Genomic DNA, 275,123 nt, shown 5'->3' on the forward strand with positions numbered 1-275,123 from the left:
CCTATAGCAGGCTCTGTAACCATCTGACTAAAGGCCAGGGTATTATTAAAGGCTGGCCATGAACAAACTTTCCCGATTGATGAGAGTTTCAAATTTTGAAATATGAACAGCACATGTACATACATAGCTGAGAAGCGTCTGATTTGTCAGTGTTCAGAATGAGACGTTGATATGCGGTCTCAGTGTCGGTATATATCAAATGCACTTCTTCTAATTTAAAGAATATAAAAACCAAACTGACCGACCCCCCTCTCTCTCTCTCTCTCTCTCTCTCTCTCTCTCTCTCTCTCTCTCTCTCTCTGTGTGCTACGTGACAAGAAAGATAACTCTAAGTAACAAGCTGAATTTGATACCTGTGGACCGATAATTTTAAAAATCAAAGTTGATTTTTAAAGTATTTTTTAAATATAGGATCTCCTGAGGTTTGTGTTACATTTTTTTTTTACCTAACCCACAGCATATTTATGATCTATTTCTAATCCGTTCTTTTTTTTAAGGCTTTGGTCTCTATGTATTAATAAATTTTGCACCCACTTTCTTGCTTTGAAAGAAAGATATTTTTAATTGAGTGACCCCTTTTCTGGAATCACGATTTTAGTTGTTGTTGTTGACATTTTCAATTTTCTGATATGATTTAATTAATGGAATTTATTCAATAGTTTTAAAAACAGAAATATTTGAACCAGAGTTTGTGTGCAGTTACACAGAGGACTATGGGTAGTTTGATAATAAGCACAACGTAACGATTGGATGACGCCACAAAAGATTTCATGACGTGCAAAACACTATGACGTCATAATCATTATTTTTGTCTTTATCTAATGCATAGCAAACAAGACAGCAGCAACCATGCATGATTCGCTACGTGAAAATTGTGGGTCTAACTTAAGCCGGGCTAGCAATGAAGCTGCCATCATGCATAGGCGCACCCTTCCGGCGTCTGTCAATGACCGATTCCGAGGAGTGGCGCACAGAGACTGACACATTTCAAAACCTCGAAACTGCACGAGAGATGGATGGTCACACCACTGTCATAAATATCCTGCTCCTGTGTGCTGCAGTCGTAGTTGTTATCATCCTAATGGGATATCTGGGGAAAAAGATGGCAGATTTCTTTCTGGAATCAAGAAAACCTGACGAAACAGCTACCCAAAAGCCAAGTTACTGGAAACTTCCGACCAGCGCAGAGCGGTATCATTTTCAACATTGCGCATTGAAAATTATCGAGGAAGAAAAAGCGACCACTCAGACCACTGATCCAACATCTGTTGTTTCTAAAACGTCTTCCATTTTTGAAAACCCTAACGTGACCACAGTTCTGGAGTGTCCTGGTCTATACGGAACTCTTGGAATGAATTTAAGGAGTCCGACGAGCTAGTCATGTTTGAGACAGGTTGAATAGTTCGATCTGCACCGAAACTTGACTCAGCCAAAGACAGTTCTCTTCCTTATGAATGCAATTCAAAAAGAAATTGAAATTGCTAAAACTATGATTTATATTATTTATTGCACTTGTTATCGTCTCTTTTTTTCAAGCATATACCCTGTTTAAAGTCAGATTATGTTTCACTGAATAAAAGTCAAAGTACAACACCCCATGCAATCTCTGTTATTTCATTCTACGCTATACAAGTGACATCTTCATGTGAAATTAAATTTAAAGATACTGCAAGAATTCAACGAAAATCAGCTGAGCAACAAGGTTTTTTATATGCAAATCATTGCATATGAACACGATTACATGTATCACAGTATTTTTTAGGAATAGAACGGTATTTTGTTGACAGAATCAATGTTTTCTCCATTGAGCTACATTTCTGCAACTGTAGATTTTAGTCTTACGTCAGGGCCAATGATATACGGAATCATTCTTTGAGTATTATTGTGATAGTGTTGAATTTCGTAAATATTATTTTATGCATTTTTTTATTCCAGCTTTACAAATTAACGTTTATCATTACAATAATAAAATCATTCATATTAAAAAGTTGTGTTATACGTGTTATCCCTTAAAGTTAAAAATAGCAAATGGTCACTTCTATATTTAATTCTGGTTGTTGATTGGCTAAGAGAATTTTTTTCGCGCGCTGCGCGGCAGGTAGTTTTCGAGTGAGGGCTAGTTTTGGTCGAGCTCAGGAGAGGTGGACATTATATGTCTGAGATTATACGTCAAATAAATACGACTTCTGACATGACCTCATACTGTAAGTTCTTTTACTTTTTAATTCACAGTTAAACTCTAATTAATAGCGTAATATTTTTGATTGTCTATAGTTTTTACATAAAGACTATTCAGTGAGAATGCTAAGTGTGAAAGCAGATAATGAAATTATTATTTGTTGGTATTTATCAAAAAAAGTGTTCTATACGCACACATTATTGTTTAACAGGATCCTGACTTGATTAACAGCATTTGTCATAATTATTTGAAGTGGACCCTGATCCACAATCAGGTATTACAATATTTTGTTACCTAAATAAATCTATTAATTATTGTTATTATAGAGATGCATATATATGATATATCTCTAAATGTATAAATATATGATTTAGTAATGTTGCATATGTACGTGTAGAAATTACATGGATGAAGTAATTGTTTATGTAAGAGCGATAACTCATATGATTATGTACATCGTATAAATTGTTTATATCATTATCATGTTGTGCATATTATAAGGCATACTCTCATTGTATATTTCAGGGTTGTTCATTTTAATACAGAATATATATATATGAAAATCCGAACCATCAGTATTGTTATTCTTGGTACAACGCCCAATAGTAACGCTACTTCATTATGAAGTGATAATTTTGGTCTGGGCGTGATCAAAACCAATAGAAGATATGATAGATTTGATCACGCCCCGACCGAAATTATTCCCTCAAAATTTTCAAAGAATGAATCCTTGTTACTTATATGAATATAACTTTAAAGCATCGTACGATTAAATATTGAAGGAGGCCGAATTTAGTTTGCATTGCGCATGTTTTTGTGCACTCTAAAATAATACAGTTGATTTTTACTTCTTAAGAATTTTTTCGATATCATTTATAAAATTGAACACAATAAACAAAATACAGATAAAAATATTTAGATTTTTAAAGGAAATTTTTATTTTTATCACGATTTTTACGTTGTGCGGTAGGGGAGCATTGCCATTGCGCTTTTATGACGTTATGATAAAATGAAGCTTTGTAGGAGTACGTTATAAGAAATAACATAAAAGAAAAAGTAAAAATTGTACGCGGTTGAAATTTTATATACAGAATGATGCTATCCTCGAGGACATTTTCCTCGTTTTCGGAATGAATCCATTATACCAATCATCATTCGTGATGATCCAAATATATAGCAAAATTTGGTGCATTTTAATATTTTGAGATGGCCCCCACTAAAAACAAAACGGTAGAATTTTGTGGTTTTTACATATAAGGTAGGAAATGATATTACTAATCATATATAACAATTTGAGAAAAAAAGCTATTGTAGTATTTTTTTAAAACTGCTTTGATGTGCGGAAAATGACAGTTTCCTATATATTCCTATAGTAAATGTACCTCTATTTTGAGATGATCCCTATAAAGAACCAGACGGTCGATTTTTATGAACCTTCGCAAATAAACTAGAGTTGGTTTAAATTACATATGGTTAAAAACTTTCCGCAAAAAAACCCAAATCGGCCTCCTTAAATTTAAGTAAGCAAACCCCGCTGGCTCCTCACTTTGGTGTCATTTGCAGTTATGGGTTATACAGTACAAAATCGATTCGTAGTGTTATCACAGGCAAAGATGGAAGAGAAAGTATCACTGTACGTTCGTGTCTCTCTCTCTCTCTCTCTCTCTCTCTCTCTCTCTGGCGCTTTCATAGCCGACTTTGATTGGTTGTCTTTCCATGAACAGACGGACAAACGGAAAGACAGTCAATCATATGACATCAGGACTTCACAACACTTCGCGCACCTGAACGGTCACTTACTGACTGTAGAAGCCTCGTCTTATCCGTTGTCCACTTTTCACATTTAACAAAGATTCTACGTTTAAAAGCTGAACTATTTTCTACAGTATTGTCCTTTCCAAATATTTAGATTATTGATAATCAAAATTTGTCATGTACAAATTTTGATTATCAATAATCTAAATTTTTGTTAAAGACAGTATTTTTCAATTTTAGATTAGGTGGAGTACATTGTTACATATATTTTTGTACAGCAATACAAACGTAAAATCAAAGGGGGAGGGGGGAATCTCCAAACCCTTTACTTGTACGGAAATACAATGAAAAAAGGAAGGAAAAAAGACTTCAAACTTTTTGAATGTTGTGTAAACAAAGTATCAAATGCGAGTGTGTTCCAGCGTGGTCCTTATTTGTACCAACACAATCGTGTTCGCGATAATCTGAAGGAGCACCCAGCTAACTCGGATTGCAATACATGATTTGCCATTTGTTCATCAGCCCTCTAGTCAGCGGACCAAAAGTAACATGGATTTACCGATGTGCGATCGGATGCTTCCCTTATTACCCTATAGCAGGCTCTGTAACCATCTGACTAAAAGCCTGATATTTGTTTTATAGGGTAGGCTTAAAGGCTGACCATGAACAAACCTTCCCGATTGATGAGAGTTTCAAATTTTGAATTATGAACAGCACTTGTTCATACATAGTTGAGAAGCGTCTGATTTGTCAGTGTTCGTAATGAGAGGTTGATATGCAGTCTCAGTGTCGGTATATATCCAGTGCACTTCTTCTAATTTAAAGAATATAAATCCAAACTGCTCTCTCTCTCTCTCTCTCTCTCTCTCTCTCTCTCTCTCTCTCTCTCTCTCTCTCTCTCTGTGTGTGCTACGTGACAAGAAAGATAACTCTAAATAATAAGCTTAAGATAAGCTTTAATCAAAGTACTGAAGTACTGACGGGAGTTGATTTTATCGATTATCATTTAATTTAAAATCAACTTATCTTGCATGGCAATTAGTTTCTAGTCGGTATTTAAATTACGCATTTTTTATAATAAGAATTTTTATTAGACTTTTCAGACAAAAATTTAGAGAAACCCCATATGAATCATGTTGTGTAATATTTAAAGATAGATTTTAAACTATGTTTTAGTAATCGAAACAATTCTAAAAATTGTATGGATCCAAGCACTATTGATATTGAACTCCAGTCTCTTTCAACCATACGCTCAGCTGTCTCCGTTAATCTCCGACAAGCAAGAGAGCCTCTCTGTTTGTCGGAGATTTACGGAGAGGGCAAAGCGTTTGGTTGAACGAGACTATATTAAACTCTGGCGTCGGAATACATGAGACTACAAAAATATCTAAATTGTAAATGTTCGTATTATATAAAATCTGACTATTTTCAAAGTATTTATATTAGATAAGTTTCCTTTAAATAATGCTTCAGCATACATTACATCGAATTTTTCTATTATATTCAAGAACTAAGTAAAGACTTGTCAGCGGTGATGATTTGTGCTTAGGTCCAAACACTGTTTCACTTTCGGTTTGCCAGAGTAACTGCATAGGAGAGTTGATTAAAATCAACTCCCAAAAAATCGAAGTTGATTTTTAAATTATTTTTTAAATATAGGATCTCCTGAGGATTGTGTTAAGGTTTTTTTTTTTACCTAACCCACAGCATGTTTATGATCTATTTCTAATCCGTTCTTTTTTTAAGGCTTTATTCTCTACAACATGTATTAATTAATTTTGCGACCACTTTCTTGCTTTGAAAGAAAGATATTTTTAATTGAATGATCCCTTTTCTGGCATTATGATTTTTGTTGTTGTTGACATTTTCAATTTTCTGATATAATTGAATTGATGGAATTTATTCAATGATTTTAAAAACAGAAATATTTGCACCAGAGATTGTGTGCAGTTACACAGAGGACTATGGGTAGTTGGATAATAAGCGCAACGTCACGATTGGATGACGCCACAAAAGTTTCATGACGTGCAAAACATTATGATGTCATAATCATTATCTTTGTTAATGCATAGCAAACAAGACAGCAGCAACCATGATTCGCTACGTAAAATTTGTGGGTCTAACTTTAGCTGGGCTAGCAATGAAGCTGCCATCATGCATAGGCGCACCCTTCCGGCGTCTGTCAATGACCGATTTCGAGGAGTGAGTGTTGTACTTGGACTTTTATTAAAATCTGGCTTTAAACAGGGTATAAACTTGAAATAAAAAGAGACTATAACAAGTGCAATAAAGAATACAAATCAAAGTCTATCAGCTTCCATTCTTTTTTGAATTTGCATTTATAAGAAAGAGAACTGTCTTTGGCAGAATCAAGTCTCAAAACCATATAAATGGTTCAAGAGGTACAAGACACATACATATATACAAACAGTCTGGATGAACAGAGCTGAATCATTTTGCTTGTGGAGAACAGGCTCCACCGTCACCAAAATTTTCAAATTCCTCAACTCATTCCTCAACTCAAATCCTTAAAGAAAAGTGCATAAATTTGAGGTCAAACCTCAGATTTGAGGCTGAGTATTGACTTGAGGAAAGTTGGTGACGGCGGGGCCAGATCTCATAAATTTTAATTATGAAAAAACAAAGGTTTTTTTAAATACACAATTGTTATTCGACAAAAGATTACATAACTTTATAGAAATTGGTTTAGCCTAGTATTTTCTTACTACAAAATCTTTTCTTATTGAAAATAATACAATGTATGTTACATTCTAACATGTAATGAAATTCGTCCCCAATTTGATTATTATTACACAAATTGCAAACTCTTTCGTGAATTATTCCATCGACCAACCTCTATATAAGAAGATATTGATAACTTGTTGTAAATTTCAGAAGAATATTTCTTAACTTACTAGGTAATGCGCTTAAGTATTTTTGACAAAAAAACTTGTGTTTAAAAAACTTTTAAGTGTTTTAAAGATTATGTTTCTGATTCCTTTACTGGAGTTTTTGATATCACTTTTCCATTTTTGTAAGAACTGATCTGTAAGCGTTTGATTAATTGAAGCACTTATCCACATGCATCTTCCCAAGTCAAGGGTTTCTGATCCGCTCTGCATTACATAAAGAGTATGTAGAGCAGAGCGGATCAAAAACCCTTGACTTGGGAAGATGATCCACATGGCACTGTAACAAATTTGAACCATTCAAATATTACTCATTTCTGTTGTGTTAAAAATATTATGTATATATTATATTTTATGGATTGGTGGATAGATTTTTGATATATCTATTATACAAATGTTTATAAACAATTCTACATAATTAGTTATCATTTCCTTATATCAATCTTCCCCAAAACAGTATCATATTTGTAAAAATACGTACATATATATATATATATATATATATATATATATATATATATATATATATATATATATATATATATATATATATATATATATATTTATAGGGGATAACGCCCAGTTTCTCCAAATACCATAAAATAAAGTGTACAAGATTTAAGGTCAAAAATATTTTTTCAGAGATATTTTTTCCCCCAAACAGCTCTCCATGATTCGTCAAAAATTCATGAACAAGTATTTATTAGCAAGAATGTGATTACATGTAATATGTAACAGAGGCCACATTTCATCAATATAGATATTAGCAATAACTGTGGTTTCATCAATATTCGTTGAATACCAATTTTCGTTAATTTCGATGTTAAGTTTATCCTTGAAATTAAATATTCATTGAACTGCAATTTTTACTGATATTTTGTATTGATAGGGTCATTGGCAACGAATTTACGTATCCTTGGAACTTTGTTTTTTACTTTAACCACAAAAATTGATGCCCTTGAATATTAATGAAACCACAGTAAATGTAATCACTATAGACCAAATTTGCGAATACATGTACAGATTGTATATAAACTTCCCGGTATCCCTTCATAGAGTTCTAGTTTTTCTTTTTAAGAATGGATAGTACATGTCAAATTTCTACGAATGGGGATAGGAGAAGAGGTGACAGTACAGCATTTTGACTTTAAATCTGTTAAAAAAGTTATTGAAATTTTTCTAGAAAATGGAAATCCGTTGGTTTCTTCGTCAACCAAGATACCGGTTCTTAATTTAATAGGATTAAAAAATCAGGAAAAAACTTTTTATTTTCATTATTAAAAAGATGTAAATCAGTTTCTAGAACTTAGACTCAAATAATGATGAAACTATATATTACACAGTCTCTCACCATACGAATAATTATCGCTATTTGCAATAAATTTTCTGACCCCCCCCCCAAAAAAAAAGAAAAAAATTAAAATTTAAAAATCTGCTATATGTATAAATCAAAGACGAAACTTATGAAAAGAAAATTAATCGTGCATTATGGATGACTCAAATCATTTTAATGATGTAGAATGTTTTTGAAAAGCTAAATGTAGTTCATTTCAGTTATTAAATAACAATAATGGATTGATTATTATAGCAATGCAGTGTCTATATATTATGGCAGAATTTTGCTTTACTTTTACTTGAATATTAAATAGTTTGTCCTACATTAATCTATCGACTAGTTTTGACTGACAGACTCTCTCATATCTGTTGTTGGGTTTCCTTGAATAATTTTATAGATATAAAAAATACCAAAATACAGAAACCCCCCCCCCCCAAAAAAAAACAAACCATAAAACATTATGCAATACTGCTCGTGTTATCCATAACCCAGTTTGATCACGGATTTTGATCACAATTATAGACAATATATTACACTGCAAAGACGGCGATATTTTTGGCACACCATTGCTCTATTTAACCATTGTCTTTCGTAATGCCCAAACTAAAATTTATTGTTCATTTTCTACACCTTTGCACATGCTGCAATTTCTTAAAAATAAGTTTATTCCAAATGTTTGTTATCGACTGGAAAGTAGAACAATGGAATTTTCCTGTCAATTATTTTTATAGCATTAACGTGTTACGAGTTTTGCTGACTAGGTACATGCATGTACTCCGCCTGCACCGGCATTCCAATAGATACGGATAACGAATTTAACCATTTCTAGAAAAATATGAATTTTGATTTTAATATATATAGAGACCATCATATGATAATTGTGTACAAATTATGCATATGTAAGTTATCATATGATGATTGGTCATTCAAACATGCTTACAGCTTTCATTAAACCAAGAGATGATTATTTAGGTTCCGTTCAAACTTATTTCACTTTCACGTACACTGAAATACCAATATTGTCAGTACATTTCCTCACCAGAACCTCAATAGAGGAACGAAATTTTGAAATTTTTTTCAATAGACTAATGCTTTTACGCTCTGAATTTATGTAGAGTTGCAACCTGTTTTATGCGATTTAAAAAAAATCAGTCACGAATACGGCATTGTAATGGTCAGATTGAGAAATATATACAAGAAGGTTTCAACATTTCACATGGCGATTGTTATGAACTTTTTAAATCCCAAAATCAATAAACAGCTATTCGAACATTGTTGGCACCACCTGAACCTATTGGGTAGGACATTGCAACCACTGTATTAGAGGAAGGCGCCATCCAGACGGTTTTTGAAGTGCCGCCATTTTGTGATGTCGACATCATGGCCATTTGATTAATCGTGCTTGTTTGTGGCATTCTGTTTACCATCCCTGTCACTATGTTATTAGCAGGCATATTTGTCATGGTGTTCATCATGTTTGGTTCAGGCGTTGGTGCCATATTATTCATCATGTTTGGAACAGTCATTGGTGCCCTATTTTTCATCATGTTTGAAAAACAGTCATTGGTACCATATTATTCATCATGTTTGGAACAGTCATTGGTGCCATATTATTCATCATGTTTGGTTCAGGCGTTGGTGCCATATTATTCATCATGTTTGGAACAGTCACTGGTACCATATTATTCATCATGTTTGGAACAGTCATTAGTGCCCTATTTTTCATCATGTTTGGAACAGTCATTGGTGCCATATTATTCATCATGTTTGGAACAGTCATTGGTGCCATATTATTCATCATGTTTGGTGCAGACATTGGTGCCATATTATTCATCATGTTTGGAACAGTCATTGGTGGCATATTATTCATCATGTTTGGAACAGTCATTGGTACCAAATTATTCATCATGTTTGGAACAGTCATTGGTGCCATATTATTCATCATGTTTGAAAAACAGTCATTGGTACCATATTATTCATCATGTTTGGAACAGTCATTGGTGCCATATTATTCATCATGTTTGGAACAGTCATTGGTGCCATATTATTCATCATGTTTGGTTCAGGCGCTGGTACCATATTATTCATCATGTTTGGAACAGTCATTGGTACCCTAATATTCATCATGTTTGGAACAGTCATTGGTTCCTTATTATTCATCATGTTTTGAACAGTCATTGGTGCCATATTATTCATCATGTTTGGTGCAGACATTGGTGCCATATTATTCATCATGTTTGGTTCAGGCATTCGAGTCATATTATTCATCATTTTTGGTGCAGACATTGGTGGCATATTATTCATCATGTTTGGTTCAGGCGCTGGTGCCATATTATTCATCATGTTTGGTTCTGGTACCGGGGACATGTTGTTCACCATATTCAACCCTGCGTTCATTCTATTTTGTCCCGACATCGATACCATTCATCATGTTAGGAGTTGATCTCATCATATTGTTAGATCTATCCATGTTATTCATCGTCTGCGCTGCCATAGGGCCTGACTCATGCATAGCCATAGACATCATTTGGTTTCTCGTCTTCATCATCATTATTTGTTCCATTGTGAAAGGTATCATCTTTCTGCCCTGCTGTGTGACGACTCCTCGCATCAGCGGAAGGGTCCCCACGGCAGTCTTCATTCGGGACATTGGCATCGGCAGAACAACCATTGAATCAGTGCTCCAGGATGCCGTCTGGCAGAGGTGAGGCATTCTGACCACCATGGGAGGCTGAGGGGGTTTCCTTCTCATGTTGATGAGATTGTTGGGATTGGGATTCCCTGTATTCATTAGCCTAGAAAAATCTGTTTCTGGTCTACCCTGCTCGCCAAGAAAGGGGGCCATAGCCAACCGGTTTGGGTTCTGGACCGCTTCCAGTGCATGATTGTTCGGAGCCCCTCCGGCGCCATTAGGACGAGCATTAGGATTTGGGTTCGAATTGGTTTCACTGTGGATCCCATTACCACTTCCGGAAGGACTAATGATAGGTTCCATGCCCATAAAGCCCTAAAGCGAAACAGCTGTGATCAACAGCAAAAATGATAGTATTCCAACTTGGAACTCCATGGGCGCGAAACCTACGAAATAATGTCATTTGTATCAAACTGAGATACCGGTTCTTAATTTAATAGGATTAAAATATAAGGAAAAAACTTTTTATTTTCATTAGTAAACAGATGTGAATCAGTTTCTAGAACTTAGATTCAAATAATGATGAAACTATAGATTACACAGCCTCTCACCATACGAATAATTATCGCTAATTGCAATAAATTTTCTGAACCACCCCCCCCCCCCCAAAAAAAAATAAATTAAAATTTAAAAAACTGCTCTATGTATAAATCAAAAACGAAACTTAGGAAGAGAAAATTAATCGTACATTATGGATTGCTCAAATCATTTTAATGATGTAGAATGTTTTTGAAAAGCAAAATGTAGTTCATTTCAGTTATTAAATAACAATAATGGATTAATTATTATAGCAATGCAGTGTCTATATATTATGGCAGAATTTCGTTTACTTTTACTTGAATATCAAATAGTTTGTCCTACATTAATCTTCTTTGTTTTCTGTCTATCGACTAGTTCTGACTGACAGACTCTCTCATATATGTTGTTGGGTTTTCCTTGAATAATGAACCGATCATTTTTTATTTTATAATTACGACAGAAATACCAAAAAAACATTATGAAATACTGCTTGTGTTCTCCATAACCCAGTTTGATCACGGATTTGGATCACAATTATTTAGAGTACAAGATTTAAGGTCAAAAATATTTTTCAAAAGAAATTTTTTCCCCAAACAGTTCTCCATGATTCGCCAAAAATTCATGTACAAGTATTGATTAGCAAAAATGTGATTACATGTAATATGTAACAGAGGCCACATTTCATCAATATAGATATTAGCAATTACATGTAATCAATATAGACCAAATTTGCGAATACATGTACAGATTGTATATAAACTTCCCGGTATCCCTTCATAGAGTTCTAGCTTTTCTTTTTAAGAATGGATAGTACATGTCAAATTTCTACGAATGGGGATAGGAGAAGAGGTGACAGTATAGCATTTTGACTTTAAATCTGTTAAAAAAGTTATTGAAATTTTTCTAGAAAATGGAAATCCGTTGGTTTCTTCGTCAACAAAGATACCGGTTCTTAATTTAATAGGATTAAAAAATCAGGAAAAATCTTTTTATTTTCATTATTAAAAAGATGTTAATCAGTTTCTAGAACTTAGATTCAAATAATGATGAAACTATAGATTACACAGTCTCTCACCATACGAATAATTATCGCTATTTGCAATAAGTTTTCTGACCCCCCCCCCCCCCCCCAAAAAAAGAAAAAAATTTAAATTTAAAAATCTGCTCTATGTATAAATCAAAAACGAAACTTATGAAAAGAAAATTAATCGTGCATTATGGATGACTCAAATCATTTTAATGAATTTAAATGTTTTCGAAAAGCTTAATGTAGTTCATTTCAGTTATTAAATAACAATAATGGATTGATTATTATAGCAATGCAGTGTCTATATATTAGGGCAGAATTTTGCTTTACTTTTACTTGAATATTAAATAGTTTGTCCTACATTAATCTATCGACTAGTTTTGACTGACAGACTCTCTCATATCTGTTGTTGGGTTTCCTTGAATAATTTTATAGAAATAAAAAATACCAAAATACAGAAAAACCAAAAAAAACAAAACAAACAAACCATAAAACATTACGAATACTGCTCGTGTTATCCATAACCCAGTTTGATCACGGATTTTGATCACAATTATAGACAATATATTACACTGCAAAGACGGCGATATTTTTGGCACACCATTGCTCTATTTAACCATTGTCTTTCGTAATGCCCAAACTAAAATTTATTGTTCATTTTCTACACCTTTGCACATGCTGCAATTTCTTAAAAATAAGTTTATTCCAAATGTTTGTTATCGACTAGAAAGTAGAACAATGGAATTTTCCTGTCAATTATTTTTATAGCATTAACGTGTTACGAGTTTTGCTGACTAGGTACATTCATGTACTCCGCCTGCACCGGCATTCCAATAGATACGAATAACGAATTTAACCATTTCTAGAAAAATATGAATTTTGATTTCAATATACATATAGAGACCATCATATGTTAATTTTGTACAAATTATGCATATGTAAGTTGTCATATGATAAATGGTCATTCATACATGCTTACAGCTTTCATAAAACCAAGAGATGATTATTTAAGTTCCGTTCAAACATATTTCACTTTCACGTACACTGAAATGCCAATATTGTCAGTACCTTTCCTTACCAGTACCTCAATAGAGGAACGACATTTTGAAAATTTTCTTCAATAGACCAAATGCTTTTACGCTCTAAATTTATGATGATTTGCAACCTGTTGTATTCGATTTGAGAAAAAAAATCAGTCACGAATGCGGCATTCTAGTGGTCATTTTTTTTTTTTACAAACCTTTATACAAGAAAATCTTGATACAGCAACTCTGTTTTATTACAATGGTCAGACTGAGAAATATACACAAGAAGTTTTCAACATTTCACATGGCGATTGTTATGAACATGTTTAATTCCAAAATCAATAAACAGCTATTCGAACATTGTTGGCACCACCTGAACCTGTTGGGTAGGACATTGCAACCACTGTATTAGAGGAAGGTTCCATCCAGACGGTTTTTGTAGTGCCACCATTTTGTGATGTAGACATCATGGCCATTTGATTAATCATGTTTGTTTGTGGCATTCTGTTTACCATCCCTGTCACTATGTTATTAGCAGGCACATTTGTCATAGTGTTCATCATGTTTGGTTCAGGCCCTGGTGCCATATTATTCATCATGTTTGGCTCAGGCGCTGGTGCCATATTATTCATCATGTTTGGAACAGTCATTGGAGCCATATTATTCATCATGTTTGGAACAGACATCGGTGCCATATTATTCATCATGGTTGGTACAGACATTGGTGCCATATTATTCATTATGTTTGGTTCAGAGATTGGCGCCATATTATTCATCATGTTAGGCTCAGACACTTGTGCCATATTATTCATTATGTTTAGTACAGACATAGGTGCCATATTATTCATCATCTTAGGTTCAGGCATTGGAGCCATATTATTCATCATGTTTGGTATGGAAATTGGTGCCATATTATTTATCATGTTCGAAACAGACATCGGTGCTATATTATTCATCATGTTTGGTTCAGGCGCTGGTACCATATTATTCATCATGATTGGTTCTGGTACCGGGGACATGTTGTTCACCATATTCAACCCTGCGTTCATTGGATTCATTCTATTTTGTCCCGACATCATACCATTCATCATGTTAGGCGTTGATCCCATCATATTGTTAGATCTACCCATGTTATTCATCGTCTGCGCTGTCATAGGGCCTGACTCATGCATAACCATAGACATCATTTGGTTTCTCATCTTCATCATCATTATTTGTTCCATTGTGAAAGGTATCATCTTTCTACCCTGCTGTGTGACGACTCCTCGCATCAGCGGAAGGGTCCCAACGGCAGTCTTCATCCGGGACATTGGCATCGGCAGAACAACCATTGAATCAGTGCTCCAGGATGCCGTCTGGCAGAGGTGGGGCATTCTGACCACCATGGGAGGCTGAGGGGGTTTCCTTCTCATGTTGATGAGATTGTTGGGATTGGGATTCCCAGCATTCGTTGGCCGAGAAAAATCTGTTCCTGGTCTACCCTGCTCGCCAAGAAAGGGGGCCATAGCCAACCGGTTTGGGTTCTGGACCGCTTCCATTGCAGGATTGTTCGGAGCCCCTCCGGCGCCATTAGGACGAGCATTAGGATTTGGGTTCGAATTGGTTACACTGTGGATCCCATTACCACTTCCGGAAGGACTAATGATAGGTTCCATGCCCATAAAGCCCTGAGGCGAAACGGCTGTGATCAACAGCAAAAATGACAGTATTCCAACTTGGAACTCCATGGTGGAAAGACTGTGGGCGCGAGACCTACGAAATAATGTCATTTGTATCAAACCGTGTGAATGTATAGATATTCAACGATAAATGATTTTCAAATCAATAATAAACATAATTTAAAAACAAAAGTCAAAAGGGTAAGACACTAGTTCTATGTACACGTGTACATGTATATTATATCTAAAAGGATCAAGAGCAAACGGTTGAACGTCGGCAACTCCAATTCCCATTGTATGTACATTTCACCTCTTTGTTTATGAGAAAACTTTGCAATCTTTGCTAGCTATGGGTTTTCGGTACACTTCGCTCGCCATAAATGGGGAGCGAAGTAGACCGAAAACCCTTGGCTAGCGAAGATGCAAAATACAAAATGCATCTCTATTACCTTTTTTCAAATTTAAAAAAAGTAAATTTGTTAGAATTTCCAAACTGACCAATGTAATCTCAACACGTGTCTTGTAGGTCAGATGTTTTATGCCTATATTGTATTATATCAATTATTTATAAAAGATCAGATATCTTCTCTCTTGCAAGATGTTTCACACCCAAGACTTTATTAACATTAAATTTTACAGGAGTGGAATACCAGAGTTTGACAGGTCAGCGACACCTGAACTACTAAGAAAATAATTAATTTGAAATATGTTGTCTGCTTCTCATCCTGTTTTGTTACAGAAATTTCATGCGATTTAAATTCCAAACAAAAGAAGTACATTTTGACTAAAATGATTAAAAAGATATTCATTAAAACATCGGAGAAGAATTGACAAATGACTAAACTGAATAATTTCAAAGTCTTTTTATTTGGCATTTACCCGTAGCATTTGATGTTTTATAGAAGATAATATCAAAGCAATTGTATATTCAATATCTTTTCTAAAATTATGGAAAAATAATTAAAAAAACAACTTACCAGTAAAAGAACTGCCACAGACGATGACTTTACTGCAACTAGAAAAGGTCTAAGCAATTAATTTATAATTGCACTTTTTCATTTGCGAAACAAAGGGGTACCATTAAGGTAATTCGAATACTTAATATAACAAAAGTCATATGTAGACAGGTACGTCTATGCGCCAAGTATACTTGATTTCATGATTCATAATTTCAAACTCCAACGATTTTTACCCTTAAAATTAATTCTTAACTACATTCAAGTATATGGTTTTTTTATGAATGATTAAAAACTTAATATTAAAAGATGAAGTCTGATCCTTTAGATAACCCTAAAGAAACTGATGAGTGAAAGGAAATGAAGTCTTGTTATGTACGTGTTAATTGCTAGTCTGACATCCTTTCGATGTCGGCTGCGTTCAAAAACACATGTTTCATGATAAAAATATTCACGGGTTCTCTATGTGTTTCGGCTAATTTCTTGTCACTTCGAGGTCTTTTTGATCGCTATTTTAGAAATGACCGAGCACACACACCTTACTCCGAAATGTCTTTTTCATGACATGGTACATTTTCAAACGGTGTCGAAATCCATCGTATGGGGGATGATTCCAACTAGAAATAGAATTGCTGGATGACTTGGCGAGATTTTGCGCACCTTTTAAAAAGTACTTAATACCACTTAATCAAGAACAGTCCAAGTAAACTCGATAAGTCTGAATTGTTGTCTTTGGTGATGATGAAATTAACACGACAATCTATTACTTTATATATTCAAGAATTATTGTGATTATTTAACGAATCAATAAGTATAAGAAATATTCGCTCTCATTTTATTTTCGCCCTCCTCATTCTTTAAGTATTACATGTACTATATACAGAGAAATATTGTAACCAAATAAAATAAGACTCTCTGTTAAACAGAAAAAAGGTTTACCTCTTGTCATCAATAAAATATAGCTGTAACCATTGTAACCAAATAAAATAAGAACCTCAGTTAAACATAAAAAAGGCTCGTCATCTCTGTTACCTTTTTTCACCAATAGAATATAGTTGTAACCATTGTTACTGGATGAAATTAAACCATCCAGCGGAAAGAAAATAATCAGTTTTGTTGTAGGTTACATGTATGTTACTTTTGTCACCAGAAAACAGTGCTTTGTTACTGGTTACAAATGATATGGGGTAAAAGTCAAGACTAATTTCTGGCCATATCTAGGTCTGAGCGCCATATAATGGTAATCAGACTGATTTCAATCAACAAAAAGCGAGGATAGATGACGCACTATACTTTTTAAAAAAATGTCATTTTGTATCCCAACAATTGAACGTTTTAGAAAAATAAATCAAGTCCGAGGCCATAGTCTCATATAGCATTTAAACAACGGACGTTGTTGCGACTGAAATGGCGCAGTGGTTAGAGCACCAGACATTAGGTAACTTTATAGAACTAGGGTTTTTAGGTTATGGATTCGACACCACCATTTTTCCTTTCGTAAACTTGTTTTATAACACATCAAATAAGCTTAATTGAAATTATTTTTTAATAATTGTATTTTACAAATAAACCAAATGGGCATTTGCGCCATCTTGTTCCCCCATATTCAAATTTTCCACAGTTATTTCCCAAAGTTTTGAGCAAGGAACATGGAATAATATATGGACTAAAAAGTTTAACAATTGATCCTCAAGCCATTTCATGACAGAACACCCCAAAATAATTAAAGTGCAGCACGTCATTGATTTATTGAATTGATGGAAAAATTAAACAAATCTTTCTAATAACACTTATCGTAATTTATTGTAAAATCTTGTTCATGTCATACAAGTCACAGAACATAACATACGATGAAACACAATCAAAACACCTGCCATTTCACCTTATTCTTGATTAAGCCAATAAGGATTGTGTATGTCTATGTATGAAAGACACCCATATTCATCAGGCATCAATATCCATCACTACATGTCTTTTTACACCATGTGTAATATACACTTGTACACGTTAATGGTTAATTGATCACAATCAAACAACTGATGCTAGTGTCCACCCCTCCCCCTCCTTTCAATTAATCTCTCTCTACTGCGGTAGAGCCAGTAGAGTCTGTTGCTTTGATGGTAAATATGTCACATTTCGTGCTTTAGCTAGATCTGTGGCGATTTCTTCCGCGGCCTCCATCTTTCTAAGTTCTACGATACCGTCACCATAGTTCTTGAAGGCCTCGGCTATAAGTCTGGCACCCTCCGCATCACCTTCTGCTGAAATGACAGCTGCTCTCTTTACCATCTCGGCCTGTGTTGAAGAGGAGGAAAAACATTCTCTTATTTGAGACGATCAAAAGACAATTACAATCCAACTAAAAACTAAAATAAATTAATGAATAACTAACTACCTAAATAACTTAATGAACTTAAATAAATTATGAAAATTGCTTCCCCTAAAAAGGTAGAAAATTCTTACTAATATACACAATGCAAGCTTGATTCTATCTGTGGATTCCCTTCATGTTTGCTTCCGAACCTTAAAACTTTTTTCTTTTACTAAAATTAGCTAATACTTCATATTCAAATTTAACAATCTTAGCCATCTAATTGCTTCATAATCAATACTACTATATTAAAATAATAGACTCGATTTTTTAGCTTTAATACCGAGAAATCGGAAAACAACTGTCTTTTGTTTTATATATTCAAACATCATTGGTACATGTACTTGGAGATTACCAATATGTTTTTATTTTTTCTCAATCAGGCTTTGCTAATTAATAATCAAAGAGAATTCCTTTAAAAAATCTGGAAATCGTCTGAATTTGTTCGGATTTTACAATCTTGCGCATGCGCATTACATTCAAGCTAAATCACGGGATGCTCTTTAGTTTATGTTTCCACAATATCACATTTGCATGGATAAACTAAAAAACGATACATGTAATACAAATACGTGTAAATTTTCATTCAAAATTTGCTATATATATTTTCTGTTCAAAAAAGAAATTACAGGAGATAACTCTAACTCAGTGCGTTTAATATGAAAAATTCCAAGATTTCTGAATGTCAATATGGTGTGCAAATTTGATGTATCTATTTCGTAAATGCCCGATATAATATGCAATGCCAACCCATGCATGCACGGGTCTAAGTCTAGTATTTTATATATTTCTATGTAAAATTAGACACCCCAAAATTGATGTGCTGGTAGTCCCTCTATGACCTCCAGAATTTGCAGTATTCATGCAGTTTTAAAAAAATTAACATTTTTCCAACTTGTAATTTCTACCAGTGTATCAATTTTAAATAACTATCACCATTTCTCTTTAGATTTTTTTTCAACAATATTGTGTATATTCTTTCTACACTTGGATTCCCTCCTCTAAAATGACTTCTCTCTTGGATTAAAGAAAAACTAGCTTCAGTATATTCTTGATATTAATTTCACATAGTATAGCTTCGACCTTTGACACTCAAAATATTTTTTTTAATCAAACATCTCTTATTTAAATGTGACCTCTTATTTAAATGTGACCATCCCCCCAACACCCCTTTCTGATCCCAGTGGTTACTATATGACAACTTTGATATTCTGTATACTTGCTTGCTTTTATATCAATATATTTACATTTTCCAGTGTCTTTACCTGTGAAAACACTACGTATTGATTTTGTACTATATAACCCATAAAGCCAAATTGAGGCGCCAATGGGGTTTGCTGATTTATATTTAAATATTTAATTGTACGCTGTTTTAAAATATAAGTAATAAGGAAACATTCATTGAATATTATGAGGTGATAATTTTGGGCTTCATGATAGAGTTGATCACGCCGCGACCAAAATTATCACCTCATAATACTCAAAGAATGATTCCTTTTTCCTTGTATAAAATCTCATGACCTCAATTTTCTGCAGAATTTGTTTTTCTTAGAAAAACTGCCCCTTCCCTCACCAGCACATTGTTCCATTCCTTTATCTTTTTTGGAACAAAGATGGTACATGGATGTGAAACATCCTCAAATGAGCTTCTTTTTACATTAATTTTACAAACACTTCTATTTGCTTTAAAATTGATTTTCTTTCCTTCTATGTAAAGTTGAAATTTCACCCTTTTAGATCTGGAGTGGTAAAAATTCATTGTTGTGAGAAAATTAAGATATAAGTTTTTTAAATTTTTTATCTGATAGGGGAAATATAAATGCACCTACTTAAAGTATGCTCACATATAAAGTCTACAATATTCTGGAATGGTGTTTTGGGGAGAATGATAAAAACCAATTGTTTTTTTTTTAATTTATAGTTTGAATTAGTTTGGCCCATCTAACCCAAGGGAAAAAAAATCTTGGATGCATGCACCTCTGCATGTATGTACTCTAAGCTCCTTTTAAAAATCTTTGGGCATAAACACTGGAACATGTATTTTATTTTGCCTATTTCTTACAACTAAGCTTGCTTGGACTATGTGTATGTTATGCGTATACATCTAGCTTGAATAGAAACATTAATTAATTCGTCAGGAGAAATGCCGAATTATCTTACCTTTTCTACATTATATCTGGCCCGCTCTGCATCTTGCTGTGATACTTGTTTCATCTCAACAGCTAGTGTGAATTCTCTTCCAAATGTTAAATGTGTCTAAAAGTCAATAAAATATTTTCAAAGATATATAGAAACTGCAAAATATTTTAAAGTATTAACAGTCAAGAAATTGATGAAGACAAAGCCAAAACATGAATCATTTTCTTTAAAATACAGGTATGGCCCGGGTGTTGGATTAGTTGGAAACAGTTGAACATTTGATTATATACTATGTATTTAAAAAGGTACTTGATAGCTTTCAGAAACCCTTCATCTTGTTACATCTATTTTATTTAAATACATGTATTGACTTCTGTATTTATTGTCATCATACCAAAGAAATATCATCTAAGATTATTCCAAACTGTGAGGCTCTAGTGATGAGTTCTTCACTGACTTTTTGGGACACAATTTCTCTCTGTGTGATCATTTCACTGGCATCAAACTGTGCCTGTATTAAAGAAAAATATTGTTAGAAGACAGAAAATGCAAATCAATGATCAGTTTATTAATGTAAGTTTCTGTTTTGAAAAAAAAAATTGAAATCTGTACATAAAACAGACCTAATATTAAGCTCTATGACAAAATACGAGTTGGCAAGCCACAGTTGAGTTCCACATATATACCAAAAAAAAATTTGCTATTTACAACGCACTAAAAAATTAAAAATTCTCAGATAAATAATGTACTGTTGCTTTACTCTATAACTTTTTAAAATCTCTGTATATTGAAGAAGTGGCATTTCTTTACATATTAGAATTCACAATGACATTCTGCATGTACATTAACAATTTCACTTTCTGAGGTCAATGAGGATGTTTAAAAGAAAGTCTGAGGCTAATAGATTGAAGACATCCGTGGTAAATTTTCCTTCAAAAATTTTGGGATTGCATCCACAGAATGAATAAAGCTACAGATCTGCAATACCTAAAATTGAAATCTGACAATCAAAAAATTCAAAATGTATTCTCTGCTTACCACAACTGCTTTAAGGACTTCATTTGTGATAGAGGGTAGAACTCTGTCATCATAATCTAAACCAAGGTTTGTGTAAATTTTGGGTAGCTCATTCACAACAGGTCGGAACAGAATACGTAATGTGATGTTGACATTCTGTAAATCTGTAAAACAAGACAATTATTCCTGATAGATAGTTGAAGTAACATTCATTAATGTAATTATGTTACAAATAAGCATTTTTCTTTTTCTTTTTCTCTGATCTTTTTATCTCACGCTATTTCTGAATATATACCTAGAAAAAGACTTTCTACTTGCCTTTACTTCCAGTGATTACGGAGACATTTCTTGGCCGAGACCTGCAGTCAAATATGATTGGTCTCTGTACCCAGGGGACAAGAAAATGAGTTCCCTCTCCCGAAACTTTCTCTTGAACTCCTCTAAATCTGTCAAAAAGCACAGCTCTATGCCCTCCCTCAACTGTAATAATAAACCAAAGAAATGTTACTCCTACAATATAATGCAGTCATGATTTGGTGTTTCTAAGCAGTCATGTCTTTTGTGTTTCATAACAATTATAAATATATAAAGGTCTAAACAAAGGTAGTAGTAAATCATGACAGACAAACTTAAACTTAATCTAAATCTTTGAACACCAAAACTTCAAAAAGATAGTTTGCAAATTAAATTTATACCTAAAATTTCTGATGAAACTATCTGTTAAAGTTGGTTTTGTAAGCATACTCCACTATCACCTAATTTATGCACTTACCATTATAAAGTGCGAGGTTTACAACGCTGCCAAGGCCTGCGACAGCAACACCAAGTGTTCCTAATTTGGTGAAAAAGCTAGACATTTTGTGCCAGCTCTGTTAGATACCTAATAAATGATAACGCAATAATATTTCTCCAAGGTCGCTACCACATGGAGTCGGTATTGACTGTAAACCGGAACCGGAAATAAATAAAATGGGTTTGAATGAAATAAAATTCTTATAAGCAACAAAAAAATTAAATCCAAAGCAATCAATAATAAAAGGTTAAAACGTGTAAAAATGCCTGTAAAAATTTAACATGCAATAATTTTTAATTGTATGTATATGAAATTTTTTTTCTACGTGATAATACATGTCCTCAGATAGCCGTGATCGTATAGTGGTTAGTACTTCGCGTTGTGGCCGCGACAACCCAGGTTCGAATCCTGGTCACGGCAGTGGCTGTGCAGTCGCTGTTACGGCAGAGGATGACATTTTTATTTTATGCTGGAACAATTTTTAAGGATGCCAATATTGATTAGGCCTAGCAGATAAGAAACAACAAATTGATAAACCATTCATGGTTTAAAAAAAGGCAACCCAACTGACAAGTATGCATTCTTAGAAATGGAAATTATCCATTCATGTGGACATTTATTCATGTAGTTCAGTCTATAATTTTCCTTAAGTATGTGGTGATGAATTAAATAAATCAAGTTATTTTATGTAATACTGAGGTAAATGACAAAAAACTTATTGTAATTTTTAGCTAAAAATTACAATAAGTTTTTTGTCATTTACCTCAGTATTACTTAAAATAACTTGATTTATTTATAGTATGGCATTATATGTTTTGAAAAAAAACCCCCAAAACATAAGGGTACAAGGAACGACAAAAAATGAATTTTTCACGAAGATTTGGGTGTACATGTATATATTCAGCAAACCCGATCGCTTTGGTTTATTTACAGAACACTCACATTACTCCAACTTTTCGACTGAATTGTATAATTTTGAAAACACTGTATAAGACGTACATCGCAGATAAAATTCCATGTATCAAATACCAAGTTTTTATCAAATTTAATCCTCTACCTGTTTAATGTGATCTCTCCAACTGTTGCAAAGAACGAGATTAAATTTTGTTTTAAAATTGTAAAATCTGCATGACAGTTTTTCCAATAAGCACACATTTTTCTTCAAACTGTCAGGAACGCTTGTTAATCCTTAGGGGGGCTCTTTAAATTCATTGATTATTAAAATTAAACAATTTAACAACGGCTATCGCCTCAGTGTTGATTAGGGTGTATTGTACACCTCACCCGGCTCGAGCTCATTCAAGCAGGCAGCTTTGGTAGGCTTGACGTTTCACAAGGGCCCATACGTGGTTGGCATTGTAGGGTAATTGCCCAAATAATGGCATTAAGCGGATTCCAAATTACTACGATTTACCAGTGACTCAAAAAAAACCTTTGAATAGCTGCATTTGTTTATACAACTGTTGTTCAGATGGAATGAAATTTGAAACCATAGCGAAGAAATCGTGTCCATTTTCTGGATAAAGTTCTGCCGGCCATCTGACCGTGTATATTTCATTTTTTGAGGGAATACATTTTCATTCTTTTCTGGTGTTGGATTGTGAAATTTCATTTTGTCTTTGGACACATATTGGAGAAACCTTAAATTACTCAAGCTATTTAAATTTCCAGCTGGAATGTTTAAATAATTATTTTTCTGCGGGAATATATTGTGTCTTTGGAGAAAAAGAGTGCAATTAGTTTTTTTTTCTTCTGCCGGTAATGGGTTTCTAACTGCCGTTACGGACACTAAAATCTGGGTAATACTACCGCAGTAAAGGCCTATTCCCCAACCTGATTGCGAATTGATTTTTTGACAACAGCAGGAATTCCAAACATATTTTGGGATCGATTTTGCTTTCCCGTTGGAAATACAGGTAGGAAAATATTAATCTTATGTATTCAATACCTCTTAGAGGAACGTTCATTTTTTAAGTTTTGGGGAGATGCATGTGTGTGTGGTGGGGTAGGGGGGTGAGGATGATGGCAGTCCCTGAAAATCACTATTTGCGAATAATGGTCTGCAATGGTAATCTTGGATTTTCCATTACTTCCTCTGTTAATATTGCATGTATAAATGAAAAACAGTATTTTATACTACCAAAATGGGTAAGAGACCATATAGCAAAATTGTTATTGTGTTTGCACACGAAATGTGCATGTTGCATAAGACAAATCCTGTTCAAGCCCCTTTTTTCCTGACCAACAATCAAGAATCCAATAATAAAAGAATCGAGCTTGTCGATGGCCTCGAACATGCAAATCTGACACTCCATTATATAGTCCTTTTTCATTTACTTTCTACCTATAGCCTCTTCAGTTCTGTGTATGTAAGGATTTAATGTGCATTTATATTGAGCATTGAGAGCGCATTATGTTGCCTTCAAAAAGACGTCCATTTAACTCAGTACATGTCAAGTGCAGTGAAGAGACTTGTATTATATATATAAAAGCTTAATACCCATTCTAAGATGATAAATGATATAAAAGGAAAAAAAATACAGATATAAAAGATTTCATTGGTAATCCGAAGATATGAACTCCGGTAAACTTGAGACGAAGATTTATAGACATGATGTGCTCTTTAAGACACGTACACAACCCACCCCTTTGCTCATGGTTCGCGGAATTGTAAGCTGAGAAACAAGGAATGTCAAAATGCGTTCTGGAAGAGTGAAAGTTGTGCATTGATTAGAATCATGACTATAATTAAGTCTAAGCATAAATGTACATGTGCTCGTTAAATAGCCCCCAAAGTGAATTAAAAACAATTTACTTTAATTTACTTTTTGAAAAATGTTTTTAATATATATAAAAATCGTCCATATATGTCATTGTGGTTTTAAACAAGCAAAAGGTACACAATACTTTGAACAACATCCATCAAAACCTGCTATGCTCTATCGAGTGCTTTATATCTGGGGCAATTATGCGGAGTCTGATATTACAAATCAATTTTCATAAATTTCACCCCCTAACACCTAATTGTGGCCCGTGGCACTCGTTCCTTTGTTGAATTCGGGTTAGTAATGCAAAGGCTCTCAAGCAAGAGTGATAAGGCAAGGCATTTGGTAAATGAGGGACCCCATTAAAGATCTTATAAGAGAACCTTGAAAAAAAAAGTACTTATTAATTTTCGTTCTAATGCTAATGGACAAGGAGTTGTAGCCAAGATCAGAAGTTGGGAAGGGGGATTGTCCCATTAGCGTTACAATAGATTCTGTAAAAATACCAACGTTTCTGCTTGAGTAGCTAAGCGGTTTTGTTTAACCATTATTTAACCTTTTGGCTGACGTGTATAGATAAACTGACCGATTGTTATCAGCTGTTAAGATTTAATTCTTGCTTTGCGATTGTTATCTGCCATAAGATATGATCCTACCCGCCACAGAAATCTTATGTCAATGAAGTTTGCACGCAGTTAATGATTCCAAATGAAGAAAAAAGAGGTAGGCACATGCATGTACTCTTAGTGGGTCGATGGAAATCTCGTATTGCTCCTCTTTGATCTCAATCAAAACACAAACCCACGCATCTTCAAAGACATGCAGGGATTACTTCAATGCCAGTAACAAAAATTCAAGCATGATTTTAAGAGAAAATCAAAACGTGTGTTATATCAGTTTAAACTAGGCTTGGTTTTTTTTTTACGGTGCAACCATCTTCATGGCATGCATTGAAATAATTGACAAATTTTCAAATCTTGGCGTCCCGTTATTTATCGAAACTATTTAAATAGATACATGTACCATTTTTATGAAAATGTGAACTGACGTGTAAATATTCTATGCATGGGTTTTTACATTTTATTCGTTTGGCGACGATTATGCTGAAATTATAGAAATTTGATGGGGTTTCGTTTCAAGCCTATGTAATTTTTGTAACAAAAAATAAAAGGAAGAAAGAAAAAGCTAATGGAAATTCCTAGAGCATTTCCCATGTGTTATTTGAAAGATAAACTTAGAATTATGGAATTGATGGAATATTTGGCAAGAACGTTTTAATATTTGTATGGACAATTATTTGCCAGGTGTTGATGTACGATCTAGGTATATGCGTACTCTTCAAGATCATTTTGCAATTTTAATGATTCTGCTACATACACCAAGTTGAAGTAAATTTTGAATCGAATCGTTTCGTTAGAAAGCCGGCATAGTTGATGAAGAGTCATTCTTTAGGAACAATGCCAATATCGAATTTTTCAAGGACTTCGTCCATAATTCATACAAGAGTTGTTGGAAAGGGAAGGGGTAATTGTTTGAACACGTGTGCGACAAATTAGGTAGATCAGGTGTGATACGGGTATGTCAATTTTTGTAAAAGTTAACGTAAACCTGTTCAATCCATAATCCATGCATGTTCTCGATATTTCGGAGAAACGATTTGCACTCGCGGCGTAATTGCAATATCAAAATAGCAGGTCAGGAACTTCATGATCAATTGATTTCGATTTCATTTTCAGAGTTCTTTGTCATTCCGTATGTACAGAGTTTGGATTTCGCACTTTTGATTAAGCAGAAAATTAGCTGCTTTTGGCAGTTTTCACCGAGGGAAGCATTGTCCGCTCCGACATACAAAAATCCAAGTGAGCGAGCAATTTCGGTTAATCTTTTCCAGAACCTTTCAAATACATAAGTAAAATTTTTCCAGAGAGCCTTTGTCACCGACAGCAAGTTTAATCTACCGCTGTTTGCTCTATTTCTATAATCTAAATTACACGTCTTGAAAGAAAATTATTATCTGCAGCGCACAACGTTGGTCGCGGTTGGAATATTGATTTTTGTTTTGTTTAAAATACTTCTACAAAGAAAAAATAATTAATGGTCTTTGCGATAAATGTCAACATTGCCTGAACACATGGCTGATATAAAAAAAATCTTTTGTTCTACGGCGCTAAAAATTTTTATCTCTGTTGGATGGTAGTTTATTTTTACAATTGAAAATTGGACAAAGCAAGTCCTTTGAAAAAGCTTCCCAATCTTAAAAAAATGTGGGGGTCTTTAGAAACACCAAAGAAATACTATAGTATATAAACAATGTTCGCTTAATGCTGCACAGTTTAAGTTGGCACTCCAAATATATCAAACTTGTGATATCATTTTATCGGTAAATTATATGTCGTCACGAATAAAATAAATTAAAAAAAATAAATAAATAAATCTTTATAATGGGCGCTGAAGGTGTTAGAAACTGATAGGATATTTTGTTACAAAAATATAGGTAAATGCAATTGAAACTTTTTTTTTTTTTTTTTTTTTTTACACTTAATAGCTAAATCAACCCTGTTCCAAGTTTGGCTCGACTCCCCCGTTACTTCGTCACTGTCACCTCTGTTCATTTTTTTCATTACTATGTTACATCCTTAATAGAATTTTAAACAATCTATTAAAAAAATTTGTTATTGATATGTTTCAAATTTGCTGAATTTCAAACTATCTATTGCAACCAAATCAAGGTTAACCACTCAACTGTTAAATAAAATGCATCGTTCTTTACTCTAGCAGTATTTAACTTAACGCGTCACTGCAAACGTAAGAAACACATATAAAAAGAGAGTCCATTAGTTTAAGGGACGTCATAAAATGGGCAGATGGGGCAATTTAATACTTATCGTTTTCCATTGTTTTCAAGTTTTGTAAGAAAATTGATGACAACCTTTTCAAAATAAAAATTGCACAGTATAATTAATTTTTGACTGTCGATGTGTGAACACCCCACTGCGGATCAGGATCACGCCATACGCCTCAAACATGAAATGTTGCACGAAACCTCAAGGGATTCTCGTTTTCAACACTTACAAACATTTTACTTATGCATTATATATCATAATTCAAAGAAAGTTTACCCCTAAAAATTACCGATCGCGTTTCATAGGACGGTACTCAATCTCGTGATCGCGTGATCGCTTTTGATTAATTTTTTGTCGCATGTTTTGTTTTTACTACAACTTGTTAAATTTGCAATATGACAGTTTATATATGATTTAAAAAAAATAACATAATACTATAACAAAATGGCCACATAATTATGTAAGTACTAGTAAGCCAATGTATGGTATATAATTTCTTGCCTCATTTATCATAGTGTTTTTTACAAAAAAATAGATTATCGAGAATCAAAATTGGTACATGACAATTTGAAATTTTGATTTTTAATAAGCTAAACTTATATAAAGGACAGTGACTACATGTACTTTCATTATGCCGTAGAGGCAAATAGTACTTTATGAATCTTTATTTTGGAGTTAAGAGTGAGAGTAAAGTCACTCTGTTGATTGAAAGCATTGTCATTGATTATAATTGACCAAACAAGTTATTTAATGAATGAAGTTCTCGTTGCTTGGTCCGTGCCCAAGCGTGCATATATTTAACCAAATCTCACGACACGATTAACCCATTTACAGAAGAAATCACACGGATTAAAGTTGTAGTACAAACGCCTGTTTGGCAAACAAAAGAACCTTCACACTGACTTGTTTTAAATGCCCCCTATGTTTTTTAATTTGACTTTCTCATTACCTTTGTAATGGAATTAGCTAAATCGAATCCAGGATCTGGGCAGCTAGGTACCAGGCGAAGAGGTTCCCTGGAATCGGTCGAAAACAAAGCTAAGTATAAAAACACCGAACCGGGTAATGGGAAAGAACGTAAATAAATATATTTACTACAAATAAATCTCTAAAACACCCTGCAGGCACAAGTTGTCATATTTTATCAGAAAACATCTGAAAGAAAAACAAGAAAAGTGGTTGGAGAACATCACCCCTATATGTACATGTAACAAATTTGACACACTTCGTTTACTGTTGAAAAATTAACCTGGAGCAATCTACCCTCCTATAATTTTCAGTATTCAAAAAATAGGGGCAATGTACCTATTGGGGAGGCAATAACACTGAGGTAATTTGGCTATATTTGAAAGTATTTAGGGGAAATGATTGCACTTTACGATATATTAAAATGCACCTTAATTGGTTAATAAAATATTACGACTCGATGCTCTTCGCTGCAGATCAAACGTGTCATGATTTTCCAACCTTGTAGGTATATTAATTTGTTTTTTTTTTAAATGACGAGTATCTTTCAAATCTAGTTTGTAGGCTCAAAACTATACACTATCTCAGAATGACTGTGTAAAATCAGCAAAGTTTAATTAGTCCTGTAAATGACGTGGAATTCATTATAAAGAGACACCCGATTGACAGGTCGAATTCTTGGCATCGGTAAACACCTTATAAAAGACCTCCTAATAGGTCATTTTGTCTGCCTCGTGAATAAAATACAAAATGCGTTGTCAGTGCTTATTTGTTATGATCATTCGTGATGCATACAGTACCTGGTAATTCTCCCCCTTCATTTATTTTAAGAGAGGTATTTTTACACTAAACTACAAAAAAGAACAACAAATTAATAGCTTAAATTCAGACGGTTTTCCTAAAATTTTGCGTATGCTATCAAGTTAGGCATAGCGGAAAAGCAGGGACGTTATTAGCTGCAGGACTGTAGCTCCCGGTCAGAAAAAATTCGGATGGACGACCGGGAACTACAGTCCTGCAGCTAGGACGTTATATATATACATGTACTTCCCGGTAGTATATTACGTACCTGAAGGGAGCTTGTAAATTTCTATTTATTAAACGAAACTGACGCTATAGAACCATTTTTTCATTCAAGATCGATTTTAGTTCAAATCTTGTTTTGTATAAAAAATATCACAACACGATTAAGTATGACGAAGAATGGCGACCGTGTCTGAGGGAATACTACACCGTGTCTGCTCCATTCCAAACTAAATGAAAGCTAATAGAGATTAATCATTAAAATGCTTCAGTTCTTTTAAGAAACTAAATGTCAATGTCAACAGAAGACAGCCTCCCCTAAAAATATAAAAAACAGAGCAAAAACAACAATCATGCGTGCAAAACAATTATAAATAAACACAATCTAACCCCCCTCCCCCCCCCCCCCCCCAAATCATTTCAGCTTTATAAAGGTCATTATGCATTGTTTTATAAGTTATCTCTCGTGGTTTATTTACACACACTACTTTAAACTTCCGGCCTCTTATCAGCTTTGCTTTCTTTCGGTCACTTAAACATAAGTTGTTGCGAGTTTAATATACTAGGATGGAGATCACAAAACTGCCAGGTCAACACATGTAAAGGGAGTCACGCGTATTCATTCTGAACTTCATCGGAAGAGTAAAATCCTCGTGTCAAAAAAATTTTAGAACTTCACTGGGGAAATTGTCAAGGGAAATCGGCTTTAGAATGGAAAAGGGTGGCGCCCAAGCACCAGTAAATTGTGATCTGTGCGAATCGGATTCAGTTGCTAACTGGAAATGCACGGACTGCCAACAGAAATTATGTGATCCGTGTCACAATTACCACCTAAAGCTCGCCGGGACCAAGCACCATAACATCGTCTCTCTGGCGGCGTCCTATTCTCAAGGTGAAGGTCAAAACATCGCCCTCGATGAGAAGGCGGGAAATACAACTGCGATCGCAGGCGGGACGAAACATCCTAAAATTAAGGAAATTATGGAACAGGTAGATAAAAAGGAGAACGAATTGTCTTCGTTCGATCTCGTTGTTCAGGAGTGTCAAGATTTTCATAATAGATACGACAAAGCAATAATCGAAAACAAAGCTGAAATTTCGGAGATAAGTAAGAAACTGAAGGAAGACATCGACCGTATGGAAAAAGAAATGCTACAGACTGTTGACGACAAATCGAAACCCGACAAAACTGCCATTGAACAAATGATTAAGAATAATCAAGAGACCAAAGAGAAGCATATAAAACAGTTAAGATATATCAAGCGACTGTTAACTACTCTAGAGGATGCTGATGATGATTCGACCGTCGAACAATTTGCCAAAGACACCCTTCCAAAACTTGCTGCAATGAACATACCTAGCTTTTCAGTCGACGGTCTCCCGAAGCCGTTGAAGCTGAGAGCTGGAAAAGAAAGTCTGCAGTCCGTGTTTGGAACGCTGGTCGAAGACAGTAGATTTGGTTCTGGTCAGATGAAAACGTACAGAAATGAGCTGAAGTTTGAGCTAAAATTTAAGCCGGAGAAAGGCAAATCCAGTATCTACAGCATACAGATCCGACCGGACGGCAAAGCTTGGGTCACAACCTATAACTACCGGGTCTATTTAGTTCTGAGGTCTGGACATATTCACGATGAATTCGTTGTAAAATTTTTGCCCACTTACACCACTGTAAATCGCTATGGCACTCTGTACTGTTCCAGTGCCAGGCCTGAACTGCACATCATCAAGCCGGACCATACTATAACCGAATTTGAGAATTTGGCCCCCTATAGCACCTATGGTCTACATACGAACGCTGAAGACCAGCTTTTTGTTTGCTTGCAGAAGAGCGACTCTCCCGGAAAAATTGCGGTTTTTGCCGACAACGGGATGCTTTTGAAGGAGATCTGCTTTGATTTTGCTGGGCAGCCGATGTTTTCGGTCCCGAGGTATGTCACGGTGACGTCCAAAGGTCACATCTGCGTGGTGGATGACAAACAGTTGGTAGTGGTCGACCCGTCCGGAAAATCGAGTTCACGTACTAAACCAGAAGAGGACTGGGAAGGGAAGTCTATCATTACAGATATGAACGACAATCTCTTGACCGCTGTTTGTCCGCTAGAGTTTGGTCCTCTCCCTATACACGTAACAAGCGTGGACGGAAGAGTCGTCAAGCGTTTCACCGTTGAAGGCCCCGGGATATCCGGCATTAATGCATTAGCTATTGACCAGCAGTACGAGGAACCAGTTCTTTGGATTGGTACCCCAAATGGTCACGTAATAATAGCAAAGTTTCTTGATATGTAGTTTTTGTCTTAAACTAAGATTTATTAACAATAATTAAAAAACTAGTCCAATGCATGATGTTGCGATTTTTGAAGAATCTTAAGATCATCACATCTTACTAATGTTTATTGTATAAACATAAATATAATTGAATAAAAGATATTCTTTTAAAAGTCGATGTTACATTGATATGATTATACATTGTTGTATATAGTAATAGATCTCGGCATTTCTTTCCGTTACATGCATTGAACAATTACTAGAACCTACTAAAAAGAGTTAATGGAAATGAAGTAACAATCATTTGCATATGCGACTCTAGCATTTTGAGCTAACGCGTATTATCCCATTTTTAGGATACCTCTGTATTTCAATCGATGATTAATGATACTTCATATCTAAACTTCGATAAAAATAGTTACATGTTACGAGGTAAATTAATTTTAAGTCTCAGAAAATATTCGTCGCGTAATGAACGAAATTTCAGCTGGAACGCCCAATTATCGACCACAATTAATATACAGGGAAAATTTCTTCTTCTTTGAGATTATGAAAAAAAATTCACAGATAGCGAAAAATGCTTCCGAACACTAGTACCCCCTAAAGTCCTATATAGTAATGATTACCGGATATAATGAAATATTCAGTTAACCCAAATTTATCTAATAAATCGTGCCTGTTGGAAAAACGTTGTGCCATTGCCAAGAACAATTTTGCACCTGCATACCATTTACTTAAATTATGTTTTACATTTAAAGTCAGTAACCTTTTATGTAGGTCAATAGTGAATAGTTCAAACGTCCGCGATTTTGTTAACACAGTTACTGTTGATGGTACATGTAGCGACCACTGTTGGCGACAACCAAGTGACAGTTTAGAAAATAGGTCGCTAATCAAAGACAGACCTAATCTAATGCCGACTTGGAGAAAATGTCGATATTGAACAACATTAGATTCCTGGAAAAAAAACCCAGCGCCCTTCGCTTCTAAATACTAGACGCGGCCAAGAGTTGCCGGAATCAATGACATAATTGGAATTAGTTTCGACACGAAAACATTCCTTGCAATTTGATTGTTTCCTAAAGGTTGAAGCAGCTTTTGCATCAGTCTCAATGCTGAAGGACCATTCCTTTCTAAAGAAGCAAAAATTACGTAACATTTGAACTAAAAACCATTGCTAAAACATTTGATGGCAGTAGTGATGATATAATAATTTTGACCCAGTTTTTTTTTTAATTAAAAACGATGCCAGCTTTTAAAATACAATTACGCGTATAATAAGGATCATATATCACGTCATTGAAATGACATTGAAGATGTTCTCGCGAAAATTGACGGCATAATTTGGTCTTTTGAAAAATATGAATATCAAATTAATCCCAGTAGCATAAACCATTGACCTACATTTCATTGTAAGTAGGTCAAGTGGTATAATAGTAAAGATATGTATTTTGGGTTTGGGAACTGATTTTTGAGTTAGAATCCTTGACCCTCACCCTTCTCGAAAAAGCAAAGGGATAATCCTTGCATGGATATTCGAACTATGTCGAGCAATTATAACTATAGTAAACAACTAATATTTACCTCTTTGGTTACCGTTATATTCTATATTAGAATATAAAAAATGTTTGAATTGTGCAATCCTAAGTTTTATCGATGGTTGGTAACAGGTCGCCCGATCGAATAAAAGTAGCCACAAATTTTATTACATGTATTACACTGTAAAGTGGAGGGTTATAAAAAAAACCCATTGTTCATGTTTTTCACGGAGTTTAACAACTTCCTTACCAAGCACACTCAGATCACTTGCAATGAAATATTTTGGTTCTAACGAAAAAAAAAAATACATCCTCAAAAGACATTATTAAAAAAATAAACTTTAAAAAGTAGCTAAACATTGTTTGTTTAAATAACATGCAGTGAATTTATTACATATTCTGTAATTTAAATTTGAAATAAAAATTACGACACTAAGCAAAGCAAACACATCATTCCGACTGTAACATGCATAAATGCTATTAATGAGGTTTTCGTTGAACTACAAACCCCTAATGGTTTATTGATAAAGAGCTGAGAAGCGTAGTTATACAGCGGTAAAAGTGATTTCCTCACATTGTATCGCACGGAACTCTTTATCTATTTGTCATCAAGGGCAACACGGTAATCTATTGACCAATCTGCGTTTAAAAAAATGGTTCCCGGAAGATTATTTAATAAAGTAATTGTGGTTAAGTTCCGTGTATGCTTGCTGTATCGTCCATCTGTCTTCCCCGTCAATTTTCATGCATCCTTTCAAGTTTAAGGCTACTCACTTCTGCCTATCGACATGAGTTATCTCTCTTGTTTGTCACATACTTCCGCTCGTGAATTGCGGACCTAATGGACAGCCGTGAAATCCACGTGCACGGCAATCCCATCCATCTTACTATTTATTGCGATTCATTCAAATAAATGAATTGAAGCCAAAAACACACTGGCGAAAACGTCGAAAGAAAGATTTCTTCTCTATAAATTTCTTTGCGATTATTCCTGTTACACTGCTTTTTAAGATATTTTTCGTAATGCATTGACAAATTTAAAAAAAAATTGTAGAAATGCATTTGGTGAAAGGATATTTCTTCAATGAAATGCAAATTTGTATTTCAATGCCTGATATGAATTAACAAATATATCTAAAATTAACAATAATGTCAGTCCTGTGTATTGTGTATATAATATTTGATCACTAACACTCTTTTTTGTTGAAAACTCTTACTAAACCCCAACATTAAAAACTCAACAAGGAAGTTCTAAGGACAGTTCTATGGGTACTGAAGAATAAAAAAAAAATGGGGAGGGGATTACTCTTTTGAAACTAATACATAAAACTGCAGTCTCTGCGCATCAATTGAAAAAAATCTGGGATTGTATCTGAAATCTGAAGTGTTTTCGTCCTCAGTATTGGAAAATGCATCGATTTGAATGGGTGAAACAGTGCTCGACTTATCGGAATTCGTAGACTCACGATGGAGAAAAATGAATGTCCCATGCATTAATATCGCATCTGTAATTCAGTGGTTTTGTATATATGGGATTGTTCAAAGGTCTTTTTTTTTTATCTCTCTAAATCTCTTGCTTCCCTTGTTTATTTTCTTGCCAATCAAAACATTCTTTAAAAAATCGGACTTCTCAATTTTTTCCAAGACATAATTGTTCGAGAAACTCTTTTGAAAATAAAGCATCCTTGATTACGCCAAAACTGACAGTTTTTTTCCTTCTATTTTGTAAACAATTCGAAAGATATTAATTTCTTGACTGAAATCTTGTTTATGGTTATGAAAGCTTTTGCAGTGATTCACATTGTAAATAATAAGCAAAGACTACATTCGGCGTAGAAAAATCTAGATTAGTTATATCACACTCGAACGGTCGAACTTTTTTATTTCATGTGTAATTGCCTAAAGTCATTGCAATTAATTACATGGAGAGTCGTGGAATTAGAGAATTCCAGGTGACGAAATTGCAATTTAACGATACAGAAAATATCGTCATCGCAAGCATTTTGTGTCTTTATATTTCGGCGTGTGAAAGATTTGCCACCGATAAAGCTTTCCGGGTTTTATTTTGCTTTGATAACCTTTTATTTCAATTGCACTGAACAATCCTAATGCACCCTTTGTCGGAAAGTTCATCTTCTCCCTTTGTAGAGTATTACTCTACCCTGAATAGATAACCAAATTTTCTTAAAATAGAAACATGTCGACATTCATTTTCGGAATGGAATGTTGACATGTGAAATTATTGACGAATAAACCTTCTTCTCAATATTTACTCAAAGAAATATACATAGTGAAAAGACCGAAGAATTAATCCGACATTTAAGTACGTTATCATATTACATATTAACCACTAAGAGAGTTAATCCCCTCATAGCTTCTGTGTAATCCCCTATACTTGCAAGACTAACATTTTTATATTTGTCTACTTAATGTCTCTCTTATTCCTGAAAATTTCTTAGGAAAAAGTAATTGGTGAAGCTTTGAAGATATTTTTAATTTCACGTACCCCTGTTTTCGAGTGTTTAACATGGAATTGACTTTTATATTTTGTCACTCTCACGTCCGTTGGTTTGAAAATGTACTATATATTATATAAGTAAAAAAAAAATAGGGGCAGGATCACCAATTGGACTTTTGCCAGGTTAAAGAAAAACAGGAATTTCATCTTAGGATTGTGTCTGGAAAATATTTGAATTCTTTAAAGTTTTTTCTCTAACGAAATTTAAAACACGTTGTGGTATTTGTTTAGTTAATTTCTTGGATTTCAAGTCAATGAAAATATCTAAAATATTTGTTCCTGTTTACAGAATTGACAATAAAACAAAATAATCTTCTCCCGTCAACTATGAATAGGGTTTGCTTGATATAGCTTCAATTCCTTTATCAGTTGTTGGGTAGCATTCTTTTGCAAGATGTTTTTCTCCTTAATCTTTGATTACGTGGAAATCGTCGGCAAAGGTACCTTTTTTGATTCCTAGACTTAAAACATTACTGGATATTGACCACTGAGTGTGCGAGACAAATAGCGTGTTATTATTGTGTATTCCATAACAGTGGTAAGCAATTTTACGTCACTATTACCGAAATTATAGGGCAAGTAGTTCCACCCATTAAATCCCTTAAAATCGTCTTGTACATGTACCTCCCTTTATGAGGTTTTGAAATTGTTTTACATTCAAGTTACATGTAATTTTCAATATCAGTATTTGTTAACCAAGAAGGAATGTCAAAGTATTTTGGATTATTGTGTGGATCTTAAAGCATTTGTTAAAGAGAAATCCTCTTCAAATTCATTTCAAACTCTACGTTTAAATGAAGTGTCTGGAATTTTATATACTGTGTGGGGTGCTGTTGGGTTTTTGTTACTCTACATTGAATAATTTCGGAGATACTACGACTCTTGCTCGGAATTCCACTCTAAATGCTATGTTTTAGCTCATATTGCCAAATGTGCGAAATATTTAAAGATCAATTGTGGAATGTGATAACAATTTGAATGTGTGAAAGGGAATTTCTGTTTTCATAGCGGTAACCATTATTTATTCAAAGGCTCGTTAAATTACACCTATAACAAAGATTTTAAATTGATGATGTATTGGGTTTAAATCTAATTGTTTGATGAAACAACACGACCGCTGCCTTATAGCAAATAGACATGTGTGTACGTATGCAGTCTTCACCTGCAAACAGAGTGCTGCTTAAATATCTAAAACATGCACTTAAAGATAGTGCCTCTAGTATTCCCATCTTTCCGTAAATTAAACAAACCACTAACCAGCGATATGTTGTCTTTTTTTTAGGAGATGGCTTTTGGAGATTGGGAAGAAGGACTACCTTTGCTCAGGTCGGGATGAAACCTTCGTTGCTCCGTAATGGTTAGTTCACAAACATCTCAGAGCCATCTTGAGCTTAATTCGCAGACGATGACGGAAGTAAGTAACACAAATAATGATATCCGGGATTCCTCCAGACCTCTTGGCAAGCCGCCAGTTGGAAAGCATCGTCCTGTTCAAGAAAACGAAAATGATCCGATGACCACCCTTGTTAAGGGCGACTTAAAGAAAGTGTCTGTTTCCCCCCGTGTTGAGTTGATGTTAAACAATGAGCTCTTCAAGAAGTATCTCAATAAGCACGGTAATTTACTGGAGAAAATTGCTCAAAGGCAAGGGCGAAGCAGGGGAACATTGAAAAAGGCTTTCTCCAACCTTGACCTTTCCAAAATTGATCTCGAGGAAGAACTCCAGTCAACAAATAACTTGACTAGTCCTTCTAAACCAGTGAAGGAGGATAATAAAGAAAACGAGATTAGCGGAAATGACTCTGAATGTTCAGTATCTATGCAGTCTCAAAACCCAGCAGCAATAAGGGCAAGAAGGTCATTGTCTCTGACGGGTACCAGTGATCCCAATTTCAATGATATACAAGTAGCTTTGAAATTAAATGACGAAAAGACATATGGTCGGACAAAAACTAGGCGTTCAAAGTTTGTTATTCCAAGTTTTGAAGACTTTAAACGATCTCGTAAAGAAAAATTGAAAAAAGGACAAGAATATGTAAAAGATGTGCTCCGAAACAAAGAAAAAATACCACAGTCTTTCATGAAGAATTTGGACAAGTGTGCATCGACGGTGACGTCATCTAGACGATTACCCAAGGAACCTAGCTCCTGTGTAAGCCCTACGCAAAAACAAAGGGTCTCAACTAATGACATCTCGAATGAAAGTGTTGAAGTTTTTACAACAAGCAGTAATGTTGAAAATTCATTTGAATCAAAACACGAGAAAATAGTACATGAAGCTATAAACCAGGGGTCAAGATCGCAAGAAAGAGTTCACAGAAAATTACCAAGTATAGAAAAATTGACATTAAATGATGATAACAAATCTAGTCAGCAGGACTTTCATCCTGGCGGAGAAACTCAGAAAGAAGATAACGAAGAAGTTGATAATACTCAAGTATCAAAGCTTGTGACAAGGAAAGAAAGGTTAAAGTCGAGTGAATCATTTTGCACAAGAACACCAGAAGTTTCCATCCAATCACCAAGGCGTTCTAAAAGTTTACGAACACCGGGAAGAGATGATAAATTAACACCATCCAAGTCATTCTCGGAGGATGTTGATCCACTGGAACTTTCCACGGATGGAAATACTGTGTATGCTACACTAAACATATTTTCCACAGACATCGAATTGGCAGCTCATGCTACAGATACAGAGGAGGAGGAAGAACAAGGGATCCGCTCAAAAAGTAAAGATAAACTCGAAAATCATTGTAATTGTTGCATCCAGAAAACAAGTGATATTTGTGATGAGGATCCATCTCCGAAACCTGCTAGTGCAATAAACCCCCAAACAGTTTCTAGTCCAAAAGAAACCAATCCTTCTAACAAAGCACTTGTCCTTGGCAACAAGAACGGCTCCAATAGTCGAATCATTCTTCGAGCGGCACGTAAACGTAAACTGCCAACCAAACAAAGAAAGTCCAGATCAGATGTAATGAACCAAGGAGCAAACAAAGGGCTTCCGACTGTGAGGTCACATCCAAAACTCACGTCTTCACTGTCCGTTGACACAGTGACCCACTCTCGTGAACAGAAACTTGATGCAAAGAAACCGGAACCAATCCATCTCCCATTAAACAGGTCTCACAGCTGTGAAATGTTTAACTTTAACAACTTTAGTCCATTCTCTCCAGGAGCGTTTTCTTTTCCTAACAGTCCTAGCGATCTTGCTTCTTTCAGCTTTCCCTCGACGGATAGCTCGAACCATGGGTCGGAGATTGATATATGTACCACTGAGCCAGGGTGTAACTGTGAATCTGTCGACATGTTCCAATCGGACTCCAAGGTAAGACTCTCTCATTTTCGATTATAAATAATAGTTGGAAACCAGTGATCTGTCTAGTTTCTCATCCGCATACGTATTGAATAAACGATACAGCTTGTAATTTATTTTCTGATGATAAACACATATTTTAGAAAGCTACTTTGTTAAGTTTTTTGATATTACTAAGATAAAAATCTCTTATGACTTATCTAATATTTTAGCATTATTTTGTCTAATACCATAGACATTAGACTAAAGACAAATTAGACAAATTATAGTGGACTTTGGCTATTATCTTCTGTACATGATGACAATACTTCTTTGGGGCATATCTTTATTTTGACCAATCAGAGATGCTACAGTTCTTTAACCGACAATTCAAAATAGTTAGTTTAACCACTTTAGGAAGGCGCTCTTGATCACATCCGGGTTCCTGACCCACTGTTTGTGAACGATACCCTTAATGGTGTACATAAATAGCCTGTTCTGTTCGTACATATATGTAGTACGAAGTCCGAAGGATTCCTTTATAAAGTACTGAAATAAGGAGAAAATCGGTGTCTTTGACTTGAATTTGTTGATGAATACGAAGTTCGAAAGAATATTTTTCCTCCCGATCATAAATGAAAATATTTCAAAAAAATGATAGCTTAAGGTATCTGATCCATAATAGCCTCAGATTCAATGAATCTAGGTGCATAACAGATATGTATGGGCCAAATACTCAGTATACTTGGACATAATTTTCCTATTTAAATATCATTATGTAAAAGTGGAATGTGTCCTAATTAATGACCTTTTCCTTCTTTTAAAGAGATGTCCCCTTTTACTTTTATTCTATAAAAATTAATTCTAAAAAAATCTACATGGTATAAAATTTATTTTCAATAGTTTTTTTATTGTCATATTCTGCGAATCCATCTCGTCATCATATAGTTTCCTTACGGACAAAAATGGTGTCTTGTAAATTTCATTTGCAAATTCTATGATGAAGACAAAAACATGAGTTACAACTGATGCAGTATTTTAAACTTAACTTTACATTCAAACTTTAGCCCAATGAGCTTAGAAAGCTTTATCTCTGTTACTACTTTGTGACATAATGGAACAAATTGAAGTTTGATATTCCGTTTGTCTTAATGTAACAATTTTATTGATTAAGTTGTATCCAACATATAGGAAAGTTCATTTAGTGTAACATGCTAAGTATCGGCTATGTCTTCTTTATCAATGGTGACTACCCAATCCTAATGAGGTGTTTTGTATTTCATGCAGCTGGTCGTGTCCCGCTCTACTTCTGACGTCACGACAGATTCTCAGAGAAAACGGCGGGAAAGGAAACAGCGACCTTACAAAAGTGATCCCTTCAATGGCTCATCGAGACGAATTGACAATAAGCTTCACCAAAACTTAAGTAAGCTAATCGGTGGTCGTTGGTATTTCTGCATATTAGACAATTCATGTTTTAACAATCAACTCAAATGATGTCGATTCATTGGAGAATCCTACTATACATGTATGTCAAAAGACCTCCTCCCCTCCTCACCAACTAAAAATAAAAACAAACCAAAAACAAACAAAAATCCCAACAACTATTTAAAAACACATTAAAAACAGGGTATAACAAAGGGGTAATAAGGATCTAATACGAGTAAAATCATAAAAAGTTAATTTCACAAGCGGTAAATTTAAAAAAAAGTTAAATCCATTATCATAGATGTACATTCATATAGCCATGTTGTGATTTTTTACGTCCGAAAACGACAACTCTCTGATCTTTATGCTTAATCGCTTCTGGTTGGATAACCCATGATGAGTGGCGAAACGACTGCTCAATGTACCCCGAGACACGTGGTAGAGCTATCTGCGTAGGACGTGTCGGTCCAAACAGCCTGCAAATTATTATATTATTATTTTCATAAGCCCATTGACTTCTTCCAATAGGGTAGTCATTCTATAAGGTTATTGTACGTGTCAAATCTCAAATTGTTTTTCCGTAGAAAACGTTGCAATGGAATACACATGCATATTGGTGGAGTCATCTAGTTCAATTGGTTTATCTTTGGGTAGCAGATGTGCGTGCTTTTGCGAACGCTAATCATAAAGATACGCGTACAGATTGTCTTATGATGAACTAATCATTATTGTAGACACACAAAGTTAAATGTCCGATGCTTTTTGTTTAAATTAGACAATGTTGATATGTTGTACTTTTGTACATGAAACAAAAAAGACAAAAATTTATCAATTAAAAACAATGTTATACAATTTATTGTAGCTGTTTTTGAGCGATGATTAATAAGCTACCCGAGCAGTGCTGTAGTAGCGAGCCGAAGGCAAGGTGAATATGGTATTTCGAGGATAGCTAAATCACCGTATTAATCGAACCCCCACCAAACCCCCAGCAATAATTGTTTTAAAATACGATTCAGCGACGAATTGATACAGATATATCAAATTGAGTGTTACCAAGCGAAGATTTCAGTTTGAAGGCATAACCGAACATACGAGAAACGCAATATTTCATTGGACAATTTAGTTTTAGACCAATGAATGTAAAGAAAATTATGGCCATTAAGCCCTCTTAAAACCAAGTAAATTGTAGAAGTGAAAGTGAATATAATAGCATATAATATTGCAATAACGGTATCCATGAAATGACAGTTACTGTAATTCGCGCGATCGTTTTTCTCCCCTTTTAATCAAACAATTAAAAAAATAGTAAGTTCCATGGTAACCTTGACCTTGTTTATGTTTTGTAAAAATCTACGGCAAATATTTCTTGGAGAAAATTGGCCAAATCAAAAAGCTGACGAGTAATTACACTATATAAAAACGACACTGACGTTCAAAACAACCGTCGGGTTGCGCCGTTTCCAGTGTTAAATGCTCTTGGCACGCAAACAAACGACCATTTTTGGCAACAAACAAACGTCTTGAAGACCTAGTCAGGTCGTGGGACGCATGAAAAGTCTTCAAATCTCGGATGTACTGGTTGTCAAGGAAATCAAACAATGCTAGCTGAAATTAAAATGGAGTAGATAATCCGATGCACAAATAGAGCAGACCACTTATCTATATCGTGTCAGCGAGTCGTCAGATTTGACAAAAACGCCTTGTATGGGGTGTCAGTGTTATTGTATCAAAAAATCAATAGTATATGCATGGACATAGGAGTCTTGGTGCAGAAATGCATGAACATGCACAATTACTGTTCATCATGTTTTCAATATCTTTTTTATAACCTTTGAAAAAAAAATATTCATTGCAACAGCATACTACATATACATGTAAATGAAAGCACAATATACCTTAGAGGTGGTTATTTACGCTGATGTTTTCAGAAAAAACGCATGGGTATTAGATATGAGTTCGCGGAATGTTCCACTCTGAAATTTGATTCGCGAGTGTATTTTGCGCAGTTTTACGCTTACAGCCCACGCGAAAAAATAACCTTTTTAGTTTACAGTGCATTTAGAATAAGCTTAGTTTTTCATATAAGTCAGTTTTACACCTGTATCTTTACTGTGGAATCATTTAAATTCGTGGGGGCCAATTTTCGTGGAGTGTGACTTTTTTTGCTCATTCGTTGGGATGTAATTTCGTGGATGCGTCGGTTACTGTTTCAGTAACAAAGATAACTCTATCTAAAATTGTTTTCGTTGAGGATTTAAATTCGTGGGGGGATACCCACGAATACCACGAAAATTGAGCCACAACGAATTCTAATGATTCTAAAGTACCCAATTTGTAAGTCGCCTCTGGAAAATTTTGGGTTCGGCCATTTAGTAAGATTAACTTTCATCTTTTTACGTTCCCGATTTTCAGTGCTGAACTCAATTAAATTCGAACTCGTACGTGCCATTTCTATGTAGATATACTGGGAAATTTTGTTCGGTCAATTTTCTTACGTCTGTGCGTTTATGTCCTCCTTACTTCTGTAATTATTTCCCGTAATTATTGAATTATAATTGTTTAAAAATTTGCACCAGTAAAAACTGGTTAATCTGATTCCAATCTTGTGATATTTATGGAATTAGATGTCTTTTTAATTTAAACAATCATAAGGGTGTGCATGCTTACTTAATGAAATTAGATTTTGTTCTTTTATCTTAATATCATAGATAAAACATCCCTTTTCTAAATGCAAAAAGAAATTATGAAAAATTCTGCACCGTCATCATTAAAATTCTAGCATGCGCGGATCCAGAATATGTTGGAGGGGGGAGGGTGGGGGTTGTTCTAAGGGATATTTAAGTTTGCCAGGCGGTCCGAGGCATATTTTCGGTAGTTTCACTGTGTAAATTTAAGAAATTTTCAAGACCCCCCCCTCCTCCTCTAGATCCGCGCATGCTTAGTGAAAATGGTGTGATTATATAGTCTGAACAATCAAAATATCTACCAGACTGTCATGTATTTGATGAGACTCTTGAACTTCAATTCCGTTTTTTTTTTCTTCAGTGAAGAATAATTTTCTAATTCCTAAAGAAGAAGACTGTACGAACAGTAGGAGTGAGTTTTGCATAGAAGATACAGAAGAACGGGTACGTGTGAAAACTAATTTAACTATACATGTAAAGTTACTCCCTATTAACTTAATATGGAATTCAAAAATATACAAAGTACATGTACTTAAAGCTTGAACGTGAAAAGTATATAAAGAATGCAGATAAAGAATTTTTAATTGAGAAAGACAAAATCAATATGATTCCAAGTGTTAATGACAAAATACGTATACCTGATTTTAAAAATATGTTTGGTACTGTCTACTCTATTTGAAATATACTGTGGAATATTTAGATTTCGTGGTGGCTCAATTTTCGTGGAATTCGTGGGTACCTCTCATCCACGATTTCACATCCTCCACGAATTAATAAATTAGGGTAATAAAATCATATTTCCTTTGAAGGTTTTATAGAATACACGAAATTACGTCCCCTCGAACCTGTAAAATTTAAGCAATCCACGAAAATTGGCCCCAACGAAATTTAATGATTCCACAGTAAATCTTGCCTACTTATTAAAGAAATAGAAAGGTGATGGGAAAAAAATCCATTTTCATGTTTCTGAAGTAAAAGAAAACGTTAAAAAAATTTGTTATAAAATCATAATTCAATTTTTTTTAGAACTTTTTTGGAAAGGACCCTTACCGAAAGATAAACCATCGTCTGAGTAACATCAGTGACGTCAGCACAGATAGTGGCGTCATTGGTCCGGATAGTATCCCGGATGCTCCACCCAGTCCTTCTAGTAGTATCTTCAGTCAAACTAGTCTGTTTGAAACATCAGAGGTAAACAGAAGGTTGCTTTTATCATCACTCTAATCATAATCATCATCATGATGATGATGATCATCATTCTTATCATCATCAGGCATTGTCATCAAAAAGAGAAAATTGTGTAAATTTATCCTTAAAATTTGGTTGTTTTTCTTTTTTCATTTACCTTTCAGTTCGATTTAAAATTAGAAACAGGACTGATATAGCAAATCAATCGTAAAACAAGTCGTTACATGCAGTTACATACATGTAATATTTAAGCAACTAGAATCTCAAATATTTTGAAGCAGGTCCTATTTTAATTACAAGATCTAAAGATGATCTTTTAGATACCACAATGTTCATACAGGGGAAAAATACAATGTATGCTCCACCGGATACATACAATGTTGTTCCCAAGAATGGAAACAAATATAATTTATTAAAAGTTTACAAAGATTTTCTCTATACACAAACCCCGATGAAAGATTGACTTCTGCTCACAGTAATGTGTCACTAGATTGGACAAGTAGCGACCAATCAGAGGGCTAGAAGCATCATATTGATTACAATCTGTCGCTGTAATATAAAAACAAGTCTACGATGATGTTGTGTATAGAATTTTGTCAAACGCTCTCTAGGAGGGATGCGATATACCGTTTTTGATTCTTTATCAGTGCATTGTTTGGATTTTTTACATATAAACATGGTGCTTAGTTTCTACGATGTGGTATGTTAAAACGCTAAATTACATTTCATTTTGTTTAAATGGATTAACGCTTGTTACGTTCTCTTTCTGGGTGTGAATTCATTGTGCATATCAATGTACAACACTTATAATTATATTTTTTTCAATAAGAAAACCATTGAATTTTTTTTTCTTTTCAAAGCTATTAGTCTGCAATACTAAATATGCACATCATGCAATCGTTTATTTTCAATTGCATTGTTGTTTTTTTTTAAAGATTGATTTTACATGGAACTTTAAGTTGAATTCCTTTACAAAGATACATGTAAAGCAAATTGAGTAAAATTATATTATTATAGAAATAAGTGGTTGTTTTCTCCATAGGGTCAGACATGTACTGATGCAGACGAGAAGAGCTTTGGAGACCCCGAATACAATCAAGAGAAACATGAAAAAGAGCGCAGAGAAACCATACTGGAAATCAGGGACACAGAAATCAATTACGGAAGGGATCTTAAAATCTTAAAAGAGGTACGCACTATTTAGATTTTGTACTTATTATATATATATTTTTTTGGGGGGGGGGGGAGGGGGAAATTTTTTACCACAAAACTGAAAAAAACCCTCGATGAATGATATAATTAAAACAGTTGAATGAGAAATCTTGAATGCAATAAAAAATGATAAAAACTTCTAAATATACCCTCTGAGAATATTGACTTAAAATCGTGCAGAACTTTCTATAATATAGCTTCAACAACTGCGACATTTCAATAAATTGATATGCGTGTTTCAGGAATTTTACAAACCCATGAAAAATAATGGTCTATTGACGTGTGAACAGCTTGATGTTATATTTCAAAACCTGGAGGAGCTAATTGAGGTCAACAAGCAATTCACAGATCGTCTTCAGCAGACTGTAGAAGCCGCCATTGTTGCAGGGGATGAGGTAAAACATGCTTTTGTTTGGTTGACAATGGAAAAAAAGAAGATGAATAACCATTGCACAAAAGAAGTTTAAGTTTCTATGAATTTAAAGAAGAATTCGTGGAGTTTATGATTGTGAACAAATAGCTTTACTACCGATACGACTTAAAATAAAGCGTTACACTGTCATATTACTGAAAACTCATTAACAAGATTGGTTTGACAATAATGCTACACATGCATCATTCTCAATAATCTCTTTCTCACTTTTCAGCTTCTTTCAACGGTTGTCATTGGCGACTTGTTCTTGAAGTCAACCAACTTGATCTACACATTCGAACACTACTGCATAAATCAGGTAATACCATTTTTTTTTTTTTTTTTTGCCTTTTTGTGTCTTCTATCTAAAACATTAGTACAATTTATAGAGTTTTTCACATTATTGCACTGAACATCAGATTCTCTCATTACTATTGTTTTAATGAAAAATTCGATCAATAGTTCTCGGCTTTCTTCACGATTTGAGCGCTTAAGCTTAATATGTCGTCATTTTACCGCTCAAAGTCGTGTACAACCTAATCCCAGACAAGGCAGAAAGTCAATAGTCCATGGTCAGCGTTTAATTACATTAAAAAGGGGTAACGTGTAAGAGCGTGAGATATTCATCAATTCCGCTCCTCTACAGATAGTCTCTGCTGACGTCATCGCTTTTTGCTGATACGAGACTCGCAGTGCAATATTGAGCTTTTTTTTTAACCGAGTCAAATTTCATTAAGTTATTGTTACACTTAGAGATTGATTTCAGAATAAAGAGAGATTACAGAACATATGTGGAGATATTTCATTTTTATCAACCTTATGCCAAAGGGTGATGCAAATGTACGTCATTGTCACCGGAGGATGTTCTAATATGCAATGCAAGGTTAAAGATTATATAACACGCGATTGGATTAATAAAAAAAGGAAACCAGTTCATTATATAAGGTTACTATTTGGTTAACCAAGGCATATACAGGACACTGTATTCATGTCACGAGTAATAACACTCAAATTTTATTAGGAAACTGTAAAAAAAAAGTTGAGATCGGTTCAGATCGCTTTATTAAAAAAATATCTGTCTACCAGGAAGGGATTTTTAAATTGGGTACAGAGGAAAACAATACTTTAACAATTAAGTTTGTCAATCCTAAGTGATTAATCGATGTCCATTCAACGATTAATTGAATTTGTTTTTTGTTTGGTTTCCCAGAGCCTGGCGATGATCTTACTTGAGCAACTTGAGAGAGAAAAGGACATTTTGCGAATCTTTTTAAAAGTGTGCCAAGACGAACATCCCATTTTGAGGAGAATGCATCTGAAGTCATTTTTGATGGTTCCCGTACAAAGAATTATGAAGTAAGTATTACATGTTGTACATATGAAATACGTGTACAATCGTACAACATTAGAACAATACAGACTGTGCAAATGGGCTTATTTTATTAAAAAAGGTAACTGTATATTTTAAAATTGATTTAAACAAAAATAAACAATTTCTACAGGTATCCTTTGTTGCTTGAACGCTTGCACCGAGCGACCTCCCCCAACCACCACGACAGAGAGGCCATAATGAACGCAAAAACGAAAATTGAGAAAATTCTGGAACAGATTAACTCGGTAAGTGAACTTATCACCATCGGAGTTTTTTAGTTTCTAAAACGAAAAAATTAAAATATATACATAAGATTTGATTTTAGAATATTTTATTTTTATATTTTTGGGGGATTTTTTTATTACAGAAAACACGAACAGTTAGCCAGATTCGATCAATAAAAAGAAAGTCAACCGAAAAGAAATACACAGTGACTGAGAAAATCGAAGTAACAAGGGTAAGTCGAAACGTCCATAACTCGCGTACTGTAAACCAAATCTTTATTTGTGACGACATTATTTCGCGATTCATCGGAAATAATCTGGTTTGTAGCGACACATTTTTACAATCAAAATTTAGTTTAATTCGAAAATAGAATAGATAGGGTTACTATAGTACCCCATATCAAAGATATTCGACTTTTAAATAACTTGGATTTTCGTTGTGCTCAGTCGATCTTTAAATTAACATCACTGAAGTTGTTAAGGAACTCGTGTATATTGTTTTTCGTGTCCGTTGCAAAAATAACCGCTAGTCTTGGGTCACCAGAAAAATGATGTTACACACACCTGTGCTTAAACAGTGTACATGAGTGGTATCAAAAATATTGTGCATGTGCTGCATAATTATTTTGTCATTTAAAAGAAAAGAATAAAAAAAACCACTCCTACACAATAAGTAATTAAAAGAGACTTGTGATAACTAACGAACGATTATCATGAAAGTATGAAATTATTATTATGATGTAAGCAGTATTCATTAGTGAAAAAATGTCAATCGAAGAATGACCTATACTTTCTCGAAAAAGACTGAGGAGGCAGCTAGCGTAGGCATATGACTACTTTCAATGTAGATTTTTTGTAGGAAAATAATTTTTAAAACATAATCCTATATCAACTTTGTTTCCGTCCACGTATTATATATGCATCGATCTTCTAAGCATTTGATGTAATAGTGTATATGCTGACCATGAATGAAACTATTTTAACTATATTTTTTCAGCGCAACAGTGTAAAAAATACTTGACTGTAGGAATTATATCTTGAATAGATTGCAAACACTGATCGAATTTATTAAAAAAGAGAAAGAATTGACGACTACTTCGCAACAAATTATATTCGCGAACATCGGGGAAATGTCATGCACGCAAATTAAATTTGGTTTACAGTTAACAGTAGGTTCTCTGTCATATTTCAACTCATGGCAAAGACATTTATTTAAAAGATAATAATTTAACACATTTTTTTTTTGTTTCAGGTCGCTATGGAAGTTTTGGGGTGGCATAAACAAGATGTCTGTGACATTCTTACGAGCCAGATGCAGGTAGCTCCATTGCTCAGCGATCAGAACTGGGCAACAAAGCGTCTACGCAACATCAAGTTCACTTCCGTTCATGCAGTCCTCTTGACGCTTGGACAGGTAAGAGCTTAATGGGATTAAATTTCCAAAATAAGGTATCATTTAAGAGTAGAACTTTAGAAGATAAGTATTAAAGATAAACAGTTTATATTGATTGTCCAATGTATTTTAAACCTCATCTGTTATATGATAGGAAATTGAAGAAGATATGGTAAAATGGTCCTTTTCTTAAAAACTTTCTTTATTTCTAGCCATTATATAATATTTTCGTAGATACAAATAACATAAACAAACATTCTGTTCATTAACAAAATATTTTTTAATTTTTTTTCTTTTTATGGAAATAACAATGAACATTACAGATTTTCTTAATAGAATAAACTAAAATTGATGCAAATTTAACCATCTGGCTTACTTTTTTTATCTTGAATTCTTATTCTCACAAGTTATCCGCTCACATTTCTCATTGTACATCAGAAAAAAAATTTAAACTCATAAAAATGTCTACATTTGTAAGTTGCAATAAAGTTTCCTTACCGTAATCGGTTTTAAAACAAAATTGTATTCTAAATGATTTTCGATAGCAAAAATACATCATCTTTCTTTTTTTCTACAGGGAGAACTTCTTCATGCCGAAGAAGAATGTTTGCTGTTTCCAAAAAGAAGTCAAGTTATACAGGCTGCTATAGTATTAATTAAAGAGAAAAACGGAAAATTTCAAACTTTTCGAGTAAGTGCAACTAATATACTCCAAATGTTTTTAAAACATAACGCAGAAACTTGAAAATGTTAATGCTGATGAAATTAATCTTTTATGCTTATTGGAATGGTGTGCATATTATCCAATTTAATTTTCTTTTGTTGTTAATTAGGAACCTTTTCTGCTTAACCGTTGCATTATCAACGTTGACAGAGAGATGGACGACATTTTTGAGGTCATGGAACTGAATAAAGAATCTTGCTTATTCAAGGTAAAAATAAACGCACTGCTAGTATTCCAAGCGACGCAATAGCTAAAAATTAAACACATTTGAGGAAAAAAAATATTAAATACCATTTTGATGAATTACTGAATGATTTTTTTATTAATCATTACAGAGCGAGGACTCCAATCTTTTCAAACTTTGGCTTCAAAACGTGAAGCAACAGACTTTGGATTTGGGGGCGTGGAGAAAACGCCGAAATGCATTGCCCAATATTATGATCAAGCATTTGGTGTGATCAACGGTAAACAAAAAAATAAATTGTTGATTTACCATTCCTCAAAGGTGATCTCAGGCTTCGTGCAAAATTTTTTCGCACATGCTTAAGCCTCTTCATATCCAGCTACACACTTGTCACGTTTTTTGTAATGTGACACCGCCACATTGTAGCGAAAGATGCTAACTGCAATACGTTGCGTAGATGTCATCTGCAGAAAATTGCGCCGTTTTGGAATCAGAGTCACGTGTTTTGGAGGACGAAAGCAGACGACACACGTTATCATAATCATGTGTATTCCAAGGTTAACTACGACACTTAGAACTTCGTTGACAGGCGATAATAAGCCACCTGTCCATACTCAAGATTGTTTGATTGTGAATACCTTTTTTTTCTCTCGCCCGAAAGTGCCATTGAAACTGTGATATTGATGTTTCGTTATTTGATGACAATCAGTTTTGTTAACAATGTGCTAAATTCTTTAACTTGAGATTCTATGGCGTGGATCTAGTTTATTCATGTACATATTACCCTGTTGTTTCACTGTTTCTTGTGTAGAAAAAAATGTTCACTGTTGCAAAGGGTGAAATTACATGGTTGTTAATGCATTAACAGATTGCGCTCTTTAATGTCTGTTAATAAATGTCTGTGATAAATTGTAATAATAACTGGTGCTTATATGGTTACTTGTAAGATAAGGTAGTGGTTTTTTCCAGTTGTGATATTTCCTCTATCGGAATAAAATACTAATATCTAGGTATTTTTCTTTAAAAAAAATTAACGTTATTTTCTATATGCCTTTCAATATTCATTTTGATTGCAAAAAAAAAAATGATTTTGCTCATCATCGTTATTCATATTGCTTGTTTAATTTAATTTTCTTACATTTAAAACCATTTTGGTAATAATCCTCTTATTGAAAAGATCATTCTATTTCTTACATAAAGAGTTTACTGTTCGCAGCATCTGTTCGCACAAGTAAGTATATATGTATTATTGAATTGTTTGCTCAGTTATTGAGAATAAAATGAAATTGAAAATCAATCCATGTTCTTTTTATTTATGTTAAGAAATAAAATCATTCGTCATAGTCCGATGAATTTAGTTTCGATACGAAAGTTATGAGCAACTATTAATTAATTTTAAAACATATTTCACATCAGATAGGTTCGGATCGCTGGTCCACAATAAATGACTTTTATTTCGCTTAGGATTAGACCTGTTGTAAAATAATGTAAAAATCGGACATTTTTGGACTGGTGGTCTCGTTCAGCATCAGTATATATGGTGGATCTATGCAAGTCTGGACAGCTACCTACAATAATCAAATGTAGCATTTTAAAATTTGTACCACAGCACTCTAATACACGCAAAGATGTTCAGTGTATGTAACAGTTATATTTACTTATTAAAACGATGTGCGTTATGGGTTTTCATACGTACTCGAATAGGTGTTTTTGGATCACGTGATCAGGTTGTATAAATAGTAGGACCATGCAGTGGCATGGCACTCTAAGCTTGTTTGCTAGTTGTACGGTTTTTAAATATTGCGTGAAAGTTAAACTGGCAGATAAAATGGAATGAGGTGATAGTGTAAAATTATTTTAAAAAACCGCTAGCGAGCAGCATTCTTATATAATACTTGTTGTTTTTATGCATGTAGCACTTTATCGTTTATATTCAGACGAACGTAGTGAAGGAAAATAAAAAAAATATAGGTTTCTTTTCTGACAATTAATAAACACACATGTGCTGTTTCGCCATTACAAAATTTGAAAGTATGGTACAACATTTCAACACAAAATAAGTTCATTAGGTTTTCAAGTTTCAGTTTTACCTAAATATTACATTTATCTATTACAAAGTAAATGGAACTAAAAAAATATTTACAAATGTAAATGATTTAAATGCTCTCTTTGGTCTTTGGTGATTCATGCATGTTTGAAGACAGTCACTGCACCCCCTTCCCACCCCACCCTCTCCCAAAGAAAAAATATATACAAATTTTAAAACAAAATAAAACCAGCAACTATAAACCCACATTCTTCAAACGGGTACTTGAGCGGTTGAATATTGAAGTGTGTCTTTCTTTTTTTCTTCACAATGATAGCTACCTTCACAGCCCTTATAAATCATTAAAGAAAGCAGTTTGGTGTTTATAAATACTGTACCTCTCTCTAAATCTTATTCAATTATCCATGTTCAGTGATTAAAAGCAAGTAAATAAAGCCACTGTATAGAGAAAACTTAAAGCCAAATTAATGTCATGGTTATGTATAAGATGAACTGTTTGGAAGTCTGACGTCAGTCCAAGCATTTGTGGAATTCCTGATCTCAAGGTATAGCTAACCAGATAATCAACGCATTGTCAAAGATAAGACAATGTGTACAATAAATCAATTAGAGGTCTCTGAATAATCGTTATCCCTTCATGAAGTGCGAATTGCTATATCAATGGGGGACGGGGGAAGGGGGGATGTACATATATCATTTTATTATAAAGTTAGAGAGAGAGAGAGAGAGAGAGAGAGAGAGAGAGAGAGAGAGCGGAAAAAATAATTTGGAACCAGTTAGATCATGATTCGCTGTATAAATACAATCGGATTTCTTAGGAAATAGGAGAGTAAATACTCAGCAGATGTAAATATTTATTAATGAATTTCTTAGAGTATCCTTACATTTGACGTCAATGAGAAACAGACCAGGATTAAGACTGAAGTGTTCAGATATATTAAAATCGGGCCTGGTCTCTGCTTCCATGGCAACTATAGTGTTTTTTGTTCCAATAAGCATATTAAGTTTTTTTTGTTTTTTTTTTTTAACATTGGACGTTTCATACTGGGTGTGGAGCTTGACTGCTTCTTAAGAATATTACCTTTAGTTCATGGTTGGATGCTGAGCAATCAATAAAAAAAGCTGCCATATTTTCATTTTGATGGAATGTTGAAATTGGCGTGTATTGTGTAATAGATCCGCTAGAACACAGAGACTTGACCTGCAAGATACATAAGCAATCCGAAAAAAATGTTTCTACAAAGAATTGCAAAACTAATTGCGATGTTATGCATTTGTAAATTGCATTTAATTTTTTAGTACAGTAAGACAGAGAACCAAAATTTACACCCCCCCCCTAAAAAAAAAAAACCCGCAAAAAACTAAAAAAAAAAAATTCATGCATATTTGTAGAAAGTGGTTCTTACCGATTCACCCTTTAACCAAGAACTTCTTGCCGTCGAGTTACACTTGTTGATGACGAAGGCGTCGGAGGTCTGGTGTTTGGTTGTACCAGGACACAGCGCCGCCCTGCTGTCCTCCACGTGTAGATTCTCTGCGATGGACTCGATGACGCTGATCTTCCGGTGGCTGCATTCTAGTTTAAGGGGCGATTTTACTGTGGTCGTCAGTGCATTGCCTTGAACAATGAAAATAATTTGGATTCCCACTTCTGTTTTTATATTAAAAAACTAAGATATCCGTACAGAATCAATTCAATAAGTATGTGTTTGAAACGAACAGTATTGAATTTTTCCAAAATATTTTGTCCTTTAAAACCCAATGTATTGTACATTTTGTGAAGATAATTAAAAATAAGAAGAAATGACTACGACCCGTAGTTAGTTAATTGCAGAGATGATTACGTCTGTTGCTAAAACAAAGCAGGAGACGCTCCTTCTAGAGAGATACAGTACGGATCAGACCCAACCTAACATCAGAGTAAACCCCAACTAAACCCCGGGTTTACTCACTGGGTTTACTTTTTGAAAATTTGGGTCCACTCGGGGTTTACTTTGGGTTTAAATAAGAATTGCTTTTGGAGTCAACTATACGCACTGAACTGTGAAGCAGACCTGTATTTTATCTTATCATCCTTCTGCCTGTGATTCCTGTCCCTTGTATAATCCGAATACACATGTAGAGTCTGCTTTCGGGGTATACTTCGGGGTTTTCTATCGGTGTCCACTCTGGGTTTACTTGTTTTCTAGTAAACCCAGAGTAAACCCAGAAAAAAACCCAGGGTTTAGTTGGGTTTACCCTCTGTTAGGTTGGGTCTGATCGGCACTGTACGCAGTCTTATTGACTCTCTCGAATTGTTATTTCTTAAAAAATCTCTTTCCGTTTCTCCACTTTTGATGTTTGAGTAAAGGTTTTCATAGAAGCATGAACGCGCTGCTTAGTAATGTTGAAAGACTTAAACAGACAGAAAAAGAATGAGGACCTACGAACAGGTAAGACATTTGACGTAGTACGTATACATTATAATATTTTCACTCCTTCAAAACAATCGAACATTTTGCTTTACTAAATATGGATAAAAACGAAAATATATAAAGGTGTTCTATAGTCTGTCCCAAATTATTGCTTCCGTCACTTTTTGGAAATTTTATGTAAAAAGGGAAAAAAATAAGATTTCTTCATCGATACATCATCTAGATTGTCACATGAACAAAAAGAACATCTAACGGAGATTCAAAATGGGAAGTTATTACATCTTTTCTCCTCTCGGAACTACATGTACTCGAGGCACCTTGAACGGTTGTTAACGTTATCATCCGGCCGGACACTCAATGTTGTATGCAATTCAAAATCATAGTAAACTTTCCATTTTTTGGTTGTGTATTGAAACCTGAAGCGGTAAAGTGTGGGGAGAAGGGGGTTCAGAACAGATAATCTGGACTTTTTTCATTCTAAGTAAGTGGATGTACTTTGGGCACAAAGGATATACATGTATGATTATCGAGATATTGCGCTAAAAGTAATGGAAGCAGAAACTTGGGGCAGAGAATAACAACCAATGCAATCATTTTTTTAAAATGCTTTATAAATCAGGGAGAGAACTTTAAACGGTTAGTATAAGTTTGAGAAGCAGATACTATACATGTAGATTCCAAATTAAACGTGAGGAATTCATTATAATATTAATATCCGCGTAAAATCGCGCGAGGGGCACATCTCGTGAAATTTAAAACCTCGCTTTCATATACGTTTTTCACATATATAAACAACATGAAAAACTGAAACAAAAATTGCCTATTCGCGAAGTCTTTCGCGTCAAATAAGGAATCTACCACAGGTGCTTGAGGACAGGATCGAACCCCCCCCCCCCCCCCCCCCACACCCAAATATATAGACCCCGGGACTTTATTTTCCTTTTTTTAATAAATCATTCTTTAATGACATATTTCTAATCTAATTTATTCACCCATTGCCCAAAATTACATAAAACAAACATTTTTGAAAACCCTCTGTACATATAATACAAGAAGGTTGCTAACTTCGTACATCTAGAACCAACGGAAGTAAAGGTTTATCGCAAGGAAGATAACTCGTAACATAATTTTTTTATTTTCTCTTTTATGTCTTCCACTGTAATACACTCAGTATGAATGCCTTCTTTTAGATTTTCCAGTTCCCAAGACGATAAGAAAGTTTTTGCGGCTTGATTTGAATTAATACTTCTGATGAATTGTACTTTTTTCGAGTTTGCCATGCAATTTCATTAATCTCTCGGAGTTGTCTTCCTTGCGATAAAACCTCACTTTCGTTGGTTCTAGATGGATCGGTTCACAACTTGCAACTTGTCAGTGAAAATTGTCCTATATACCTAATAAATGTATTTACACGGGCATGGCATGCAGATATTCAGTGAAGGGAATTATCGGGCTACGACATGAGGTCACCGTTTTTACTGGTAGATGCAGTTTGATAGTAAATTTCAACAAATATTCATCGGCAGTGCCTCTCGGCTGGCAGACGAAGTTAGCAACCTTCTTGTATCATATATGTAGAGGGTCTGATTTTTTAAAAATATTTGTTTTAGGTAATTTGGGGCAATGAATATATAATTTAGATTAGAAATATGTCATAAAAGGATAATTTAAGGAAAAAATGATAATAAAGTCCCGGGTGTCTATAATCTGGGGGGGGGGGGGGGCGTCGATCCTGTCCTCAAGCACCTGTGGAATCTACAGTTTTGTGTGGTACAGTAATTAGCACATGCCAGGCTATTATTTGTCCACATATTGATGTCAAGATTCGCTGAGCAAGACCATGTACCTACCTTCACACTGACAGAACTTTCTCTCGGTGTCGTGGTGACGGTGGCATTTACCCGTCTGACCAACTGCACAATCTGTACAGTGACTATCGTGGGTACATTCTAAAAAACAGATCAAACCCAGTCTGTAATTAATACGCTTCAATATTACTGTGATGTAAATATCTTTTGAAGAAGTGTCTTGGAGAAAATGGTTGGACCAGAAGTTGTTACCGTACAGATGGAAAAAAGAGAATAATTCAAGGAAGCTAATTCCTTATAATCGGATCACACCAATTATTTTATCTAGATAATGATGTGAAGCATAGCACGTTTCATTTGACCCGTCGGCACTTAAAATGAACCTATTTGTAATTAATGTGCATTTGAGCACGCATATCTACGCACTAGTCTACGTTTATTTAAGATCATATAGCTGCGAAATTACATGTAGAACTTGTTTTGAATAAATGAAATGAAAACAAGGATTGGGTCTGATAAGACTCCAAGAGATCGATAAATTCGTGCTCAATAAGTTCGAGCACAATCGTTAACATTTAACGTGAATTTTAGAGAATTCATCACAGAAGATAAATACACAAAAATTCAATCATGATTAGGCCTGTTGTAAATACAAATAACTGTAACAAGAAAAAATATGAGGAAATATCAAAGGAAAATGCATAACGCGTCGAACACGTTTACTGCCCGGAATGTATACCACGTGACAAACACAAACACCATCACCAAATCCGTAAAGGAAAGTGGTGTAGTTTGATAACTGTGCAAGGCGACTTTTCGACCTGCACATAAATTAAAAAATAATACTTCTTTTTCCGAGATCAGTTCTAATGTGAGGGATAATAACCGAGAATTTAATGGTAATAATTTTTTCCGTAGAATTTGTGTAAAATCAAATCAATTCGTCAAAAAAAAAAAAAAAGCCGCAATGTTTTGTGCACCGTAAGTTGCAACATTTTAACACGTACTGAACTGTAAATCCCAGATCGTCCAACCGAATTTGTTCAGACCGGGGGCTACAGACCTTCAGCTAAGCGAGGCACATGTTACCCTTTCAGAAGTAAGTAATAACATGTTGAATAAGAACATTGTACGATAATGCGCTCGTGTATTTTAAGGCAAAACAAGCAAATGAAAAATTAGATAAAAAAAACCCCACCATCTCCAGTTTCCAAAGAACTGCTTACTGATCAGAAGATTAAACTAACTGCATGAACGTCAAATGGACTCCCCTTCCGAAAAAATGATAAAAACCCTTAAACAAAGTAAAAAAAAATTGGAAAATAAAAACTGTAGTGTATTGGTCAATCTTTTTGAATAATTTATTGCATTATTCGATAGAAACGACGAAAGAATTTTTATTAACATCTCTTTGCACTTATATACTGTAACAGTAAAATTTCTAAAATTAAAAGTGTATTCAAAATAAAATAAATTGTAAAAACGCTTGGGTATTGTTCAATTTCATGTATTTTTTTAATGATTGAAAATAACTCGTAGACTACTCTCTTTGTAGCACATATTTTTTTATACTTCTAGGGTTGGTGATACAAGCAAGCCAAAAATGTTAAAATTTAAGCTTACTTTCTCAATATTTCTTTTTACAAATTAACGACTTCATATTCCGTTTCAAAGAGGTGTTTCGAATTTTTTATATTTGATCTTTGTTTGATTTTGAACCCAAATGGAGCATCCCTTGCGATACAGGATGCTGTGAATGTCATGGTTAGTATAAAACAATTGTACCACATATTAAAGAAAGTGAAAAGGACCACAACTATGCTGACAATCAAACTCGGATAAAAGAAACTAAAATCTGGCAAGTTAGACGAGATCACTTTTGGTCTTTGTCTCACTTTAACAATATTCCTTTTGTAAAAGTGAGACTGAAACCAAACGTGAGCTTGTAAAAGTGAGACTGAGACCAAAAGTGAGCTTGTAAAAGTGAGACTGAGACCATGAGTGATCTTGTCAAAATGAGTCTGAGACCAAAAGTGAGCTCGTCTAACTTTTATGACCCCGTGGCCCGGGTTGCTGTTTTGATGTACCAGTGTAGCAAAGACAAAATAGCACGTCATTGACAGAATGTTGAGCTTGGGCCATAGCAAGAAAGCAGTGTACTTTCAGGCAATTCCAAAAACGATCATCATCTTTTGTAATTATATTACCTTCACATCCACAGGTGTAATAACGCCCAGAACAGTATTGAAATTGATGATCGTGACAGTGGGGACAGTCATGGTTAGTAAGACACTCTGGAATATATAAGAAGTCCCAATCATGAAACAAAAATCATATGAGTGTGGTTTTAAAATAACAACTGCCATTCTGCATGACGCTGCGGGAGAGAGTTAAGCGAGATATACAGCAGTATTTTATAGGTTAACAAAAGAAAGTGCTAGACAAGTGCCAGACAATTATCAAAGAAAAAACAAGATATCAGTGAGCCAATGCTCACTAGTGATACCCCCGCTCTGATGTGAATGTGTAAAATAAGCAAAGTCGACATTTAACATAAAGCTGGCATCCGATTGGTACAGAAATATATCCCACGATATGGCATGCCTTAACAAACACTGTGTAAAAATTTCAAGCATCTGCGATAAATAGCTGCTGAGAAATCTTTGACGAAAATTTGTTTGAAAATTTTGGCTAAAAATAAACAAAGTCATTATTTAACAGGAAGTTGACGTCCGATTGATACAAAAATATATTCCAAAATATGGCATGTCAAAACAAATAGTGTGTTAAAATTTCAAGCATCTGTGATAAATAGTTGCTGAGAAATATTTGACGGATATTTGTTTAAAAATTTTGGCTAAAAATAAAAAAAAGTACTTATTAAACAGGAAGTTGACGTCCGATTGGTACAAAAATACATCCCACGATATAGCATGCCTATACAAATTATGTGTAAAAATTTCAAGCATCTGCGATAAACTGTTGCTGAGAATTCTTTGACAAAAATTTGTTTGAAAAATTTTGCTAAAAATAAGCAAAGTCGTCATTTAACAGGAAGTTGACGTCCGATTGGTACAAAAATATATCCCACGATCTGGCATGCCTTACCAAATACTGTGTAAAATTTCAATCACCTGCGATAAATAGTTGCTGAGATAAATGCGACAGAATGTTTTGTTACGGATGGACAGACAGACAGACAGACGGACAGACAGACAGACACACAAGGGTAAAACAGTATCCCCCATCTTCTTCGGAGCGGGGGTATAATTACGTATTACATATTCTATATAATACAAAAACATGTACGTGTAATTGTAAATCACATGCAAATGTTTTGAACGTTTTTTAAATTTCCCCAGATAGGATACATGTATACATGTATGCTAAATGTGAAAAGGTTATCAAAGTAAATGCATTCATTCAGACCCATGTGTATTTTTTCACAATACAAAGTATATCATAGTTAGTTTTTTTTAAAAGCAAACATAAACTGATGAGTTTACGTATTTAAAAATTGGCAAATTGTAATTTAACTCTGTGTGTGTGTGTGTGTGTGTGTGTGTGTGTGTGTGTGTGTGTGTGTGTGTGTGTTACCTAAACACTGACACTGGCCAGATGAATCGTGGTTTGTTTTTAAACATCGGTACACCAGATTGTGACCGTCACAATTTCCGTGCCTGCAATCGTGGTCATTATGGCAAGACTGATCTCCACCACTCACTATCACTGGAAAGAGTTATTTTAATCTTTTTTTCCATTCTTCTGTTAGAACTATGCCGGAAATAAGCAATGGTTACCATTTAATTCAGCATAATTAAAATGTTTTACCTAAGAAAGACAACCTTGAAAACAGTGTCATGTTGTAGATTTTATTTTAAGTCTACTGGGTTGATGTATGATAATAACAAATAAAATGAAATTTTTCAAAAAAATATTTTTTTCAAGTTTTCTTTAAAATCTAGAATTTTCAACATGGATATGTTTGCTCTGTCAATATTTGAAAGTGAAATATAAAGTTACAAGTGAGATATATATGTTAATATTGTTTGTTTTGTAAACAAAGCGCGAGTTCTATTATTGCCCACAAGTGTGCTGTAGTAATAATAAGTATCAATTATTCGTAGCATTTTGTTGTTGATAAAAGTATTTATGAACACATTGAATCACTTAATCCTGTTTGCCACAAGTTATTTTGTAAAAAATTGTAAATTCTTGATTTGAAATTATTTGTAAACATATATAAGAATCGAGCATTGTTTACATTGTAACGATTTGTTATTTACCTTTGAAGTTTGCTTGTAACTTAACTTTAAACATTCATATTTTGGTGAATCTTTCAAAATACTAGTACACAAGTAGACTGTCATGTTGTAAATTTTGAATTTACTGGTTGGGTGTAAATACAAAATTTACAACATAACAGCAGTCGTCATGTTGTAAATTTTGTATTTACATCCAACAAGTAAGTTCTAAATTTATAACATGACAAAACCATTATATACATTAAAATTAAAAATAAAATTTTCATCTCAGATAGTGTCCTGATCCTTTTATACAGTTTTCACAACAAAATTTAATTACAGAAATATACAAGATATAACACCTTTTAAAGACTTTGCTAATCCCGAGTTTCATTTTTAAATCAATTGGTCATTTTTGAAAATAGTTTAACAAGATTCTCTAACATATGGTGGCATATTTGCCCCCCCCTCCCCCCCCTTAAATTCAAGATACATTATGTCTACATGCAAGATAATTAACTCTACATGCAAGATAATTATGATGACCTGCAAGTATCAACATATTTCAAGATAATCTGATTTTAATATCGGCAAAATCTATAACTAACACCTTTATCTGATGTTATCTTAAAGATGCAAGATACAACATAACACGCAATTAATTTATGTCACATGGAAATAAATTATGAAGACATGCGACTTTTTTTATGTCAAAATGCGACTCATTTTTTTTTTACATGCGAGACAAGTACATGTTTGTTGACATGAGACTTACGTGTATTTGTGTCAACATGCTAGTTAATTATACTAAAGTTCAAGGTATTCATGTCAACATGCGACCATGTTATGTTTACATTTATTAATTTCAACATGCGAGATTATTATATTAACATGCATGCTTTTTACACGAACATGCAAATTAATGATGGGACAGGCGATATAATTATTTTAACAAGCGAATTATTTATGTCAACTTTCAATATTAAAAATATGAAAATCGGTATATATTATAATTTCTTTCAAAAACTGTTTTCATTTTTTTTTTTTACATGTACCCTAAAAGATTTTTAATATCTGGTTATGGAATAACAGAGGTTTATCAAACATTCAAGATCTAAGACGTATATAGTGTACATATTAATTTTTAAATTACCTATATACAACAAAAGAACATACGCCAGTTTCATGTTGATTCCGTTTCAAATACGAATGTTGCCCTTAGAAAAAAAGAAAATCCTATCTTCTCACAAATACAAGTACACAACACACAGCAACTATTTAATATATTGGCCTTCTATTTGTTGTTATCGTGGCATGCCGAAACACACGAATGTTAACGAGAAATTAGTTCAAATTATCCTATCAGCGTTGTGAGACCTTCAAAGACCGAAGAAACCTCTACAGGACAGTGTAACGTGGGAGACTATATATATATATATATATATATATATATATATATATATATATATATATATATATATATATATATATATATATATATATATATATATATATATATATATATATATATATATAGTGCATTTGAATAAATGATCACTAAAACAAGATGAAAAGGAAATTAAAAGAATTTATTGCATTTTGGTATTTTTCCAAAACATATGATTGGTCGATTGCTGTCACGTGATCGTGTTGTAGATTCTCTTCTTCATTTTTCTATATTGAAAATAGAAAGCTTACTACCAGAATCCAAAAAAGCGCACGCAAAAATAAGGAAATCACCCCAATACATTATAAACCAAATAACTTGCTGTTATTTTTTTTAAGAAAGATATTTTTGGCTCACCTTAGTCGAAAACTCAGGTGAACCTTTCTGATCAAAATTTGTCGCTGTCGGTCGCCGTCGGTGTTGGCGTTATTTTTGGCGTCGTAAACTTTTCACATTTTTATCTTCTCCAGAACCACTGAGACAATTTTAACCAAACTTGGCCCAAAGCATCCTTTATGATGGGCTTACCCCTTTTAAATGAAGGCCACGTCCCATTTTGAGGTCTATTGAAAATTTGTTGATATTTTCGAGCAAATTTCTTCTCAAAATCAAATTAGCCAGATAAGTTGTAACTTATTTGGAAACATCCTTAGGCGGGGTTAATTCAAAATTGTTTAAATCATGATCCACGGGGATAGGGCGGGGTCAGATATGAATCAGATTTTTACATATGAATACAGTGAGAAATCTTTGAAAATCTTCTTCTAAAAACATTGGGCCAGCAAAGCTCACTTATGGTAAATTCATATTTGTTCTTATCGTGATTCTTAGAGGTAAATTAATAAAAAATGGGGTTGGGGTCTAGATTTTACATACGGAAATACGGAGAAGAATCTCTAGCAATCTTTTTTCTCAAAAACCAATTGGCTAGACAAGCTTGCGTGGTAGTGTCAGTTCCAGTTATGATCCTCAGGGATAGGTGGGTCAGCAATGAAGGTCTATTTTTGCATAGGAATATACAAAGGAAAAATATTTAGAAATCCTCTCAAAAACCAATTTGCAAGACGAGCTTAGCTTGTGTGGAAGCATCCTCAGGTAATGTAAATAGTTTGTTCTAATCATGATGTATAGATGTAATTTTGTTCTGCTCATGATCCCTGGGGTAGAATAAGGCCATAATTGCACGGGAGGAGGTTGGTTGGTTGCTCAAGCTCAAATGTTATAGTATATCGTTGTACTAAATGTAAGCATTTGTTGATTTTCAATTGTTAGACTGCGGCCCCTAAGCAATTCTGGAGGCAGACAATAGATTCAAATTTTAATGTAGGTTTATTCCATATAAATAGTTGATTTTCTTGATTTTGATTTGTGGAGAAGTACAATGCTAAATGTGTGAAATATCTATAAAATCATCCAGGCATAAAATTGGCTCAATGTTTTGCATAAGAATATATTATAATACTGTGCCGGATAATTATGCCTGTGCTAAGGTCACATTTTTGCACCCGCTTAAGATGCAGTTTCGGAAAACTCCATAAATACAAATTGATAGACCATTGTCTAGAGATTATCATAATATAACCACTTTTGTTTGTAGTTTGTTTCACCTGACAGGTAAGCTATTTACCTTCAAAATTAATATCCCATAGGAAAATGAAGATTCGCAGAATGATTTTCCTATAATAAATATTGATAATTCTATGGATATTCTAAAAATCCTATAGGAATTATATATCCTGTAGGAGAATGGTATTTCCTGTAGGAATTTGTTTCACACAGTTAGGAGATTAAGTTTACTAATCGGATTTTATCAAATCCTATCGGAATTGAAATTACTATAGGAAATTTTTTTGTATTACGATAGAAATTTATTTTAATTTCCTATAGGAATATTGTTTTTCTGTGGGAAAAAACTATTTTCCTGTAGGATTTTTTAAACAGGTAAATATCTCACCTAACAGGTGAAATACAATAATAACAAAGGTGGTTGTAAACACTTTAAGCAATGGTCTATCATATGACACATTTAAATTTTTCGAAATGTGCAGCTTAGACGGGTGCAAAATGCCACCTTTGCACTAGCATTATTTTCCGGCATCGTGTTACATGTATACTTGGAAAGTTTTTTTTAAAAAGGATGTATTCTATTACATTGTTAAGATATTTTGTATATGACTTATCATGGGTTTCATTTCTCAGCTGAGCAATGTGGCCCATGGGCCTCTTGTTGGTTAATTCATTATGATGATGATTTACAATTAATGCCTTTTGATATAGGTCAATACATGGATTCATCGACCTGGTAAGAGTAAATTGACTTCGGACTTCGTCCTTAGTAATATACTCTCTTTATATCTATAAAATCATGAATTGACTGCATTAAAAGGCCAGAATTGTGTAACATGATCATCCATTTTTTTTTACAATTCTGCAATTTAGCATAGAAGTAGTAATCAAAGTTAAGAGAATAACATAGACTAAATTTTGGTGGAACATTTGGCAGAAAAATTTCAAAACTTATTGTTTTTCGTTATTCAGAATAATTGTAGATTAATGTTTTGTATTCCCATTTGAAAACAATTAAGTTAGTGCTGGATTTTTCTATAAATATGAACTACAATGAAAGATATTCGGGTTGCAGACTGTGTTTTTAAAACATAGGCTTACAAACAAATTACTACTTCATGACTGTTTGTTCGTTGTTTTAAATTTGTTTCTTGAATAATTATCATGAGATTTAATTTTCATATTACTATCTTTTAATTTACATATACATTGCAATAAATTATTCCTATCGTTTTTTCTGTGTTTTTTTTTCATTATAGCAATTCTAACAAATAATAAAAAATATCAAAAATCTTCGAATTTTAATACGAGTAACTGGTTAAATTGCGAATCGAATTGCGATAAACCGATTATCAATTCGGCAATCGATTGCCATTCCAAGAAAAAAAGAAAAAATATTTTAATATTGGAAGCGTAAAAAAAAATAAATTCAAAAATTTTGGAATACTACAGGATATATAGGCTACGTAATATACATATCAATTGAAATAGTAATTTCAATTTAGCTGTGTAAATTAATGGGCACTGTGATAGATCATGAGCCTATAAGTTGAGGAGAAATAAAATATGACCTTGATCTGACTTTGCTGCGAAATTAAAACAAGATGCTTGATGATTGATTTATTTGATTACACTGATAACATCATTTGGTACATGTAATATGGTCTGTTAGACTGTGTGAAAATTTCATGACTTTCTTAATATAAGGAATATGTCTGATAACAAGAAGACCCCTTCATTAATAGTTGATTAAAATGCAATAATTGCGGAAAACCAGGAATTTTAGATAGTACAATTATGATTGTTTTCCGTATGGTATACATTTATATGTATCTGCGTGTACAGTGCCAATACAGCAAAGCTCGAAAATAGCGAATACAAATAAAATGAATTCGCGATGTTAAAGAAATTCAACTTCATTGATTTCCCGGTGGAACCTACTTAAACAAATGGAAAACTACTGTACATATTATTGAACGAAGGACGATGCGAATATATGAGGAATTTTATTCTATCTACGTGTACGGTTTTGTAATAAATAAGCTGAACACACAAGGTAAACCTTAAAAACTCTTGGAGCGAGTTAAGGTGGCTCTATACACCCACAGTTTATTCCAATTTTCAATAGAAGACCACAAAACATATACTTATCAAATATGAAAATGACGATAGGGATACAATAGGTATTTTAAAAGAATTTTTTAATGTTTTGTCGTGTTTTTGTAAAATATTTTTTTAAAAGACAGCTATCAACAAATTGAGAGAAATTATTTTGTCATATGATGGATATTTCCGTCGGACACATAAAAAAAAATATAACACTTCTTAACATTCAAAAATGTTATTATTGCAATTTTTTTTAGTATTTCCCCAAAACATATTTTTTCATATTTTCTTACTCTGTTGACAAATCATCTGAAAAAGTTGCTTGATATTATAAGAAAATGTATTTTAATAAATGTGAAATAAAAAATTGAATGAAAACAATTGCAAATAAACACAAAAAATATTTTAAATTTAATTTGGTATGAAAGTTCCTCATGTAAGGGTTATCGTTCCTAAGTCCCAAGGCCCAAACACCTTGGGGACTTTTCATTTCTGAGTTGAAGAAAATTTCCTAAATATAATGTTGGAATGATAAATACATGCATATTTCATTATAGACTTTGCCCTGTATAAGTGAATATATTCGCTTTAGTGCAAAACTAAGTCAAATAAATAAAGGGGAACATTGTCTAGGCTAATAGGATTTATGTATCCCAACCTGAGAGAAATGCAAAGCAACCCTCTCATCCCCGTTAGGTGTCGATATTTATGTGCATTAAAGTATATTATAATTGAAATATTTTCACCTGTTTAGAATTTTCTTTCACGGTATTCAACCAAAAAATACGTTTTAGAAATTTTTGGAAAGTTAAAAAATTTACTGTCCTCAACGGGAATCGAACTCATGACCTAATGGTTTGTAGTGAACCCACTAACCCACTGCGCTACGGTGTAATATATCGATGATGCTAAAGAAACTCTTAAAAAAATTATACTTGATTTTATTGTTTATTTCGATAAATAATACCACACAACGTGAAGGTGTCACATACCACATTACTTGTAAGTAATGAATTTTCCAATTATCAAATTAAAATCTATCCATTTAACAAATTTTTCAAAATAGCGGTTCCCATACAATTCACCTCAGTTTAAATCAGCCAGTACCGGAAATGCATGTTTCCAGATTTACTTTTTTGCGTACTGCGTCATCAAAAAGTGGTGTATAGAGCCACCTTAAGGCTTGAATGAAACTATACAAAGAAGCCATTTAATGTCATTGTAGCTGACTTGGCATTAATATTACAGTAGTATAGTATAAAAATCTGACATCTTTGGAGTAGTTGTTTCATTCAATTGCATGACCATTGGAGCATAAAGGCAAGTTTGTACCGCTATCTGTAATAAAAAAATAATTATAAAGGCATAAATTATATGAAAACACAATGTTATGCAATAATTTGGTTTTTATGTAAATGTACAAAAAATTAAGACAATTATATATCAATTTTTAATGAAGCTTGAGTGAAGATCTTTTTGACAGAAACATAAATACATTGTTTTTTTTTAAATAACTTGCAATAACTTGCATTAACACTATATTAATAAACTGAAATGGTTGTTAACATTGTGTCCCACATTCATATACACATTACACAAATATTTTAATGGGTATTCGAAATTTTTTAATATGTTTGTGGTAAAAAACCATGTCACAGTCGTCCTCAAAATACCCGATTCTTATTCTTTCTTCAATAGAAGCAAGATGAATTGCGATTTTCATAATTAAATGAACAGTCAATATTGATACTTTCAAAAGGCTAATATGTTATGAAATATAGACATAGGTTTTGCACTTATTCCGTACTATTTGCACTTTTTTTTCAAGTAAAATTAAAGTTTTATTAGTTGAACGTACTGTAAGACCAGTGTTTTCGCCATCAGCAGTTGCCGTGCAACCAATGAAGAAAGCCGCCATGTTGTCACCATTAACGAAGAAGGTAGAAATGGGTGTGTATGGCGAAATTGTATTTTTTGAGCACTCCATCTTGACCTGCAACAACATCTAGAATCTTTAGGAAGATCAACACAATATACGATAAACAATGATCAAATCAAGTCATCAGTAAATATATCGCAATTTTAAATTACATGTACCTAGTGTATACTGTTTTATATGTTTAATTCAAATTGTGGCGGGGGAAATGTTGCCCTTCAGAAAAATCATTTTTCATGGTATAAAGAAATTTCTTTAATGAACGTTATAGTATATGCTCCCCATTTTTAATGAAAATTGGAGCATAATTCTTTTAAAGTTTCGCTTGAACAAACGCTGAAAATTGCCTTTTAGGTCACCTGAGTAAACTCAGCTGACCTATTGCTATCTGTTTTCGTCCATCGTCGTGCGTCATCCGTAGTGCGTTAACAATTTTACATTTTTAACTTCTTCTTAAAAACTGCGAGGCCAATTGTTACCATTTTTGGTGTGAGGCATATCTATGGTACGGGGAATCTAAGTTGGGGAATTCATAGCTCTACCACCCCCAGGGCACCACAGGTGGGGCCAAATATGGAAGAAAAAAACACATTTTTAAAGCTTTTCTTTTCTACTCCCACACATGTGAGGGAAAAACTAGTTGCATGGTTATAATGTTCATGAAGCCCTCAAGCAAAATTGTGAATTTCATGGCCCCTGGGTCAGGGGTTCAGGCTCTCGGGTGGGGCGAATATGGCCATATAGTAAAATGTATTAAATCTTAGAAAATCTTCTTCTCTACTCCCATATGTATTTGTTAAAAACTAAATGCATGATTATAATGACCATGAATTTAAGCCCTCTACCAAATATGAATACGAATATGGCCATATAGTAAAATGTATTAAATCTTAAAAAATCCCACACATGTGGACCAAAAACTGAATACATGGTTAAAATGTCCACTAACTTCTCTACCAAAACTGTGAAATTCATGGCCCCTGGGTCAGGGGTTCAGGAGGGGGGGGGCAATGTGGCAATATGGTATTAATGCATATTATGTTTAAAAATCTGCTTCTCTATTCTCACACATTTGTATGAAAAACTGACTTCATAATTATGTTTGCCAGGAAGTTCTCTACTAAAATTTTTAATTTCATATCCCCTGGAGTATAGGTTTTATTTTAGTATTGGTGTTAATGCATGAAATGTTTAAAAATTATCTTCTTTACACCTACACACCTGAAAGGAAAACTGAATTCATGATTTTGTAGACCAGATCTTTAAGTTTTTCGCTAGAATTATAAGTTTCATAGTTCTTTTTTAAAGATTTCAGGCAGGGAGGTGGTCGTCATTACAAATTCATTATTTATGATTTTTTCTACTCCAGAATGAAACCTTATCAAATGCATATGTGATATTCCTCTACAAGTTTGTGTATGGGGTATATGTTACTCATGTGACTATTGGCTTCTTGTTTATATTACAGTCACGTGATGGAAAAACAAACCTACTCAATACCAACCATTTATTAATCGACATATACCGACATTATTGTTTAATATTCAATATTAAATTTTTAAAATAAATAATTTATAACATTAAAGGTACTAACCTGTTCGCCTTTTGACCAAGAACTTCTTGCCGTCGAGTTACACTTGTTGATGACGAAGGCCTCGGACGTCTGGTGTTTGGTTGTACCGGGACACAGCTCCGCCCTGCTGTCCTCTACGTGAAGATTCTCTGCGATGGACTCGATGACGCTGATCTTCTGGTGGCTGCATTCTAGTTTTACCAGTGGCTGTTGGGTAGTTGTAGTAGTAGTGGTAGTAGTAGTAGTAGTAGTAGAAGTAGTAGTTGTTGTTGTTGGAGAGGCTTAAAAGAATATAAAAAATTTCAAAATCAGACTGATGGTCCATTGTTATTTTATATTTTCATTCACAAATTTACTTGACTTGTTAACACACTTTATTTACATATTAAATAAAATCTTTATTTTGTTGAATTCTGAAATAACATTGACAACACAATATAGTTATTTAGAAATACCAAGAACATCGTCAATACTTTATTATTATTATGCCCTCCTTCGAAGAAGGGAGGGCATATTGCTTTGCTGCTGTCTGTCGGTCTGTTGGTCGGTCGGTCGGTCCACCAACAGTTTCCATTCATTTTCTTAGCAGAGGATGAACATGTTGAAATTTGGTATACAGGTTTATTATGATAATATCTAGGTCAAGTTCGATATTGGGTATGATCGAGCCATTTTCGACAGAGTTATGGCCCTTGGACGTAGAAAAATTCCAGTTATTTGCAGTTTCCGTTCATTTTAGCAAGAGCAAGAACATATTGAAATGAAATTTAGTATAAAGGTTTATCATGCTAATATCTAGGTCAAGTTTGATATTGGGTACAATCGAGCCATTTTCAACAGAGTTACGGCCCTTGGACTTAAAAAATTCCAGATATTTGCAGTTTCCGCTCATTTTCTTCGCAGAGCATGAACATATTGAAATGAAATTTGGTATACAGGTTTATCATGATAATATCTAGGTCAAGTTCGATATTGGGTACGATCGAGCCATTTTCGACAGAGTTATGGCGCTTGGACTTAAAAAAATTCCAAATATTTGCAGTTTACGTTCATTTTCTTTGTGGATGTTTCCCAGGGAGGGGGCATAAGTGTTTCACAAACATCTCTTGTTCATTGAAAAAAGCTATTTACATGTCATTCATATAATTGTAACAAACATTGTAAAGAAAATATACATAAGATGAGATTTATTTCAAATGGCATGTAATCAATTTAAAAATGAATAGTCCAGGTTATTTTCACGTACACGTCTATGTATTGCGCATCATATTATTGTAAGTTTGTTAAAATTAACAGACCCCCTACCTTCACAATGGCAGTGCAATCTGTGGTCGTAGTGATTTCGATGGCATTTACCCGTCTGCCCTTCAGGACAGCTCTGACAGTGACTGTCACGGGTACATTCTGAAACAGATATTACTCTTCATATATATATATATATATATATATATATATATATATATATATATATATATATATATATATATATATATATATGTACTATCCTTAAAAAGGGCTCGATGGTCGTGGTGATTTTTACACCATTTTAATCTCATTAAAAAAAAGAGCTCTGAATAAAGAAATAGAAAAATGATCAATTTTAAAAGTAAGGTTATTTGATTTTTTTTCTGTACTAAATGTTATTGATTGACCAAAGTACCATATGGCAAAGTTTAAGGCAAATTGGATGGGTAATTTGTTCATTAAACTTTTCTTTGTTTTTTTTTCTTTATTCAGTTTTATTGTATGACCAAAAATACCAACATTACTATTAAAAGATATTGTTTTCCCTTGGACTGAAATGTCAAACTTTCATTGGTTTTAACAAGGAACGTGACTGTCGGATATATCTCTATGTCCGCCTGTAGAAAAATAATATTCGGCAATAGGGCCAACGCTTCGCCTATTCTTCTCTATATTTTTTAATATTTAAGGAAGGAGTCTTCTCGTTATCAAACATACTTCTTATAAAAAGAAATTAATGAAATTTTGACACAGTCAAACGGATCATATTACCAAATGAGTCTATCAGTTTAATCAAATTTGACCTTTTTGTTTTCGCATAAAGGTCAGGTCAAGGTCACTACCTTTTTCCTCAACATAAAGGATCATAAAAATAAGTGTAGCTCTTTGTAATTCTGTAGACATTTGTTTAAGATTTGAAGATTCTTTAAAGAAATGATAGAATATCAGAATTTCTGTCAGCTTATACTTTTAAATTGGAATAAACATTGAAACCAAAATTGATATTACTTTGCTCGCATTTCCTCTAATTTTCTTAAATTTTGAAGAAAATTTTGATAATTGTTTATGCCTCCAATAATAAAAAATTTCTGATTTTTATGTATTATGAAGACTTTATATAAAGATATAAATTGACCGAAAAGCTTATATATTGACCATTTAATAAGAGAGGAAAACTGATAATAGTGATTTTTTCCATAAAAATTAATTTATAGAATGGGCGCTTTTAAAAGCTTATAAAAAGTAATTTGATAGGCGAATCAAATTTTAAAACATCTTCTGAAACAAACAAAGTATCATTATATTAGTTGACATTAGTAAAAAAAATCGAACATTAATGTTATTGTTTTTAAAATACTAAAAAAGACTCATTAATCTGCAGCAATTCTAAATTGCGAAACATGTGATTTTTTCCTATGCCAATATTACGCAAAAAATATAGTCCTTGTTAAATTCTAAGCATTGATTACTTTTTCTATGCCAAGTTGTATGATAGTATAAAAGAAGGAAAAATATACTATTTTAATTTTCTTTCATCTTGATTTAATGAACAATTAATCAAATTTACGTTTGACAATTCGAAAACCAGAAAAGAATTCATCCTTAATACAAAAACCGCGTTCTGTAAGTTCTTGAAATATTTGGAGTAATTGCCCTTTGAAGTTACTTTTGAATTAGAGTTATCTGCACTATAAATTGATGTCACATTGTTTGTCTGGAGCAGAATAAAATGGCAGCGTCGAGACTTGATCATACCTCTGAGTTGAATATATTCTTTTGACTTATGCCAAAAGGATTGAACACAAGTTCCAAAAACTTAAAGAGTCCTCTCCATGTACATACAATATTACAATTTCAATGCCATACTATGCCTTTAACATTTAGAACATTTATAGTGCACTTACTGAAATACAAATAAATCATTAGTTATAAAAGCTGTAATACTGTGCAAATCTAGAATTAGAATTTGGGTGGATAAGAAAGTTATGCAAATAATTTAAAAACATAGATAAATTTTCCATACTTTTGTATAAATGTATGGACTTCTTTAAATAGTTTTATATAATTTTCTTCATGATATAAAGTTTTGTCGCCCCAAAGTATAAAATGTACATTAATTTTATTCAAAAAGTTAAAAATGATAACATATTATACATAATGATTGTCTTTATAATATTTTTTTTACAACCGAAGAACAAGTAATGTGCAGCTTCCAAACTTCCACATTAACACATTGCATTGGGTTGGCTATTATGTTACATCGATAAAGATCATATTTGAAAACACAATTATCAATTTATGCCTTAGTTTCATATGAATGATATTTTAAAATCTTTAACCAAAAGAGAAATACTTAGGAGGCTTTGTATAATCGTTCTTTAGTGTTAACGTTTTCTTTAAAATACTTAACGAAGTAGCTTCCCTGGTAATATTACTCAGACTATTTCACTAACGAATAGTGTCAGGAAAAAATAACTTGTTAAAAAACTTCTTATCTACATCTAGGCAAAGAATAGTTTGAGGGGTTTTTAGTATTATAGTTGGAAGTGCATTTCTTCTTACAGGGGTTATATCTTTTAGACAAGAGGGAACAAGATTATTATGAATTTTGAACATAGTAGATAATTTGAAGCGGTTTCGCCTCATTATTAATGGTTCCCATCCTGTTTCCAAATATATAGAGAATTTCTTGAAGCTATGACTCAAATACCTGAAACTATTCTTGCTGCATATAATTGAACATTTTCAAGCTTATTAATATCAAATTGGGTACATCCAGACCAAACTTCAACAACATAGTTGTGGTCTTATAAATGATACATACATTTGTGCTAAAATATCTCTAGATTCAGTAAATTTAAGTTTTTTAAGTAGACAAAATATGTTGTAAGTCTTTTTACAATAATGTCTATGTGATTAGACCAAATTATATTTGAAGATAACAATGCTCCTAGATGTTTGTGTTGTGAACAATTCAAAGCACATTATAAAACAACAAATTAGGAAAATTTTCAACATTTTTAAAACTAAAGAATACAACTTTTGTTTTTGTTTTTGTAGATTAAATTCTAGAGGCCATTGTTTTGATCATTCTTTAAGTAGAAAAAGATCATACTTGATATTATTTTCTATGAAAGAAATATTGTTTGAACACTGTTGTAATGTACTACCATCAGCATAAAGTCTACAAATTGATCTCATACCTCTTTGGAGGAGAGGGAGAAAACGTTTGAAACAGCAATACAATATTGTATATGAACTATGGGACAGCGAAGATTTTCAAAACTATTTGAAATTTTGAGGAGACCAACTATTTTAAATTTGACGATATGTTAGCTACATGTACTTTTTAATTTTTGAAGATCATCGCTTTAAAAAAAAATGTCTTAATTGATAGTCTTCGGGAAAAAAAATACTTATTAGGTTTGCTGACTGACTGCAGATTTACATCGGTAATAAGTAACAATGTATAGTATACGTAATCTCATATTCTTTTAAAGCAAGAACTACAAAAGTGACGTAACCCAAAAACAATTATTATTTCTTTTCTACAATGCAGTTTATTAACATGCATCCGTCCGATTATTCCTGTAACTAAACTTTCAGAACTAAATCTAGTTAAATAATATAAATAAAATAATTATCATACGAAATATTATACAACTTTTGTTGGGTTTTTTTTAAAAATCAATAACAATGATTTAGCTACCTGATAAGTAAAATATTTATCGAACTGGAGGCGAGGTGAATATTGTACTTCGAGGGTAGCTAAATCATCGTATTGATAATTAAAAACAGCAATAATGATTTTATTATAATGATTAAGCGACAAAATGATACAGACATATCAAATTGATTATTCTCAAGCGAAGATTTTAGTTTGAAGCCAAAACCGAACAAACTGAGAAACGCGATACTTCATTGGACGATCTATTTTTAGTCCAATGTAGAGAAAATCAAATGTTATATTGACCTCTGAGGTCACTTGCACTTGAATATAACGTTCTGTTTTTACTAGTTAGATATGAGCCAATCAAAGAGCTTTGAGTTAATCAAACATATAATGAAATACATATACGATATTGTTGAGAGGTGTAAATAAACTTTTAAAAACCATGACAAAGGGAGGGAATGAGGGACACTCGCAATATACAACACTAGGTATTTTTCATCAACGATCATCAACGATCATTCAGGATATAACATATAAAACTAGTCTTATTACCGTAACAGTGACAGGTGTGTTGATGTCCAGAACAATATTCATGAAGGTGGTGATGGCAAGAGGAACAGTCACTGTTAACAAAACACTCTGAAACAATTCAATTTACATACACTATACTTGTCAATTGCATTAATTTAAAAGAAATTCAAGCATGATGAAATAAAAGTTTCTGCATTACAAGAGCAAACGAGTTGGTTAAATATTTACGATATTGTAATACGTAGTGTGTGTGTGTGTGTGCATTTGTGTGTGTGTGTGTGTTTGTTTACCTACGCACTGACATGTGCCGAGCGACCTGTGATTATTAAAAACACATCGATAGGTCAACCCATCTTCACAATCTGAGTCGCTACAATTATTGTCACTGTGGCAATAGGTCGTCTCTCCATTCACCATCACGGCACCTGTGGGTAATTTTTAGATATCAAGATATAAATTTATCTCATACTTTCTTACAATTGGCACAGTGTCTCTCGTAAAACAATCATTATCATAAAAATAAATAAAAAAATGATAAATGAAAGAATAAAAAAAAATGGAATGGATTTACATATACTGTTGATACGAAAAATTACATTATTTCGGTTTGTCGATCAAACTTTCGTTAAAATCCAAATTGAAAAAAAAACACACTCTGCACAGAATATGACATAATATATTATATCACTGGGATATTGTTAATTGAAATTTTTTATCTTTTCATTTTACATCGCTTGAGCTTATAAGGTAGTAATTTTATTTTTTTGATCATTTCGATTGAATTTATTTTTTGTTTTTCTTTCTAGGTAACATAAGAGGACAAAATAATTGCCACTCCCATATAAAACTTTAGACAAAATATACTATAAACGACTAGAATGTGTATATGTAATTGTAACTTACAGCAAGTAATAGGTGTAACTTTTAAAATTTGATTTTCTCCATTTGTACCGAATAAACTTTCATTATTTTTTAATTTTATCATTATCTCTTATTAATGTGTGCAATTTTATTTTTTCATATATATATTCTAAAGCTATCTTATGAAATTATATCGATTTCATCTGAAGTTTTTTTTTTTGTATAATAAAGTTTCCAGTTTTGTTGTATGTACTTTTATACTGTTAATTCTTTAAATTTTACATTGCTTGAGCTTAAAAGGTAGACGGACCAAACAATGGGTTTCTTTAAAGAAGTTGGACCAATTGAATAACAAAAATACAAAATTTATTTTTCAATCATTTTGATTGATTTTTTTTTGGCTCTCTAGATAAAATTATAAGACAAAAATATAAAGCTATCCATCGAATTATATCGAATTTGTTTGAATTGAGTGCACATTTATCTTATATGTGATAAATACATATTTAATTCTGTTGTATATATGTTCATATTGTTCAACTTTTTATTACTTTTTAAAGTATTTTTTATGTATTAGCATTGAGTGTTCATTATGAAATTTTCATTTGAAATTTGCATCGTAAATATATTTATATTGTTCAACTCTTCATATGTATTGATTTCTATACCATATTTTTTTTCGTGTTTACTATTAATATTAAATCTCAATTTTACACTATGAGAATGCTTCCCTTTGTACAGTAATGTTGAGTATTGCATTGTTTTATAAGCATTATTTATTTCTGTTAATGTGAATTGTGTCTAATGAGTTTTCATCAATAAATTCAAGTACACTCGGTTATGTGTAAGTATCATTGCGTCAAAAAATATTCAATTGCTGAGAATACCGAATCAGGATCCGGAATAGGCTGTCCAGTTACATCTACCATGTATTATTCTTTCTAATTCTTACGAAAATTTATAGTTAATTCATAGCTCTATAGAAACAGCCTGACTGAAATCTACACGCCCTGTTTGTCAACTGATCGAAATCTACAGCGGCTGAAACTGACAAGAAACTGAAAGGACTAAAAATGGACACGCCCCTTTTATCGATTGGTTGAAACTTAGAAAAACGTATTAAAAATCACGGACTGCACGATACAATCATGAAGATGTCAGACTTAAAGTCTCGCAGGAGATGATTTGGCTGTTTCTTTAAGCTAACCTACATATGTAACTTAGTGAACTTACTTACTTTTCATAATCAATTTATTGATTAACTAACAGAAAGATATTAATATAAACAATGAAATGCTTTCTTTGATAATTCATGCGGGTTATGATGGTAGCGATCTTTGCAGAAAAATTACATAACCCGCGTAAGCGGGTTATGTATTTTTCTGCAATGCCGCTAGCTTGCATATCCCGAATAAATCACCAAAGAAAGCTTTATATTGTTTACATGAATCTACAAACATTTGATCCAATTAAGATTTAGATAAACATTCACGTCAGTCCTTTTTATTTTGCGGAAACTCGTAGCCACAGTGCGGGTATATGTATTAATTCAATTCCATTCAAAGTTTATTGTAAACAGCTAATTCACATGAAACATCCGACGAATGAAATGGCATAATTATAAACATTTATAGAGTTATTGTTTATTGATAAATAATAAAATGACTATTAATAGACTTTTGCTATTAAATGTAGCACAACGAATGCTCACAAGTTCACGTTGATCAGGATTCCAATTTATGAGTATATAGGAACACATTCTTATGAATGTAAGAAAACGTAATTCAAACGCAAAAAGAAAAAAAAGAAAAAAATTATATGACCGTATTTTGATTCATCAATTTGAAAACAAAACTTTTTTTCTCTAAAAACGATAGGTCATTGAGAACATGGAGAATTGGCGCAACAAAACAGAAAGCAGAGTGTCATTTCTGACATAAATTATTTTTTAATTAATATCTGCAATATGATTATCATATTGCAAATATTATTTGAAAAAAAATATATGTCAGAAATATCATATTGCAGTTATTATTTAAAAAATAATATGTGAGAAAGGACAAGAGGGTCCCGTCCGTCTAACATTGTTCACCGATGTAAATAAACGTCTTAATACTGCTTTTTTAATAAACGACCCCCAAATCCTCCTTAACACACTGAAAAAATTGCCACGTTTCGTCTGATAAATAAAAATCAAATGTTTTACCTGAAACGACACACAAAAGAATAAGATAATTAAAAAAAATGTTTTACCTGAAACCACACACAAAAGAATAATGCACACCAAGTTCATGTTTGCTCCGTGTATGTGCAAGTAACCCAGAAAGCTAATGATCTTTATACAAAAACAAATCACGTTTTTCAGAAGAGCGGCATTTTATAATATTGGCCTTATCTCTCGAAGCAAGATCGTGACAGGCCACAGTCGGTTAATAAAGAATGTTATCATAGCCAACATAAGTGTATAATTGAAATGCAGTCATACCTAACATAAGTGTATAATTGAAATGCAGTCACAGAAATGACAGAAAGATCATTGTTCCTCTCTCTTCATTCACAATTCAAGCAATGATCCTTTCTTGTTGGACTATTGCATTCTATCAAAATAACAGAATCCACACATAATCCATTTGAGCAATGAATACATATATCTGTGAGTTTTTACGCGTTTTCTATTTAAGTGTGGGAATTTTCATTTAGTGCCGAGCTTCGATCACTCAATATATTTGGATATCATTATACCGTAAATCCGGCAATTTTTGTGATGACCTAGTTTTTGCGGTCACTTTTACATTGCAAAATATTCAATATTCTGTGGATATTCTGGCAGCTTTTTTCTGCCACCTCTTTTTGACATTATTATCATTTTGATACTGGGTTTTGTAATTTGGATAAATATGAGGTATATTTGTTCATAAAAAAGATCAATGTTTGGTATTACGTATATAAGTAATGTATTGAGTAAGAGACCCCTCCATTACTGATTTGTTTATCTATTATAATTCTGAGTAGAGTTGAACTTATTTTATTTACAAATGATGCAAAAAGAATTGGACACAAGTTCCAAAAACTTAGAGAGTCCTCTCCTTGTACATAATATATTACAATTCCAATGCCATACAATGCCTTTTAACATTTAGAACATTTATAGTGCACTGAATGAAATACAAATAAATCATAATAAAAGCTGTAATACTGTGTAAATTTAGAATTAGGATGGATAAGAAAGTTATGCAAAACTACATTTAAAAACTTGGACAAATCTTCCACACTTTTGTATAAATGTATAAACTTCTTTAAATATTTTTACATTTCCATTATAAGATAAAGTTTTGTTACCCCAAAGTATCAAATGTACATCAATTATATTAAAAAACTTCAACGATAAAAGATTATACATAAACGCTTGTCTTAATAATGAATATTTTTTTTTTACAAACGAAGAACAAGTGATTATCTTTCGTCATTTATGATAAGTGACAATGTTAATCAACGTGGTGTTCTTGAGATTTACTGTAAAAAGAAAATCAGGTAAGAATATAAAAAAGTACTCAGTTTCTGAAAAAACTAACATCAAAGTAAAAGAATTTGTTAACCACACTGAAGAAGGAATGTTTTAACTCTTAGCGATGAATAGATATGAAATGCAGAATATTGATATTTAAATAATTAACTGTTAAAATGGCACCTACCATTGTCTTAAGAAATGTACGTTTAGATGGATACATCTTTTTGAAGTCAATGTATTTTAAAAGACCTGCAGAATTCTAAACTAAACTATAACATTCATAATTAGTTGTATTACTTATAAGTGTGAAAACCCAATAATGTTCGTACAATAAAATCATTTTCTGGCCTATAACAATTACACGGCAGCATTTTTTTTGTTTGTTTTACTGTAACATTTTAAAATGTTTTATTACATTTTGATATGATTTAAGGTGTTCAATCAAATTTGAACTTCAGCTATGAAGTTTTAATTCTATGTAAAATATCCGTGATATGTTCGTTAGCCATATGCATTGATTTATTTCCAATCATTTCCCTCATTTCATACAAATCTCAATAGTTAGTAAATTTATAAGCAGTTAGTATAAGTATGGAATAGTTTCTCTTGTGATTTATTCGGAAAGAGGACATGCATGTAAGCCTTGTTTATGCAAACTTGTAGGCTGAGTGATGATGTACATTGTAGCAAACTTAAAGTATCTCGTTTATTTATTGACAAGTGACATCCAAAAGAAATAACCTTCTAGTGTTATTTCAAAATTGAAAGAAGATGGGTGGATAAGGCGTGTAAAATGCCTATGCATGGAAGGATAGTCTACTAAAAAAATCAAAATATCAACAAATCTGATATTTTTTTTTTATAATAAACCATTGAAAATAAAGTATACTTTAATATCATTGACTTGTAACTTTTAAAAATGTTCAATGCTGGAAATGTGTTGATTCAAACTGGCGTATACGTATTAAAACCTCCATATAGTGTCAATTTTTAGAACTCCAATGTCTTTCCTTTTATAAAGTGGGTCTGTGCTCCATATTTTTCTTATAGTCTTAATAAGGTCTAATGAAAAACAAACGGATTTCAATCAACAAAAACGTGGAGATATGACCCACCATACATGTATCCCCAAATTTGAACGTTTTGGAAAAAACAATACGCCCGTACATTCGTCGCTAGAGCACCAGACATAACCAGATATACATTTAAACTAACCTTTTAATATCTATTAAAAAGGGTTTTGTGTTGTGGTTTCGATTCCACCAAAATATAAGGCGATTTTTTTCTTATCTTTATTAAGTATATAAAAGACTGAATAAAGTTAGAAACTGTGCTATTGCAAACTTGTATAATAATAAATAATAACAATATTTATATAATATTAATAATAATATATAATTAAATTTAATAATATTATTAAAATAGATGTAATTGTAAAAGATAAATTCAAAATTGTATTAAACAGATTGTGCATTTGCGCCATCTTATTCACCAATCTTATATTTTTCCTCCGTGTACAAAGAGGTGTTTTGTAGCAGAAAAGTGTTTGAAAAAATATGCTGATAATTATGGGCAACCTATTTATTTCTAATTACTTAAACATTTCTAAGAAAACTTTTTGGTTTTTATTCAAAATAAACTTTGCTTGTACACACTAAACTGTAATTTAATTGACAAAAGTACCAACATATTTTTCTGTGCCTCGTCTGACCGCTTAAGAGGTTAGAAATAAATTCTACCCAAACTCAAAATATGGAAACGAAAATGAAGAATATCAAGAGAAACTCTTGTAAGAGTTATAAAAGTTTAGTAGAAGAGCTGTACACAACTGGATGTAAGCAAAGGTGAAGCTTTCATGACGTTACTTTCGCTGTAAAATTGTGTAAAAATCCGACATCCTTGGAGTCGTAGTATCGTTCAATTTCATGACCATAGGGGCATCATGGCAGGTCTGTACTGCTATCTGTAAGAAATGATTATGAAAATAGTGTACTGGCTTTACTGATCGATGTTTCTTTGGGCATTTCTAAGAAAATTTTAATATCTCAATTTCAGTATGCGTAAAAAAATAACTTCTTATTCTTTCAACTGACGGGATATATACAATGAAACAAATACCTTGCGTTTGTTTTTCAAAGCACAGCATAGATTTTCTTTCAAATTTTACTTCCCCTGTTTTACACGCACAAGTGTTTTTTTTACAGAATGTCCAGGTAAAAAGCTTTGAATATACACTACATATGTTAGTATCACTTCATGTTTTAAAGTATAAATATAATAAATTGAGGTTTTGTCTTATGATTTATTTTCGAAGGGTTTTGTCATTGAAGTTATAACTTTGATTTGAAATTCAAACAGATTAAAAGCTAGATCTCATGGAAACGAGTTTGATATAATTTCGTCTCCTAAATACGTGCATGCTGTTTTCCAATTTATGAACTGCAATTTATTGCATTTCAAAGGCAATGATTTGTTGCCTGAACACTGCAATACTGTATACAGGGTTGTTTTCACCCCATATTATCTTCGCCCTTCTTGACTTGCGAACAGTTTCGCCCCGTCTTGAAATCGCCCAGACAAGGTTGTTATTAAAGAAAAATAAGTCAAGACATTGGAATTTGATTTGTCATAAATTCGCCCGTTTACAATGAGTACAAAATGGGTGAAAATAAAACGGGGCGAATATTTCCCTGTATATATAGTATTTCTTAGATAATTGTAATTATGCAGTGCGTTTAATGACATATGATTGTATATTAAGGCACATTATCCTTAATGTCAGACGAGTGCTTTGTCTTGAGTATTCACTAAATATCAAATTAGACGTACTGTTAGACCAGATATTACATTATCATCAGTTTTCGTGCAATCAATTAAAAAAGCCGCCATGTCGTTTCCTTGATCAGAAAATGTCGAGATGGGTGTGTATTGAGATACATTGTCCAAACATTCCGTCCTGACCTACAACAAACATTCAAAAAATGTCAGAAATCAGAAATGAAGTGTATAAACATATTATTTTCCCCCAAAACGAGATGTACCAACCTGTTCGCCTTTTGACCAAGAACTTCTTGCCGTCGAGTTACACTTGTTGATGACGAAGGCCTCGGACGTCTGGTGTTTGGTTGTACCGGGACACAGCTCCGCCCTGCTGTCCTCTACGTGTAGATTCTCTGCGATGGATTCGATGACGCTGATCTTCCGGTGGTGGCATTCTAGTTTTACCAGGTATTGTTGGGTAGTTGTAGTAGTAGTAGGAGTAGTAGTAGGAGCAGTAGTAGTCGTGGTAGTAGGAGTAGTGGTAGTAGTAGTAGTAGTAGTAGTAGTAGTGGTGGCTGTAGTGGCTGTAGAGTGAAAAAGATAGAAAAGACAATGAATGAGCAAGGTCAAAGAAACTTTTCGATTATATATCTAAGTTTTAAATTATTGTTTCTTTGTTATGGAATTTTGGTAATTGATTTCCGAAGTTTATATCCAAATCCACATTTGATGTTAGTAAAGTATGTCATATTTGATTTACTAAATGTGTACATGTGCCAAATTAAATACTATTATATTAGAGTTAATCATACTAAGAGTTTGTCACGAAGGGGTAATTCTTTGCTTTAAAGGTTCTATGTGTCGGTATGAGTGAATTATATTATATCCTTTCACATCACGAAGAAGAAGAGATGTTAAGAAAAATACCTGTAAAGTTATCTCTATTGTTTATCGGATTGACTGAAGAAGCCCAATTTTACGTTTCACACGCATCCTACACATTTGTTTCTTGAAGGAACCAAGAAAGATTTTGATATATATATATAAGTACTTTCGATGACTGAGTATCCATTACTTCGAAAGCTACTAATTTTAAGTCTAGAATTTAGTGACTATGTATTGTATAGTTGTTACCAATTATTGTGAGTCAAAAATGCAATTACGTATAATGCAACTTTGTGAGCTAGATTACCCTGACGTATTTCAATTTTTTAAGTGTCATTTTCGGGTATTTTCATATTTCCGAACTTACTTCATATTTGTTAGTAATCATTTATTATTGGTATAGTGGCAGCGACAGGAAAATAACATCCATAGTAACGATAACGCACAACAAACGATGCAATCGTGCTGGTTCGACATCAACTTCTTTTTAGTGAATTCACGTAGATCATTTAAAACATGCACAGAAACAAAATTTGCTGTTCACCCTTTTTTAGAACCAAATTTTGTTTCTTCCTAGGTGACAGATAACAATGTTTAAGAAGAATCCCTATAAATCATAGATATGATCTTATGAATCCTATTGAAAACTACTTTGCATCTCACCAAAAGTCTTACCGATTTAGCATGCTATCTGAGAGCATAGTTGCTAAAACTCCTATACAAGAATTTGCCAAATCTAGTAAATAAACGGTACACTTAAGAAAGAAAAAACCCTCTAGATCTTGGACGCCAAAGAAGAGTCAACAATAATAAAAAGCCTACTACAAAAACATAGCCTTCACGTAACACTTGACAAGGCGCGGACAATCCAACAAACAAAGCCTAAAATATTCAGTTAGCTTAGACTCCAATTAGATTTATCTTTCAAGAAGATGTGGCCATTTATAAATTATCACTGATGGTTAGTGTAGAAAAGGGGCACAACCTTACTTTGTGTGTGACGATAGCTTACGTCAAGTTAGAAAATTTTGGCGACCTTGCTCCCATGTGAGTTTGAAGATAATTATATGCATAACTGCAGTCACGAATCATTTAGCAAATCATACGTACAGGTAAAACAGAAAACTAGATCGAAATGCATATTCCTCGAGTCAAAGAACCAGTCTGGTATCCTTCCAATCTTAAGCAAGCCGTTTTATACTTAACCTCGAACATCTAGTTGGTTCTCCAAATATTTCATTAGACTTCACCAGCAGAAATACTCCTTAGTCAGATGTACAAATAGAAGAATCATTTAAACCATTATTTAGTCGTTAATATCTCGAATCAAACTCGAACAAAGTTAAAGGGGATGTGCGGCCATCTTGTACATTTGAGAATAAGAATGTAAACATTTATTGAACTGGCTTGTTTCTGTCCGAAACTGGCCTGAAATGTTGTAAACATTTATTGAACTGGTTTGTTTCTGTGCGAAACTGGCCTAAAATGTTGCCAAAAGATATAAAAGCAATAAATATGAAGTCCTACATGTCATTTTGTTTGAAAAGTATGCATACAAAATCAGGACAATGCCTTTTTAATCACTCAGAACAGATGTCGAACTGCGCAGCTACAGACTTATTTCGAATTTTTAAAAATCCGAAAAAATATGAAGGTGGTTCATTGGTGTCCTCTCTACAACCATTTGTTGAGAAAGAGTTTAACACTGTTTAAAGAACTGCGAACACTAATGACCATTTCCCGCCTACATTTAACATTCAAATATTTCGGAATATTGCTGTCAGATATTCAAAAACTAAGTTTTCAACTAAAAAGTATAATCAAATCCTAATCAATTTATATCAAAATAAAATTTGTATTCAAATTATTTATTTTTAAACAAAAGTTTTGCTAACACGGGGTCTTAAAATTTTTTCAATGAAATCGGTCTCTGTGAGCGAGGGAAATATTAATTAGCGGCCAATATGTGCATAAAAACTTAATAATAACATATTTACGATATATTTTAAAGTAAAATTTCATTTAATTCATATCTGTTAATTATTTTTCGAAAATTTACAAAGCAAAATTCTTTTTTTGAAATGTATTTTGGTCTGTAGACATATGTCCCCCCCCCCCCCGGGAAACACCCTTTGGTAAAAATATGCTTACTAACAATAATTAAAACCCCTCAAAAGGAATTTTTGTTTCAAGGGGGGGGGGGGGGTGTTTTAAAAAACATTTCTGTTTTCCTTCTTTTTTTTTTTTTATCATGAAATGAGCTATTTTAACCCAAAATAAAAATTAAAGTTATCTCTCTTTGTTTGACCAAATCATTTATATTTAATGAAAATATACATAAATGTTTACATTATACTTTAATTTGACAACTTTCAAAAAATTACTTTTAGTTATGCGGCTAAACAATGCTATCGTTCGCAGTCCTTTTGCTCATTTAAGTTGTAACTTTGCCTCAAAGTAAGGTACCATATTCTTAAAATGGGCCTCCCAAACCACAAGATATATATGTCTTCATGTGTCTATGAAGGTACATTGCAGATATATTTTCACTGAAATATAATGTATCTATACTTATATATTAAGGCATTTTGCAAATAAACATAAACTACAAAATGCCTGCACCAGAGTACTTGCTTACACCTTTCGTATTTCAATACATGTGAGATGATGTACGTAAGGTATAAGTTATTATTGTGATATTAATAAAAACCTACTTTCATTTTGTTCACTTTGTATTTGTTATTAAATCGTCTGCTCAGTGTTTATTTGCGAGATGGAAGTTATTTTATTGGACATAAAAAGAACGTTTGGTGCTGATACTTCTAAGTCTCGCATGCGTCGTATAAAACAAGCAAGAAGAATTATGGGGGAAATACAATGTCGTCCAAAATATCACACAAAAGGTAACATATTCCCCGCCCTACTTAAACTACTGCATTATATCTACTTCTGTCCATCCTTAAATAAACAAATTGTACTTCTGTTTGGTTAGAAGCCAAACTTTATTTCATTTTTGTGTAAAAAATTACTTTAATTGATGTTCATACATTCAAGAAGTAGTGCAGAGTTTTGCCGGTAATGCTCGAAAAAATATCCGTATAATTTGTGAGCGATACCATTAAAGAATTCAATTTGTTTGGGGTAATCCTTTATAAATTGTAAGGCAAATGAATTCACAGAAATCATTTTGTAATTTCGTATCCAAAGAAAATTGTTGTGAGAAAAAATTGATAAAAAGTGGTGGTAATACCTTGACATATGCAATCGTGTCTGTTCTGATTGTCTTTAATGCATTTACCAATTTGGCCGGCATGACAATGGCAATGATTGTCTACGACACACTCTGAAAAATAAACAACACACCAGTCACTTCTAGTAACAGAGACGCTGCAACATTCCATTATATCCTCGAACTATATCTTGATAATACAAATTAAGGAATAAGGAATCATTCTTTGAGTATTATGAGGTGATAATTTTGGTCGGGGCGTGATCAAATGATAGATTTCATCACACCCCGGCCGAAATTACCACCTCATAATATTCAAAGAATGATTCCTTATTACTTATATTTATATAATTTTAAGCCATCATACAATTAAATATTTAAATATAAACAAGCATTATGAGAGTATTGCATAAGCAATACACGTCCCCTACCGGTTTGTAGAAATTTGTGAAAACAATGCACTGTTATGCAGAATATTTCTTACCGTCTTAACAGACCGACCCGTAACGAACCCGAGTGTAATAATACAAAAAACCCTGTCGATTTAATTTACAACACAATGCTTGACACTATTTTACAGAACTTTTTTGTTTGTCAGAAACAAAAAAGGAATGGTCCAAGTAATGCACGATATTATTCCTGACAACATATTACTTTCCTCTATTATTCAATACACACCGAACCCGATAACGAACCCGAACATTAAAAAATTGGAATATTTAAAATTAGTTTTCTCAAAAATATGTCAACTAGATGCTACAAAAGTGTAAACTTTATCTGTAGTTTGACATTTTGAAGCTGTTCAGCAAATTTCATATTATTCCTCAAACGCATAAAGAAAAAAAGTCTGGAAAACTGAAGTTGGACAGACAGACAGACGGACGGACTGACGGACGCAGAGGAAAGCTATAGTCCCCTCCGGTGAAAACCGGTCGGGGACTAGTAAGTAAAAACTTTTAAATAACAAGATGTCCATTTTATTTATCTATCCAGAACACATTGTATCTGATTACAATAAATACTACATGTATAATATAGAAAAGAGGGTACATTTGTCAAAACGTTTTTATTTTCTATTGTGTAGTTAAACAAAAGACACAGCATATGATTTCCGGGCTTTTAAACACTATTGCAAGTAGAATGTCAAACTCTAAATATCGTTTAATTGGTTAATCGTAAATGAAAATATGTACATGTATGAATAAAAAATTCATTCAATTTCATTCACTTCAGATGATTAAAAAACCCACCTCATAATCTTTTATTTGGCGATCATGTACAATATTTGGATAGCATAATGAGTCCATATAAAGGAGATACATGTACACTGTATCTAGAGATATATTCGCCCCCTTTTTTATTCGCCCTTCTAGCCCTCGTTGTCAACGACCGAAATTAAGACCGGGCGATTTCCTTTGCCTCAAAGTATCTTTTTTTTTATTCACAACGTTGTATGGGCGAATGCAAGACGGGGCGAAACCTTTTGCAAATGAAAAGGGCGAAAATAACCCTGTATACAGTTGTGAAATTTAACCATACCTACACAGTGACAATGCCTGTCATGTTCGCTACAATAACGATGAGGACCCTGTACATGATGATGGCCACACAATGGACAGTCACCAGCTTGTTTACATGCTGTAATAGAGAACAATATATAAATAGACGTGCCTGTTACTATTTATTTAGTGTCGGTTGGCAATGGTTTTTCGGGGTGTCAATTTCAACAGTAATCCTCCCAAACAGGCACTATTTATTTTATTATACTGAATGTCTTATTTTTTAAAGAAAATTTTACTGCTTTTATATAGAAATGAAGTGAATTCTACGGCGAACCGTACGCGAATAATTTACGCGCATGGCACCTAATCCTACCTCTACCTTGTGTACAGGTTCGAGTTTGCTCTGCTCCAGTTTTGTATTTTTTCCTTCTGACTCTTGATTTTGGAACACTGCTCGTTATCAACAGATTTCATGTATGTCAAGAATACTCAACTAAGCTATTTATAACGGTAAGCCAAAATTTTATCGCTAATTGTAAAGTTGATTTCAAATCTTTTATGTTAAGAAGCTCTTGTAATGTGTTTTTTCATTGGGTTTATATACCAATAAAGGATTTTTTACGTATAATTTTCTATCTGCATGTTTTTTTTAGACACATGATTTAACAGTTTCATGTGTTATAATATGTTTTATTTTGTATTAATATATATCATTCAGCAAACTGGGTGGTAACAACCCCCCCCCCCCCAATAAAAAAACCCCAAAAAATCCCGAGCTCTGGGTTATCGCTAATAACCTGAGTAAGGACGTAAAAAAGACAAACTGACCGTTTAAAATGTCTATATCAATAGAAAGCATTGTTAATTATTTAGTCAGGTCTTATTTTCTAATTTAACTAATAGTCGTGTGTGGAGAGAGAGAGAGAGAGAGAGAGAGAGAGAGAGAGAGAGAGAGAGAGAGAGAGTTACCTGCGCAATAACATTGACCTTTGTAGTAGTGGTGTGTGTTGGGAGGATAGAGTACACAGTAGCCGCCAAATTGGCACTGCATATAGTTACAGTCCCTGTCTAGCACACAACTTTGTGAACAGTTTACTACAACAAAACAAATAAAATAAATACATATGTCGCTTAATTTAATTTACTTATAAAATTCCATGGATTTATTGACCAGTTCATTTTTCAACTTGTAGATGACAGAAAACGTGAATATATTTTTTTTTCAGGGAAAATGTTATAAATTAAACTTAAAATCAAACTCCGATAGTAGAATACCTGAGAGAGCACAAAACAGCAAAATACGTAGAATCATTCTATTTATTTTGTCCCTCCTTTAAGAAAAAAATATATGATTTCGTTATAAAGGAAAGAAAGAGGCAAAGAAGCATTGACTCTCGTTAAAGATAAATCATGACTGACCTCTATGTCTAAGCCAGAAGTACTGATAACAAAAGTGACTGATTATCCATGTCAGGTAAAATAAAATCAAAGTACCGTTAGTACTAAGAGAAAGAAACATTGAATTTGTAAGGCTCGGTCACATTCTCTTTGTTACGAATGTAAGGGGATGACAAACCTTTCAGCAAAACCTAAAATGCACACGATTAGTGTAAGGTGTCCGCAAACGTATGTGGATAAGAGTGGTTAAGAGTTGGCACAACTCTCCTACGCAGTTACTCTGGCAAAACGGAAGTAATAAATGTTTGGAACTAATCACAGATCATGGTAATATATCAACGCTGGCAAAATAAAGTACTTGATTCGATGCATTGTATTTTTCAACGAAATTCCTTAAAAAAATATTCCAATTTCTTTCGTACGAACAATTTAGAGTTTTGTAGTTGTTTACATTCCTACGACACTGCTTACAAAGGAAAAAATAGTAGGTTGCTGTCATTGACTTCATGGAACTAAATGAATATTATCCAATTTAAATTCAAATCGGTTCTGACGTAGACTCTATAATTAAATCCTTTTTAAACAAAACCACTGTTGTTTCTTTGTGAAAAAAAATTCTTGGATATAAAAGAAATTAGGCCTAATCTTTAAACGTGCAAATGATTAACTATCCATCATAGGGAAATATTTAAAAAATCTTGTCGGAAGAGTCCGAAAAGAAAAGGAATGTTTTTCATAATATGCGAAAGAAAAACTAAACTACGTAATTACTGGTATTCATATCGTCATACAAACAAAAAACGCATATGATTATCTTTGGTTTTAGAGAACAATAATTTTTAGAAATGGCTTCCTAATATTAATACATGTATGTTTCATGTTACATTTGTTTGTGTATCGAAAAAAGTATGCAATGTTCTAAACCCTTATTTGGTAAATGTCAGAATATGTCATGAAATTAAATAGATGTACATTTCTGGGATTATATTTTTTTTCCGTATGCACTTTATGTGTATATTTATATATGTAGGACTTTTGTATTGTTCAGTTTTCATTTCTTACACTATTTTGTATGCACCGTTCTCTTTTTTTCACATCACATCAAATACAGTGTATATTAAACATCCTGGCAGAAATTTTATATCCGTATGTCAAGTGATATATCTATTTTTTGTTGATTTGCACGTTTGTGTACATTTGTTGGTGCATTTTACGTCTTTGATGTTTGAAAGCCGTGATATCTGTCAAACCGGTGTCATATAATTATAATATTTTGATATTATGAAGTACTGAACCTGGGACCAATGCACAATATTCTCAATCCGAGTTCAATATTGCAAAATATTAAATCCCCGGTGAACTATTAAACTCGCAGTTTAAACTTTTATGACACCCCTAATATAATTTTCTCTTTTTATTACAGGTGCAGAGAGGAGTTTAATATATATTTCTGTGTCGGTGAAATATTGATAATCACTTGCATTTTTATTCCAATGGGATAAGGCTGTTTTTAAATATTAATTCTTAACTCACATTAAAAAATCGTTAAAAGAGAGAATAATGCATTGTTAACTTTATGTCTTTGCTGTATATTTAAAAAATAATCCAGACATAAAATTTAATATCTATAAAAAATCATAAACTTCATTTGTTTAGTTTGTAGAGTAACCTGAATTGGAAGTTGTTCCATATTACTTTGCGTTTAATCTTAAGCCATAAGTCACATTATCTGTACAGTTTTGAATAATCATTGCTTGAACCAGAATTACATATGCGTTTACTTACAGTAACTACTGTATTGATGCGCTCAATAATATTCTTTGCGGTCATTCTGCCATTGAAATTACCGCTTACAAAAGCCAAACGTTTTAGTTTTTGCCCATGGAGGTGCGAAAGTCAAAAGCATGTAGGGATGGCTACTTTCGTTGGATCGCATTCGAAGATTACTATTTATATGTTTTGTGCTGCTTGAAATACCACTGAACATAAACAAATTTGCCTTTGGGGTTTACTGCTTGTGAAACAGAAGCGAGTGAGGTAGACGACATGAACATTCCTGATGAAAAAAGACATTTATTTAGTAAACTTCCCTGTGCATCATATATTTCAACCATCAACAGCTTTCAGAGTCTACAGAAGATCTTCACTATCTACATTATACACATCTTATTCAGGTGTATCGTGTATTTAACTCAAGCTATAGAACAATATCCAAAACATCTTTAACAACTATTGTGGACCATGGCGAATCAATATCAACACGATTTCGGCGATATCGTCTGATATTGACACAAAGTACTGTTATGAAAAGTACAAATTTGCAATGTCTTAATAGCTTCAAACATATTGGTAAATCAATAAAGATACAATTTCGTCGCAAAGTACGTCAGATTTACTTTATCGATGATTCCATTGTATATCTATATCAATACGATAATACTAGATGTTGACCTTAATCGTGATTCCAGAAGCAGTTTCATGTCACTCAAGGTGTGTTTTTATTCGTTTACGTACAATTTATATAGTGTTCTAAAAGAGTTTTTATTATTTTTTTGCAGGAAAAGTAAGAAAATATTTTTTAAATATTATTTCGGTATTTAATTTCAATTATCTAAAACGTTTCTTGGAAACCTTATTTGTTATTGTTTGGAATATATTTGGCTTGTTTTTATAATCACTATTTAAAAATAATTAATATAATCATAAAATAACCATTTGGATATTATTTGGCTTGCTTTTACAGAGAAAACTAATCAATCTAATGTATGAATAGACAAAAGCACCCTATATTTTTAAGGGCCTCGTCTGACAGCGGAAAAAATCTCTTCAAATTCACATTTATCCAGATACCAAATATTATTAAAAAAATAAAGAGTAAAACCAAAAAAAAAAATTGTTTCAGAGTAATTATATCTTTTTAAAATATTTGAACAAAACTGCATATAAACATCAGTGAAACTTCCATGACGTTATATTCGCTGTAAAATAGTGTAAAAATCCGACATCCTTGGAGTCGAAGTCTCGTTCAAGTTCATGACCATTGGGGCATCATTGCAGGTCTGTACTGCTATCTGTAACACGATCAATTTATCAAATTATTACGACTTGATTTGTCAGTGGTCGTTTCTCATTGAATTGTTTTTTAAAAACTTCAATATGCGTAAAATATAACTTTAAAATATGAATACACTATTGACTGGGTACATTAAAACAAGTGAAAAGCTGTCAATGTGACAGCAAACCGGGTTTTCTTTTATGTAAACTGTATCCATAATCCATGTCAACCTTTATCCAGTGAAATGGAGTACCCTACATGTATATGCAACATTTTGCCAAAAAATGACGAAGTTCAAAAGCTGGTATTTTTTTCATAAATTATCGGAAATCAAAATCCTAGCAATATGCACAACTCTGATATATGTACAATTGATCTGCAAAAGAACAACTTCCTATCTTGAGAACTGTAGGAGGAGTTATCCGTACAATGAGGGTACCCTATATGCAACATTTTGCCAAAAAATGACGAAGTTCAAAAGCTGGTATTTTTACGATAAATTATCAGAAATCAAAATCCTAGCAATATGCACACCTCTGATATATGTACAATTGATTTGCAAAAGAACAACTTCCTATCTTGAGAACTGTAGGAGGAGTTATCCGTACTATGAGGGTACCCTATATGCAACATTTTGCCAAAAAATGATTAAGTTCAAAAGCTGGTATTTTTTCGATAAATTATTGGAAATCAAAATCCTAGCAATATGCACACCTCTGATATATGTACAATTGATCTGCAAAAGAACAACTTCCTATCTTGAGAACTGTAGGAGGAGTTATCCGTACAATGAGGGTTCCCTATATGCAATATTTTGCCAAAAAATGACTAAGTTCAAAAGCTGGTATTTTTTCGATAAATTATCGGAAATCAAAATCCTAGCAATATGCACACCTCTGATATATGTACAATTGATCTGCAAAAGAACAACTTCCTATCTTGAGAACTGTAGGAGAAGTTATCCCTACAATGAGGGTACCCTTTTGGCAGCCGCCCGCCCGCCCGCCCGCCATTTTCACCATTTTAATAACCGGATTTTTCCGTTGGAAAACCCGGTTAAAAAACCAATTATATGAACTTTCAAATCATACGTAAAGTCTTTTTCTCAAAATTTTACTAGACCTGAGTTACATGCACACTTTAAAGAATACTATAAAAAAATGTCAATACAATATAACTAGTTTCAAATCTTTCAAAATACCTTTCATATATCAACCAAATGTTCAACAAAAGATTGAGATTTTAAAAATTGCGTCTTCTACAATATGAACAGATCATTAAGAATGGAAAGGAGGAGGGATCATTTTTACGCCTCCTAAAACATTTGCTCTGTTAAATTCTTTGAATTACAGAGGCAAAACATTGTTCCTTGATCATCGCATAGATTCGTAGATGAGATAAATGTTTTCAGTACAAGAGGCCAATAGGCCTTAACGGTCACCTGAGTACCATGATAGCCCATACACAAACTTGTCGAGGAGTCTCATAATTGCATTTAGTTAAGTTTTATTCCGGAGTAAAAAATATAAGACCATAATAGAGTGCATGACCTGATATTGAAAAGGTACAAGAAAATAGTCGAAAATAATTTCCCCATATTTGTTAACTTTCAAGACAGTTTTAAGTGTTTTTATGTTTTTATAGATACACAAAAACAAAGTGGCTAGTAGACATGTTTTATTAAAACAACCTTCCATCCCCCATCCCCAGGGGCAAACAGAAACTCTCCCTGTGAGCATTTAAACCAAAAATATAAAAGAGAACAAATTAATAACATTAATGCTTAAAAATGCATATCTACTTCTGCTCCAACTTCTGAATTTTCCCCCCTACATAAACTTTGAAACACCATCTGGTATGTATACCAAAATCATTTTACATGTGCTGATTATCAGTGATTTGGTTAGCAAATTAATACTTTACTATCTATGAGTCTATTTATTTATTTAAAGACTTCAAAAACTGGTTTGTTTTCAATAAATAAAATACTAGCAAATTTTTGTTTTGATAATACAACTTCTTAATTACATTATATTTAATGATTATTAACTCCATTGTGAAGAAGCAAAGGAAGATAACTCCATTATGAAGAAGCAAGGGAAGATGACTCCATTATGAAAAAGCAAGGGAAGATAACATCATTAACTTTCACAATATCTTAACTTTGATACATAGCTGCATTCTTTCTCTTTTCTAAATACACATGTATGTTAATTATCTCATTTCTTTCATTGAAATTCCTGACAGGAATAAAATAACAAGACAAATATACCCCCACTCTCTCCCAGCCACAATACTTGCCTTACATGTAGGTGGCATGAAATATTACAAAAGATGACAGCTTCATGTTTTTGATTCCTCTAAATATGCTGTCAGTTTTTATTCTGTGCCCGTAGACTTTTATAAACATTCTCTATACATTAACACTAAATGACAATGCTTTTGGCCACACCCTGCATTAAGAATCCCAACCCTATATGGGTGTTTTGGACCCGCCGTAGATTCCTAACCCCTACCTTGGGGGACATGAAATTGATAATTTTGGTAGATCAGAGGGCTTCCTAGTATGCAAAATTAATTATTATAATTCAGTTTTCAGGTGTTTGGGAGTTGTGAAGATAATTTTTGAACATTATATGCATTAACACTATACATCCGTTTTGGCCCCACCCTACAGTCAACAACCATTGTCTAGGGGCATAAAATTTACAATTTTAATAGAGGACTTCCTGGTAAACATAATTATGGTCAGTTTTTCTTACAGATGTGTGAGGGTAGAGAAGAAGATTTTTAAACATTATATGCATTAACACTATATGGTCATATTGCCCCCAACAGCCTGAACCCCTGACCTAGGGGCCATGAATTTCACAATTTTGGTAGAGGGCTTCATGGACATCATAACCATGCATTAAGTTTTTTCCATAAATTTGTGAGAATGAAGAAGACTTTTGAAAAGTTGGCTTTTCTTGCATATTTGGCCCCGCCCGTGGCACCCTGGGGGTGGTAGAGCAATAAAATTTCACAATTTAGATTTTTCTTACAATAGTGAAAATTCACACCAAAAATGGTAACAATTGGCCTTGTAGTAAAATTGTTAACGCACGACGCACAATAACAGACGAAGACCAATTGCATTAGGTGACTCAGGTGACATAAAAATACAGATGTTTATGAAATACGGATATATTCTTTGAGCATGTTATCTGTAATGTCATTGTTTTGCCTTGGTTGAGTCTTCAAGGTGGGTTTAATTAAAATTGACGTACGGTTAGACCAATGACTACACCATCAGTGGTTTTCGTGCAATCAATTAAGAAGCCGCAATGTTCCCTTGATCATAGAAAGTAGAGATAGGAGTGTATGGAGAAAATGCATCATTTGAACACTCCGTCTTGACCTACAGCCAACATTAAAAATTTTTGAAAACAGGTGCAGATACATGCAATTTTTCTTACAATTTGCAACAAGATTTATATATTTAAAGTAATGCATTAAAATGTAAATGATTTACAAAAAACACACAATCTTGATGACGTCTATATCAAATTTTAATAAATATATTTATATAGGTATTTACTAATCAAAGGTATATGTGGCGTATTTTACGTGAATAATAAGATCTGATTATTTGAGTCATTACTTTTATCTTTCTTTTCACATTGCACTACTCATAAGTTCCTATCTAAGCACCTGGGGATACCAAGGCGTTTAGAATTCTTGGAAATAAATTAGAAAATAATTTTTTTTGGAACATTTAATTAAAAAGGGATAATGGGGCTGTCGAAAAGCCCTTACTTTTTGTTGAAGATAAAAAAAAAGTCTAGTTATTATTATTCTTCTCGACAAAGTTTCGTCAGCGATTTTTTGAAAACGGAACCGAAAAATAAAAATTTAATGTTAGATTCGTTTAGCAATTGTTTAGTTCTCCCGTATGTCCCTTTTTGAACTTCCGGTCTATATATTTCCGGTTTACACATACAAAAACAAAATATTTAAAGGACCTTTGTATCTATTTCATTTTTTGATTATAAACTATGAAATTTTGGATTTAGATACTTCATAGTTTGATATACAAAATTGTAAGCGACAACTTTTTTCTATCTCTTGCCGTTTTCGAGTTATTAGACTTCAAACTTTGAAAAAAGGGGGATGAAAAAAGTAAAGATTTAAATAACCACCAAATTTGTAAATTGAGGAATGGGAAATGTTAAAACTGTCATAATTATCATATATTTAAAGTTTCGTTTGAAACCATTAAGAACTTCCGGTTTTATAAATTCATTAAAAATCGTCTATGGGTGTTTCAATGTTAAACCGAATTCACGCGTGCCACGTTTTCTCAATCAGTTTTCAAGTAAATATGTTCATATTTAATTTTTAAAATGAAGGACCAAATACGCAGACCGGAAAAGGTTTTGGGATTAAATTTTTGAAAATAAGGGATCTAGAGGGGTCAAACTTTTTTATTTTTCATTCGATTTTTAAAATCTTTTCGGCCACTTTTTGACTCCTTAAAGGGTTTTTAAGGCCTAAAGATCATATCTTGTTTAAATTTCAAAATTATTTTTTGGAAGAGTTATCTCGCTTTTCTCCAAAAATGTAGAGCATAAATACTCTTGGCATAAGATATTTTACGTCCAAGGAATGAATACTTACTTCGAAATGATTTTTTGAAAATATTTTTCTGAAAATTAGAAGTGTAGCTACTTGTTAAATTCTTGAGTTATCTTTCTTTTCACACTGCATTACTCATAAATTCCTATTTAAGCAACTGGTTAAACCGAGGCGTTTAGAAAATTTGGAAATAGATTAGAGATATTTTTTTTGACACTTCAAATAAAAAAGGGAAACTGGGGCTGTCGAAAAGCCCTTACTTTTTGTTGAAGACAAAAAAAGTTCTAGTTTACAATTTATATCATTCTACATTAATGAATATTGGAAATAATAATGCTTCGAGTGTCATCTGATATAAGAATTTTCTAATTTAAGACACGCAAAACGTGATTCTAATTTGTAAACAAACTGTTCTTCCATCGTGCCATCGTGTTTTCAATGCTGGGTTTTCCCGCACTCATGCGCAGCATCTTCGCTAGCCAAGGGTTTCTGATCCGCACCGCTTCTCACGAACAGCGGTGCGGATCAGAAACCCTTGGCTAGCGAAGAAGATGCGCAGTGGCGTAATAAATGGCGGATTACATTAATATTCATCAGACGTGTAGCAAAGATTAGAGAGATATAACTAAAGACTAAACAGAGTTTGTGAAACGTCTAATCATTAGAAGCATGATGTACATTTTTAATTAAACTCATGTCAAAATTTTACTCCAAATACGCAACAGATACCTTTAATATTTTCCGTGATTTTTCATTAGACAAGAACATACCAACCTGTTCGCATTTGGACCAAGAACTTCTTGCCGTCGAGTTACACTTCTTGATAACTAAGGCCTTGGACGTCTGGTGTTTGGTTGTACCGGGGCACAGTGCCGCCCTGTTGTCCTCTACGTGGAGATTCTCTGCGATGGACTCGATGACGCTGATCTTCCGGTGGCTGCATTCTAGTTTTACCAGTGATTGTTGGGTAGTTGTGATATCTATGGAGTGTTAAAGGTAGAAAATATAATGAATATATATGGCCAAGTCTGAAGCCCTGGTGTAATGTAAGGTCAAGTTTGTAAAATCTAAAAAAATTACCGATTTTACATTTAATTTATTGTTTTGAGGTAATATCTAAATATTTATCTATAGAGTAATCATGCACTCTAAATTTTTAAAGGGGCATGGTCACTATTTTGGTTAAAAATTTTCCGATTTGAATAATTACAATGCTTCAGTGAGGCATTCTTAATAGGCAAACAAAATTTGAGTGCCATTTGTTAAGTTTTAAGCGAGTTACAGAGCTTACAAATTCTTTGACATGTAAACAAAGCTTTTGTTTACATTTTGAATGTTGAAGTGAAAATTTCAAATTAAGACCTAAAACGAATGTGTTAAACGTTAGGAATTGTTTATCTATGCTTAAAATGAATAAGAAGATAGAAAAATCAGCTTGAAAAAGGTTTTTAATTGGTATATTGAACCTATGTAAACAAAAAACAGGGCACGAGCCTTGTTTACATGACACAGATTTGTGAGTTCCGTATCTTGCTTAAATCTTAAAGACTGACTCTCAAATTTCATTTGATGATCAGAAACGCATTTCTTGAGCATCGTAAATAATAAAAATAGAAAAATAGAATTTGACGAAAATCGTGACCACGCCCCTTTAAAAAATCGAGTTTACTCAGAATGTTTTGTGTTAAGGTTGTATCGCGCATTTGTTGATATTGCTATGGATTAAAGAATATTATAATCAAAATACCTTCATCGGTTTAGAGTTTTCAAATTTTTGTTTTGAATGTTTGGAAAGAAATAATTTGTGTAAAATTATGCTTGATTTTCTTGTTTATTTCGATAAATAATACGTCACAACATCTAGGTGTCCTATACCACCTTAAGCCCCTTTCAGAATTGGCGCACGAGCACTTTACAACACTTTGCGATCGTAATTTTTCAGATTCGCACGCGAGCTCTCATACGTTGCACGAGCTCTCGCATACGTTGCAGGAACTCCCGCATACGTTGCACGAGCTCTCATATTTGTTGCATGTGTTTTAGTGCTCGTATCAAGTCTCCTCAAAATAGTGGACATGCACACTATTCAGACGCAACCGAATGCGATCCAAATCATCGCAGTGCGACGCACGAACATTAGTACGAACGTTTTACGACGTTTTGTGTACTTGCAAGAGTGATGCACGATTTTTGCCACTAGTATATTTACCCTGTATTAGAACCTGTTTCAGACCACAATTGACAATACATGTATACATTTATTGCATGATGGTGAGGAAAATATGAAGATTTATTTCTCCAAGAAAAATCATATTTCTCGAGGGCTTTTAATGAGAGAAATTTATCTTTCTGGTTGAATAAATCTTAAAATCAATATGAAATTTGATATTAAGAATGAATTTTAGAGAAACGACGCACTAATTACTAACTAACTGTTCTGAATTTAAATAAAAATGTTATTCATTCCAGTCTGTTGCAACAAAGAGAATTATGGCCACGTGCATGTATAAATCACCCATTTCAATTTAGTGCGCTCCCCTAAATATCCAGCCAAGCAGCTGGTTTTTTTTTTCATTTTAAAGCAATCAAGAAAAAAATCGGACACAGTTTTTACAGAAATGACTAAAAAAAGTCCAACTGTATTACATTAATTAATAAAGTGTTATTTTCGCTCTTGCGCTGGAAATCATCTAGCACATTATATAAGTAATTTACCGTTTGATTAGATAAGAGCAATGCCCAACTACAACTACACCTCGTAATAATATAACGTTAGAATCGATTTTTGAGTTTCTGGAAAAATCCCTCAAGATACAAACAAGACTTTTGCAATTGAAAGATTCAACCTGTTCTGGAGTTATCAAATAAACATTGCGATGCAAAGAAATTAACCGAGTAAACTTTGTTATATTGTATTCCATAATAATTGTGAAAGATGGTGACAAGTTTTGTTACCTTGGCACATGCAATTGCGATGATCATGATAGTTGCATTTGGCTATTTGGGTGGTGTTGCAGTGACAATGACCGTCTGAAAGACACTCTGAAAAAAGAAGAACTAGTACTATAGCCATAGAGCCATTTTGACATCCGTCTTTATAATACTAACTAATATAAAAGTATGGCAAAAAGGTATTTCAAACAAACTAGTTATATCAGGGTTTTTAAAAAAAAATTCTTCGATCTTGCCTTAACTTCTGAGACCAACCCTGTGGTATCTTACACTATGTAAACTCATATTGGGCAAGCAATCCCTCTTCAGTTTTGTTCGGGCATTTTTGAAGAGTAGCCGTTCGTCTTCTACCAATAAATTTTTAGCATGCAATTTTACAATGTCCGACTTTTGTAAAACCTGACAGAAATGTAAATAATGATGTACGATTTCCGTGAATAAGTGAGATAAAAGGGCGGGAGAAGAAATGAGAGCGACAGCTTGAGTCAAGCCCCGCCATGTATCTTCCAGATTTCGCGATCTCGAGGTCGGACTCGTACACTGACGCTTACTTTTATCCTCAGATTATCAGGGGACATGTCAAAACACGGATATTAATAAAAGATATAGCAACAATAATACAGAATATTAAGCTATGGAAATGTTTTCATTGATTAAAATTCTTCTGGGTATTTTTGAGCATGCGCTGATCTAGAAAAGGCCTCCTAACCCTGAAAATTCAAAACTTAAGAATTACATAGTTAAACAAGATGTAATTATAATCGGGGCGATTATAAAGTCTCCCAAACGAACGAGGCCATCGTTCGGAGTAGGGATGACCCATATGGGTCAAACTTTACTGACAAAAAGATGTTGAACTTGATTATCTTTATTTCTGAAGTTTCATGATGTTCCCCTGGGGTCCTTTACTATACATCAGGTGAACCAACATGACCCAAGGAACAAGAGTAATATGGTATAGGGTTGGGTTCTTGACCGTTTTAAAGATATTCAGGCATTTCTGTTTGAAGGGGGTCAGGACCACCCCCGGGGCCAATGACCTACATACCATGTGATTCCCCTTAACCCAACGAACAAGAATATATGTGGTTTAGGGGTGGGGATCTCGACCGTTTTCAAAAATATCCAGGCACTTCCTGTTTGAGGGGAGCCAGGACCAACCCAGGGCCCATGACGTACATACCATTTGATGCCCATTAACACATGTAACAAGAATATATATATATATAGTTTAGGGGTGGGGTTCTTAACCGTTTTCAAGATATTCGGGCACTTCCTGTTTGACGGGGGTCAGGACCACCCACAGGGCCCATGACCTTCATACATGTACCATTTGATGCCCCTTGATGTCACAAGGAACAAGACTATATATGGTTTAGGGGTGGGGCTCTTAACCATTTTCAAGTTTTTTGTGCACTTCCTGTTTGATGGGGGTCTGGACCACCCTCGGGACCCATGTACTACATACCATTTGATGCCCATTAACACAAGGAACAAGAATATATACGGTTTAGGGGTCAGAATCTGGACTGTTTTCAAGATATGTGGGCACTTCCTGTTTTAGGGGGGTCAGGACCACCCCCATGACCTACATAATATTTGATGCCTCTTAACACATAGAACAAGAATATATATGGTTTAGGGGTCAGGATTCTAACAGTTTCCGATATATATGGTCATTTCCAATTTCTGGGGGTGGGGATGGTACAAGTGATCAGATCTAATAAACCCTATATATTGCCTGTAACAGTCAGTATAATTCTAAAAACCCTGTATTATTATCTCTGTCCGTTTTTAAGTTATAACCATTTACAATAGAGTCTACGACTTTTAGGTTCAATGTTAGATCCCACTACCTTTTGACCCCCCAGCAAAGTGCTTGGCCAACCCCAAATGAGAAAAATTACACCAGCGTGCACATCTAGACACAGGATGAATGACCATCTTTAAGTCCTCCTTAAAGATAGCTTAAAGGTGTTTAAAGGTAGCTTAAAGACGATCTTTAAGCCACCTTTAAGCTACCTTTAAGCTATTAGTATTGCTTAAAGGTGGCTTAAAGAAAGCGTAAAGATGGCTTAAAGGCAGCTTAAAGACTATCTTTAAGGACAACTTATAGGTCCTTAATGTCCAAACTTCTTTAAGCCACCTTTAAGCCACCTTTAAGCCACCTTTAAGCTACCTTTAAGCCACCTTTAAGCCATTAAAAAAAATTAATTCAATATTGTGCTTAATTTCCAACAAAATGTATTAACTTTATGAAAGAAAAGGTATTAAAACGGTTTTTGTTCTAGAAAGAAAAATGGAAAAAAAAACACCCAAAAAACCCGGCCACGGCAAGAATTGAACCCGGGACCCTTAGTTTACTAGCATCACCACACTTCCTCTGCGCCACGGCAACTTACATATATACGAGCGTTTTTATATCCTATATACAAGTGGATATTGATTCACTGTATTCAATGTGTTTACTTGAAAAGATTTTGACAAACCATTCAGTTTGTAACAATCAATTATATCTAATTTATAAATTACATGCATGCATGTATTTAGAATGAAATACGGAACTTGGTCTTCAGTGAACACAAATATATTATACCTAAATGGAAACCGTTAGGTTCACTATAGTAGGCTTTCTTAGTTAATAAATTTAAACCGAGTAGATATACGTTCATCTAATTTATAGCTATAAAAATGTAAGAAAGAAAATGAATTCATTTCTTTTATTAAATGCATTGAAACTATTAGGGTATTTGTTCAATTTCCCGCAATTTCCCGGTTTTCATGATCGCGGCGCCGTTCCAATATGTTTAAATATTTACATGTAATTGTATGTACATGTACATGATTTTTGAACTATCAATTCTATAACAAACAAAATTACCAATTACCGGTGATGTATTTACTGCATGTGGCAATTGCAAATGACTTGTACATACAATTGTATGATGTGCCAGGCCGGGCCGGGTATATTTGACATATTTACCCTTATACATATATTTAAATAATCAACCCCTATTTATGATCACCGGTACATTAATTAATTAGCCTCAAGATTTTACTCTTACATACATGTATCGTTAATTTGTAGACGTAACATCTTTGAAACCCAGAGCTAGGAAATAATACTTTGAAAATGAATTACAAATGTAAATTAACTTTTATTCACTAGACTTATCGTATACTCGTACATACTAAGATTCAACGCCTTTAGAAACCCTGACGTGCACCTGGGCACACGACACACCTGTTGTGTATATCTTGTATATTCTGTGTTAGTTCCAGGGGTTTTCTTAAGTTGGACAAACAATAGACTTTAATTAGATATACACAAACATGCACCTGGGCACACGACACAACTGCTGTGTATATCTTGTATATTCTGTGTTAGTTCCAGGGGTTTTCTTAAGTTGGACAAACAATAGACTCTAATTAGATATACACAAACGAACAAAACTATGTCTAGACAAACAAAGCAGTAATATCCTGCCCGATATAACAAAGGCAGTTGAGAGTCTTTTCATCTTTAACATGTATCTAGCAGATCTAGAGTTAGAAATAATGAAAATTGAGAAAAAAAAATACAAACCTTAAACCGATTAACAAATTAAATCATGCATTTTTGGTTCATTATCTTTATTTTGTTTAATAACCGGATGAACTGAGAGAGAGAGAGAGAGAGAGAGAGAGAGAGAGAGAGAGAGAGAGAGAGAGAGAGAGAGAGAGAGAGAGATTTTTCACCGATTAATTTATAATAGGAAACAAACATACTTTAATTAGTTTTATGCACATATTAAGATACAGAGACTGCGCTCATACCTACAATAAATTTGAAACCCCCAAAAAATTATAAAGAATTTTATAACGGCAATCTGTGTCCATCAGAGCGGTGCTGATGATAGCGATCTGTGTTTAATGGAGCGACGATTAAAACCGCCTGGAACACCCCCCCCCCTTCCTTGGAAATTATATTATCACTTGGATGACCCCCTCCCATCTCTATAAAAGAGCTTTTGCATTTAATATATGTTTTTATTGTTCAGCTTGATCAATATTGACTTAAAGGCCACTTAAAGACAGTGTAAAGGCAGTGTAAAGAGAGCGTAAATGCCACTTAAAGATGCTTAAAGGTGGCTTAAAGGTGGCTTAAAGGTAGCTTAAAGAAGTTTGGACATTAAGGACCTATAAGCACTTGCTTAAAGGTGACTTAAAGGCGGCTTAAAGGTTGTATAGCCTTTAAGCTCCTTTAAGTCACCTTTAAGGACTTGCTTAAAGATGGTTTTTCGCCCTGTGAGATATGCAGGCCTATTGCATCCTAGATTTTTGTACAATTCTGTTCAACCATCTCTCAGAAACGCGACAGACAATTTCAGAGCGGGAATGTGAATCCCCTTCACCTAAGGATTCTTTGTGTCAACTTTCGTTGAATCGGCCCAGTGGTTCTGGAGAAGAAGTCGAAAATGTTTAAAGTTTACGGACAGACACACTGACGGACGCCGGACAAAAAGTGATCAGAAAAAGCTATCTTGAGCTTTCAGGTCAGGTGAGCTAAACACGTTACATCTCTCTTCATTTAAGCAAAAAAATATTTATATCTGACTTTATATATTCAATGTATAGACTTTAAGGTAAATTGACATTATAACTAAACTGTCTGTTAACACTTATTGTGTCTCTAAACTTAATAAACACGAAGTTATTAGTAGTATGCATTAAAGTTCATATGTACACATAAAATCATGGCATTGTTAAGTCGCTAGAAAGTCATTGTGTTTTGATGGCACTTTCATAACTCCTCCCGATCTGCTTAGTTGCGAAATATGCGATTTACTCTAAATTTTTTGATGGTCGCGAACGTCATCAGATATTCCAAATTGAGGCACTTGACTTGATGACTCTTCGGTTATGCTGGAGTATGTATTTCCATTATAGGTGTCTCCTTAAGTCGGTTAGGTTCAAGTCTACAGGTTGTTAAGGCTGTTTATTGGTTCCTCTGTTGATATGGATATTTTTCCTGTTATGACGAAAGGCTTGTTCATCATATGTGTTTACGTAGTACAAACGAACGTTTACTTTACTTGTGTCAGTCCCTTTTGTCCAAGCATTCATTGGATTTTCCATTTGTGGATATCCAAATGCGCTGTCCTTGCTCCAGCTCAGACAGGTTCTTGGCGGTTCTATTAAGTACTCACATAGCCGATTTATGTTGTGTTTCTTTTCCGCATGTGCAGATATTACGACTTTTGGTTCAAGAAGAGCTTGAGTTATTGGAGGTCGCCACTTTCTTGGACCGCACATTGATCGTTGTGCAGAACTACTCAGCATTCCTTCAGTCGGTGTTTCTGATCAAGTAGGCTAAAATACACATCCTGTTTAGAGCTGTGAGCTCTTTCAATTATTCACTTTGCAGATTTAACAACCTAACCTTCCATTATTTGACGAAAAATTTGGTGATGACGTGATATGTTGAAATTTATATTAGATAGCAAACTTTCAAGTGAGATAATTGCCTGACATGACAATGTCTGGGATCCCATAGCGAGCAAACTGAATCCTCAGTTTTCTTATCACAGATTAGGTTTTCCAAGAAATATATTTCCCAAAATTTGAGAAAAAAACCAACAGTCACTAAATGGTCATCTTCATCAAACAAGCGCAGATCAGGTTTCTTCATATGGTTTGGTTTCAAACATCTGGCAAGTTTTGCATCTTGATATGCATTGAGTAATTTCAGAGTTGCATTCCAGGACAGAAAACGTACTTCTTTGCTTGGTGAAGACATCTTCCAATTCCAAGATTTTAAGAGCGTATTGGCTGTATTATGTCTAAGCTAATCGCTTTCGAGATTGGTACCATCTTGAACACTCAGCTCATCCCGGAAGTCGAAATATAACTTTGCCAGAAGGAAATCGTCACGCTTAGCCGGCCATTCATGAAGTATGACGTCCATGAGTACCTGTTATATCTCACCATCATAGCTGTGCTTGCGAATCTCGGACAATCTAACATCTGTCATGGGTAAGTACTGAACAATATTGACCATTTCTAGGTCTTTTCTTGTGGTGTCCGTTTTATTCAGGTAAGCCTGGCTTAGCGTGTGGGGTAGATGCATAGTTTTCCTGGTTTGAAGCAGATCTTATAGTCGTACTGCTGTAGCCAGAGCACCATTCGTTAAAGTCGCCTGGGTGCCGCTAGTTTTTTTTTACGATAGATTGTAGAGGTTTCCGATCACTTTCCACATTTATTGAACGTCGATATGTGTACCGGTGAACAGACTTGCTTCTAGTCCCGGCCCGTTAGTGCGGCATTACTTAGAAGTGTCAACACCTCCTTTGGGTCATAGTACTTCAATACTGGACCTTAATTACAAACAAGTGTTTTGATCTCTTGTACGACTTTCTCATCTTCTTCTTCCTATAATGTGCTGGCCTCGGTTTCCGAGTGTTATAGCACGCATCGAACACAGCTAAAAGCCTCCTACTTACAGTTAAAATCGGGTAAAAACAATGGTCTGCATGTCACTTAAGGGTCATAGGACACAGCTAAGGTGTTGTTTAGCTGCTTCTTGAAGCCATCGATGGTACTGGCTTCTTTAACGTCATCTGACAGGCTGTTCCAGTCCCTGATGGTCCTTGGGAAGAAGGAGAACTTATACACGTCTTTGTATGTTGGTGGCTGACGGTATTTGCTGCCCCTTGTGCGAGTATCCCCTGGTGTTAGATATGATGTTGCTGGGATGTCGATGAGGTCGTTCCTGATCTTATACATCATGATGAGCCGTGATCTTAGTCGGCGTGTTTCGAGGGGCTCCCATTGTAGGTCCTCCATCATAGATGTTACACAGCCTGGTGTTCTTACATAATAGTTGCCCTTGACAAACCTTGCAGCTCTCCTCTGGACACCCTCCAACAGTTGTATTTGGGCTTGCTGATATGGGTCCCAGACAGTCGCTGCATACTCCAGGGTGGGCCTGACGATTGTACTGTAAGCAGCTGATTTAATGTCGGCTCTACATCCCTGTATGTTGCGACGGAGAAAACCTAGGGTCTTGCTTGATTTGGCTCGGACATTGTTGATGTGTTCCGTCCAGTTCAGCCTGTTGTTTATGGTTACACCTAGGTACTTTCCACTGCTGACTGATTCGAGGGTGTGGCCATGGAGGAGGTAGTTGTTGGTTATGGGACGTTGTTTCTTGGATACATGGATGACTGTGCATTTCTGGGGGTGGAATTCCATTTGCCATTCTCGTTCCCATTTCTCTAGTGACTTCAGATCTTTTTGGAGCTGCTCAGCATCGGCTCTGGAGTTTATTTTCCGATAAAGCAGACAATCGTCAGCAAATAATCTTGCGTCTGATGATGTATGCTCCGGCAAGTCATTGATATAGGTGAGAAATAGTAATGGTCCCATCACAGTACCCTGGGGAACCCCTGAGATGACATCAGCTCTGGTAGAGGATTGACCCTCTAAGTTGACTTGCTGTGTCCGTTTCGCAAGGAAATCCTTGATCCAGTTCCATGTGTTACCTCTGATACCATAGAAGTGCAATTTGTGTAGGAGGCGCTGGTGTGGCACTTTGTCAAAGGCCTTGGAGAAGTCCAACAACACTATGTCTACTTGCTCTCCATGGGCCAGTGACTTGGCCACCTCGTCCACTGTAATCAACAACTGCGACTCGCATGATCGTCTTGCTCTAAAACCGTGTTGCTGGTCTGCCAGAATATGGTTAATGTCGTAGTGATCCATGATTTGGCTATGTACGATATGTTCCAACAACTTACATGATATGGAAGTTAAGGAGACTGGGCGGTAGTTTGAGGCTAAGTGTCTCTCTCCTTTCTTAAATATGGGGACAATAGTTGCTTCCCTCCAGTCATCTGGCACTTTTCCGGTATCAAGTGAGAGTTGGAACAGTTTTGTCATGATTGGGGTTAGTTCTGGTGCAAAGTCATGGAGGAATCTCGCTGGAATTGTGTCTGGTCCGGTTGCTTTGTGTACATTTAGGCCCTTCAGGAGCTTGCATACACCACTTCTTCCTATGCGGATGTTGTTCATAGAAGGATGTGGGCTATCTCCTTTTGATGGAATGTCTGTTAGGTCTTCCTTTGTGTAAACCGAATGAAATTGGTTGTTTAGGATTTCTGCCTTGGACACTGTGTCACTATGGAGCAGGCCATCTGGACCCTTAAGTGGAGACACGCCGCAGGAGTCCTGTTTTTGATGTTTAATGTAGGACCAGAATCTCTTTGAATCCTCACTTATCACTTCCTGTAGGTAATTTTCCCTTGCCAGTCGTATCTCTCGCTGGCATGATGTTTTCAGTTTGTTGTATCGATTTCTGTCCCAGTTGTTTTTGGTTCTTCTTGCTTTTTGATGTGCTCTATTTTTTCTTCTTGTGAGCCTGTTTAGGTGGGTATCAATCCATGGATGTGATGGCCTTGATCTAGTAAACTAAGTTGGTATATGTTTCCTCATCAAGTCATTGATCATACCCTTGAACTTGGCCCATATTAGATTGATGTCCCTGATGTTGTCACATTCCTTATAGTTGCTCTTTATTTCTTCTCTGATGGCATCCATATTGGCCCTTTTCCACAGAAAGATCTCTCTTCGTTGGTGTTTCGATCTTACTGGTTCCACTGCTGCATACTTAAGATAACATCGTGATCAGCTTTGCCAATGGGAGGTAAACTCCTAATCTTTTCTATCAGGGTTGGGTGGGAAGTAAATAGTAGATCTAGGATATTATCCCCTCTTGTCTTGCAGGTTATTACTTGTTCTAAGCCTAGTTCTTCGCTGGTATTCACTATGGACTCACTGATATACTTTGGGTAGATGTTGTTCCCACTGAGTACATTATGTGATTTCCAATATATGTCGGGTGCATTAAAGTCCCCACCAATGTGGAAGATTGCCTTCTTGTGCTGCTGTTTGAGTGATGTAATGTCAAGGTAACTTTCACCAGAGCCTGGTGGTCGATAGAAAGATGATACTATCAGTTGTTTCCCATTAGGTAGGTCAATCTTTACAGCAATCAGTTCAACTGCTTTGCTGGAGAATATCTCTGATGATGTGAGTGAGGTGTGGACTGCTATAAGTACTCCCCCATAGTTGTCTGTACCTCGATCCCTCCTGTACACTGTGTAGGTATCAGGGAAAAGTTCTGATGACAGTATGTCTTTGTTTGTCCACGTTTCGGTGCCGATTATGACATCGGGTGCTGTGGTTTCTATCGGCCGCTTTATTTTTGATTGACTGGAAGTTGGTGATGATAGTGCGGAGTCCTTTACGCTGATGGTTAGGTATAACTCTTGAATTACTAGTTTTCGGTGAAGATGTTAGAAGTGGACTCCAGATTGACGATGATGTGGTATTGTCCAATGAATGGCTACTACAGCCTGATAACAAAGAAAACGAGTTGTTACTTAATGGCACATCATATAAGGTTGTTGAGTGGTTACAACTATTGCAGTTAGTACAGAACCAGGAGGTTGAACTGTTTCCTAATTGGTGGTATGATTCATCTGATATCCCCATGCACTTTGCATGGAACCATTGGTTGCATTCATCACAAGCCCCAGCTTTCTGGTTTGACTTACATGGTTTCTCACAAAAACCACATGGATACTTAACTGGTCCTGGGTTTGTTTCAATACCCCCTATCATTAGCAAGATGAGTAGAAGGCGATAGGACATCACTGTTGATGACTGTTTCCTAACCCTTACATGAGTCAGCCAGTTGTAGATAATTGTAGGGTGTTGGATTGATATATTCTCTATGAAAGTTAGGGGGTGGTATTTAAGTAGAGTAGGTGATAATTTAAGGTTGTACTCAAGTTCATTGCTGGTCTTCTTGGTGATCGTTGAGCTAAGTATGAGCAAATACAAAGTAATCAGAGTAAATTCGAAATGCATCGGAGAAAACCGGAAGTTGAATGTTTTCAATTCAAATATGTTGTTTTTGATGGAGGAAGGTGAAATATGCCATGAGTCGAGAGCCAGTACCAATCGGTATTTTGAACGATATGTTTTCTAAGAGGTTTGCACAAATCCTTACTGTCCTGATCAGGCATCATCCACTCGATGTCCGAGACTTCCATGTAGGATTGATCAGAGGAATCTGTGCCTAAAGCATGATAGTTTAGCATTCCTGTAAAAAAAAAAAATAGTTAGAAAGAATTAAAGTATACATGTATTTAAAGCGAGCTCTAAGAACCAGTGTGCGCGGGAAAAAGAACGAGCTAAACCTACAGTTCATCAATCAAAATTTTTTGTCTACGTCCCATAATGCTCTCTAATGTTTTCACTCGTGGTGCTATGCCAAAAATGGACTTTTAACTCGTAATTTACGGTGTCTTAAAGTTTGAAGACACGTTTTGAGTACCGCATATACTTTGGCGAGACTCAAAAGATTTGTTACAGTCATGCTTCCATACCTTCGTATTGAGTAAACAAACGTAAACAAAGATGAACAGTCATGGATGACGTCACAGTGCTCTCGCGCTATATTTACCGCGATAAATTTAGAGGTGGATCAAACATCTGTAATGAATGTACTTGAGTTAGCTATTTCAGTATAGACTGCGATACCTGCCTCATTGACGTATGATTTGCTTTTTAATTTTTTGAATACATGTACAGAGATTATATAAATATAAACTAGCAAGAGCCATACTTTACTGTCATATCGATCCATTTTTAAGCTAATTGTGCATGCATGTACAGTAAGTTTACATTTTGAACTAAATAAAAAGGAATAAAATAAAAAAATAAACAGTTAAAAATTTTATGTAGATATTGCATATAGTCAGACCATTTAATTTGAAACTAAGTGGGAAATTACACACCTCTAAACATGGACCGGGCTCTTTCTCTCTCAGGGTAGGGGGTTGCGCTGTATGTATCATAACCATTAAAATAAGTACTTTTGGCATACTTATTGTAGAACAATACTCTCTCAAAAATTCACACTAGGTTGATAATGATGCAAGGTATGTGTAATTCTTGCTGCGCTCGCCAGAACGGTAGCACCGTAAAACATATTATGTACCCAGGCATGTAATTTGAAAATATTCAATGACTTGCACATTGATTGACTTGAAGAAGTCTTAGTAAAGGCGTCAACGTTGTTGCTTCAGAAAACTGCAAGAAAATAAATTATTAAAAATACTATTTTTTAAACTTACTTTTTTTCAATGTTTTTTTCTCAAATTAAGAAAGAATCAAATCATGAATGGGCACATGGAAACACCATCATTTTAATTTTAAATGTAATAAATTTACAAACTATAGGTACTTTGATAAAGGTCTTGCATAATCAGTGGAGGACTCTTAGTTGCACGTAAATGCATGGGCTTCACCGCAATGCCATAAGAAACATTCAATGTGTCTGACACATAATCACTTCTTTCTAAAGCTTATAAGTTTGAAATAGATTCTATAACTGATAGTAAAATATTGAAGTATAACAAATTCCTGCGTTTTTCATTTCTTATAAGAAGTTTAATTAATTTTATTTTCCCGGTATAATGACAATTTGTACCTAAAACTGTAAAAGTTAAAAATTCATTCAAAATATAACCAATTGCACACTGGACATTATTTTTTTATGATTATTTTATTTTTATAGCCCAGATAGTGACAAAGTTTCGGAAATAGTTTAATAATAAAACGTGCGTAGAGTATGATATGCATTTAACAGTGGGAAGGGGGTGTTGTATTATTCCTACCAGCATTTTTTTCTTGTTAAGGCATATAATTTGTTTTCAATAAAGTTTACTCTTAAACAAATATTTGATTTCGGCAATGATTTAAGATTGAATATAGTGGGCGGACATTTAATGTATGCATCAAGAACTTGCAATATGCATATACTATAATTACCTCGATCGTCCTTCGCTTGAAGTAGGCTGTAGACGTCCTCGGTTTTTTAGTCAATTTTCTCGACAGGGAGGCCGAACAGAGTCAGTATCGTATCTGGTTGAAGATCCAGCTTCTTATCTGCACTCCTTTTCGCTGAAGCAGGATGTATTTTAAATTGGCCAGACGTAAAGTTATGTTTGACACAGTACTTTGGTGTCTTTGAATCCGTCTCGGCGTTAATTTCGTATCCAAGTTCTCCTGACCTTCTTTTGGGAAGAGTTACATGAATACATCCTTCTGATTCCGAATATTGCAGTTTAAAACTATGTACTGGACCGTTTTACTAAATAACTTAGCATGTAATATGTGTAAGTTTCAAAATTAGTTACCATAAAATATTTATCATAAAAGGGAGAAACGAAGTAAGTCATCATACTTGCATGATACTTTTACAGAATGTGATTTTGTGATATTTTGACGGGTATAGTGTCAGTTAGCGTTCGAATATGTGTAAAATAATTGGTGTTAAATTTATTTTTGGGAATAGCAAAATTTCCACATATATTGTCTCCAACGTCCTTTAATTTGTTAATTAGTGTAAATTTCCGCGGGATATCATCGTTGTGTTGATCCTCTCTTCACAAAACTGAAGTGGAATGCTTTTGCATTATGGGCATACGCACAGTGTATGATACCACAGAGGCAGTCTCAAAAGTTCAGGCAAGATTGTAGGAGCCCGGGGAAAATGCAAAATGTTAATACAGATACATGTAAGAAAAAGATAAATCGTAAACAGAGGTTTAACGTTTAAAAACCTTCATACTGGGAATATTTGCATGAAAAAAACATGATATATTCATGATATTCTGAAAAACATATTTAAACAATATTTTGATATTTCTATCGGTATATTTTGACATATTCAGCTTACATTTCATAGAAGTTAAGAAAAAATTAACTCAAATGTTAGCCTTAAACTCGCTTATTGCATGCTATATCTCAAATTTTTGAGATGTGACCCCTACTTGTTAACTTTTAAACGAGACATTAAATGCATATGTATTTGTATGCGAAGTTTTGGAAAGATGACACTTCTATAACTTCTTTTATTTGCGTTTAGTTTGATCATTACAAAATTTTGTAACATTTGTTGTTGTGTTCATTTAGTACTGGCCTTTGAATCCACAAGCAAGAATTTTAAAACTTTGACTTAGATTTCATTTTAATAGTCACTACATGTGTTCAACTTCATACTGTATTAAAATCATCACTAAATAATTGTTCAAACTATAGATATTTGTTTGATTTCTTTAAATTATCAATTTTTATGTAAAAATTTAGCCAAAATTTCAGGAAAATTATAGTTTCTGTTTGAGGCCCTATCTTTTCTAAAATTGGCATGCAACATGGTTCACAAATAAAATAAATGAACATTTTAGGTCCCCATCTTTATATCTAAGTGGTTTTCGGATGATTGACATAACTATTATTTCAGGACCCAACCTTTTTAAGGGGAATTTCGTGAAACATTGATCAAACGAAACCTTACTTAAAGCTGACATGAATTCATAAATACGCATTATTTCTCTTATATTTCCGACTACCGCCATATTAGTTGTCGATTCCCATTGTTCTGCTCATCGCTACACACCCCCTATATAAGGCCGACAGCAGTATTCATTTTTCACCGCATTCAGGTATTTCATACACCCGAACACGTTACCTTGGACGAAAAGACGTGTAAAAACGCGTTTTGAACAAAATTATATGGCAACCACTGCACACGCAAGGAATATCCAATGAACGACGAAACAAGACAGACTGAAATCCAGACACAGATACTTCAAAAATCCTCGATAATTGTAGACCGCTTTCGTGTGTATGTTATACCATCGCACATGCGCCAACCACACATTGTGGCTGATCGAGTAATGTCAATATTCGCATTGCTTTTAGAAACGCAGCATTATTTGTGGAAACGATGTTATTTCCTGGATTTACTATCGTTTAGCTACTGTGTTGGATGTAGTGCCGCCGGGGTTTTCAAAAAAGATGCAGACGTTATGCACTCTGTATGAACGACACACGTGTTCGATGTGCATGCAAAGAAAAGCAGCACTATCTGTGCAAAATAATTCGGATACCTCGGAAATACTTTAAAAGAATAAATAGATTTTGTATTTTTTTTTTATAGTTGTTTCCTTTATTCTTTATTACGAACATTTTACTACAATGTGTACTTCATGCATTTAGAAGTCCGTGCAACCTGAATGCCTCGATCGGAAAGCAACCGACCGTAACTTTCCCAACCGGTATATAAACCCCAGTGGCAATAGAGGAGCGATCGAAACTAATATGGCGATCAAATGCTTTTAAGAATTCATGTCAGCTTTAACAAGTACATGTACGACCATAACAATATCATAACAGGTATTATAAAGTTTAATCTTATGTCATGTTGTAATTTTTGAATTTACTGGATGGGTGTAAATACAAAATTTACCACATGACAATAAATTCAAAATTTACTACATGAAACTTACCTACACAGTGGCAATACCCATGTCCACTACAGTATTGATGAGTACGGTGCGTATGTACATGTACATGAGTACAAGATGGACAATCACCAGCATGTCTACATTCTAAAACAGATGAAAGCATATTTTGTATTTTATATATTACATGTATGTAAACAAAAATTTAAACCATTAGAAAATATTTTCTAGAATGATATAACTTTATACATTCTAAAACTTGCTTTATCTAATATCTCTTTGTACGATCATGGAAGGCATCTTGTCATAACTTGAAGGCAAACTTGTCGTATTTTGATTATGAAGATTTTTTAAACAAAAAGTTTAAATTCTGACGAATTTCGGATAACACAAATAACAATTGAAATTACATGACACCGTTATTTACTATATATATAATACACATTTTAAGTTTTAGACGTTTAAAATTCAAAATTGTTTCTTTAAATTACAATCAATTTGATTTCTAATAAGTGTTTACTTATTTTACACTCAAATAGTAGTGTTACACCAATTTGATTTCTCGGTCGCCGGATCCGCGCACACGTGCATTATGGCTTTTTAAACAAGAGGCCCATGGGCCACATTGCTCACCTGAGCAACAATGGCGAACTACATTGACTTAACACACTTTACGGTCAGACGGGACCTATCTTCCATTATTTTCTATTTTTTCCTATCTCCACAATGTGAAGATTTCCACCAAGTAATTCCATAATTATATTTTCCTGTTATATGATACTTTTTTAATTTAGATATAAAGTGTTCAATTGAAAATATATACTATGACTATAAGCATTCAAATGCATTTTGCATGCTATTTTAAGGAAAATTCTAAATATTATAGCTCTAAAAATAGCCTGGTAATAAACCTTGAATTTTTGGGAATTAACAGGTTTAAATGTTAATAAATAAGGAATAATTTATCAAGGAAAATTATATAAAATTGAGGAAAGTCTCGTGTGTCCTTAAATAATTAAGAACAGGAAAATTTAATATTTAGCAAAGTTAAGTACCATGATAATTTTCTGACCTAAAACTCAATTTTTTATAAAGGGGTAGGGGTGAAAATATATTGTGATATATTAATTATATATAACACCGGTATATTATTTCCTACAGTTTTTGCACATATGTGAATAGTATTAGCTCATTTAAGATAAAAAAAAAATCATACATTTCCTAAGACGTATATCAGTTAAAAAATCAGCACCCATTGTGGGCCTACCTTATTGTGTGTAATCATAATTTGAACATTTTGAATCTACACAATTAAAGGATGCCAACATTTTATTTCATTAATATGTTGTCTTAGAGGCCATGCAATGCATATTTATTTTATATGATGAAAATACTGGAAAAGGTAGTTACCATTTACCTGCAATATTTCTTGTTTGGTATATTGGTACTTAAGAAAAAAAATATCGAACTTAAATTAGTGTAATTTTCATTTTCCACATCTAAGTGAATATTTTGAGTGTGTTTATTTAAGATGCCAAGCTCTATGAATATACCATGCAGATGAGATACATTTCATTTTCACAGCTGATATCTCATATGTGAAAGTTAACAAAGATTGACGACAGAGAATCGCCAGCTAGTCTGGAAGGCAGTACGCAGTGTTAGAACTCTGTGGCAAAAGTTGCTAAGGCTACAGTAAAAACTTAATTGGTCTTCCCTTAAAGAATTGTTTACCTGATGTAAACTTGTGTAACGTTTTATATCCTTACTAACTTGATCGATGAAAACATTTGACTGGAAAATGTTGTCACATGATGTGTTAAAAAGCTATATAATTTAATGTATTGTCAGGCATACAGGTATCAGTTCTGTACTAAGGCCCATTACTTATTTCATATTCCCTCAAAAACAACAAACGGCTAGAAGATTTTCTGCTGCAATATTTTCTTTAAAATAATGATAATGCACAGATATCCTCATAATTATAATGTGTCAGAACTGTTTAAAAGAAGTTTTTATTTACTCGTTTGAAAAATACCAAAATTGTTGCAGATTTCAAATACTTTATCAAATGTGAAAGGACCCCAGAAAGTAGTTATAGCACATCATCCTTTTGATTTTTCTGTACACAAGTATATAATGTTTAGCAAGACAATTCCCATGATCAAAAAACATTTCAGCGTCAGTCGTAGAATGATAGGCAACTTTTAAAAACTTATCCAATTTGTTTAATTTCATTTTTTTTAATGCATTCATTCATTATATAGATAAAATGTTTTGTAATTGAGTTAGCCAGGGACACAAAATCAGTTTATGCACTGTGTATTTTGGAGAAATTAGTCCTACCCTATGACCCAATTACAACAGTTTTTAGTTTTGAAGATAACTGTAAACAAACGGTTTTGCATTAATTTGGCAGAGTTATTAAATAATTACAAGTTACCATCTAATTGTAGTATCAACAAGAAGTGTAATGATTATCGATTGTAATTTTCAATGCACGGTATATGTGTTTGCATCACCCGTATTTATAACCTCTAAAGATAAGACAGTCGCGGGTGATTAATCACAACAGGGTTTAACTGAGACTGTGAAAACGTCTTTTCAAATTCATAAACATTTTTTTATTGTCTTTGGATTTAATTTACACGATTATGAACTCGGAATACATGGCTACTTTAAATTCTCTTTCGGAAGAAATTCCGGCGAAGTTACCGATCAAAAATCGATTATTTCAACCAAAGTCGCTCCCTTGTTTGATCCCTGTTGACACAATTAGAAATTAATAAACAATAAAAACAGAGGGAAATGCACTTTAGTACAATGTTAATGCATCAGATTTTATCATTTTCGCAGGCAAACAATCAACTGCCTATTTACCGAAGTCTATGTTCCAAATACAAGGCGATTGTTTCCAAAGTTAAAAAGCAAAATGAAACGAAAAAATAAAAACAAGCTAAAACCACCCTCACAAGTGAAAATGACAACGCGTTGAAATATTTAACCTCAATTTACTTCACAATAATCGGCACCAGTGTTATTTCCATGTTTCATAGATTATATTCGCACGTGGACTGTTGCACTACAAACTGCCAGCTTCAAACAAAGAACCTCGTTTTCGAGAAGCGGTAGACTGGCGATGCCTGTCATAAGACCTGTCTATCGCAATGAATTGCCAGTCTACGATATATGGAATAACGAGCCATTCTTTATTTAAGGTCTTCCGTTGAAAACGGAAGGCCTTAAAAATAAGACGTGATCTCGTTGCGAGCAACGGTATCTTCCGTTCGAATGCACCTTAAAATAGACTATCGGGATAATTATTCGTTTTTTTTTTTCATTTATTAACACTTCTTCAAATTCCATTTGATCTTCATTAAGAATTCAAGAGATAAACATTTGATTGGAAAAAATCGCTATTACTTAGTATTGTGATTTATAATTCAACTAAAGCGGAAGTTTTTTTACTTTGATCATTTCAAAGATAAAATCGTATACCGAAACAAGAAAGAAAAAAACTTTCGGCACTTGGGGATGGAACATGGATCACAAGACTTTTAGTACACCCAATATATAACTCTTACGAATACGCCTTGGGACATTGTTTTTTTGTTTTGTTTCTTTCCAGTGACGACAGGAGGTGACGGCGGACACTCGATTACTAACTATTTTTGATACGTTTTGAGAAAAATCGTGAACAAGCAAAAATATTAAATATTTATCTCGGTACTAGAAGTGATGACAAAAATTGCTGAGTTATTTCTTAATTTGTAATGAGTATGATCTTAAAGTTTTATTTAAATCATCTGCATGAAGCGTTTCTGAGAAAACGGTACACACAAAAAATAAAAAGGGGGCGCAAAAAGAAACAAAGCAGTAACAATAAGGAGGACATTTAAAATACCGTAGAATAACAAAAGGGTGTTCCGTTGAAAACGTTAGACCCTATTAAATTTAACATTTTCTGAGAACCTTTATATGCCTCATTCACGCTTTTAATCCCCTTAGTTCTTTCCATATCATCTCTCATTAAAGACAAGAGCGGACAGCATTCCAGAATAAAGACAGTACGGTCCATCTCCTTCTGAATAAACGGTAGAAGTTGAAATGGCAACGATTTGCCATTACTTTTTAGTAATACTGACATACAGTCCTTCTTTTCTATAAGGCTTTGCAATATTTTTAATTGTTCGCTCTCTATATAATTTCAAAGTCTTTCTTATCCTAATGCATGGACGCAGACATTTTACTTGTGCAAGCTGTGGAAAAAACGCATTCTGATTGGTGGTATGATGACGTCACATTAATTTTCATTGGCTATTATCATTATTTTATCAAGAGCGCACCGCTTTTTCTAGATGTTTTAGGGTGGTTGAAGAGTACACTACACGCGGGTGTGTAGAAATAGAAAATGTGGAGCTGTCATTAACGAGGTGTCTTTAACCCGCACTAGTGGAACACAAACAGGACAAATCGAGAAAAGAAAATAAGACAGAAAACGAGACAGAGATAGAAATCGTATCAAAACGTTTAACGAAGATAGAAAACAAAAAGAAACTTAACGTCAGAGGTGACATTAAAATTTTAGACAATACGATCGTGAAGCAAAGTGATGAAATCCGTGCCAAATTAGACAATCTTGCGAAAGTGAGGATATTACACAAGCGGAACTTGAAGTCGCGATGCAGGAATTGCAAGAAAAATTTGAATGAATTTACTAAGAAGAAGAAAAAATCCACAAATCGTTAAACCAAGAGCTGTAAGCAGCGGTCCTACCAGACCAGGACGTTATGATTCTGGACAAAACACAGCGCAGTAATTCAAGGAACAACCGAAAACAGGTGTTTTAGATTGCTATATATACACATATTCATGACTAACATGATTTTCACCCATTCGAGGACTTTTCTTTGCCGCATTTATATCATTCCCGCCTACCCAACCCACCGATCGTTAATTAAAATCTTTAACGGAAAGTAAAAAAAACATCACAAAAGAATTATAGTTACACACTTAATTTGTATTTTTTTTTCGTCAAAACAGTTGCTATTATTGTAAATAATTCATGTTCGTTTGAAAGCAATATATATTAACATGAGAGTTACCTGCGCAATCGCAATAACCATGGTGTTGCTCAGATTGGGAGACACAATGGCTGCCAAAATGACAGTTCTTATCGTCACAGTCATGGTCGTGCCAACAACTGTGCATTGAACATGGAACTGCGATAAGACAAACAAAAACCAACAAGTTGTTAAAAAAATATATTGCATATCGAAAAGAAAAATACATAGAACACGACTCGTTTACAAAACAAATATCTTTGAATATGATTTTGTACATTTGCTTAGACTCATAATAATCAAAATTACCACAGTATAATACCTGCTAGAGCACAAATAAGGAAAATCTGTAGAAGCATGCGATTCATTCTGTTCCTTATTGGAGAAAAATGAAATGGTTTCGAATTCGTTATAATCGATCTTATATGCACATAAAAGAAGCCTCATATTACCAATATGCATGTAGTTTCTTATCTTGTGTAAAGAAATATTGACCTTTTTTTTTATAGACGTCGTGACTCACCTCTATGTATGGTGACGTAAGTGACTGTGTTTATCTTAGCCAGTCATATAAAGTCAAAGTACTGGAAGAACAAAAAATAATAATAAAAACCACACACACACACATTTAAATTGTAAGGGTCAGGTCAAGAGATGGCAAAGCTTTCGATATGGGCAGATTCTTCATTTACGCCAACAAAGACCGCTCTATTTTGTGTCATGCGTTGGATGGGCGTAATCAGGCGATTTGAGAAAATAACCTTTAAATATGTATAGTCCTCCTGGTAAAACTTGTGTAAGTGTCAATCAAATTTGGCTTTTTTGTTGGTTAAACTACATGTATATATGAACAGTATGAACATTATTTCGTTTAAGGTGGCTCTACACACCACTTTTTGATGACGCAGTACGCGAAAAAGTAAATCTGGAAGAATGTAATCCCGGTACTGGATGATTTAAACTGAGGCGAATTGTATGGGGACCGCTCTTTTGAAATTTTTTTAAATGAATAGATATAATTTAATTTGAAAATTCATTAATTAACAAGTAATGTGGTATGTGACACCTTCACGTTGTGTCGTATTATTTATCGAAATAAACGATAGAATCAAGTAAAGTTTATAAAATAGTTTTTAAATTAGTAGTTTCTTTCACGTCACCGACATCTTACAGCGTAGCGCAGTGGGGTAGTGGGTTCACTACAAATCTGGAGGTCATGAGTTCGAATCCCGTTGAAGTATTTCAATCATAATATACTTTAATCCACATTAATATCGACAGATGTTCCTCACCACCTTAAGGGGATGGAAGGGTGGCTTTGAATTTCTCTCAGGTTGGGATACATAAATCCTATTAGTTAATTTTCCCCTTTATTTCTTTGACTTAGTTTTGCATTAAAGCAAATATATATTCACTTATTTAGGCCTATAATGAAATATGTATGTATTTATTATTTCAACATGCTATTAAGGAAATTTTCTTCAACTCAGAAATGAAAAGTCCCCAAGGTGTTTGGGCCTTGGGACTTAGGAAGGATAACTCTTACCTGCGGAACTTTCACACCAAATAAAGTTTGAAATATTTTTTGTGTTTATTTTCAATTATTTCCATTCAATTTTTTTTGTCACATTAATTAAAAAAAACATTTTCTTATAACATCAAGCAGCTTTTTCAGATGATTCGTCAACAGAGTAAGAAAGTATGAAAAATTATGTTTTGAGGAAATACTAAAAAAAATTGCAATAACAACATTTTTGAATGTTAAAAAGTGTTAATATGTTTTTTTTAAGGTGTTCGAAGGAAATATCCATCATCTGATCTGACAAAAAATTTCTCTCAATTTGTTAATAGTTAAGTTTTTAAAAATTATTTTACAAAAACATGAAAAAAAATCTTTAAAAATATCTATAGCATCCTTATCATCATTTTAATACTTGATAAGTATATGTTTTGTGGTCTTGAATTTAAAATGGAATAAACTGTGGGTGTATAGAGCCACCTAACAAGGGCCGCTCTGTAAAATATTTGGTAATTTTTTGTCCTTACCTCTAATCAATTAACACACGCAACGAAGTTGCGAGGGCTATACTTCAGTTTTCTGGTCCTTTAGTCAGTCAGCCGGTCCTGTTTTTTAAAGCGCAACTCCTTTTCAATCGCTGCACGGAATTTAATGAAATATTAATCAGGCTTTTAGGACCCAATTTGAAAATGTGTGTATTACCAGGAAATTCAGATTCCATTCTTTTACTAGAAATTTCAGCCTTTTTGAACTTAGATTTGTTTTAGTTGTTAAAGACAAAGGATTAAATGTGCATATCAACAGGAAGTGTTTTGCGAGTTATGCCCTTTCTCAAATCATTTTATGTTTTCAATGCACAACTTGCCATTTGTCAAAAACATGAAATAGGGGAGTGTGGGTTGTGTCATTTTCACAACGTCAAGGTTTTGTGATTACGGAACTCCACACAAGGCATTGAATTAATTTAATGTGTGGAGTTCCGTAATCACAAAACCTTGACGTTGTGAAGATGGGGTTGTGTTAACTTCCTCCCTCTTTTTTTTATTTTGAAAGATAAACAAAGACCAAATCTTTACTTAACAAAGAATTCTGATCTCTGTACCTCGCTTATAACTTAATTTAACATTCCAATTTTCGCCAATTACTCAAAATGCCCATGTCACCATCCTATCTATAAAGAATGGAAAATAAAAAAACTGATCTTAAATTGTGTCCATATCTCCTTTAAACAATTAAATTCCTGCCCCTTGTGTATTCCGAATTCACAGTTAGCGTCTGTTTTCAGGGATGTACTTCTTATCGGGGTTTACTCTGTGTCCACTCTAGGTTTACTCTGTGTCCACTTTAATAAACCCGAAGTAAACCTAGAAAGTAAACCCAGGCTTTAGTTGGTGTTTACTTTCTGTTAGGTTGGGTATGATCGACATTGTATATAATAACAGGTGTATTTTTTTTCTAGAAAAATCACTCAACCACTAACCATCCGTTGGCTCTGAATAAAGAAAAGGAGGAATTGTCCAAAATGTTAGAATCAAATGCCTTTCATTCGCCTTGTTAACCGTTTGATGAACAAAATATATAACAGTATAATAATACGTTAACTAATTGTAATCAATGCATTCTTTGAATTGTGATTATGATATGCTGACTGATTTTTTTTCAAAATTTTTGGATAACTTTGATGTTTTCGGAATGGTTATTTAAATGTTGTTGTTGTAGTTGTATTTGAAAACCCCCGCATTGATTAGTGATCCTTTATTATCCGGAAGGGATAGATACCTCCTACAAGGGGAAGATACCTTTTTCAATAACAATAACTCGTGTTTATGGCAAGACTGAATATATATATTTTTTTCTTTTGCAGTCTTAAATTAAAGTTTACATTTATATTATAATGTTTTCATTGATATTGATAGTTAAACTTTACATTAACTTTGATTTGTATATACGATAATTTTTAAAAAATACAAAGTTTAAGTGCAATCAATAAATGACAAAAGCTATATACAATGTATATACATGTATATATAGAGAGAGAGAGAGGAGAGAGAGTTGAACACTTCTATATAAAAGAAAAGAAAAAAAAGAGAAAGCAATGCTGTTATTAGTGTACAATCGCTATCCAAGCAAAAATCATTTCTGATTACACAATTGCGATACACAATTAATTCCGGTACACTTAAAGTTTTGGGATATCACATATTTCGATATTTTTTCTTAGCTATTAATTATATCATTAAGCAATGTTGTTATTCTTATGCTTTACCGTTTAAATGTTACCAAATATGTTTCCCTTTGTTAAAATATTAATGTAGTGTTTTTTTATTTACCATTTAAGATAAAAGACCAGTTTTGTAACGTTCAAATTTTTCAAGTCTTAATGAATATATCAGGCCCGTGTTATGTTTGAAAAAAAAAACATTAAGAATAAAAAAACTGTTTAATAGTCATGGAATTTTTGTGCGATGGTTTTACAAAACAAGCATCAGAGAAGCTTCCATGACGTTACTTCTGCTGTAAAATAGTGTAAAATTCCGACATCCTTGGAGTCGTAGTCTCGTTCAAGTTCATGACCATTGGGGCATCATGGCAAGTCTGTACTGCGATCTGTAACACGATCAATGTATAAAGTTAATACGACTTGATTTGTCAGTGGTCGTTTCCAATAGAAATGTTTTAAACTTCAATATGCGTAAAATATAACTATAAACTATGAATATATTATTGACTGGATACATAAAAGAAAATAATTGTAAGTCCTTTCAAATCATAACGTAGAGTTTTTTCTCAAATATTTTTTGACCTGATTCACACGCACATGTAATAAAACATTCTACAAATTTGTCAAGACTATATAGTGAAACCTTTCATACATCAAATGTTTAAACAAGAGGCCCATGGGCCAAATCGCTCACCAGAGCAACAATAGGCATGATAAAATCAGCTTAATGGATTCATAATAAAATAAATGTGGACAATGTGGTATATTACATGTAGATCCTGTTAAATAAAAATCCATTCCTCAACCTTAGATATTTTTGTGTTTATGATCCAGTCCCTTTTCAAACTGGATAATTTTATAGTCATATCACAGGTTGAACATTGCAGGTTTCAAAAAGATCCTTAATAATTGTTTATAAACGGGATATAAACCTACTTCACACTCTGAAACCCTTGTGAGGCCCAAGAATCGTCCAAGAGCCAAAGTCTCAACAATTTCAAAGAATTCCTCAAGTTTTTGATTTTAACGAATTTGAATCTATACTATTTGAATTGTTTTCACTTAAGTTTCATCTTTTCAATGCATTTTTTTGCAATTTTAAGATTTTTTAAAGATTTTGAGGATGTTTCGACATAAGTTTCAGCTTTCCTGGCTGACTGGTTTCTGAAAAAAAGATTTTTTGAAAAAGATTTAGTCTATATAATCCTATGTAAAAATTCGACCCCTCATTATGGCCCCGTCCTACCCACGGGAGTCATGATTTTTTTACAACATTGAATTTACACTAACTGAGGATGCTTCCACATAAGTTTCAGATTTCCTGGCCAAATGGTTCATCAGAAGAAGTTTTTTAAAGATTTACTCAAAATATAATCCTTTGTAAAATTTGCCCCCAAATTGTGGCCCCATCCTTCCCCTGGGGGTCATGATTTTCACAACTTTGAATTAACACTGCCTGAGGACCTTCCACATAGGTTTCAGCTTTTTTAGCTAATTAGTTTCTGAGAAGAAGATTTTTAAAGATTTACTCTATAGAGTTTCACAAATTTGAATCTTCACTATTTGAGGATGCTTCGACATAAGTGTCCGCTTTCCTGGCTGATTGGTTTCTGAGAAGATTTTTATGAATTTACTCTATATATTCCTATGTTAAAATTCCACCCCCTCCCCATCCTAGATCCGGGGTCTATGATTTTTTCACAACTTTAAATTTACACTACCTGAGGATGTGTCCACAAAAGCTTTAGCTTTCTTGGCCAAATAGTTCTAGAGAAAAAGATTTTTTAAGGTTTCTCCTAATTTTCTCTCCTTGTAAAAGGGCGTGGTCCTTAATTTTCACAACTTCGAATTCTCTTTGCCTAAGGGTGCTTTGTGCTAAGTTTGGTTAGAATTGGCCCAATGGTTCTGGACAGGATGTTGAAAATGTGAAAAGTTTACGGACATACAGACGGACGACATACAAAATGTGATCAGAATAACTCGCCTGAGCAAAAAAGTGATAGCTAAATACCAATAAGAATGAAAAGATTATTATTTTTGCGTCTCCCAAAATACATTGATTTCGTGCTGTTGAATTCATTGAATTACAGAGGGAATGAATTTCTCCCTGATCATTGCAATAATTCGTAGATGAGATAAATTTACATAAATTAATTAAATATGGATGTATTCTTTGAGCACGTTATCTTTAATCTCAGTGTTTTGCGTTGGTTTAGCTTTCAATGTGAGTTTAATTAAAATGGACGTACTGTTAGACCAATGACTACACCATCAGTGGTTTTCGTGCAATCAATTAAGAAAGCCGCCATGTTTCCTTGATCAGAGAAAGTAGAGATTGGAGTGTATGGAGAAAATTCATCATTTGAACACTCCGTCTTGACCTGCAGCAAACATTGTTGAAAACTAGTGCAGAAACATGCAAATATTCCTTAAAACGAGATTTATATTAACGTAATGCATTAAAATCTATATGCTTTCCTGAAACCACAAAACTTTATTGACGTCTATATTAACAGAGCGGCTATGCTCTGAATTTAGGCAAATTAGTAAACCCTTTAATAGACAACGACAACTGCTCATTGTGCCATGAAATATAAATATATAGACATGCACTTGTTATCCTAGAGTTTTGTTTCAAAACAAGATATCTGAGCCAAATATAATTTATTTCGATTGAACTCTGGGAATTAGAATGAAATTATTTTCTTTTGTGGAAACGTCAATAACAGTAAGGGGTGGGGCTTATGGTTTTGTCGGTAAGTCCTGTTCGATATGTATACATTCTGGCGTTCAAACTTTAAAGTGTATGATTGTGGTAATCAGTACTTGATAAGTTTCTTATTGAGTATACCGGTATAGGGGTAATGTGCTCTTAAGCATATATATGACATGCTGCTTCTCTAATGAAAACAGAAGTTTTTAGATATGGTTGGTGTTGAATATTGCAGAAAATTGATGTTAAATATTACAAATTCTGTGTGAGTGACTTTCTGAAATGCAAGAACGCAAATGCAAAAAATACATATTGTTTCTGTTTCCGGTGTTTATTGTTCTTGTTAGGTGCAAGTACAAAAAAAAATGCTCACTAGTAAAATTCCCGCTCTGATGTGAATATGCTAAATAAGCAAATTCAACATTTAAGAGGAAGTTGACGTCCGATTGGTACAAAAATAGATCCCAAGATATGGCATAGCTATATGAATAGTGTTAAAATATTAAGCATCTGGGTTTAATTGTTGCTGCAAAATCCTTGACGAAAGTTTGTTAGAAAATTTTGGCTGAAAATAAACAAAATCGTCATTTAATAGGAAGTTGACGTCCGAATGGTACAAAAATATATCCCACAATTTGGCATCCCTAAACACAAAGTATGTTTAAATTTTAAGCATCTGCGATAAATAGTTGCTGGGAATTCTTTGACGAAATTTTGTTTGAAAATTTAGGCTAATAATAAACAAAGTCCTCATTTAACAGGAAGTTTACGTCCAATTGGTACAGCAATACATCGCATGCTTGAAGTAGATCCAGTGCTCTGTGATGTCAAACTTTATTGTAAAACTTTGAATTCTTTAAAAATTGTGCAAGATAGTTTTATATATTTTATGTGAATAGAATCACATGGAAGTAACTAGAATTACTGTTAATTCAAGATATTTTCGCAGCTTGATTTTATCCTAAATTTCCAAATTTATATACACCTATTTATGTTAAGGGGAAATAATTTTTTTCTGACCTTTCTCTCAATTGTATGTCTAAATGCTATATTTTCTTATCCCAATAATTCATTTTAAATATGTTTGTGGTTTTACTTTTCTGACACAGTTAACAATAAAATGAAACAAGATAAACAAGTTTCTGCCTACAAATATTTTACTTTTAACAAAAAAAAGTACGGTTTTCTGAGGCTAAATTATGCTTTAGTTCATGTTTGTCTGACATCTCAAAAAGTGTGATGCCATGTATATTTTTTCTTATAATTAATGAAATTGAAGTCTATTAAATTGAAATCAGTTCTGTTTTTCAACTTTCATCAGAGAGTTTTACGCGTATGGAGTTACCTTGAACAAATATTGTGTAAAATTTTAAGCATCTGCGCAATTTACAGTTGCTTAGAAAAACGTGACAGAAATTGTTGTTAAGGACAGACAGACACAAGGGAAAAACAGTATACTCCCTTCTTCTTCAGAGTGGAGGTAAAGTAACACTGGATATATATTGTATTTACAAGTATACTAGAAACTAGTGGGTATTGTTTTTTTATACAAAAAAACACATGTCTCCCCTTCTCCCAAAGGATTGTAATATGGGGCAAATTTAATAAGTGAAAAAGAATGAAGTCAGCTATATGTTAGATATCATCCATATATGATGCAGTTTAGAAAATGAATTAACTTGAGACACAAGATTGGTCAAGGTCAAAAATTATGGAGGCGTGCACTCCTTCTCAATACCATCTACCTATGTTCCAAGTTTGAAGCCTTAATGTCAAAAGCTATCCAAGTTACCACCCAGACAAAATTTAATTTTTTTTAATTTGACCTTGAGTAAAACAAGGTCAAGGTCAAATATTAATCAATAGTACACCTCAGTGTATTATAATTAATCTTTGTGTAAAGTTTGAAGTCCTTCTGTCAAAGAATATTTAGGAGGTGAACAATGAAGTTTTTTCTAATTTGACCTTGAAATATAATTTTTAGGTCAAGGTCAAAAATTTTGGTAAGGTTGAACTGGACTATATACCATCTATGTATGATACAAGTTAAAAGATTGTATGATTAAGGAGTCTTGTGTTATGGTCCGGACTATATATTTTATAAAACGCTTGACCTTGAAGAAGATAATAAATCAAGGTCAAAAATTTTGATGGCGTGCACTTCTTCTTAATACCATCTACCTATGTTCCAAGTTTGAAGTCTTAATGTCAAAAGGTATCTAAGTTATCACCCAGACAAAATTTAATTATTTTTTCTCAAGTTGACCTTGAGTAAAACAAGGTCAAGGTCAAATATTTATCAATAGTACACCTCAGTGTATTATAATTGTTCTTTGTGTAAAGTTTGAAGTCCTTCTGTCAAAGAATATTTAGGAGGTGAACAATGAATTTTTTTCTAATTTGACCTTGAAATATAATTTTTAGGTCAAGGTCAAAAATTTTGGTAAGGTTGAACTGGACTATATACCATCTATGTATGATACAAGTTAAAAGATTGTATGATTAAGGAGTCTTGTGTTATGGTCCGGACTATATTTTTTATAAAACGCTTGACCTTGAAGAAGATAATAGGTCAAGGTAAAAAATTTTGATAGCCTGCACTTTTTCTTAATACCATCTACCTATGTTCCAAGTTTGAAGTCTTAATGTCAAAAGGTATCTAAGGTACCACCCAGACACAATTTAATTATTTTTTCTCAAGTTGACCTTGAGTAAAACAAGGTCAAGGTCAAATATTTATCAATAGTACACCTCAGTGTATTATAATTGTTTTTTGTGTAAAGTTTGAAGTCCTTCTGTCAAAGAATATTTAGGAAGTGAACAATTCAGTTTTTTCTGATTTGACCTTGAAATAAAATTTTAAGGTCAAGGTCAAAAATGTTGGTAAGGTTCAACTGGACTATATACCATCTATCTATGATACAAGTTAAAAGTTTGTATGTTTAAGGAATCTTGTGTTATAGTCCAAACTCTATTTTTTATAAAACGCTTGACCTTGAAAAAGAAAATAGGTCAAGGTCAAAAATTTTGGTGGCGTGCACTCCTTCTCAATACCATCTACCTATGTTCTAAGTTTGAAGTCTTAATGTCAAAGGGTATTTAAGTTACAGCTTGAACAAATTTGGATGAAGAAGAATAAGAAGAATAAGAAGAATAAGAAGAATAAGAAAGTCGACAAAAACAATATGTCTCCCCTTTGAAAGGGGAGACATAAATCAACCTATCACAATTAACACCTGGCTGTTTTCTGACACACTCCAATATATATATATATATATATATATATATATATATATATATATATATATATATATATATATATATATATATATATATTTAAAAAAACACATTTGTTTATAATTACGGCGGGTCCCTTCTCAGCAATGTTTTGGTTAAAGTGATGTGATGTTTTTCTCTCTTGAAATCATTAGTGTGACATTAGCTATACAGTGTGTCTGGATAATAAGCGTGACATAAATCCAGTAAAGGCATGTCTGTCTTAAAGTTCTACGTATTTACGGTTAAACCAAAATCTAAAAAAAAAAATACGTATGTCATTTTCCGACAAATTTTTAGACATTTTCTATTTTTTAACGTTTTGAACACAATTCTCATACAGGTAAAAGAAGTTATGAATAATTATATATTCTTAAATCAAGCATTATACGAGAAACACATCAAAATAAATTTTGTTTATTGATAAACGGATAAAAATACTTTTTTTTTTATAGGGAAAATACAATGAAAAAGAAAATTATTACATTTTTTGAAAATATCTGAACATATTTTTGTGAATTTATGAATATAAACTTGCTTATTTCTTCTTTAAAATTTTATATTTGTTGCACTCGTTAGGCAAAAATACTCAGGGTTAATACTCTATTTCCTCTCTACAACTTTAAAAACATGTCCAATCCCATTTTAATCAATTTAACCTTGGGGAAAATGTCATTAATTAATCTTTCCTCCACATTTTATCAGTAAATTATTTTTGATTACAATGGCGTCTTTATTTTTTTAGAGAAAGACATGTGATGACTTTAAAATGTAATTACAATATTTTTTATGATTTTAAAGCCAATAATAACATGCAAACCTGTTCGCCCTTTGACCAAGAACTTCTTGCCTTCGAGTTACACTTGTTGATGACGAAGGCCTCGGACGTCTGGTGTTTGGTTGTACCGGGGCACGGCTCCGCCCTGCTGTCCTCTACGTGTAGATTCTCTGCGATGGACTCGATGACGCTGATCTTCTGGTGGTTGCATTCTAGTTTTACAAATGGTTGTTGGGTGGTAGCAGAATCTTGAAAATACAGATACAATTCATTTCATTTACAATTCAGGCAAAATATATACATTCATACACCAATCAAATTGCAAAGTTTTGAGTTATGCACTTTTGGGAAAGCTTAATGTTTGTGATCTCTAGGTATTTATCTACCTCCATATAGACGTTTGGGAAGACTGAGAGAAAGTACCAACAGGATAGTATAGTGTATGGATTGTTATGTGTATTTTTGTTTTGAAAATAATATGATATGGTTATATGAAGAAAGAAAAACCCCTTAACAACTGAGGTAAAACTGGATCTCTGAGTGGTATCAACAAATTGCAACCACAAGATAACAATAAAATCGAGGAAATTTTGATTGTATTTTAACCAAGGACACCGCAAAGCGTAGCACATGTAATTGAAGAGACATTTTTAAAAACCACTTTGAATTAAGATATTTCGTTTATTCCTATCCCCATGCACGCTCTGGGTGTATCCATGGGGATGGGTGCATTTACATGGTTTACAATCCTCCTATTACAAGTGAAAACACACCACAAACGTGTTAAACTTTAATTTAAAATATAATTTTAAAAATTGTCTTTATCCAGTGTCATACATTATGCATTTAAGCAATTAGTGTTCATATAGAAAATAAAACGTAGCTAAGATCTGGTGATTTAGTCTTCTGTATAGGAAATTCGAGTTAACATGTTGTCATTTAAACCCCAATATTTTAAAAAGAGTAATGTATCTACAGCGATTTACATGAAATGAATTACCGGTTTATCATGTTGCAATATTCGTCAAAGTCTCTTTCGAATTTTAAACCTGTTTTTCTTTAAGTAATTCGGCTCAGACCGCTGCTTGCTTTGATTAAATTAGGATGAACTCCCCTGCTTACTTCAGTTTTTTCACATTAGACATCCTTCCAACTTCCCGTTTCTTAAAAAAACCTTTTGCTTCTTACCTTTACAGGGCCTACATCCAACAAAATATCAAGTTGTTGATTTGAAATGTTTACTTTAACAAACCGAATGTCGTACATATAAAATTTCAAAGTGTTGTAATTTTAAGAATATTTTAAAAAATATATACAATGTAACAGAATTCCTTGAAAATGAATAGGATTTGTCCTTTAACCATGCTTATGAAGTGTAGGAAGTTTGATTATCATGCATACCAGGGTGTCTTTGAATCTTGCTGAAATGGTACACACATACATACTGGATATTAATTATCATGGATTTAATGAAAATCAGTTTCAAGTGAAAAGTTTCAACACACGGTCGTTCTTCTCTTGCCAAACTAACAGAACAGAAAAATTGTAACTAGTGGTTATTCAAGTGTGTTGAAATCATGATCACATGTGGCTACAAATAGGGGTCGATTTTTTTTCAAAGGATTAAAAGAGAACAAGCATTCTGAGAGTATTGCATAAGCAATACACGTCCCCTAACGGTTTGTATTATTCTATGAAAACTATGAATACATATATTTCAAAACTATTATAAACAAGATGTTATGCTTTAATCAGAGATAAAAGAACAGAGGAAATTCAAACTACATAGTTGATTTAGAAATTAAATAAAAATGGGTAAAAAATTATTCTAGTATAATTTTGCCAAGTCCATAAGTTATTTGCTGGTAGAAATTTGTAAAAAGAATGCACTGTTATGCATAATATCAATTCTTACCGTCTTCTGTACCCCGAATCAACCAACCCGATAAAGAACAAGATTGTAATAATACAAAAAACCCCGTCGATTAAATACACAACACAATGCTTGACACTATTTTACAGAACTTATTTGTTTGTTAGAAACAATAAAAGGAATGGTAATACACAATATTATTACTGACTACATACTTTCTTCGTTTATTCAATACACATCAAACCTGATAACAAACCCGAACATTAAAACATTGGAATATAAAAAATTAACTTTCTCGAAAATATGTCAACCAGGGGCTACAAAAACGAAACTTGATCTGTAGTTTGTCAATTTGAAGCTGTTCAGCAAATTTCATATTATTCCTCAAACGCATAAAGAAAAAAAGTGTGGAAAACTGAAGTGGGACACAGACGGACAGACAGACGGACGCAGAGGAAAGCTATAGTCCCCTCCGGTGAAAACCGGTAGGGGACTCATAATTGTAAATTGCTTAGATACAACTCAAAACTCTGGAATCCTGAATCAGAGGTTGTAGACTGTTTAACACAAAAATTTGGTGGGGAGAATAATTGGCTAGTTCCTCCCATTAATTTATTAGTCTCTTCCATAAAACATTTACTCTTTTGTAAGGCCTACGGTGTTCTTGTAGTACCAAACTGGCCGTCTGCTGTTTTTGTCCGTGTTATTTGATGAAAATTTATATTATAAGACTAATGTGAAAGGCGTGTTATTGTTTAAAAATACAAAGGAAATAATCATTCGAGGTCAGAACAGAAACTGGTTCTTTGGTTCTTAATTTTTTGGTTCTGGAATACTTGTGGTAAGATTGAATGCTACTCGTTTGTAATGAATGAAGATGTATTGCAGATGACATGGCTCCTAGTGCTTCTTATTAAATATAATTGTACTTGCTTATATGTGGCGAATACAAACAGTTGATTTATTGCAGTTGAATAATGGTCCTGATACATCAGAGGGTGTATTGCAGATTAGGAAGGTCTTAATACACCACATCTATTGTAATTTGAAATGAAGAAGATATTGATGTTTTATTAAACAAACATATTTTTCACATATATTTAAAGTGGGCAGATGGATGGGCATCAACAACGAAAGTAAAGATCACCGTCTTGAGAAACTCGAATCAGAACTACCTCGACATTGCATAACATCCAAGGCCGACAACACAGCAAAACAATAAAGGTACGCTTTTAACACCTTTTACAAATGGTGTAACAGCTTTAGCCCTGTGATTACTCCTTTTCCTGCTTCGGAAACCAATGTTGCATTGTATGTCATTCACTTGGCACAATACAAATCATCGGGAAAAATTCATTCAGCTGCGCATGCTATTAGCTGGGTACATAGCCTAACAGGCTAAAGACAGATGTGTATAAGACTGGTCAAAAAGTTTGTATAGCTAGAACATTCTGAGACACTGCCCTATAAATATCTTACAAAAGTTATTAGGATTGTCAAATGCTGACATGCATTCTTCTCAATACTTGTTTAGTTCGGTGTCTTTTTGTAAAAAATCTAATTCTTATAGACTTAAAACGGATAATCGTCCGATTTCGAATACAAGAACAGGGGAGATAGTATTTAACGCCCTTGATAAGATTAGTTTGAAAAAGTCAAAATTTGGTGTACATAGTTTAAGATCGGGCGCTGCTACTTCTGCAGCAACCGCAGGGGTTTGTGATAGACTGTTTCAAAAACATGGCCGGTGACGGTCGGATAGGGCAAAAGATGGCTATGTCAAAGAAAATTTATCTGAAAAATTTTCAGTCGCAAAAAAATCTTGGCATTTAGCGAGTTTTCTTATCTTCTTTATCTTCCAATTAATTAAACCAGCATTTTCAGAGCGCTTTACATCCTACTCACGAGTTTGTGTGTATTATGCCCTCCCTTCTTCACCCCTGCGAATGTTATTGTCATTTAAATTTTAGACCACGTGGTTTTATTTGACCCTTTCAGTTTCGCAGTAAAAATCCTGCCTCGTGTTTATAGTCTATTTTATAGAATCTAGGTACTTGTTGTCAAATATGAATTCTAGACGTATATTGATTTTAAACTTTATTTTCATTAATTGGTGGATAAAAAGTGTTCTAGAAATAAATGTGACAATAAAAAAATAGTTTTTTATCTGCTGTTGCAACAATTAACATGCGTAGTAGAGATCCCCCATAGGAATTAATTTTCGATCCGCGCCTGACCTAGTAATAACATCAATAGTGAAAGAGACTACACTATTTTATGCAGAATGTTCCTTGAAAATGGCTCGATATACTGAATTTTTATGCAAAACATTCACCCATTATTTTTTTTAAAAACATAGTATTGCACACCACAAGCTTCAAACATGGCTATGATTTTATTTAGCAACCCAATGATTATATTTTCAACCACTCTACACGTGGTTGAACACGAACGATAACTCTGTTCTGAATATCATCGTTAAATTTAAATAACCGCTAGATTGTGAAATAAGACATACATCTTAAAAGATTTTGATGTTTTAACATAAATCAAAGTAGGATATGATATGAAAATTGACCAGTTCTTACGTATTTTGAGAATATTATCCGAACACTTATACCTCCGCTCGAAATTTCACAGGAACTGAACAAATCTCGGTGATGTCTCGTGAACTTTCATTCGAGCACCTCTGGATTTATTACATACTTAGCAACGATAAAGAAAACATTCCGAACACATTCGCAGGGGTGTTCTTGGAAGGGAGGGCATATTGCTTTGCTGCTAACGGTCGGGCAACCAACAGTTTCCGTTCATTTTCTTCGCAAAGGATGCACATATTGAAATTAAATTTAGTATACAGGTCTATCAAAATAATATCTAAGTCAAGTTCGATTTTGGGTACGATCAAACAATTTTCGACAGAGTTGTGCGCCTTGGACGTAGAAAAATTTCAATTATCTGCAGTTTCAGTTCATTTTCTTCAAAGATGATGCACATATTGAAATGAAATTTAGTATACAGGTTTATCAATATAATATCGAGGTCAAATTCGATTTTAGGTACGATCAAGCAATTTTCGACAGATTTATGCCCCTTTGACGTAGAAAAATTCCAATTATTTGCAGTTTTACATCATTTTCTTCGAAGAGGATGCACATTTGAAATGAAATTTGGTATACAGGTCTATCATAATTATATCAAGGTCAAGTTCGATTTCGGTAAAGATCAAGCAATTTTCGACTGAGTTATGCCCGTTAGATGTAGAAAAATTCCAATTATTTGCAGTTTCCCTTCATTTTCTTCAAAGAAGATGCACATATTGAAATGAAATTTAGTATACAGGTTTATCAAAATAATATCTAGGTCAAATTTGATTTTGGGTTCGATTAAGCAATTTTCGACAGAGCTATTTTAAGTTTAACTTTTGGTACGATCAAGTATTTTTGACAGAGATATGTACCTTCAATTATTTGTAGTTTCCGTTCATTTTCTTCGCAGATGTTTCCAAAGGAGGTTGCATAGGTCTTTTACAAACATCTCTTGTTTTATAAATATTTTATGTTCGTTGGAGTAAAACGAATAAGAACATAAATGTATTTATTAATATAACTTCAACACGTGGTCGTGTTTGTTTATTCTTTACATCTATTGGTTGTTATTATTGTCACCTTGTCAGGTGACATTGATATTCATAGCACGGGCTATGAATGACCATGAAAGTTATTGTGTACTAGTAAAACCATTCGAAGGCTCTTTTTCGTGCAGTCATACAAGTCCTGCCCACCCTCCCAATGCTTCGTATTGTATAATATATAAATACTCACGATTTTGTGTTTATTTTATAAATATTTTATGTTTGTTTGAGTGAAACGAATAAGAACATAAACGCTGTTATTTGCGAGAAAGCATCCCCAGCTAGTGATTCAAGTTTATTGAATTCATGATCCAGGGCCACAATAGAGGGTCAAATTTATAATTGGGAATATATAGAGAAAAGTTTTCAATTTGTTTTAATAAAACCAATGTGGTATGACTATAAAATCATCTTGTTACCAAGGGGCTAATGTTTAATATAAGAATATCTTTAAAAACATTAAAAACAATTTCATAAGTGTCTTTCTACTAAAGTCTGTCCAAAGTTAATGTTTTCATCATTTTTGATGACTTTTTATTAAAATGAACACTTCAAATCGATAAAAGGGGATTAATTTAAGATGTTTTAATTGATACATCTGTTTTTACCCGCAGAATTTCACATGAATGATAGACACATCAAGCGAAGATTCAAAATGGGAAATGTTAACATGTGTTAACAATATTTAATAAAGAGGTACTCGGGACATTTTGCATAATCTTTTAAAGTTTTCATCCGACATCCGACCGCTAAAATCCCAGTAGTTTCATTTTTTAGTTGTGTATTGAAAATTGAACCAGTAGAGGGGGTGTTTCAAAACAACTACTCTGGACTTTTTCATTCTTGTTAATGGATATACATGTCGCTATGTTACATTTTCTTCAATCCAAAAAAACCTTGCAATTTGCTGGGAGCAACCTGAGTTTTTTCTCGGCTATTAAAAGGTATGTGAAATTCAGAAAACACAACTTTTTTACGATTACCATGACAGTGGCAGTGGTGAGACGTGTGCCCGAGAAAATGATAACTCCTACATTCACTTATCTGACCGGCACTGCACTGACAATGGCCGTCTTCGAGACACTCTGAAAAAAAAATAATGACGAATATAATCTCTCCATTATCCCCTCAATCTGACATATACTACATAGATAAAAGATAAAAAATTTCTTTATTCTAAATATTAATACATTTTAACAATGTGACCTGTTGGCCAAGCCTAAGGGCCTGATTCATTGATTTGACCAAGGGGTCATAAGTTTCACAAATTTGGAAGAGTGCATCATGGACATCATAACTATACATTCAAAGGCTTTGTATTGTCCCCCAAGAGCAAATTTTCTAAGATCAAATACATTTTATGTTATGCAAACTTTGGCTTATCCCAAGGGCCTGAACCCTTAACCCAGGCGCTAGGAATTTCACAATTTAAGCGAAGCGCTTCCCGAACATCATAACCACAAATTCAGATTTATCATATTTTCTCCCCTATTGTGTAAGGTGATAAACACATTACTCTTATATGGCTTTATTTGCTCCACCCTAAGGTCTTAACGCCCTAATCAAGGGTCCAAGAATTTCCCAATTTAGTGAGAGGCTTTAATAACTATCATAACTATGCATTTAGATTTTCGATTTATAAGGGAGTAGAGGAGCGAGCCTCGCATTTGGGTCTAACCCTCTGGTATAAGGCCATGAATGCCATACATTTAGTTTTATCCACATACGTACGAGAGAGTAACTTTTATCCATATACGTAGGAGAGAGAAACTTTTTGATTCATGCCTTTTTTAAGTATTTGGCCTCGCGAAATAAGCCCCTGGGTGGGAAGGTCATATATTTTAACAACAGTGTTCGTATTTTTATAGAAGCTTAGATAAAAATATAAATTATTATAAGGCGACGCTAGACGACGGACGAATCCAATGGCAATAAGTCACCCGAAAGACTCGGGTTACCTCAAAATGATACCTATGCATCTGCAAGAGTGATGGCGACAGCTACTCCCATATTGACAAGAGTGATGGTGACATTCGTCATCCCTCCAACAGCACTGTGAAATGTTCACTACAATAAAGTTAATAACATATGAAATTAAAAACAAACACACAAAAAATAAACTGTTTAGCGTTTTATAAGTTTGAGCTTTTGATCCGAGAGAAAATATAAAAATCGGATTCTATATAATAAAGAATGAAATTTAAAGATTGTCAGTAGTCAAATACCGGTACAAAGCAACAGGAGGCTGAGAAGAATTCCGTTCATTCTGTCTCTTTTCTGTGAAAAAAAAACCCGAAAGTGGTTTAGCAGTCACTGGAAGGGATCTTTTTACTATCAGAAGTTTATTATCGTGTAGTTTGGAATATTGACCTTCTCCTGTTTAGAATAAGGTCGTGACTGACATATAAATGTAAATGATTTAACGTTTTCCACTGTCTTGGTGATAACACTACGAATGAATTTTGTGAGGAATAGTCCAATATATTTCATCAATGACTATTTTAGTATTTAATCGTACAATTTCTGAATAATAAGTATTATATATAATTTAATAAAAAAATCAAACTTTGAATATTATGAGGTGATCAAGTACGGTCAGGCGTAATCAATTCTATCGTAATTGATCACCTTATAGTACCCAAAGAATGAACCCTTTTTTTTATTAAAGGGACATGGTCACCATTTTAGTAAATATTTATTTTTCGGTTCTTTGAAGTTAATTATGCTTCAATTAAGCATTTCTAATAGTCAACCGAAATTGAAGTGTCAGTCGTTGAGTCATAAGCCAGATACAGAGCTCACACTTCTTTGTTATGTAAACAAAGTTCAAGTCTTGTTTTTGTTTTTATTTTGAAAGTTGGAAAGAAATTCCAGCTTTTGACCTAAATTGATCGTGACAAGCTCTCGGAACTGTTTATTCATGTTCGAAACGAATTGACCGACCGAACAATCAGCTTGAACAAAAAGTTCTTACCGTTATAAAACTATGCAAATTGTGGATTCGCCATTTGCGTAATAAAAAGTTGAGATTTGAAACATTTGTGTGGAATAAAAAAAGTTTGTCTGCGAAGATCACTTTGAAGACGCATTCGAGAAAAAATTAATGGCAGAGTCGTTAGGATTTAAGTGCTCAAAAAGTCCCTCATAATTTGAGCTTTGCCAACGATTGTTAAAGTGGGACAAGGAGGCATGTTCATGAGACTATCTTAAGACTAAGATATGTCTCAGATTTATCTTATGACACATCTTAGGCATAAGAGAGTTTCTCAAAGCCGTTCAAACTTACGACACCTCTTAAAATTCATCCTCACTTTAAGACATCCCAATAGTTGTCTTATCCTCAATTAACTAAACAATAAACATGTAGATTGTGAACCATCACTTCTTAAAATAAGAGGAACTTGATAAATACACGATGTCGTAGTATTTTGGGATATAAATAGGTAAATAATAGATCTGGATGTACACGTATTTGAAATTATTGGAAGATTTGGCAATGAAGGATTCACTGAATATATCCAGCTATAATTTTTTTTCTTTAGTTTTATCTAAGTTAGAATTTAAAACAATCAATATATGAATAAATTATTTGCGGAAATGCTTACGTGGGGTGTGTTGGGGTGGTAACGAAGGATACTGTCTGATATTTAAATTTGCTTGTTGGGAAGGGGGGATCCGATGCCTGTTTTCAGAAACTTTACTATCTGATTTTATTATATTTGAATTTAACCATCCCCTTATCCATCCATGCATGACTTATGTTACATATATTGAGTACACAATCTGTTTTCAGAATTTTTTCCGTCAAATATTAACATGAAGATCTAAGTGAGATTTTTGTAATATGCAATTTATTAAGAAAATAATATGCTGCGAATTATATAATAATTTATCTGATCGAAAATATCATTGATAAATAAATGTAATCGTATGTAAATATAGTTCCGTTAGGCTGTAAGACAGCTTTTCCACAGGGGTCAACCCCGTTTTAACATTGATTTCAATGTAACCATAAATAAAGAAAGGGGTCGAACTCCGACCCAGATAAAAAACTACCAGCTCGCTTCAAAAGCCTAATAAATCAAGTAATATTTAAAACAATCGCAATATGCATGTATTTTTCAGAAAAGTAATGTCTGAGATACACTCCTGCCGAATTTCAAGTTGATGGATCTTAAAATAGCGGAGATATGCGTCATTATTCTCTCGAAGTCGCCAGTTTATTTTTACTCGGACATTTACCTGTCCAGGGCTCATAATGGGGTTGGTATGACAGCAGCAGTATTGCAACAAGTCGAGAAACATTCGCACTAATCTTCAAACGCACGCTACTTACATACAAAAACTCCGATAAAATTCCTTAAATACTCTCCATACTGAACTTCTATTCTGCAACCACATTGACTTCTGACAGGGCCAGCCATTTTCACGTCTTCGAGAAAGACTGATTCTGATTGGACCATCAGGAATATTAACCAATGAAACTGAGTTTAACATTAGCGATCACAATGGCCGGTCTGGTCAGAAGTTGATATGACTGCAGAATAAAAGTTCAGTTTGGAGAGTATTTCAGGAATTTTATCGGAATTTAAGGATGTAAGTAGCGTGCGTTTGATTTGAGATTAATATAAAAGAGGGTATTCAAGTCGAGTAAGTCAACATAAATGAAGACAGATGAAAATATTGAGGAATCGCTATGCTCACCTGTTTAAAGATTTGTAGATAATACCTTATTGAATCCCTAGCTAGAGGAGTCATTTGAAACCTTAACCTTTAAGAATGACTCCAACTAGGATCGTACTTTTCTGTGGAATCTTTACTTGCAGATGAAAGTGGTGAGGAAGAGGAAACATCTGTTTCTCACGAACAAAATTTTATTTACAAAAAAAAGTATATAAATATTGTTTTTTTTAAGTTGATGTTATCTTGAACATCGTGCATGCATATTTATTTGTATATTTTAAACATAAATTGTCTTATCCAAGTTATCTACCCGATGCATGCTACTTTCTGCCATGATTTAATTAATCAGTCTTCGTTCCTGGTTATCTTGATGTGAAAATCGTCTGGAAAGATCTTTCCATCAAATTAAAATCGCGCATTCAGGAAACTAATATTTAATAATATGTATAATATACAATTTATTTATTACTCCGACGTAACTCGATATGAGTTAAGTAATGTTATGGAAATAGATTAACCATTTCTCTAATAAATACATCGAAAGAAAGATAACTCCTCAATATGATGTTCTCGTAACATCGCCTTTTGGGGTCCTTACATGTATTTTACGCGTCGCCCTTTCTCAGATTCAACCTGGAAAAAATTCAATCCCTACCGATCCCACCCTATTCTGAAATGTTATATATTCCATATTTTTGTACGTGTTTCTGTCTTTTTTCTGTATTTCAGATTCGTAATTCCTAGAAGTATCACAGGGTGGTCCAAAATATCTGATACTGGTTTGAATGCCCATTACAGTTTCAAGGAACAAATTTAAAGTTAGTGATACATACCGTATGAATATACAAGGAGTACAGTTTTATATAATATAAGTAAAGTGCAGTTTGCATGCTTTATTTAGCAGAGCTGGGAAATTAAATATTAGCATCAAAATAACAGAATTACGTCCTTTGGTATACATGACGTTTTTCGTACTTTCATTACGTTCATAGATTTGCGTCATGGCTTTACAACGACAGTCGTGGCGTGTAGCTGTTATCAATCAAACAAATTTTGCTTAAGCCTGTCCTGGATTCTGTTTACTTTCAGGTCCTGACCAATAAGCAGGCTTACTTTAATTGACACTTTAATTTTGTTTGATTCAGACATTGATTGACAGTGAGTCATTGAATAATTCTATTGATATATTGCAGTTGGTTGATTTTCATAATTGAATACATTGAGTACTCAGTAATCAATTAAACTGATACATTGATTGTGATTTTGAGACATTCACTAAAGCAAAATATTGATTATACTTTATTGATTTGCATATTGATTGATTGATTGATTGATTGAATAAAAAATATTGTTTGAATTATTGGTTGATTGATTCATTCATCTTGATTGATTGATTGTTTGGTTCATTGAAGATCTAACATCATACCTACCCAAGAGTCTGTTGCTATATTTGCATACAATTGAATAGTTTATGATGTACTGTTAGATTAAAATAAAGCCATGACAGAGACTGCCAATACGGTGTTGATCTATGCTATTGAAATAACATTTGTCAAATCTTCATTTCTGTGTATACTTTAAAACATTTTAGGTAAATAAACTCACTCAATGGGCAAGTATCAAATATTATATCATTGCAAGTATATATTTTGATACAAACTCCCGCTGACTAAGATCAGCCAAGCGTATCCACTGCTTTACTATCATGCTTGTTATTTCGGGATAGTTTAACGAAAATGAAAAAAAGGTTTGAAATTAAGTTCACAATAATTACTGATCAGGTAACATTCAAAATCCAGTTATAGTTTACGGAAATCATCTCATATCCGTCGTAATATCAAAATTGTAAACAGTTACTCATATGCATGCTTTGATAAGTTTAATGAAAAAATGTTGTTATTTTATAGGATATGACGAAGGCACTGATGGTTCATTCGAAATGGAATGCTATTGCAAACTAGGAGATGGGAAAACAATCATGAAAACGATCCCAAAAAACATAAACATACGCAAATAATATACTGTGGAATCATTAAAATTAGTGGGATCCAATTTTCGTGGATTGCTTAAATTTTACAGGTTCGTGGGGACTTAATTTCATGTATTTTCGTATACATACAAGAGGAATATGACTTTATAGCCTAATTTATTAATTCGTTGGGGATGTCAATTCGTGGATGAAAGGTACCCACGAATTCCACGAAAATTGAGCCACCACGAAATCAAAGGGAAGTTAGCAAAACATAAGTATAAATAATAGATATGAATAGTAATCTTTACGTCATCGAAAACAATTATTTACGGTGATTTATTGTGCGCAATATAAACAATCAAACATAACTAAAAAATATTTTTAAAAAATGCACTAAAATACATGATACTTTTTATATATATTTTATATTTGAAGAATAAATATTGACATTTTCCATTGTATCTGATGTAACACAACGAATCGATTTGTAATAAATACAGTATAAAATGTTTCATTAATGACTAATATTTCATCGTACAATTGCTGAAAATTATATGTAAAAGAAATAAGGAGTCATTCTTTGAGTGATGTCCAGTGATCAAACGCGTACCGTTAGGCGTGATCAAACCTATCATATTGGATTTAATCACCTACGGTCGTATTTGATCACATCATAATGCTGGACGAATGATTTCTTATTCCTTAAATAAACGTTATGGACGTTCGTATATAATGAAGAAGTCGGACATCTTTGGAGAAGTTGTTTCGGTTATTGTCGTTACTTTCGGTGGATCACTGCAATTCTGGACCGCTACCTACAATAAAACCAAAGTTGTGTGGGTAATTCAAAAACATGTATTATATTAACATATCAAAGAAACCGACTCTGTAACTGATATAAACTTTCACCTATTCATAATCCTAAAATCGGTCTCATTTAAAAGATAATAATAATTACTTTTGGGGAAAATATATTTTGCTCACCAACACATGTTTTAGAGGCAAGCAGGGTTCCTTTTTCGGAATACCCGGTTTCAATATCGGGACATACTTTTATAAAATTATGAAAAGTGAAGAAATCTTCTCATTTTTTAAAAAAAATATAAATTATGCTTAGATAAACCAGGAAACAATTTGCAGATACATACTTATAAACAAATGAAACGTTGTTTTACAAAATCTGTTCTGGCTTAACGTGGACCAACTAGCTTTATAACCTGTCTTTGTGCGAACGTGATTACATTCGAAATTACCGGAGTTAGCAAAACAAAAAAATAAATAATATATAGATATGAAAAGTAATCCTTACGTCGTCGAAAACAATGATTTACGGTGATTACAAGAAATTTAATTTATATTTTTTCAATGTCAATCAATAACATTGATTAGCCTAAATTATTTAACAATCTTTTGTCGGATAAGGATAAAAATTACGCATATAGAAAAATAAGAAATATTTTGAAGTGGCCTATACTCGGTGAACATATGCATAAAAAAATTCAAAATAAAGAGACTGGACAACATTTTGACAAGGTTAAAAACATAAGAGGAATATAAAGTTTTGTTGTGGTATTGCCCAAGGCCTTTTTCGGATATTCATTTTTAAATGAAAAAGCAGTATCAAAGTGACAGGTACAAAGCTGATTAGAAAATGAATTTCTGGCAAAGGTCAGAAGACAAAGGTGCCATATTCAACACAACCTTGCAAGCGAAGACATGGATGAACCACATTAGTTCTTCGTATATGTATATCATCAGGAAAGAGAGGCATACCTTGATACCATCAGCAGCGTCTGTGCATGCTATGAAAAATCCTGCTACATTTTCTTCACTTTTGTAAAAAGTTGAAATTGGAGTGTATGGTTGAATAGTTTGTTTCGTTGAACACACGGTTTTTAACTATTTGAAACGAAAAAAGAAACCAAAATTAGTCAAGCTTTTTTTTCTTCAAGAATGGTTGTATTCGTCGAAAAGTATTTGTTTTCTTCTTCTTAATGCCGGAATATATTTGACAATATTTTTTTTGTTTCATTGTGATACATACCGAAGTTTGGCCTTGTGTCCACGAGCTCCTTGACTTTGAGTTACACTTGTTCATAACGAAAGCCTCGGACGTCTGGTGTTTGGTTGTACCGGGACACAGCGCCGCTCTGCTGTCCTCTACGTGTAGATTCTCTGCGATGGACTCGATGACGCTGATCTTCTGGTTACTGCATTCTAGTTTCACCAGTGGTTGTTGGGTAGTGGTGGTTTTAAGGGTAGTTTTAAAAGGCGTAGTAGTGAAATGTGCTTTGGTTGTTTGAACAGGAGTGGTTGTTTTTATATCGTGATGGAAATTATCATGGTGGTCTGTGAGTGTTTTCGAAGTTTAAAATTAATCATGAGGTAGAGAGAAGAGTAAATGCTTTAATTGAACTCGAGGAAGAATTTTGTGAAATATATTTGATAAGTATAATATACAAAATACATGTCGTGCGTTTCAGATAGAACAATTATACTAAAAAGCCATGCATGCATATAAAATTGCTGTGTATTTTCATTTATTTTGCATTACCTCAATAATTTATTGAATATATTTCTGTAAAATATCAAGTTTAAAAACTTTGTTGGAATATTCATCTTGCTGATCATGTGGTCAAATCCTGTAAAATTCAGATGTCCTCTCATGATCAGTACAGATTTGATACCACGCCCCTATCATCTGATCCAAGTAAAGTTTTTAATCTTGGTATTTACATATGTAATACCAAGGTTTGCATTTAAGAAATTTTGATATATATAGTTTAAGATATGAAACAGCAAGCCTTAACTGCATTTTGCTTAGGCGTAGCATAACGTAGGTTGTGGCTCTTGAATTAGCAAGGTACGTTTTATGATACAGAAGGGAAATTTTAAATTATTGGATGGATAAAGAAACTTGTTTCGTCAAAACTGAAAAAAATCATTATGGAGTCGGACATACTCTTTCTTTTATATATCATAATCTTTTCGAAAAAGAAAAGAAAAATAAAGGCATGCATGTAAAGAAATGGAACAAATTAAAGATGCTTTTTTTTTTACAGTATTAAAGAAACTAGTTGGTATCGTACAAATGAATTATTACTTCCCACTGAAGAACAATGTATTTAGAATTGAATGATTCGTCAGATATCACAAATGCAAACATTAAAAGAAAATAAATAGTACAGGGAAAAGGATAAACATTGCATATTACCGGAACAAACACATCTGAAGAAGTAACAGTGCGCTGATTCCGATTTGCACCAAGAAACACAGTCGGAATCATGTCCACATCCATGTACATGAAAAATTTCATCAAGTATGAAACACAGTGCCTGCTCTGAAGAAAAAAAAGTATTTTTCATATCCTTGGTAACAGCTGTGTTAAAATGTTCAAACAAGATACCTGTGAGCCAATGCTCACTAGTAATACCCCCGCTCTGATGTGAATATGCAAAATAAGCAAAGTCGACATTTAACAGAAAGCTGGAATCCGATTGGTACAGAAATATATCCCACAATATGGCATGCCTAAACAAATAGTGTGTTAAAATTTCAAGCATCTGCGATAAATTGTTGCTGAGAAATCTTTGAAGAAAATTTGTTTGAAAATTTTGGCTAAAAATAAACAAAGTCGTCATTTAACAGGAAGTTGACGTCTGATTTGTACAGAAATATATCCCACGATATGGCATGCCTATACAAATACTGGGTAAAAATTTCAAGCATCTGCGATAAATTGTTGCTGAGAAATCTTTGACGGAAATTTGTTTGAAAATTTTGATTAAAAAATAAGCAAAGTCGTCATTTAACAGGAAATTGACGTCCGATTGATACAAAAATATATCCCACAATATAGCATGCCTAAACAAATAGTGTGTTAAAATTTCAAGCATCTGCGATAAATAGTTGCTGAGAAATCTTTGACGGAAATTTGTTTGAAAATTTTGGCTAAAAATAAACAAAGTACTCATTAAACAGGAAGTTGACGTCCGATTGGTACACAAATATATCCCACAATATGGCATGCCGTAACAAACACTGTGTAAAAATTTCAAGCATCTACGATAAATTGTTGCTGAGATAAATGCGACAGAAATTTTTGTTACGGACGGACAGGCAGACAGACACACAAGGGTAAAACAGTATACCCCCTCTCCTTCAAGGCGGGGGTATAATTAATGATTTATCACCCATGAGAGGTTTCGTTCACTGTTTGCCTTCTATTAAGTTCTCCCCAGATAGAAAAAGAAATCCATTTGTTTTTAAACCGACTTAATTTATATCGAGCTTAATTTATAAATATAATAAAAGTCCCTCCACTTATGTAATTTATACTTAAACGGTAAAGATAAAATACAAAATTAAGTTAAAAGGGGTGTTCGTCCAAATACTGAAATGTAATTACCAAGTGTAATGGCCAAATGAATACATATTTGCTTAAAAGTGTTATGTTATTGTGTGTAAAAAATATCGCATACGTTTTCAAAACTTGGTAAATTTTACATGCTATAAAATTACTTAACGAATCTTATTTAGCATTGATTTAAATGTTGAGGCGATTGTAGAGTATAATTTATGGACGCTGTAAGACGGGGTTAATTTTATTTCATATATGTATATGAATACTAGTAAGCAATACAGTAGTTTTCGAATCATTTCAGACATACAGATATTTAAACACGTACATGTATTTATAAAATGATGATGTGTTACATTAGCTTACAAAATAAAACTTCCTTTGATCGAAACGGATGGGTTAGAATGATTTCGCTACCGATCTTGAACCTAGAATATTTATCTTTGACTTTGAAATTCATCACCAATAACTAATGAATGTGTTGAACCTTCTGTATAATTTTTTTTTTACTTTGTTGAACTTGTATGCCTTAAAATTCATTTTAATTCGATGCACATGTAACATAACGTGAGTGGTTACATTCCTTCTATTTATACGTCATTAGCACATGCGCATAATGATTTTTGTTATGTGCAAATCTAGACGGGAGGAATTCTGCCGTGGAATTAAATTCACATTGTAAAGTAAAAAAAAAAGTCTCCTCCCCACCCCTGAAACTACATTATCCCTCGAACACATCCCCTACCGCCATTTTTTTTTGGATCCAAACATTTTTGTGTAATCCAACAGACTTAATTTCCTTGATAAAAAGATATACAGGTTATTAATACAGCAATTTATATAGTGGTAGATTTAAATCAACTAAAAAGTCACAAAAGAATTACCTGATGATATGGAAAGAAAAAGTACAAAGTAAAAAAAATCCGTTTTCATTTTTCTTGTGTCCGCTCAGTCCGATACTGTCGGGTCAGAAGTTATGGTATGGTATTAAATGTGTTGGGATTGTGATAAATATGAGCTTGCTCTTGACCATGATCTCATGGTCACATTGGTAGTTCTTATCAGGAAATTCTCATTTCAAATTCAATGAATTGTGATAAATAAGGAAACACTTTATTTCAAAGAACTTACAGTTATTCGGGATTTTTTGTGTTTACAATAGAAACTCTGTTTGAAAAAAATATGCATCGTGAGATAAAATAGAATATACATGTACCTGTTGCATTATGGGTCCAACCCCCCCCCCCCCCCCCGAAAAAAAAAAATAAGCGTCAGTTGGTGTCTATTTTGTAAAACAGAGGTCACATGTTTTGTTTAATAGTTTAAGCTGGTTAAGGATCATAGGTTTCGTCTGGTTTGAGTTTAGAATGGTCAGAGTTTTCGGAGAATTAATTAAAGTATTTTTAGGATCGCTGTGTGTTATTTATAAAATATTTTCAGCTTTGCAAATACATGTACTATTAAAAGATTGTTGCTCGTTATGATGGAGTGTCCAGATTTTGATTAATAGTGTATTGTTCTCTAAATTTTTAACTTTTCGAAAAAGTTGACCTTAGGATGGCTTAAGATTTGGTTTTTCTTCATTGAATTTTATTTTCAATGAACGTGAAATTGTGAAGTAAAAGCATGCATTATATTATACAGTCATGTGAATGTAAAACGAATGTGGTTTTATGTATTATTATGTATTTAGAATTACATTAAATTAATATACAACACATGTGGGAATTGGGGTACTGTGCCTAGGCGTTGTCACAATTTTGGGGGCAATAAGTTCTCCAACTTTAATTTCGTGTATTAGAGACATTAAATCTATTTTAGTTTTATGATCTCTTTCATTTTTTTTTTCTTTTTCAATTAAAATTTATTCAGTTGGTTGTATTTTAAACTGCATTGTTTGTGTCAAGCTTTCATAATCATTAACAGATGTCTTTTTCCAGGCGTTAACTATAAATTTAACATCTCGTAATATCACGTGTCTCATCACGTGTATGTGGCACGCTAAATTCACACACATGAACGAAACAAAGTTTTACGTTTGATAAACAACGAAAGGTGCAGTGGAATAGATAGTATCACACTATTATATTCAATAAACATTATCTTAAGTTAAAGAATCAATTAATTTGCCAGAGTTTCCATTTGGAAAGCTATAATTATTATAAATTAAATTGTAATTTATTGCATTTATCACTGTATAATTCCAGTGCATGTACGACAACTCGTGCATGCTTGTTAGCAGTCAAGTGTTTTTGAGACTATGAATATGTTATGCATTGCACTTATAGTGAAGCGTCTAGTAAATTTTAAACTGATTCTTATAGTCTGCAAAAAATAAAATGGCCAGATATAGATGCCATTTTGACCGTTTCACCCATCCACGCCTCCAACAATTTCAAAACAGATATTTGCTGCTCTCTGTTTTTCGTTTCAGAAACTTGTGTTTTACATTTGAATATAGAGAGTATGTATGCAGAACTTGAACATTCAAATTGTTGGATTCGTGCCTTAGCAAATTGAGGATAAAATCGTGTGCATATTAGGACATTGACGAACTTCCCGTGTTTGGACTTGTGCCTAGATATGAAAAAAAATTGGATGTGAGCGTATGGCGGGATGTTGTGGGACTTCCTTAATATGTTTTCATCGTTAATGGTGGTCGTTTCAGATGTGTACATACTTAATATGAATCAGATATATTTCATTTTTTATTTCATGAACTGTGTAGTTACTGTAATAGGTTTGGCAAATATTACAAGAAAGAAGTTTGTGTTCTGCAATATTTTGATATTAAAAAATAGTGTTGGTGTTCATATTGTAATATTGACTCAAAAGAAAAGGGGTAAGAGTGTAATAGTGTGTATCAAGTATATAATAGGCTCAGTACTGCCACGCTCATTTTAGCACTAGATAGTGGGGTTAACCCTTTAGCTCAGTCGGTAGAGCATTGGTTTTTAAAGAGGCATGGTCTCGTTCTTGGTCAAAAATTATTTTCCCGGTCTTAAATTCAATGTTTACAATGCTTCACTTAGACATTTTAATAGTCAGTCAAAATTAAAATTTGAGTGCAATTCGTTGAGTTATAAGCGAGTTACAGAGCATACAATTCTTTGCGGTGTTGACAAAGCGTTCGTTTACATTTTGAATGTTGAAGTAAAAATTTCAGTTTTAGACCTAAACTGAAGGAACTGTTTATTTATGCTTAAAATGAGTAAGTAGGCAGACAAACCAACTTGAAAAAAGATTTTTCACTGGTATATTGAACCCATGTATACAAAAACAGGACACGAGCCTTGTTTACATGACAAGGAATTGTGAGCCCTGTATCTTTCTTATAAATAACTCTACGACTGGCTCTCAAATTTCACTTGATCACTGCAAATGCATTCGGTAAGCATTGTAAATAATAAAAACAGAGAAATAAATCATGACCATGCACATTTAAACTGAATGGTCCCGAGTTTGCGCCTAGTTGTGGTCATTCCTTCTCTTCTATTACAAAATGTACAAGCAAGTAGCTTGCGAACTATACATGAAATTTTCTTTAAGAACGTGGGGGAATAAGCCGAGGCATACACCCACTTAAGTTCATTTGAAAAACCCACAATTTTTTTTTCTTACAAATACTACTTTTGTTACATTTATTAAGCATATGTAATCATTTGCATTCAATATTGCCAAAACCTTCAAAAATTGACTTTAAATCTAATTGATATTAAGACATCAAAATATGTATATGCTAATTGAGCAACAAAATGCTAATGAAATCGGATGTTCAGACTATAGTTTTTTTATAGAGTGGGTCATCATGCCAATTTTTTAAGAACGTATACTGATAAAACATGTAAATGTCTATCTTTTTCAAATTTCAAAAAAAAAAATGATACCAAGACCCACTTGATGGTAAAAAGCAAGTTTTCCTTCTTCAATTTTCAAGATGATCATCAAATGGCAAAGACCGAATTATGCTTGCGCAATACTTCATTGAGTTTGTTATTTAAATGGATTAAAACATGTGATTCCGTGGTGTAGGAGTTAGCGAGGAGTTCTTGGAACATACGAGGGTCAATCAAAAAATACGAAGACAATGTGGCTGTCCATCATATATTTTTCATTAAAGCCATACTTAACAGATTAATTTGTGCACCAACACTTATGTTAGTGATATGCAAAGTTTTAGTCCATTTGATGAAACGGTATATTTGTTACCCCTTATTAAAAACAACATGTTTTGTTACCACGGCGCACGGTAACATTCAAAACATGACGTCAAGATTAAACACGCACACTTTATAGATATACCCCATCTTTATATCATATCATGCTTAGTCTCTTGTGCCTTTCTCCTTACAATTTAAAATGGCACTGAACCACTTAACATCTTATTTGCACACATTTGTACGAGAATCATAAGTTATTTCTTCAAAGTTTTCATTTTCTAACCGTGTATCTCTTAGTTTACAGTAAGTAACCCTGAACGTCGGTTGACGTTACTTCTTTTTTGACCAAATATTTACATATATTCTATTCTTTTTCAGACTGTTTTATATTCAAAATACAATAACCACCACATCCACAAAATTTATTGCAGTTAAACACAAACTTGCAATTAATTGTTGACTTATTCTTTGCACCATTAAGCATTTTCACAGCTTGTATCGGCTTTTTCCTGAGTTAAATCCATTTTATTAGTACTTCTCGTTGCGCCGTGACGTCCGGCGACGTCGATGTTTTTAGTCAATTCTAAAGAGGACTATCTGAATTTAGTTACTAATAACTAATACCAAAAACAATATATCCCGTCATTATTTGGTACATAGAGTACCACGACTATACTAAATTTGAAGTTTCAATATTATTTGGTTTTAAGCCCAATTTATAGAGATATTACTTTCAACATAATACGGTTTATTGTTGACATAACACACATTTTGACCGTGTGCCGTGACCTCATTTTTGCAGGATAAAATTCTTAATAATTCTTGGAAATAAAGAAATTTTTTCACTTTTTTTCTTGCAAATTGTTTCAAACTATTGCTAAATTATGTCTACCAAATTTAGTAATGATATGACGTTAAGTAACATATCTATAACAAAAGTCTTCGTATTTTTTGATTGACCGTAAGTATGTCGAAGCAGGTGTTCGATTCCAATGAATCGTGTTGTAAAAATTTTTCATGTCTCTGTTTGAATACGAAAAACTCATTTGACGTAAAGAAAGTAAAAATTGCATTATTATGAATTAAAAACACGCACTTAATCCTTCTATAATTTTTTAGTTAACTGCTAAATAAATTGCAATAATCTTTAGTATATTTATTTTTTAAAATAAACATTTTACTTTGTTCAGGGGGTACAAATTATAGACTTTAAGACGAAACATTGGAATTATTCTATTTACACGCTCATAATAAATTCTCTGGAGATATGTATACACGTACCACGTATTATTCTAAACGCGTGGTTGTCATTTGAAACATACAAGTGATAGGATTGTGGCCACTTGTGGGCATATGCCTTCCCCCAGGTTCTTTGGGGGATAATAGTAATTTTTTAACGCCACAGCAGTCTGGGTTGGGGGCCGAACTCGGGTATTACCATGAAGGAGGATTTCTCTTACATCTAGCTCAGAACTCTGGGTAATCTATTCTCAGAACTGGGGAGTATTTTGGATTTGTTCAGTGGTACATGAAAGATCAGCTTGATACTTTGGGTGGTATATCCCTAGAGGTGTGATCCCCAGCTAATATAATTGTGTTTAACCAGGGGAGGAAAGTTGGAGTTAGGGTCGGAGCCCAAACTTTATTGCCTTCTTCATATGTGGCACGCACTCTTGGTGGGGTTTCAAAGAGATGTGTTCCCACCACAGTCACATGTTGAGGTGCTATCGCGCCAGGTGCTCGGAAGGTCATCCTTGGAAGCGGATACTGTTTTCCAGGGTAACGCCGGTGTAATTTTATTATTTTAATATGAAAATGTGTTTAAGTTAATATATTCAAATATTAAAATCTCTATAAATATATAAAATGATTTACCCACAAAACTATTTCATAAAGTTCTTTGATAGGGTCATGAAATAATTTTACGGAAATTTGTTATTGTCAGATCATAAATCAAATATTCTTGTGTTTCTCGCATGCAATACCTCGCTTTTTAAAATGTTTATACATGAATATCACGCTGTGCATGAGTCTAGGGTTTTTGATTTATATAAATCATAACTTTAAACCACAATTCATAATGAATGATTTTCGTATATTGAAGTTTGGAGTTGCGTTCCGTAAACAACGTTAATCTCGCACTATACGTGATATACATTATGTCAAACGTTGTCGATGTGTCTATATGCCTATTTCCTTTAGTTCACCCATTCACAGGTAATACATTTACGCTGACTTTATTGATGTAACATCAATAAGTTTCTGAAGCGAATGCTTGTCACAATATATCTATACAAAGACTGAATGTAACCAGGGGAAACGCTACCTGCCTACAGTGATGGCACCAGGCGGAATAGCGCCCCTAGAGATGACTGCGGCGGTCTAACCCACCAAGTTTGTGTACGTACATGTATGGTGAAGGAAATCATGTTGTATCTACGACCATAACTCTCATCTGCTCTTCTTGTATAAAACAACTAACTTAGTAATACACCCAAGCGTAGCAAAATTTGATCCTGGTGTCCCAGGGATCATAATGGTCTTTTACGTATCACCGACGTACATGTAATGCAAAACTCTCCCTAGTACTGAGGATGGATTACTTAGAGTTGTGAGCCGGATGTACATGCAAGAAAACTTCTTCTTTGTGGTTATCCCCAATCGATCGCAAATTCAATGCGTGCATATTTTTTTTTTTTTTTACAATTTTAATTGATATGGTGTGAGATTGCTATGCATTGCTGAAGAGAATGTTGTTGAGAATTTAATGCTATGCTGTGAGATTAATAAAAAAAAAAATTCACATGTACTTCGAATTTGTTAACCAGGCATTATTTTTTTTTATCATTCATTCATTCATTCGTTCATTCAGATTTAAAAACAAAAGAAGCACGTTCAGATTATGTTTGTTATGATAATATCGTGTAAAAATCGCTGACATGCGGTCTGGTAAAATCTGTAATATTGATGATCATTGGTGCTTCTGTACATGTCTGAGCCGCCATCTGAAATATAGAAACATAGAGACCCGTGATTATCATTGACGTCCTATAACTGGATAAAAACTGATATATTAAAATAGGGATATGATACAAATTGAAAACATGTACTGATTATAATAATAATCCTATATGTGATAAAAGGAAATTATCGTTATTTGTTTACAATAAAATATTTGTAAACAATATTAAATAAAAGTTCTAATAAAACTTTCTAGCAATGAGCGATAAGTGCGTAACTACGAGTATTAATGGGTGAGTCTAGTGCTGTCGCTATCAGGTAAATAAAAGAAAGTGGATCCAAATCTACATATTATGTAAGATATGATACGTCTATCTGTATATGTTTGCCTCAGTTTAAAATGCAATGACGTCCTTGGAAATAACGCGTCGTGCGATGTTGGCAACATGGCGAACGAAACGTCTTATTTTCATTTTTTTTTTTAAATACTATAAACTATTGAGTCCTCGACAAAACTAAACTTATCATGATGGTTATTGAAAGCATGGTACGTTTTTATCCACAAATTTTCTTAAGTACATGGAAAACAGATTTTGGAAATTTGAAGCACGTTTTTTGCTGTAGAATTTGATATGATAACATTACAATTTTTTCTAATTAGTAGACTTTGACCAGTGCGTGCACGGGTTGACATTGTATATCGGACATTTACGAAATAGGTACATTGACACACATTATTGACATTTACAGAACAAAGCTATAAGCCTACAATAACGCTATTAATTTCACTACACTTTCCTTAGTTTGAACTGTGTCTCGGGAAAGGCCCTCGCCACAGTTGATATGCCTCCCTTATACCCGTAATGTAGCAGATAATTGCAGAATCGCTCCGGAACGATTTTGGAGAAAGTTAATAAAGTTGCCTTGAAAATAACAGTCAAATTCACAACAAACCTTTTTGAGACTGCAAAATTTTAATACCTTTCAACTAAAAATTTTAATCCATGGAATGGAAGAATTCTACTCTTTTTCACCAACGTACACTTATTTTCTTTGTAAAACTGGGCCCGTGGGACATTATTCATTTTTACGATAAAACATATTCTATCTTCCCTCTCCTAACAAATATAATGTCACTTTTTTGCATGCAATCAAATATTTTTTGTCATCACGAAGACAAAATTAAGAACTTAGTTGAAATGTATATTTGTTATTTTATACTTTCTCTTATAAGAAATCACTAATATACATGTATATCAACAGAATATATAGCAAAAGTCCAATGAAAATTTACCCGTATTTGTATTATCATTTCTGAGTTTATTCATGCAGATGTGATATTGTGAAAACATAAACTAAAGATCCCTTTAGCGTGCATGTATTGCGCAAGCGCAAGATTGTAAAATCCAAAAAATCCAGGTGATTTCCGGGATTTTTTTGAGGAATTTTCGTTGATTATTAATTAGCGAAGCTTAACTGAGAAAAAGTAAAAGCAAATTGGTAATCTTCAAGTACCTATGATGTTTAAAATATATAAAACAAAAGACAGTATTATTCCGATTTCTCGGTATTAAAGGAGGATGGTCACGATTTTGGTCAAATTTTATTTTTCTGTTTTTATTATTTGCAATGCTTTAGGAATGCATTTCTAATGATCAAATGAAATTTGGGTGCCAGTCGTTGAGTTTTAAGCAAGATACAGGGCTTACAATTCTTTGTCATGTAAACAAGGCTCGTGCCCTGTTTTTGTTTACTTACTAGGTTCAATATACCAGTAATAAATCTTTTTAAAGCTGGTTTGTCTATCTTATTATTCATCTTAAGCATAAATGAACAGTTCCTACGATAAACACATTCATTTTAGGTCTAAAACTGGAATTTTCACTTCAACATTCAAAATGTAAACAAACTCTTTGTTTAAAAAGCAAAGAATTGTAAGCTCTGTAACTCGCTTATGACTCATCAAATGACACTCAAATTTTGGTTGCCTATTAAAAATGCCTTACTGAAGTATTGTAAACATTAAAATCGAAAAAATAATTTTTGACCAAAATCGTGACCATGCCCCTTTAAAAACCAAAAATTCTAGTCTATTATTATAATATAGTAGTATAGATACATGTACATGACAGGGTACCTTAAATCCTCTATCGTTGCAAGCGATGAAAAACCCGGCCAAATATTCTCCATTTGGTGTAAATGTTGAAATGGGTGTATACGCCTCTAAATGTGGGAGTTTGTTGTCACATATAGCTTTTATCTACATAGAAAGTAATGTGATGAGGAGTTCATCAATAATAATGTAAATTCTCTTCAACTGTAAGAAAGATTATTAAAATTATAACTATGAACACATTTTATTTTTTATGCTTTCTTTCTTTGTGGATTTTTTTTTCTTTTTCATTTGATCTTGCATATTTAAGCTTTTTGAAATTCGTCATCCAAGACATTTCGCCGAAAATGCAGCAATTCGAACAGGAATAAATTGTCAAGACGACTGGTAATTTAATTTTTCCTTCTGAAAATACATAGCATACAAAAATATCGTCCCTTTTTCCAATTATACGAAGTTGATGTGCAAATAACTTACAGATAGGCCTTGAGACCAAGAACTTTTTGCCGTCGAGTTACACTTGTTGATGACGAAGGCCTCGGGCGTCTGGTGTTTGGTTGTACGGGGACACAGCGCTGCCCTGCTGTCCTCTACGTGGAGATTCTCTGCGATGGACTCGATGACGCTGATCTTCCGGTGGTGGCATTCCAGTTTTACCAGTGGTTGTTGGGTAGTGGTAGGTTTCTGTGTAGTTTTAGGAGAAATCGTCGTGGTAACTGGTGCTATTTACATACAATGATCAAACATGTGACTTATCTGTTTAATCTTTCTTTCTTTATTTTCTTGTTCAAAATAAAGAGTGATTTCGGGTTAGTTTATTAGTAACTACTTGCATTGTATTATAATTCTTAGTACATGTAATTAACACAACAGAGAATAAATGCAATGTACATGCACCAGAGAGCACTAGGTAACATTTTATAAACATAACTAAATTTGTATAAAACAAATGTTATTATGCCTATCTCTTATAGCTCACCCGGGTCACAGTGGCAGTTGTGACCACCGAACACGTCTTTGATGCATCTTGGCGTCTCTCCGCCCGCACAGTGGCAATGACTGTCTGTGTTGCATTCTTTGAAGGACAAACGTTACGTTATCTAATCAACATCTGTTTACAGAAATTTGATTAAAAATTAGACGTGATCATTCATAATTGAAAAAATGCTGATTTTTAGTTACATGTAGCTTACCCCCGCATTGGCATTTATAGAAAATCCAAAACTGCGAACAGTATGGATGTGGGCAATTCAGATGACTGCAACTACTTTCGTCTACACAGTGGCCTAGAAATTAGATATTTATATGTTGGCACAATAGGGATTTTGGACAGGTTGGTTTTTTTATGTAAAAAAGATAAATGTAATGATTACATGTAAAGATGTGCAGTTGACATTATGGAAAGTTATATAGATAGTGTGAAGTTGCCAATTTGAATATGTAAGACGGACTGTGTTGTCGTCAACGTCTCTCAGAGAGAGAGAGAGAGAGAGATAGAGAGACTTACAATAGCATTCTTTTCTAAATGGATCGAAAGCAGCTACGTTATTGTTTGTGCAGCTGTAGTCATGGCAGCTGTTATCATCATGGTCAGCTGTAAAATAATCATCACAATTCAGACAAGATAATATTTTATTTGAACCCAAAAACTTGCTTAAAGTAAATTTCCCTAAATTAAATACCAAGAAATTCCACTTCCATGATTTTTCTAGAAAATTTGGTCTTTTCAAACTTAGAAGTATATGCTAAAATAAATGGTCAGCGTTAACCCCCTTAATTCCCAGGATAGATTTCCAGGAAACTAAGCAGGTGTATTAATCAATCAATCAATACTAGAAATTCCGATTTCATTATTTTTCTGCAAGTTTTGACATTTTGGAATGGGGAATTTTGTTGTTAAAGACAAAAGTTTAGAAGTGAATATTTGCGGAAAGTTTCGATGCGATAGTTTTTCCGGGAAATAATTAGTACCTAGCTATTCATAATGTGAGACGTGGAGCTTTTTTTATCGCCTCCTTACAATATAAGCTAATTTTAATACACAACAATTAATCTTAAATTCCTAATACTATTTGTGGATTTGTACGAATTCCTGAAATCAATACGAAATATGGCGAAAATATGGCGATGTTTATCTGTACACAAACAAATTATATCCTACTTTTTCCTGAATTTTAAAGTTCCATGCCTTCTTACCTTATATTTGGTGGGGTTTTTTCTCTGTTTGCTCCATATGTGTTTTAAAGAATTATTACAACTGCAGTTTAAAAATAAGATATATAGTTTTTCACCAGATTTTTAGGGCTACTTGGATGGTAGAACAAACTCTTAAACGAACTTTTTTTCGTCTTATTTTTATCTTTAACACATCATGTTATATCTCTATTTTTTAATGCAAATAATTAAAATAAAAGTTTACCTGCTACAAGACTCAGAAAGACAAGGAGGCAGTATACGATCATTCTCAATGTGGACTATAGACACAATAGTTTGTTAATGAGCGCTGATACTACATTATGGTATTACCGATACCTCTTACATAATTATGTACCTTATCTGTGGGTCCTCTCAGTTCATTACACTCATATACGAAACTATTTATCGTGGCAAACATTTGGTTATAATTTTTCTGGCCATTCGCCAAATATAAAATAAAACATGGGACTTTTACTTTTGTTTAAAATTTAACTCTGAGAATTCATTAGCTTTATTGAACTAGTTTATTATGAAAGCTTAAATTTCTAAAAGGAACTCTCTTGAAGTTAATACCATCAACAAACTTTTCGTTCTATATGATTTATGCACCTAAGATCTTTTCTTTAAGAATATACGACTTAAAATAACTCAATTTCGACATGAATATGTACGCTTACAGGCGCTTGATTCTGTTCTGAACTTTGTTACAGAATTAAACGCCAGTGAAACGTACACATTTATGACACCTTATTGTTTACCCTATGCAGAAATAATAACACAATAATGTACATGTATCTAAATCCGAATTAAGTGGAATGCCTCCTTAATCCATGACTTGCAATCATTTAGAGACAATGCAAATAAAAGTTTGTTTTCACGACACATGTATGCACATGTACATCTCTGCATTGTACCATACTAGTATATAATTCAAACAAATCACCTTGTCTGACACTTTGGTTAAAACATATAAAACAATTCCAACCACTTATTGTAAGTTAAAGATTTTAAATTTTATTTTCCCACAGGACTTGCAGGTATAGTCAGATTCTTCGGAATCAGTGATCCCAAGGGACTACTGAGCGCTCCGAAGGGCCCCACTGTGACCCCATATTTTCCTGAAAGTGAACTGATGCCTTTCGCTTGTGTTATCCAGTCATCCGTATCCGGGCCCTGTGCATTCATTTGCCAAGTCCAGCCACCTAACACAATAAAAAAAAAACGATTAAAAAATAAAAACAAGTGCCATGGAATTCGTAAAATTGGTTTTTAATTTCCCTCTTTTGACTTGGGATAGCTAAAAGTAAATACGGTTTTAATTAACTTTATTTTTTATTTTTAAGAATATACGACCAAATGATACTGCATGAAGGGAAAACGTTGGCTTCCCTAGATAATCATCACAACCTACCAGAATAGCCATTGGAATACAGGTGATTGAACTGTTTCACAATGTCCCATTTGGAGTGCGGTCGCCCTCGCACCTGGTTAAATCCAGCAATGACAAGGGGTCGGGGAGGGAGATGGTCCCCTCCCATATGGTACTCTGTGTAATAGTGCTGTATTAAGGGGAAAGGATTTTGTATTTTAATGATGTTGGTTGGTCAACAAATAACACATCAGGTTTACCTTTAAATTTTAATTATGATAATTTATTTTGTTTGCAAAAAATTATTACCAAGTGAAACAAATTCAGATATTCTAGCCTTAATTTTTTGTTCATTATCATTTAGATATTCCAGCATTAAACTGTTTATAAAGAGCTCTTCTTAACAAGGAGAACGATATAATCCAAAATTGACCACCACAGAAAATAAAACTCCCAGTTTAACTGAGTGATTTCAATCATAGATTATACTCAAATATAATATGATTTGTTAATATTTCTGTGTTGATCAAATGTATATAATTTAATTTATTGGGCACGTCATCTATGATATAAAAGCATGGTGAGAAACTGTAGTCTGATAAAGAAATTACTAACGTTAAATGGAGCCCAATCTTCATATCTGCCTTCACTTTTAATATCAAATGAATGCGTAGACCAGAAACTGAGGTAGCCCTGCAAGAAATATATAAATGTATTTGTTTTTGAAAAATAAAAAAAAACCTCTCTCCCTCTCTCTCATATTATGTTTTATGCGGCTTCAAATAATTAAATTATACTAGACTTTGACACGTGCGTGCACGGGTTGACATTGCATAATTATGATATCGGACATTTACGATGTAACTGTGTCTCGGGACAGGCCTTCACCACATTTAAAATGCCTCCCATATACCCGTAATGTAGCAAAAAATTGCAGAATCACTCCGTAACGATTTTGGAGAAAATTAATGAATACGCGTTGAAAATACATGTAACTATCAAATTATTCATAACAAACCATTTTGAGGTTGTTAATACATTTCATCTAAAAATTGTATTCATATTAATGAAGAATTCAACACTTTTTCACCAACTTTTTTACTCGCTTCGAATTTACACACCATGTTGACATTCTGAACTCTAGGGATTTTTCATATTAAATGAACTGAGTTAGTCTAAGAGTTATCTCCGGTATTTCCTTTGATGAACAGGATATATGACAAATTTTCAATGAACATTTACACGTATGTGTAATATCGTTTCTGAGGTTATCCATGCAAATGTGATATTGTGGAAACATAAACTACTACAGAGCCTCCTGTGTTTTAGCGTTAATGTAATGCGCATGCGCACGGTTGTAATATCTTAAAAATCCAGATGATTTCCGGATTTTTAAAGGAATTTTCGTTGATTATAAAATAGCGAAGCTTGATTGAATAAAAATAAACAAATTGGTAATCTTCAAGTACCAATAATGATTAAAATATTTAAAACAAAAGACAGTACTCTTTCCGATTTCTCGGTATTAAAGCGTAAAAATTCGAGTCTATTATTTTAATATAGTAGTATAGATATATAAATGGTGAATATGATTAAATTCTGAGTACAAAGTCAATGAAGAGGTGCTTGAGCGTTAACAGCCCTTTACTTCGCATTTATATTGGGTTGTAAAAAAATCCTTTTAACCATCTATTCCCTCAGGAAATGCTATTTCCTGAAGGAGATGAATTTTTCCAAGAAATCATTATTATTTCCAAAACTCTTTAGTTCGTGCAATGAATAAAGAGAGAGACCAAATTTTAAGCTCTAAAATATCTTCTAAGCAGCTAAAACATTTTTTCGTTTCTCTGAAAAATGTAAATTACATATAAAATAATCGAAAGCCAAATCTGACTTATGGTGTAAAATCATATTTTGGCGTGTCGAGATATCGCAAGATGAGTAAAGCAAACATGGCATAAATTTATAATGAAACAAATCACCGGTATTTCAAAAATGAAATTTTAACGGTATTAAACGAACAAAGTAATAGAATACATCATTTTCAAAGTAACAACGTTTTAATTGGTGAGACAAATAGAAATTTTCCGAGTTATGAAACTTTAAATTACATATACATGTATGTAATTTGTTCCCTTGCTTAAATGTCTTACAAAAAACTGTAATGCGTGAGGTGTATGCTTTTGTTTACGTTCATCTGTAAGGAAGTTGTCAGAAACTATTTATTTCTTAAAACCAAAAAAAAATCCAATTGTAATTTTACATTTCTTTTAAAAATATGATGATTTTTGTCTTTCTCGTAAAATGTTTAGTTTGAACTGAAAACAGATTATGAAAAAACAATATGCATGTCTATTATATCAATGCAATCAATCATTGAAACAAAGGAACAGCAATAACTTTTTATCATATTCTTACGTCATCAGCGCCACCGGAAATGTTAAGGCAGTAGTCGTGGTAGAGGTTCTTACAATTCCATTGGAATGTATTGGTGATGATGTTGAAAGAGCTGGCAGTTATAAGAGGCTCTTTGTTTTGTGCTTTGTACAGTTTACGAATAGCAGAAGCTTGGAGATTAATAAATCTGTAAAGATGGGATAAGATAGGATAGAAGCAGAAGCTTGAAGATTAATGATTGAAATGGAATGGGATGAAAAATAATCAGTTTTAATGAAGATCGGAAACGGGCATTGTCAGGATTTGAGCTGAATATTGGAAATTAAAGTGGATAAAAAGTCCATAACAAGATGAATAAGATACTGAAAAATAAAAATTCAACGTATTTCACGATTTATTACTAATACGTTTAAAACACAGATGGAATGCTCCGAGGTTATGTCAAATTCAAATTTGCTTTTAAGTTTGTATTTGCTTTCAGCATATAATACTTAAACGGAAACATTGCCTGAATTCTGTTTAATATAAAATACAGAATTGGGATTTCTGTATCTTGCTTTAAACTCCACGACTAACACCCACATTTTGTTTGACCATACCTTAAGTTTATAAATCATTCTTAACATGAAAAATGATAAATTTTATAATTTGAAAACGTTCAACTCATATCGTGACCATGCCCATTAACAAATAGAGTACGATTGCTGTTCCTCAATATTTAGAACTTCAAACAGAGCAATGGTTCTTTTGTTAACATCGACATGGACAATAAATAGTTTGTGCTTATTTGACTTTCACATTTAATAATCTGATTGTTTAATCAATGTAATTTCATTTGACCTTGATGAAATGGAAAGCAAAATCCAAAACCGAACGGCAAGACGGTGTAAGTTGTTAGTTTCCACATTTATGATCTGAATAAATTTTGTTTTGTAGAGTCTGTTACACCTACGTCTTCCTTCTAATACGAAATTGACATTAATATGCGCAAGATGGTAAAATTTACCTACTTTTACCTTTACACGCCATAAAAGAAGATACCATATCTCAAGCATTCACATTAATTTGGAGAGAAAAAAGTTCATACAATTATGTTTTCAGGAAAATACATATGCCTTTGAATTTCTTTTGGAGTGTACAGCTCCTTGGCCCAACCGATGGCTCTACCAGAAGACTTGAGCTCCAGAAACGTGTTGTCCCAGCAGGGGTTCTTGTCCGTCACATTCCTCTTCATCACACCCTCCGGTTGATTAATGATGTCCCAACCCGCCATCGCCGGCTCGTTCATTACAGCAGTCACCTTGCAAAACATCACCAAAGCAACTATAAGAAGCAATTACATATTATGCATACTACATTGTACATTCAAAACTCTAAACAAATAGCAATAAAAATGACAAACACTTAAATGAAGGTTAGACTTAATTATAATGAATTTAAAGGAGGATGGGCTAAATACACTAAATTAATTTATTTTAAAATCACGAAACAATGATATTGAGTTTGTACGTGTAACGATTGCAGATCGTTTGGTTGTTGGATTATTTCACCGAATTTTAATAATATATTTACACAATTCTTTGAGGCAATAAAACAAAGCCAAAAGAAAAGTATCCTAATAAATGTGTGTGTTCTTTATATTCTTAGATAAAAAGTTGTGCATCGTTATTGCTGAGTTAACTGGGAAAAGCATTTTATTTGTTGTTGTTGTTGTTTTTTATGTTGTTGTGGTGAGTGTTTGTGTGTATAACGACGTTATTTTAAGTAGGATATTAAATAAACTATCCATCAAAAGTTTAATAATTGTGACCATATAGTAAAATATAATAATAATGTAGGGGTACCATACGGCTTTCCATAAAACACCTTTTTCCTCGTATCGTCTGATGAAATGCCGACTGACGCCCGAATAATCCCATTTTTTGCCTTAAAAACCGTTTGTGTTTTTTTGGAAATGTGACTGGGATTTATTTATAAAGCAGCATGGTCAAGATTTTGGTCAAATTCTATTTTTATGTTTTTATTATGAACAATGCTTTAGAAATGCGTTTCTAATGATCAAATAAAATTTGAGAGTCATTCGATACAAGATACAAGACTCATAGTTCGTTGGCTCGTGTCCTGTTTTTGTTTACATAGGTTCCATACACCACTAAAAAAATCGTTTCCCAGCTTATTTGTCTATTTTTTTAATTTTATTTTAAGCATAGATAAACAGTTCCTAACATTTAACACATTCGTAAAAGGTTTAAAACTGAAAATTTTCACTTCAAAGTTCAGAATATAAACAAACGCTTTGTTTACATGGCGAAGAATTTCAAGCTGTGTAACTCGCTAATGTTGCTCAACAAATGACACTCAACCTTCGGTTGCCAATTAAAAACGCCTTTCTGAAGAATTGTAAATATTAAAATCGGGAAAATAGTTTTTGACGAAAATCGTGACCATTCCCCTGTAATAATTGTATTTTTCAGTTAACAGTAATAAAGACTTATCAAGTACTCTCAACGTCCGGCTCTCTTAGGTAATTTTTTAAATACTAAAAGAAGTACAAATGCATCATATAAAGAATTCCCACACGTCTTAGCCAAAAAGTATGACTAGTATCTGCAGTGAAACAGCGACAAATTACGAACAATGCTATCAACATGCAATCTGAAGATCTACTCGTTATGTCACACGCCTTATATTTTGAGGCAGCTGACAATAGGAATGGATAAGAATAATTATTGCATCTCTCAAATAACATTCAAAAGTCATAACTGAGCATTCTCTATCGTAATGGATAGGACAATTATCAAAGAATTAGAGGAAGGGTTTCGTCTGTTTGGGAGCGCCAACGTTCAAGTATACAAAAACTACTCTCTTACTATTGGAGTGAGCGCTGTGAGAATGTAACTCTGTAGGTTGACTTCATCTTTAATTAAGCCGTGAAGTCTTTCATTTATTTACAATACAAAACAAAAGTATGAAGATTCAGAATAGTTTATCTAAACATTCCGGCATAGAAAGATGACAATTGGATAGTTAAAACACATACAACAGGCATACATAAAAAATCATATAGCAAACATAAAATATTGGACAAAACTGGCTCAGTCACCCATGTATAAGTAGAGAGACTTGCTGGATTGAAGAATCCTCATGGAAGAATCTTCCCGATGTATGAGACATCGCCACAACGAAAATTGTTGAACCCAGCAAGACAGAGTTGGAAGATCCACATGGTAGAAATTCCCCAGTACGTGTGTACTGCAACAACGGAAGTTGTAAACTCTGCTATAAAATGTACAACTATGCAAGTTTTAGCTGATTATAAATTCTTAGTGGGGAAATTATGACAATAATAAGGCTGACAAATAAGAGTATGCTGGAGCTGAACCAGTTAGGCATTACCATGGCGTATTTGTTTTGGAAGAGAGGCGGGGATGGTGGTGGATAGCTTGGTACTGACGCTGTCCGGAACCATCGAAAGATAAGGGGTCACGTGACCTATAACTTATGACCAATGGACAGTGATAATTGCATAACTGTTACATAATCTTAAAAACAACAACATAAAGACGTAGAGGGGCTTAGTATTAAGAGAATTGTATGAAATAAACTACGCTTAAAATTTTAAAAATAAAATAGTTTAAGCTACAATTTATTTACAATACAAAACAAAAGTATGAAGATTCAGAATAGTTTATCTAAACATTCCGGCATAGAAAGATGACAATTGGATAGTTAAAACACATACAACAGGCATACATAAAAAATCATATAGCAAACATAAAATATTGGACAAAACTGGCTCAGTCACCCATGTATAAGTAGAGAGACTTGCTGGATTGAAGAATCCTCATGGAAGAATCTTCCCGATGTATGAGACATCGCCACAACGAAAATTGTTGAACCCAGCAAGACAGAGTTGGAAGATCCACATGGTAGAAATTCCCCAGTACGTGTGTACTGCAACAACGGAAGTTGTAAACTCTGCTATAAAATGTACAACTATGCAAGTTTTAGCTGATTATAAATTCTTAGTGGGGAAATTATGACAATAATAAGGCCAAAACTCAGGAACGATTAGTAAACATGAGTGACTGAGTGCCCCATAAGTATTTATAACGTTTACGCCATGGTAATACATACGAATAAAACAAAGACTTTGCGAGATATATAGTGTATGTATTACAGTATAAAAAACACAGAATTTAAACAGGTAAAGTAATAATGGTATTACGTAGTTTACAATATACAATAAGAACGTAATCTTGAAAGTGCTAAATAACAAGGTTTACATGTTCAGGCACTTAGTCAGCTGACATGGATCATAGACTGTTGAGCATGTTTAATAGCAGAGTCTGGTGTTCTAATATATCGCACATAAGAATCAGAAGTCCACCTTCCTAAGGATTTGATGAGATGATCTTCGATACGCGCTTTTGCTGCAGATGAGGCAGCACCGATACGGAATGAATGTCCAGTGATGTGGCTGTCGGCATGGTTGGTGCGCTTTACAATTTCCTTCAGCATAGACAAAAAGTTACACCTATTGAGGGCACTTCCATTCTCTGTTATGAACAAGGGAATATGCACTTTTGGATCGAAAATGATGTTTCTTGCATACAAGTAGCTCTTTAGTTGTTCGAACGGACACAACTTGGTATGATTTTTAAACAACTTGATTGCAACTCCTTTTCGAAAAGGATCGGTCTTGGATTGTTTAAGAAAAAGAACAGCATGGTCGTTGTAAAATTGCACATCATTTAAACACAGATTCACGAAAGGGTCAAAAGATGTTTTGCATGTAAATTCTGCACATCTAAGGAAACCAAAGAAAGCGACTACACACACTGTTGTCATCAACGTATCCATGTATTTTGAAAAAACTCCATTTTGAAGTATGTTGCACAAGTCAGTTAATACTGGGAAAGTAATCGGTTGTCGGCTTGGTTGGAAAGATTGACTTTGTCTTTTAATTCCGTTCAGTAGCATGTGCAATCTTGGTAGATTTTCTGCTGAATCGGTGAATGGATTATGTTTACTAAGCAGGGTAAGATGATGTCGGATCCCACATAGATAAATTTTGATGGTTTGGTACGACAGATGCATGGAATCGTAGCAGTAGGTGACGAATTGCATTAAAGTAGATTCTGACACATTGTCGCACAGGTTGTTCATACGGTTAAACTTTAGAAAGGCTTGATAACCGGAATTATACGTAGCTCTAGTTGAACCAGACACGGAGTCTTTCATCAGCTCTTTAATTCTGTGGGAGGGTTCCAGAGAATATCCACCATGGGTGGGCAGGGATGAGGTAGTCTGTCTGCTTGGGGAGCCAGTCTTCTGAATTTGTTCATCTGAAATCGAGACAAAGCGTCAGCAATTACATTAGTTTTGCCTGGAAGGAACTCAGAATATATACAAAAGTTGTATTTAGCTGAACACCAGGTTAGCCGTCTCATCAATTGCATAATACTGAGGACTTTAGATCTTCCCTTTTGGATAATATTTACGGTAGCTGCATTATCACAATAGAAAAGTATTCTTTTTGAAGACCAATATTTTCCCCAGAGAATGGCAGCTACAACGATAGGGTAGAGTTCACGTAGTGCCATAGATATTTCCCTGTCTGATTCCTTTGGTAACTTTTCTGGCCAACTGTCACAGAACCAATGACCGTTGAAGAATCCCCCAAATCCTACGGTAGATGAAGCATCTGTATATAAATGCATGCTATTGGCTGGAGTTCTTTCTATATCATAGAAGAATGATATGCCGTTCCATTGATCCAGAAATAATTTCCACATTCTGATGTCTTCTCTACACTCTGCGGTCAGATGGATGTGATGATGGAGCTCTCGCACTGAAGAGGCTAGGCACAAGAGATAGGACACGAATGATCTTCCTGGTACTATGACACGAGAAGCAAAGTTCAAATGCCCTAAGAGTTGCAAAAGTTCTCGTTTAGTACAACTTTGCTTCACACAGAAGGTTTCTAACATTTCTCGTATTCTATGAACTTTATCTGGAGGAAGTCGAGCTTGCATATTCATAGAATCTAAAATGATTCCGAGGTACTCAACGACGGTATCCGGGCCTGTAGTTTTATGTTGAGCAATTGGAACGTTTAATTTCTTAAATATCATAGTCAGGAGGGCCATGGTCCTATCCGCATGGAAATCTGGTTTGTCTATAGTCAGGAAGTCATCGAGCAAATGAAGAATAGATTCAATTTTATAATTGTTTTGTGCTATCCAACAAATTGCTTGAGAAAACTGATCAAAGATCTTTGGGCTTGATCTACATCCGAACGCCAAACGAGTATAGTAATAGTATGAATTTCTCCATTTCACACAAAAGAGATGATACTGGGATGGTAGTATTGGAACAAGTTTGAAGGCGTCGGATATATCAGTCTTGCACATCAGGGCGCCTTGCCCACATTGAACGATAATTTTGATAGCATCATCTATTTTCACATAAGACAGAGAGCATTCCTGTTTATCAATGAGTTCATTTATACTGGGGTGAGTGTCATTGTTGTGAGGAGCAGAAAGGTCCACGATAAGCCTTTTCTTTTTTGAATACTTGTGTTCGGCAATTCCGAGAGGAGACACGCGATAGCTTTTAAAGGGAGGAGCTTTATAAGGTCCTGCGAGGAATCCCTTTTCAACTTCTTTTGATAATAGTTCGTCAACTGTATCCACGTTCTGTAAAGCTGATCTCAAATTTCTGCATTCCCTTATTTTCAAGTTTGTTTCCTGTACTTTCGTATCGAATCCATTAATGAAGCCATTGATAATATATGAAACAAAATTTTGATTTTCATGGTTTTGAAGCTCTAATTTCAACTGTTTGATGTTTATAGTGCAGCACGATGTCGCTCGGACGGATAGTCACTTTTGATTGGTAATTGAAGATGCAGCATTCTTTGGTTTGGTTTTCAGATTACAAGTTAGGAAAGAATGATCTTTGTTCTTGCATATGCTACAGACATGAAGGAAGGGGCAATTATTTCTCCCGCATCTTTTTGACGAGTTGAAATTGTTGCAAATTTCCTGTCCGTTATGTATGGTCCTCTTTCTGCCATGCCTATCTATATTGGTAGGTTGGAAGGAATTTTCTACGGAACTGGTTTGCAGCTGTGGACAGAACTTAGAGTCATGTGAAACTTCCGAACATATGGAGCAGGATTTGGATCTTGAGGCTATCAATTGTACGAGATCTCTGTCTCTCACAGACCAATCTACTTTAATCTTGTGAACTGCCAGAGCACTCGCGCTTCTTAAGGAAAAGAGTTTATGATACTCATAAAAACGTTCTCCATATACGTTGTACAGATCTACTATGATAGCTTCATAGTGATCAAGTTCGTCCCTGCGGTTTGGAAAGGCCTGGCACATAGTGCGTTTGTATTTTCCAAAAGCAGTGAGAAATTCAGCAATTGTAAGATTTCTTTTCAGTCTGCTGTCCTCCTTCTCAGTCTTTTCTTTCTCAGATTCGCGGATTTCATAGTAAGGTATGAGTAATGAAGCGAGGTTGACGTCCTTACCTTCTAGTATTTGCTTCCTTAAGGAGTTTGAAATCAATTCCATTTGGGGCAGGTCTTCGGGGTGTGTTCCGAATTTCCTCGATGTATGACTGATTACGTCCGACTTATAGTACTCCTGCAAGTTAAAAGCAGGAGAACTCTTCAGGTTGGTTTCCTTAGTCGTGATCAGTGAAGTTAGACTAGAAACCATAGTCTGTAGACTCTGTACTGTGTGTACTAAAGACTCGATAACTGCTGGGGAACTGGAGTCAGTTGTTGATGGGTTTTGCGAACCGGAAGTCGCACTGTTTTGGTAAGTCGTACGTATACCCAAAGTCGTGTTGTCGGTAGAGGCTTGTTCGGATAATAGCAGTGAGCTTGATGAACTTGGCTGTTCGGCGAATTGCGTTGAGCTTGGTGGACTTTGCTGATTAGTCGATGGAAGGCTCGATTGAACAGCATTGTCTGTAGAAACAACAGGAACGGTCCGGATTTCATCTGTAGACGCGTTACCTAATACATTATCCACATACAATTTTCTTAAAACAGATATAGGGAAGTTTGAAGCGGCACTTATATTCACTTCTAACAGTTTTTCTCTTAGGGTACCGGCAGGCCAATTTAAATAATTACTCATGTCAAGAGAGTTGCCTGAAGTTTTCTGTCTCTTGGAACTTTTTCTGGTCGCCATTGTTCTTCACAAACGATCGATTAAAATCCGTCATTCACCAAAAAACAGAAAGTCATCGTCCAAAAATAACATCGATTATAATATCATTAAAGTTCACTGGAAGTATATACACAATCAATAAATCCGGATGATCGATATTTAAAGAGAAATCCGTTTGATAAAGAAGGTAAATAATAGCTTGGTACTGACGCTGTCCGGAACCATCGAAAGATAAGGGGTCACGTGACCTATAACTTATGACCAATGGACAGTGATAATTGCATAACTGTTACATAATCTTAAAAACAACAACATAAAGACGTAGAGGGGCTTAGTATTAAGAGAATTGTATGAAATAAACTACGCTTAAAATTTTAAAAATAAAATAGTTTAAGCTACAATTAATGACAGGCGTAACATAGGCTCCATTCCAGAGACATATGAACACGAAAATCTGGTTCATGTGAGCGAATTTCAGATATTCCATCAACTCTGGAATCAAGGATTGCTGAAGGTCGGTTCCAATCACAGTACCACCCGGACCAAACATCGGAGTACCCTGACCCTCGATGTGCAGGAACAATCCTAGGAAATGAGAAGGGCGCCATTTATAGGGTGTAATGTTAAGTTCATTTGTCGCTTCACAGAAAATTAAACAAAACCTAGACGAACTCACTCGCGCTCCAAAATATGATTGAAGTCTCAGTATGAGATAAACGACAAACTCCAGTTCGATTTTTGCTTTTGAAGCTTTGACAAAATATTCGTGTGAAATAAAAATGTTTTGATATTGTTTATTTACAGCTTGGAGATTTATTGTTTTCGTTCGGTTTCTTCTTCTTCTTTTTCTTCAGTCTCGTCTCTTGATGGCCAAACAGAATTGTACAAAACTCTAGGATATGATAGGTGTTCACCCATTTTTAAATTTGGGGTTGGTCAACCATATATATATATATATTTTTTTTTTTTGGGGGGGGGGGGTCAAGTGGGGATGGGTCTAACATTGAAACATATGGGAAAAATTACACACTTTATTGTAAATGGTTATAACCTGAAAACCGTTAAAGATATTGACATGGGGTCTATAAATGCATACTATTGAGTGTTATCGGCAATACATATCATGGTACATTAGATATGTCCCCTGGGGTCATCCCCAACCCCCAGGTTTTAGAAATTACTTAATATCTCAAAAACTGTTTGACATCCCCCTCCCTAATCTATATAGATTCTTGTTCCTTGTGTAATGGGACATCATATGGTATGTAGGTCATGGCTATATATGGAGTGGTCCCGTCCCCTCTGAAACATGAAGTTTCCTAATATCTAAAAATCCATTGAGATCCCCACCCCCAAACTATATCTGTTCTTGTTCTTGTGATAAGTGGCATCAAATGTTATGTAGGTCATGGGCCTCGGGGGCGGTTCTGACACCCTCGAACAGGAAGTGCCTAAATATCTTGAAAATGTTTGAGATCCCCGCCCCTAAAATATAAAAGTTCTTGATCCTTGTGTTAAAGGGCATCAAATTATTTGTAGGTTATGGGCCCCGGGGATGGTCTTACCCCCCTTAATCCGGAAGTGCCCAAATATCTTGAAAATGTTTGAGATCCCCGCCCCTAAAATATAAAAGTTCTTGATCCTTGTGTTAAGGGGCATCAAATAATTTGTAGGTTATGGGCCCCGGGGATGGTCTTACCCTCTAATCCGGAAGTGCCCAAATAATCTTGAAAACGGTTGAGATCCCCACCTCTTAACCATATAAATTATGTTTTTGTTCCTTGTGTCAAGGGGTATCAAATGGCATAATTTTACAGGTCATTGGCCCCCGAGGTGGACCTGACCCCCCCCCATCCCTTTGAACAGGAAGTGTCTAAATATCTTGAAAACAGTTGAGATCCCCACCAAAAAATCATATGTATTCCTTTCCTTGGGTCATGTCGGTTCACCTGATATACAGTTAATAACCTTTGGGGAACACCATCTTTTTGACCAACGTGAGTCATCTCTACCCCCAATGAAGGCCTCATTTATAATCGCCCCGATTATAATTACATCTTGTTCATAGGTAAATTGATATGTTATTTTTTTATTATTTCCTTATGGTCATATTACACATTGACTATTTAAAAAGGCGAGACATATTTGACAACAAGCATACTTATTGAATTTCCACCCGCAGCTTTAAGTGTGGTGAGGTAAGTCTGGAGAGGTATCATCGAAATTGTAAAATAAAGTCGATTTCCGAAGTCACCAGTGGCATAATTAAACCAGGCCTGATTGGCGCCGACAAGGAATGTTGGCTGTTCATCATTGCAAAGGAACTGCGAGTTCTTCTTGCACACGGCTAGAATTCCTTCAGTACACACGAAATGAAAAGAAAGTTAAAAAGTTAAAAATATATACAACATAAAAAGAACGAAACAAAATGCAACAAAAGTGTAACCCTTCCACCCTAGAACAAACAAAGCGTTCGAAAAAGAGACATGACATACTAACATCAGGTAACTTGGTTTTTTTTTTAAATGAAATAGAATAATTTTTTTTTAATTATGATGAAAACAAAATTTTAGTTAACAACAGAAAAAAGACAAGGAAATCTCAACGAATCAGCTTAATAAACATAATAGAAAAATAAAAGCAAAACGACATAATGCAAAATACACATCCATGCATGCGGATCAAATAAGATTTAAATTATCACTATTTATTAAATAATTTACACATACTTTATTTTGTTTAATAACTAGCATAATAAATCGTTTTAATACTTATGCATTTTGATCAAATGCAGTACAAAACCTTCCAATAAATTTAGTTTTATTATGTGTTTGTGTTCAAGTTTGCGGTTTGAGAAAAAACAAAAAAATCTTCAACGAAAAAGGAGAAAAGTCCAAGAAAGTCTAAACCGCACACACATACATACATACCTTCACATGGTTCTAGGCAGAAAAACAGCGAAATAGCAGCTAAAAACACCAGTGTCTGAAGAAAAAAACCGCAATCAATATAATTTATACCTTATTGTCTTTGAATTTCAATTGATGCTTGCATTTATGTTTAAGTGTTAAAAAAATACATTGTAATATGAAATAACAAAAAATTGTTTCATTACAATAAATTAAAGTAGGCAGCAATTTAAAAGCCACACTACAACTATATATTTTTGATACATATTATACTCTGTTCTAGATATCTGCTTTCTGCCTTATCGATTTCAATTTTGATTAATTTCAATTTAAATTAATTGAGGAGTATATTTGTTTTCATTAAAAATCGCCAAAGAGTGACGTAAACAATAACTAGGGGAAGTCTATAAAACTATAAAAAAAAAAAAAAAAAAAGTCTATAAAAAAAAGTATATGTGTTAATATTCTTCAAAACTTTTTGAAAGTTAAATGAATGCTGATTTAAAATCTATTTATTGGAGTGTATGTAGTTTTAGTTTGGTTAATTCTATGTAACATGGTCAGTAATATTAATATTACATGTACTACATTAATATCATAAAAGTTAAACTCCAAAGAATAAGATAGGGGTTATTCACGAGAGAGAGAAAGAGAGAGAGAGAGAGAGAGCATTCAATTTCTTTTTCACTACTAGATTATAAAAATTCAACGGGAACATTTGTGAAGACAAAGAGAGTTATAATAGCTTTATTCTTTGATAAATTACCACACATACAGAAATCTATTTTTATTTTGAAAGGTATTTTTTTTTTCATTGAAACTGTCAAAAATAATTAAATATACAAGCTATCACTTCTGCGGATTTACGCCATCTTAGTCGTATTTTAGGCATTATGTAACCGAAGAGCCAATGATTCACATTCCACGTTAGGTTTACTTTGAATTAACGTATAAATAACTCTTACTCATTCATCTTAGTTTTAACATTTAACATGTTTCTAAGACAAGAAGCGATAACAAAATATTCTCAATCACACGGGGGGAAAAACGAAAAAAAAAAGGATTTATGCGGCTTTTACTCACATGATGCCTAAGTAAAAGAACACATTAATCAGTTGTTAAATTTAACGTACCATTTCTTCAGAACAAAGTCCAATGACCTCTCGCCCTTTTTGTAAACGGCTTGTAAGTTATCTTGATAAGGCTAAACGGATAATGGTCAAATATCTTTAAGTAATATTGTACGTTAAAGTGTTCTCTGTTTACAAGATCGTGTATTATACATATATTTATTAAAAACAAAAATTTTAAAAATCGGCGTTGTTTAAAAGACATACATGTAACTAAATGTATTTCTGTTATTGAGTGCACTTTGCCCCCAAATAATCGTGCATGGACCTTGGGTTATATAGTATATATTACTTGTATACCGAGTTCCTGTACAAAGCAACGATAGAGATATTGATAGACCGAAATCGCTCAATTGGCTGAATTATTAGTCTGTTTCATAGCCTCCATTTTTCGATCCGTCGGTTTTGTGATGAATGTATGCATGTATGATGGTGATTGCAATTTGGATGGAAAAGTTGCATCATATATGGCAATCTAATACATGTAGCAGAGAAAATCAAATTTTCTTGCAACATTGTTTACTTCATTCGGATCCCGTGTAAAAGTGGTTACTTGTTTGATTGTTCTTCAAGCTGATTTATTAGCTTGTTGTTTAGCAAATCCTGGTCACGTAATCCTTTTGTTAAACTGCACGTACTCGTATTTCACGTTTGTAAGACCATAGCAAATTGCTGTATTTTGGAAGAAAACACAAATCGAACAGAACAGAAACACAATAAAGATCGTTTGCTACCGGTATTTTTCATTTAATATTAGTTTATCATTTTATTGTAGTCTATATTTATTTGGAGATTAATTATCAACACATATTCCTCTTTATATAGAACTATGATAGGAAAACCTATTCATAATACCACTTGTCAAGCAAAATAAGTATGATGTCCTTTCTGATATGATTTAATTTAATTTAAGAAGTATTTTGTTCAAGTATATAAATACATTGAAATGGATTGAACAGCAGGCACAATGCCTATTTATGTTCTCTCCTGTAGTCAAGGTATAATATGAGTAATTATATAATTTTATATAAGATATATTTACATATATATTGCAATGGAATTTTGTATAATAGATTAATATTATAAATAGCATTGGAAGGAGGTACAGTGCAAAAAGATAAACAAAACAAATAGCTTATGATAGGAAAATGAAAATAAAAAATAGAAAAATAATGGTTAATTGCTAAGGTTGGAAATAAAAAAGTATATGTAGTGTAGAGAAAAAATGAGAAAGAAAAAAAAACATGTAATAAAAACAAAACAAAAATTAATAACAGAGTAGAAAAAAATGGAAAGTTTGGGGGGATGGGGTGGGAGGGGGAGAACAAATAAGCAATAAAAAATGAAAAGAAAGGAGTGTAAGGAAAGTCAGTGGTACCCATTTTGATACATTTTTTATACAATGTGTACATTTTTACCTATACATTTACTTAAATCTGTTTGTACTTTTTATGTAAAAATGAATTTTATCAAATAATAGTAAGTTATTTTGAAATGTTAGTTTATCACTTCCAAAAAATAGATTCTTAATTGTGATTGGTATGGAATTGTCGTTCATATAATCAAATAGAGATTTTCTTTGGGAGGCATATGATGGACAGTGTAAGAAATAATGTTTAGAGTCTTCCACTTCAAGAAAGCACTTCTGACATAGTGGAGAAGCAATAAGGTGGTGTGAGTAAAGGTCAGCATTTAAGTTACTACTGTTATTTCTCAACTGACAATGCCAAATATTTTCTAATCTTTTGCCATGGTTAAATAATTTATGCATATACAGTTTTTTACTATTAATATTTTTGAGGCTGTTCTTAAATGCTGAAACTGTAGTTATATTTTTTGTATTTTGAGGTAGATTGTTCCACAATATAATTGTAGATGGTATAAAACTATTGAAGTAAGATATGATTTATTTTATCAAATAAAATATACAACATGAATATTTTGCAAAGAAGTGTATATCTGTGACTTTTTTGTGCATTAAAAACGTTTTTCTAACCTAAATATTGTAGGGGTAATTTAAAAAACAAAGAGAAATCTATAGGTTTCAATAAAATTTATTTTCATAAATTACTTTCATCTTAATATACAAAACGTTTTTTCGACACTGCATTTCTGATTAAGTATGAGTAGAGTGTGAGTTTTAACTAAAAATAAATATATATTTTTTTTAAAAGAAAAAAAAAACCCACAAGCACTCATTGGTTAGGAAAGATGAATTTTGGAATGTTTATTTGATATAATGGTGATATTCTACAGGTGCAAACCATACCATGGAACAAATATTCGCAAGACAGTGCAAGAAATTTTTAGTACAAAGACTTATTAATCTATAATGATAACTGAATCATTTGTTTATTCGCGTGATTTAGATTTATTTTATTCGCGTGATCAAATCTAGCTGTAAATGGTTGTGTTTTGAATATCAAATCTACAGCGATTATTAATTTGCAATTTTTGGAAGTTCAGTAATGTTACTGGCATGTAACTGTGTTTCTAAGCTTTTTTTGGTGACGTTTTCTGTAGTTTGTTAAATATGATAATTAAACAAAAAGGGACAAAAGAAAAACAACAAGTCTAGGAGTCGTGGTGAAATCATGAAATTTCAAATCAGACTAACACAATATTGATAATATAATATAATTGATCAACTAAACAACTGATTTTTTGACGTCTCATTTACAAACGAAGTAAAAAAAAAACAAAAAAAAAAAACAAGCCAGAGTTGCAAGGTAATTCACTCTGTTTCGATGATACTGGATCGAATCTAATTCTGTCTTTGCAAGCGACAATCCACTAAAGGCAGCTGGTCCTGCTCTATGAACGTAGAACCATTTTAACAAGACCTTTGACTTTCGATTGAACGTAGCTATCTATTTCTTGCGTCAAAACAAGTTAAAAATGACGCAGTTTCAAGCGAAATATGCACCGATTGCGTAGTCTTAGTTCAAAAGCTAGACAAATCTTGTTGATTTCAAAGAGCCATGGCTAAATGGCCAGCGGTGAAATAGACGGGCCTACGTCACACCACTACGTAAAGTCCAAGCTCTTGTTAAAATTGGTCTATTTGTTTAATCAGTTAAGAGAGCGGGATGGACTTGGCCATATTTATGCTATATTTATCTCCCATAAACTAAGAGCTCTGTTTAAAGATACAAAAAATGGTAAAAACTTAGAAAATATTTTTAAATTTTTTTCTCATCTAAATATTACATGTAATGGTTTTAAATTTATAACTGCGAAAAATATCACATTAAAAATTTGACATAGGATCTGATGGTTAGTTTGTTGACTATCTAGCCAATATCTAGTAAATGAAAGGTGCATACAAGTTTATGAAACTCAAGATATAAATAATTTACTGTTTCAATAGTGCTTCATACCAATAGCTTAGTTCATAGGATGTACGGGGCTTAAACTTGTGGTAAACACAATAACATCATTTTAAAGAGGACATCAAGAGATAATATACGGGTTGAATATTAAACCGGGAGACAAAACCAGATGTCTCCCTTTACTATTCACACTCATAACGCATTTTTGTGTTCCTATACTGATTTTTTTTTTTAAATTAACTTTGAATATTTCTATCTTTGAAGGAAGACTGATTCTGATAATGTAAATAAGTTAAAGTTCATAACTCTCTAAGATAATTGGTTTGAAAGAAAAAATTATTTGATACTGTGATGAACACGATTGAACACGATATCGGACAAAGCAGCCTAATCCCGGTGATCTTCAATAAAAAAAAAATCAGAAAGAACATATCTTATTTAACAGATAAAATATCTGTTTTACGCATCGTAAGCTTTAATTAAGCTGTCCTAAAACTCAATTATTCATGATACATGATACATATATATATATATATAACAAGCACAAACATTGCAATAACTCTCAAATTGACATATACCTGCCCCTAGTGAATGATAAAGATATATATAAAGCACAGAGAAATTCACTTTTGTTGGAGCTCCACCATCCGCCCCGACCGAGGCTTGAACTCACGACCTCTGGAACCCATTCTCCTAGCAGTGAGCGGCCACCGCGCTCCCCACTCGGCTATCTAGGCAAGACATGAAGATAAGACAATATATATATATATATATATATATATATATATATATATATATATATATGCAGCAGTGTGTATATATATATATATATATATACACACACACACACACACACACACACACACACACACACACACACACACACACACACACACACACACACACACACACACACACGAGTATGTAATCAAATGACGCGTATATGCAGCCTGAGACCAGCACATAGACCAAGGACTTGGTGTGACACGAATTTTCAAGAGAATTGTTTGGTGCTGCTGTAAATAAACCCAAACATGCCAATAATATAATGATTTTGTAGGTATATTATTGTAAAAGGATTGGTAGGTGTATGCTCTTCCCCATTGCGTTTCGCCTGAAAGCAAAAATAATTGCAATTTACGGAAAATGTACTTTACGGAATTCGAAGTTAGATACCTAAATGTTAAATGTTATTATTGTACTAAAGGGTGATCTTTAATTTGCAGAAACAAGAGCCGTTGCGTTGAACATGACATCCCGTTGAACGTTTCTCAACATTTTCTGTGATTCTCTTGTATTTACATGTATAAGTAAACTATTAGCAACTTGAAATTTAAAAAAAAAAGAGTAGTTTATATATCCACAGTACACGTTCTATGAACTCATATGGTTTAACAAAAAGATTAAAACATGTACTAGTATATATTATATTAACATTTTAGATAGTTCTGATAATTTAAAACAAATGAAGCCATCGTTTTAAAATGGATCAACAGAACAATAATAATTTTGCTTTTTTTTAATGACACTCTAGTAAAAATCCTCTCACTCTGATTATAATTCACCGACTTGTGACAGTTGGGCATCTTTAAGATCCCCCATGAGCTTTCACGCACTTTGGATTTACGTTTTAATACAATTAAGAGGCCTGTGGATGAAGATATTTTAGGTCACGTACAGAGTTCATGTTTTATTGAAAATTCAACATTAAGATAAAAGAGTATCTTATTCTTTAATACAGAGTATTTGTTACGATTTCATAAACATGCACCTTGGGGCGAACTCAAATATTTTGTCAAATGTTTACAAATTTGTCAACCATGACAAGCATTTAGTTGTATCAATGATTTCATTAAAAATTTCCATATGATTTCATATGATAACGCAGTGAAAGCCTTTAGTTATCAGCCCTCTTTTCATTAAAACATTAAAGTTGTACTTAAAGGGACATGGTCAAGTTTTTGGTGAAATTTTATTTTTCTATTTTTAACCGGGTTTTTCAACGGAAAAATCCGGTTATTAAAATGGTGAAAATGGCGGGCGGCTGCCAAACAGGTACCCTCATTGTACGGATAACTCCTCCTACAGTTTTCAAGATACGAAATTGTTCTTTTGCTGATCAATTGTACATATATCAGAGGTGTGCATATTGCTAGGATTTTGATTTCTGATAAATTATGAAAAAATACCAGCTTTTGAACTTAGTCATTTTTTGGCAAAATATTGCATATAGGGTACATGTACCGTCATTTTACAGATAACTCCTCCTACAGTTTTCAAGATAGGATATTGTTCTTTTGTTGATCAATTGTACATATTAAAGGTGTGCGTATTGCAAGGGTTTTGATTTCTGATAATTTATGAAAAAAATACCAGCTTTTGAACTTAGTCATTTTTTGGTAATTTAAAAATACTGCATATATGGTACCCTCATTGTACGGATAACTCCTCCTACAGTTTTCATAATAGGAAGTTGTTCTTTTGCAGATCGATTATACATATATCAGAGTGCATATTGCTAGGGTTTTGATTTCTGATAATTTATGAATAAAAAAATACCAGCTTTTGAACTTTTGCATATACATGTAGGTTACTCCATTTCACTAGGTACGGTAGGTAGTGATTATCAATTCAGGGTTGCATGGATTATGGATACAGTTCACATAAGAGAAAATCTGGTTTGCTGTCACATGACAGCTTTTCACTTGTTTATTGTTTACAATGCTTTTGAAATGCATTTCTAATGATCAACAAAAATTTGAGTATCCGTCAAAGAGTTATTAGCAAGCTACAGTGCTCCCAAATCTTTCTAAAGTAAACAAAGCTCATGTCCTGTTTTTAATTTGTAAACACTAGACTTTGACCCGGGTTGACATTACATATGATATCGGACATTTACGAAATAGATACATCGACACACCGTATAGTTGACAGTGACATAACGAAGCTGTAAGCCTACAATAATGCTATTAATTTCACTACACTCTTTTTAGGTAGAATAATCTAGTAACTGTGTCTCGGGACAGACCTTCACCCAGTAAAAATGCCTCCCATATACCTGTAATGTTGCCAATAATTGCAGAATCGCTCCGAAAAGATTTTGGAAAAAATTAATGAGGCTGCATTGAATATAAAAGTAAAATTATTTAAAGCAACCCATTTTGAGGCTGGAAATACCTTTCATTCAAAAATTTAATCCATTTTAATGAAGAATTCAACACTTTTTTCACCAACGTTTTTTGTTTGCTTCTTATTTACACACCATGTTGACATTCGGAACTCTCGGGAACTTTCACATTAAATACACTGAGTTAGAGTTATCTCCCGTATTTCCTTTGATGAATTGAATATACGACAAATTTTCAATGAAAATTTACATGTATTTGTAATACATGTATTGTTTCTGAGTTCATTCATGCAAATGTGATATTGTGGAAAACATAAACTAAAGAGCCTCCCGTGATTTAGCGTGAATGTAATGCGCATGCGCAAGATTGTAAAATCCAGATGATTTCCGGATTTTTTAAAGGAATTTTCGTTGATTATCAATAAGCGAAGCTTTATTCAGAAAATATAAAAACAAATAAGTAATCTTCAAGTACCAATAATGTTTAAAATATATAAAACAAAAGGCAGACGTACTCTTCCGATTTCTCAGTATTAAAGCCCAAAAATTCGAGTCTATTATTTTAATATAGAAGTATAGATTGGTTCATTAAACCGGTAAAAGTTCTATTTCAAGCTTGCTTCTCTCTCTCTCTCTCTCTCTCTCTCTCTCTCTCTCTCTCTCTCTCTCCCTCTCTCTCTCTCAATTCGTTTTAAGCACGAATAAATAGTTCAAAGTGTTTATCACAATCATTTAAGATCTTAAACTTGAACTTTTACAACAAATTTAAAACGTAAACAAAAAGTTAGTATACATGGCAGGGAATTGTGAGCTTTGTATCTCGCTTAAAACACAAAAAAATTGGTTGACTATTAGAAATGCCTTACTGAAGCATTGTAAACATTAAAAACCGAAATAATAATTTTGACAAGAATCTTGACCATTCCCCTCAACAATAACCATGGCCCATTCGCATATTTAAACTTTTTAAATCATGAAATACTGGCCTTTCTTTCGCTCTTTAACAGAACGTTATCTGCTAACTAAAGGCTTTAACTTAATCTAATTAATTTTAATTCGACAAATATTCCTTCAAAGCAGATTGATTTAACTATAATTGCTACAGTAACTAGAATTTTGATACAATGTGCAGGTTTTTTTTCAAGCGTAGCTAGCCCGTGTAATTTTTTGAATTAAATCCACCCACTTAAATTGCTGCCCCGATTCAAAAAAACTTCTCCGATATATAAGAGAATATCGATTCCGCACCTAAAAAAAACCATTATCATAATGTTTTTGTGACGTCACAATAATAACTGTTTTTAAACTTTAAATTGTAAAATCTTTTTTATTCCCATTCATAAAGATATCATAGACTTTCACTATAACTTATCTATAACTGCATCAAAAACATACTCTGTGACAGCAATGTTGAAAAAGTAACTTTAAGAATGAAAAATAATCCGAAAGTCAATTCAATAAGCACTTTAACCCCTTTGATTACTCTGTGTCACAATACAAAAAAGCAAGCGATTTTGAAATAGGGTAAAAACTAGCATTTGATTATCCATGACATCATAAAATAATTAATTTTGATAATCGATTTGCCAGTTACGAGTCGTTGCACATACATGTATTGATAATAATTTGACAGCTAGGAGTTGGAGAGTCGAATTTTTTCAGAAAGTTTTGAAAGTCTATTAAAACGTTCTTTAATGCTTTTGCGAAAACGATTACTCATCAAGACAAATATCCAAAATATACTTTGATTAATAATGATATTGATAAAGTCAAACACTGTTTGACAAATTGAATCCGTTTCATCGGAAATTAGAAGGTGATCAAAAAGATATTCGTGCATGTAAATGCCGAACAGAAATGTTTGTAGTATATGATTGAAAAGGTAAAGACACAATATAATGAGTACAAACTTCGTAGCCTTTGTTATCTGAGAATTTCTTTTCGAATTCTTTGTTTGGTTTTGTGTTTGAGGTCTGCTTTTGCGTAAACGGTGAACGAGCAAAATTGTTGCAATGGTCAAAAGAATACATGGAAACACATACAAAATTGCTTGATTTATCATGTCGTTAATAAAATACGATCTTGAAGAAGACGAGTCGCTATCATTATTGAAAAAATATATAAAACAAGAATGGTATATTCCCGGTTCAATAAAAATTTCTGCATCGAAAGAATTCAGTGCCGTCCATGTGTAGACTTGCAGAAGAATTGAGGAACACAATATACAAATTTGTAAAAAAGACGTTCTCTTCAGCGAAAACACACGGGCTGCCCTGAATGGATAAAAAACGACGAAACATCTCTGGATGCCAAGAGAGACCGTTGTCCAATTTCCACACGATATAGCAATGGTGTTAACAGACTCTGCTATGAAAAGAACACTACACCAATAATCCGGCGGCTTGTCTGTTTCGTTTCCCCACAAAATTAGGTACACAGATTTCGTAAGACCAGCAAGGCAACTCACAGAAATCGACAAGGCAAGGCTGAACAACAAAATAGCTGTTGAGGAAATGCACTTCCGGTCTACTATTCCGTAAATAAGAGCGCAATTCGAGAGCAGAGTTAGCGTCACAATAACAAAATATACGTGTCCATCCACAAATGTTTTCCAACTCTTCGTATAATGGAAGATAAATTCAAGTGCAGTGTAATAATCGTAATATTCAGATTCATTCAGGTTACCGAAATGTCCAGTGTCATCGTAATAGTCCAAAGAATCGTTGTTCATATTATGTCTGAAAAGTTTTTCTGTGCTACCCGTTTATCGTGATTGAGAACTCCGATCACTGTACCGTAACGGTTCAGTCTAACATGGCGGCATGTACACAGAATATCACTTAGTTCATTAAAAGCATTGACCTATGCGAGTAAATTAGTTAAAATTGTAAATTGACCTTTGTCGCGAACATTGATGAACATGAAAATTACTGATTCAGTCACCCCGCACGACGTCAAATACATGTAATGTGCATGAAATATTTATGATAACGATAATTATTGTGATCAAGCAGCCACGGGTGAAAGAGAGGGCCCTGCGGACCTCGAATCGAGACTCAAGACGAATTATTTTGATATATTTCAAATTTTCACTTGACTGATTAAAATTGGTATTTCCCCTACGGTATTGAGCACCTAAGTTCTGTATTTATATCAGCGGGCACGAACCTTGCAAACACCGACTGGTAATATTTGATTTTGATATTTATAGGTCATCCATGAAATTCAATGGATAAAATTTGTTTTTCTCTGTTGTAGCGTAGCAAAGAAACATAACTGTCCGCATTTTGTTTCTTTGAGCGATGGTCTCGGATTTTAGCAAAAACGTTTGGGCAAAAGACCCCAAAACCGATCGGTTATAATACTAATCAAAGTACGGAAGTACTGAATGGAATTGATTTTATGAATTATAATTTGGTTTAAAATCAACGATACATAATTTCTACTGGCAAATAGTACTGTTTCTTAGCTGTATTAGAATTACACACGTTTTTTTTCCTGATATCGATATGAATTTTTGGGGGTTTTCCGACAAGAATTCCGATAAAACCCCATAGGAATCATGTTGTGTAATATTTACAATGTATAGATAGGATTAATTTCATCAAACCATGTATCAGTAATCGAAATGTTTCTAAATATATAAGGATCCGAGCAATATTGAACTTTTCTCTCGTTCAACCAGACGCTCCGTAAATCTCAGAAAAGCAGAGAGACCATCTGCTTGTCGGAGATTTACAGAGACAGTCGAGCGTCTGGTTGAACGAGACTATAATGATGGCGTAGGTATTATTTCTATGCCAGAGTTCAATATACATGTAGTCTTGTATTCCGAATGCATAAAAAACTACCGGAACTGCATGCATATTGCACTACTTAGTATATTGCGCCTGGTGTTTTCTTAAGGAAAAAATATGTTTTTTTTTTTTGCCAAAATGAATTCAAATTTGAATGTGTTCCTATTTTCAATTGTATTAATTTCATAGGTAGAACAGTTTAACATAGCATGTCTAATTATAATAAGTTAATGGTTCCGTCCTATTGGACGATTATGAATTGAAATAAACATCCCTGTCAATTTAATGCATTTGAAATCGATAAAGGAAAAACAATTCAAGATTTCTTTATTGACACATCATCTGTTTTGATGTGGAAAAACTCAGAAGCGAAAAACAGTTGTCCAACGGAGAGACAGATAACTGGAAATGCAGGAAAAGGAAGCACTCGGGACAACTCGTAAAATTTTTAACGTTATCCGAGGTACGTTCAAGTCGTTTGCAATGCAAAATCCACGTCTCCTAGACTATTTTTAACCCGATAAGCAAAATATTTTCATTCTTTTGAACATCCTTTGAGCATTTAAGGTATCTATGAATATCAAATGATTTAAGAAAATAAGCTGCACAAATATCTTGGAATGGACTTCAGGTAATGTGATTGATCATTTTTATCCAATCAATATCTCGCCGAGGCATGCAATATTTATAATACTTCTTGTTAATATATACTAGTAGGTAACGCTCAGAAAGAACTTCTTATTTACACCGTTTATTGAATTGACTATTATTCGAAAAACTGTTTGGAAGGAAGTCATTATAAAAAGTCGTTACGACGAAAGTAGACTGGGATTGAAGTTCGAATAATATCGACCGGTAAGTGTGACATTTGTCCACAGGGGCCAAGCCCGTTTCAACATTAATTTCAATGTAACCATAAATTATGAAATTCATGTTAAAACGGGATTGGCCTCTGCGCATTTGTCAGCATTCTAACCCTGAATCGTTCTGGTCCTATACTAATTTGATAATAGACATAATGAGACATAGTTTACATTTAATACCCATTTTCCACGAGTTCATTGTACTGTACTGTCGCTGAATTATACAGTTATTCACTTTAAGTTTGTGCAAATGGAATTATTGTAAAAAAAATATGTAAAAAAAAAAAGAAGAAGAAAAAAAAATGCCCATCTGTGGCGGCTGTTGATCTTGTGTAGCGGTTTGAACTACTAATCTACTGTTAATCTTGCCTAATCGAAGATAGCCATCCGTACCTACGAAATGCGGGATAAAAAGATATTGAATCGACCCCCCCCCCCCCCCACCACCACCTTACCACCTTACACTTTTACATAGACACACAAGAAAGAAGGATGACCGATGCTTTGTCTTATCGTTTCTCAACGCTCATCCGAAAGTTGAGGTCATCCATAGGAAACACATTGGCTGATTGCTAGAGAGGGTTAATAAATAAATCAAATATAAAGATTTTAAGAAAATCAAAAAGAAAAACAAGCTAACAAATTCAAAGGCTTCTGACCCAGATCGGATCAGAAACTTTTGACTTTGTGAAGAGAGGAGCGGATCAGACAGCTTTGACTTTGTGAGGAAAGGAGCGGATCAGACAATTTTGACAGTGAGGAGAGGGGCAGATCAGACAGAGTAGGAAGATAGTAATTCTAATTCAAACAATATTTCATTATGCATCCAAAAAAACCGGATGGAATATCCTGTATAAATCCTCTCTTCTCTAGTATTGTTGCAGCTATTGTAAGGCTATTTCAATACGATTCGGTAGAATCCAATGATTTAAAATCCTTCTTTTTAGGAAAAATAGAAAGTCTGACAATGCACTTTTTATGACGTTGTAAGAGTTTTACCGTTGGGACCAAGCCAGAAACAATATACATGTATAAGAAAATAAGTTGAAATGTTAATGAGCAATCCTTTCTTAAGTAATTTATGTTTTTACTTTTATATCACTCATCCCGCGTAAAAATTATAGATCACCTACAGAGCTCCGGAAATCTAAAGATAACGAGAAACGTACATCATATATCACATGTATATGTGTACAAATCCTCATAAAAATCAATAATCCACGTCAAGTATATTTAAGAAAACCCAAAATACGCTATAAATGAGTCTTATGATAATAATTAATGCTATATCGAAGAAAATAAAGTGTACCTCAAGGGTTAAGTACAAAATTCCGTACGTCGAATCACCGACTTCCTGTAGAAACTGGTAGATGGTTAGGCATTCCTCTGAATGAAAGACGTTGCACATTATATAAATAGTGCCTGTTTGGGAGGGTAACAGTTGAAATTGACACCCCGAGAAAACCATTGTCAACCGACGCGAAGCGGAGGTTGACAATGGTTTTCGAGGGGTGTCAATTTCAACTGTTATCCTCCCAAACAGGCACTATTTATTTTGTTATACTGAATGTCTTTTTTAAAATTTTTAAGAAAATTTTACTGCTTTTATATAGGAATAACGTGAATTCTACAGCGAACCGTACGCGCATAATTTTCGCGCATGTAACATTTTTTAATGTTACCCGTTGCCAAGTGCGTTGCTAACGCTGAGGGTAATAGTAAATATTATTAACTGCGTCTTAACCAATCAGATTTCAGTATTTAACATGAAAGTATAACAATATGTAATAACAATCAAATAGCTGATGAAATGCACTTATTTTTAGAATGTAATGCTCTTTCATGTATTAGACAAAAATACTTGGGACCTAGATTTTGTCAAAGACCAAACACTTTTAAATTTTGTGAATTATTGTACTTGTCTACTTTAAAACTTAAAAAACTCTGTTTATTTATAAATGAAATTTTTGAATCAGTCTGTCCTCCTTGAACATTTGCATATTCTTCTCTCATTTGTTCTGTACATGTACCTCTGTAAATATATATATATATATATATATATATATATATATATATATATATATATATATATATATATATATATATATATATATATATATATGTATATATATATATATATGTACCTTATGTACCGTCATGTTGACGGTTTGAGGGAAATAAATTGAATTGAATTAAATACAAACGATTGTCGGAAGATCCTCAGCTTTTCTTGTAGCTGAGTCGGTCGTGTGCTTATTTTACTCGCACTTTAAGCGTCTGCAAATTGCTTCCCGAACGGCTACTCGCCAAAACAAACACCTAATTATTTTAGGCAATTATGGGGTTCTCTAAAGGGGCACAGGTATAATTTACCACCTGGATATCCCATATCAGTTAAGTAAGTAAGTAAATTATTTATTATAGTGACAAGTGCATATTATGTACAATTGTGCCGTATGATACAAATTTTATAACAACTACTTGTACATGAATATTGGGCACCCGGCCCATTGGGCCTAGAAGTCACCTTTGGTAATATTAACAATTATAGTTCATCACGCGTTATACAAGGTGTATGAATTATTACATCAAAATGAATATTCTCAAATGAATAAATTATCTCTAAAGAAAGTGTCTCCGAATTCGGAATGCTTTTAAAACGAATTTTGATAATTGTCTAGATTTATGGCTAAATATATAAGAAAAAAAAAATGCATGTTTCTATAAATCATGTGATACGTATTTTTAAAGGGGCATCAATGATACAGTTTCCAGTTATTTTTGTTAATTCTTTTACCTTTCAACAACATACGTATGATATCATATATACTTAGTCTAGTATATGCTGTAATTTAGTACCTTTTTATGTAGGAAAGACTCAATTTTAAGTCCCAATATAAAGGTTAATTTAATTTTTTAATTATCCATGTATATTTTACACATTTCTGTTACTTTGATGAACATATCAGAATCTTCGCTGCTAATCATCAACCATGGCACCCCAGCCCGAACCATTTCATGTTAATATGCGCGCTCTCTCTCTCTCTCTCTCTCTCTCTCTCTCTCTCTCTCTCTCTCTCTCTCTCTCTCTCTCTCTCTCTCCTGGTATTTCCATGCATTCTCGTTATGTGTCTCTCCAAAACGAAATATCCTGTGTAACATATAATTAATCTGAGCACTAAAAACCAACTTTACACGATAAGCACGGTGTATTTGGAACTGTTAACGGAGTTTTGCTCTGTTTTATATATTTTACATTTCTAAAACTGTCCGAAATAACCAGCTCTGTGTTCGAAAATATTGTTTCAAATGAATACCATACTCTGTGAAAGTTTATTTGTTTTGTTGGTAAATAAATTAAAATTTTTAGAAAAATAATATGTAAAATTGTCTTAAGAAGAATAACATATATGGCATCGATCTGTACAGAAAAAATCACTCTCTAACTAGTCTATGTTTGTTTAAAATATTTGTACATGTAGATTGAACTGACTAATAACTGTGTCGGGAATCACCCAGATATACCGTAAATATTAGTTTTCAGTTTAATATTGTAAAATAAAATTCAGAAAGAAGTTAAGATATACAAGTATAAAAAATCCATAAAAAGATTTTATGAATTAATGTCAAAAGAAATATCTTTTAAAGGGAATTTAATGCATTCCTATCTCTTGATTTGAACATATTTTATTGTATACATATATATAAAATACATATACAAATGGTTTGGACACAAGTTCTGACAACTTACTAGGTCTTTACCATTAAATAGAAAAATTATACAAAACTTACAACTGTTATTGCATGATATAGAATTATTATTGCGATTTAAATGAAAATAAGTGATATTTACGAAAATAAGAAACATGCACATAAACTATATTAAACAAATCTACCAGTTTCGTTGATGTACAATTGAACTAATGAGAATAACTGCTTGTTAATATCAATGGATAATGAATCATCGCCCCATGATAAAAGATGAGTATTAATTATATGAAAATGATCTAGTTGTAGCAGATTAAGAAAAAAATAATTTCTAGCGATTGTATAATTTTTGCATTTGAAGAAAAAATGGTAAGCATCTTAGGGTGATCCACAACGACAATTACCGCTTTCTATAATAATTATTTTGTGTAAATCATAATTGAGTATGCAATTGTGTCTTACATAATGTAGCTTAGTATGTATTATGTTTAGCTTGCGCTTACCATGTGTAAAAAAAAGAGGGAGCTTTAGCTATGTTTTTAGATTTATATAATGAGTTCTTAAATCTTTGTATAGAAGTTTCATTTCTTACTCCTATACTTAATGTATTCCACAATTGAATAGTGTCCGGTACAAATGATTTCTTAAATAATTCTGTTCTACACCTAGGTAAACTATAATTTTTAGTGTTCTAGTTCTATATGCAGAGTCGTTACTCCTGGTATTAGGGATGATCTGAGATAGATATTCAGGGACACACTTGTTGTGGATCTTGTACATAGTGGTAAGTTTAGCCGTCATTCTTCTAGCAGAAAGAGTTTCCCAGCCCGTTTCAAAATATAAGGATGTTTTTGATGCAATAATTGGTAGCCCTGTAACAATGCGGGCAGCATATAATTGAACTTTTTCTAACTTGTCAATGTCATATTGACTACAGCCATCCCAAACAACTGAGGCATATTCGAGAATTGGCCTTACAAAGGTGATATACATTTTGGAAAGGCTGCTTTTTTTCAAGACTAAATTTAAGTTTTTTCAAAAGACCTTATTTTTTTAGTGCTTTGTTTACTATAATATTAATGTGCTCCGACCATTTAAGATCGCTTGATAGATGTAAACCTAAGTATTTTGTGTGTTGTGATATATTCTAACTTACAATGCTGAAAAAATATGTCGGGTAGTTCATAGCTAGATTTTGTAGTAAAAAAGACAGCCTTAGTTTTGTTTGGATTGAATTTAAGTAACCATCGACTAGACCACTGTTCCAAAATGTTTAAATCATGATTGATACTGTGTTCAATGATAGATAAATCATGCGATGCATATAGGATACAATTGTCATCTGCGAAAAGTCGACAAAATGATAACATATTTTGTGAGACATCATTAACATACATAAAAAAAAAGCAAGGGTCCTAACACTGAACCTTGCGGTACACCCGATTTTATACAAGTATTAGATGATAAAACATCTTTGTACATTACTTTTTGACTTCTATTACATAAATAACTTGTAAACCATTGTAAAATGTTGCCGGATATTCCGTAGGTTTCTAATTTAAAAAGTAGACCTTTGTGCCATACTCTATCAAACGCTTTTGATAAGTCACAAAAAACAATACAACATGATTTCCCGTCATCAATACTTTTTACAATATTGTGATATGTTTCAATTAACTGGTACACAGTTGAGTGGCCGGGCAGAAAACCAGCTTGATATTTATAAAACAAGTTGTTGCAATGAAAAAAATTATACACATGTTTAAAAATTAAACGTTCCATTAATTTACTAACACAGCTCAATAATGACACAGGTCTGTAATTAGAGGCTACAGAAGGATCATCCTTCTTAAACAATGGGATAACATGAGCAAGTTTCCAATTCTTTGGAAACTTATTTTCAGACAATGACCTATTAAATAAAAGACACAAGGGCTTGGAAATAGTAAATTTTGTGAGTTTAAGCATTTTGTGACTAATATTGTCAGGCCCAATAGCTTTGTTGGCTGGCAAAACTGAAATGATATCTATAATTTCTTCTTCATTAATAACAATATTTGATAATTTATTATTACAGAGTGATTACATTGACGGCAACACATGGTCTGTGTCATACACATTACAAACAGATGAGAAAAAATTGTTAAGAAGCTCCACTTTATCTAAATCTGAAAAAGCTATCTCTTAAGATTAAACATTTTTTTTTATTTTGATATTTTTTGTCATGATAATAAAGAATAGATTAAATTTCGTTATGAACAAAATCAAAAATAATCTCCCAGGTTTTGAAAATAATTTTCGCTCAATTTTTATCAATTATAAATAAATATTTCATATTTTTATCCAATCTTTCTTTAAAAAAAATGTTTGCTTGTTAGCCTGCTAGGAAATTTTGGAGTAAGCATCTACCTTTTTTGTACATGTAGGTAAAATATATTTTTAGATAGTAAGTCAATAAGTAAATTAAATAGATGTAATGCACTCAACAAGGAAAGGAATATATATTAGTTTAAGAAATCGTGTCTATTCCTCTTAACTTGTACAAAGAAATAGAATAAGTCCAACATATGATGGAGGTAATAATCAACTCTTGTACAATCCAGGTAAATATAGGCATACTCTATACCTGAACCCCTTAGAGGGCCCTATAGTTGTCTAATTGGCGAGTAGCCGTTCGGGGAACTCATCCTTCTCTGCAAAAAAAACTTGCTAAACAATTAACATGTGGTTTTGATAACTTACTTTGAACTAAGGTTACGTTTGCTTTTTCACACATTAACTGAAACAAAGAAAAAATTTGTGAAGACAGGTGCCGGTAAGGGGGGGGGGGGGCAGGTTCGACCTTGCATTTGATAACTGTACACAGAACACTACATGTACAGATATTGTCCATTGCTTTGTACACTAGAATGATTTATGGGGTACAATGGTAGTATGTTATGTCAGAACTTCCGCCGTTTGATAAAAATTTGATTAATACGTTCACGAATAATTATTTCAACCTTCCAAGTAGAAAAATGGCATTCCTGCATTTCTCAGAAGAAAACTAATACATCGTTAGGGATCAGCAACGAGCAGTGCGTTCGTTGCCATTTTGTTGGGTTTTTTTTTTACCCTCTGTATCCTGCACTCGTATTACACACTGAAAGCATTTAAAATACTAAATTACAATGCTATTAATCACGGAACGCTCAAAATAAAGAAAAATGTCGGCATATTTGAAGATCATGGTGCAGCAAAGGCCATGAAATCCGTAAAACATAGAACCACATTAATACTGATACATATAGATCTGTAGATGTCTGCAGATGCCTGGAAATTTTTATTAACAAAATACTAATGCCAAGTTGAGAACTTGCATGCTCCCTTTAATGTTACTTTCGTTCGGATTCCTGTTGTTGCGCGTTGAAGAAGGGATTGGGGTTAATTCAAAAGAGAGGATTCAACCGGATTAGCTATATAATAATATCTGAGTAACATCATTTGTTTTACTGCACATTTATCATAATTAGAGATGAAAGAGATTCATATATACTTACATATCACATCTAATATAGAAAAACCGATCTCTGATTGTTCTTTCTTTCTATAGGAAAAATATCATTGATATTTTTACTGATAGTATTACAAGAATGCGTGGCTGTCCGATTTATTTACTTACTTTACTGTTATTCTTTTAAGTACATATATGTTTTCTCGACTTTTCAAATGAATATGAAAACATTATTCTCAATTGCTGATATGAACGTTTGACATTTTGTTAATTTATCGCCTGTCATGAAGTTTAAGAGAGAGAGAGAGAGAGAGAGAGAGAGAGAGAGAGAGAGAGAGAGAGAGTCTACTCTTAGTCATCTTTTGCAGACGATGGAAATGCTCGTTTTCTTTGATTTAGTAATGTAATTTCCTTTGTAATGATAAAAAATTGAATGACTTTGTTATTAGCATCTTTGTCAGTCATTCGTAAAATCAGGAATAATTTAATCTCTCTCTCTCTCTCTCTCTCTCTCTCTCTCTCTCTCTCTCTCATACATTGGCCTGTGTTCCGCGATTACGTTGTAAAAGTTAAAATTTATTTATTTTGGCGAAGACAAATTGCTAATTGCATTTACACAATTTTTTGTTGAGCTTGTTTTCATGGAAAATTTTGTAAAGAGAGTATACTTGTTAACAGAACAGGTGGAGGGAATTCAGAAGGAACTAATGGTTTTGTTAAAAAGTTAATACTGGTATAAACGCTTTTGTTTTTAACTTATTTACCTTACAACACGCTACACAAGCTTTCGACTGAGTAAAAGAATTAACACTTACGTCATAAATTTTAATCCCAATGTTTCAGTGGAATGTAACCAAAAACACGAACACGTGACAGCGTGCATTTATAGAGTTACTGCAAGCTCCATTGTACTATGAAATACAAAAGAAAACCACGTTGAAATTGAATAACATGCGTGCAATCATGCAAACCATACCAATGTAATTGGTCTGAAATCAAATCTTGAAAGGTAGTATTAAGATCTAATAGAGCTGTAATTGAAATATAATAATAATAATATTATATGTTAAAATATAATGAAATATAATATTTTGAGATCACGTTAACTACATTGTTAAAGCTAAAATTTAATCATATGGCAACATACTGTCCTTTCTGATATATTTCATTTTATCAAATAAAATATACAACATGATTGATAAAATGAAATATATCAGAAAGGACGATACCTTGATGAGATGCATTTCGGTTTCTTATAAAAGACGCACATACAAATGTATATATCTCTTTAACGGATTTCAAGAATCAAAAGACTGACCAAATACGGTTAAGTAATATTTTGGAAGAGTCGTTTGCTTTATATATTTCGTGAATTCTTGACATCCTAATAATAAACTGTGTATCTTACAATTTAGGTATATGTCTGCTGCGGACAAGGTTCAAAACCTAGCACTTCATGCAATCGCTTGCAAGGAGGTTGCTTAAAGAAAGTTACTAAGAAACTTTCGATTGGAGGGGGAAAGGCGGGGCTTGGGGAGGGAGAGTGGAGACTTGCCGAGTCTTTTCACATTCTCTTATCATGTATGCAGTGCCTTGATTGCGTTAAATTTAGAAGATATAGTAATTCAAATACCTAGTTAATATAAACACATAGAAACCCTGCTCAATCAGTACTTGATTCTTTCATGCAATCAGCACAATGGAAATCCAAATACATTTGGTGGAATGAACAAATAGTTCATTGAAGGTGTTACGCCAGATTCAAAAGATCAATGAATCCTTTCGCTAATTAATTGGGGAAAAAACCCCCAGAAAGTTAGACATGTGTGAGCTAACAATTGAATATCTGATAAACATTTATATTAAATAGTTGAATCCTGTTTGGATAATATCTAAACTCTGTTAATTGCTTCCTCCCTTCTTTTTTCATGCCAGCAGATTACATTTGTTGGTTATTGGCATTTTTTTTATGTAAGATATTGTATCTTAGAAATGTAGCTTAAGTGTACAAACGACATACACTGATCACTACGAAATGTACATTGTATTGTACATGTATTATGATTGTACTAATTCTTTTATAGGCGGTTTATATATAATACACAATCACTTTTTGAGACTTAAGCTGTAATCTTAAAGTTTTTTATGAATCTTAAGGAATGCTTTGCTACACGACCCCCCCCCCCCCCCCCGTATCCAGTAACGGTTGAACATATATATATATATATATATATATATATATATATATATATATATATATATATATATATATATATGTCCAAATTTCACCATATATGTACATTTGAATTACTTGGTCCTTTATAACTATATTGTGAAGAAATATATCATTTACAGAAAACAAAAACAAAATATTGAGTATATGTATGACTACCTTAAATTCATTTCAAAATTTTCTTGCAAAGACATATTGATTATGCATCCGATAACCATTGACTTTTTTGTGATCTGTTCCCCGATATTTGTGCTGTTCAAATTACGCTTCAAATAGCTGTTCAAAACTCCGTCACTTTTCTAAATTAAAACAGATGTAACTATGGAAAAAGGTTGAAATCGGTATATATTCACCAGATGACCTCTTGGATTTTTATTAGTGTCGTGTCATTAAAATTAAAAAAAAAAAACACCCAAAAACGCGCATATAAATTGTATTAAATTTCATGGTAACTGAGATTATCAAACTTGCTCTGGGTAAAGACCGTTAGTTTTCAATGCACTATATTGTATATTGTAGATTTTTTAAAAGCAATACATGAATTGTAAACTTAGTTGACATGATAATTAAGTAAAAACAAATGTAGAAGTATATGACATCCACGAGGAAACAATGTGGTTAAGAAGGATCGATGGTCATGGTCATTTTTAGACTGTATATATCTCCTTTAGCAGAAAACCTCTACATGTACATAGAAAAATAGGAAAATAGCAAATTTAAAAGGAATACTGTTTACCGTTTTCTTTACTAAATGATTTGTTCAAGATAAAGACCTGGAGGTTAATTCGTTGACCACCAAGCCTCATCAAGAGAAATACCATCTTCCGTCGCACTAATCCACTCTGTTCAAATTCTGTGACCGTCATCAGACTGTTTTCTACTTTGAGGTCTTTCATGATAAACGACCCAATTTTTACCTTTCTGACACATTCACACAAAATACAATAGAAAACATGTATCATTAGGTTTTATTGCATACACTGAAATTTACAGGAAAGAGGGAACGCACACAACTAGACGTCCGCGTGCGTGTTTGAAAATTACATGTACTAGATTGTCATGCACGTGAGATACCGGATTTGATTGTATTTGGTTCATAAGATCCTCTCGAGACATGTAAAATTGTGTTTTGGTGATTGTAATTTCCACAAGAAATCTACAGATTGTAATATAACAGCGAACTCAATTTCAGCATGGCTTCCGGCATGGCTTCCGGGCCCATTTTGTCATTTTTTCCTTCTTCATTTCACAATTCTGTTCAGTAATGACACTTATTAGCCTAGTAAAATTTGCCGTTGTCATCAGAGGGAAAGTGTAGCAATCACGAGTTCATGACAGTCGGGTTTGACCTCTGCATCGATTCGATCATTTTTCATTGGTGAAAGTTCTATTCGCCTTGTGCGTGATTCGTAATTTTTAGTCAATGGCATCATTATTAGATGAATTTGACTCTCTAATGAAACATTTGTGTCGCTGAAGTCTGCAATCACATTTAACGTCGAAATAAATGGATCATGTTTTTTTATGGTGATAATAAGATATACATTGATAAAACAATCCTTTTAAGAATCTTCTTTTTTTTTCAATATGATGTTCAGGGGTTTGAAACATTGAAAAGTACTCTGATAGAATTGCATCGAGCAATGACGTCAGCACGCGACTAAATTCCAACCAGGTTCACTCTCAATCTAGAAATGAATAATGGTATTGATCTTCAGTTGGTTCTTTTAAAACAATCCATATTTATCATGAATTTATGGATATGTTTAACGACACAAAAAAAATACAAAAATAAAAGCTTTTAATAACGTGATATGTCATGTCATGGTTGCTACACTATCCCTCTGATGACAACGGCGAATTTTACTAGGCCTAGGCAAATAAGTGCCATTACTAAACAATAGTTATTCTAAATATCATGATATTCTATTCGATTTTTTATTATGATTGAACAATAAAAAATACATTAAATTTTATTGTTTCTTCCTGTAACGTATCATTTTCAATTTATGGACTTTGTAACTGCTTAATTTAAATACGAAATTACACTCTGATACATGTAATACTATATACAGAGCAGCAGAGATGAAATTAAGCACACGTTTTGGGAAAAGATGGGTGATTTCATAATAAAATAATTTTATCTTTTTATCCCTCTCTTTGTTTTTTTATCTGTCTGTCTTGTCCGTCCTACCTTTCTGCATGTCCAAATCATGACCAAAAATTGAATCATGGCACACAACAGTGTGTCATTAGGACTCATTACCCTAATCTGAAGTCTAATGTAAAGATTGCATCGTTAACATGTCATGTATACAAAAGAGGCTCTACTGGGTTGGGTCGTTCTTTTTATAACAGGTCTATTCTGACGCATGCGTGTACATTTAGCACACGTAGTATTGGTTCCGATGTGACCAATTGCAATTTGCCTTTCGGAAGAAGATGCAAAGTGCAACAATGCGAAGGCTAATGAACGGTTTCAATATTGTTTCTTCGCAATTGCATTGTCGCATTTTCGCCATTTACTCTTCTGACTCTTGCGGAACTTTTCAGCATTTGGAGATTTTAAAAGTCTCATGACAAAAAAAAATAATAAAGTGTAATTTTGTGTTCGAAACCAATTTCAATGACATGTATGATTGCTCTGCGATACAAAGTGTTAGATATTCAGTCAAAATCCTTTTTTGTATGCAGCATGCACGTGAACGTGGGGTCAACATAGAACTTCAATTGAGGTGGTTTTTATTAATGGTTAAAAGAATAAAATATTGATACTCTCTTTTATTTGATAACAATTCAACAAACAAGTTCTCATTTTGTTTTATGTGTTATTCATATATAACCAGCTACACTGGATGAGTTCTACGGCCATTTATTTTTTTTATAGTGTATCAGTTGAGATCAAGGTCCAATTTCCTTCCTATGTCGGCACGGAATTCATTGACATTGCAAAGCAATTCAAGAAACAATTTATCATAGAAGTTGCTGCGTGTCTTTTGTTCAATATAATTAATAATTCAGAGTAACGTCGATAAGAAACTTTTATATAAGTAATATTATGTATTAATGTAGTAGCATACATAGCTAAAGCCATTTGTCCAACTATTTTGAAATCCATTTCTTTCTTTACCATTATACATTATGTTGTATTACAAACAATTATCAAATCCATGTAGGTTTTAAAATCTAATTTAAATAAGCATTCTGGATGAACATTTCTAGACATCATTGGTCCAAGGAGATCGTATCAATCTCATTTTCGAACCGAGCAAATAGATATCTATTGCGAGTTTTATTACTGTTAATCATCGCAAAGATGGTCGCAAATTTTTATGCATATGGCTTAACACTCAACCCTAAGGAAATGGAGAGATGACCGAAGATGGTACATAATGTAAGATTAATTTCAATTTGCACAGGGACAGAAGCGATAAATGATCTTATGGGTCTTCTAAGAGAGACTTGGTCCTTAAGCTTAAGGTTTTTTCTAGAGTGTAGAGTCTAGAGTGCATTTATGTGGGAATATTAATTGTTTCTTTTCGTTTTCTGGTTTTCATTTAATACAGAGAGAGAGAGAGAGAGAGAGAGAGAGGGAGAGAGGGTTGCTTTAATTACTGGAACATGATCGCTTTCATTACTATAAAGAATAGCCACCCCTTGGCCACCCTTTTTTTAATTAATCCCTTCCCTTTTATTATTGACTTTAAATGTACGTATTAGAGCTTTTATTTTAGCACGGATTTCAACACTTAGTCTAGCTAAAGAAATGAATTGATTTAACTTTAATAGAGTACTGAGTATTGCCGCCTTTCCATTACGATATAATGAATAATATACGTTTTCTTTTCCAAGCGATTTTCTTTTCCCTGATACATGAATAAGGTATATAATAGGCTATGCAGAATAACGATTCTTGCAGAAACATGTTTTTTTTTTTAAATATTTCAAAAGATAATTTTTAAGTACCTATTTACTGACATCTTCCCAAATCTAGTACTTGTCTAGTGCAGAATACAAACTGGAACATGTCATGTCAATTGTTTAAATAATTATTAAAGTGGTTATTTACGCTGCTGGTTAATTATGCGTTTTCTATTGTCATAGGATACGCGCGGGTATTAAAAACGCGGATGCGTGATCTATCACTCTCATGTCGATATTTTTACCATACGCGCGGGGGTATTTTAAAGCAGTTTAAAGCTTACCATGTAAGTAGTGTAAATTTCCACCACGCGTAAGTTATCACTTTTACAGTATGTAAAAGTGATGTCATTTTGGAGGAAATTGTTCATAAAGTATGCTCTTTGTAGGTCCTGCGAGCACAATTTATTGTTATTGAAATATTGACGTACATGTACTAGATCGAAATTCGGTACATCATTACAACATAGTACCTACTAGCAATCCAACTGTCGCATATAATACAGTTGTGTAGTTCCACCTCTACGTTTCTCGGTAACAATATAAGCATATCATTAAATGCTTAGTTTTGGATATCGTCGGTCCTATTTATTATAACACTTGCAGACAAAATAAATATAATAATTTGTCTGCACGGCCTGGTGTGTTACAAGACAAACGGTATCCAAAAAATAAGCATTTAATGCTTAAATCAATATTTACTTTGATGTTTATATTTAAAATTTTTTTTTGTATATATATCATCGCTATGTTTCAGGGAAATGGATGGAAACGCCATAAAACGTTTTATTTACTGCGCATTCGCGACTTAATTAAAATATAGTGCCAGAAACTTAATCGGGGAAATCTCTTTAATGAGAAATATATATAAATCTATTCAAAACACGCGATGCCCTCGACGAGTACATTTACACATGTACATCATATTTGATAAATTAAGGTTAAATATACTATTAGCACACATTTATATAAAAGTATATATTTACATGTATCAGAGTTCACATGTTCAACGATACCAACACAGCTTACTTCATTTAAATAAAAAATAATTACTTTATTAATCACTTATTAATAAGGAGCATTTCATTCTCATCTCCTAAGCGTTCGTTCAAAACTTTACCGTGCAAGTCGCGGCCTTGTATTTTTAGCAGATGCTGTTTAATTATCGCGGGTGGCACGTGAACTACAACACATCTGTCCTATTTTGCTACACGAGCTCTAGATCTCTGCCACGCATTCTGCAATGTTGGTGAAGCAGAACGAAAGGTTCATAGATTACATGTGTCGCAAAATATTTGTCTCATTAATTCGTCCCTTTTTTTCTCTTGTTTTATTGTCATCTCGGATGCCGGATTAAAATATTTCTAATGATTTCGGATGTACGTTCAGCGATTGCGCCATCAACTTGCGACTGCACGTGAATGCATTGTATAAGAAAATTCTGAATAAAAGTTAACTAAATTTGTATAATGTTGATGGTGTGAGTCTTCAGAATCGACAAAGGAAACATTGGTTTCATTCTGATCAAATGAACTAATTGTATGTGTAAGAATATCTTTGTTAAAAAAAACTGACACCATTCATTTTCATTCACGACAACTTAAAAATGATTATTTGAAAATTTCTGTTACACGTAAGTTGGTGAAATTAATGCAAAAATAAATAATTCTATTAAAATAGATTAATTATAAGTGTTCATAAATTTGGGATATATTTTGAAAGCCTGCATCTGGGTGTGAAACCTCGATTTAAGCTTTGAAGACCAAATGAAACCATACTAGTTGTAGTAAGGCTTTTATAATGTTCACAAGCGATCAGTTATTGAACGGTTACGTCAATGCACAAAATTACGAAAGCGGTGAAAATGCAGCTTGTTTCGTTCTCCATGCTGCTTAAGTAGGAGGATGCAGTTTTAGAAAATGACTTTTTAATTATGTAAATCCCCTTATTATTCAACTTTACGAAACTGCATTATGATAGTGTGTTGTTCTCTCCTATGATCTTCTTCTCTCAGGTTCAGTGCGCTGCGAAGTATATAAAAAGATGACAAAGTCATGCCTCTACTGATCTATTGGAGAAGCTGTATAGCTCGTTACAGTGAGCGCCGTTACTGTGAGCGGTGCCGCTATTGCCGTTTCTTCTTTTAAGTTAACCCAACATCCTTTCAGAAATTAAATTGAAAAAAAATCGTCCTCGCATTCAGTTTATTTTACGAAACATTTTTTTTTAAACACCGGAGTTCTTTTTTTCCCCCTCTGTAAAAATGAATGGAACATTTGGGGATTTATCTATCGTGAACACTTTTATCAACAGCTCTCTGCATAACAACAGCCTACAGATCCTGGATGGAAAAGATACTAATTATACCGCTGAAAAGTACGACCCAGTGAGTACCTTAATATTTTTTCTTTTATATATATATATATATATATATATATATATATATATATATATATATATATATATATATATATATATTGTCCCCAACATGCATGCAAGTTATTTTTCTTTTACTAAATACTGCAATATAATGTTTACTCTATAAACATCAGTTTAACAAAAACTACTTAGATGCATACATAAATGTCGGTGGTTTAGAAAACCATTTGAGGAAAATCTTTGAATGAAATATTTTAAATAAACCTGAATGAAATCTTGGTATACATGTGCCAATTATAATCTTACGCAAGAACACTAAGTTAAGGTAAATAAAATGACTTTTCCTATTCATAATTTTGAATTAAAAGTACTGATAACTCATTCAACAACAGTACGCTTGAAAAAAAACTTTTTCTAATCGAATTAAATGTTCTATCCGCATCTTTTTCTATTGTTAAATTGTACAACGTAGAAATGTGGTCATTTGCATCTCCTGTCATTGTTGTCCTGAGAAGGCAGCAGAGATGGTTTACAATTCTCAAACTGTTTTACAGTATTTTGAATACTTATATTTTACTTTTACATGTGTACGACTTTAAAAAGTCGTGATTACGACTAATGAACTCGTTATAACGACTGTCAATTGGCCGTTAAAAGCCGTTTTAAAGACTGATTACATGTATCTCGTTATGTCTATGCTAATTACAAACACTTAAAAAAAACATTTCTCAAAACTTTTACATTGATCATACTACACAATATTATATCGCAAAAATATTCCCTGGCAGTTTAGACGGTTTAATTCAGCAAACGGAAATATTTTCAGAATAAATGTATTTGGAACACTTCAGAGGAAATCCGGGTTAATTTGATATGCATCATTGACTACAAATAATAAGTAAGAGCTCGAGAGGTTCTAGCAAAACATTTTTATTTATATTTGTTGTCAGTTTCAGTTAAACCAAAGACACCTGCAATACATCTTTTAACACAACAGCCTCGTCTATAACGGACCTTATACTTTACTTTAGCAATATCATATTGTTCTTACAAACTTACCCAAAACTTGCGTATCTCAAGGAGCAGGTTGAATATTTTAAAAAAGTTCTAGAAAGATCTTAGTTCATTTGAAAGATACACAGGACATTCCAGCAAAGCGATTGAGTTTGTTTACATAACAGTTGCACATATGCAAAAAAAAACCCAAAAAAAACACGAATGCTTTTCCCATCCCCATCCACCTCTTGAAACCTTTTTTTCAAAAGAATTTTGTTTTCTTTTTTCTTAAAAAACGTATAATTCGAAAACCAGACATCAGAAATGTTATTTATCATCTCATAAATAGAATCAGACCTTATTGCGCTCGGATATCGGTAAAATAAAGGGTATTCAGGGTTTTTATCTTAATCATTTGGTGAATAAATATTTACAAATTCTTTGATAAAATCGATCTGAATTAAAGATTTGATCAAATTTTTATCCAAACATTCTAGCTTACTGGATAAAATAATATCAACAGAAGACAGATTGTTGATGACACAAAACAGAAGACAAGACAGATAGCCGATGACACAAAAAAAGATTAAATACCGAAAGTGATTCCAACAGAGGTTGCCATATTTCTGGACTGTTTTATTCTCTTAAATGACAGTCAATACTAGTAGAGCAAAAATATGAATATCATATAAATAAATAATCGACGAATCGACCTCTGACTATCGGTGTGTAAAAGGATGCTTTATGAATTAAAATAATTTTCCTTTTCCAAAAGAAAACGGCGTGGCCCTTCTATTGAGAACTTATAAAATTCCTTCATAAATAAAATCTTTGCAGCAATGTATGTTGAAATTGGCTTAAAATTTCTGGAGAGGAAGGGAAAAAATGTTGGAATTCACATACGAACGGACGGACAGACTTCTCATCGCAGGTTATATGTAGCCTAAATGAATATATTTATTTCGTCAAGAAAACATGTATGCGAAAAATCGGAGGATTTACTATCTAAAATTATCCAATCACCTTGTAAAACTTGCTAAAAAGATGTTTTACGACATAAAACTACCGTTAGAAAACGTTGTGAAACAGCTTGAACAGATTATTGGGCATATTAGTAATCTTCAGACATCTTTGTGATGTCTCAATCATTTGACAAAGATAACCATATGTGTACCATAAACATGAACGACTAAGTCCCGTTGACCACGCAATCGATCATAATATTCAAAACCAATTGTCTTATTATTCCAACTGGAAGTGCCGCGATGAATCATTTCAAATAGATCCATAATTTATTTTGAAAATAATTTGGCACTAATCGGCCTATTGTGATAAAATGTGAAGATTTTGTAAGTCAGTTAACCGTGTGTTATTTTTGAAATACCTGAACCAAACTCAAGCATTTACGGGTAGCTTAAAGGGGCATGGTCACGATTTTGGTCAAATTCTATTTTTATGTTTTTATTATTTACAGTGCTTTAGAAATGCATTTCTAATGATCAAATTAAATTTGAGAGTCATTAGTAGAGTTATAAGCAAGATACAGGGCTCACAATTCTTTGTCATGTAAACAAGGCTCGTGCCCTGTTTTTGTTTACATAGGTTCCATATACCAGTAAAAAATCTTTTTCCAGCGTATTTGTCTATCTTTTTATTCATTTTAAGCATAGATATACAGTTCCTAACGTTTAACACATTCGTTTTAGGTTTAAAACTGAAATTTTTACTTCAACGTTTAAAATGTAAACAAACGCTTTGTTTACATAGCGAAGAATTTCAAGCTCTGTAACTCGCTTATAACTCAACAAATGAGACTCAAATTTCGGTTGCCTATTAAAAATGCCTTTCTGAAGCATTGTAAATGTTAAAATCGGAAAAATAATTTTTGACCAAAATCATGATCATGTATACAATTCTGGTTTCCTGCATGTTTATTTGGAATCAATATCACGACCGCATAATAAATTGTACACATTAAAGATGTGTAAAATTTATTATGCGGTCGTGATATTGATAAATGTGTACAATTTATTATGCGGTCGTGATATTGATTCCAAATAAACATGCAGGAAACCAAGAATTGTATATCATCAGAAACGAAGGCATGCACATTTAATCCACACATAAATGTACTGTGTGATATCTACGAAGATATTGATAACGCAAAAAGGAGGGGAATAACATTTGTATGTTGTGCTTTTGAAAGCCTTTTCTTTTATCAAGTTGGAGATTTGGATGAATTGGTAAACGTATTAGCTATTGACAGATTATTTCTACTTCCTCGCTTCATCGTAATTAATTTAATGAGCTCTTGAGAATACCGGCGTCTTTTACTTTTAGAATACACCGGGTTGTATATAAGTTGTCTAAAGGCATAGTCAATTCCAACACTCTTCAATCATATTGTATCCCTTTCATTCGAAAACAAGACGACCTCCTCTGTCGCAAGGGAATTCTTAATGTACTCAATGTATCGACTGATTATACGATTTTCAATGATCTAACCACACTAGGTTAGAGTTATTTTACAATTCCGTAAGAAAAAGTCGAACACAAGCTGCTACAGATAAAGTGACATTTTGATGATAACTTATGAGCGCTTAGAATTCACTTGACAACGAACAAAGCTCATTGATTCAAGCAGTTTATTAATGCGTCATCCGCTTGATTATCATGATAATGATAATAATGGGGGGAAAAAACATTGAACTTGCAAATGGATTTTTCTACTCGGATGAAGATTGCTCAAAAGTAGGTAACATGTAATGTTACACCGTGATGCAATCAGACAGACAGATTACTGTGCATTTATAATTTTTTTTTTTTTGGCTTTATTAAAAGTCGGTCGGACCAATGTTCCGAGTCGATACTCCCCTCTCTCAGACAAGATGAACTACTAATCGATAATTGATACTCCCTTCTCTCAGACAAGATGAGCTACTTATCGATAATCGATACTCCCCTCTCTCAGTAAAGTAATGGAGGAACCATTTCTTATAGTGACCTTGAACTTGCACAAATGACCAAAGTTCTTGCTCAGGACATATTTGCAGATCATAGGCAATCTGTGTGACAAATTTAATGTGCTAATCATATTCCATTACATTCCATTCCATTACAAGATATGGCCTAGGCAGAAATTTGCATTTTTTACAATGACCCTGAGGGTGTCTAAATAGCCTTAGGCCAAACTCTCCAGACACAACCTCAGGTCTTTGGTAGGTCAAGCAATCTTTGTGTGAAGTAGAAACTTCAAATGTATCTCCATAAGAAAGGAATAAACCACACACGAATTATGCACTGTTCCTTCCAGTGGCTCTAAACTTGCCCAAATGACCTTGAATCAAACCATGACACACCCCCTGGTAGTAAGCAAACTTCAAATGTTTCTCCCTGAAAAAGTATAGACTGGACACGTATTATGCAACTTTTCCTTCCGGTGACTTGGAGCATGCCCAAGGATTTTGGATCAAAATCATGACACTCCTTCAGGTCATCAGCAATCTGTGTGTGATGTAAAAACTTTCAATGTTTCTTTTTTAGAACTGCACTGATCGACAGACGGGCAGACAAGATGATTCATAAATACCCCATCCCAAACTTTGTTTGTGGGGGTATATTTATAGTTAATGACCAAACACATCGTGTTAAAAAGTTCAAAACAGATTTGATGAATTATAAGTTGACCATTCAACCTCCCTCAGACAAAGAAACATTATGGTTCACTTTCAATATAATGACAGTAGAAATCATTAAGTACACTTTAGAAATATTGGCTGGCAAATTAAGACTTGTAAAAATTATGGCATATTATACAAATGATGACAATGCAATGCAGAAAATCGTTGACCAAACGTTTACAAAGTAGTCAAATTTTGTAGAAATTAAGTGTAAGAGTACAGATATAGGTAGTGCTTTTGAACATTTTTAGGAGGGTTTTTTTTGCCGTGTGCACGATTTAAAGCATATTTTATTTTGCCTGAACTATAATTTTAAAATAGAACAAGTAAAAACTAAATAACGTTTTTATTTTAAACAAATAAAGCATTTTTTGTTCTTCCGTTTGCAATTCTTAACTATTTTTAGTTCTGGACATCTTTTTGATATTATATAAATCCAGCAAAATTCACTTAAAATATGAGTTCTGTGTGCAATGTAATGTTAGACTTCTCTTGAATCCTTTTTTCATTACATCGGAAATCTGATAAAGATATAAAAAGATTATAAAGTTTCTAATCGTTACTTGAATTTCTACAAAACAATATCAGAAATTGATTTCAATTTTTCTCACATCTTCATCAGATAATGTTTACTATTCGAGCTGCTTTCTTTTGAATCATTTTGGGGTTATTGGTAAATCAAGAGGGGGTATAAATATCGCCATCTTTCATCATTTAACATCAAAACAGATTAAGCGATGCACAATTGCACAATTTAGACGGAGAACTTACAAGGAAATTAGACAGCGATCGCTTTGGTTCTTTGATTGCTTTGAAATAAATACTCTTGTGTAGCTCGTTTATTCGTTTATAAGAAATTCTCTCTCTCTCTCTCTCTCTCTCTCTCTCTCTCTCTCTCTCTCTCTCTCTCTCTCTCTCTCAAGCTTATCAGTATTTTCATTTTGTTCACACACCACTTGAGATGTAGAAGATTCTGTCACACAGGAGTAAACATCTCATCAAGAGATATTTTAGTAAGTGATGATTGACGTGGCGTCCTATCATTTTGGAATTATTTTACAATGACCGGTGTTAATATTCAAACCATTTTTTGTGATTCCCAACACCACAAACAGCCTATCAAACATAAACAAGGCATGTGACGTTCAACGTCTTCTGTTGCGTGTGATATACAAGACCTTAGTTAAAACCTTGAAAAATATAATTATATCGTGTAATTTTGATTTTTACAAGACAAGTGGGGAAACGATTATAAAACGATTCCCGAGCAAAAGCGATCAAAATTTTGATATTTATCAAAGGGTAAAAACAATACAATATAAACACAGATCCACACGCCTGCTATTCGCATGTACATGTGCATTGTACATGTAAATTGTTAATACAGCTTTGCTTCCACCTACTAAATACTAATAGAAAGAATACGCAACGGAAAAATGGATGCTGAAGAGTTTCAATTTAAAAGAATTTTGAAGTACAGCTAAATGAACATATATAAAACAAAACAGCTCGATGCAGTCTTACTGACCTTCAGACATACCCTGTAATAAGTCACAATAAATATCTTTATTGTTAAAGTTATTCGTCGGAAGGACCATTAAAATGAGAAATATCACATCGTTACGGCAAATGACAGAAAGGGATTTCAAATTTTCCCTTGAACGGACATATTTTCGAATATGATCGCGGAGATGAAAGAGTCCCGCCATTAATTCCCAAATCTGTCAATAGGGGCGAATTCATGTAGTTAATCAATATGTTTATGCATGGAATCACCAGATAGACGTAACCAAAATCTGGAGAATATCAATAAATCAGAGGATTTGTAAAATTTATGTCCATTTTACGTTCGATGATGCCTATTATTAATGAACTTGATTATGATTCGCCAGAAGCGAAGAATAGATCGAAAATTCTGGCAATTAAGCAGATTTATATAATTGATAAAGCAAGATGCGATTTTCGATATCATTCTTAAAAGGCATACACATTAATTATTTTTTTTAAATACGGCTTTAAGATCGTTGTGAATTCAAGTAAAGGGATTTGGACACGATTTGACTTAAAATTTTCAAATTTTATTTTTCCATTTTCAATATTTATACTGATAAATATAGAAGTTTATAATGCTATGTCAAAATTTGAAAGTCAAATATCAAATTATAAGCAAGATACAGAGTTCATAATTGTTTGTTTGTAAACAAAGCTCAATATTGTCTTTTTTTTACATATGTGTTGTATTGGTGTAAGTTTCAATCAAATTTATCTTTCTTTTGTTGATAATAGTATTTATGAAGATATTGAATTAGTTTAAATTGTTTATGCATGTCATTTTGTCTAAGAAATGGTAATTTTCTACATTACATTTTTTGTAAACAGCTATAAGACTCGAGCTTTGTTTACATAACAACCAATTCTTACCTCTGTATCTTGCTTGTAACTTGAATTTAACATTCAATATTTTGGTCAATCATTTAAAATGCACCAGTTAACCATTTTATACATAAAAAATAAAAATAAGATTTTTGATCTTTAATCGTGTCCAAGTCCCTTTAATGTACACGATCGAGAGAAATTAATACAATCTTCTGTCTTTTGAAGGTAACACATCTCATTGCTGCTTAGCCTTGAAATTCTTTTGTACCTACATACCTACTAGTTATTTCATTCTGCAAGTTTTTAAGAGATTCTGTGTGGTCCATTTGTTCCTGAAGAACATTTTAACTGGAGCTAACGTATCTTATAAAGTAGTTTTCCTTTGAACCTTTCAATTGAACCTCTAATTTTAAGTACTTATATCTCTCACAGATTTTGTGTTGTCCGCTGGTTTCCTTGAAAAACAATTAAGATGGATAGGAAACTTGACATTTCTCAAACAGGCACTTAGCAACGTTTTTGAAACGGGAAAGACTCATCACAATATTATTGACAAGAACAGCAAAAACTTCTCAAATTCACGAAAATCCTAATCCGTGGGGGGAGGAGGGATGAGGATTAGTGTTACAAATCATCATTTATTTTACTTTAACCTACGACCAATTTTTCTTTACATGCTCCCAAAAAGTTGGGGGTGGGAGCTCCATGTTAATTCACATTTTTATATGCAAATTATATGAATTTAAGCATTTAAGTGTTTGCCGTGAGAAAAATGGCTGTCAAATCCACTCTCTGCAAACCTGAAGGATCCAGCAGTGGTTCCATCAAGTACAGCAGAATTTCATTCAGAGCTACAACATGAAAGTTTCTGTATTTTGCAAAATGAGGCTAACTAAATAAATTGTTCTGAACTGTAAAAACTTTGGTTTAATAGGAGTTGGGGTATTGTCTGAAATAATAATCTTTATCTCTGCTTTATTTTTTTGAAGAGGGAGGAACTAATTAGCTTTATGTAAGATTTGATTTTTTTCCCTTGTTAACCTTAGTTAATACTCATAAATTTGACAATTTGGCACCGAATTTTCTCTTTCATGCATTTAAATTTAAACTTGCATGAGTTTAACATAATTATTCGAAAGAACCATATCAGAGCCTTCCAGCCGTTTGTAGTTAATCTGAAATAGTGTTTGGGATAAAACTAATTATTGTAGTTTAAAAAAAAACCATAGGCATTGAAATAATGCTTTTCTGTTGGGCCGAACAACTTTTCCTTCGATTCTCACAAAAAAAAATTCGACCTTCGATGGAAATTCTACCGACAAAAATTAGATAATTATGCGACTTTGAATCGAAATAATTAAAACTAATACTTTTCCAACATTAGAATTAAAAAGCCTAATGCGAGGAAAATCATGTTTTATAGCATGAAAATAACTGTTTTCGAGACGAAATAAGTTTTTGAACTTTACTAACGGACGGAGTATATCAGCGGAGCATCCTTAATCTATAGCTATAAATCACCTTAATATAAGGAAAAAATCGCGCTAGAATGTTCGGAAGAAGACACTAAGCATCAAACTCAATTGCAAACGTCTCATATCGTGGGACAATGATGTTTTTTTTAGTATGTTAGGGAAGGAAAAAGAGAGATGCAGAGAATAATAATTACAATTTGTTTATGTCATTTATCATAGACAAACATGAATTATTATTATATACAGACTTTAGGTTCACTTTCTGTTTTATCCTTTTTTTTAGACTCCATCTGTAGCATTCTTAGCTACCATTTTTCCTCTCATGGTCGCCGGAAACATATGTGTCCTGACACTTATATTCCGGAAAAGGGGATCTAAGACGCGCATGGACATACTGTTTGCAAACACTGCGTGCGCAGGTAAGAAGTAAAATTACAATAATTAAGACGGACATGTAAAGTCAGCAATTACTAGTTCATATTATACACCAGAATTCAAATACATGTACAGCTAGTAATTGATTTGATTGCTAGATTTTTTCTGCTGGGTTAAGGGCAAGGATTGTGTTATAAGCTATTATATGTGCACATGTACGCATACATGTATCATCCTTAATGCATTAATTCATGTTCGGGTAATATTTTGATATACGATGAATAGATATCCGAATGCCTTGAAAATCACGTTAAGCTTATCATGAAACGTTTATATACCTTTAAATTTTCTTCGAGTCAGAAGATTGCAGTTTTATTACAGAACAAAGTTAACAAATCGATACATCAATTTGCGTTGGATTTGAGAACAGAGATTTCTTTGGAGAATAATGTCATGGTGCCTGTGTACATGCAATTCGTTTCAAAGGCGTAATCTGCGCGCCCTCCAGAGAAATGGTTTGGCATCTAAGAACACTTCGGGATCTCCGCGACCTAGTAATATAATTGGTATTTACAGCTTTTTCACGGATGTTTTCATTTACATATATCAAGAAGATTGTGTGTCAGAAAATAGAAAACCAAACGACAACACGATTCGTCTCATCTGACCCGAAAAAAAAATCTGAAAGACAAGAATGGCCGTGTGAAGATATTGATTACCTTCTAAGAATTCTTGCATGTAAAGAAATCGGAAAAGAAAGAAACCTTCACAGAAACCGCTTTTAAACAGGTTTAATTCATCAATCATTTGATTACTCCCCAATGCACCTGTTTTCAAAATATTCTACTATTAACTATTAAACTTTGTTTAATCTAAAAAAAAAATTTTATACTTGAATTGCAAACGGACGTGAATTTCAATGTCTATTATTTCTCAAGACTCATACACCATATGCAAAATATTAGCATATGGAACATTGTTCACCTGGCTATGACTATGAAAACTAATTAACAGCCGGCTGTGTGAGACCGGACCCTTACACTAGCACAATCGTCTTCAAGCTCCAAGTTGTTTCGTTTCATTGTGGTTAGTGTATGAATGAGGAAACTGTTGTCGAAAGAAAGAATTTTATTTATAAAATATGTTAACATGTTGCAACAGGCTTCGACTGACGAGTGCGCTGGGACCAAGCGTAAGATTTGACAGGTCGTCTTTAAAAAAAAACGGTTAGGAAGCCTTCTTTCGCCAAGCGCTTATAGATGAGGAGGTAAAAGTTGAGTGTCTTTAGAATGAAATCGTAACAAGAGTTTTACATACGAGACGCTCACACAGTCTGTAAAATGTCCATGTCAATAAAATTCTTCCCTTTTCAATATATGAGCAATAGGTTATTTGCATCTTGCCTACAATACTGATGACAAGATAATATTGATGAAAAGCATCAAATCAGCCGCAAACTATTCGAAACCATTTCAAAAGCATTAGCATTTCAGTAAATCTATACTAGTATCTCATATTGATTGTGTCTTTATGGCACATGTTTCTGTCATCCGGATACTCATATTCATGACGAATAGGGATCAGTAATTATAGTCAAACAAAATGACTACAATGTCGGAAAATTATTTTGTAAAATTGGGAAAAATACATGCTTTTGAAAACATCACATTGATTTGACATTATTAATTTCAAGATATCTAATTAATGAGACCTAAAACCAGAAACATTCTATCGAAACATGAAAAGAAACGTCTTATTTTCCCATGTGCACTATCTACATGTAACACCACCACAAATAGAATGGCTGCTCCCGTGGCCAAAAACAAGAAAAAGTCATGTAACGACCTTGGCCGTTGACCACTGGGTTTAAAATAATGTTTCTCTCTTTGTCTGTATCTTTCTTGAAAGAGTAGACACACAGGCGTAATGCACGCCATTATAGTAAATTACTTTTGTGTTTTGTTTCATAGCAAGATAGTATTTTTGCAGTCCATGCAATTGCTCTTTCATAATAAGATGTGTGTCTTTTCATAACATACTTTGGTAATTTCACAACGAGAAAATATCTTTGCAGTGTATGCATTTCAGTTCCTCATTTGTTTGCTTTTGCATATGCTGTTGTTTCTTCATTATAAGCTGGTTGTCTCGCATAATATCTTGTTTATTTAATTATCTTGTTGATGATTTTATGCCCATTTCATAATGTTATATACTAGGTTTCTTCAATGACCCCCTCGCACTAACATCCATGCCAACGAGAGATATTAATAGAAGTTGTAGAACTTGCTTATCAATCGTTGTAAAATATATAAAGTTCAGTGTTCAGGTTTCTTCATTATGAAGAGATATATTTTTATAGTAATTTCCCGTATCCCAAATTTAACGATGTAATTTTTTATAATTGGATTTTTTAAAATACTTGTAAAAATGAAATTGGCACCTAAACACAGTTTTTAAATTGTAACTTATTTTGGTCCCAGTCAAAAAGTAAAGAACAGTCCTAATTTTTCAATTTAAGCTTTCAGTTACGATGTTTTCTCATGATGACAAAAATACAAATGAAACAATAATACATGTAGATCTTCTAGTTATAAACATATTTCTATAAATGAAATATGCCTTATAATCAAACATATCATTTTTTGTGTGTACATTCAATATGTAAGATAAAGCATTTGAATCTGAAGAATAACAACGTCATGAAAAACATGATCTCTGCTATTTTTGCATGTACATGTAACACATTTAAGAATTATTCTTAATATATATAAAATTATGTTCATAAACATGTTATAATTTCTGATGAAGTTGTCAATTACCTTATAATTATGTCGGAACCTAAGCAAATAAATAATTCAAAAGCTTCTTATTGCAATAAAGGAAATACTAAATATACTATTAGATGTTATAATATCATAATATGATACAGTAAATAAAAATGCAAATTTTAGAACATAATGCTAACATGAAATAAGCACAGCACATAATGTTTCTGCAACTGACGATATTTTTTCATTATGTAGAATATTAGAATTGCATTTTCTTTTGAAAAATTTTCTTTAAAAATTAGTCCAAGGTCTTAAAATTGTTAAGTTCTTGCAATATACTAGTATTCTAGAAAAGCATTGACATTGATATCATAGGGTGAAAGACTGATAACTACATGTACATGAGAACCTTATCTTTAGTTGTAGATACTTAATTGAGAGTGAATATGCATTGTGTATGCCATTTAAGCACGTAGCATCGTTTCTGAAAGTGGGAGGAGGGGATGCACACACAACCAAATAATATTGACAAGCAAAAAAAATTGAAATGAGGCTACTTCTAAAATCCTCAAAATCTTTTTTATACGTAAATTTAAGAAAATTAAGAGAAATCTTTCTTACGCCAAAAAGTTTGGGGGGGGGGGGTGTTGTATGATTTGTTTAGCTATAAACTATCATATAATAAAAAAAAATATTTTCACTTCTAAATTGGAATATGTTCCGATATCTTTATAAAGAGCTCTTCTTTTTAAGGAGATTTATATAGCTTAAAAATAGCCACATGACCATCCAGCCTTCTAAAATAGAATGAAATACCCAGTCTAGTTAAAGCCATCCCCTTCTCCTTACAGTTGTCAGGGCCTGACAGGTATCGATAAGAGGTCATCTTCACAGGACCTCTAAATTTGCATACGATTTAAATATACCCCAACCAATCCTAGACATGCTTTTATCTGTTTTATGAGAGGTGTAACTCTTTAATACTGTAGGTTACATAGAAAGCATGAATGATTTTTCTATCTCGTTTTGAAGAGTTTCAATAGATTTTCTAAAGCAGTGAAACCCCTATCCTGATTGGTCAGAAGTAAAGGTCATGTGAAGATGACCTCCTATCGATACCTGTCAGACCCTGATGAGAGGAAGAAGAGGGAGCGGTTGGAATCAGGCTGCGACTACCCAACCCCCCTTAAGTTACGTGTGCCTGTATTTAAGAAAATACTACGCGGTTTTGCTTGCTTTCTTAACCCATATTAAATTAATATTTAATATGATAAATCTTCTTTTTAGATCTCTCTGTTGCATTCTTCCTGGTTCTCAGTGATTTGTTTTGGCATCAAGCAGGACACTGGTATGCCGGTAACGCCATGTGCAAGATTGTTAAGTATTTTGCATTGGTTGCCACCTACAGCTCTAATTATGCCATTGTCGTTCTGAGTTTAGACAGATGCCACAGTGTTGCGCGACCGATGCAATCTTTTTCAAGAGGTACCTATGTGTTCACGTATAATTGTAGTGTAAGCATTTTTTTTCGCGATATAACTGAATATTTTCAATTTTTTATTGATTTTTTTTTCTATTTTAACGTCATTTAGGTATTTAAATTATATTTTAAAAATGAGCGTCGTCTTCTTTATACACAGCTTGATTTGTTTTATAAATAAAACCATTTTTAGTTAGATATTGAATGCTGATTGAAAAACAAGATAAACACTAGAAACTGTTTATTTGTAATAAAATGGCAAGGGGAAACGACTTATTACTGGAGTAATTAACAATTACATGTATAAACAACAAACCATGACAGAGGACTAATTTTCGATCCCATTGAAAAGCTCATAAGTTTTTAGCACAACTACAAAAATCTTTGTTTGAAATATTTTTATGGTCAGTATAGAAAAATTTTAATCAAAAACTTGTTCTAACACATTGAAATAGTATCAATAATTAAAATTAAGTTTTCATTTTTTTTATTTTGTCCATTCACATTAATATTCTTCATCGAATTGGCTCGTTATCAAATAAAGGCGCATCAAGACCCTATTATGAGAGATAACCCAAACTTTGGTCAACGAATTAAGCGATTTCTGTCAAATTTAGATAACTCAAACTTTTAAGCGATTTTTGTCAAGTTCTCCCCATCACCCATGGTTTGCCGAAACCGTGTTCATTTCTACTTTTTATGTTTTGGGGGTTTAAATCGTCAAAGAACAACAAAAAACTACATAATAATAATAATAATAATAATAATAAAATATAGCTCTGCGGAGATAATTAAATAAACGTCATTTCATTCACTTTTGTCATCTACCAAAGGTTTGAAAGGCTGCAGATGGTATATTGGAACGTCGTGGGGCCTGTCTTTTCTATTTTCCATATCGAGTTTAGTCCTATTTCGAGTACAAAATGTCAAAGATGGTCAACCACAGTGTGGAAACGTCGAAATGAACGTTATACAGTGGAAGGTAAAGCATATTTCCTTTAGGACTAACCTCTTCTCTCTCTCTCTCTCTCTCTCTCTCTCTCTCTCTCTCTCTCTCTCATACAAATATAGATTTCAGTAATTCAAAGAGATGGTTGGCAAACGTTTTCTTGGTTAGTCATTCAATCGGGAACAGGTCCAATGTTTTAAAAACAATCCAAATTCCTTGTTGTCGTAAACGTACGAGTCAGGTACTTGTTACTAGGTTTTGATTAATTTGTTGTTCCTTTGAGATGCCACTGGAGTTAAAATATAATACGGAAGTTGTCTATCCAGAATATGATATATCGACTACTCATCAGAGATTATGGAGGTCAAGAAACGCGTTGCACATTAACCGATATTTGAGATGTTCTACATGTATTTGAAAAACTCTTCACATTGTACATTGACGTCAGAAAATGTCTGGTGTAATTGCAATGACAATTCTGTAGGCATCTGAAAAAAAAGGAATTTTACTCACTGCATTTGATTTCAAAAAATTCATTTCATAACCGAACTTGTCACATTCATTAACTTACACTTTGCCATTAAGTTATTCCATGCAGTGCCAATGTGATATTTTTGGACCCGTCTGGTGTAGCTGTTTCCAAAACATGGCAGTGACGCATATATGTCAATTGGTAACCAATACCTAAAGAGTGATATATAAAAATCTATTCATTACAGTGTGTCTCATTACATGTATCATCAGACAGTTGAAAAATCTCAGTTTAAAACTTTATATTTAAGAAACTATTAATCCTAGGGATTTTTTCCTTCTGGACATTTTGAAAATTCTGAAGGGTTTTCTTAGTTATTTACTCCTACAGGAATTATATTTCCTGTACCATAATAGTAATTCCAATCGAAACTTAAATTTGGACAGGTACATTTCTGACCGGATTTTCAAATCCTAAATGAGTGTAAATTGCTTTAGGAAATGAACGTTTTCCCTAGGGATTTTTTTTTATATTTATCCAGTAAAAAGGGTCTTTGCCATTGGAATTATTGTTTTCCTAAAAGATTTTAATTTCAAAAGGCAAATACCTCACCTGCCAGGTTAGATACACTGAATACATAAGTGGGTAGGCCATTCTCTATAGCGAAGTACGTAGAAGCGTTTAATGGGCGTTAACTTCAGAAAAGTTTTACGTAATGCTTTGACTGACCTTTGTCCAATCAGATCTTAGCTGGGCGGAGTTAAGACATTGCCGCTCGTGACTTGAATGAGAGAGAGGGAGAGAGAAAAAAGTGAGAAAAATTGATTTGAGTAAATTATAGGTGACGCCGACGAAGAAATCATCATTAGTAATAAACTGGCAAACAAATTAATTTAGATCTATATTTTGCATGGATATCCTTTATTGGTGTTACTTTTAAAGCGTTTAAAGAACGATTGTGAAAGTTTCTTTGGCCGTCGACAACAGTGTACAATGTATAAAATGACGTAACTAACCAACTTAATCTCCTGGCATGGCGTCCGAGAATACGGGTAATAAAATTTTTTAAATGTAAAAGAATGATAAGTTATGAATATAAATTAGATATAGATAGAATGTTCTATCGTTAAATTGACAGATGTCCTACGGACCCGGATTAACGATAAAATTCTTCCCATATACTCGCTTCGTAGCAAATAAAAAAAATATATCGAGCTGTTACAGTATCTCGCCTAAATTTTCCTATGCTTAGTCTCAAATACATGTACCTACAATGTTGCTCTTTTACATTTTACATTTATGATCCTATTTAACTACATTCACTGTTTTTGCAACGAAATCACAGCCACTTTTAACATCACGTCTGAAAATTCGCTATTTACGGTCGCCATGTTAATGATAAAATCCGAGACATTCCGAGTGCGATTTCCGACAAAATGGCAGGCAAATTCAAACGTGTATATATTAACAAAATGCTTTGGCACGACCCATTAAATGGAATAATTTGGGGGATCAACTACATGTGCATGTTTAAAAAGGTTTGTAGTGTATAAAAATGTGTTTTTCCCTTGCAGATTATCATAAGTTTAACAGACTTGAAATTGACGCGAAGCAGATCCGCTTCGCGATTGCTACATTGCAAGTATATGGGACGAATTCTTACTGTGACCTGAGCGTAGCCTGGTCACGGTAAGATTAAGATTAGAAATAGTGAAACGGGAAGGCAATGCAAGCGGATGCTTAGTGGAAAAGTTAAACAATGGCGGATAAATTCGTCCTTAGATAAAGAATGTTTTACACTGAGTAACCATGTAGAAAATTTTTATACATAGCAGGCACGTAGCATCGTTTTTGAAAGTGGGGGGGGGGGGGGGGCAGACTCATCCAAAAAATCTTGACAAGCAACAACTCCATGATGATTCCATTTTTATATGTAAATTTTAAAAAAATTGTTGCTGCGAGAAAAAAGGGGGGGGGGGCAGCCCCCCCCCCACCCGATGCTACGTGCTTGCAGAGTAATGATACAACCGGTTCGGCATACTTTGATTAGAATACTACCGATAATACTTATAATGAAAAGCAGTTCCTTAAATATTCGCACAATTTTCGATGTTTTACATTACTTCATCCCAATATCTATAATAAACATCGTTGTTCCCCGCTGAAAGGACTTCAAAACACAAAATATATATTTATAGGATATACAAGACCTTGATTGATAGATTGACCGCTCATCTGCATCATCTGTAATTTACTCTATTCTCTCTCTCTCTCTCTCTTTCTATCAAATTAAGTCACGAGCGGTATAATTGTCTAAACTCCGCCCAGCTACGATCTGATTGGACAAAGGTCAGTCAAAACATTACGTAAAAACTTTTCTGGAGTTAACGCCTATTTAACGCTTCTTTGTAGTTCGCTGTATCACATGACAGAATACAACAACTTTGGCGAGTGCAAAAAAACCACCTTAATTAGCTCTTGCATTCTTATCCTTTTTAAATCTGTCATAAATTTTTATTTATTTTATGTATTGTTGCAAAACTGGTTTTGATTTACTTTGAATCGTTGCTGATCTACTTTCAGATCTACTTTACACTTGGTGCTATTTTGATGTTAGTTATACCTGCTATAATAATCACCATCTGCTACACAATCATCGTTGTTGTAGTGTGGAAAAATTCTGCATTTACACCATCAGACACAGGCAAGTGATTTTTTCATGTTTTTTTGTAGATTTTTAAATGTTAGTCGTTTGGCTTGTAAACCGCGTGCTGTCCAACTGATATCGTCTTCTGGTTCACGAATCGATTCCTCAGAAAAAAGAATAAGGATTCAAAATTGTGAACTTATTCAAGGTTTTCTTTCAAATTGTTAAAACTGTCATCAATAAAATGAAAATGGTGTATGGATTTCATGTCGGCTGACGCGTGGTCCATGTTTTTAAAGAGGAAAAGCCGGTGGAGACCATACCAGTAATATCAAGCATTAGTCAAGTTGATGGACAATTCACTTGGTAATAACGACACAAAAAATCAAATGATTCTTTTTTATTAAAGTTTAGAGTGGATTTTAACAAAGCACTTTTTAACCACCATTATAAAATTTGTATTTGTTATGTTATTCATTCTAAAACAAGATCAAAATTAGGACCACATTTTAGCCAAGATTAAAGTTTGTAAAAATGTAATAACGTTAGACCCCATCCCATCTCCCCATGACTCACGAATCCTTTAAAAATTTGTAGGTTGGTTAAGAAAATAAAAATGAATCTTATATGTGGGTGTCAATATAATAACATTGTTTTCCTCAGAAACTCCTAAAGTTTAAAGAATTTCGACCATTATCAATAGTAAATTGAAGAAATATTTTAGATCCTAAAATATGAGTCGGTTTTATTGAGACTACAGCAAACATTCTCGTGAAAGTATTATGGAAACAACTCGGTATTATACCTACCTATATTGTACAGAATACTACATGTTTCAATACCATACCATTTTCTGACGATTTATTTTCTATGTTATACTCTTACAGAATGCAAATCGAATTCCAATGCAACGACACTTATCAAAGACACAACCACGTTGCCAAATGGGCGAAAAACTTTTTCTCGGGCCAAAATAAAATCAATCAAGATTACCTTTGGTATAGTTATTGGTAAGTACTGATAAACCAAATTAATGTTGCTATATATATAGTGAAGCAGCAGCTGGCTGTTAAATTTTTAAGAAAAAATATGAGGAATAAAATAAAGGAATATTCTTAAGACAAAAACAGTATAATTCCAATATTCTATTGTTGGAGGTATTGGGTTAATGATGCATGTAATAATAATAATAATGGATACCTATAAAATCGAAAGCCATTGACTTTTCTTAAGTTTTTTCTTTTTCATTAAACAAAGTTAAGACCTGTGTATATAAAGTATTTTTTGGGTTTCTTATACTAAATTTCGTATATACGTTTTCTTTCAGCATTTATTCTGAGTTGGAGTCCTTATTTTATATTTAACTTTTTGGTTGTCTACCATCACATCAAAATTGACAGCAACAGGATGTACGAAATTTCTATGATGTTTCAACTTCTGGCGCCAATAAACTCTTTAGCGAATCCAATGATATTCCTGATATTTAATGGCAAGAAGTACTTACAACTGTGCAAGAATACGGATCATGTTAAGTTTCATACTGATACCAATGCTCCTGGTGCAACAGTGTGACAGTCTAAACGCAGTACCAGTTAGAGTAATCGGAAAGTAAAGGAATATGCGATGATCATCATGTGATCGATTTAAAAAAAACATTTAAAGACTAATCGGTATGCAAAGCATCAATGAAAATGTAGAGAGGATGATATCATTTTATTTATTTATTCACTTTCAAGGATTGTCATCCCATTGTTTGGTGATTGAATAGAAACGTTCCAACATGAAGACACTTCTCAACACGAGGAAAATCTAATTCTCGTGAACAAACTTCGGTGAAAGTTTGGTTGATGACTAAATGAAGGCTTCACAGAGAAGTGGAGGAGACAAATATTTGACCTCTTCATTACATAGACTGAACGTGTCATTGTTTAAAATTTTGAATATCTGAAACAAAATAATTTACTTACGGAATAAATTATGAATCAAATATTTTGTTTTTAATTAAAACTAATTAAACATGCTATTTTAATTTTTTTTTCCGTTTTTATTTTTTACAAAGTTTGATTAGTAGAACTCTTGATCCATGTTTGTTAACAGGTTCAATCCACGTCCGAGATTATTGAAGGAGGAAAGGATTTATCAATTTTGTGACGTTCTGAGAATTTTGTCCTCCGACATTAACAGTAAACTGTCCTTCAAGAATTGCTGTGTTTAACATTGTTGCTAATTTTCTTAAACTATCACTCACACGTCACGAGAAGTCACGAGTTGAAGACTGGCTTCAGAACGTACAAGTTTTACCATTGCATGAAATTTCAAAATCCAATAAAATAATGGTCAAAGTTTTACAATTTGAAAATCATATATATTTTGAATAATTTATGATATTCAATGGAATAATTAACATTTGTGGTGTCTCAATTTTCTTTTGATTTCTATCGCAGTCTTCCATGCCATCTTTAATTCATCGCTAATACAAAAGTTTGTTTGGGCACTTATTGATCTTAAATACCAACTAATCTATACTGCATTGCTACAAAAAAGAGAGAAATTATTACTGTTGTTAAAGAAGTCGAGTGATCAACAAATTATCTATAGATCTACTATTTATTTTTAGATGTGATATTTCAAGCTATAAACTGTACACACGCGGGTCTAAAACAAAAAGTGAACAAAAAAAGTAATTCTAATAAGAAAAGTTAAAGAGTTTTCTTGTTTCGGAAATTAATGTTCGAATTATGTTGCATGGTTTAGGGGAAACACAATAAGTAAAATCTATTAGTAAGCTTTGAGTATATATACAACGTTTCATTTTTGACGGCGAAGGAGAAAAAAAACCAAGTAAACTGTAGGGAACAAGGGAGAAAGTAGGATTTATTTCTAAAGATATGAATGCGTTCATTGCAATTATTTTCTGAAGTACCATTTAAAATCTTTTTTGTAGACGAATTTGTAGGTTTACGGTGAATTGATTGAAAGTTTGTTTGAATCAGGTCCCGTGTCACAGAAGGAGCTAGCACAAAAAAGAAACCCTCGCTGAGTAATTGCCTTTTGCGCAGAGGATAGATCAATAATGCCTTCTTTAGAATCTGGTGGCAACTCAGACTGACTGACAGAATTCTGATGGGACGTTTAACAACAATCAATTAATCAATAATGATAGAAACTGTTTCTTAAAAATATGCTGACAAACAATAATGCAAGAAGCCAGACAAATTTGCATGTTGGTGCTCAAGTTTGTTGGATGAGAAACGATCGGTCATAAATGGAAATATGCGTTCAATGCTTGGAACAAGACCATCAAATAAATGACAAATTATCTCTTTAATCTTTTTAAATCTGTCCTATAATCTCTCAATTTATCTGTCATGCAATCCAAACACTCCTGAATTGATGAATCTTTGCTGTCTTTATCAAATAATGGCTTCCCTTTGTATTTTAACAGTCAATACATTCAGTACTGACGTCACCAATGCAATTTTCAAGTTATGTTGATAAATTTATCTAAGTAGAGCAAATTTTATACAATAGACTGCCTCCTTTTGGTGTTTCATGAATATAGTTAGCATTGTAGAAAAAATAACCCGCTATACATTTTTTAACATTTATTTTTAGTACAATCATGTACTTTACCTTAAAGTTGGATATTGAGAACACGTCATATCAAACAGGATATTAAAAACTGTTTAAACCGTTTTGTAAAATACTATAGTCACATTCACTATATTTAATTTTTTCTGACGGGCAAGCAGATACTCATAAAATATTTTTAGGTCACTTAGCAGAGTCACTCAGGTGACCTATTGCAAATGGTCTTCGTCTGTCGTCGTGCGTAGTCAATAGTACTAGTGCGTCGTGAATTAACAATTTTACATTGTTTCTTCTTAAAAACTACACGACCAATTATTATCATTTTAAGTTGGAAGTATCTCTAGGATAAGAAATTCATAAATTGGGAAATTTATGACCATCCCACCCCAGGGTCTCATTAATTGAGCCAAATAAGCAAAAAAAGGGTGAATTTTTATAAAATCATCTTATCTTATCCCACACATGTTGGAGAAAAAAAAACTAAATGCAAGATAAAATGAATATGATTGGCCATGAAGCCAAAATAGTGTATTTCATTCATATGGTCGGGCATATATGGACATATACCTGTGGTAAAAATGTAATAAAGCTTAGAAAGTCTTCTTCTTCACTCCCAAATACATGTACAAATTAGGAAAACAATATGCGCGGCCAATATGGTCATATAATGTATAATTGGTTGTTTACGGTTGTTATATATAATTTACAATGTTATAGTTATATCTTTCGTGTCAAGTTCGGAATGGCGATCTTGTAAAAATTTTAAAACATGAAAACCAAGCTTTTTACCTAAAGAATTCAATATTTCGCACCTGGAGCTAGAATATAAATAATCTGAGATTTTTCTGACTATTGCCAATCCCTCCTCCTCCCCTTACGAATACCTTTTTTCAGACAGTAAATTCGGATTAGAGTTTATACTAAAAAATGAAGCAATGGGACTCTCTGGCAGGATCAACCTAAGGGCTACGGTACTCGGTCTACCGTCAAGGCCTATGCCTGATCTAGAGGCCTCTTGTTCAGTTGACTTTTTTTTTTCAAAAAAGACAGTCTACCACATAAGATACAAATTGTGGTGGTACAATGAATAAAAACAATTATGAAACTCTTTTATTAAGAATGGATGAATATTATAACATTTAATTGCCAGTTGTGTTTCAAAAACATAAACATAAATTTCACAAAAATGACGTATAACTTCAACGACCTTGTCAGCAAATACAATCTTCCACTGGGTCGCATGCTGACTGACGTTTTTCATACTAATTGTTAGACCATTATGATAATTAATCACCTAATGGTCTACGGACTTTTCCAGTTTTTTTCCCGATTACGACAAAGAGCACAATGCGGGTGTGACCGGACAGCAGAGGATACTCACTCCTCCTAGGCACCTGATCCTACCTTTATATTTTTAGAGGTCCGTGTTGCTCTGCTTTGAATTTGAATTTCGTTTTATAGATTTTTGAGATGGTTAACGGTTTGTTATTGTCATTTTAGCATAAATAGAGAGGTAATTAACAATAAGTAGCATAATGTTAGTGACTTTTATCTGATTAACGTGTGTTCGCATTTATCATTTTCAGTTTAAACATCGTGTATCAAAACAAAGGCAACCTGAAATAAATACGACAAAATTTGTATCGTACTGTATGTTATAGATTAGTGAACTGAGCTTGAAATAATCGACCAATTTGGGGCTCTAATGAGTGATGTATTTGATCATAAACAATGCGTACACGAATGAATTAGTTACGTAACGGAGAATTACGAAATTCTTTAATTAAATCATAGTTCAATGCATGTATGAAGTAATTAACCAGATTTGATAAATTTAAAAAATGATTATAAGATTATTTTTGAATACATCAGGAAGTTATCTGCCTGAAAAAAAAAACAAACCAGGTTTTAAATATTAATGCTCTTATTAATGGATAATGTAGATGTTATTTTCATCCCTTACTTTAATCTTACTTAAAAGTTTAAGGTCACAGAAGGATGCCCCCCTTCTCGCCTGATTTACACCATCGTTTGTCAGAATTTCAGACTGTTTTTCATCAACGTATAATGCATTCTAGACTGTAATATGGCTCTGAACACGTTGAGCAATCAACTCTAGATCTAAATTGAGCAAACAACAAAAAGTTGTTTGAAGATTAAAAAAAGGGTGTTTATCTTGCCATAATTTTTGTGGTAATTCTTGGTATCCTTTTTTTTATAAGCCACATATTTTACAGGTATATCATAAATGAAAAATAAACAAGAAATACTGACGAGATCTCATCTATAAAAGAGTCAAAACTAGATATTACAGTAGTTTTTCACAAATAAAAATTTCAGTAGGAACTCAAAATATGTGTCCGAGTGGTAGAAGCACAAAGCAATTAAATTATGTATAATATATTGATTATGGGTTAAAAAATAAAGCCATTTTATGCAATTTAATACTATACATAAGATGAGACCAAAAAATGATTTAATGATTTTTTAATTAACTATATTTCATTGACAATTTACCCGGGAAAATGCTGACAGGAAAAAAGTACTTCAAGAGTCAAGTAAGTACTTTGGAAAAACGAGAAAACTTTGAAATTAAAATGCTTAGATATATCTTATCATTTTAATTTTTCGAAATGCGCCTCCATTTTTCTTTTCATCATATGATTTTAAATGAAAAGTAATATTTCTTGAATTTTGGAGAAAAGTTTGTTGGTATTAGTTTTATTGCTACATTGAATATATATTATGTAAGTTTTTGGAGTGTATTTTCATTGAATACAAGGAAAAACCCATATACTATTAAAGAGAACCATGAAATGTCAAATTCGCATTAAAGACATCAAATACATATAGTTATCTACTAGATATAACGTGAGTCAAGTTTGGCCCCCATAATTAGCAGTATTCAAAATGTTTCTAGATAAATGTTATATTTTGAATATCGATGCATGTTCTCGATTTTTTTTTGCACTCACAGGCAGTATATGACGTCTAAAATGACGCTACTTTTGTAATGTATCAAAAATCTGTCAAAATCTGACATTATTCTTATCTTTCTTTAAATGAGAAATAAAGAGCAATTCTTTGAACAAGAATAATTTTTTTGTCACTCGTAAGTCTTGGACATACATGTATACATCTTTGATGAAAATATTTTGTTTGTTTAAGGTGGCTCTATACACCATTTTTTGATGACGCAATGAAAAATTAAAATATTAACAAAACTGATAATTTTTTTTCAGAATCCCATACATACACTGTAAATGTATTTTCAATACTAAAAATATGTTGACATAAACCAGCGTATGCCTATCAAAACCCCTTAATAGTGTCATTTTTAGAACTTCATTTTTATGCCTTTTTATAGAGTAGGTCTTTGCTCCATATCTTTGTCATAGTCTAATTAAGGTCTAATGTAAAACAAACCGATCTGGAACAACAAAAACGTGTTGATCCACTATACATTAAATTCATCATTTTGTATCCTAACAATGAAACGTTTTTGAAAAATAATACAAGTCCGTAAATATATTCGTAGTCAAAGTCCCATATAGCATTTAAAAAAAACACACTTTGTTGTGACTAAAATGGTTCAGTGGTTAGAGCACCAGACATTAGGTAAACTAATAAAACAATGTTTTTGGAGGTTGTTGGTTCGATACCACAAAAACTTTAATGCAATATTTTTTTCTTAACGTTTGTTACATATTCAAAATTACTGATTATGGTTAGAAATTTTGCATTTGCAAGCATGTATTATAACATTATCAAATAGATTAAACTGAAAATAAATGAATTTGAAATTGTATTTTACGACTAATCCAAAATATTTTTCTATCAAAATAAATGGCGCGTTACAACCATAATTAAATTATAGAATGATATTTATTTAAAGGCTGTATAGTTTAAAAACTTAGTAGTTTTCAAATAAATGGTCATATCAATGCAAATGTAAAAGATCCTTTGCATTCATTATTTACAATTATTTGTACTAGTATATGATTCCAATTTTGATATTTTTTGTTTGTAATATAAAATTTTCCTTTTTTAGCTCACCTGAGCTGAAAGCTCATTTGAGCTCTTCTGATAACATTTTGTCTGTACGTCTCTCTGTCTGTAAATATTTCACATTTTCGACATCTTCTCCAGAACCACTAAGCCAGTCTCAACCAAACTTGATACAAAGCACCCTTAGGCAAAGGGGATTCAACGTTGTGAAAATGAAGGACAAAGCCCTTTTAAAGGGGAAATAATTAGAAATTATTGAAAATTTTCGTGAAATTTTCAAAAAAAAATTCTTCTCAAGAACTCGTTGGCCAGGAAAGCTGAAAATTATATGGAAGCATCCTCAGGTAGTGTAAATTTAAAGTTGTGAAAATCATTACCCCCATGGGTAGTGTGGGGCAACAATGGGGGTTAAAATTTAACATAAGAATATATAAAGTAAATCTTTAAAAATCTTCTCAGAAAACAATCTGCCAGAAAATTTGAAACTCATGTGGATGAACCATCATGTTGTGTAGATTCGAAGTTGTGAAAAATCATGACCCCCGGGGGTAGGGTGGGGCCACTTTTTTACATAGGAATATATAGAGTAAATTTTTAAAAATTTTCTCAAAAACTAATCAGCCATGAAAGCTGAAACTTGTGTGGAAACATTCCAAGGTAGTGTTAATTCACAGTTGTGAAAATCATGACCCCCGAGGGTAGGGTGAGGCCACAATGGGGAGGGTCGAATTTCTACATAAGAATATATTGAGTAATTTTTTAAAACTCTTCTCCTCAAACAACAATCAGCCAAAAAGCTGAAACTTGTATGGATGTATCCTCAGGTAATGTGGATTTAAACTTGTGAAAATCAAGACCCCAAGAAGTAGGGTGGGTCCACAATGATGGGTCGAGTTTCTACATTGAAATATAGAGTAAATCTTTAAAAGTCTTTTTTATAGAAACAAATCAACTAGAAAGCTGAAACTCATGTGGAAGTATCCTCAAGTTGTGTAGATATAAGGTTGTTAAAATCATTACCCCTGGGAGGTTAGGTTGGGCCACAATGGGGGGGGGGGGGTCAATTTTGATTGATTTAAGATTTAAAAATTCATTTTCTTAGAAACCAATTGGCCAGAAAAGCTTAAGCTTGTGTGGAAGCATCCTCAGGTAGGGTGAATTCAAAAGTGTTCAGATCCCCGGTGGTAAGATGGGGGTCACAACGGGGGGGGGGGGGGGGGGGAGAGGATTTTTACATAGCAAGATATAGAGAGAAATCTTTAAAAATCTTCTTCTAAAAAACTTTTGTTTAGAAAAGATGTAACTTTAGTGGAAGCAACTTCATATAGTGAATATTCAAATACGTTAAATTCAAAATTTTGAGGAGTAGGATGGGGCCACATTGGGGATCCAATTGTACAAAGGAAAGCATTTTAATTGCTTACAAAATTGGAAATGTAATTACATATGGTTTTACCTTATATGCAAGCATTTTGCCATATTGCTGATTCTTTGAAATTGTTGAGACTCTGGCCCCAGGATGATTCTTGGGCCTCAAAATGGGTTCAGAGATTGATGTAGATTTATATCCCATATATAAACAATTGTTTAGGATCTTTTTAAGAACAAAATGCTCAAGATGTGATTTGATTGTAAATTCAACAAGATAGACGAGGGACTTGGTTATAAACATAAGAATATTCAGTGGGAAAATGAATTTTTATTTATAAAGGATCGACATGATTGTATTATACCACATTGTCCAAATATTTTGTATTATGTCTACATTAAGCTCATTTTATTATGCCTATTGTTGCTCAGGTGAGCGATGTGGCCCGTGGGCCTCTTGTCATTTGAATGATGCAAGTCTGAATATTCTTATAATGTTTTGTAAATTACTTCAAGTTAACAATTGAGTGAAGCTCATCAAAGGAAATCATGGTCCTTTGACATAATTGAGAGTCATTGAGTTGAATTTTGGGGCGAATTTAAGGAAATTTTTAAAAAGTCTAATAGAATTTCTCTAGACTCAGATTAGAGAAGTATTTAAGATTTTATCTGCAGAAGAAGAGCTTTACGTGGCTATTTTCAACTTTAACGGAAGTTTAATTGTATAATGCTTGTCAATACATGATATGTTTCAAGGATAAAGAAATTGGAATGCCTTGACTTATAATTAATCCTTCTAACCGAATTCTCCGCTACTATGCACAGACGTACACTGCCTTTTGGGAAGAGAAAATGAAAATTTTTCCTTTTCTCCACAACAAATTTGATCTCGCTACGTGAGTCGTCCACTTTTTCCGCAGATAAAAAAAACCAGCTCCGAAAAGTAATTTGACATATTTTAAAAGACATATTTATATCAATACTCACAGAATAAAATGTAGATAAGTTCCAAAAATGGATAATTGACACATGCGTTGCATAGATCTTAAGGAAAACGTAACGTTTCAAATGTATCATACGGCGTGTTGCAGTGTGACATCAACCTTACATTTAAATTTATAGTATTTGATATAATAAAAAGCATCAAGATCAAATAAATAAAAAGAATGAATTCGTTGAAAATACCACCTATACTTTTCTTTATGACTTATTTTCTAGTTTCACACTGACTGTTACATTTTTTTATTTTTCATAACTGTGACATAACTTTTGGATAACCCTAGGCCTTGTATAAATTGTCAGCAAGACATTTCTTTAGGATCAATCCTTTTATAGATTGTCTGCAGGTAATCACTCATCCAGATATTTCCTGAAACATAAGCTAACCAATCAGTGAATAGAGTCATAACGTCATAAATTACAGTCAAATACTTTGACGCCAAGGATGAAGTCAACCTGTTGGTGTACTGTAGTTGCGTCATCACGTGGACTTGATGCTTGCTTTATGAAGATGGAACATAATGTAGCCTATACACTTAAAAAAAGAGATCAAACAGAGAAAGGGATGATTAAAATAAGATAATAAAATTTAGTTACAGACCATAGACAGCATATTCAGTACACATCATATAGTAAGCCCCAACTGACTAAAAGGTTCATATGCATGTCTGACATTATTGTAAAATGTAGGCGGCAAGGACCTTTATTTACTGGCAAATAATAAAAATCTACATGACTTGAAGAAGTAGATCGGAATGAGCAAGTTGACGTTCGAAAGTGATAGACATGTACATTGTTTAAAATAACCCAAATACACATATATGATAAGTTTTAGAGTAAATCATTTTTTCAAATGATAGTTCATCATGAGCAGAAATTGTACAAAAATGATAGAAATAAAAAAATTCTTATACCTTTAGAAATTGAAAAATGCATTAAAAGGAGCTTATGTTTAAAAGGGGACCACTGATTTTTTTTATCAGTGCAACTTAGACTCCGCAGTAGCGCAGTGTACAATACACTCGCTTCACATCGCTGCGACTGTGGTTGTACGTGATGGGGTATTACTTTTCTCCGGGTACTCCGGCTTCCTCCCACATCAATGACTCCCTCACGCTTACCTCCGTACCAACAAGAGGTACCAATATAAGTTTGGAACTTGTTTATCAATCGTTATAAAATAATTAAAGTGTTGTTCGGTTCAGTTCAGTCATCGAGACAAAGCGCGCTTCTATTTTATCACTATCTGGATACTAGACACTTCCACACAGTGAAAGGACTTGATGTTTTCAACCGCTGCACGAAAAGCCAAGAAAAATTAATCAATGATTCTTCAGATTTCAGATCGTCTGCGTCTGTAGCAGTACATTGCAACTGACATTAAGTTTCTCAGATATGAACGGTATATAGATTGTAGCAAAGATACGCCGTAAGTAAGGGTATAGGCTGAAATATGTTTACAAAGACTCAGAATGACAACAAGGATCCCTGTATACAAATGCCTTTCATTAGGTTGAAGAAATCTAATAACTATCACAGAAACAGCGTTTGCTCGTACGAACCACAAGAACTCGAATACTATCCATGAAATCCACCCAAGCTCAATGGAATTAACTTTAATCACATGTTCATGGGGATCTTTAACACATTAAATACAAACTATAGCCTTATTTTAAAATTACACCGAAAAAAGAAACCTGTTATTTTTTTACATGCATTAACGAACGTTTACTCTTCCAGTTTTAATATCATGCTTGAAACATTAATACATAGAGTTTTCGTTCTTGTCATGTTGGATCATGTTGGATCTAATCTTACCTTCACTGTAAATATGCTACAAATTATCTCCTAGACGCTTACGTGGTCGTCCAGCCTCGCATGGATACTTATTAAATTTTTAACATAATTTCATATTGCTCTTCCTTCAAAGTGTAGAAAAGAAGCATATTGAATATTTTTTTTTATAAGAAAAAAATGCTAAACAATTTGATTTAAGACAATAGTGAATTGTACCGATAGTTTTTCAAGCAACTGGTTAATTGCATTAGTGGATAAATCTATCACAGACACACTGACAAAGTGACTTCAGCCAAATATCTATCTTGTATAAAGATGTTCCAACTTATAGGTCGTATACTCTGACTGAAAAAATTGAACTATACACAAATACAACCGATAAAGGGTTGTAAAAACCAACATCCTGAAGAAAAAGCCGACTAAATTTTGTTCTGGTTTATTTCGCATGAAGAGTGTATGTCGTGAAACAGATCAAGTTATATATTTTGCTAAAATGAATATACCGTAATATATTCCTTGTTTAAAATGAGTCGAGTAAAGCACGATATACAGAATAGACCGTCTCTTGTGGCCTGAATGACTTTTTTCTTTTGAAAAATGTCGTTTAGAGCTAACAGCGTCATTGAGTTGAATACAGTTGAAGCTTTACCATAGTTCGTCGAATCACATTTATCGCTTTATTTTGAGGAGGAACCATTGTTGCCTTTTTACCATAATTTTCCTCGTTTGTCCGTCTTTTAAGTCTTCAAATGTAAAATGTATGCAAACATTTTCCCATATCGGATCAGATACTTTACTTACATGTAATTGAATAATATCCTTAGCAATGTTAGCCAAGCATGCTTTTTTTTTATGTTTTTATACATGTAAATGACAATTTTGATTAGATTCAGATCAGCTATTGTCTTCTCTTATAGTAACATAGTTCATGAATCTCACAAATTATCCAAGACATCGTTTGGTCAAATTTGATATTTACAACATTCTAAAGAGGAATACATCATTTTATTCTGCGTCAGATTTTAAGGCATGTAAAATCACATTAACATTTGCACTAGTATCCATCAGCCGGACTCAGTAATGGATGTCTAAATAATGATCGCTGATTCTCTGTGTCACCAAGCAATGGGGCAATTTCCCACGTCTATTCATTACCAAATGATTGTTTAAAAAGGTAAAATTACGTGAGCTTTCAAACTTTTCTCTTTGGCAAATTACATGTATGAATTAAAAGTTCATATTAATTTTGTGGCAATATCAAAGTTTTAGGATCACGGAAAATGAGTTTAAAGGGGCATGGTCACGATTTTGGTCAAATTGTAAATTGCTGTTTTTATTATCTACAATGCTTTAGAAATGCGTTTCTAATAATCAAATCAAATTTGAGTGTCAGTCGTAGAAATATAAGCAAGATACAGAGCTCGCAATTCTTTGTCATGTAAACAAGGCTCTGCCCTCTTTTTGTTTACATAGGTTCAAAATACCTGTAAAAATTCTTTTTCAAGCTAATTTGTCTATTTTCTTTTTCATTTTAAGCATAAATAAACTTTTCCTAGAGTCAAAACACATTCAGATTAGGTTTAAAACTAGAATTTTCACTTCAAAATTTAAAACGTGTAACATACAAAAGCTTTGTTTACATAGCAAAGAATTGTAAGTTCGATAACTTGCCTATAACTAAACGACTGGCACTCAAATTTTGTTTGCCTATTAGAAATGCCTTACTGAAACATTGTAAACATTAAAATCGGAAATATGAATTTTAAGACATAATCGTGACCATGCCCCTGTAAATATTATCTCCAAATGAAACAAGAAATCACATTGACGCAAGCGTTAAACGGGCCGCAAAAATATACATGTAATTGTTGTTTGAATCATCATTGGTTGTTAACATAAAAACACAGAACGAAGAAGAAAATAAAGAGTTGGTTGTACTAACTTTAATGGTAGATTTTGATTTCAATTACTATATTTTAAGCAACATGTTTTGAAGTTTAACATTTTACTATAAATATAATTATTTCAAACCAGCTTAATTTTTTGGTGGATTGTATTGAATTAAAACTTATTGCATTAGTTTATATAATTTCAAGAGACCACATAATAAAATAGAAATGGATTAAGATAATGGTTCATGTAAGATCATGCTCATCCGGTAGAATCTGTTTAATCAACTTTAAAGGTAAAAAATAAGCCGGATAATTTTTTATAAATTTTATCTACACTACAGTTAACGAAAATAATCATGGTTATTTCAAAAGAATTAAAAATAAATCAGGTTAGCTCGAATTTTCAGGTCCATTCAAATTGTCAGTTACATGTAATTGATATGGATGTCATTTCATGATAATGTTCTACCACAAAGTACATGGCAATATAATAAATTCACACACAAAATCTCGTCTTATCCACCCATCTTCTTTTCGTCATCGACTTGACGTTCTCATTGATCAAAGAGGACGTCATTTGGAGTACATTTTTAAAAATTGTTTTGTTATTTTTTATAAACAGGTTTAATTTGTAAACAAATGTATGAATTTTTGTGAAATTTGCTGAGTAAAAATTATACACATAAATTAAAATGCATTCATTTTTTTGTTTGATAGATTTGATCATAAGTTATTCAAATGTAAATGGACTCAGTTATTATGGGACACCCTGTATATTGCTATTGTAAATATTCGATGGAAACGTTCTGTTTGAATGCTGCTGGTGCCTAAGTAAAATACATGTAATTGCAAAAGATTCGTTAAATCAATCTTTTATTGACGGGTTCCCCAAACAAAAAGCATTTGTATATACCGTCTCTTGTTTGACTTATTATTCTCAAGATATGGGACCTCTTCCAAAAAGTCTATAGTAAAATTTATATATAGCACAATAAACAAGCTCCTCTCAAAGCGGCAGACAGCCAAACATATCATGCTGAGAGCTTCTTCCTGACTGCAGTAGAAGATGGCAAAAATTCCTATGAACGCTTCTTGCTTTATTTATGATTTGGAGTCAATGTAAATCTCTCTCTCTCTCTCTCTCTCTCTCTCTCTCTCTCTCTCTCTCTCTCTCTCTCTCTCTCTCTCTCTCTCTCTCTCTCTCTCTCTCTCTCTCTCTCTCTCTCCAACCTGTTCCTTATAGAACTAGCGCGTCTGCATTTTTACATGTATCGTAATTAATAACTCTTTAATCAATTACTGTTTTTATCATTGTCTTTTTATTGTTAATATGTAGGTCTTTGATTGAAAATTAACTAGTGTCTGTTATGAAAAAAAATCTTAAGAAAAATGTTATCTCTTTTACGAATATTTACGGACGACGTAACAAACATACGATTGAGTCATCGACTCCGAGAGGGGAAAAGAGAGAGGGAAAAAAATATCGATCGTACACAATAAGAAAGAGTATGTCTCGATCGTACAGAATGAAAGATTTAGGAGAGAGTATTTAGTAATCATTTCTTAACTGCATCTATTTGGCTTACCAATTTAAACGGCTAAGTTAACATTTCTTAATGTTCAACATTTTATTTATTTACTCCGTTTGCCATTTCCTCTTTGTGAATTGAAAATATTAGGTTTGATCCACTAAACGTGGAAACGATTTCTATAGTAAACACATTCAACTACTAATTATCTTTGGGGAGAACACGTTCTGCTTTTTCATTGATTTGTGTTACAGCTTCAGTATGGAATGTAAACTGCTGTGCGATTGATCAATAGACTTCCATGGCAGCAACATCATCCTCATGCATTTCATTAATACTTTTAACGTCATCCCCTTATTTGCACATGGAATGCAACACCGCATCTTCATCAATGGATTAACGAATCTAATTAATAATTAAAAAGTGATCCTGTAGCATACTTTATTGTAGCAAGTATGCGCGCCGATCCAACATTATTGCAGATATTTCTGCGTTATTAAATCTTTAATCTTGAGTGCTTATCTTCCAAAGAAGTGTATCAAATGAGACATTGGTTTAAAATGAACAACGGAACTATCAAATAAAATGCAATAGCAATAATAAGATTGTAACCACAGCATCAGCATCAAATACACACAAGTTTAGACGGATCAATCTTTTTTTCGTATTGATTTTCTGGGTGACTGCCAACAGTTTCAGACAGAGAATAGGAAGAAGACGGAATCGGGAGGAATTATAAGCATCTTGAAAAAAGGTAAATCTTTTATCTCATTCATCAATTATTGAGTAACTTTTTGTTTCTAGTAATGCTTAAGAGAATTAAATTTGATCTTCTCATATTATGGGAGACTGTTGTAGTTAAATCGATGATTTTTTTTCTTCAAATTAACAAAAATAGCACGTAAACAAGCCCTTTTCATATTTTAAAAACTTCTGAGCTATAAAGCAAGTCTATCAAATGCCTTTATTTCAAAGATTTGATTTTGAAAAATTCAAGTCACCCAATTGTGCCTTACAGGAATCTTTAGACCGTTATTCTCAACACATTCTGATTTAATTTAAGTAGTTTGTACCGTATACTTGATTAGGTGCTCTTGTTCACGAAAAGTTGAAGAAATAATCAAAGTACTGAAGTACTGTCGGGAGATGATTTTATTGATTAGTATCAATTTTAAAATCAACGATATGTTATTTTGCCTGGCAAGTAGTTTATCATCTGTATTTGAATTACGCACATTTTTATAATATGATTTCTCGAACTTTTCCGACAAGAATTTCGAGAAACCCCATATGAATCATGTTGTGTAATATTTAAAGATAGAATTAATTCCATCAAACTGTGTATCAGTAATCGAAATGTTTCTAAAAATTGTACACGTTTGGATCCAAGCAATATTGAACTTGAATCTCGTTCAACTAGACGCTCGGCTGTCTCCATTAATCTCCGACTACCAATAGAGACTATCTGCTTGTCGGAGATTTATGGAGATAGCCGAGCGTCTGGTTGAACGAGACTATATTGAACTCTGGCGTAGGAAAACATACAACTACAAAACAGTTAAATTGTTCATACTTTATAAAAACTGACTATTTTCAAGGTATCTATAAATACGTTTCTTTTGAAAAACAATGGTACAGCATACAGTACACCGAATTTATCTATTGTTTTCAAGATCTACGTCTTGTCAGCGGTGATGACTTGTGCTTAGGTCCAAACACTGTTTCACTTTCGGTTTGCCAGAGTAACTGCATAGGAGAGTTGATTAAAATCAACTCCCAAAAATTGAATTATTTTTTATATATAAAAGAAACAATCGAGCTTTAAGGGATAAATGTGTTACAAGGTAACACAAAGTCATCAGGTACATGTTGGAGAAATATCGATTCCATACAATCTGCATGTTCTATGGCTTATTAGCTAGAACATTTACAAAAAAAAAGTTTTATCATATCTAATACATGTATCTAAACAAATGTACATGTAATATTAGAGTACTCACTGTGGAATCAAGGAACATGGAGAAATGACAAAATCGATTCCGTATCATTGAATCAAGAAAGAAATATTAAGTTTTATACAGATGACTCCATTTCTTTGACAATAATCAGATTCGATGAGAGAATTTTAAAACCCTGAACAGTTTCTCATTACATCCTAAAATCAGAGTTTTATGATTTTTCCCTTTTTCATGCCTCTTAAATTTACTTACTATTTCAAGTGTCAAACCTAGTACATATATATATTCATTTTGTATAAAAAAAAACTTCGGTCTGACAGAATATTCCAATTGAAGTCAATGCATATAGTAAATTCAGTTTTAACATCTCCGATATAATAGTATTTTTAAATTTGAGTACGTAGTTTATAAGGATTAACACTTCAATCACCAAAATTACTCAATACACACACACACACACACTCTCTCTCTCTCTCTCTCTCTCTCTCTCTCTCTCTCTCTCTCTCTCTCTCTCTCTCTCTGAGATAAACAAATTGAGACTTCCTCATTCCCGATATTTATGTTAAAACACCCATAAAACTAAAAAAAAAAGAAAATACGTTAAAACATTAACATGTTCCTTAACTTCTTTTTCAGATGTTAAAATCAATAACTCTGGAGAATTTTGTGCATTTCAAAGACAGAACTGTTATTGATTTTGATACAACTCCAAGGGTGAAACAGAGTAAAGCAAGTTTGCATAAAGAGGCAACTTCTTCAAATACATGTGAAAATAAAAAGCAAAGGCGTGATGCTGAAAAAGAAGTGGCTTCGGGTTGGAACACTTTAAATATTTTTGTAGGTGCTAATTTCTGTGGGAAAAGTACCGTTATAGAATTAATACGACGTTGCATGACAGATGAAATAAATGTATCAGTAACTAATTCTTTTGATAATAACTTATTTGCGTATGTGTTCTGTCAATTCAATTTGTCTCCATATGATGAAGTTATTTCTGGATTTATAAAAGAACCTGTAAATGATGTGATGTACAAAGTTTTCGTTTATACAGACAAAAATGACACTTTTCTTCTCTCGAAATCGTCAGAAAGTATTGCAACCTACAACGGTTTGGTTCACGGAGCAGATGATATGCAGACAATACATTCAATTGCAGCAAAGGAAGGTGTTAATATTACCCAACTTCTTCATTTGATAAAATCTTCAAATCCTCAAAAAGATTGTTTACCAGAGGAACCAAGCTGGAAAACCATCGAAAACAAATATGTGTCTACACTACCACTAAGAGGCATTGGAATGGTACAGTGGACAAGAAGTGAGAAAATCAAGAAGGAATACAAGGAAAGCAACTACAAGATGGCATGTGAACGAGCAGAAGTTATATCGACTTTGTTGTCGGAGGACCATAGAGATGATGTTGATGAACAGTTAGAGGGGGAAATATTTCGATTTATTACATACCCAGAAATATTTAAATTCATAAAAAAAGATGGACTATTGTATGTTCAACATAACGAATCAAAATTCCCATTGCTGAAGACATCTGAAGGGATTTTAGAGGCAAAATTGACCTCTTTACTCTTAGCACACAAACACATTCAGACACTTTGTTTAGAAGATCCTGATCGAGGGATGCACCCTCAAATGATTGAACGATTAAAGACAATGATGTACATGCACGTAACATCATACAAGAAGACAATTATTGTTGTGACGCATAGTCCGTATTTTATTGACACCATTACCATCGACAAAACGCATGTTTTCTTTCGAAAGAAAACAGCCTCAAACAGTTACGAATGTTCGGTTAAAAATGCTGGGAAAAATAAGGAACTCTCCAAAGTGTCTGACATTGAAACACTGAGAACGTTGTTGTTTTCAACCAAAGTTTTATTAGTGGAAGGCCCAATAGACAAGGAGGTTGTGCAAGGTATTTTTACCCAATACAAATGCAATTTGTTAGAGAGGGGAGTGATCGGAATGAATGAGCTTTATAAGGATATAACCACATCTCAAATTATTCCGGTCGGCGGCTGTGAAAATACAAAGAAAATACAATCATTTTGCTATTTTATCAATCTTCCATGCTTATGCTTATGGGATCTAGACAAAGTTGTAAAATTTGATAAACAAACATGTAAAATACAAGACTTTTTGGAGATAGGTAATGTTAATAAAGATAAGTTAAAAGCAAAATACTTTGATAAAGAACTTTCATACCTCATTGGTTGTGATGAAGATTTCGAAACAATTTCAACATCATTAGAGCAACGAAAAATGTTTGTATGGAGACATGGTACTGTGGAAGATGCGATTTTAAGCTCTAGGAATCGTTATGAAGAAATTTGCTCATCCATTAACTGCCCCTCATTGACTAACAAAAGCCTAAAGAAAAAACTGAAAGAACGACTTGATGAAGAAGAAAGGAGAACGTTTTATAGTCAGCTGATGGAAGTCTCTGAAATACAACGATTTATAAGATTTATGGAGAAGGAAGAAAACGAAAGGTTCAATAACTAACTATAGTACACGTACACTACTAAAAAAAAATATGGTAATCTGAAAATTAAAAGCGTGAAATTTGGTTATACACAATTTTTTTAGACTGTCAGTGATATGTATAGTGTTTCTGGTTTAAATGTTTTAAAACCAAAACTTTTCGATGGATTCTACAAACGCTTGCATCTCACTACTAGTGAAAATGTGTTTATAATAACTATGTTCTATATGTTCAAGTTTATAACATATAAAAAGACAGAATTTAACAGTACGATTAAATAATTGATACAGCAAGTTTAAGAACTAATCAATATTTATATATGTTCGTACTTAATGCAATTAGTGCAGTTTTGTATTTTGAAAATACCTTTGAGTTTATATAAAATTGTTAAAGCCGTGCATGTATTGTAACCATATTCTAGTCTGTCCCAAGTTATTGCTTCCGTTACTTTTTGGTGGTTTTAAATGAAAATAAACACACTTGTCCATTAAGAACAAATGAAATCGATGAAAAGGGGAAATTCAAGATTTCTTCATTCATAAATCATCTGTTTATACCCAGAGAAACTCAAAAGAACGAAAAATAATTACTTACGGAAATTTATAATGGGAAATACATGGCTCAACATTAAGGCACGTCCGTCTAGAAAAAGTTTGTCCGGGCTAGTAAACATTGCACAATGGTAGTCTGACTGGTCGTGTTAAAATTTCACTCAATGGGTCATTCAAGCAAACTTAGTGTAATATGTTTGTACAACGTAATTTTTAGCCAAAAACTACAAGTTAAACAAGAGGCCCATGGGCCACAAATCGCTCACCTGAACAATAGTTCTTTATCATATTTTATTTCGAAAAGGTTTATTATGAAGTGAACTTTGAATAAATATTGTACAACTCATATATTTCAAGATTTTGCCATATATTAAACAATACATAAAAAGAAGAATTTTTTTATCTTTTGCATGTTTTATTCTTAGTTATTTTAACATCAAATGAGACTGAATTTCAAGTTCTAAAATACCTATATGCAGTAAAAAAAAAATTCCAATTTCACTGAAAAAATTGAAAAATATTCGTTAAATAATTAAAAGATGATATTGGCATCTGTTTTGTATTTCAATCATTAAAACCTTCTTTATCGATTCATCAAATAAAAATATTGCAGGTGTGACGAGGACATTAGGCGTGTTAGATTTTGCATTTTCAGCGATCATCTGTCTTAAAGACTAAACTCAAAAAACATGGAAAGTCTATATATAGTTGATAAAGTTTATCAATGATTCCTACTTTCTTTCCCATAACCTTTTTTTTTATCTTTTGTTCCTTTATGTTTCCACTGTGTGTTTGTGAATCCAAACTTCGTTAGAACTAAGATCCACACCTTCTTGAAGTTGTTTGAATTTATGATCGTTGATCCCGATCACTTGGATCCCGATATATGTGAGAATTGATGTCGGGATCGAAATTCCAAAAAAAACAAAAAAACTAGTCGATAAACATATTTCCAGATAAAAAAACTATGATTAACTTATCATGGAAATTTCTTGTTTTTATTTTTGAATACTTCTTTTAATATAAAATGATTTAAACAATTTAGAATCTGCACTATCTTCGAATGACTGCATAGTAATCTCACAAACTGTACACAGCCACGCAGACCGTACATAGCCAGTCTAAGTACGGATAGACTGGCAATGCTTGTCTGATATGCGCGACATTCGTTCAATATAGACAGAGGGCCAGTCTAGTCTAAGGAAAGTCACTCGGCACACCTCCTTGATTATGTATCTATTCAACAAAAACGATCGGCAGACCTCGGTAGTTTTCTAGGCATTAAAGAAAGAATCGAGCAAGTGGAAAGTTTTTACGACAACTGATCGGTTGATTATCTATTTTTTTATATTTAACTTCGGTTTCTCGGGGGAAAAAGGAAAATGATGCATCGAAAGCTAAAAGCAGAGCAGAAACAAAGAAAAAATATGAAAAGAGAGTTTTATTCCAATGGAAAGATTAGATGGGGGTTGAGTTCTAGAGCTCCAGGAAAAAATGAAGTGGTTTTTCCATCAAGTTATCAAACAGATATGGCATGTCGCCGATTTATTGAGTATATCTACACATGATAACCAGCAGCTCATTCTCCATGGTTTTAAAAATGCAAGAGTTCTGTCTGTAATGTTTGATGGTGCTACGGATACATCTGTGTCTAAAAATGAAATTTTTAAGGGGCATGGTCACGATTTTGGTCAAATTCTTTTTTTATATTTTTATTCTTTACACTGCTTTAGAAATGCATTTCTAATGATCAAATAAAATTTAAGAGTCATTCATAGAGTTATAAGCAAGATACAGGGCTCAATTTTTTTTAATGTAAACAATGCTCGTGCCCTGTTTTTGTTGACATAGGTTCAGTATACCAGTAAAAAAGCTTTTTCCAGCTTATTTGTCTATCTTTTTATTTATTTAAAGCGTAGATTAACAGTTCCTAACGTTTAACACATTCGTTTTAGGTTTAAAACTGACATTTTCACTTTAACGTTCAAAATGTAAACAAACGCTTTGTTTACATAGCAAAAAAATTTCAAGCTCTGTAACTCGCTTATAAATCAACAAATGACACTCAATTTCCGGTTGCCTATTAAAAATGCCTTCCTGAAGCATTGACACAAATATTTACATACGCAAAGAGGCAGTAGAACATGCACATGCAGAAGGTGTTTTAGCAGCAACTGAATCAGCCATGAATAAAGTTGATGAAGGCTGAAATTGAAAGGAGCGTTTATAGTTGCTACTGGTTAAAATGGAGCTAGCGTTTACCTCGGGAAAAGGCACAGTGTAACAAAGCTTTTGAAAGATGAAGTACCTCATCTGTTTGCTATGCATTGTATCTGCCATAGTTTGAAATTGAATGCAATGACGGACAGGAATGCAAATATATTTGCTGATCTTAGAAGTGTACTGTTGAATTTACACACATAATACCACTACAGTGCTAAAGCTTTGAGAGAATTGCAGATGTTCACAGAGGCTATATCTGAGTTAAAGCCAGTGAATCCAGAGGGGACATGGTGGATGCCCCACCAAAGCAACTGCTTGGATGTTCTTTTGCGACAGTACTTGGTGTTTGGCAATCACTTTGAAAACACTGTTGAGGGCATATTGGGTCTGTTGATGTTCAAAGCAGAGCAAAATTTATCATAAAGCACCTAAAGGGCTACAACCTTTTAAACCACATGTACTTCTTAAAAGATGCCCTTGCTGTTCTTAAATCGATCTCTCGATCTCTCTCTCTCTTAAGTTCCAGAAGGACATTTAAATGTTGCCCGATGCAGTGGAGGCACTGGAGACAGCCGCTTTGCAGTGTAAAAAACTGTTGAGTTTTCTAGACAATGTTGATCAAGAAAACATATTCAAGGGAGTTAAACTCTATGCCCCTTCTTCCACACCTGAACAGTTAAAGAGAAAACAGAATGGCCTGATTCAATCAGTCATATACTAGGTAAACAAGTTGGAGATATATATTCAGATCATTTGCTCATAGACATGAATTTTTTCTTTCCAATAAATCTCCCTGAAATAGATGCTGCTTGGGCAATGATATGGAGAGGAAATAAATACCTTGTGTAAGTTCTATATGCTGCAGTATTAAATAGGATGAACTTCAATATACTGCAACTGGAGCAGGTATAATGACCAGGTCTCAAAGTGCACATGAAAGAGAGAATGATGGAATTGGAGTGCAAGAGTTGTACAAGAGATTATTCTGTGATCCCAACCTGGTAGATACTTTCAAGAACATACTTACTTGTGTTGAAATTGTCCTATGTATTCCAGTGCTATTTGCGAAGGTGGGTTTTCAGCAAGAGCAAGAATTAAATCTGATTGGAGGGCCAGTCTAAATGAAGACATGCTCAATTGCTTGAGAGCTATTTCAATAGGGTGTTGCTAAAACGCGGAACGGAAAACGGAACGGAACGGAAAACGGAAAATCTTATCTAATGTTATTTACTTGATAGATTTGTTAATCATGCTAAACACATAATACTTTTAATTTTTAATTTTTTTTTAAAGATAAGCAGTACTGGATTATTTATTCAAGAATAATATTTCCTCAAAATTAACAGTACATGCATTGACCACTATATTCTGTCCCAAAATATCCTCGATTTACATTTTGCTGAATAACTCTATACCTCAGGGTTCAAGCATTTCCTTTCAGTAGCATGAACAATTCTCATTATTCCTTCTTTAAAACGTCGATCCTGAGGCTCTAGCTCATCGGCTGGTTTCAATACATGGCTAAAAATAAAGAAGTCTACAGGGTTTTGCATTTCAACAGACCCGAATGATAACGTTGAAAAATTGTGCAAGGTCTTCTGAGTGACTTCCAAATAAAGAAAAGGTGTCAACATTTCCCATTATAACCCTCCGTAAGAAATCTGTTTTCGATCCTGTGAAGTTTTCCGATTAAAAATGATTATGTGTCAATGAAGTTTTCTTGGATATTTCTCGTTTCATCAATTTCGATTGCATCTTTTACAGGAGCCGGTTGTATCAACGGTTCATTAAATTTAATGTGTTACTAAGCCTAATAAATCATTAAATTCTAAACAAATCATTACTTAATAAACACATTAAAGGTTGTTGTACAAAACCGTTATTAAAGGTTTGTTAGTTAATGCAGCATTAAAATATGAATGAGTCATTAAAGCTTTCTTATTCTTTAAACATTACCCATAATGCTATGTTCGTCAACTTCCGGGGCGTCTGCTTTCTTTGTAAACATTCTGGCAAGATGACAGACGCCGACGTCCAAACAAAGTCATGTAGAAACAAGGGGGGGGGGGGGGGGAATTTTGATACAAGTGAAATTTAACTATTTGCTGACTTGGTGGAATAAAATATCGACATAATTAACATCATTTGTGTGGGTTATTTAACTGTTCAATATATTTATTGCAGTTTGCATGCAATTATTTCATGTTTGGAATAAATATAGCCGTACATGTATGTAGCATCCCGTTTCACGGTCCACTTACGATGTTGCTATTTATAAGTCTGGTATCACTATGTTTAATTATTCTATCTTTTTTAGTTTAAAAGATGAAAATTAATTAAATAGAAATCTTTCTAAATTCTAGGTACGATATCACTCAATAAATTTATATATAGAACAGTTATTTATCAAATTTTGGTTGACTATTAGAAATGCCTTACTGTAGTATTGTAATATTAAAAACGGGGGAAAATTGACCAAAATCGTGACATTACCCCTTCAATAAATTTCTATAAGTAGTAAAAGTAGTATTTGAAAAAAACCCCGTAAAACTACATGTATTCAGAAATGACTATAAATAACAACAATATTGTATAAGTTAAAATTCTTAGTATACCTAACAAGCGGGAAAATATATCGCGATACAACACACGAAACAAGGATCAGTTTAATGTTCCTTAGTGCAGGTTAGATTTACTTTAAAAATCATTTGTACCCAATGCTGTCAATCAATGGAATTTACTAAATATAGAAGCCAGAACAGCCACCTTAAACAATTTATTTGCAAACATATGCCTTAAGTTACGAAACCCCTTATTTATATTTCTTTTGGCAAACGCTGTACCAACATTATTCATAAAGCTGAGACATAACTGTGTATTAAACTATGATCTTTGTAAACGTAATATTATAAATAATCCGTTGTGTTTATGTGGTAAAACAGAAGATATGTATCATTTCTTTTTTTCTTGTAAGAAATACTATAGAGCGAGAAACAACATGTTTGATCAATTGTTTATGTTCGATTTAGTCAATATTGATACTACTTACTTTTATATGGCAACAACAACCTACCTTTACATATTAACAAAAGTTTTTCTGCTTCTGTACAAAAGTTTATAGACGAATCCTTGAGATTTAAATAATATTTCTTTGTGTATATCTATATTATATTCTCTATTGTTCTATATTCATATGCATGACAACTATTGTTATATTTAAGGAGAGGAATTTGTAAGTTGTTAAAACTTGTTTCTGATCCTTTTGTTTAATCAATAAAATATGCTCAAAACAAAACAATATTCTTTCAAGTCTTCGGGCTTTATTGGATTTGATCACGCTCCGACCAAAATTATCACCTCATAATACTCAAAGAATGCTTCCTTATTCCTTAATGAATTATATAACTGATAGGCTTAGTAAAGAAAACCGGCAAATCTTCGTTCTTAGCATCTGTCATTGTGATCATTTATACAAAGGTGGATAACTTTAATAATTCGGCATCACTTTTTTTGTAAACAATATCAAAGTGTAAACAAAATCAAAGTGTAAATTGATAAAGACAAGTAGGAATATTTGAAAAAAGGCAGAGTTCCATTTTTTGAGTGACAAGTTAAACCAATATTCTTCAGTGTCAGCAGTAGAAATTTCTATAGGATCCGCCACCAAAATGACGACATATGTGACGTAATCAAGTTAAACAAAGGGTAGCTAGCCCTTGTTGTTGCTTGACAGAGGCTATTACAGTATACATGTATGCAGAGGCTTATGGCAAACTTGAAGTAAGTTTATTTGTCAGTGATGTACCTGAAACTCTGTAGAGAGAGCTTGTGATCTCTTGGTTTTGGGGCCGATGATTGGATCAATCATATCCACAATTTGCTTTATGGATTCTTTACTGAACCGATATCTCCTCCGAATTTCCCCTTCACACATATTGTCGAGGTAAAAACGTTCCCGAAAAACTCTGTCGGCTCTTTTTCGTCCTAATTGATGAAACATCACGTTGGCCGCCATTGTTACTTAGCGTTATTAAGCTTTAATGAAGCCCCATTGGCATCATTAAAATGTGAGAATTTAATGAAGTTTTAATTAACCGATTCGTTCATTAAAACTTTGATACAACGGAAATTAATGACTCATTAAATTTATGGAGTTTAATAATGCTTTAATAAACCATTAAATATTGATACAACCGGCTCCAGGTATGTGTATTTTTTTTAAATCGTCCAAATGTAATGCATGAATATTTAGAGATCGACAGACTATAGTCCCAACTTATAATCGGAAAATCAAACCAGGCAACGCCCAACTTATAATCGGAAAATCAAACCAGGCAACGTCTAGAGCTCTCTATTCGGAACATATGTATATCCCCTGTGAATGTGTTCGGAATGTTTTCTTTATCGTTGCTAAGTATGTAAGAGGTGCTCGAATGAAAGTTTACGAGACTTCACCGAGATTTGTTAAGTTCATGTGAAATTTCCAGCGGAAGTATAAGTGTTCGGATGATATTCTCAAAATACGTAAGTACTGGTCGTTTTTCATATCATATCCTACTTTAATTTAGGGCGCGTCTTTTAACCACAATGAACCACAATGAACCGCAATGAACCACAATGAAACCACGATGAACCACAATGAAACCACAATGAACCTAAATTAACTTAATTGGGGTGAGAATTAGTCTTTAAAAGGTAAATAATTCCTTTCAATTTTGATTCTACCTATTTGACGGCAGATTATATGTCAAAGAATTTTAAAATGCTGTAAAAATTGTATTCTTTATTTGGCACATGCTCAAACCTTATACCTCAATATTTTATCTATCTCATTCAATTGTACAAAACAACTTTTATACACATGTAGATAGATGTTTAAAAGAAAAAATTAATAAATACAAGGTAAATTTTGATTTTTGATATAATCATGACCTTATTGTTATTTCGAGCTTATATATGATTAGATCGGCTCTCGTAATGGATTATCTGTTTAATTTTAAAGTAATCAGTCGTTTCCCATAAACTCTAGATTATTTGATCACCTGATGAAAAAATTTAAATATGTACAAGGTAAATTTTACAGCATATATAAAATGTGGACAATATGGCTGCATTTTGTAACCCCCCCCCCCCTCCCTCCTTCAGAATGGGGAATTTCGCATTACGTGTGAATACTATGACCGCTTCTGTATAAAAATGCGTTTAATATTTAAATTAAGAAAAACTGAGAAATTGAAGACTATTTTGATATGCTTTCATTCCAGATTTTAGAATTGATTTCCAATTGTTTTAGTTGGAATTTGTAAAAATATATATAAATTTTCATTATCCACCACAAAAACCTTTGTTATGCAACAGAGAAGTGTTGTTGCTATGGCAAATTAAGTTGCCTTAAAAAATCACACAGAAATTCTTACTTTTTGAAAAGTCCATAGCAACGGCAGTTATATTTAGAAAATTTCAGATTTTTTTCAAGTGTCATTAAAGTTAAGGACATACTTTATTTTTCTCACCATTTGATTTTATATAATTATTCATTATAAGTTAATAATATCTATTTAAAGATGCCTAAAAATATTATAATTTTCCTTATTTTTAAGCTTGTTACCATAGCAACGGTTCTCAATTTTCATATTAAATTTTTTAATTGCACAATCATAATAGTGTTTACCAAAAAATACAAGATTTGCACTTTTTATTCAAATTTGATGAAGAAAACAGATTTTAAAATTTCTGTTTAGTAACCATGGAAACGCTCTAAATATATGCGTTTCTCCATGAATTTTTTTCTTTCTTTTGAAAAATGACAACTATTTTTAATAATATATTCTACCCTGAAAACCCCAAGTTCTGCACATTACTCACAATATGTTCTCAAATAAGCATTAAAATGCCATTTTTACATCTTTACCCTCGGTTACCATGGCAACGGGACCACATAGCAACAAACGAATGGTGTTAGGCTTTTTTACTCACCAAAGTCTATCAAATAGTCAAGTTTGAAGAAAATCCGTGACTATGCGTGGCCACCGAATTTTGATTCTTACATAGAATTGATCTTAATAGGTCTAGAGTTATGTTGGATTTTGTACGTCCAAGTAAAATATACAATGAAATCAAACATTTCTTTCCTCGGCATGTTAAGGACACTCAAAGAAACAAAAACCTAAATGCATTTTAATTATGAAAACGACAATTACCGCAAATAAAATTACCTTTTACATAGATATCATGTAAAATTTTGCGCTGTAATTAATATACAGCATGTCTTTTTCGCAATAGAAAAATTGGAAGTAAAACGAACGATCACTAGGCGTTTTACATTGAGAAATAGCTGCAGACATATTAAATAAATACAATTTTATTCCTATTTTTTGTACTAAACTGAATTTGTATTCTATCACAAAAATCATTAGAGATCTTATATGTATATAAAAACTCTATATATAGTTTTGGTTATGATCTTCAATCTAACATGTGCAATTGTCGTTTTTTATGATCGTCTGATTATTGAACTGATTTTCTAATTGTGAGTTACAGAAATTATAGCTAAATGTAGAGAATTCGTATTTATAGATAAACGCTCGTGCATTAGTTGTTAATGGCTCAGGAAAAGCAGACGTTCTTGAATTAAAACGTTTTAGCATTTCTACATTAACCTGCGCACCACGTATACCAGCATAAAATTTAAACGTTTTTGAAAAAAATGTGGTGCTGTTTCGCAAATATTTTAACTATTCCGCAAATATCATAGCATGAAAATTCCGCAAATATTACATTCAAAATAGTTGTAAACGTGCAAAAATCCTAATACAGACAAATATCAACCCATTTCTAATTATTTTTGCTGAAGTATATTATGATCTTCGCTGCCGGTACTCATGATCACCTCATTTATTTCATGAATGATAGAAGTTTTGAATAGGAACATGTTTCTTCAGTTTGAAAAAGAAATCTACACTCTATGATGTGATGTTATTTATCACACAAAAATTGCAGTAGTCCAGCACCTCTCTGTAAATATTTTTCTATCAACCCGTTTATACATGAAATCCTTGAATACAGGTTAGTATCTTTGAAAATGTAACTTTAAATCTTGATATTCAGGTTATAATCGAACAAATATTTCTAAAAATAAAGTTTGATTATGACCGATAAATAGGTATATTTTGATTGTGACCAATCGACATTATTTTCCGGTACTTGATACATGTATTTAAAAATGTAGAGGAGGCGATGTTGTTTGGTATGGGGCTATAGTTGGCAAAGGGGCGAGTTTTCTGAAGTTCCTTCTGTATTCGCCCATCATGTTCACCGAAAAGCAGTTAACTCTCTCCCAAGCCATATATAATGCGATGTTTATGCTTGGGAGGAAGGAGGTGGGTCGGATGGTTACATTAAAGAACGCAGTGGATGACAAAACTCAGTAGATATCTGACTAACAAACTATTTAGTGTTTCCTTATATAGAGATAACGAGTATTTTTAAGTTTCTATAATATAAGGACAACACATTCAAGCTATAGGAATACCTCACAGATATGACCATCTAAATACGGAAATGAAAAAAAAATATATCTGCTGTATTTTTCAAGTTTCAAATGTCAGCAATGTGTGTCTATATGTGTGTATATAAACTGTAATTTAAGAGAGAGAGAGAGAGAGAGAGAGAGAGAGAGAGAGAGAGAGAGAGAGAGAGAGATCCCCAATTAACAACAAGGTGTATCGTATATCCCGTCCCCTCTCTAATTTGGGAACCCCCCCCCCCCTAATACATATTGGGAGGCTTTATTACACCTGCTGTCATTTAACTGGCCGTGTATACATGAGAGCTACTGTTGGCGTATGTATACCAATATTATCTAGTCTGTACATTAGTTTGGAATTTTCTATTCCTCTCCACCTATAAATTGGACGAGTATGTGAATATACGTGTTTGGATTTGAATTGTTAATTAAAGAATAAATTCAAAGTTCAGGCACGTCGTATGATCGTTTTAAAAGTGAGGAAGGGGGGGGGGGGGCAGATTCATCAAAAAAATCTTAACAAGTAAATAAGAAAAAAAGGCAGAAAAAAGGCAGTTTTCCTATATATCTTAAAACCGTAAAAAGGGAGGATAGCGTAGTGTTCCTTTAACTTCATTTCCTCAATTTTTTACAAGTTCCCCCAAAAAGTGAAGGGGGGGGGGTAGGCCAACGCCATGAAAATTCATTTTTTTATATGAATATTAAAGAAAAATGTTTGATGCGAGTATAAGTAGGAGGGGGGGAGGCGCCCAATCCCCCCACCCCACCCCATGCTACGTACATGAAGTTAACCATATACTAACAAATCTGTAGTGGATTGTTTTATATGAAAAAAAACAGTTTACAAATTCCAGTAGAACTCTCGCTATGATAGCGTTATTTGAAAGTCCCTATAGTTTACAACTATAAAAGAAATGGATGGTACAATCTTTAGTTATCAAACAAATCTAGATGACAATTTTTTTGGAATTTCGATTCGTACATACTTTTATTCCCTTTTCTGATCTAGATTCTATGGACATTGGTAATATTGAGAGTTGATCCCTTCTGTTCGTTTGGGGGTTTTTTTCTCTATAAAATAGAATGCGTTTATTAGTATCATTGCACTGCACATCTTAAGCACGCAAATTTAATCCAAAGATGACAGTATTGGAAATTTTTAAAAATTATATTATTTAAACAGTTCATCAGACGTTTTCAAATGTCATGTAAAGTGACTGATTTCAAAAAACCAATACGATAACTTAGCTAATTATATTAAGCTATAGCTAATTAATTAATAACATTATATATTTGTAATTAAATCAAAATTTACCTTTTACATGTACATGCATATAGATATTTTTTTTATTCATGCTTTACACATTTATAATAAACCACCATCTTAGCGTTACATGCACTAAAATAATTGAATTATGAACGTGTGTACCTGAACATACATATAAATCATTCACTGAATGCATTAATTCTGTAACATAACATGCCGTCAGAAATTTTTGAGGTATATTATGGATACACGCGACGTTCCTCATTTTAAGATAATTTTCCTTGATATAACATTTCTTCCTTATTCGCATTTAAACCAGCTGTTAATGCTAAAAATTCAGAGTGCATTATACCAGGCCATTTTTGGAGTAAGATTTTTTGATTTTGTCTTTTAATAGCATGCAAAAATGCAATTGAATGCTTATTGATAATGTAGTAGTATACATTTTCAACAGAAACTATATGTTCATATAGAAAAATATCAAATAACATCCAATGTAAATTTGGAATAACAGAAATGGGAATCTTCACATTGCGGAGATAGGAAAAAATTGAAAATAATTGCTAATAGGTCGCATCTTACCTTAAATTAATTTTATACCTTTTAAAAAACATTTATCACCTTAATAAAGTTCATTGTGGTTTCATTGTGGTTCATTGTGGTTTCATTGTGGTTCATTGCAGTTCATTGTGGTTCATTGCGGTTCATTGTGGTTAAAAGACACGCCGTTAATTTATGTTAAAACATGAACATATTTTAAGATGTATGTCTTATTCCACCATCTAGCGGTTATTTATATTAAACGATAATATTTAGAACAGAGTTGTCGTTCGTGTTCAACCACGAGTAGAGTAGTTGAAAATATAAACATTGGGTTGCTTAATAAAATCATAGCCATGTTTGATGCTTGTGGTGTGCAATACCATGTTTTTAGAAAAATAATGGGTGTCTGTTTTGCACAAAAACATAGTATATCGAGCCATTTTCAAGGAACATTCAGCATAAAATAGTATAGCCTGTTTCACCATTGATGCTATTACAAGGTCAGGCGCGGATCGAAAATTAATCCTATGGGGGGATCTCTACTAAAGCATGTTAATTGTTGCAACAGCAGACAAAAACTATTTTTTTGTATTGTCACATTTATTTCTAGAACACCAATTAACGAAGACAAAGTTTGAAATCAATAAACCTCTAGATTTTATATTTGATTACAAATACCTAAATTCCAAGAAATAGAATTTATGTAATATTGTTGATCTGGCTAGGGTTGATTGAAAAACATAAAACATGGTTGTGTGTATATTTACAATAATGCTGTAATAAACACGAGGCATGATTTTTACTGCGAAACTGAAAAGGTCAAATAAAACCACGTGGCCTAAAATTTAAATGACAAAAACATTCGCAGGGGTGTGTATATATCTGCAGGAATGAACAACTGCCAAGTAATACAAACGTAAACAAAATTGCATTGCTAAATATACTAGTTTCATTAAGTACCGAGTATTTTAATGTATTTTTATCGATGTGTTCACTCGTACGGTTTTTTCATCCTAGTGATACTGTATCGCCTATATGATTTAAGGGTGTTGTTTACTCAGGGATTGAGTTCTCAAATTCAGATTCTTATAAAGTTCAATGTCATGAGTAAAATTTGTTCTAAACACAAAAAGTATTTATGAAATGAATTATTAATGACATAACATTCGATATTTCTGCTATATTTTTTAATTAGGTTCAAACAAAAATAGACTTTTAGCCAAACAGAGGAAATTCGGATTAAATTTTGCAGATTTTGTTTTCCGCTAAATCATTTTTGGCAGTACTCCAGTATAATAAGTTAAGATTTTATATTTTAGTCTTTATAATTTTGCTTATTTTCTGTTGGTTTTACTTCACTTTTTCAATAAAATAATCGTATGGCACGAATTACAAAAATATTTAAAAATGCTTAAAAACGATAAAAGACATCATATCTCAAAATTTTGATCATTGACCTCATGAAAATTCCATACCAGCAGAGAAAGGTCAATATACTTAGTTTAATACTATTAATGTTTTAGCATTATCATCATTCAGTTTTTTGTTATATTGAATCAAAAATGGGTAGTAATTTTAAAACTGATAGAGGAAATTCGGACTAGAATATCTATAAAAATAGTGAATGAAAACTTAATGCTTTGTATCTATTTAATGTCACTACCATTCATAAACTGTATTTCATTTGTTAAAGAGTTAAGCAATTTGTATTATTTTCACAATTAAGAAAATCTCAATCATAGTGTAACATTTTTATGGATTTTTCTTAAATTTTCAAAAAATATTAAATGGCCATTAACTCAAAAAGTAGGTCATTGACCTACTTTTTTGAAAGTGAAGAATAACACTACCATGTAAGGTCTATAACACACAATAGTTGGTTTTTCATTATCATCAGTGGAATTTATTTTCATTCTGAGTAAACGTCATCCTTAAGATCGTATTGAACACCGAAAATTCAATGTTGATGTACATCATATTTGAAATATAAAAATACTTATAAAACACATGAAACACTTTAACTAAGTGCCTACGTTACGCTGATATGCCAGCAATACCATACAAGAAAAATAAGTAAAAAGTTACAACTTATTTACTTGTTTAATCATGTTAATATTTCACAATTCGTATGCATTTCGTACTCAGCTAACGCCAATTGAATATAATCCTACATGTATATTTGATAGACACTTATAAGAATATCAAAAAGGCAGCCACATGTTGATAATCATTCATTAGATATGAGTACATGATACAAAGTAAATCGTTTCTGGCCAGTCTATACCCTTTTAAAGCGATAAGGCCATTGCAAGTTTTTTCTTTGTTTAGCGTCCACGCAAAACTCAAACACCTGTCTTTCTATCAGGAAAAAACCCCACAAACCTTAGAAAAAACACAACTTTAAAGGTTCAACAAAATAAAATGTGTTATATATTTTAATTTGAAGTATATTTTCTTCATTTTGTAACAAAATTACAAAAATAACAAATACCTACTATATGATTTCCTTTTTGAATGTTTTTATATTTGATTTCTGATCCGGATTTAAAAATGCGATCCTGACACTACTGGCTCTAAAAACCCCTGTCCGTATGAAAATCGCCTGTCTTCCCCTGTCACCCCCTGTGTTTTCACTGTCATCCCCTGTACATCCCCTGTGTGCCAATGTACAGAGCCCCTGTATACCCTGTCATCCCCTGTGCGCCCCTGTACACAACCCCTGTGTGCCACTGTAAGCCCCTGTCACCCCCTGTACGCCCCTGTCATCCCCTGTAAGCCACTGTCTGCCCCTGTGCATGCCCTTGACATCCCCTGTACGGTCTTTATCTGCTCGCTAAGTAGATAAATAGCTTTTAATTAATTCGGATTTTTAAAAATTTATATACATGTATAGCATTTATGTTTTAGAAGGTGTTTGTTTTTCTTTGCATTTCATAGAGGGTAATATTATTACAAGCGTGAATAATTTTGACTTAACATTGACACAAATCAAGATATAAACAGCTGATTTTATTACATGCATTTAAACAAATGACCATGTTCTGTAATTTGTAAAAATAAAATAGAAAGAAAAAAAAGAAAGAAAATAAGTTAGGAATGCGTTAAATCTGCAATGTTCTGTGCCATGTAACCTGACTGAGATAAAGCGCATAATAACACAACATGATCAGTACGTGCAGATAACCACACACCGATCGAAAAGATAAAATGATCACCTATATTTTGACTGTTTTGACCAGTGTAATGATGCATAGAATTAAACAGCCTTTATTAAGTTCATGTAAATCGCTGATAATTGCTGTCAGTATTGTTTTTTTTATAAATCATGAGAGAGAGAGAGAGAGAGAGAGAGAGTTGATTTTTTTCGGAAAGGGGGATTAGACCGGTCCATTGACACTTTTAACTTCTATCAGCTAGTGTGCATTTTCCAGTTTAGTTATTTATATGCATTATTGTATAGAATTGTCCACATGCATATACACTGTAGAGCAATGATACGGTTAATGAATGATTTAATGCATGACTGTTTGCAAATGCCGGTGACGGGGTACCATTTAATTATACACACATGCATTATATTAAACAATGGTGCGGATTTCGGATCAGAACAATATCAGGCATTTATTTAAATTTGATTTCATTTGAAAAATGAAAAATATAAATGAGCAATATACAGTTTTAATTCATATCACTGTGCCAAATAATGTTCTGAATTTAAAGCTATTCAATCTTTTCATGTTTGAAATTCTCAGAACTGAAAAATTGAAATTTTCAATTTCTTGTTACTTTACTTGACAGACTGGGAAAAAGGTCATAAGGGGTGTTTAAACAACATATTGCATAATTGTGTAGCATTACCGAGCATCCAGACCTGAGGACGTGTGTGTATATACAAGTACACGTGTGTCTGTCACCTCATTGTTCCCAGTCTCGCTACCGTGCACTGCAAATTGTAAAGAAGGGTTGTATACAGTATATAGCTAATGTATAATCACTGACCGACCATTCAGATCTTAGGAAGTGTGTGTATATATACGTGTACACGTGTGTCTATCGTCTCTTTTTCCCTATCTCGCTACCGTGAACTGCAAATTGTCAAGAAGGGCTGTGTACAGTAGCTATCATATAATCACTGACCGAGTGAAATAATGTCAACATCATCTCCTTTGAAAACTGTAGCTTCAATCAGCTAGTTGTTAACCATGTGTCTTCAAGTTTTTTGATTAATTGATCTGGAGTAGTATAAAACATTGATGAATTAAAAATCAATTTGACAGCTCTAAGTTAATCTAAATAATTTTAGAAAATTGGTTAAGAAAGTTAATAAGGATTGCATGTTTCCTTATTAAGAAATTAATTCCCGGTTAAACTATTAGTAACATTTAATTAAAAATCAATGCAATCTCTCTCTCTCTATGTTGTGTATGTTCTGACCAGGGCTGTGGAATGATAAAGAATAAGTAATAAAAATTAGGATTGCATGTTTACTTATTAGGAAATGAATTCCCGGGTAAACTATATAATTAATAAATTTAATTCAAAGTCAATGCAAATTCTCTCTCTCTCTTTCTCTCTCTCTCTTTTTCTCTCTCTCTCTCTCATGACTAATCAGGGTTTTTTTTTAAATATCTCAATATCTATAACACCTCCTACATGTATAGAAAACACATTTACATTTTCTGACCTTTGCGGCAGATTTCTGTTCACTGGCAATTAATTAAATTATCTTTTATATCATCCACTTTGCAATAAAAAGAGATATAACAATTAGATTTTGGAAATTAATGAAATTGATTATGAGATTAAAACATCAGTTTGAATTCAATTCAAGAGTCCAATAAGCCGGTCAGAAACGTATTGAACAAACATACTAAAATAATACAAACTTATATAAGCTATTGAAGCTTTATTTTGCTATTCACGGGAAATTAATAAAGGTATAACAAAGACCTTGGTTAGAAAAAAGAAGAAAGGTGTACTATATCCTTACATAGCTGATTATAAATTCTATATTCTGAATGATTTATGGGTTTTAGTGCGCTCCTATATGTTTAGATATATACAAAACCATGTGCCGCGCTTGATCTTAGTTTCTAGTGTGTTGTTTATTACGAAGAATCATTCATAGGCTTAAGATATTCATAAGTAAAGTGTACATATATCTGTAGACAATTTTAAAAACTGAATAATTCACTCTCTATTGTATTTTTATATCTGTTTTTCAAATATTAGGGAGTAGCGATGTTCCCGAGCTTCAATGGACTACATGCCCTGAGGGCTTGCACACCTAATATAAAACATAATTCCCTCCCTCACCTGAGGTTTACCACCTGGTGAATCTCAAAACTTTAGTTGTTAGCATGATTTTTGAAGTATCAATAAATTATCAACTAAAACATGTGATTTCTAAAATTACGATAACAGTGTGTCTTGTGATTCGGCGCTGTTGAGTGCAAATGTTGACTTATAGCTTAAAATAAAACACATGTGATTTCAATAGTTGAATTAAGAAAATGATATTTTAAAAAAACAGTCAAGAGCCGCACAGGGGATGTCAGGGGCATGCACAGGGGTATACAGTGGCTTGCAGGGGATGACAGGGGCGTACAGGGGGTGACAGGGGCTTACAGTGGCACACATTAAAGCTGATGATATCGTGTTATTTAGTACAACGATTCTGATCAAACGAATTAAAGTATAACCTGAGTGATAGAAATCATATTTAAACCATGTGTTTCTTTAAAAGAATTCTTTTTTTTTAAGCATAAGGGAAAAACAAGACCATTATTGTCATTTTCTCAGAAAATTTCTCTGCTATCATACCCGTGTACAGTTCAACCTTAAGAGGTCTGAAAAGTGTTGGTTGGTAATTCTTAGACTATATGAAACCCTTTAAGAATGAGAGCAATTAAAAAGATAAAGGGAAACATTCACAAATTTTACTATTTATTGATAGTTTAAAGTTATACAAATCATTTGTAAAACTTTAAGGCAAATCAGATGAACTTGTTGACCACCGAGCGTCCTTAAGTTAGCTAAAATATCGTTGAATACCGAATGTGCTCTGCGCTCTTTCTAGTTTCTGTTTTGTTAATTTAAATACTTAGTAGTATGATATCATAAACAGATAAACATATTTCTGGTTGTATTACACATCAAAACAAATAGTTTGCCTACGTGTTGCATAACACATGTATATATAATCAAAATATGTGTGTGTTGTGATACTGGAACATATAGATAGTGATATTCGATAACTGTCGATCAACTTCATCTCTCACAAAACAAACAGTTTGCCTACGTGTTGCATAATATGTATATTCAAAAAGATAGGAGATTGTTATGATACTGGAACATAAAGATAGTGACAATCGATAACTGCATAACACATTAATCTCTCACATGATGTGATGCTCTTTACACAAATGCGATGTAATTTAGATAACGAAGTTGGACTTTACTTAAACTGCTACGTGTTTTGTTGTTTACATTCCGATAATAATATACCTTAAAATAAAGAACATTGCTAGATAAAATAATATTATTCAGCGAACTTGGCACAGCATAAAACCGAAGCAATGCACAAGTTTAAATAGATCAATTTTCTGCGTTATTGTCAGCCGCTGCAGAGAGAAGTAAAGAAGAATAAATTGACTCAATCGTAAGTTTCTCTAAAATGATAAGTACATTTGTAAATTTCATTGCAATGAATAATTACCGAGAGCAGTTGAACATTTTTACGCAAATGAATGTGTGATTTATTTATATAATTTTTTAAAGAAAATTGTTTAAACCAAGTTTAAGAATTTTTGGCTTAATTAGACGTTCAACCTTCTTCTAGCGCTTTATCATTTTCCGTTTTCCACTCTTTCGACGTGTAGATTCTTTTTTAAATATTAAATTTTGAACTTTCTGTTAATGAGAGTGTTTTTAAATCATTATAATTTGTAATACTATAAGAGTGTATATTCAGATAGGGATTTTATTTTTTTTTGGTTATAATGACTGCTTTAAGCAATGAGCTAATTTCAAATCTACTGCGCGGAATTAAAATGTGTGAATCGAAAAGCGTTTCGTGTAAACCTTTTAGGGGGCGTGTATTGTAGTAGTACGTTTCAGGGTCTGTAGATTTCCGTTTAACTTTAATACTATGTCTTCCCTTTCAAGTCAATTACGGCAGGCCTTTTTCCGTACAGAGTATTTGCCTTATAAGGTCATGTCAAAATTCGACAAACTTGCAGACTTTACACGTCGATTTGTAACATGTCAGCTGTTCTATATCCAAGGATGAAGATACAAATGCAGAATTGTGAAACTATCGATTAAAAATGTGCATAGTTGAAGGTTAAACTAACAAACAAAATTAAGCTACAAAATTGTGCAACATACGAAGGAACTGAGTCAAATCTTAAAGTGTTTATGCCCGAGCTTTCACGATCAGAATCAAACACATTCATACTCAATCTCACACACAAACACGATTGCATATTTGAATCTACAAGTTTACAGGTCTGGATTTTTGAACACGATTACCCTCCATACGCTTCGCGTCGGTTGACAATGGTTTTCTCAGGGTGTCAATTTCAACTGTTACTATCTCAAACAGGCACTGTTTACTTTATTATACTGAATGTCTTAATTAAAAAAAAAAAAAATTACTGCTTTTATATAGAAATGACATGAATTCTACAGCGAACCGTACGCGCTTAATTAACGCGCATGTAACAATTCGTTTTATTATACTTTCATGTTATATACTGAAATCTGATTGGTTAAGACGCAGTTGATAATCCGTTCTATTACTTTCAGAGTTAGCAACACACTTAGCAACGGGTAACACTACATAAATAGTGCCTGTTGGGGGGGGGGGTAACAGTTGAAATTGACACCCCGAGGAAACCATTGTCAACCGACGCGAAGCGGAGGTTGACAATGGTTTTCGAGGGGTGTCAATTTCAACTGTTATCCTCCAAACAGGCACTTTTTATTTTATTATAAACACTGTGCCGGATAATTATGCCAGTGACAAGGTGGCATTTTTGCACCCGCTTAAGCTGCATGTATCGAAAAATTCAAATATGCCATATGATAGACCATTGCTTAAAGAGTTAACAACTACCTTTGATATCATTGTATCTCACCTGTCAGGTAAGATATTTAACTTTCAAAAATAAATTCCTATAGGAAAATAATTTTTCCCATAGGAAAAACGATATTCCTATAGGTAATTTGAAATATCCTATCGGAATACAAGAACTTCCTATAGGAATTTCAATTCCGATAGGATTTGATTAAATCCGATAGGAAAACTTAATATCCTATAGGAAAACCACATGTCTGAATCAAATTCCTACAGGAAATACCATTCTCCTATAGGAAATATAATTCCTATAGTACTTTTAAAAAATCCTATAGGATTGTCAATATTTCCTGTAGGAGAATCAATTCTCCTATGGGAATAATCATTTTCCGATGGGATATTAATCTTTAAAGGTAAATATCTCACCTGTCAGGTGAAACACACTAAAAACAAAAGTGGTTTTATACTCTCTAGACAATGGTCTATCATTTGGTATACATGGATTTTTCCGAAACTGCATCTTAAGCGGGTGCAAAAATGCCACCTTGGCACTGGCAGAATTATCCGGCACAGTGTTTATACTGAATGTCTAAATTTTAGAGAATTTTTTACTGTTTTTATATAGAAATGACGTGAATTCTACGGCGAACTGTACACACATGATTTACACGCATGTAACAATTCGTTGTGTTACCCGTTGCTAGGTGAGTTGCTAACGCTGAGGGTAATAGAACGGATTATCAACTGCGTCTAAACCAATCAGATTTCAGTATTTAACATGAAAGTATAATAAAACGAACTGTTACCCTCCCAAACAGACACTATTTATATAGTGTTACCCGTTGCCAAGTGTGTTGCTAACTCTGAGGGTAATAGAACGGATTATCAACTGCGTCTAAACCAATCAGATATCAGTATTTAGCATGAAGTATAATAATAAAAAAATGACACTTAAATCGATGCATTATTCTCGCGTATTTTCCACTTAGGGATTTTCCTGGGAGACAATGAACGACCCAAATAAAGTATCTTTGTTGATATTTAATGTTAGGCACTTTTTACTATTTGCTTAGTAAGTTTTAACAACAGTTATATTCAATTCTACTACAGTTATTGCCGAGATCAAAGAGATGCCGCGGACATTATTCTTCAATATACCACGAACGTCATCAGTAAATTATCGGATCAGAAAAACCTATTTGTCTGGCACTGACCATGAAAGTACAACTTCAACCCGTAAAAAGTTTTAAAACTATGTAAATTTCACATGTTAGTTCCAGTCAAAACGATGTGTATTGCCGCAAATGTTTATTTTAAAGAGATCAATGCGGCTGTTCCTATGACCTCCCTAGCACATTTTCACTGCGTGATTTTACATAAAATATATAACGTGTAGTAGTAATAATCGTATTTAATTGCCCTTAAAATATTAGGAACATGATTCAAAGATAGTTTATAAATAAGTAAAGAGTATCAAAAATCCAAAGAAAAATTCTATCGTTTGCATGTGATTCCTTTGATCGATACACATGTAAACATTACTAACAAAACCATTGGGGTTACACGGAACAGCCGTCAAAATGACATAGATCGTCTCTCTATAGGAGAAACGATCTGTAGAAATACTGGGCTGTTAGTAGAATAGAAATAAAGTTCTTGTTTTCGTGAATGTTGCAGGATAACCTCCTCGGTCTCGAAATGTTGTTTGAAATATAAAAACATCGGCTAACGCCTCGGCTTTTATATTTCAAAACAACATTTCTCGACCTCGGAGATTATTTTGCAACATTCACGAAAATTCGTACTTTATTTCTCAAATACACTAAATGTTATTTGATTTTTATGTTCAACAAGATTAGAACACATGATCAAGACGATAAAACTTTATCCATTTTAAAATGACCAAGACAACAAACAAATTTCAAACATAGCTTTACAAAAAATACTACACAATATCATATATCTTTAGCACAACTGGCGCAGCACAAAACATTTGAGAAGTTAAATCAAATACTGAAAAGCCTGTGTTTTAAATAAGGTACGATACATCTCGTTTTGCTTCTTTAACCTTTAATTTGCTATCGTAGGGGAAGATATTGAATATAAACCGTAGATTAAATTGGTTTTCAATTCATTTGTTTTATATTTAACTGTTAAATATTGTTTCCTTGACTATGCCTATAAGGAAACATTTTTAAAAAATTAACTTCCTTCTTTTCTTGATGTCCTTCTTAATTTTACTATTTTCAATCAGCTTCAAAGGATGATTGTCGACTTTTAGTGCAGATGACAAATCGAAGATTTCATTTTTCGAAGTAAGTAAAAGCTTACCACTGATGAAAAATTGGCTGGAAAACGGGTTGAGGATATTAAAGAAATTTAAGCTTATTTAAATACTTAAGTATTTGCACAAAACTCGGTTATTCGACAACACAAATTTACTGAATTGGTGGGGAGTTTATTGGTGCGGTGTAATTTATGAGACAGTTCGTAGGTTAAGTAATAAAAAAGTGGGCGCTTCAGATGTAGGTTCGGCAGGAATCTAGGCGCATAAGGAGAGTGAAAATTTCATAGATTAATTTTGAACAGTTTTCGAATCATAATAGTTATTTGATTTCTGTTGGACACAAAAGGTTTTATCATAATATGGGTCTAAATATAGCAACATGGCGGAATTAATGCAAAATCCTACATATTTACAGCTGTTTTTAAATGATTTTGTTGTCTCTGGGTCTTCTCTTCACAAATTTGAAACGTGTAAAGATGACATATTTCAACATTAAAAATGTCGCCTTTTAAAAAACATGGAGATGAGACCCAGGGATGTCTAATTAATAAATATTTTTGGAGAATATAATACAAAGTTCAGAAATAAGACAATGTTGTTTCAATCACTACTCTATACCACACATTGTAATGTCTGGCATGGCTCACTGGTTTCGTTCTGTATAAGTGAATAGAACCACGCAGTGTTTTTGGGTTCAAATCCTTTTTTTAATGTATGTTGATATAACATTATGTTGAATTATAGAATACCGGTAAATTTTGATTAGTCGTTATTGATTTCTGTCGTATGAAGACTACTTTCTGTTCTTATTACTAGTTTATTTTGATATACAATATAAGTGAATTAAAACATATGTATGCATTAACATTTATACCAATATAACTATTTACCGATTTACGCCTCATTGTCCTTTTTAGAAAGCTTGTGAATTTTAATAGCACCGGAATAGACATGTACTTCAACTCTCAATATAATATAGTTTGAGTAATCAATTTTTGTTCAAACTTGTACAATCATAGCATTTTAAAGTTATAGACATTTAAATCCCAAATGATTCGTGTCGATGATTCCTGCAAACTTACAATCTTGTGCGCCCAATTTCTTTCTGACTGGCACAGAGTTCGTAAAAGATGTAGCTAAATCTATGACTGTATCAGGCGTAGCAAATGTTTCAAAAGTCAGGAAAATAATTGAAAGTGACGACATATACACAATTTGTGGTATTACCAGAGCTGCTGGCATATCGCTATTAAGGACGCATTTCATTTGAAGCGTATTTTTAAAGTACGCAATATCTCTGTCCGAGGGATTGACAGATGATCTTAAACGGCTACCAGTAAAAACCGCTAAGCAATTACAAAACATATACTTATCCTAGATGCAAATAGTGTTACTGGTGATGAAACATGGGTTTACTATTTCGAACCAATAAAATAAATTGAAAACGAAAAATATATCTAAGTAAACACGGCGCAAGGCCTGCGGTTGCCAAAAGAACTATAGGCACAAAGATGATTCTTTATTACATATTCTTCTCATGTGATGGTATAGCCGTACAAATGGGCAAAAGTGTTACAATTCCGGAATTACCGAGTTGATAATTAAAAAATGCTCAAGAATAATTTTAGCACAATTAGCCCAACATACAAACGTGCTAGGTTTGAACTTTCATCACAGTTAATCTATCTTTAAACTATTGAATTTAAACTATTCATCTTTTACTTTTTAAGACAATGCTTTTTTGATAATAAAGAGTTTGTAATGACATGCTAAAGAACATAGAAGTTTACACATATAGCTGTTATCGAGGTCACGATTTTGGTCAAAATTTATTTTACCGTTTTTAAAGCTGGTCCGACTCTTTTTTGCTATTACAGTATCAAATAATTTGCCATACAAACTAATTATCTAAGAAAGTTATAGACTCTCACCTATTTACACCAGCAAAATCGGTCTCTTTTCAAAACTAGAAATATTCAAAGTTAACAAAAATGATTTCTTTAGGGGCACACAAAAACAAACCAACGAAATGCTTCTTGACAATGTTTAGAAAAGGGAACCGTTTGGTTTCGTCCCCCGAATGTTTGGGTTTATTTTACCCGCATGTTATGCATCAATTGTACACAAAACAAACTTCTGAAATAATAATACACAGGTTTATTTTTGATTTGCCAAAACATTATGTCTTCTATTGAACGCGATGTCAAAGTCGTAAAACACGCTTCCACGTCGGGGGCAAATTTTAATATAAGGCGAAATAACGCGATACACTTTTTATGACGTTTGTTTTGTATAAAAAAAAAGGTTGTACATCATTTTTTCACTGAAATATGGCTTAATTGACCGGGAAACTTTTGCATTTTCACTAGTCAACCAAAATGTGAGCGTCATTTGTCAGATACAGCGTCAGATACAGCGTTCACAATTCCATGTTTTGAAAACAAATCTTATGTCATGTTTTTGTTTACAGTTTTAATGTTGTTTATTATTGTTACGTTGTATATTGTTCTAAGAGCTTTTTTACATCCATTGATTAATTCATTTTATTAATATGACAATGACACTGTCTTCGACTGTACGCAGAGCTACGTGTTTAATTTGTTTCCTCGCTTATACGAACAGCGCTACCCAAAACTGTACACTTCCGTTCCTACACTGTGACTTCTAAAGCATAATGTATTCTATTTTGTTTGGTTTTTTTTACTTTTTAACTCTGTTAATAATGTTCCCAATTGAATTTAAAAGTGTTGAATGCTGGACTGAGTGCATTTGTCTTAAACTTTACAGAAAGACACACGTATTGTGATATAATTTGAAAACAGTCCGATCCAAAAATAACATGTTCTCATTCGGATAGACAAATCAAATTTTGTTGCTTTCTGGTGTGGCATTACAAACCCGATTTAAGAATTTAATAATCAGTTAGCTATTTTACATGTGCCAGTTTTGACTTTTCAAAAATGTTGAACGTTTGCAGAAAGTCATTTTGAAAAGGGTTGAATGGCTGTGCCATATTTATATACTGAACAAAAAAAGAAAGGTATAGCATAAATAATTTGTTGTAAATTTATTTAAAATCAAAGGATCAGAACAGTGTTTGGTTAAGATAACAAGGCACCAATGTTTGACAATATTCTTTTGTAAAGAGTCACTTTTAGAAACACACGGGCTTAAAACACTCTTCTGATCTACCCTGGGGTCAGAATGGAATTTCACAAGTCAGTACCGTGTGTGGCAACCACCTGCATTCTATACTGCGACACACCTTCCACACATGGAGGATACAGATCGTTGAATTACATGCCCCGGGATATTATTCAATTCCTCCTCTAGTGCTGTTGCCAGTTGCAAGAGATTCTGAGGCTGGGGTCTGCGCATCCTTACTTTCCTACCTAGCTCGTCCCAAACGTGTTCGATTGGTGAGAGATCCGGAGATTTTAAGGGCCAGTCTAGCATGTCAACGTTGTTCTGGTTTAGGAATTCTCTTGTTGTTCGAGCCGTGTGAGCTGTTGCGTTCTCCTATTGGAATATTAGACCAGGGCCATTGCTGCGCAGATATGGCAGTACAACGGGGGAGAGAATTTCATCTCTATATCTTTGGGATGTTAAGGTACCGTTCACTACTTTCTTTCGTCTTGTTCGGTTTCCACCACACATTGCTCCCCAAACCATTACACTACCACCACCAAATCTGTCTACTTCTGTCAGACAGCAACCAGCAAAACGCTCTCCACGTCTCCTCCAGACACGGGTTCTTCCATCGGCTAACTTTAAACAAAAACAAGACTCGTCACTAAAGAAAACTCTGGACCAGTCTTCCATCCAAAGGCGCAAATGGTGCCGCGCCTAGTTCCGTCGGAAGGTCTTGTGTCGATCTGTCAGCTCTGTACGGTCTAAGGGCTTTCAAACCGCAACGCTTCAGTCTGAGAGCTAATCCTCCTCCCTAAAGCATTTTAAGCTGAATCTACCGCCGTTAAAAATCTGTTTCTCAGATGAAGCAACCGGATTTGACGGTCCTCCCTAGGGGTGGTTACTCTAGGTCTTTCACTGCGGGGCCTGTCATCGGTAGATCCAGTGGTCTGGAAACGTCTCCAAAGAAGGTTGATCGTCTTCTGAGACGTTCCGACTGTGGCTGCTACAGCGTTTTGGGACATGCCTGCTTGGAGCATCCCAACGCAGCGTTCACGGTTTTCTTTAGACAATCGGGGTTTTACAAAAATCGCATTTAATGAACTAAATTTTGATTTTTTTTTGACAGACAAGCAAAGATTTTCTTTGCAAAGAATTTTGTGGATACACGTGGTCAAACTGTGTGTAGCACGTGTTTCTACCCATTGTACTCACCGTCAGTTAAAGGGCTTTACGGTTGAATAATCAGGATTTTTTCATCACAATAGAATGTAGTTTAACTCTGTTATATAGGACATTTATTGTCAAAAATTTTGGTCGAACGAAAGTAAAACAAAATTGTACACTTACATATATACCTTTCTTTTTTTGTTCAGTATATTATATTAATTTCTTTCAGAAGAAAATCTCTGTTTAAATAAATAGGAAATGTTGACATTAAAAGAGCATTTATACATTATATCTAGCAAAATAAAATCATTTCTGAAATTGGTAAAGCCCCTTTCACAATTGGCGCATGAGCACTTTACAACACTTTGCAATAGGATTTTTTTTAGATTCGCACGAGCTCTCTCATACGTTGAACGAGCTCGCATACGTTGCACGAGCTCTCGCATTCGTTGCGTTTTAGTGCTCGCATCGAGTCTCTTCAAAAAAGTGGACATGCACACTATTCAGACGCGACTGAATGCGATCCAAATCATTGCAGTGCAACGCACGAACATTAGTACGAACGTTTTACAACGTTTTATGTTCTCGCAAGAGTGATGCACAAGTTTTAAAGGTCGTAAGATGAATCGTAGTTGTTTATGCGCGTATTGTGCGACCATGAGACTGTTGCTCAACATGTCTCATGTTATCTTGCAAGGATTTACTATCATTGCACGACTTATCAGTAATATGTCATGCTTTGCCACTAGTATATATACCCTGTATAATGATCTCTGTTTCAGACCACAATTCAACAATGTACATTTATTGCATGATGGTGAGGGAAAAATGAAGATCAATTTCTCCAAGAAAAATCATATACGAGGGCATCGCCCGAGGGAAATTTGTTTTTCTCGGGGGAATAGATTGATTACTTTGATTTCTAAAAACTGTTTGACTTTTTGATTGCAATAACGTCGTGATTGTTTGATTTCCTCTGTTACTGCCTCACTTTTCTTTCATAATTTCGAATCATAGATAGTTAAGTTGGTTTTGTGATATACACATGTATAGATAATCATAATGATTAAATATTTTTGATTTTATCATACTTGTCTACATCATATGCTCATATCGGCTTCTTCATTCCTATGAAATCGCCCTGCCACGTGACTTTCTAGACCAATCAAATATAATAGAATAATCATATTGAGCTATAATAATAAATGCTGCTGCATCTCTATTTCTTTTTGGGCGGCATATTTTCTCTCTTTCAACTATGTCTACTGAAGAGCGTCGGAAATCGGCGATATATACATGTATACCCCCTCTGACTTGGACGAGCATTCGTACCATGGAACGCATAATTGCACGTCCAATCGCATTGGCGCACGTTCAATCGTCCGATCACCTGGTTTCTTGCACGATCCTATCGCATTATCTTTCAACAGTCGCTTTCATTGTATAACAGTCGCATATAGACGCAAGGGTTTGTTCCCGTTTTGCACACATTTGAAAATTAGGTATCGAAAAAATGTGTGCGAAACGGGAATTTTACCATGTGAGTTAATTGCTTAATTGCTATAGTCTATATCACAATTCCTGCGAGGGCAATTGACAATAAAATAAACAAAACATATCTACTCGCAATTGAAATTAATATGTATTTTATGTTACAAAATAACTTGCATAAAAGCACATTTACATAATAATTGACATCCATATTCATGAATTTGATTTAAAACATCACTTTGGTCATGAACAATTTCATTATTTTTTTTAAACAAGAAAGATTATTGCAAAAATGTTGAATATGTAGCGCCTTTGTTTAACTTACTGCCTATAGAAAGTACATATACATGCTAAAAGTTTGAAGAGAAAATATCATATGTTAATATTTAATTATTGCTTTTGCTGACATAAATGGAAGAAATGTGTCTAGTGAAAACGCTGCTAAATATTTTTCATTTATGTTGTGTTATATCTTGAATAATCGAATAAAAAGACAAACTGTATGATGATAAATAGGCAATTTTATATGCATGCTTCAAAAACTATAAAGATTATTTCACAAAACCGATCAAATTCAGACCTAATTCATGCATTTTCAACCTTTTTTCAGTTTGAGGTATATCGCATCAATATTACAATATTATTTTTGTCAGATTTTTTATGTATTTAACCTCTGATTTGAAAAACTAGAAAGTGACCCGCCATATGCTAATGCAGTGATGTCATAAGAACTACTGTCAAGGTCACTACTTCAAGATCTGTTTTCTTTCATAATATTCTTTCTGTTGATACCAAACAATCAATAATATTATAAACATGCGTTTTACATAATTTGCAACTCAATAGTAAAAAGAGACACGGGGCATGCGCGGATCCAGAAAATTTTTCCAGGGGGGGGGGGGGTCCGAAGGATAATTGTGTTTGCCAGGGGGGGTCCGAGGCATATTTTCGCGATAATTTTACTATGTAAATTTAATAAATTTTCATTTTCCAGGGGGAGTCGGGACCCCCCCGACCCCCCCCCCCCTCTAGATCCGCGCATGCGGGGTACCCCATATGACTGTCTATGTACAGTGTAGTTTTCCCCTTCATCATATAATTATCCATTGAATCAGCTTCCAATTGGCTTTGGTCCAGCAATTTTTCATAATTCATTTGGTTTTATACTTAAGGTAAATGGACAAAAATGTAAAAGTCAATTCATCGAATCTAATCATTAATTTTTTATCAGACTTTTTAAATATATCATTATTGTGTCCAACGAAAAAAAATAAATGGTGATAGTTATTAGACCTAAAACACAACAAAATATCTGTATTCCTCTTGTTTTATCGTTAAGGCACTAATAAAACACAGGTAAAAATCCAGGTAAAATCTTTGACCGAAAGCAGACTATAATTGCTATCAAAACACAATTCACACCTATTGTTCTATACCCAATTATCAAATGTGTGCAAAACGGGAACACACCGACGCAAGATATATCGCACAACGCTCGCTTAGTTCGTGCCAATTTCGTACGATATTTTTTCAAATGCGATTATTTCGGCGAAAGTTTACGATTCATATCTAATTTTATTGGTCGCACCAATATTCAGTCGCTTCTGGTCGTGCGCCAATTGTGAAAGGGGCTTAATTTGTTGACCGTTCAATTTCTTTAACAGCCTTAAAAGAATTGTATGCCCTGACAATTCTTGTCAAATTTTAAAAAAAAATCCTAATTTAATCAAATTTCGGGAAAATCTAAACAAATCATTGATTTGAATCTATTTTGAAATTACGAGTGGTACCTAATAACTTTTTTAAACGAAATACCTCGTATACATTTTTATATACCAACATTTATTTCATACTTCCTGTAAAAATGTAAATTAGCTGCAACGGTTTTATTTCTTTGTTTAAAACGCCTTCTAAACAATGTTTCATTAGGATAAATCATTTAAATATTGGTCATTACGGCACTGAAAACGACATTTCATAATTTATTATGGCACTTACTAACGTTATCCAAACAGTAAGATAGATATTTTTTCATACAGAGACGTTAGTAAAACAAAACTAAAAAAACTAGAAAGAAATGCTAGACACTAATTGGGTTTGAATTGTTATAATTAATCCAAAGCTAAGTCTCAACATGGATTTATATATGGGGGCAATATCTGACTTTTAGAGAATTCATTGTTTAGGAGGTAATGACAAGGTAACAAAAAAGCGAAAACCAGTCTTATAAAAATGACCGTAAACTTATACATGTATTATGTTTACCAAATTAAATAGTATTCATTATTCTAACTTATTGTTATCATTAACTCATATTTTGAATTTTAGGAACTCACACAAACCATCAAATACAGCAAATCTTAATTTCACACAAATGACATTGATTTTTTAAAATCTAAAACTGTCCCTCGCTTTCTAAAAGAAATGTAATTATCGGAAAAAACAGTAGTAGCTGTTAGTTCATATCATTTGTCAATGTTTATTTGGACCCTCTATACATTGCACATAAACAACACAGTATCATTCAATGTATGATATCATTAGTTATAAATTAACAATAATATCAAGTGTTCTGAACAAAGATTACTCTTAAAAAGGGTACCTAAAGCCCTTATATGGCTAATGATTTACCAAAAACAGTGCCTTTTGGGTAATGGGTGTTAATTGACCTTGAACCAAAATTCAAGGTCTAGGAAAAAGATCTTAGAACACTTCAAACACAAAAACCTTTGTCTGGACCGTAGATTCTATACCCTTACCCCAATCTGGCTCATACTTTAACAAGAGTGTTATAAAAAAATGGCATGTAATGACCATACAGCAGCAATTTCTATGTGAAAGGTCAATTTTACAATTGTCTGAACTATATATTTCCTTTCCTTTTCGATGCTATAAAGCAGGTCTTTTTGAAATCCAATTATGAATCAAGATTTCTCTTACCCTGGCAAAATATTACTCAGACCAATAAATTGCATGTACGTAATGGGTATCTAGCAGTGTCCTTGAATCATATTTCTTTGATAAATGTTAGGATCAAATAAACTTCTGTGTAGTATCCCTCTCCTGGTTCTGTATCCTCCTTTGCTTGAATTGTCTTTAGCTACACCCATACAGTGCTTGTTGAATAAAGAATGATTGTGCATTGATCTTAAATTTAATATTCATTTGATAAGTTAAGATCAGAACACTGTCTTTTAAATGCTTTTCATTCTGTTCATTTATTCTATTCAACTGAAACAAGACCCTTTGAGATGTCCACTTAAATTCTTAATTTCCATATATTTATCCCCCCCCCCCCCCCCCAGAAAATTAATTCTGATGAATAACGTGCAATGTATGTTATTTCCTACCAGTAAAGTAGGGGATTCTTTCAGTGAGTAAAGTACATTTTACATTACATTTGGCGAAGTCAACTTCCATTTCAATGACGATCCATTTGTCTTAAATAAGGTGTTTTCATGTTAGCTATAATTTTGTCACATGGTCTGTCCACAAATCATTAATTTTGACAAATAGTTCATTTCTTCGTAGCAAAGATTCTGTTCGATTTTAAAGAATGCTCACTTATTTATTTTTTCAGATGCTAAAAACAATTACTTTGAAAAATTTTGTCCATTTCAAAGACGAGACTGTCATTCATTTAGATGCAAACAAAAAAGAGAGCGATGGCTGTAATTCTCTAAATGTTTTCGTAGGAGCTAATTTCTGTGGGAAAAGTACCATCATAGAATTAATACGACGGTGCATGACTGACGAGATAAATTTGTCAAAAACAAGCCTTTGTCTTGAAGATTCAGTTGCATATGCATTCTGTAAGTTTGATGATGAAATTATTTCTGGAATCATCGCTGAGCCCTACCCGAATCATTATCATTCGCCAACGGTGTATAAATTTTTCATTTACGACAAGGTAAATGACAAGGAAAATGAAACCTTTTTTCGTTTTAAGTCGTCCAACAACAGTGCTCATTTCTACACTGATGTTCTGGGCGACACGGAAAAGAAAGTATTTAGGAAACTCTTAGGAAAAAAAACAGGTGAAACAAGCCAAACTGATGAAAACATTAACTATCTTCTCAAAATGATAAAGACAAAAAAAATGACTAATTTTTCTCAATATAAACCAAGCTGGAAAGATATCGAAAACCAATTTATAGCTACTTTTCCCCTGAGAGGAATTGGAATTGCACAATGGTCCAAAAGTGAAAGAATACAAAATGAACGCAACTATATAGAGGCTTGTGAAAGGGCTGAAGTTATATCAACATTGTTAAGGACAAAGCAATTTGACGAAGAGTATGAGAAAGAAATTTTTGAATTCATAACATATCCCGACGTATTTACCTTTACACAAAACAATGGACATATATATGTTCAAAAAGACGAATTAAAATTTCATTTGTTAAAGACATCTGAAGGAATAATAGAAGCAAAACTGACGTGTTTGCTCTTGGCGGACACGAGCATCAAAACTCTTTGTCTGGAGGAGCCTGATCGAGGAATGCACCCTCAAATGATTGAACGGTTAAAGACAGTGTTGTGCAAAGCAGCATATAACAAAACAATTATTGTTGTGACACATAGTCCCATTTTTATTGACAATATTACCATCCACAATACGCACGTTTTTTTTCGAAAGAAAATCATAACGAATTGTAAAATTAGTCCCCTTAAAAAAATTAAGAGTTTCCCGGAACTTTCAAAAGTGTCTGACAATGAAAAATTGCACCAAAGTGCGTTGTTTACAAGTAAACAAATAACAGATGCTAAAAATTGTTCTGATAAGAGAAGTAGGTGTTGTTTGGATATAATGAAAAGTACAGAATCTAACACTTGTTCTCTTAAAAAAGTTAAGAGTTGCCCGGAGCTTTCAAAAGTGGACAGCTTTGAAAAATTTCAATGTATGTTGGAAATAAGAAAATTCATGTCAGATTCTGACACTTCTCTTAGAAAAATTAAGAGTTGTCCGGAGCTTTCAATAATGTCTGACAGTGAAAAACTGCACCGAAGTTTGTTGTTCACAAGAAATCAAATAATATTTTTTAATAATTGTTCTGTTAAAAGAAATGGAAGTTGTTCGGAGCCCTCAAAAGTGCGAAGTTTTAAAAAAATTCTTCGTATGCTGGAAATAAGAAAATTAATATCGGATTATCTGGAGTTTTCAAAAATGTATGACAAGGAAAAAAGTCAGAGAAAAAGAATAACTGATTACAAAGTTTGTTGTCTTGAAAAAGTGAGAAGTTCACCGAAGCTTTCAAAAGTGACCGACATTGAAATAATCCGAAGTGTGCTGTTCGCAAACAAAGTTTTGTTGGTAGAAGGAGCAACTGACAGAGAAGTTGTGCAAGGTATTTTTACCGAGTACAAAAGCGATAAGCTAAGAAGAGGAGAGAAAAAGATAGGAGAATTCAAAAAAGATATAACTACCTATCAAGTTGTTTCAGTTGACGGTTATAAAAATGTCAAAAGGGTACGGGAATTCTGCGAATATATCCATTTACCATGCTTGTGTTTAATGGATCTTGACACAATTGTGCATAGTAAAAAACTAAAATCGTCAAAACAAAATCAAGCAAAGAAAACAAAATTGATTTCAAAGTTTTCGATAGGTAAACAAAAATACTGGGAAAAATACATCTTTGAAAATATTTCTTCGTTCGTGGCTCATAGCGATTCTATGAAAGCGGCAAAGTCATTGGAGTCTAAAGAAAACACATTTATATGGAGACATGGTGCTGTGGAGGATGCGATTCTAAGTTCCCCAATTTTGAAAGAAGAAATTGCCACAACACTTAGGCTGAATTGCAAACAATTAACTCCCGACCGTCTTAAGAGTAAATTAAAGGAACGACTAACCGTAGAACAGGGGAAAACATTTTATTCCAAAGTATTAAATGTCGAAGAAATAAGAAGATTTATCCAATTTATAGAAAGGAAAGAAGAATGCCTAACTGTCTACGATAGCTACCGTAAACGTAATATGAGTGAATCGAAATCATATAACTCATTTTTTTAAGTGGTAGGTCAGGCGATGATATTGGCTTCCACGGGCATCCTTGTGGGGATATTCTGCGGGTTCATATTTAAGAAAATTAAGTCATTAAGATGTTATTAAATGGAATGTACATTATCTCCAAAAGCTTTTTTGTACACTTTGTAAATGAGGACAAATATTCAATGCTATTTCTTGTTTCATTATTTAAAGATTGCATCATGATGTCTTTGACGCTCTCTGGGGATTGCTGTAATTGACACGTCAGCAAAATCGTACCTGGTCAAATATCAACTAAACATTTGAAAAAAGCGACGCAAATAAAAACAATTTATGAATATACACTGTTAACTTCTGTTCATAGATGTTTTTTAAAACAACAAAATGGTTTCTTTTGTGATTCATGTTGGATATGAAGGTAGCGACATTGCAGAAAAGATATATAACCCGCGTTACGTGTTATTAGTCGTCATTATTATTATTTCGTTCAGTCTTTGATTTTTCTTAGGTTGCTGGAGGTTTCGACCAATCAAAATACTGTCAGAAATGGATCCCGTAGATTTTAGTCCTGTCAGTTTCTACAGTATTGTGAATAACAATCAATTTTCGTATGAAATAGAAGAAAAGCTATACTTAGTGGATGTGCATAATTGTATATAAACATAAGAGATAGGTATTATTTCATGATGTCTTAATTCCAAGCTTTCAGATTGACGTTTTATTAATTGTATAAAAATTGTATAAAATTAAGAGAACATGTAATGTATATTGTTAGATGAAGAGCTATGATTATATAATATTAAAATAGCGTGTGTTAGCGTGGAAGAGGTAGTATGAGAGAACGTAGTTATCGGTCTATTTTACAATTTATAGATTTAAATATACATGTACATGCACTGTCAAAATGTTTATAGGTTTGTCAATCGAGAAGCCGGGTTTTCCCCGCTAATATTGATAATTTTTAAAAAGTGAAGCTATTTAAGTAAAAATTAAATCCCAAAATATTTACACTTGATCATAAAATCTTAAAGTAAACGAAACTGTTCTACAAATAATAACGAAAAAAAATAAAAGAATCCATCCACCACATCTTCTGCATTGCGAGTTAAGGCGGATCCCTCCTCGAGTAAATTCATTACTGTTAGTTCTGTATACACTGTAAAAAAAGAAAAACATTCTTACTATGTCAAATGTAACATTTGTATAATAACCACTATGGAATAAATTTTTTTTACTGTAAGTGTAAACTTTTGTGTTTAAAAGGTGAATAAGAAGTCACTGTGGTATAATATTATATTTACATTCTACTGTGTTTTCCCATTAAATTCTGTGATGTTCAAATGCCTCTAAATGCAACAAGTAGTCAAAGGTCGAGTTTTATTATGACGTCACAAACGTTGTACGCTGTAAACTGCAACGTCACAAGCGAAAATCAAAGTTCACGCTTGTGGCTGTTACGGTGGCTCTTCCATTATTATTAACTTACCCTTAGGATAAGATAGGAATTTTAAGGTATGAATCACATTTGCAGACAACGCAAGAAGTTAAAAAATGTAAATATAATCATGATTTTTTAAAGTATACACTCTCATAACTGCAGCGGTGTGTGCATACAAATTGAGTAACGCGCTAACTGCAGCGGTGTGTGCATACAAATTTTCATAACGCGCTAACGCGCGTTACTCACTTTGTATGCACACACCGCTGCAGTTATGAGAGTGTATACTTCAAAAAATCATGATTCAATGCTATAATATGTAAAAGATATTTAGAAGAAAGATGGTAAAATGAAAACACTAAACGAATTGTCTAATATTTTATCGTAAAAAATAATTGGTTAATCATGTGAACATAATATATTATACATATATTACATGGCTTCGAGGGCGACATACCAGAATATTTGCCCCGAGGTGACAGGAAAGCCCTGGAGTGTTATGTCGCCCGATGCCGAAGGCAGAGGGCGACATAACACTCCAGGGCTTTCCTGTCACCGAGGGACAAATATTCTGGTATTGTCGCCCGAGAAGACATGTAATATATGTTATATAACATTTTTAAACAAATCAAACTCGGGTTATCAACATATTATTTAATTCACAAGGCAGAGGAAAATTGTTAAAACACTAACGCTTGAGTTTATCACTTTTGTCGTATTTGCCGAATTTTTTTCATCAATTAAACTATCGAGTTCATCTGAATTTAGATGAACATATCGCAGACGTTGGCCTAGCATGTTTAATTTTCGCGGATCTGTTTACGTTTGCTTAGCAACTGGCTCGTTGAATTTCGAACCCGACGTAATTAATATGCAGAATTCTTGCACGCGATGGTGATATTACAGTTCCGGGAGGGCAATATAACTATTTCCTGTGAAATATAACTGTTTCCGGGAGGGCAATATAACTGTTTCCGGTGTGATTCAGCAATTTTCAGGGGATAGTAATAAAATTATCTCATTTGTGACATAACGAGAAAACTTATTCAAAAATGGTATATAACAAATTGTTATATTCAGTAGTATATTCTCACTATATAAATCTATATAGACGAATAGTCAATAATTGTACTATAAGCTCGTCGGAAAAATATTGACCGGTCAATATTTTTTTTATATTGACTGGCTAGGAATAATATCTAGAGAACATTCCCTCTATCGAAAAAAATCGCTTCTGATTTGTTGATTCGTAAACAATGACGTAAATCACCATTCGCGACTCCAAAACAAGGTGACGTCATAATAGACGTCAGTCAAGGCAAGTAAACAACGGACGCGCAATGCGACGGTTTGCTATCATAACGGATATATAAGGATTTGCGAATTACTGTGAAGTAAAATCAGGTAGAACATCTGTATGTTAATTCTTACTGTCGGCGGAATGTCACCAGTGACCTTTTGATGCTGAAGATATTTTGGAAATGAACTTTGCACAAAATTGAATTCGTGAATTCTTTGTTGATCTGAGAAAATTACGGCGATTTGTTTTCAATTACTATCTTAAATTTTAGTTTGTTTCTTCATATAACAAAACAAATGTTGACTGTGTTTTCGGGCAACATTGATTATATTAGCCCCCTCGTGACGAAAATATTGCCCTCCTCTTCGCGTCGGGCAATATTTCGTCCCTCGGGGGCTAATATAATCAATGTTTCCCTCAACCCCATCAATATTTGTATAATATCATAAGACAACAATGTTTGAATTTTTATGTGACATGTAGTCAATTCAGAACTACCAATGTCGTGGAAAGCTTCACATTTTATTTAGGTTGTCCTTTTTTATGAAAATGTTTAATTTTCCGAATGGAAGCTAGAAAAACATAATTATACATTAAAAAAATTAAGGTGGAATGCTGGTTCCTAAGTACTTTTTGGTAGGTAAAACTTATGTTGCTCTAGGATGTGCAAGGGCGGTGGAGAGTGATGTTCATATAGAAGGAATCTGTTTAACGGTTTCAGGTTTATAATGGGCCGATACCCCCCGTCCTTCTTTGGAATTGTAAACACAA

At 33.3% G+C, this 275,123-nt stretch overlaps 13 protein-coding genes, 1 non-coding gene and 3 pseudogenes across 20 annotated transcripts; 6 read left to right on the plus strand and 11 right to left on the minus strand.

The window, feature by feature from the left end:
* Window positions 1-9,429: 9,429 nt before the first annotated feature.
* On the minus strand, window positions 9,430-11,246 carry LOC128157402 (homeobox-like protein HDP1; annotated as a pseudogene).
* Window positions 11,247-13,678: 2,432 nt separating this feature from the next.
* LOC128192107 (homeobox-like protein HDP1) lies at window positions 13,679-28,952 on the minus strand. Its single transcript, XM_052864562.1, has 3 exons — window positions 28,934-28,952; window positions 16,078-16,115; window positions 13,679-15,194 (listed from the first exon to the last, which is right to left on the minus strand). Exon 3 carries the CDS (start codon window positions 15,167-15,169, stop codon window positions 13,781-13,783), a length of 1,389 nt encoding a protein of 462 aa, XP_052720522.1. The 5' UTR covers window positions 15,170-15,194; window positions 16,078-16,115; window positions 28,934-28,952; the 3' UTR covers window positions 13,679-13,780.
* Window positions 17,834-22,542, minus strand: LOC128192110 (protein l(2)37Cc-like). The gene is made up of 6 exons (XM_052864564.1): window positions 22,356-22,542; window positions 21,902-22,063; window positions 21,605-21,747; window positions 20,961-21,077; window positions 20,588-20,683; window positions 17,834-18,351 (listed from the first exon to the last, which is right to left on the minus strand). The coding sequence occupies exons 1-6, from the start codon at window positions 22,438-22,440 to the stop codon at window positions 18,139-18,141; spliced, it is 816 nt and encodes a 271-aa protein (XP_052720524.1). The 5' UTR covers window positions 22,441-22,542; the 3' UTR covers window positions 17,834-18,138.
* Trnah-gug (transfer RNA histidin (anticodon GUG)) lies at window positions 22,725-22,796 on the plus strand. The gene has a single exon. It is a non-coding gene; the product is annotated as a tRNA-His (tRNA).
* On the plus strand, window positions 23,625-51,711 carry LOC128192106 (A-kinase anchor protein 13-like). 3 transcript variants are annotated; one of them, XM_052864559.1, is made up of 16 exons: window positions 23,625-24,292; window positions 37,577-39,622; window positions 40,877-41,015; window positions 44,063-44,145; window positions 44,728-44,892; window positions 45,932-46,078; window positions 46,344-46,496; window positions 46,749-46,832; window positions 47,724-47,869; window positions 48,016-48,130; window positions 48,253-48,342; window positions 49,362-49,523; window positions 49,657-49,674; window positions 50,080-50,193; window positions 50,336-50,434; window positions 50,562-51,711. In XM_052864559.1, the coding sequence occupies exons 2-16, from the start codon at window positions 37,649-37,651 to the stop codon at window positions 50,682-50,684; spliced, it is 3,612 nt and encodes a 1,203-aa protein (XP_052720519.1). In that variant the 5' UTR covers window positions 23,625-24,292; window positions 37,577-37,648; the 3' UTR covers window positions 50,685-51,711. The 3 variants fall into 3 exon arrangements, with proteins under 3 accessions (XP_052720519.1, XP_052720521.1, XP_052720520.1); XM_052864560.1 differs by lacking the exon at window positions 23,625-24,292 and adding an exon at window positions 36,713-36,832; XM_052864561.1 differs by lacking the exon at window positions 49,657-49,674 and having other exon boundaries at window positions 23,627-24,292.
* Window positions 30,685-32,259, plus strand: LOC128191296 (uncharacterized). The gene has a single exon (XM_052863377.1). The coding sequence runs from the start codon at window positions 30,685-30,687 to the stop codon at window positions 32,257-32,259; it is 1,575 nt and encodes a 524-aa protein (XP_052719337.1).
* Window positions 51,712-51,846: 135 nt separating the features above from the next.
* Window positions 51,847-62,298, minus strand: LOC128192111 (uncharacterized). Its single transcript, XM_052864565.1, has 7 exons — window positions 62,077-62,298; window positions 60,277-60,408; window positions 58,887-58,973; window positions 56,722-56,820; window positions 53,864-54,075; window positions 53,539-53,658; window positions 51,847-51,978 (listed from the first exon to the last, which is right to left on the minus strand). The coding sequence occupies exons 1-7, from the start codon at window positions 62,108-62,110 to the stop codon at window positions 51,877-51,879; spliced, it is 786 nt and encodes a 261-aa protein (XP_052720525.1). The 5' UTR covers window positions 62,111-62,298; the 3' UTR covers window positions 51,847-51,876.
* Window positions 62,299-65,925: 3,627 nt separating this feature from the next.
* On the minus strand, window positions 65,926-78,270 carry LOC128192108 (uncharacterized). The gene is made up of 7 exons (XM_052864563.1): window positions 78,115-78,270; window positions 75,291-75,425; window positions 75,022-75,108; window positions 70,857-70,955; window positions 69,573-69,832; window positions 67,901-68,035; window positions 65,926-67,380 (listed from the first exon to the last, which is right to left on the minus strand). Exons 1-7 carry the CDS (start codon window positions 78,152-78,154, stop codon window positions 67,285-67,287), a joined length of 852 nt encoding a protein of 283 aa, XP_052720523.1. The 5' UTR covers window positions 78,155-78,270; the 3' UTR covers window positions 65,926-67,284.
* Window positions 78,271-80,713: 2,443 nt separating this feature from the next.
* LOC128192393 (uncharacterized) lies at window positions 80,714-89,426 on the minus strand. 5 transcript variants are annotated; one of them, XM_052865025.1, is made up of 8 exons: window positions 89,322-89,426; window positions 89,021-89,076; window positions 88,715-88,840; window positions 87,783-87,881; window positions 86,265-86,357; window positions 82,415-82,701; window positions 82,199-82,330; window positions 80,714-81,332 (listed from the first exon to the last, which is right to left on the minus strand). In XM_052865025.1, exons 2-8 carry the CDS (start codon window positions 89,055-89,057, stop codon window positions 81,231-81,233), a joined length of 876 nt encoding a protein of 291 aa, XP_052720985.1. In that variant the 5' UTR covers window positions 89,058-89,076; window positions 89,322-89,426; the 3' UTR covers window positions 80,714-81,230. The 5 variants fall into 5 exon arrangements, with proteins under 5 accessions (XP_052720985.1, XP_052720984.1, XP_052720981.1 ...); XM_052865024.1 differs by having other exon boundaries at window positions 82,415-82,704; XM_052865021.1 differs by having other exon boundaries at window positions 80,715-81,332; window positions 82,415-82,713.
* Window positions 89,427-92,096: 2,670 nt separating this feature from the next.
* Window positions 92,097-119,586, minus strand: LOC128192394 (uncharacterized; annotated as a pseudogene).
* A 3,552-nt stretch (window positions 119,587-123,138) lies between these two features.
* Window positions 123,139-137,586, minus strand: LOC128192396 (uncharacterized). Its single transcript, XM_052865027.1, has 6 exons — window positions 137,427-137,586; window positions 137,173-137,268; window positions 136,185-136,286; window positions 129,737-129,942; window positions 125,177-125,308; window positions 123,139-123,313 (listed from the first exon to the last, which is right to left on the minus strand). Exons 1-6 carry the CDS (start codon window positions 137,464-137,466, stop codon window positions 123,212-123,214), a joined length of 678 nt encoding a protein of 225 aa, XP_052720987.1. The 5' UTR covers window positions 137,467-137,586; the 3' UTR covers window positions 123,139-123,211.
* A 4,676-nt stretch (window positions 137,587-142,262) lies between these two features.
* LOC128192395 (uncharacterized) lies at window positions 142,263-147,258 on the minus strand. Its single transcript, XM_052865026.1, has 5 exons — window positions 147,101-147,258; window positions 145,071-145,196; window positions 143,901-144,205; window positions 143,630-143,755; window positions 142,263-142,671 (listed from the first exon to the last, which is right to left on the minus strand). The coding sequence occupies exons 1-5, from the start codon at window positions 147,147-147,149 to the stop codon at window positions 142,570-142,572; spliced, it is 708 nt and encodes a 235-aa protein (XP_052720986.1). The 5' UTR covers window positions 147,150-147,258; the 3' UTR covers window positions 142,263-142,569.
* Window positions 147,259-153,269: 6,011 nt separating this feature from the next.
* LOC128192391 (mannan endo-1,4-beta-mannosidase-like) lies at window positions 153,270-173,717 on the minus strand. The gene is made up of 16 exons (XM_052865018.1): window positions 173,647-173,717; window positions 172,535-172,589; window positions 171,766-171,960; window positions 170,005-170,189; window positions 164,283-164,354; window positions 162,528-162,712; window positions 161,434-161,599; window positions 159,631-159,708; window positions 159,058-159,205; window positions 157,870-158,848; window positions 156,958-157,044; window positions 156,644-156,736; window positions 156,430-156,525; window positions 155,928-156,172; window positions 155,475-155,597; window positions 153,270-153,381 (listed from the first exon to the last, which is right to left on the minus strand). Exons 1-10 carry the CDS (start codon window positions 173,647-173,649, stop codon window positions 158,661-158,663), a joined length of 1,275 nt encoding a protein of 424 aa, XP_052720978.1. The 5' UTR covers window positions 173,650-173,717; the 3' UTR covers window positions 153,270-153,381; window positions 155,475-155,597; window positions 155,928-156,172; window positions 156,430-156,525; window positions 156,644-156,736; window positions 156,958-157,044; window positions 157,870-158,660.
* Window positions 164,382-169,998, minus strand: LOC128192390 (uncharacterized). Its single transcript, XM_052865017.1, has 2 exons — window positions 168,956-169,998; window positions 164,382-166,760 (listed from the first exon to the last, which is right to left on the minus strand). The coding sequence occupies exons 1-2, from the start codon at window positions 169,623-169,625 to the stop codon at window positions 165,715-165,717; spliced, it is 1,716 nt and encodes a 571-aa protein (XP_052720977.1). The 5' UTR covers window positions 169,626-169,998; the 3' UTR covers window positions 164,382-165,714.
* A 26,278-nt stretch (window positions 173,718-199,995) lies between the features above and the next one.
* LOC128192397 (cardioacceleratory peptide receptor-like) lies at window positions 199,996-219,737 on the plus strand (annotated as a pseudogene).
* A 13,537-nt stretch (window positions 219,738-233,274) lies between these two features.
* Window positions 233,275-238,292, plus strand: LOC128192388 (uncharacterized). The gene is made up of 2 exons (XM_052865016.1): window positions 233,275-233,652; window positions 235,493-238,292. Exon 2 carries the CDS (start codon window positions 235,493-235,495, stop codon window positions 237,374-237,376), a length of 1,884 nt encoding a protein of 627 aa, XP_052720976.1. The 5' UTR covers window positions 233,275-233,652; the 3' UTR covers window positions 237,377-238,292.
* Window positions 238,293-259,802: 21,510 nt separating this feature from the next.
* On the plus strand, window positions 259,803-272,795 carry LOC128192386 (uncharacterized). The gene is made up of 2 exons (XM_052865013.1): window positions 259,803-259,860; window positions 269,203-272,795. Exon 2 carries the CDS (start codon window positions 269,203-269,205, stop codon window positions 271,636-271,638), a length of 2,436 nt encoding a protein of 811 aa, XP_052720973.1. The 5' UTR covers window positions 259,803-259,860; the 3' UTR covers window positions 271,639-272,795.
* Window positions 272,796-275,123: the final 2,328 nt, after the last annotated feature.

Source organism: Crassostrea angulata, chromosome 7, assembly GCF_025612915.1.
Source record: "Crassostrea angulata isolate pt1a10 chromosome 7, ASM2561291v2, whole genome shotgun sequence".
NCBI lineage: Eukaryota > Metazoa > Mollusca > Bivalvia > Ostreida > Ostreidae > Magallana > Magallana angulata.

What these genes read in the sequence shown, in the direction of transcription:
- LOC128191296 (XM_052863377.1), top strand. Translation starts at nt 30,685, where the DNA reads ATGGAAAAGGGTGGCGCCCAAGCACCAGTAAATTGTGATCTGTGCGAA.
- LOC128192106 (XM_052864559.1), top strand. Translation starts at nt 37,649, where the DNA reads ATGGTTAGTTCACAAACATCTCAGAGCCATCTTGAGCTTAATTCGCAG. An exon ending in AGAAAATCGAAGTAACAAGG is followed by an intron (nt 48,343 to 49,361) that starts GTAAGTCGAAAC and finishes TTTTTGTTTCAG; the next exon opens with GTCGCTATGGAAGTTTTGGG. An exon ending in GAAAATTTCAAACTTTTCGA is followed by an intron (nt 50,194 to 50,335) that starts GTAAGTGCAACT and finishes GTTGTTAATTAG; the next exon opens with GAACCTTTTCTGCTTAACCG.
- LOC128192386 (XM_052865013.1), top strand. Translation starts at nt 269,203, where the DNA reads ATGCTAAAAACAATTACTTTGAAAAATTTTGTCCATTTCAAAGACGAG.
- LOC128192391 (XM_052865018.1), bottom strand. An exon ending in TTTCCGGTGGCGCTGATGAC is followed by an intron (nt 159,709 to 161,433) that starts GTAAGAATATGA and finishes TATTTCTTGCAG; the next exon opens with GGCTACCTCAGTTTCTGGTC. An exon ending in AAGATTGGGCTCCATTTAAC is followed by an intron (nt 159,206 to 159,630) that starts GTTAGTAATTTC and finishes CCCTTAATACAG; the next exon opens with CACTATTACACAGAGTACCA.
- LOC128192110 (XM_052864564.1), bottom strand. Translation starts at nt 22,440, where the DNA reads ATGTCTAGCTTTTTCACCAAATTAGGAACACTTGGTGTTGCTGTCGCA. An exon ending in AAACCTCGCACTTTATAATG is followed by an intron (nt 22,064 to 22,355) that starts GTAAGTGCATAA and finishes TTATTATTACAG; the next exon opens with TTGAGGGAGGGCATAGAGCT. An exon ending in CCAGATATAATGTAGAAAAG is followed by an intron (nt 18,352 to 20,587) that starts GTAAGATAATTC and finishes TCTTCAACACAG; the next exon opens with GCCGAGATGGTAAAGAGAGC.
- LOC128192393 (XM_052865021.1), bottom strand. Translation starts at nt 89,057, where the DNA reads ATGATTCTACGTATTTTGCTGTTTTGTGCTCTCTCAG. An exon ending in GCTGTTTTGTGCTCTCTCAG is followed by an intron (nt 88,841 to 89,020) that starts GTATTCTACTAT and finishes GTTTTGTTGTAG; the next exon opens with TAAACTGTTCACAAAGTTGT. An exon ending in AGGTCAATGTTATTGCGCAG is followed by an intron (nt 87,882 to 88,714) that starts GTAACTCTCTCT and finishes TCTCTATTACAG; the next exon opens with CATGTAAACAAGCTGGTGAC.
- LOC128192111 (XM_052864565.1), bottom strand. Translation starts at nt 62,110, where the DNA reads ATGAAACTGGCGTATGTTCTTTTGTTGTATATAG. An exon ending in AAAGTTCTGTCAGTGTGAAG is followed by an intron (nt 54,076 to 56,721) that starts GTAGGTACATGG and finishes TCATTGTTCAAG; the next exon opens with GCAATGCACTGACGACCACA. An exon ending in CATCCAACCATGAACTAAAG is followed by an intron (nt 51,979 to 53,538) that starts GTAATATTCTTA and finishes TGATTATTGTAG; the next exon opens with GTAGCTGTCCAGACTTGCAT.
- LOC128192395 (XM_052865026.1), bottom strand. Translation starts at nt 147,149, where the DNA reads ATGAAAACGGATTTTTTTTACTTTGTACTTTTTCTTTCCATATCATCA. An exon ending in TTTTCTTTCCATATCATCAG is followed by an intron (nt 145,197 to 147,100) that starts GTAATTCTTTTG and finishes TTTTTTCTTCAG; the next exon opens with AGCAGGCACTGTGTTTCATA. An exon ending in ACGCTGCTGATGGTATCAAG is followed by an intron (nt 142,672 to 143,629) that starts GTATGCCTCTCT and finishes GTTTTATTGTAG; the next exon opens with GTAGCGGTCCAGAATTGCAG.
- LOC128192390 (XM_052865017.1), bottom strand. Translation starts at nt 169,625, where the DNA reads ATGGCGACCAGAAAAAGTTCCAAGAGACAGAAAACTTCAGGCAACTCT. An exon ending in AAGGAAGCAAATACTAGAAG is followed by an intron (nt 166,761 to 168,955) that starts GTAAGGACGTCA and finishes TCTCGATTTCAG; the next exon opens with ATGAACAAATTCAGAAGACT.
- LOC128192396 (XM_052865027.1), bottom strand. Translation starts at nt 137,466, where the DNA reads ATGAACGGAATTCTTCTCAGCCTCCTGTTGCTTTGTACCG. An exon ending in TCACCACTGCCACTGTCATG is followed by an intron (nt 129,943 to 136,184) that starts GTAATCGTAAAA and finishes TGTATTTTCAAG; the next exon opens with ATTCTGCTACCACCCAACAA. An exon ending in GTGTAGTCATTGGTCTAACA is followed by an intron (nt 123,314 to 125,176) that starts GTACGTCCATTT and finishes ATCGTGTTACAG; the next exon opens with ATCGCAGTACAGACTTGCCA.
- LOC128192108 (XM_052864563.1), bottom strand. Translation starts at nt 78,154, where the DNA reads ATGAACTTGGTGTGCATTATTCTTTTGTGTGTGGTTTCAG. An exon ending in ACACACCTGTCACTGTTACG is followed by an intron (nt 70,956 to 75,021) that starts GTAATAAGACTA and finishes TATCTGTTTCAG; the next exon opens with AATGTACCCGTGACAGTCAC. An exon ending in ATTGCACTGCCATTGTGAAG is followed by an intron (nt 69,833 to 70,856) that starts GTAGGGGGTCTG and finishes TATTCTTTTAAG; the next exon opens with CCTCTCCAACAACAACAACT.
- LOC128192388 (XM_052865016.1), top strand. Translation starts at nt 235,493, where the DNA reads ATGTTAAAATCAATAACTCTGGAGAATTTTGTGCATTTCAAAGACAGA.
- LOC128192107 (XM_052864562.1), bottom strand. Translation starts at nt 15,169, where the DNA reads ATGGAGTTCCAAGTTGGAATACTGTCATTTTTGCTGTTGATCACAGCC.